This window comes from Hyperoodon ampullatus (assembly GCF_949752795.1).
Source record: "Hyperoodon ampullatus genome assembly, chromosome: 18".
Taxonomy (NCBI): Eukaryota; Metazoa; Chordata; class Mammalia; order Artiodactyla; family Ziphiidae; genus Hyperoodon; species Hyperoodon ampullatus.
Window position 1 is genome coordinate 1,124,888 of NC_136931.1, and position 251,002 is coordinate 1,375,889.

General features: G+C 62.3%; 10 protein-coding genes and 1 long non-coding RNA gene across 18 annotated transcripts; 7 read left to right on the forward strand and 4 right to left on the reverse strand.

The window, feature by feature from the left end:
* Positions 1-1,469: 1,469 nt before the first annotated feature.
* Positions 1,470-82,209, forward strand: CBFA2T3 (CBFA2/RUNX1 partner transcriptional co-repressor 3; the record flags this gene model as incomplete). 2 transcript variants are annotated; one of them, XM_079723772.1, is made up of 12 exons in its annotated part: positions 1,470-1,786; positions 63,018-63,164; positions 66,169-66,246; positions 70,407-70,648; positions 70,756-70,845; positions 75,095-75,276; positions 75,950-76,173; positions 78,814-78,899; positions 79,489-79,687; positions 80,133-80,201; positions 80,466-80,656; positions 81,910-82,209. In XM_079723772.1, 12 exons carry the CDS (start codon positions 1,699-1,701, stop codon positions 82,207-82,209), a joined length of 1,896 nt encoding a protein of 631 aa, XP_079579898.1. The 2 variants fall into 2 exon arrangements, with proteins under 2 accessions (XP_079579898.1, XP_079579899.1); XM_079723773.1 differs by lacking the exons at positions 1,470-1,786; positions 66,169-66,246 and having other exon boundaries at positions 63,044-63,164.
* Positions 82,210-90,140: 7,931 nt separating this feature from the next.
* On the forward strand, positions 90,141-92,911 carry PABPN1L (PABPN1 like, cytoplasmic; the record flags this gene model as incomplete). Its single annotated transcript, XM_079723311.1, has 6 exons — positions 90,141-90,392; positions 90,809-91,023; positions 91,143-91,323; positions 91,798-91,904; positions 91,992-92,079; positions 92,600-92,911. 6 exons carry the CDS (start codon positions 90,141-90,143, stop codon positions 92,909-92,911), a joined length of 1,155 nt encoding a protein of 384 aa, XP_079579437.1.
* A 4,509-nt stretch (positions 92,912-97,420) lies between these two features.
* Positions 97,421-101,756, reverse strand: TRAPPC2L (trafficking protein particle complex subunit 2L). 2 transcript variants are annotated; one of them, XM_079722868.1, is made up of 5 exons: positions 101,699-101,756; positions 99,849-100,021; positions 98,606-98,693; positions 98,389-98,468; positions 97,421-97,628 (listed from the first exon to the last, which is right to left on the reverse strand). In XM_079722868.1, exons 1-5 carry the CDS (start codon positions 101,729-101,731, stop codon positions 97,583-97,585), a joined length of 420 nt encoding a protein of 139 aa, XP_079578994.1. In that variant the 5' UTR covers positions 101,732-101,756; the 3' UTR covers positions 97,421-97,582. The 2 variants fall into 2 exon arrangements, with proteins under 2 accessions (XP_079578994.1, XP_079578993.1); XM_079722867.1 differs by lacking the exon at positions 101,699-101,756 and adding an exon at positions 100,630-100,760.
* Positions 101,757-102,050: 294 nt separating this feature from the next.
* GALNS (galactosamine (N-acetyl)-6-sulfatase) lies at positions 102,051-122,392 on the forward strand (the record flags this gene model as incomplete). Its single annotated transcript, XM_079722948.1, has 14 exons — positions 102,051-102,167; positions 106,839-106,962; positions 107,680-107,754; positions 108,249-108,351; positions 110,729-110,872; positions 111,630-111,696; positions 111,777-111,904; positions 112,180-112,319; positions 113,943-114,046; positions 114,336-114,472; positions 115,059-115,161; positions 118,190-118,311; positions 118,834-118,951; positions 121,499-122,392. 14 exons carry the CDS (start codon positions 102,051-102,053, stop codon positions 121,583-121,585), a joined length of 1,569 nt encoding a protein of 522 aa, XP_079579074.1. The 3' UTR covers positions 121,586-122,392.
* An 862-nt stretch (positions 122,393-123,254) lies between these two features.
* Positions 123,255-125,592, forward strand: APRT (adenine phosphoribosyltransferase). 2 transcript variants are annotated; one of them, XM_079722949.1, is made up of 5 exons: positions 123,255-123,377; positions 123,513-123,619; positions 124,688-124,821; positions 125,069-125,147; positions 125,407-125,592. In XM_079722949.1, the coding sequence occupies exons 1-5, from the start codon at positions 123,298-123,300 to the stop codon at positions 125,574-125,576; spliced, it is 570 nt and encodes a 189-aa protein (XP_079579075.1). In that variant the 5' UTR covers positions 123,255-123,297; the 3' UTR covers positions 125,577-125,592. The 2 variants fall into 2 exon arrangements, with proteins under 2 accessions (XP_079579075.1, XP_079579076.1); XM_079722950.1 differs by having other exon boundaries at positions 125,273-125,550.
* A 197-nt stretch (positions 125,593-125,789) lies between these two features.
* Positions 125,790-130,365, reverse strand: CDT1 (chromatin licensing and DNA replication factor 1; the record flags this gene model as incomplete). The annotated part of the gene is made up of 10 exons (XM_079723159.1): positions 125,790-126,408; positions 126,772-126,973; positions 127,050-127,190; positions 127,476-127,664; positions 128,074-128,174; positions 128,332-128,477; positions 128,576-128,773; positions 129,294-129,445; positions 129,525-129,656; positions 130,135-130,365. The coding sequence occupies 10 exons, from the start codon at positions 130,363-130,365 to the stop codon at positions 126,245-126,247; spliced, it is 1,656 nt and encodes a 551-aa protein (XP_079579285.1). The 3' UTR covers positions 125,790-126,244.
* A 16,198-nt stretch (positions 130,366-146,563) lies between these two features.
* On the forward strand, positions 146,564-200,574 carry PIEZO1 (piezo type mechanosensitive ion channel component 1 (Er blood group); the record flags this gene model as incomplete). The annotated part of the gene is given in 51 exon segments (XM_079722869.1): positions 146,564-146,627; positions 171,819-171,914; positions 176,323-176,472; positions 177,452-177,494; positions 177,605-177,743; positions 180,555-180,723; positions 180,870-181,083; positions 181,151-181,343; positions 181,427-181,540; positions 181,620-181,704; positions 182,414-182,514; positions 182,859-183,119; positions 183,775-183,886; positions 183,991-184,169; positions 184,351-184,499; positions 184,572-184,754; positions 185,084-185,196; positions 185,312-185,466; positions 185,615-185,791; positions 186,263-186,388; positions 186,465-186,665; positions 187,114-187,318; positions 190,111-190,215; positions 190,851-191,004; positions 191,223-191,466; positions 191,540-191,636; positions 191,728-191,899; positions 192,305-192,394; positions 192,471-192,565; positions 192,831-192,902; positions 193,503-193,603; positions 194,045-194,120; positions 194,190-194,246; positions 194,330-194,502; positions 194,615-194,700; positions 194,914-195,105; positions 195,184-195,442; positions 195,514-195,702; positions 195,918-196,179; positions 196,412-196,535; positions 196,621-196,768; positions 196,849-197,063; positions 197,195-197,353; positions 197,434-197,581; positions 198,964-199,152; positions 199,258-199,350; positions 199,428-199,652; positions 199,654-199,799; positions 199,874-199,953; positions 200,046-200,235; positions 200,318-200,574. Coding segments are annotated over 51 exon segments (7,620 nt in total). The 3' UTR covers positions 200,568-200,574.
* A 206-nt stretch (positions 200,575-200,780) lies between these two features.
* CTU2 (cytosolic thiouridylase subunit 2) lies at positions 200,781-208,397 on the reverse strand. 4 transcript variants are annotated; one of them, XM_079722873.1, is made up of 14 exons: positions 208,358-208,397; positions 204,607-204,685; positions 204,393-204,452; positions 203,576-203,636; positions 203,071-203,180; positions 202,710-202,966; positions 202,442-202,577; positions 202,122-202,253; positions 201,774-201,865; positions 201,588-201,691; positions 201,354-201,486; positions 201,160-201,235; positions 201,004-201,062; positions 200,781-200,920 (listed from the first exon to the last, which is right to left on the reverse strand). In XM_079722873.1, the coding sequence occupies exons 3-14, from the start codon at positions 204,411-204,413 to the stop codon at positions 200,845-200,847; spliced, it is 1,257 nt and encodes a 418-aa protein (XP_079578999.1). In that variant the 5' UTR covers positions 204,414-204,452; positions 204,607-204,685; positions 208,358-208,397; the 3' UTR covers positions 200,781-200,844. The 4 variants fall into 4 exon arrangements, with proteins under 4 accessions (XP_079578999.1, XP_079578997.1, XP_079578996.1 ...); XM_079722871.1 differs by lacking the exon at positions 208,358-208,397 and having other exon boundaries at positions 202,532-202,577; positions 204,607-204,674; XM_079722870.1 differs by lacking the exons at positions 201,588-201,691; positions 208,358-208,397 and having other exon boundaries at positions 201,354-201,503; positions 204,607-204,674.
* A 964-nt stretch (positions 208,398-209,361) lies between these two features.
* On the forward strand, positions 209,362-217,646 carry RNF166 (ring finger protein 166; the record flags this gene model as incomplete). Of its 2 annotated transcripts, XM_079724266.1 has the most annotated exons (6): positions 209,362-209,579; positions 214,565-214,721; positions 215,947-216,059; positions 216,462-216,576; positions 216,672-216,779; positions 217,581-217,646. In XM_079724266.1, the coding sequence occupies exons 1-6, from the start codon at positions 209,425-209,427 to the stop codon at positions 217,644-217,646; spliced, it is 714 nt and encodes a 237-aa protein (XP_079580392.1). In that variant the 5' UTR covers positions 209,362-209,424. The 2 variants fall into 2 exon arrangements, with proteins under 2 accessions (XP_079580392.1, XP_079580393.1); XM_079724267.1 differs by lacking the exon at positions 214,565-214,721 and having other exon boundaries at positions 209,362-209,553; positions 215,998-216,059.
* An 8,172-nt stretch (positions 217,647-225,818) lies between these two features.
* Positions 225,819-231,818, forward strand: SNAI3 (snail family transcriptional repressor 3; the record flags this gene model as incomplete). Its single annotated transcript, XM_079724384.1, has 3 exons — positions 225,819-225,894; positions 228,811-229,410; positions 231,640-231,818. The coding sequence occupies 3 exons, from the start codon at positions 225,819-225,821 to the stop codon at positions 231,816-231,818; spliced, it is 855 nt and encodes a 284-aa protein (XP_079580510.1).
* A 17,520-nt stretch (positions 231,819-249,338) lies between these two features.
* LOC307066469 lies at positions 249,339-250,002 on the reverse strand. Its single transcript, XR_013811377.1, has 2 exons — positions 249,885-250,002; positions 249,339-249,659 (listed from the first exon to the last, which is right to left on the reverse strand). It is a non-coding gene; the product is annotated as an uncharacterized lncRNA (long non-coding RNA).
* Between the last annotated feature and the right edge of the window lie 1,000 nt (positions 250,003-251,002).

Here is a 251,002-nt window from a genome sequence, read left to right on the forward strand (position 1 = left end):
GCTGGAACCACTGTGATCAGGGCGTCACACGCGCCGAGGAAACTGGCCAGGGCGGCCCTGAATCCCACCCTGACTGAGAGCAGGGGAAGCCAGGAGGGGCCACGAGGACAGTGGCGACGCCAGGGACCGGACCCTGGCTCCCGGGACCCTCCCCTCCACCTGAACCCTGGGGCCCCGGGGCAGTCCACCCTGAGGGGACATGCACGTGGCAGCCCCTTCCAGGAACAGACAGGCTCTGTCCCTGCCTGGACTGTAGAAGGGCGCCCACCTGCTGTGACGGTGGCCTCTGGGGAAAGAGGAGGGGTTCTGACTGGCTGCCCTGCGGCCTCTGCACTGCTTGGACTGCTCCCCGCGGGCAGGAATTACCTGCAATCCAATTCAGTTCTGTCGGAATAGCACAGAAACCTGTGCATCAGCCCCGGGTCTGCGGGCTGCACACCTCTGGCCTGTCTGAGGTCCTGAGACTGCAGCCGAGGTGAGGTCCCCAGGGACTGACCGCCAGGCCGGTGGAGGGCGACGGGCACACTTCGAGGGGTCTTCCCACGGCGGTCACCACCCTCACCAGGTGGCCGTTTGAGTGACTGAGGGCCCCGCCTCCCCTGTGCTGGGTGCCGAGTGGGGAGGGGGTTCTGGGACACCCGCTTCCGGGCTGAGTGGTCACAGGGGGCCCTGACCTTGTGTCTGGCGTCCGTCAGAGTGGGGAGCAGCCTGAACCCCCCAGCAAATTCTACCCGTGAGCCCGAGTCGGCACTGTTCCCCAAGGAGTCCATCGGGACGTGGGGGAAGGGTCCCTGAGGAGCCCCCAGCCAGGAGGCCAAGCTCAGGGCGTTTGCCTGCCTAGCCTGGCGGGCAGTACTTCCAGGGTAGGTGGGGGGCAGGACCCCCAGGCCGCGAGGGGAAAGCCCTGAGTGGAGGGGAGCTGGCCAGAGCGGCAGGACCAGGATCAGACCAGGGCTAACCCAGAGGTCAGGTTCAAGGTTACCGGCGATGCCCTTGAACAGTTGGCCCTGGGCAGGCGGCCCTGGGGGAAGTCTGGCTGAGGGCAAGAGAGGGCGGAGACCCCCAGACCACCCCAGGCTGAAGGCAGGGCCAGGCCAGAGGGGAGACAGGTGGGCTGGGCAGCGTGGGAGTTGGAGGCTTGGCCAGGATGGACATTGCCCCCATGCTGCTGAGCTGCACCCCTGCCCAGGTCAAGGAAACACACCCAGCGGGCCAGGCCCAGGGTGGGTGGGGTGTCACCGGCCGGGTGGTAGGAGGAAGTTGTTGGAAAGTCAGGACGGAATGGCCGTGAGGGAAAGCCAGGCAGGGCTGGGCCCAGATGGTTCCTGTTGAGGAAGCAGTGGGCACAGCTGCACGACTCTTCCTGGCCTGGCCACACTATCACAGCGACACAGCTGGCTGCCTCGCTGCAGGCTGCAGGCGACCTCCCCCACCGGCACCGGCGCGTCCCCAGGCCCGCCCCGCATCACATGAGCCCCCGCGGCCGCCCGCCCCTTCCCCAGGCCAGCGGGCAGCGGCTGCTAGAAGGCCCAGAGCGGTCTGGGGGACAGAGACCTCCGGCTCGGAGAAGCCCAGGCTGGCTGACGCCCCTGCCTGTCCCTCCAGGGCTCACGAGGTCGGGAAGGACACCCAGGGCCGTGCTCAGGCCCGGCTCCCGCCGGCAGCAGGATTCAGTCTGCTGGACCCACCTCCAGCTCCATGTCCCGTGCATCCCCCGTGCTGGAGAGCGGGCTCACGGCGCCCACCAGCTGCTCAGCGCCTAGGGGTCCCAGGAAGGGCGGCCCAGGTAAGGGGATGGGGCAGGGGGAGGGGCGGCCCGAGCAGGTGGCGAGGCTGTGACATCTCCACGCTGCCGCCTGCCTGGCCCTGTTGACTCACCCCCACCGTCAGCGTGGCCTCCCACCGGGCACAGGCCCGCACAGCTGGGGCAGGTGGCCGGGGAGGACCCGGCAGGTGCCAGGCCGGCGGGCAGGCCCCACCCAGAGGCAGATGCTAGAGGCGGGGGCCGCTCAGTCCCTCTAAGACGGGTGGGCTCTGTCGGCCCTGGGAGCAGGGCCCCGGAGTCAGAAAGGAAAAAGGTGCGCACGCTGGGGGGGGCCCCTAAGCCTTGGAGGTCGGATGAGGAAACTGAGGCCAGATAGAGAGGGCCTGGCCCAGGGCCCCGGGAGAGAGTGATGGTCCAGGACCTGGCCCCGGGCCCCAGTGAGGAGCACCCGTGCCAGGGCTCCCACCCCGTGGAGCCAGTGCCAGGGAGAAGTGGTCGCATAGGGAGGACCTCCCGTGGGCTGCTGACTGGGGGGCGCGGGAGGCCGTGGCCCTCCCTGACACCCGATCCCAGCTGCAAGGTCGCCTGCCCGGCTCTCCCAGGATTCGGGGGCCAGCAGAGCTGTAGGCGGGTGGCCCGGCTCCCCAGCCACGGCCACGTGCCCACGGTCCCAGGAGCAGGGTCCCAGGTCTCACTGCGGAGTGCAAGCACGCCCTGCCACTCGCCCTGGCACCCTGGCCCCAGACAGCCCATCTCCCCTGCAGGGGGACCGCCTCCCCTGCGCAGGTCCCCCCCTGCCCCATCCAGGGCCCCGAGGGCCAGCTCCTACACAGGCTCTGCCAGGCACTCAGCGCATCCAGGACTAGAATCCCGGGTGTGCAAGGCCCGCCTCTCCACACAGTAACGAGCATGCTGCTGGCTTCTCCCGAGTGTGGGTGATTCAAAGACATCGCCAGGGAGCCAGCAGTCACTGGCCTGGGCCACGGTCGCCCTGCCCTCGGGCTGGCCAGAGGCTCCAGTCCCATCCCGCTCCAGCTGGGCACCACGCAGCTGCCCCTCCTTTCCCAGGGCGGCCCTGCCTGACCCCACTGTTCTGGGACCACTCGCCTCTCCTCACCTGGGGCCAGCACCTCCTCACGGAGGCCTCAGTTTCCTCATGTGTCAGGCCCTGTCCTGCCCGCTGAAGGGGCCAAGGGGCAGCTTCTCAGAGGCGGGGGAGGGAGGGAGGAGGCAGATGAGACCGCTGGCTGCTGTTGTGTTTGGATGGTGGAGTGCCAGCCCGTGAAAGGGGTTTGAGGCCAGGAAACGCGATGTACCCTCTGTGCGCACGATGTCTCCTGCGGTGTTGGTCGGGCTGCGGGCCCTTGCAGAAGATGGTCTGGGTGGACCTCCGATGCAGAATCCCAGCCGCCCCAGTGGGGGCACTTCTCACTCGGGAGGCTTTGCTGGGAGGAGGGAAAGCAGTGGCTCGTGCATTTGACTGGAGGCTTGCCTGGGCGCGGGGGGTCCCAGCCCTGGGACACTGGCTTCTAGGAGCTCACGGCCCATCGTCTCTAAGTCACCTGCCCCAGGTGATCGGCACAGCCACACGTCCTGCTCCCCGGGTCTCCTCAGGGGGGCAGGTGCTGGGCTCTGCAGTGCCAGACATCACCACCGGGGGAAGTGGCAAGTGGAGCTGGGCTGGAGGGAGCCCATGGGGGCTGGGGGCCCGGGGAGCCTGGGGACCGGGGACAGGCCCGTGGATCAGTGCTGCTCCGTCCTGCAGGCTTCCCAAGATCCCGCGAAAACCTTTGAGCCCCCAAATGTTAAGTAGCGCCCAAACCACAAAAAGAACAGTAGGTAATATCTTTTAAAGCTGAGCCTGTCTCTCTGGGGAACAAATGTGCGTGAACCCTGCGGCTGCCCTCCTGCTCAGCAGGAGGCGGGGCGGGGCTGAGGGTGGGGAGGATGACAGGCCTGCTGGTGTGGCCATGGCAGAGGGTGGGGATCCGTCAGGACCCCACGGTGTGGTGGGGCCGCTGACAGCAGGTGGGAAGGAACAGTGCTGTTTAGTGCTGAGTGTTCACTGAACTCAGATTTATTAGGTGCCGGACCTCCTGGCGGTCCAGTGGTTAAGACTCGGTGCTTGCACTGCAGGAGGCCCAGGTTCCATCCTCGGGGAACTAAGATCCTGCATGCCGAGCGGCCTTAGGTTTATTAGGTGCCAATTGTGTGCACTAGAAGCTGGGCTCCTGCAAACGAGAGGTGGGAACCAGGACACCAGCCGGGCTGCCTCAGGCAAAGGAGGTTGGGGGCAATGCCCCGTGACCACCCCGGGGGAGAAACTGAGTCAGGCCTGTTCATTGTCACCTAAGAGGGAGAGGTGGGGCCCAGGTGGCAGATTTCCAGGGAGACAGGGAGTGTCCCATCACCGGAGGGTCCAAGCAGAGGCAGCTGAGGCCTTAGGGAGTGTTGGGCGAGATCCCATGGAGAGCACTGTCATGGGAGCCTTGGGTCGCCTGGTCCCAAGGGGTGGAGTTCAGAGGTCACCACTGTCACCAAGTGGGCTTGCCCTCCCTCCCCCCCATCCTCATCCTCCCCCTCCAGCTGCACCCCCCACCCCACCCCCCGACCCCAGGCTGTTCTCTGGAAGTTTCTCTGCCTGGAATGCCCTGCCCTGTTGTATTAATTTCCTGGGGCCGCTGTAACAAACCACCACAAACCAGGTGACTTGCAACAGAAATCTACTCCCTCCCAGCTGTGGAGGCCAGAGTCTGAAATGAGGGGTCGCAGGGCTGGGCGCCCTCCAGAGGCTCTGGGGGAGGGTCCTTCCTGCCTCTTCCAGCTCCAGGGGGCTCCAGGTGTCCTTGGCTGGCGGCCACGTCCTTCCAATTTCTGTTCCCGTCTTCCCGTGGCCTCTCCCCCGTGTCTCTGCCTCTGCTCTTCTTACAAGGACAGTTGTCTTTGGATCTAGGGTGACCATTCCAATGACCAGAGCTCCGACCGTCCCATCTGCATTCCAGGCAGCAGGGTTGGGGCGAAGGTACCCACAGCCTGCAGCCAGCCACCTCTGTCACAGCCAGGGCCAGGGCTTGGGCACGTGGCCTCCAGCTGCCAGGGGGCCCAGGGGTGCCTCCGGGGCCGCGCGGTGCAAGAGGGGAGCCGGGTTATCAGAAGCCCACATGGTCTCCCAGCTGCCCACGGCCCCGTTTTTCATTCAGCCGAGGCCCCTGGACATGCTTTCAGGGCTGTCGGGAGACGGTCAGCTATGGACACTTGGGAATTCACACAGGGAGGGCCCGGGGCTTCTGGGGTTGGCGTGTGCGTGCAAGGACGGCAGAGTCCACAGCCCCTCTCTACAATGTGGGACTGAGGGCAGAGCCCCACGGTGACCATCCATCTGCGTCTCCGTGCAAAGTACTGCAAGTGCTTTGTCATTTGATTTCTTCTGTACCGTCGCCCCACTCAGGACGGCAGTCCTGTCCCTGCTTTGCTCACACTCTGCAGGGCCTTCTCCCCCTCCTCAGGCCTGTCCCCACGTCTTGTTGATCACATGGTGCTGGGGGCTCCTGTGTCAGGGTCATGGCTCAGGGCTGCCGAGCCCCACGTGCTGCTGTGACTGCCGTCTCAGAGGAAGATACCGAGGTTCTGAGGGGCACACAGCAGGCATAGAGCAGAGGTGTGACTGAACCCGGCTCTACTGACCCTGCAGGGCCGATGGAGTGGGGGCCCATCTTGGGTGGAAAGCGGGCCCTGGACACCCTGCCAGATCAGTAGGTCCTGGCAGGAAACTGCTAGCAGGACCACCGGGCAACGGAGTGTGGACTGTTTGATGAGGAACCACTTACAAAGGTCAAACAGAGCGGCCAGGTCAGCACAGAAGTCTGGGGGCTGGTACAGCCTGACCTGAGGGGTGAGAGGGGAGAAGGGGAAGGAGCTGAGAGGGGCCAGGAGACGAGTGGAGTGGGCTGAGCCCCGGAGAGTGGACGGCAGGACAAACACCCACGCCTTCCTTCCCCACCCCACACCTCCTGGGCCTGACCGGTCCGGGCCAGCCTCCAGGGCCCAGAGCAGAGGAGGAGGGGTGCAGCTCTGGGGCAGGCGGAGGCTCTGGACCTAGTCCCCATCCCCCCACGTCCTGTGTCAGGGGACAGAGGATTCCACTCCACCCCAGGCCCTGGGAAGAGGGGGGCTCCCTAACCCCCCTGCCCCGGGGTAAATGTGGAGCGTTCTTTCCCTGAGACCCGCAGTTTCCACGCTGTCCCTGTCGCACAAGCCTGTGGGGCTAGACTTCTGGGGGCAGCCAGCAGGAGGACACCGGCCACCCGTGTCCTCCCCACCCATCAGACAGCAAAACTGAGCCTCAGAAGACAGAGCCGCAGGGCGGGGTGATGCGCAGGGGACAGGGGGCAATCCAGGCCAGCTTCCTGAAGGAAGTGGTCCTGCGGGGGCGGCGGGAGAAGGCAGAGACTTTCACTTCTTGAAGCGTCTTGACTGAGAAGAAAGGCACTGGTGCTAACCTCTCACACCTTCACTTCCGTGACTGCAGTGGAGGAGGGAGAGGCCAGGGCAAAGAGGGGCCTGGACTCCTGACGGGGCCAGAGGTGACGCTGCAGTGGTGCCAGTGAAATTCTCATCGTTAAACCCCACCTAGGTCACACTGGCACAGCCAGGGCCGGCAAACACCCTGGGCTGGGCGGTGACCGTCAGAATGCAGCCCAGGATGGAGGTGGCCTCCGTGGGGACCCCATCCAAAGGTCTTTTGGGGGGGGGGCGTTGACAGGCTCTTTTTGTGGAGCTCTGGGGAGTCACTTCGTCATTCCGCCGTTTGCAAGAGTGAGCCCAAGAAAAGGCAAGTGAGATCACCTGTCACCTGTGTGCACGCCCGGGGTGGGGGGGCTTCCCCCGCCCCCCCGCCCTGCCCTCCAGCCGGCACCTGGCCGCCCCACCAAAACCCCAGGCACCTCCAGCCCCGGCGCTGTTCCCTCCCTGTGCACTCCTCCCCCCTTCCCGTGCCTCCCTTCAAGTCTTTGCTCCATTACCCTGCCCTCCCCCCCGCACACGTGCGCCAGTCCTCCTCTCCTGCTGTTTTCTCCTTCATTTATTATTCCCTCCGACAAGGGGGTGGCTCAGGGTTACGTACCTCTTCATCATCCATCCCCCCGGGCGTGCTGGCTCCTCCGCCTGCTTGCTGTGGTGCTCTCAGCGCCCAGAGCGGTGCTGCCGTGGTGCCCGGCGCTGGGACGTGAATGCGTCCCGTGTCCAGGTGACTTGACCACCCCACACACAGCAAGCCTGCTGACCAGCACAGGGGCTGTGGGCAGCGGCTGCGTTGGTCTCCAGATTCTAGAAGTGCCATCACAGCCACTGTCAGACAGGACCTGAGGCCCAGAGGTGGAGGCCAACTGCCAGGGGTCACACAGCAAGCAGGGCCGGGGCTCAGAGTTGGACCCGGGCCTAGCGGCCCCTCTCAGCACCCCCCAGCCCGAGGGCCTCTCCATGGGCACCAGGGTCCCCTCCCCTGCAGCCTGAGGCATGGAGGGTACCAGACCACCTGCCCTCCCATCTTCTCTCACCGTGTCCTCTACAGGGGGACACAGGGCCCAGAGAGGGGATGTGACTGCCAAGGCCACAGGCTGCAGTCACAGGACACCCCAGGTGGGGTGGCTTATAAAGAGCAGACATTTATATCTTGCAGATGAGGAGGCTGGCCATCCAAGATCAGGGTGCTGGCAGGTTTGGGGTCTGGTGACAGCTGCCTGGTCCATAGCCCGCTTGCTCCCCACCCTAAACAGCACTTCCGGGAAAGGACCAGGGAGGGGGCTGGGAAGGGCCAGCGGGCCAGAGGGTGATGCTGACTGGAGGAAGGGGCAAGCACCTCCCGCCATCCCAGTGGGTTCCGTTGCCTTGGAAACACTGACCTGCTGACAGTCCTCCGTCCCAGGCATGGAGGAACAGCCCCCTTTTCCTGCCCCCTGTCCCAGCGCCCACTTGGCCACAGGACCCTGGTGGGGCATTTGTACCCTCACCTACCTGGCCCTGGGGCCTGGGTCAGGGGCCTGGGCATGCACACAGCCCTCCCCCAGCTCCTGAGCCGGCAGGTGGCCCCTCTGCTTCAGGCGGGAGAGCTCAGGTGGCACTGCCAGGAGCTGGGCAATCCTTGGGTGACGAGTGGGTAGTGCACAGGAGGCCTGCTCCTTGGGCAGCAGAGGCTCCCCCAGTAGGCCATGACCTCAGACGCAGCCCCCGGGGCAGCGACAGTAGGGGCACAGGAGGGTCCTCCGAGGTTGTTCCCTAAGAACAGGCTGCAGGCCTTGGACAAGGGGGCAGAGGGGACGGGCCACTCCATTCCAGATGCCTTCCTGGCCCTGGGCACGGCTTCTTCCCAGTAACCCTTCGAAGGCATCATTGGCCTGGCTGTACAGATGAAGACAAATCAGAGGGGTCAAGAAACCTGCCCAAGGTCACACAGCAAGTCACTAGCGGGGCTGGGGCCTCCCTGTCTGCCCAGCGCCCTCCCTGGGAGGAAACGCAGTTGAGGTGCGGCCTCAGGAAAGGGACCTCTCCCATCACTCCCCATGTGGGAGCTGCACCCAGCAGCCCAGACCCTTGGCTGAACCCTCTGAGAGCCTACAGTGGGTCTGCTGGCTCTGCACTAGGGAGCCCAAGGCAGCTGCTGTCTGGCGCCCCAGCTGACACCTGGGTCGAGCGCTGCCCCAGCTGATGCCCGCAGAGCCGCCGCCAGGCCTGGCCCTCGGGGCGAAGCCCTGCGCTGCCTGCTGCTCTGAAACCTTTGGAATAGTGGGCCGGGCCTGCCCCAGGTTAATACCCCATGTTGAAGCACTCGGGCCTTCTGAGGGCCCGGTCCGTGCTGCCGAGGTCTTGAGGAGGGTGTGGCCTCTGGGTGCGGCTTTCACTCCACGGGTGCAGAAACAGGTCCCTTCCTGAGAGGAAGCGGCGTCGGGCCACCTGCTCCGTGGGGCTCACAGCCTAGAGGGGCCGGGGTACGAAGGCGCACACGTCACAGGGCAGAGGGTGAGGCATTGCAGGTGGCCGGTCCTCGCCCTAGAGACATGGCCAGTGTCCAAGCTGCCCCCGGCCTGGGCAGAGGGGGAACCCGAGGGCCTGGCCCTCACGCTGGCCGTGTCCCTTCCTTCCCTGGGCCTGTGGAGCTTCACAGACGCTGCAGGGGAGGGACATGAGGTGCAGGGCCAGGAGACCCGAGAGGGACAGGAGGGGTCTGTGTAGCCTGGCTTCCCCAATCTCACTTTGCTCGTGGCAAGGGCAGCCGGTTAGACCAGATCGTGGCCGGGAGGGGAGGGCTAGGCTGGAAGCCAGCTCCATCACTCACCCCGGGACCCAGCAGGCCTGTCTCCTCGTCTGTGACATGGGGGTGGCAGCCAGCCCCCGAGAGGCTGGAGGATGGTGGGGGAGGACCCCGGCACCTACCTGGCCCTCCCCAGGTCCAGGCCCGCCTTTCTCGCCCCCTCCTCGGATCCTGGCTGCGACCCCCTGCCTGCACCCCCTTCCCGGCCAAGGCCCCTCGCAGGGGTGAAGAGGGAGCCCCGTGGAAGGAACTGGGGATTCACCCGCCCTCGGGCTCCCAGCGCTTCCTACTTCCCTCCCAAATTGGGGTGCATTTTGAGTGTGTGGAAAGCCCCGACCTCACAGGGTCTGGGAGGGGGCAGCGTGGTGGGAGGGAAGACAGTCAGGAGGGGTGCTGGGACCCTCGCACCTCAGGCCAACTTGATGGGGCCTCCTCGGAAACGGGTCCCCTCTGCTGAGCTCCGGGGCTGGGGCGGCGGGGGTCTTCCCACAGCTGGGTCCTCTTATTAAGAGAAAAGACCTAAGGTTCCAGCCTCGCTCTGAGCAGAGTGGCCGGCCCGGACACGGGACCCCAACACCTAGACCCTGGAGCTCAGAGAGGTCACAGTTTGCCGAGGGGTCCCTGGGCCTACCTCCCCAGGACTCTGCCTGCCGCCGCCAGCCCCCACTGCTGGCCGCACACCCACTCCTGCCTCAGGACAGGAGACATCCTCTCCCTGGAGGCTCAGGGCCCCCGGCCCCTGCCTCTCCCTTCCTGTTTCTCAGGAGGGGGGTATTGCCTTGATGTACCCCCGGCCCTGGATAGATGGACACATAGACATCAGACTCGTTCCCACCCCTCCACCACCACAGCGTTTTCTAGACCCAGGGTCAGGACCCGACATCCTAAAAGCAGGTGACAAAAAATGCAAGTCACAACAGTATCGTTCCCATTCGTGGCCCCCAGGTGTGCTGCACCCACCCTACCCCCGAAGTCCTCTGGGGCTCAGGAGGCCGGTCGAGAGGCTCTGCTTGGCCCTGGCCCCTCAACCGGGGCTTCCTAGTCTGCAGCACGAGGGGCTGTCCCCACCTGGGGGGCTCTCCGGGCGGGGGCTGCCACCCGGAGCTGCAGGGCAGAGAGCACAGCTGGCTCGAGGGGAGATGGGAGCAGGCGGCTTCCTGTGGAAACTGAAACTGCCAGGTGCTTCCCTCCCTCCCGCGGGGACCCAGAGACAGCTGGACCCGGTCCTGAAGCCCTGCCCCGCCGAGCTGCCTCTCCTTCAGGCAAAGGCCCGAGGTCCAGACTGCGCTTCTCACCCGTCACCACGACGACGACGTGCTTCCCTGGGCCTCAGGTCACCACCTGCCCCTCACCCTCAGCCCCGAAGAGGCCCAGCGGCCCCAAGGCTCTGCCTCCCCCTGGGGCTGCCCGTCCAGCCTGAGCCACCCTGGCGCGGGATTTCAAAGTCTTTGGGCAAAAGCAGGATGCGAAATACCTGAGTAATCTTTAACTTGAATACGTGTGAAGATGATGACATTCCAGATAGATCAGATTTACCAGAACATAGCATTAAAGCCAGTTGCCCTGGCTGCCAGAATATGAAACACTTCGCCTGCGGCTCATGTCCATTTCCTACTGGACGGGCTGCTGAGCCCACAGGAAACAGGAGACAGAAGGGACAGGTCTGGTCGTTGCCCACAGCTGGGCCTCCGATGCGCCGCCTGCTCCTAGCATCCCGTTGTCTCCTGGCCCACCTTTCATTTAAATCGTGAAAGAATTCGCCCACGCCAGGAAAGCCCCATCCCAAGCCAGGCGAGCAAGCTGAAGCTTCGCTCCAGAGCCTGCTCCCCCATCACCACTTCTTTTTAAAAAGGAATTGTTATAGATCCAGTGCCCCCCACCCCCGGAGGCTGCCCCCCTGCCCGTGCTGCAGCAGCAAGATGGGATCAGAAATCACTGAAAGCCAGGCTGCTGGGCCTGGACCCAGCTCAGGGTGCCTTGCGAGGTCCCCAAACTTGGACCCGTGTTGTCATCTGTAAAATGCGGACGGTGTCACACGTCAACACTGGGAGCCGCCCACCTGTGGAAATGTCCAAAGGACTGTTTTATCTATGTGTGTCTTTCCCAGATACATTGCGATTTTCTGTTTTAAATTGTTACATAGGAGTATCACGTTCTGTGCATCTTTTGCAATTTTCTGTTTTCTCTCCACGATGACAGATAACGCTGGATCCGTGCAGGCGCTGCCTGCGTTGCCCTGCGGCCCCATGAGTCCCCACAAGCCCAGGCAGTGGGAGGGTAGGACTGCAAGGAGACCCCACCTGGCTCCCGTTGAGAAAGGCCTTTGACGTGAGGCCTGGGTGGTGGAAAGTCCTGGCGTGTGTGGGCCAGCGGGCCGGAGGCCTCCAAGCTGGGAAACCCCGCTCCTCTCCAGAAAGCCAGAAACGGGGCTCTCAGCAGCCCCTCCACGATGCTAGAAGGAAGAGGCGGCTGAGGGGACTTTTGTGCCTGCCTGTTGGCTGCCTGAGCCTCCAGCCCCGCCCCCGGTCCCCCCCCCGCCCCCGACAGCACTGCACAGAGGGGGCCTTGCCCTGTCCTGGAGGGGTCAGGAGACTGAGCTGCTGAGCACACATCCCCGTCCACTCCTCAGCGAGGCCAGGAACATGTGACAGGTGGCACTGGCTGCAGAGGGCGGGCAGCTGGGCTGGTCCGGGCAGGACGGGGTCAGAGCAGCCGGATTGGGGCCCAGGGGGGGCAGTGGGGGCCTGGAGGGGGTGCTGTAATAATAGTGGTGTGTCACCGAGCTCTCCCTGTTCCCTGGAGGGAGAGCTCCTGCAGCCCCGACACCGTGGCTGGTGGGAAACGGGCCTGCCCTGTGCTGGATGCCAGGGCTACTCTCCAAGCCAGTGGCTCAGGGGATTTTTATTACTTTTGGCTGGCATGTCCCCTAAAATCTTTTTGAAAAATCAAACCCCCTTTAAGGTGATATTTCTTACAAAGCGGCCTTACTGGGCTCAGTCACACCCGACCCTGGGCTGCTGTTTTTTGGTGGATAACAGGGGCCCAGGGCCAGTAGAGAAGTTTTGGAAGGTGACAGTTAGCTGGCCACAAGAAGGGCTGACCTTAACACCCCCATGAGACATTCGGAGTGAGCAGTGCACAGAGGCACACGCCAGTTTCACAGACTCCCCACCCTGCAGGCACCCTGCCTGCTTGGTAGGAAACAGGCCTTGAGCCCCTGGTGGGCATCACGCTGCAAATGTTACTGAACTGAACTTGGGTCTGCTTGCCCGTGTGCAGCAGAGCTGATCTCCTGATACTGCGCTGTAATGAAGGAAAGTGCAGCGTTTATTACAGGTGCCAAGCAAGGAGAATGGGCAGCTCATGTTCAAAAGACCCGAACTCCCCGATGGCTTTCAGGGAAGGGGTTTCAAAGGTCGTGTGAGGGAGGGGGATGCAGGGTGTCTGAGTAGCTCGTGCACAATTCTTGCATTGGTTGGCATCAGGGTGAAATTTCGAGCATCACCAACCTTCTGGTTTCAACCGGTCTGGGGTCTATGTGCTTGCGGTCATCAGTTTTCACCTCATGGGGGTCGGCTTCCTGTAAAAACAACTTAGGAATGTTCATCAGGCCTTTATCCAGATCTTTCAGGGGACTGGGAGTTCAGTGATTCTGCTCTGTGGCTGGTTTAGAGTCTAAACTGTAACCAATTTCCTGGCCCAACAAGTATTCTTTCTTTCAACATCTTCACATTTTGTAATCATTCACTCTTTTTTTAAAATTAATTAATTAATTTATTTATTTTTGGCTGCATTGGGTCTTCGTTGCTGCACATGGGCTTTCTCTAGTTGCAGCGAGCAGGCGCTACTCTTCGTTGTGGTGCGCGGGCTTCTCATTGTGGTGGTTTCTCTTGTTGTGGAGCACGGGCTTTAGGTGCGTGGGCTTCAGTAGTTGTGCTCACGGGCTCTAGAGCGCAGGCTCAGCAGCCATGTCGCACGGGCTGAGTGGCTCCACGGCACATGGGGTCCTCCCAGACCAGGGATCGAACCCGTGTCCCCTGCATTGGCAGGCGGATTCTTAACCACTGCGCCGCCAGGGAAGTCCCTGTAATCATTCACTCTTGAGCCAGGCTTTTGAGGCTTGGGCAGGCCTGGGAAACTAAAGCAAAAGCCTTTTACTTTAATGGACAGGGACACAGGGGCCTGTATATGGGTTCACAAATATCCTTCTAAACCAATGGGGGACATAGGACTGTGGGTGATGGTGCTGATGGGCCAGTTCAAAACATCTAAACATTGTGGTTTAAACAGTCAAAGGTCAAGTGGTCTAGCGTATCGTATATTTTATGCTGCACACGTGCTTGGGACCTATTTTCATGACAGCCCTGAGGCTGCAGGTTTAGCACCTTGACTAGTGGAAATGTTGCCACAAAACCAAATTGTCAGGGCCCAGACTGACATTGTCAGCTTTAATTCAAATAAGCATGTTATTAATGACTCAACTGTCTCACTTTGGAATTCCACTTCTGGTGTAAATGGATGGATGGCAGATGGATGGGTGTGGGTGGGTGGATGAATAGACGGACAGAGAGAAAAGAAAGAAAGCAGGAAGGCAGGAAGGTAAGTTAAAGCAAACCTCTCAAAAAGCCATAAGCATGATTCTTCTATGAAAGTGTAGCAAGCATGTGTCAGAGACATGTTTCCCTCGTTGCTGAGGTAGCCAGCCAGGTGGCAAAGGCGACTCAAGGAAGGACACAGCAATTTTCCATCCCAAAAAGAGAGAACACCGCCCCGAGACCCCTAAACACAGTCGTGAAGCACAACCTTCTCTACTGAGCAGAAATGGTCTGCAACTTGTCTGTTTCCTGCAAGTCAACACCTAACTTACAGCGTCTGGGACCCAATCAGCATCAATAGAAAGACATCCAGGCATGTCCCGGGAGGCCCACTGACCTTGGCAGCCTGGCTGGACACGAGGACATGGGTGGCCCTCTGCCTTGTGACTCATTTGGGACAGGTGTTTCCATCAGACGAAGGCAGGGGAGGCCCGGAGACTCGCTGGGTCTTTATACCCTGAGGCAAAGCACGGGGATGGGTTCAGCCTGCAGGAGAGAAGGAGGGTCAGGAAAGGTGAGGAGAGAAGAACGGGCAGACCACAGGCCTCGTTTCCTGCTGGAACGATCTGGAAGGTGAGGACCCCAGGATTCCTTCAAGCTCTCTTGCCCAGGTACCTGCAGAGTCTTGGGCACATGCCCGTTGGGAAGACCCTGGCCACAAACCAGAGCAGCCTGCCCGCCGCACCGGCCAGGGCTTGGGGGGCCGGAAGGCTCTTGGTTCTCTTTTGTTGGAAGACAGAACCCCTCTTCTTTCTGCAGGTACTGCTGCAAGCCAACTGCCCCCCTCACGGTGAGAGATGGGGACCCCTCCAACCTCAGTGCAGGGGCCGGGCCTCGACCCCAGTCCTGCTGCCGCCCCCGCCTCACCTCCCGCCGGCTCCCTGCCCATGGGGCCCGAGCTCTACCTTCTGGATCATCAGGAGGCTGTTCTCTCCAGGGTCTGTGGTTCGCCTGGTCGTTCCCCCCCAGAACAGAGCATGGCACATCAGGTGCTGGAGAAACGTCAGCCAAGAGAGAATCTGGGGAATGGCTGAGTGGCTAGAAGCTTGGATGAGCCCTGAAAACATACTCAGTGAAAGAAGCCGGACACAGAAGGCCATGTATTATACGACGCCACTCATACGAAAGGTCCACAAGAGGCCACCCCACAGCGATGGACAGCAGATTCGGGGTTGCCAGGGGCTGGGACAGGGGCCGTGCTTCCTCTTGTAACATCAGGCTCTGCAGACGCCTGCACTGGGGGGTGCCAAGCGCCCCCAGGACCGAAGGAGATGCTGAGAGTAACGACGCTCCTCAGGACCCAGTGAATGCCACCCCTGAAACGTGGGTCCTGGGAACCTGGACATGTCGCAGTCCTTTCATGTGGACCTTTGGGTGATTGGCCCACTGGCTGGCCTGGCTGTGGGTCACCCAGGAGCCTGCACCCCTCGCAACTTGTGGCAGGCGTGGCTAATCAATCGCTGCGCCTTTCTGCTGAGCGCAGAGGAGGCCTCAGCATCCTTCACAGCACAGTGCTCCTGGGGCCAGTCCTGGCCGGTGGTCGCACACTGTCCATGGGGAGCTACTGTCCCCCATCCCCGGCTGGTACTTTTGGCAAATGGAATTAAACTGTCACGACGGCCTCCAACTGGGGCAGAAGCTTCCACCGCTGACCGTCGCTTTCTGCACGACTCTCGTCTTTGGACCACTCTTAGCTCGGATCGCTTTGTCCTGGGCAGTGAGTAACATGGCTTTTCTGAGTCTCCTTTGCGCATCATTACGGCAGGTTTTAGGAAGCCCTAGAGGCCCCAGAGCAGGAGGACACAGCCTGTGCTCCACCGCTTGCTCAGGACGAGACCTCGGACAAGATGTGTAACCTCTCTGGGTTCTGTTACTTCATCCATGAGAGTTCAAATTTCAGATAAACAATATTTTAGTATAAGTATGTCCCAAATACTGCCTGGGACACACTCGTGCTGAAAATTATTCACTGCTTATCTGAAATTGAAATTTAACTGAGCATCTGTATGTTTATTTCCTAAATCTGGCAACCCCATCCATGAAGGATTCGAACTCTGTCTCCAAAAGGATTGTGTTTAGCTGCAAATAGCAGAAAAACCTAACAGCAGTAGAGCAGGGTTTGTTTGTCTTTGTCCATGTAACAAAAACTCAGAGGCAGGTCGTGGAGGCTGGTGCAGCCGTCCGGGACACAGGCTATATTTTACTCTTTCTATCCTACCTCCTCTTACTTGTGGCTTCCTAGCTGCAAAGTGGCTGTGTCGCTTCCAGGCATCACATCTGCCTCCCAAGCAGGAAGAAAGAGGAAAAGAGAAGGTGCAGGGGACAAAACCTGGCCCAGCCCCTTCTTATACAGAAAGCAAGGCGGGGCTTCCCTGGTGGCGCAGTGGTTGGGAGTCCGCCTGCCGATGCAGGGGACACGGGTTCGTGCCCCGGCCCGGGAGGATCCCACATGCCGCGGAGCGGCTGGGCCCGTGAGCCATGGCCGCTGAGCCTGTGCGTCCGGAGCCTGTGCTCCGCAACGGGAGGGGCCACAACAGTGAGAGGCCCGCGTACCGCAAAAAAAAAAAAAAAAAAAAAAGCAAGGCTGCTGTAGAAGCCCCAGTCGGCAGACTTCTGGTTACACCCAGGATGGGGGGTCCAGTCCCCACCTCTGAAGCTCCTTCCCAAACCAGGACTTTCTGGCTTCTGATTTCACAACGTCTCTGCTGTTTTCAAAAAACCTCTGCGCCCGAGGTCCATCCGCCCGGCCACGGCCCCATGGGGCCACTTCACAAGTGGGCACCCTCTCTGAACTTGGAGGAAGAGGGGGAGACCGCACTGTCCAAAACCCGGGCTGGGAAATCACTGCTCTCCCGCCCTGTCTGCAGGGCCTCCTGAGCTCAGGCGGTGGGAGCTGGGACAGGGACCCGAAGGGTCTGCTGTCATGTCTGCAGGCCTCTATCCCTCCAGGGGGCCAACGGACTCATCTTCACGGGAACTTGACTGGTCTTTTTATTTTATTTTATTTTAATTTTTTAAAGTCTTTATTGAATTTGTTACAATATTGCTTCTGTTTTATGTTTTTTGGTTTTTTGGCCACAAAACATGCGAGATCCTAGCTCCCTGACCAGGGATCAAACCTGTACCCCCCGCAGTGGAAGGCAAAGGCTTAACCATTGAACCACCAGGGAAGTCCCTTGACTGGTCTTTTTAAACAAAGATCCAGCCTTTCCCCACCAGGGTCCTGGACACCAGCGTTTCCCTCTCCCCATTTTCTCTCCATCACTCTTCCAAGCAGCTGGGAGGAAAGAGGGGACCCCGAACGCCCCTGGGACCCTTCTCCCCCATTCCCCTCTCCTGCTCTCAGTTTCCCTCCGTCTTGCTCCCCATCCTGGCCTCTGCCGGTCACAGCCTCGTGTCCACCGACTTCCAGAGCATCTCTCCTGCGCCTGAGCTAGACACGGGCAGCGTGTCCACGCCCCTCCTGCCTCTGTCCTCACCTTCCCTTCGAGACCTCCGGGCCCCTGGAGCTGGGTGCTGCCGTCCCATGACGACCCCCCCCAGGGGACTGCCCCAGCCCATGAGCCTCCCCTCAGGCCCCTCCCCACAAACCCACGTCAACTGCCAGGGCGGCTCTGAGCCCGCTGCCCCGAAGGGGAGGCGGCCGTACCCCTCAGAGCCCGTCAGTGGTCACAGCACCTACTGTGTGCCCTTGACGCCCTGCACGGAGCCTCTCCCCACCCCCTTTGTCAATGGGGAACGGTGGGCCCCCCTCGTGTTCCGGTCTTCCAGGGCCTGCTGGAACTCAGAGGCCAGGAGGAGCCCGGTGGGCCCAGGGGTCTGCAGGGCCCCTCCAAGGGCAGCAGCGGGCGGTGGGAGACCCCTGCGCTGGGCTCTCCGCCTGCCCCAGGCCTTGGTCTCTGATCTGGGGACGGAACTGCTCCCTCTCCTCTCTCGGGCTCCTTCCACAAAAGTGCGCTGGAAACATGAGTTTCCACGTGAGAACCCTTTCTTCGCCACCTCCGCCGCCTCACCCTGACGTCCCCCAAATAAAACTTCTCCTTTCCCTCCGCGAGCAGTTCAGTTCCCCATTCGCCGTGACCACACCACCCTCAACTTCTGCCCGGAGTTTCAGGTTCTGAGAGTTATTTTAGGTCTTCCTCCTACATGCCTGCCTCTCCGGACAGCCCGGCCGCACTGACCTGCCTTCCCCAAGCCTCCAGGCCCACGGCGGCCTGCCCGAGGGGGCTCGGCCCCCGCCCTCCGCCCTCCACCCTCCACCCTCTACCCTCTGCCCTCCGCCGGCCCCTTGTCCCTAGGAGCCGGGGCGGTGCGTGCTCTTCAGAAGGCGCCTCAGTTCTGGGTCTGCTTTGATTTTAAAACAGCTTTCTTGAGATAACTCACAGAGCATACAATTCACTCATGTAACATGTCCAATTTCAGTGGTTTTTAGTCTGTTCACAGAGCTGCGCAACCGTCATCACTGCCTAATTTTAGAACACGTTCATCTCTCCTAAAAGAAACCCTGTGCCCCTTAGCAGTCACACCCTGCCCTGCCCTGCCCTGCCCTCTTCCTGTCTCCTGGCTCTGCCCGTTCTGGCCGGTTCACATAAACGGGATCGTATGAAACACAGCCTTTGTGTCTGGCTTCTTACTCAGCATGGTGTTTTCAAGGCTTATCCACGTTGTAGCACGAATTCAGACCTCATTTCTCTTTCTGGCGAATCATACTCCATCGTTTGGACTGTGAGGCAGCCTGGGGGAAACCCAGCCCCACCACCTACACGCTGTGGGTCTCAGCGAGTGACCGCCCCTCTCTGGGCCTCAGCTTGGATGAGGACAGCCACCTGGGCCTGGCGTGAGGATTCCATGGGGATCTGGGCGAAGTGCCCTGCGCGGGCGGGAGGCGACTGTCACCTTCCCCATCGTCCTCCCCACCGCAAGCGTCCGTGTTCCACACACAGCACCGCGTTCACATCCTGCCCATGTCCTCAGCACCCTCCCTGTCACCCTACCATGTCCAGACACGAGGGTGTGGGTGGGAGGGCGGCCGTTTCTGGAGCTCTGCCAACCCTGAACAGGGGTGTCAAGAGCGGGCCGTGGGTGGCGCGTCTGGGAAGGACTGGGGGGCACCGGTCAGCGCCCCGCATGCTTGCTTGGGCGGCTTATCAACCCCCAGCTAGCGTGGCCCCGCATGGAAGTGCGGGCGCAGTGGCACATCCTCTGGCGTGGGTTTGTCTTCCGTGCAAGCCGGGGTTGCATCTCTTACACAAGAGGAGGGGGCATGGATGACTTTGGGGAACCAGGCGTGGCCACCTTTGTCTTACGGCTGCCCAGGCAGGGCAGGGAGGAGGGGACGATGTCCCCTAGTATCTGTCAAGAAAGCACAGCTCTCCCATGGCACCAGGGCAGACCTGGCTCTTTCTCCGTCCAGCCTCAGAGCTACTCCCGGACCAGCCCTGAGCAGTCACACCTCTGCTGGGTGGGCTCCCTGCCCCCGAACAAGCCAGGCCTCTTGGCAGGAAAAGGTCCCTGGGGGTCACGTCCCACTTTGGACCCCCGCAGTCCCAGAACTGAGAAGGGCCCCCTCTCCAAGGCTCCGTCCATTTCCCTGTCTGTGAAATTACTGGGCGGCCTGGTGAGCTCCGAGGTCTGTTCACCTGTATGACCCGCCTCCCACCCTCCCCTCCCAGGCAGCGAGGGCTTTCTCTGTGCCCTCTGTTGAGGGTCATGGGCTGAGGATGCTGAGGGTGCCCCCGGACACACTGTGGACAGATTGAGGGACAGGGAGGACAAAAGGGGATCCAGGGAGCCTGGGGGGGGGACCCTAGGACCCACCTTCCCCTCCTGGTGCCTCATCCTCTCTTAGTGCTCCTGGGCGCGGCGTGGGGGTGGGGCGGACGGTGTTCGAGGAATATTTGAGGCCCAAAGGAGGAGCAGGTGGGGTTTTCTTTGCGGGTGAGGATGGCCCTCCATCAGCCAATCATTCCAGAGCAGACACAGTAACGCAGACTCTGCAGAGCCTGTGTGTGGGTCCTGGACACTTGTACCCCAGGACACGTGGGGGCAGGAAGCCATGGCCATGCATCACGTGGTCCCCTACCTCCTGGGACACATGAGCAGCTGTGATGGGGCCACAGGAGGGTGCAGGAGGGCATCTCCCCCAGATTCGGGGAGGGCAGTACGGGAAGGCCTCTTGGCAGCCTCCTGAGGCGGAGAGGAGCTTAGGGCGGGAGTTTCCAGGTAGGGGAGCTGCATGTCCCTGAGGGGCACACTCTTTCTAGGCGGGAGTGACAGCACAGGTCTGTCTTGCCGGGTGCTGTGCAGGCCCCCTGCAGGAGAAGGCCCGGGGGTGCCCCTGCTCCAGGGGTAAGAGTGGGAGAGGCATGTGGGCTTGGGATGGTCCATCTGGGCCTGCCCTGGTTGTGGCGCCGCAGCAGACAGGCTGTTCTCATCATTCTCACGCACAGAGCTTGGCTGCCCACAGCTGCTCCAGGCCGAGTTCCCCGTGTGCACGGTGGGGTTGCCGGGGCATGGGGTCAGGGTACAATGCTTGCAGGTGATAGAAACCCTGCCCTGGAGCTCAGGAAGGACCCTGATGTGTTGGTTCAAGTAACAGGCTCCAGGAAGGATAGGGTGGGACTGGCTTCAGGGACCCTGGTCCAGCCAGCACATGCTCAGGGCAGGCTCTCTCCACCTGTCAGAGCAGACGGCCCCAAGCAGCTGTGGGGGTGCCTCCTGAGCAGAGCAAAAAGAAAGCTCCCTTTCTCTGGTCCAGTTCAAAAAATTCCAGGGAAGGATTGTGATTGGCCCAGCCAGGTCACATGCCCTCCTTGTGGCCCAATTAGTGCTGCCCACAGGCTTCCGAGCCGGGTGCCACCCTGGTGCCGGGGAGCAGCCTGTGACTGGAGCCGGGGCTGAAAAGCCACAGGCCTGGCACCAGAGCAGCCACCCTGATCGTGCACTGCAAGTGCACTTTAAAAACTAACTGCTATCTTCCCTTACTTAAGAAAGCAAAAATAAAATGATAAATCCAAATATGCAGATAAGAGAAAGGAAGGTGAAGATAAAATAAAATGAGAATAATGAAACCTCTCAGAGAGTTGCATGAAGCTTAAGTGAGGTCATGCAGCCACTCAACGTGAGGCCCTGGGGACTCGGTGGCAAACACACAGACATGCCCTGCCCCGGGGGAGGGAGACTAGGGAACAGGTAAACCACAGGTAAACACGCTGTATGTGCAATGACGGAAAGACAGTCGCCTCGTGAGCTCACAGGAAGGCCGGGGTGTTCCCTCCGGAGGGTGGGCCTGGGTACAGGCACTGAGAGGGGGCAGCAGGTGGGCTGTGACACCGGCGGCGCCCCAGCACAGGGCGGATGCCCCACTGCAGTGACCGCCACTATCGCTTTATTATCACCAGAACCTGGGAAATGGATCTAGCGCTCAGGGGAAGTTTTGCAGGAAAACCCTGCAAGTGTAGGCAATTATTACGGGCGCACATCCTTTGCCCATTTTTGCTCTGTATGTTTGTATTCTCTACTCCTTTGTGGCAATTTTCGCATACGGTGCTACAGTCCTTTGTTACACCCCCTGCTCCCACCTCCACACCCCCGTCCTCTGCTCTGCACTTGCCAACAGAGCATGAGGTACCCCACGGTCCCTTCCTTAGGTATTTAGTGTTCACCCAGCTACGTCTTCTGGGTGGGCTTTGTACCACTTCTGATGTTCACTGTTGCACTGTGATGTTTAAGAAAGAAACACGTAAGGATGTAAGAAACATCCTCTGGTAGATAAATCTGAGTGTAGGAATTGCTGGATCTGTTTACAGCTCTTGGCAACTATTGCTGAAATGCCCCGTGGGGAAATGTCACTCGGCCTGTGTACCAGCACCCTCACCCACACTGGACATCTTCATTTTTAAGTGTGGCCATTTCTCCAGGTGGGAGCATATCTGGCTTTTTAGCCCACGGTCCTGTGATCACCAGTGAGGGTCCGTGTTTCCCACAGCCTTGGAGTCTAGGGCACTTAGGTGAGTGAAAGTCTGTGGAAACCTTCCTTTTCTGACTTCACCGAGAATCCCTCAGAGAACTGGGTGCGGGGAACAAACTGCCGCTGTGACCATGTCCGGTCCCCACAGGCACTGTGCCTCCACTGCCGCAGCTCTGCTACCCCGGGCCCTGAGCCACATCTGAGTCTTCCTGGGCCTCCCAGCAGTGCCCAGCCCTAGGGAGCCGCCTCCTTGGTTCCTCCCTGCAATCTGGAAGGCAGATGGGCCGCCCTTCCGCGGTCTCCTTTCCCATGACCGTCACCCAAGGCGTGGACAGGCCAGTAGATGGGTGGGCCAGGAGGTGGTAGGGTGTGACCGGCCAGATTACAGGGCGGAAGCGAGCAGCGTAGGGCTGGCAGCGCAGTGCAGCCAAGAGGGGCCCGGGCTGGGGTGCTGGGAGAACCTCTGGGACCCCCGGCGCCACCACCCTCTGTGGGTTCTTGGTCTCCCTGGGCCTGGGTTTCCTCATCTGCAGGAAGGTGGATCATTCCCTGCCCCCGGGGTTGTTCCGGGGTTTGGATGAGAGCGTGTCTGAAGCACCTAGCACCGCCCCTGCACAGGTGGGACGCCAGGTGGCTGCTCCCCCGCCACAGGAGAGGTCCTCTGAGAACACCTGGCCGGGGCTGCATTTGGCCCAGCCTGGAACTGGGATTTTAGCTGCCTGGCTTTGCACACAGGATATTTAACGGCTTTGCCCAGAGAACTTGACTTCACAATTCTCACAACGTGACCGTCATACCGATTCCTGACAAAGCTTCGGTGTAGGTAAAAACAAATGACCTGGAGTCAAGGCTTGGGAGCCCCCAGAGGCATCTCCTAGGACTCCAGGATTCTGAGGAGCCCTGGGCCAGGTGGAAGGAGCCCCACGGAGGGATAGGGAGTCCAGCCCGGCGGCGTCTGTCCAGGCTCTGCCTAGCTGGCCGCTGTCCTGGCGCTCCGCCCAGATCCTCAGTCCTTGCTCGGGCCGCGCCCACACCCACACCCCGCCCACTCCCAGCCCCGCCCATATCCTTAATCCCCACCCACGCCCCTAGTCCCCTCCCACTCCCATGCCGTGCCCACATGCCGTTGCCCCCACTTCTGCGCTCACCTGCTGGCTCGCGACCACCAGCCCCCCGCCACTCTCACCTGTGTTCCCCCTGCGCCAGCGCCACCGCAGGGGAGGACGCAGGCGGGGAGCGAGGGTCCCTGGAGCAGCCCCACCGGAAGGGACAGGAGCTGCTGCATAAATCCGTGTCCTCCCGCCGCTCCAGCCCTGGGTGGACGGTGGCTTTTGCCGGTTCCCTCCCTCCGGGTCTCACTTCCACTCCACTGCCCCGCCTTCTGGCCTTGGCCGAACTCTGGGGGGACCAAATAAGACAGTGCCGGCCACTTGTTCACATCGTGCCCCAGAAGAAAGCATTTCCCGGAGGCTGTTTCCCATTCCCAGAATCCAGGTAGGAAGTTCAGCCTGCCCACCTGCCGGGCTGACTCCACCTGAAGGGCTGGCCTGAGCACCAGGGGGAGCCAGCCTGTGAGTGACCTGAGTCAGGCTTTGGGGTCCTGTTTCCCACAAGGCGGCCTTACCCTCCCCAGAATCACGTGGAGGAAAGGGCAGAGTGATGATTGTGAAATGCAGACTCCTGGGCCTCCCAGCCCTTCTAATCCCATCTCAGGGGAAGGAGCCAGGCAGTGCCCGGCTGTGGAGCCTGGCCCAAAAGGAGAAATCAGTAATGGCAATCCCGTCTTTATTTAAAGTTTTGATACTTTGCTCATGTGGACTTCTGTCATTTATTCTAATATTTTAAAATTTGGGTTAAAATGTGATTTATCTTGTATACTGAGGGTTTCTTTGGTGCCCGTTAAATTCTGTACCTCAGTACTTGCCAGGTCCCCATCCCAGGAGCCTTCATTTTCACAGTCGCTCCAGGTGATCCTGATGTATCTTAAATTTGAGACCCTCTGCATCAAGAGTGATAATTAATAACCTGCAGCAGCCCTCAGATGGCTGAGATCAAGACCCTCTGGAAAGGAAGGCATATAGTTAGAATGCTTTTGGTTGCAAGAAACAGACTCAGCTAAAACCAGCTCGAACAATAGGAAATGCATTATTGGACCAGCAGTCCCATAAGCATGGTGGGTTTCATGGTGGGTTTCAGGAAGCATGGTGGGATTCAGCAGCCCAACAGTGCTCTGAGGGGCCCCCATCCTTTCCGTCCATCTCCCCCCACCCCGCCCCGCATCAGCGTCATCCTCAGGGTGCTGGCCGTGGGGTAGCAACAGGAGCAAGGACACAGAAGCTTCCTCTAGGCACGTGGGAGCCAGAAAATTCTCCAGAACCCCCTCTCCGCACATCCCACTGGCTGGAGTGGGATCACATGCCCACTTCTGAGTCAAGAACGAGCCGCTTTCTGAACCTGCAGATGGACTGTGTCTGGCTGGGCAGGGTCCAGGGCTGAGCGGTATCCTGGAGCAGCTCTCGCGGGGATGTTTAGAATGGACACCTACACCAAGTGGGGGCTGGGCCTGTGAGGAGGAAGAGGGGCGAGTGAGGGGTGGGTGGGGGGCCAGAGGCCCAGGAAGGCAGGGTTCCCCGCGGACACACCAAGAAGGTATCTCAGAGCTGGTTGACGGGGCCCCTTGGTGACATGCAGAGCTGCCTTTGTGAGGACAAAGGAAGGCACTTCTGCCCCCAACGCAGCCGCACCTGCCTTCCCTGCCTGTCCGCTGGGGGAGTGTACTCCCGGCACAATCTTACTCCGCAGCCCTGAAGCCAGGTGGACAGGGTGACCTCACGGACCTCCCGCTCAGCCCTGCTGGTGTCTCTCTGCCTGGGGCTCTGCGTGGGCCTCCCCTTCTGCAGGAGGAGCCGTCCTTGGATCCGGGTGGGACCAGTCTTGTGTGAGGGGCCGGGGGGAACCAAGAGATGCCCTCAGGGCTGGGGGGGCTTCACACTGGAGCCCAGGACTCTCTCTGCTCAGGCTTCTTTCCCTGCCTTCGTGGTCGACTCAAAGCCCCAGACTCTGATGCCCACACAGATGGCTGATGGCCAGGGCAGGATACCGCCCACCTGGGCCCGGGTGCAGCCCCTTTTCCCAGCTTCCTCTGCATAGTCATCCCTCTCTCACTTACCACAGAAAGGCCGGTGTCTCCCTGCTGGGCCCCCCACGTTGCCTCCTCTCCGTCTCCCCACTTGCAGCAAACACAGCTTCTTGCAGTTCGGGCCATTTCCAGTCTTTGCCACAAAACTGAGGGAAGCCTATGGACTTGTCAACTGACCGTCCTTAAGATCGCTCTTGTGACTGGTCACCTGGGGTTCGGGGCAGAAGACTCAGGGAAGGAGGCCACGGTGGCATCACTAGGGCACGTCAGCCTCTGGTCCTGATCCACTTACTTGTGTGATTGGGGTTCCTCACACTTTCCCATTAAACACCCACGCTAGGAATGGGATTCATGTGGAACTCTGTCTTTTCCTGGCGATAAGTAATAAGTATGGAAGGATACACAAACTACTCCACAGAATCTGCCCACCCCTCTTTTTAGGAGAGATATTTCTAATAAAAATTCACCTTTTATGTTTAATAATTCTCAAAATGTGTAATAAATTCACATGCTTTGTATCAGCTGCATACTACCAATAATTATAATGATAACCCAATCCAGAAGACAAACTGGAACACGAGAGAACATTTATAATCTTGATATTCCAATGTTTTTACATAGTTCTGTGTGATAGGGGAATCTAAATACTTTCAAACTGAAAATACATTAGGACAAAATTCTATTGGGTGGAATGGAAATACACGGTGAGTGGGGGAGGGAGCTGTGTGAAAATTCAGGTGTCAGAGAGGAGGCTTTATATACATATATATTTTTAAAGATTTATTATTTATTTATTTTTGGCTGTGTTGGGTCTTAGTTGCAGCATGCGAGATCTTTGTTGAGGCATGCGGGCTCTTTTGTTGCAGTGCATGGGCCTCTCCACGTGGGCACTAGTTGACGCACGCGAGCTCAGTAGTTGTGGTGCGTGGGCTCAGTTGCTCCACGGCATGTGGGATCTTCCCTGACCAGGGATCGAACCCGCGCCCCCTGCATCGGAAAGCAGATTCTTTACCACTAGACCACCAGGGAAGTCCCTATGTATTTTACATAACAGTTCTTCATCAGTTATGTGTCTTGCAAACATCTTCTCCCATTCTGTGGCTTGTCTTTTCGTTCTCTTAATAGTGTCTTTCACAGAGCAGAAGTTTTTAAATTTTAATGAAGTCCACTCATCCAATTTTTCTTTCATGGATCAGGCTTTTGGTGTTGTATCTAAAAGCTCATTGTGTCAGCTAGGGAGCTCGTGAAAATTCAGATGTTAAGAGTTCGTTCACGTATTTTTAAATGGACAATGATGCCTATCAAAATGCTATCACTTCTAGCCCATCAGCCACCCTTTTATTTCAAAATACTCATATTTAACAATATGTCAGATTTTATACTCTTGGCAGCTAATTTAAACTTCTGCCGAAGATTTTTACACATAACAGATACATGTTTGAGGAAGTCCACCATCACTCAGAATTATTATTTTTTAATATTTATTTAGGCTGTGCCAGCTCTTAGTTGCAGCATGCGGACTCTAGTTGCGATATGCATACAGGATCTAGTTCCCTAACCAGGGATCGAACCCAGGCCCCCTGCATTGGGAGTGCGGGGTCTTACCCACTGGACCAACAGGGAAGTCCCTCAGAATTATTTTTAAAGACAAGTGGTCTGCAGTGGCTGGTGGTCTGGACGCCCAGGCCAAGTTGGCCTGGTGGGACTCCAGCTCCGCCAAAGACCCAGGGGTTGTTCCTGGGCCATTTCCAGAGTGAGAAACCAGCCTTGGGAGGCAAAAGGGAGCCCAAAGTGTAGCAGCAGCGTGGGCATTCAGCCTCCACCCATGTGGGTCTGTGTGGCCATGCAGCCGGTCGGAGCCTCAGTCCCTCCACCTGTAAAATGGGGGTTCCAGTAGCATCTGCCTGGCAGATGGGTGATAACTAAGTGGGAAAATGCAGAGCTTGTGCTCAGCTCAGTGCCTGCCCCCGGCAAACCCTCCTCAATGTGACAGCTCCTGCAGCGACTCACCATGACTGTGATGTGGCCAGACTGGCCTGGCCGTCCGTCGGACCCAGTCACCACAGGCCTCAGTCCTCCCAGGTGGGACACGGGAGCCCTTGGGCTGGCTCGGGACCTGAGCGTGGTCTCTAATGATTGCAGTCTTATTCTTGGTGTTTTGGGATCTGTCATGTGTCCAAGTGGTATTCAGCACCCTGCTTAAACCAGTGACAATGCAACTGATAATTTTTAAAATATTTATCTATTTATTTATTTATTTGGCTGGGTCTTAGTTGTGGCATGCGGAGTCTTAGTTGCAGTATGCGTGCTGGATCCAGTTCCCCGACCAGGGATCGAACCCTGGTCCCCTGCATTGGGAGCACGGAGTCTTACCCACTGAACCACCAGGGAAGCTCCTGCAATTGCTAATTTAACACAAAGAACTGACAACCATGTGCTGTTTGTAGGGGTCAAGGTGCAGCAGACCCCAGGCTGGACCCAGCTTCTGCTAATGCTCTGTGAGAATCTGGTGCTTGTCCGTTGATCCACCTCCCTGCCTGGCCGAAAGCCCCTGAGGCTGGCTTCCGGCTGTCTGTTTGATGCTCAGTGCTCCACCTAGCCCGCTGGTGGCATGTTAACATATCTGAAATCTAGAGGCATCTTAGGATTATAACGGGGAGAGTGTTCTCTTTTCTTAGTGGCACTTAAAATGATGGTGCATCTTAAAATCTGTGGTGCCTCAGGGTCCATGAAGTAAGGGAGCCGGTATGAATAAACACTGATGTATGAAGTCTGGAACACTTGCTTTCAAATCCACGTTCTTCTGTGACACGGGTTCAGGACCCTTTGCTCTTCCCCCAGGACAGGAGGGGTCCACACCTGATCACATTCTGAAAGCCAGGGGATGGGAGATGCCAGACATTTGTGTTCCAAGTAATCCTTCACCACACCCCTCATTTCCACAAGGACAGAGGCCCAGGAGGTCACGGGACTGGTGGGGGCCACATGGCTAGTTGGTGACCCAGCTGACAGACCCCGGAGCAGTGCCCCTGGGGGTGGCCACCAGGATGGGGCAATGGTGCCTCCCCCCGCCCCAGAGCCTTGCATTGTGTTCCCACCAGCTTCCTCTGCCTAGCTCGCCCCAGTGGGCAGGGCTCAGTCAAGAAAAAGGATATTTTTTGGCACATTGCTGTATTTTTATACTTGGGAATGGGGGACCTTGGATCTTGGCATGCAGATTTATGCCAAATGAGATGCAAACCAGGGCTGTACTGTTCTGAAGTTCTGGCCCCTCTGTCTCCTAAGACCGTGACCTTGGGACCCCAGCTTGTCTCTAAGAAACAGTCTGTGTCTGTTGGAGGAAGAAGGAAGGGAAAAGGCACCGATTTTGCTAAAATGTACTAACCGGGCAAATGCACCAGATATGCCGCAAAGCACTTTAGGAAAAGAGGCAGAGTGGGTGCGGGTAGGGAGGTAGGGCGAGGGCTGCAGGCAAGGAGAAGCGGGGCGCACAGAGGCCAGGGCAGCGGCTTGGGCGTTCCTGCAGGGTGACATTAAACGAATGGGACGCAGATAAATGCCGAGCACACGCAAACGCCCCAGGCCAGAAGCTGTGAGCCGGGATCCTGCGCCCCCGCACTCCACTCCGTAACTCGGTCATCGTGGGGCAGAGGCCACCAGGGCGCGCGGTGCGGGGCGCAGCGGGAGGGCGCCCCCTGCCGGCTGAGCGCGGAGGCGGGCCCGGCCCGGCCCGGCCCACGCGGCAGGCGGCAGGCAGCAGGCGGCAGGCAGCGGGCGGGGTGGGGGGGGCGCGGCGGCCGGAGGAGGGACGCCTGCCGCTCGCCTCCCGCCGGGACGCCAGACGCCGCGGCTGTAAAACTGCGAGGCGGGCGCCCGCCGACTGCTCCGAGGTGGGTGTGCGCGGCGGCGCGCTCAGCTCCAGGCCCCCACCCGCCCGCCCAGGGCGCGGCCTGCGGAGGCGGCGGCGGGGGTGGGCGCGGGCGAGGGGCCCGCTGAGCGCGCCACTCGAGCTCCCTGCACGGCACCCTCACGGCTATTCCCACGTCAGCCCGCGCTCCCGGCCCACGGCACCCACACTGCCACCCCCGCGGCACCCGCGACACCCCCACCACGACATCCCGCGCTCCCACACTCTCCGCGCTCCTCGCTTCGCGGCACCCTGCGCTCGCCTCACGGACATCCCTCCCTACTGGGCGGCGCGCGTCTCTCTCTCCACAGCAGCCGCTCTCCCACCCCGGCACCCCGCGCACCCGCACTCCGCCCGCGCAGCCCCCACACTCGCACCCGCGCTCCCGGCCGCCGGCTGCGCCCTAGAGCCTGCGGCCCGCAAGGCTGGCCCGCGCCCTCGGCCGAGTTCTCAGGACGCGCCCCGGGGTCCGCAGCTGCCCGAGTGGCTGGGACGGCGGGGGCGGCCCTCGGCGTTGGGCGGCGGCGGGCGGAGCCACTCTCCCGCGCCGACCCCGCACGGAGCCCGGCGCCCCGGGGCGGAGCTGAGCGCGATGGGCGCCGAGCGGGAGGCAGGTGGCGCAGCGGCGGCGGCGGCGACGAGGGGCAGGAGGCGGAGGCGGGGCGCGCGGGGCGGGGGCCGCGGGGCCCCGTGAGACGCTCGGGCGAGCGCGCGGCAGCCGGAGCCGGCGCCCGCGAGCCAAAGGCGCGGCGGCTGGACCGGGCGCGGGCCGCGGAGGCCGGAGACCGCCCGGGGCGGCGTGCGCGCTTTGTTCCCGCGCGGGCGGCCGGCGGGCGGAGTGAACGGCCCGGAACCCGACTGGGCATGGCCCGGGCAGTCGCCCTGCGCGCCCCGGCCCCGTCTCGCGCCTGAGCGCGGCCGGCGCGAGAAGACAGCGCGCGGATTGCCCCCAAGTTACGGAGGCAGGGACCGAGTTCGAAGGAAAAGCCACTTCAGGAGCCGGGTCGCGAGAGTGCAATCGCCTCCCATCCGCCGGACCCCCGGACCGTAAGTGTCCCGTCCGTCCGCGCGCTGCCGCGCTGTCACCCGACTCCGCCCGCGGCTGCTGTTCTAGGGTCTCCCTGCAGCCATGCAGAGTGCGTGGGCCTCCCGAGGCACCCCCTCCCCACTTCGCAAAGTTGGAGCCCACAGCGGGGTGGGGCCAGCCCAGTCAGCGCCCGCCCACTGACCACCCCCAAGGTGAGCGGGAGCTTGACCTGATGGGGGTGTGGTCAGACCTAAGGTGGGACCTGCGTGCGGAGTCCTGTGGGTTCCCCTGCGGTGCCCGCGCTTCCTGACAAAGAGGCCTCGGGCCATGTGACAGGGGACTGGTTGGGGGGCAGAGAGGGTGACCCTAGGACAGATGGAGGTGCCTGTGGCCAGGCTGGGGAGGAGGGCCAGAGCTCCTTCTAGCCCCTCCCCCTCTTGTTTTGGTTCCTGGACATGCCTGCCAGCACAGGAGCCGTCCAACATTTTTAGGGGTGAAGTCCTGGGTGGGGGGTGGGTCCTGCCCCACTCCCCGTGGGTGGGGAGAAGGTCTTAAACAACAGCCGCTGGATCCTGACAGCTCCGGGGCCTCGGGCGCAGCCCCGTGGCAGCGATTCTGCTCACACGCTTTGGGAACCGGCCATCTGCATGTTGGGCAGGCTGGGAGCCAGGCTGTGGGAACGGCGGGGAGGGAGGTGTGAGCCGACGTGGAGGGACAGATGGCTGGAAATTCAGCCCTAGACGGGCTTACGTGGAGCAGAAGGCGGCGGGGCTGGTGGCAAGCCACACTCTGAGCCACCGGGCTCTGAACACACAGCCCCAGGCTGTTCCGCCTTCCGGCGCCTGGGAACTGCGTGTGTGCTCAGACCCCTGTAGGAGTGGAGACCCCTGCCAGCACCCCCCCCCCGCAAAAATAACTGTATTCCCCTCCATTTGGGCTGCGGCTGGCCGATCTCTGGCATGTTCCAGAGACCAGGGAGAAACATTTCCTTTGAAAATAGAGATCTTGTGCTCCTGGGCGGGGGGCGGGGGCGGGGGTGATCTGAGCAACCATCAGGCCCTGAGTTTGACTAGCGGCCAGGACACCAAATCATTATGTCTAACCGGGCGTGTGTTTCCTCCCCTGGACCCAGAAACAGGCAGTTCCCAGGGCGGCCGCCCTCAGAGGACAGGGGCTGGCCGGGGACAGGGAGGGCAGCTATTCTGTGTCCCTCGTCGCTCTCCCAAGTTGCCTCAAGGTTTGAGAAACTTCTTGAGGTTGGGCCCCTGGGGGGGTTAGCTCTTGCCTGCCCTGGACGCCAGGCAGCCCCCGCATGTTTTCTGGGTCGGGGCAGGGCACACTCATAGAGGGCTGGCACTGTGGTGGGCACTGGGATCTCGCATGGGGGTCCCAGGGAGGCAGGGGGTTCTGTTCTCTGTTCTGTGCAGCTGACAGCCTGGTCCCTGAAGAGCCCGGCTGCGTGGGGCTCTGTTGCCGGGCCACCCTCATACGATGCGAGGGAAGAGGAGGGTAGGGGCGCTGAGCACAGGAACAGATGTGGCGCCTGGGGCTCCGAAGAGCTAGGCGGACTCTGGGTGGGAGGGGATATCACATTAGGACCAATTTTCTGTCGGAATCCGGCTCTCTCTGGAGTTGCCTTGATCTGTGTGTGATGGGGGGGAAGGGACGTGGTACCCGGTTGCTCGCAAGCCCACCCAGGGTCCCTGGGCTGGCGAGCTGGAGGATGTGGGGCGGACATCTTCCTCCAGGACCCTCTGGGGCTGCTCCGGGCCACCCACCAGCCCTTCCTCTGTCACCAGGTGACCCGCATAATGAGTTACCACCTCCAGGAAATCTCTCTGATTTGGGTCCACATATTTTCATTTCTGCATAACTGGAAGAAATTAATTTTCCTTCCTACGTAAGGATCTGGAGACGCCGGCAGGCTGGGTCACTAATCCACAGGATCCAAGCCCACGAGGCTGCTGTAGGGGGCAGCAGGGGAGGGTGGTGTCGGGGGAGGCATCTCCCTGCCACCTGGAGTGCCCTGGCGCTCTCGGCGCCCTCCCCCTTCCAGCCACTTGTTTGCCTTCTCCAGGACCTGCAGGGTGGTGGTTGAATTCAGTTCTTCTGAATTCCCTTGCCAGTCAGTGTGTGCATGTGTGTGCTCACATGTGTGCTCAGAATCCAGAACGTGGGTGAGGTGAAGAGCTAGCACACAGTAGGTGCTTAATGCGTGGTGCTCTGGGGGCGGGAACTGGCGTTTCCATGGGGCAGCTCTGCCCTGCCCGTGGCCCAGCTCTCACCGCGTGTGGTCTGTCCCGCTGCCAGCACGAGTCAGCCTGGGGACCAGGCATGCGTTGCCCAGCCAGGCTCAGCGCTCACACTCACCGCCTGACTCTGCGGGGCGGTGGGACTTTCCCCGGGGAGGTGCGGGCTGTCGATTCCATGAGGGGAGCCTGGGTGCCCCACCCCCACCCAGACAGCAGCCGCCTTGGCCTCGCTGTGTCTGTGGCCCTCGTCCCCGGCCTGCCTGTCAGGGTTCCTCCCACACCTGGGGGGGCTGGTGGTGACTGCTGGGTGCTAAGGAGGGGTTAACGCCCCAGATGTCGGAACCCTCACCTGGACACAGTCTCAGGCTCGTGGGGCACATCTGTAACTGACATCCAGGGCACCACCTGGGGCTGGGGGCCACCTGGGATCAGGGCGGGGGAAGGTGAGCACCTCTGCCCTGTCTGGGTCACAGAGGCCCAAGGCCAGCCCCCTCCCCTGTGCCACCACCCTGGACAGGGGAGGGGTAGGAGCTGGGGGGGTGGTCATTGTCACTCAAGGTCCTCTAGAAGCCACTGGACATTGTCTGTTAGAACACTGGCATTGCTGTTGGGCAGCTGGTGTCACCTCCCAGACCCGGGTCGGGGGGCCTGAACTCTGTAACTTGTAAATGTGGGAACGTGGCCACTGTTGCATTTACTGGACGAAACTGGCTCTGGAAGGTGCTTGTCACCCATCGCTGCATTGCTGGACAGGTAGTCATCCAGGCAGGGGGTAGAGTGATCATAACGCAGCACCAACAGCAGCTCACACCCTGATGGCAGGCTGTGTCCTCTCATTTGACCTCAGGACAACCCTGAAGGTGGGCACCCTTGCTGTCCCATTCTCCAGATGGGGACACTGAGGCCGGGAGAGGTCCACCAGAGGGTGGACAGGCCCCTTGAGCTTTCCGCCAAGTTCCGACTCTGGAGGGCCAGTGTCGGGCCTGCAGCATGCTTCCTTAGAGCCCCCGACAGATTCCCATGTCCCCCCACCTGGAGCCTCTGCGTCCGAGGGAGCGGCAGGAGGAGGCCGGTAGCTCGCGATTGGTGGGTGTCTGTCTGGGGTGTGGCCTTTGAGGGCCCAGGCTCACGGGGAGGGGGGAGCTCAGAGGGATTGGTTGGTGGAGGCCACTTTTTTGCACAAGGTCACAGCTCCTAGAGGCGCGGGTCTCCGGGTCCAGGCCAGGCTGCGCGGGCACCACTCTGTGTATTCTGAGAGTCAGGCTCCAAGACTGTTGGACACACCTCCACATCCTTTCTGGGCATCACGCCCCCAGACTTCTGGGCAAAAAAGGAGCAGGCGTGCTTCTGCTGCCACGGTTCTGAGGCCGGAACCCTGCTCCGTTGGGGCCCAGAGGAGGCAGTGCGGAGGGCAGGCTCCCTAAGCCAAGCACACAGATGCCAGCAAGGGCTTGGCATCTGTAAACAGACTCCTGGGCAGGACGTCACCCTTGTAACTTCCGTGGAAAGAGCCAGGCAGAGGCCTGGCGCTAGGGATGGAAACTCAGGGTAAGGAAAGTGAGGAATAGTGGGTTCCCGGTTCCCGTGTCTGAGTTCACGGCATACCCGGGGCACTTGGTGCATGGCTGAGTGGAGCCTCCGACGAACACAGCGTGTGCAGCAGTTTCCTGCAGCAATAAAACAGAAGTCAGGACTTCTGCTCTTTGTAACCCGGGGACTGCACCGGCAGCCAAATGTCGGTGGGAAGGAAAGCAAAGATGCTTCTGGCTGCAATGAGGAAACCTTCTCTTGGGGCCAGGGCGCCCGCAGTCCCACTCGGCTGATCACCCACACGCTCTCGGCTTCCGGTGTCCATCCTGCTCACTGTCCACACCCGCTTCCAGCCTCCCGGAGCCTGGGTGCTTGGACCTCCCACTGCCCCTGAGGCCAGAGCGTGGTGGACGTGGCAGGAGGAGGTTTGGGAGGGTGTCCGGCACTGGGCGCCTTCTGTTTACTTGGGCGGAGAACAGTCCACAGCGGGGGCAGGGCAGGAGCCGCAGCTGCCGGGGCAGGTCCGGAGGGCTCCTTGTGTACCTGACAGCCCCGGGCCACGCGTGGGACCCACAGGGAAGTACTCACCCCGTGGTCCCGACCCGGGAGCACCCGAGAAAGCCAGGGTGAAGCCACGGCAGGAAAGGAAAGCCCTCCAGCTGCTGTGGCCCCCCTTACAGGCAGGCGGGGGACGTGTTGAGAGGCTGGAGGGTCTTTAGGACCAGAGGAGGCCACAGCCCCCCCCAGCTTGGGGAGCCTCTGTCTTGTTCACCCAGGCTGTGTGGAGGGGAAGGGGCACCACCCTGGCCTCTCTGAGCCCCACTGCTGAGATTTGAATCCTGATTCCCCTCCTGGTCACTGTGTGACCGTCAGCACGTCACTCACCCTTTCTGAGTCTATTTCAATGTAAAATACAGTTGCACTGGCTCCTCCCTCTTTGGGTTGTAATGAGGGGTGAAAGGTCGGGTGTATCTGGCTGATTGGTGGCTCTAGACCTGGCTGTCACAGCCCCTCTCTGGGGGACACTCAGTGCCAGTGCCGTCACAGCTCTGCAGTCACACCCTGTTTCTCTGATTCCCAGCCTGTGCCTGCGTCCTCCTGCCCAAACTGGGGTGATCCAGAGAGACAGGCTGTGTCCTCCAGCGCAGCCCAGGCCCCCACACCTGCTGAACCTCCTCCCCACGCTGGGGACGCAGCTAGCTCAGAGCCAGGGACCGGGGCTGCGTGCCCTGCACCCCCATGCTCCGGTCCCCTCCCAGCTCACAGAGGGAAACTGGGGCTGGCGTCATCACAGCCAGTAGCGTCATCGTGTCCCACCTCGGTGGCAGAGGTGGGATTCCAACTCAGGAGCCCAGGTCATCTGAGTCCAGAGCCTCTGTGTTTCCGCCACACCTGGTTCCCCCAGCAGCTGGTGCAACTTCTCCCTGGGCCCTGGGCTTCCCGAGCCCACCCAGCCCAGCCTGGACTCGTGAGCGCGGTAAACACAGGGGCCCTTTCCTCCGACCTCCCTGCCCCTGAGAAGTCAGAGTGGGGCACCGGCCACCCCTGCCCCGGGCAGAGCACAGACGGCAGCGTTCCGTGTCTGAGCCGGCTGTGCACAGGGTGGAGGGAGGGGCAGGTGTGTGTGTGCTGACACTTGCACACCAGGCTGTGCTGGCAGCGCGGACGTGGACGGCGGGGGTGGCCATGCTCCTGGCAGAGAGGTCCTTCTGCTGTCGTAGAGAACATCTGGGCAGGAGAGTACAGGGTACGCGGTCCTATCCACTCCCTTGACGAGCAGCCGTGCTCGCCCTGCCAGGTGCCTGTCTACAGGCAGGGGACAGGACAACACCGCCTTGCTGTGACCCCATCTGCCAAGCGTCTTGGAGTACGGACTGGACAGCACTACAGGCGTTGCTTTTACCTGGGGAAGATCCCGGCTTGTGAAGGCGCAGGGTCGGGGTCTGGCTGAGACCCTCTCCACGTGGCCCGCCAACCGTTGATCTTGTCCCCTCACGTGTTCTTTGCCCAGCTGACTCCCCGGGGTCCCATCGTGTGCGGACGGAGCCCTGAGACGGCCTCTCTACATGCCAGCGTCTGTTTGGACTATTCGGACACCTCACGGAAGTTTGGAGTTTGCTCAGTTTGTGATCCGAGTAGCTGTTAGAGGGTGGGACATGCCATGTGCCCTCTGGGACCCCCGAGGCCGTGTCCCACAGGAGATGCTCTGAATGACGGCTTCTCCCAGGACGCGTCGGCCCCCACGGCCTGGTGAGCCCAGCCTGCGCCCAGCACCCACAAGCAGAGCAGACTGTGTCAGTTACGATTGTGGCCGCAATGAGAAAAGGGAAAAAGGAAAAGGAAACCCACATAATTTTAGTGATATATGTTATTTAACCCAATATATCCAAAATATTGTCATTTCAACAGGCTGTTGTTTTTTTTCAATTATTGAGATCTTTTTTAAAAAAGACTTTGAGGGACTTCCCTGGTGGCACAGTGGATAAGAATCCGCCTGCCAATGCAGGGGACACGGGTTCTATCCCTGGTCTGGGAAGATCCGACATGCCATGTAGCAACTAAGCCCGTGTGCCACAACTACTGAGCCTGCGCTCTAGAGCCCGCGAGCCACGACTGCTGAAGCCCACGTGCCACAACTACTGAAGCCCACGCGCCTAGAGCCTGTGCTCCACAACAAGAGAGGCCACCGCAATGAGAAGCCCACACACCGCAACGAAGAGTAGCCCCCGCTCGCCACAAGTAGAGAGAGCCCGCTCACAGCAACGAAGACCTGACACAGCCAAAGATAAATAAAATTTAAAAAAAGAAAAAAGACTTTGAAATTCCACGTGTGTTTTACACTACTCTGAGTCTGAGTTCCGAGCAACCACGTTGGCCGGCTGGTGGCCGCCACATCGGACAGAGCAGGGTGCAGGCACAGGCAATTCTCAAGTGGCCACAGTGCTGAGGGCTGCTGTGGTGGTGCTGGGGGTGCAGCTGTGTGGCATTGTGAGGCGTGTGTCGGGGACGACCCTGCGGAGGTGACAGACCACACAGAGGCCAGGGGGCCGGGGCCAGGCGGGAGGACAGTGGGGCATGATGGACCCGGAGGGGACTCTGGTCTTTGTCCCTGGAGTCTCAGAGGCCCAGGGAAGCCCCCTGAGCTGGGCTGGGTGGGGTGGGGTGGGGGGCTGGTCGGGTTTGCATTTTGAGAAGATGGTCCTGGGGGACAGGTGTGGGCAGACATGGGCACCGAAGAGGGTGGGGCTCATCCAGGAGAACCATGCCCCCCTCTGCGCATCGAGCCCGAGCCCTCAGCACGGGCTGGAGAGGCCCCTTCTGTCCCACAGTCAGCATGTGGGTAGGACGGTGTGAAGCCAGGGCACTTGTGCCTGAAAAGGTGTGCTTCCCAGCTCACACCAAGTAGGTGTGCTTCCGTCTACTTGGTGAGGAGGGGGCCGGGCTGCAGGGAGGTCCCTGGTGGAGGGGGAGCCGCTCACTCCGGGGCCCATGGTGGACCTCACCCTGCTTCGGGAGCCCTGTGTGTGAGTGTGCACGTGGGGAGTGCACACGGGGCACGTAAGTGTGTGTGCAAGGCTGTGAAAACCAGGCAGAAGAAGGATGTGTGACCTCCCTCGACTGTCCCGAGGGCAGCAGCCCCGGGGGCACTCATAGGGGAGCTGTGCAGCCAGCCTAGACTGTCCCAGGACACCTGTCACCACCATCTGCATGGACTGTCCCAGGACGCCTGTCACCACCATCTGCATGGACTGCCCCAGGATGCCTGTCACTACACATAGACAAGGACTGTCCCAGGACGCCTGTCACCACCATTTGCATGGACTGTCCCAGGATGCCTGTCACCACACATAGACAAGGACTGTCCCAGGACGCCTGTCACCATCATCTGCATGGACTGTCCTAGGATGCCTGTCACCACACATAGACAAGGACTGTCCCAGGACGCCTGTCACCACCATCTGTATGTACTGTCCCAGGATGCCTGTCACTACACATAGACAAGGACTGTCCCAGGATGCCTGTCACCGCCATCTGCATGGACTGTCCCAGGATGCCTGTCACTACACATAGACAAGGACTGTCCCAGGACGCCTGTCACCACCATCTACATGGACCATCCCAGAATGCCTGTCACTACACGTAGACAAGGACTGTCCCAGGACACCTGTCACCAGTTTCAAGGACTGTCACAGGACGCCTGTCACCACCATCTACATGGACCATCCCAGAATGCCTGTCACTACACGTAGACAAGGACTGTCCCAGGATGCTTGTCACTACCATCTACAGGGAGTGTCCCAGGACGCCTGTCACTTCACACGTGCCTGGCTTTGTTGTGGGAGAGCCTCGCTCAGGGTGTGAGCGCCCAGTTGGAATCTCGGCCCACAGGCTCGCCCTTGGCTGCGACATGTTCTATGGTTTCTTGGAGCCTCGGTTTCCTCTCTGTTCATGCGAAACCTTTTCAGAATCTCTGCAATCGTGATCGTTAAATCCCTGGTTAGGGACCAGCACAGTTCCTGGCCCGGGTGGGTCGGGGCTTGTACGGCCCTGGGAGCTTCAGGGTGGATGGGAGGACAGGTCAGTGTGGTCACGCGGTCCTGGGCTTGACCTGTGCCAACGCCCCGCGTTCCGAAGGCTTTTATCTGATTCTTAAAGCGGCTGAGGTTCCTTCCGTTGCCACCCAAACCCCTTTCCAGCTGGTAATCCTCACATCACAGGGGCCTTTAATACAGTTAGGCCTCGTGGTTCATGAGGTTATTTAGGCAGACTGTCCTCAGGGTCCCTGCTGACTCCCGAAGGACATGCCTCCGGATGCGGGGCGTGTGTTGGAAGGTAGCGGGTCACTAGCCGGTGGGGCCCGGCCTCACCATCTTCCTTCCTGGGGCTACCAGCCCCAGGGGAGCTGGGGTTGGGGTCAGCAAGGTAGCCACCCTCCTGCCCACTTGTAGGGCTGGGACCCCCAGGTCACCAAGAGCCTTGCTCCTGGGAAGAGGGCCATGACCCTCCCAGTTTGCACTGCTGTGGGCCGGCCCTGGCCGCCAAGCGGGGAGGGCAGTGTGTCCCCATCACACCTGGACTCCCCAGTCCTGGGCTGTTAGCAACACAGACGGGCCACGGCGAGGACAGGGTCACGTTCTGCCTGCCTCCGTCTCCCCACTGGGTTTCTTTTTTATTGTAAAATACACAGAACATAACATTTACCACCGTAACCACTTTTAAGTGTGCAGTTCAGTGGCATTTAACACATTCACGATGTTGTACAACCGTCACCACCATGAAATTCCCAAACATTCTCATCACCCCAAAAGGAGGAGACCCACACCCCCCAGTATTCACTCCCACCCCACCCCCCGCCCCAGCCCCTGGCACCCACTGCTCCGCTTCCCGTCGCCGTGGACCTGCCCGTCCTGGGCGTTTCAGATGCACGACTGCCTCCTGCCACGCTGCGAGGTTCGTCCGTGTTGTCACACGTGTCAGTGCTTCACTCCTTTTTAACAAGTGAGATTGGACTGCGCGGCTCTGCACATTTTGTGTGTGTCCATCACCAGTTGATGGACAGCTGGGCTGCTTCCACCTTTGGCGAGTGTGACTAACCGGCTGTGAACCTTCGTGTGCACATTTTTGGGTGTGTGTGTGTTTTCAGCTCCCTTGGGCTCACGCCTAGGACAGGAACTGCTGTGCCGAGTGGTCACTCAGTTTAACTCACTGTCCCCCAGGTTTCGAGGGATGAATTCATAAGAAGAGCCTCCCACCCTGGTCCCCCGGCTTCCCAGAGTCGCCTTGGCCCGGGGCGGGGTGGTGACACACCCTGACCCGGGGCGGGGCGGGGTGGTGTTTACTGGCTGTCCGGGATGCCCCGCCAGGAGCCTGGAGGGTGGTTGGGCCGGCAGGGCTCGTCTGCCCGCAAGCTGTCCTTGTATTTGGTTCCGTGAACAGTTACCGTGTCTCCTTGGCACCTGCGTCCGGCGTCCGTGGCATGAGCAAGATTCTGCACCTGGTCTCCGGCTTCAGCCTTGCCCTCCCCCCACTCACAGGGCAGGCAGTTTGGGGCCTCCACGTGGCAGCCGGAGAGGGCCCCGGAAAGCTAGTCCGATGTGGCTCCTCCGGGGACAGAGCCAGATTGCCCAAACTGCTGCGGTGGCTTCAAGGCTACATAGCCCTGCCCCGCAAAACGTTCCCCTGACCCTCCTGCCTTTGCTGTTTCCCCGGCACACCAGGGGCTGGCGGGTCCCTCTGCGTGCTCCCCCCACCCTCACACGTGGCTCCCAGTGCCCCCCTCCGTCCCGCCCAGCAGTCCTCTCTGCCATGAGTGCCCACGGCCGCCCCTCCCCCTCCCCGCTGGGCCTCCTTTTTGTACGGCACCACATCTCGCTCCTGGAAGGTCAGCTCTGTGAGGGCAGGACTTCCATCTGTCTGTTCGCTGCTGCCCCAGAGCCCAGGCGGGAGCCTGACACACAGGAGGCCCAGGGGATCAGGAGCGTGTGTCACCTGTGAGTGCCCCCATCTCACGCGCGGCGATGCCAGGGTCGCGGCTGCGGGGATGCCCTCGCCGGGTGCTGGGAGAGGGCTGTCTGAACAGCAGGGCCCGCCTGCCTGCAAGCTGTCGCTGTATTTGGTTCCACAAACAGCTATCTCATCTGCTCTCCAGCCCTGGAGTCGGGCCGTGAGTCCTGCCTGCGTGGGGCCCACGGGGGGAGGCAGCCAGGGTCATGCCGTCCACCTCAACCTGACCCCGCTGGCTCCCAAATGGCGGCGTCTCGAGGGCTCACTCCAGGGGCAGCTGAGAGGCAGGAGCGGGCACACCCCAGAAACAGCTCGCTGGAACAGGTGAGCCCGTGGAGAAGTTACCCAGCTCCGCCTGCTGTGGCCAGAACACCCCTCATTCTGTGGCATAGAACCGCCAGGTGCTGGCCGGCTCTCGGATTCCTGGGTCGGGAGTTTGGACGGGGCCCGGCGGGGACGCTGAGTCTCCACCTCGTGATGTCCTCAGACTCTCCCTCTGGCCACCCAGGATGGGGGACTCCTCGTGTGTAAGGAGCCTGTGTGGCGTGGCCAGGAGCCCCCCTTCTGCAGGAAGAATTACGGAAGGTTTCAGGGTGGGGGGTCAGGACAGGCCCCTGGAGGTTGGGACCCTGCAGAACCTGGGCCTGGGGCGGAGGCAGGGAGGGTGGTGGAGATCACTCCGGGTCACCTCTGCTTCAGTCTCCCCAGCCAAGACGGCCCCGTCCCGGGAACCACTGAGAGATGAGGCATTTTCCTTCCCGGCTGCCAGGGAGCCCGGGCCTCCGGGGCCACTGAAAAGCCAGGAGCAGGCTGGCACCTTGTGGCATGCCTGTCTGCCATCAGCTGACACAGCGTGTCCCCCTGGGCACCCATGCTCCCACCCCACGTGGGGCTGTCCCTGGAGAAGGACAGATGGACCCTCCCCTCCCAGAGGCACCGGCCCCTCCCCTAGCCTGTCTGGACACAGGGCAGAATCCGAATACCCAGGGCCTGGCCAGGTGCATGAGATGATGATTTTTCATTCCTCTCCAAACTGGAAGACACTGTAGCTCTCGAGCTGCAGCAGAGCTTCAGTTCCTCACTCCTCCTCTGAGCCCCCAGCATGCTGGGGGTGAGTGGGCCTGGCCAGAGCCACCGTGACCCCAGCTTCGGGGGGGCTGGGGGTTTGCGCTCTGACTCCAGGCGGTGCTTCCCCGCCCTCCGCCTCTGCTCACATCTGCTCACAGGGCTCCCCCTCCAGCGTGACCCCACTTTCCAGCTGTTTCCTTCCTGGACGAAGCCTGGGAGGCTGACCCCAGGGTGGGGGTCACTGCTACCCGGCACAGCCCACGCCCGGCGGCTGTGAAACGCCGGCACAGAGCTGGGTGACATTTAGCTGAGACGAGCCGTCGATTAGAACGTAGTTGGTTCGGTGGTGCTTGCTCGTTCCTTTGACAAATAGCGCCTGAGGGCCTGCCATGCGTCGCGTCGGGCACTGTTCCAGAATCGAGCGGACGGACTGCTGCCCTTGCGGGGCTGCTACTCTGTTTGGGGAGAGACGGACAATAAACGAAGGGGACGACGAACATTTTCTCCACCAGGGCCCGTGGGGAGGGCCTGTGGCTGGGGAGACGTTGCTGTCCTTGCCAGGTCCAGCTTCTCTGATGAGGTGACATTGAGCTGAAGCCTGGAAGGGAGGGAGCCAGGAGGCCACCAGGGCACAGCCCGTCTGGTATAGGCCCTGGGGCAGGAGTGTGCCTGGCACGTTTGAGGACCAGCGAGGTGGCCTTATGGCTGGAGAGACACGAGGGAGGAGTGCCGAGAAGGGCGGAGGACGGCCGGGGGACCGCCGGTGGGCACTGAGGACTTTGGCTGGTGGAGGTGGTGGCATACATACTAAGGCGTGGGGACTTCCCTGGCGGGGAAGTCTGGTGGCTAAGACTCCGTGCTTCCTCAGCAGGGCGCGTGGGTTCGATCCCTGGTCAGGGAACTAAGATCCCACGTGCCGCGTGGCCCGGCGAAAAATAGAAAAAAAACAATACTAAGGCATGAAAAAGTCATGAGCTCCCTGTGCGCCAGGCTTTGCACTGAAGCACTCGCAGGGCTGATCCGATGGGAGCCCTGGCATCGCCTGGGGTTTGCCTGCCCCCCACCCTCATGACCGCACGGCAGCGGCCAGTTTGTCCCTGAGGGAGATCCCTGCGTGGAGCTGAGCCTTCCCAGGCTTGCGGGCCTCCTGGGCTGCGTTGCCCGCGGCCGAAGCCTCCGTGCGGGAGCCCAGGGTGAGGCTGCACGGGACGCCTGGAACTGGCCCTGCCGGTCAGGCTGTGGCCCCGTGACTGGCGGATTTGGCACTTACCCTGTCCTCCTGATCAGGCTGAGGCAGGCGCTCCTTCTCCATCCGCCCCGAGGCCTGCCACGAGGGAGGAGGGGGAAGCTCGCTTGTGCCCTGAACCCTGCGCTGCTGGGAGAGGGTCGGAAGATGGGCATTCAGAGACCAGGAGGGCCCGCGGGCATCCTCAGGGCATTGGCAACTGAGGGGAAGGTTTGTGGAGCCGGAATAGGCCGGAACTGAGCCCGGGTTGCCCCTCGGGTCAGCCCCGCTCACTCCCTGGAAGCTTGCTGTGCTGGTCGATTGTGGGTCTGAACCACACTGAGCTCAGAGCGCCTGCACTGCCGTGGGGTGTCCCCGGATCACAGGAAGGGCAAGCGAGCGAGTCCCACACACCCGCACGGGGCACCATCTGCACAGAGGCCGCCCTGCAGGCCGCGGGGGGCGGTCAGGGTGAGGCCTACGGGCACAGGTTTTCCCTCCAAGGTGCCGGGGCCTCCTTAGCCGCTCTCTTTTTAAAAAAAAAAAGTCACGTGGAAACGGTCACACTATTGGGGCGGGAGGGCGTCACGTGACTGGGAGCGCCCCGCGGCCTTGGCCGCAATCAGGGCCCCCCACTTCTCGGCCTCGGGAAGCCCACCCTGAGGGGAACACGGGAGATGAGGTCGCAGCCCCGGATTCCACACGTGCCCTGAGGCTCACGACAGGCCTGGCCTAGCCTCCCAGGGTCAGAGGGGAGACCCCGGGGCCAGTGGTGGCCTTGGCTTTCCCTGCTGTCAGGTGAGGGGATGGCCTCAGAGCCCCGGCAGAGCAGGAGGATGCTCCTGCCTCCACAGAAAACCCCCGGGCTGTTTTGACTCAGCAGGGCCCCACCCCCAGATCTCCTGGAGGTTCTGTGCGACCGTTTGGTGGAATGAGTCAAAACATCCAGAAGGTTCCGCTCAGGAGGGAGGTGTGGAACCGGCTCCCCGCTCGCCTCTCCCAGAGCAGCTGCCACCGCGGCTGCAGCAGCGCCGGCCCATCTGCCCGCCTGGTGCCGTCCAAGGCGGGGAGGCGGGGCTGGAAACAGATCCTCCACCCTTTGTGGACACGGCCTCTTCTCCAGATCAGGGGACTGAGGGCCGGCGGGTGAGGCTGCTGCTCTGTGGCCCCGGGCTGGCTCCTGCCCTCTCTGTGCCCCTTGGAAGCAGCACAGCGATTCCACCTCGGGGCTGATGTGGCACGTGGACACTCTGAACCTCGGACTTGACCAGTGAGCGCCCGCTAGCCAGCGGCTTCTCATTTCTGCAGGACCGTCCCTCTGTTATAACGGCCCACCCACGGCCTGTGTCACCTCTGAGGGGGTGGCTTCATCTAGCCACACACAGAGGAGGTCACTGGGGTTTAAACCCCGGGGTGCGGCCCTCCCGCAGCAGACGTGGCCTCTGGGGTGCAGGGTCCCTGTTCTGACTCGGGTCATCATGAACCCTTGCCTCAGACCCGGGGCGTGGGGGACCTGAGGGTCCCTGTGGTCCTTTCCCTGTGGCCACTGCCCATCTGAAGTCCTGACCAGCAAGTCTGGGTTCCTCCCTGCAAGCAGGCGGGCCCTCTGGACCACGTGGGGCTGCGGGCTGCCCTCAAGATATCTCTTGGCCTGAAGGACGGGCCTTGGGGACGGCTTTCCTTCCTGGCTGCTCCTCGGAGAGCCCCCCGGGCACGGAGATGTGCTCAGGGTGAGCTAGCACGGGGCTCCCACGTCAGGCCCAGCTGCCCCAGCGCTCTGTGCAGAGCTGCTGTTAGACGCATCTTATGGCTCAAATTGGCCAAAAAACCCCAGAGAAAGGCCCAGACCCGTGTGAGGTTGATGGCCGGCGGGTGTTGAAGGGACAGCACGCTGCAGAAGGTCTGAAGGAGGCCCCCACCCGGCGAGGCCGAGGTGCAGGCGCGCCAACAGCGTGCAGGCGGGCCCTGGCCTCCAGCGGCTCAAGAAACTGCCCGGCCACGTGCAGGAGTTCAGCCCGGTGGCCTGCCTGGAAGGGGAGGCATGCAGGGAGGCTGGCGGGAAAGCCCCAGAATCCTCGCGCCCGTGTCGCGAGGCAGGGTGAGGGTCCCCCACTTCCTGGGGAGAACGCTGAGGCCGAGCCAAGTGCACGGACCCACTCCGCCTGCGGCCAGAAAGTGGACAGCCACCCAGCTCAAGCCCGGAGGCTGTGGCTCCCCGCAGCAGCCCGCTGCTGGTCTGGGAGAGGAGCAGGTTGGGTCCAGGCAGCTGTGTGCGCTCAGGCTGGGCACACGCGGAGCTGCATCGTTGGGTGGAGCCCCACCCCTGCGCTTCCCAGCCGTGTGCCCGGCAGTTAACTGAATCTCTGTGTGTGAGTTGCACCTGTAAAACTGGGGGAGTGACATGTCTTATGTTTTGACGTTATTATTAAATAGCAGAAAAACCTCACGGGGCTGTTGGAAGGATTAAATGAGCTAATGTATCGTTGGTTACTTAGCACTGGCTGTTCCCCGCCCCCTCTCCGGGTGGGACAGGATTCCAGGTGGGGCCTGTGAGCTGGGACCCGGTCTTGGAAGGGCTTGGCCCCTGGCCTCTGGCCTGTCCATTTGTGGGCTGTTCACCACCTCTCAGAGAAGGCCTGGTGCAGGCAGCCTCCTGAGCAGGTGCCCACCGGCAGTTGGAGAGGCAGACTGTTCTAGAACACTGTGGGTGAAAGGTGGACTGAATCCTGGGTACCTCTCCATCCACTTCCTATGATGCCCATGGCAGACATGGCTTATCATTCTCTGCCCACTCCGATGCCCATGGCAGACATCACCAATCAGTCGGACACATCTTTCCCTTTTCCCTTTTCCTCAGCAGCATCATTCTCGCTGAGCGGCTCTCGTGCCCACCTGCCTGATGGGCCTGGAGTGTGAGTGGAAGCCCACCGACCACTCTGGCTGGGTGGGCTCTGGGGGCCAGCCAGCTCTGACCATTTCTGCTTCTGTAAGCCCTGGGAACCTGGGGGAGATGTGGGGAGAGCGTCTGTGGGAGGCCGGGATGTGCCCCCCACCCTGGAAGGAGAGACCCGGGTGTGGAAGGAGGGGGCACCCCAGGGGCCCGTCAGACGTGAGGCTCGAGATCCCGCCAGCCCCGGCCCCCAGGGACAGCGTCGGCTCCCGAGCTTGGCCTCTGTGATGTACTCGGTGCTGTCGATACACCCTGGAATCAGGGCTCCCCCAGGTTCAAGTCCAGCCCCTCCGGAGGGGTGATGTGACCATGTGACACCTTGGAGGGGTTGCCGCCCTCCCGAGCCTCCTGAGTGGGATAATGACATCTCCTGGGTGAGCCTCCCTGGATGAGGCTCACTCAGCGTGTACTGGGCGCCTCCTGCCCCGGGCCGGGCTTCGGGGAAGCAGGCACAAGAGGGTGAGAAATTACAAACCATGGTGAAGGCTGCGGAGGAGGGGCGCAGGCGAGGGGCGGGTGAGGGGCCCTCCCGAGGCGGCTCTAACCGGCCTGGGGACACGCCGGTGCTCAGGATGCAGCGTCTGACCGGGCTGTGTTCCCCCCCACCCCTCCCAGGCAGGCCTTGGACCAGGCACAGGCCTCCATTCCCCCGGCCGCCTCCTTCCTCCAGCAAAATATGGCCAAGATGTGAGTGGGGCGCCCTTAAGGTCCCTCCTTCCTCTCCAGTGATGAGGGGGGTGGCTGGAGGAGATGAGGGGGGAGGGCAGAAGGGGGTGTACAAGGGGGCTCCACCCCATCCAGGGGCCCCGGAGGAGGTGCCCACCCGGCAGCCCCAGATCAGGGAATCCCGGCTGGCACGGCGCCACCACCTCCCTGCCATCCTCCTCCACCAGGAGCCAGACACAGCCCAGATCCTTGCCAAGCTGGGGGGAGGGCGCGCACTCGGCTTCGCCTACTCCTAGCCATCCTTTCTGCTGCCTGCGTGTAATTAACAGACTAATTAAAAGCAGGATGAGTTAATTGGTATTCATTTATGTGGCAGATGTTTTTAATTGAGGCAGGAAACAATTTACCTGTTTACATAAACAATGGCAAAGGCAGGCTTGTAAAACACATTTTTAAAAATATTTTCCTCCCCTTCCTAAAAAGAATGGAAGTCACTTGGTCTCCCCGGCGCCTCTGTGTGAGAGCGCAGGCCCCGCCCGGGAAGTTCGTGCCAAGAGGAAACATCTGTTTAAAAGGTTTGCTTCCAGAGGACTCTGTTTTCCTTAAATCCAGTGAAAGGAGGTTGTTCCCAGCTTGTGTGGACACCGGCTCACGGGGTTGCCTCCCCAGAAGGCTTTAGTGTCCCCTTAGTGTCATCCCCAGGGCCCGCTGGGGGCTCTGGCCTCCAGGCTGGGTGGGCCAGGCCTGGGGGAGACCACCCAGCAGGGTGGGGGGCAGGGCTGGGAAGTGGCAGGGGATGCCGTCCTGCCAAGCTTGGGGCTCCTCTGGGTGCGGAGGGGGAGGCTTCCTTTCCACCTGCCTTTGTGTGGCGTGGCGTGGCGTCCCTCCGTCTCGCGGCAGGGCTCAGGGGAGCACCTTCGAGAAAGCAAGTGCTCAGGGTGTCTCCTGTTGGAGATTGGCACTAACTTGGCACTTGCTGTATGCCTGGCTGCTGCCTCTACTAGTTATTACTCTGCGTCGTATTTTTTAAATTTATTTTATTTATTTATTTCTGGCTGTGTTGGGTCTTCGTTGCTGCACACGGGCTTTTCTCTAGTTGCGGAGAGCAGGGGGCACTCCTCACCGCGGTGCATGGGCTTCTCATTGCGGTGGCTTCTCTTGTGGAGCACGGGCTCGTGGCTCGTGGGCTCAGTAGTTGTGGCTCGCGGGCTCAGTAGTTGTGGCACACGGGCTTAGTTGCTCTGCGGCATGTGGGATCTTCTCCGACCAGGGCTCGAACCCATGTCCCCTGCATTGGCAGGCGGACTCTTCCCACCAGGGAAGCCCTCTGTGTCTCCTCTTAACCCTCGAGGGCGGGGCCAATCCTCCCCATTGCACAGGTGAGGAGACTGCAGCGGGAATGAGCATAGCCTCTGGGTCTCGTACACACGCAGAGAGTTGTGTTTACATAGAAGTATCTGGGAGGATCCTGGAGACCCGTCAACGGTGGTTACTGTGGTTGGGGGCTGGGAGGGGTGGGAGCGGGTTATAGTCACGGGTTTCCTGTGTGACTATGACCCCCACCTGGGGCCGGCTAACACACTCACCACGGGCACGTTGCTGACTCTCTGAAAGTAGGGAAATAGTGGGGTTCCGGGCACTGCGTGAGGTGACAGTGGGAGTGGGGGAGAGACGCATGGCCCATGGCATGCAGCAAACGTGCAAGAAGCTCTCTGCACTGGAAACGGGCTGTGTGTGGCCCCTGAGGCTCCTGGCCCCCCTGCGGGGGAGGGTCTGGGCCGTGAGTTTTGGGTGACATGTGATTGGAATTTCTGGAACGTTTCTACGGTTCCTGGGGAAGAAGATGGACTGTTTGGAATCCACCAGGGAGAAGGGTCCTGGGAAGATGGCACCCAGGATGCAAAGAGGCTGGGGCCCGGTCCCTCCCTCCAAGAGGTGGTGTGAGGCCACACCGCCCCCAGGCCTCTCCAGCGTGGCTGGCGTTAAATTGTAAAACTAACCACAGGTATCTGAGGAGGTGAGCAGTAGACAGAGCTGCTGGGGCCAGAGGTGCCTGTTGTGTCCTTGGGAACGCCCAGCCTGGACCAGTGCTGTGTGACCTCGGGTGTAGACCTGGACCTCTCTGAGCATATGAGAAGGGAGGCAGTAATGGCCTCCCCGGTGCTATGAGCTTTGACCACGATAGAATGCTGTAGCTGCTAAGGCCCCCAGGGTACCTCTCCTCCTGTCTTTACCGAGTTCTCTGCCAGAGGAAGCGTAAGCTTTTCCAGTGGCCCCCAGCCTCCCCCATGAAGGCAGAGGCAGGAGGACGGGAGGTCCTGGGGCCCAGGGCTGCTGCCCCCGCAGTGGTGGGGTCTCTCGTGGGCCTGGCTTCGTCCCTGGGTGTATGGGTCAGGGAGGGGCCTGGGGAGGGCCTTCCACGTCCGGGAAGCGAGAGGGCACAGAAGGGGGGTTGGTTGTCTCTGGGTGGGGCAAGAGACCACAGGCCTGCCCCCACCCCAGTCCCAGTCTCCAGGGGCTCCCGCAGCAGGCACGGGGGCAGCGCCACATCAGGCTGCCGCTCGCCACAGATGAGCCAAACCAGCACTCGGGTCATCCCTACGAAAGCGGGGCGTGAGAGCTGGAGACGCCCCGGCCCTCGGAGCACAGCCAGCCCCGACCACCTCCTCAGCCCCCACCTCTGCGGGCGGTGACTTCTAAACCTGCTTCAGCGGGTGCACGTCACCACCTGGGATCCCTGAGGCCTCACGGGCAGCATCCTGGGGCCACACCCCCTCGTCCGCATCGGTGGCTCCCGTCACGGGTGACCGGCATCCTCACGGGCCACGTGTGCCAAGGGCGGCCGTTCTGTGTCACGGGGTTGGTGGGAGAATCATGTGGCAGTCTGGAGAGATGCCCCCGAGGGGCCATGCGTGCAGGGTAAACCGCCAGTCCCTAATTATTATTTAGCATTCACAGGAGCAGCCTTATTATTTTATATTTTGGCAACATTCCTCTGGGGAGTTCAAGGTGACATGCAGCCAGTCTGCACGTTTTTTAAGCGACGAAAATGCCTTGGGAATCGGGTAAGCCTTCGGGGGCGCCTCGTTGCCGGCAGGGGAGCATCCCAACCGTGTGGCCGAGGTTTCCAGACCTTCCCACCTCCCCGCCGTGCTCTCCGCCTTCGTGCACAGGCGAGGCTCGATACTAGATTGCTCCTGGAGTTCCGACTGCACTGCTTTTGCCAAGCTGCACCCTCCACCAGGACGCCCTCCCAGCTTCAGCTGTGCAAATCACACAGCTGCAATGCACCTCTTCTTCAAGGCCTCCCTGCCTCTCCCAGTGATGCACCCACTCCAGGTGTGCCTGCGCGGATGCAGGGCTTCCCGCTTCACCCAAACCTGAGCACCGACCATCCTCAGAGGGTGTCCTGGCCAATGAGTTGCTTGTGTTTTGTCAGTTCCTTTTTTAAAATAAGGAATCTGGACTAAGGCATGTGTTTATTCGCTAAGTGGCACTTTGTAATTGTCTATCTGTTGCTCATGTTACTGTCAGTTTCGTCCAGAGCTGGCGGGGGGCACAATGCCGGTGGGCGGCAGGCAGTTTAAAAATAAATCAGGAGGTGGTTTAAAGCGGGGCTGGTCCAGGAGGGAGGCAGAGAGGAGGGGGCCTTGCTGCCTTTGCCCAGGGGCAGCTTTTGTTTCCTTCTAGAGGTTCTCCGTGTACATATCAGATCCTCTTTTATTCCAGGGTGTCCTGCAGTCTTCCTTGGGGTCACAGCCCCTTCCCCCAGGAAACGCACACACGTGCACACTCTGCACGGCTGCTTCTACCAGGTGCTGCCGCAGCCCTCGGGGGACACATCTTTTGTTCAGGCCTCAGTGTAGATGTCCTGGGCTCCAGGAGGACTTCCCCCACCAGGCGAGGCAGCTCCTGGGGTGCCAAGGTCCCCCACCCCATCACATCCCCGCCAGGTGTGTGTGTGAGCAAAGCAGAGTGTTGGGCTTTACAGGCGCACGCCTAATCCTCACAGGGACATTGGCCTGAGTGTGCAGTTGAGGAAACCAAGGCTCAGAGGAGGAGGCCCAGCCAAGGCCTCCCCAGTGACAAGGCCATGGCTGGAGTCCAGCCTGCCTGCCCCCAAAGCTGGGCTTTTCCCCCCTACCGCGCAACCTGGTGTGGTGGCCTGTGTGTCCATCGCCTCCACCCCTGAGAGCTGCAGGAGGGGACTCTCTCCATCGTGCTCGGGTCACAGCACCATCCCCCCGCCTCTGCTCACCCACTCATGTCTCTCTATCCACATGCCCACCCCCCTCGTGCCTGCCCAGGCACCACCACGTTTATCATCACAGCCCGTTCACACTAACTAGGTGTGCCAGCCTGCAGCTGAGCCACTCCCCCTTGGGGGCAGGTGTGCATGGGTGGACGGGAGGGGACTCCCAGAGTGCCAGGACCGGTGCTGGGAGAGGAAGGCGCCCTTCCTCCCACTGCCCCCCGCAACACACACACACGCACACACGCGCGCGCGCCACACACACACACACACACACACACACACACACACACACGGCAGGCGGCCCAGATGGCGGGCGCCTCCCCCTCAGCTCTCAGGAGCTGCTCTTGGCTGCGCAGCCCGGACAGCTGGGCGAGGAATGTGCTTCCTCTGTGCGCCAGCCGCGGGGCGAGCAGGGGGACATCTGGATCACGTTTGCGGCCGGCGGAGAGCAGGGAGGGTTTCCATTCCAGCTGCTGTGAGCTCTCCACCCTCGCCGCCTCAGAACTCTGCTCAGCGCCGGGGCGCCGTGGACTTGGCTCTGTGACCATCCCAGGCTTGGTCCAGAAGGAAGTCTCGCCCCCCTCCTTGTTTGGGGCATCTGCGCTTGGCTGAAGCTCCGGCCTCCTCGGTCCAACCAAACCCCCAGACCCCTCTTGAAAACACAGACACGGACAGAATGGCTCTGACCAGCCTCCTACCAGGAACCACGGTCCCCTTGGGTTTCTCGTCCTTTTTCTGCACGTATCGTTTGTTTACAAGATGGAGTTTCATGTGTTTCCACCTCTTGATTTTCCTTATTATTAGGTGGTATTCCGGGGCACCATTTTTGCTAGTAATCGGGTATTTGAAGTACAGCACACACACAGAGAAAAGTGTGTGTGGGAGTGTTCACAGAGTGCGCAGATACCAGGCAATGTTCCCTGACCTGCCCCAGGCCCCGAGCCCTTCCCCGTCACTGCCTGTCACAGGACTACCACCCTGACCCTAATGCCAGCTTCTGAACTTCATATAAGTAGAATCGCGTGGCCCGTCCCCTTTGGGGTCTGGTGTCATTTACTCAGCCCTGTGTTGGTGACATTTGTCCGTGTTGGTGCCTGGGGTTATGTGTGTCCTTTTTCCTTGCTGCATAGTATTCTGCCGTGTGGATCCGCCCCTTGACCTATTGATGGGCCTCTGTGACAGTGGCCAGTGAGTGTTCTTGTCCTTTGCTGCTGATGCCCGGCTGTTTGCACTTCCGTTGATTCCCTGCCTCAGAGCAAACTGCTGTGCCTTGGGTGTGCAGTGCTTCAGGCTTATGGGCACGGAAAAGTGGTTTCCAAAGTGAAAGTCCCCACCGTGGGATTTCAGGTTCCGTAGGGTCCCCCTGGCCGGAGGGTGTGTTTGACCCGTCCTCTGTGGGCCCATCCCCCTCACAAGCAATGCCGTGGCGAGCTTCCTTGCAGGTCGCTGTCTGGGCTGGATGATGTCCTCAGACATGGTCCCTTGGGTGGCCTGCTCACCTGAGCCCAGACGTCTCCATGAGAACAGGGAGCGGAGGGGCAGGAGCCCTGGTCCAGCTGGAACCTGCCCCTGTGACATCTGATCCTTGGGTCTCTAAGGGCCCTCCCAGCTCCAAAGTGTTGTGGTTGTAAGTACCAGCGTGTACCTGTTAGTTATTGCTGGGTAACAAACTGCCCAAAACTTAGTGCCTTAAAACCACCACCTTCATCTGGCTTATAGTCTTCGGGCGGCTCATGTGTGAGGTCCGGGTCCTGGCTGGCCTTGCTCCTGGCTCTGCTGAGTGTGGCCGGGCCCCTCATGTGCCTGGACCCCAGCTGGGGCAGCTGGGCTGACCCCATGTGAGCCTTCCCCTCCAGCAGGCTCAACAGGACAGCAAGTGGAGCCGACCGCCTGGTGTCCGGCTCAGAGCTGGCTGACATCACTTCTGCCGCATCCTAGTGGCCAGAGCGAGTCCCAGGGCCAGCACGGATCCAAGGGCAGGGAAATCGACTCCATCTCTGGGTAGAAAGAGCTGCAGTCACATTGCAAGGGGTGTGAGTGGGCGGGGGGGGATGCGAGAATTGAGGCCGTGTTTGCAATCCGTCCACCCCCCCAGGTGGCGGGTGTCTTGGGCAGCCACGACCAAGCTTTACTGCTGTGGGGCAGGCTCAGAACAGCTCCTCGGCCCCCCCCCACACACACAGGGGCTGCCTGCTGGGGCCGCTGGGCGGGGCAGGTCCCAAGCCAAGCTCTGCCCAGGCTCTCCCGCCACAGCCACCAACTCCAACGTGGACGAGAACGGGCCGGGCCGGTGGCCGAGGCAGCACAAGAGCAGGCGGGGCCGCTCTGGGTTTCTCACAGGTCAGCCGGCACGCCTTTGTGGAGCATCTTACTGACCACCAGGCGTCGGTGCTGGTCTGGGGTTAGCAGTGCACAGAAAGACGAGGCCCGTGTCCTTGGGGCGAGGGGTGGTGAACACAAGGACCTGCACGGACCACCGTCGCGGGTGCTGACAGGTGCTCCACAGGAGATAAAGTGGGTGATGCAGCAGGAAGGGCAGGGGTGGGGGCTAGGAGGGCTCCTTTAAGGGGGGACATTGGGACCCAATCCTGAGTGAGGAGGAGGAGACAGCCTTGTGTGGACGTGGGGGGGCATCCCAGCAGGTGCAGAGGCCTTGCGGCCGCACGGGAGTATCTGGGACGAGGTCTCCCAGCCTGGGGGCGTGCAGCCAGAACAAGGGAAGATTGGACTGCTCGTGAGGCGACCCCTGGGCTGGAGCACAGTGGTGAGGGTGTGTCTGGCCCAGTTTCACAGCATCTCGGTGGTAGAAGGGAACTTCCCGTCCAGGCAGACGGCTTCCTCTCAGCACCAGCGGGATTCATGAGCTCCTGCTGATGCGGGGGGCAGCCTGGCCACCACAGCGCCCCCTCTGAGGCTGTGAGGGGCTGCTCTGAGCAGCAGGACCTTCTCCTGTGGACCCTCCACCCCACCCCCAGACAGAGGCTCACTGCCACCCCTCTGGGCAGGCTCTGAGGGTCCACAGTGAGGGACCCTTCCTGTGACCAGCAGGGTCGTCAGCCAGAGGGCTGCACATGTGTGGGGTCTGCCTCATTATGGCCGTGTGACCCCGGGCACGCGCCCTTTGCCTCGGTTTCCCCATCTGTAACTCGGGTCTTACACGTCAGGGCTTTGTCAGGATGAGGAGGTCTCGTCACCCAGGTGCATACGCAGCTCCCAGCAAAAGGGAGGCTGATTAAAATCAGAGCTGTGCCCCCGCCTGGTGCCCAGGCCTGTGGGCCTTTAGAAGGAGCCTCTGGCTGAGCATGTCCCGTCCCTCCGAGCCTCTACGGGGCGGCTCTGCTCTCATCCCCATCTCACAGGTGAGAAAACCGAGGCCTCAGGTAGAAAAGCCACTGACACTCCAGCCGAGAGGCTGAGACAGGGGTGGAGGGAGGCCAGCTGGAATCTCCCTGACACAGGAACCACCGTGGCATTGCTCCTTACGCTTCCTTTTCTGAGACCACCCTGACCTGAGAAGAGGGAGTTACAGGCCCATTTTACCGATGGGTATACTGAGGCCCAGAGCCATGCTGGGGTGATTTTATGGATTCACAGTTAGTTGGGGCTTCCCTGGTGGCGCAGTGGTTGAGAGTCCGCCTGCCGATGCAGGGGACACGGGTTCGTGCCCCGGTCCGGGAAGATCCCACATGCCGCAGAGCGGCTGGGCCCGTGAGCCATGGCCGCTGAGCCTGCGCGTCCGGAGCCTGTGCTCCGCAACGGGAGAGGCCACAACAGTGAGAGGCCCGCGTACCACAAAAGAAGAAAAAAAAAAAAAGCACAGTTAGTCGGTCACAGAGCAGGATGGGGGACCCAGGTTTCCTGGCTCCCGGCCCAGTGTTGTTGCCATGGCAACGGGTGACCTTATTGTCACCCACAGGCCCGGCGGTCACAGGGTCCCTGGAGGCAGGCCGGCCGGGGTGGCTAAGCGCTCTGCAGCGGGAAGGGCGGCGGCGGCGGCGGCAGTGGACAGAGGAACAGCCCTGCCGGTCAGACCCCGGGACCGGGAAGGGCCACGCGGGAGGATCCAAGGGACGCGGCTGGAGCGCCAGCTGGGGCGGGAGCGCCAGCTGGGGCGGGAGCGCCGCCCAGACCAAGAGAGGGAAGATACTAATCGTTGTGTATATCATTACTGATTCGTCGGTCGGCGGAGACCTTGATTGAAACCAGATGTGGGAAGCGGCCCCAGTTCCAGCTCCTGGGAGTCGTTAGGGCTGCCCGCCCCCCAGAATCCTCGGCGCTTTGCAGAGTACTGGGGATCAAAGACAAGCCGTCCCCGACCCTGGCCGTGGAGGGGGCGGGGAGGGGTCAGCCTCCTGGTCAGACCCACCCATCGCGATGTGAGGGGTCACCCCATGTCCTTGGAGCCCCCGAGTCCCTCCGCCTCTGCCTGAGAGCCCCGTCGGGCGGGGTCACAGGCCCCTCTGAGACGTGGCTGCTTCCTGGGGTGCAGGCCTAGTTTTTCCCTTGTTTGTCCCACACGCACCCACTGGGAGGCTCTGGGAGGGTCCATATGCCCCTCTTCCTGCTCCAGGACATTGGCCCTCAGGCGATTGCCTGGCTTGCTCGAGACCCCCAGGGTCCAGGAGAGAAACCCCCCACCCACCCTCCGGGAAGCCTTGAGGGGAGGGGAGAGCATTCTGGGGGCAGGAGCTACCTAAGCAGAGGTGTCTGCCCCCGCTTGTCCCGCCGCCTCCTCTGCGCGCTGGCAGTGGGTCTGTCCCACCTTGCCCAGGCCCCACAGCAGCCAGTGTGCAGTGGTCAGTGGCCTCGAAGGAGGTGAATCTGTCCCCAGGGGGTGCTCGGGGCCGACCCCCGGTGATGGGGGCGGGGCCAGCCTTCGGGAAGGACTTGCCTGCACCGCCAGCATCGCCTGCGTCTCTCACGAGGTCCCGCCTGACGGTCATAAGGCCAGAAACCTGCCTGGGACCGCGTGAGCAGAGCAACGTCCACCCCTCGTGTGGACGCAGAGGGACCCCGTGGGCCCCCGGCGCTCAGGAGGGCCGCTCGTGGGCCGAGGCACCTTGCTCTCACCTCCACGAGCTGTCACTGCTGGGGGACGGTGCCCGTGCTCGACCACGCTGCACTGGGGTCCGAGGGCCCCCACGGTGTCCGTGTCTGACACACGGGCACATCTTCGAGCGGGTGCTGCCCACGAGAGATACCCTGAAGCCGTGGACTTCACCGTGCGCTGCCTGACTTCCCCACAGACACACCCGCTTCTGTCTCCTCTATGCTTGTGGGGGGTCGGGGGCTGTTTGTAGTTAGAAGGGGCTTTGGGGCTCATAGCGGTGTTGTAATAGGGGGTGTCAGAAGTAAGGAAGGGAAGGAGGGAGGGAAATCCTGACCGGGACCCAGTGGTGCCAGAGTCAGGACGCTGCAGCCTCGCTGAGCTGTGGTCTTGCGTGAACCCTGACCTCCAACCCCTCGATTTCCTCGTCGCTTCAGCGGGCAGCGACATCCACCTGGACTAGGGCTCTGCCACGCGGAGGAGGAGCCTGAGAGAGCGTTGGCACTCGGGAGCCGTCGGGGCCTTGGAGGGCACGGAGATGAGGCCGTGCGGGGCCCCGGATGTCACATGCAGAGTTTGGACCTGATGGGAAAGCAAATAGGGGGCCTGGACCCTGGAGGCACCTCGCTTACTGTGACTCTGGGCCCCGCTGTCCCCATCCATAGGCGGGGTGATAGCGGCGTCTTCCTCGAGGGCTGGTGTGGGAGGAGCCCAGGCTGGGCCCCGATGGATGGGGTGCCCCGCCCTGGGCAGGATGTCTGTGGGGATGGGACACTGCAATCCTCCCGGGAGAGTCTGGCCTGAGCAGGACAGAGTGTGCCCGGAGGCGCCGGGGACGGGTGGCTGTGTGCCCTCGCTGGGGACACCTCGGGCTCTTCCCGGGACACCTGACACCAGCCAGCTGCTGCCCTGCCCGCAGGCCTTCTGAGGACGGAGGACGGGGCTCCAGAGGACACCTGACTGGGGAGGTTCCCCTCCAGTCTCTGGCCGAGGCTCTGGGCTGGGGGTTCAGGACTGTCATCTGCCGAAAGGGAGCCTGTGGGGCTGGGGAGGCTATGACCGTCCCGCTGTCTGTGGACCATCTCCCCGTTCTCTTGGTCCTGACTCCACAGCATTTGTGGAGCACCTACTGTGTGCTTGGCCCTACTTTGGGCACTTGGTTTCGCTGAGAAAGATGGTCGCATTCGGGCAAAGACGTGGAGGAGAATGTGGGAGGTGAGGGCAGAGAGGGGACGGCCGGTCACTAAGGGTCCTGCGGGCACTCTCAGGATGCCGGCCGAGGGGTAGGGGGCACCTGGTAATGCTCTTAGGAAACGTGTCTCAGGGACCAGCTCGCCCCTCTGCCTCCAAGAAAGTCCAGCGTCCGGTCCACCTTGGCAGGAGCTTCAGAACCTCGGTCGGCTGCCTGGCCCAGGGCAGAGGCCAGCACTTCAGAGCCGGGCCCAGTGGGGCTCCCTCCTCGCCCCCTACCTACAGCTGCGGAGGCTGAGGCCGGGCAGTGTGCCCAGGGGCCACCCACTCGCAGGGGAGGGGCTAAGGCACAGGGCTCCCCCTCAGGGTGCAGGCCTCCTGCTGAGCCTCCCACGGGCCTGGGGAGCCCTGCCTGCCTGCGGGTCAGTGCCAGGAACTGGGTGTGGGTGCGCCACAGGTCACATCCCGAGACCCCACAGAGAGAGTGGCCTCTGGGCCCTGAGCCTCGGTCTCCTCATCTGCCACCTCCCAGGCCGGGAGACCCGTGTGGCCTGCTCAGCTCAGGCCTGGCTCGCAGTCCGGACTCTGTCACCGTAGCTGTGTTACCTGTCGGTACCGGCCCCCCTTCCCACCTTCCCACTTCCTGAGGCTTCTGTGAGGGTCAAGTGAGGTAACGGCAGAATCAGACCACAAAAGATCAAAGCGGGGCCCGCTGTTTCTGCGGCAGCACGGATGGGGAATGGGCTGTTCTGATGCTAACGGCCCCCTTCCCATGGAGGGTTCTAGAACCCCAGGGCTGGGAGTGCTGGGCTGTGGCCAGTTCTCAGACGGGCAGGACGGGCTGGGAACACAGGAGGACGAGGACAGTGATGGATGGGGTGGCTTGTTCCGCACATTCCATGTTCTTTCCCACCGCTTCGCCCGGCCTCAGAGAGCAGCTTCCTCTGTCAACGGATTAGTGACGTGTAGTGGGAACTGGAGCCGCGGTCTGGGAAAGACGCAGAGTCTCCCAGGGGCCCTGGGGAGCGACGCAGGGGTCTGGGAATGTTCTCGAGGGCTGGGAGTGCGGGGCAGTGGGTGGGGCTGCGACAGAGGCCGGAGGAGGAAGTCCAGCTCCGAGGGGGGCTGCTCACGTCTCACCCTCTGGCTCACTGGATATCACCAGCGGGGACCACCCCCCGCCCTACAGGATCGGAATGGGGCGGTGGGGAGGGGGGGACGGACAGAAGAAGAATGGATGGGGGCACCTCCAGCGGCAGCCCTCGGGGCAGGCGGTAAGACGCTGGGGCCACCTCCAGCCCGTTCTCAGCTGTGTGAACAGAGCAGGTCCCCTGGCCTCCCTGTGCCTCGGTCCCCCGTCTGTAGGATGGAGCAGCGCACCGTCTGCCTCCGGGGGCTGCGAGAGGGTCACGAGTCACTGGCTGGGCCCCTCACCCCTGTCTGCCTACCTCTGAGCCGGGACCATGGGTGAGGGGTCTGGCATCCCTAGAGATGTCTCCCGCCCGCCAGCACAAGGGCCGCCGTTCCGGCCAAGGCACCGTGCGGGACTCCAGGAGAGCTGGCGGGGAGCCCCGGTTGGGGATAAGCCCAGACGTGTCTTCAGATTCTGCCCCATCTCCTGCTTCATTTCTGTGCGGGGTTCTGGGGCTGCCGTGGCTGCCGGCTTGGCCCCTGGCTGCTGACGGGGCTGGGGAAGGGACAGGGATGCTGTGGCCGGCCCGATTCTTCCTCCCTGGAGCTCTAACATCTGGAAAGAGCCCGAGGAGTTGGGAAGGTGGTCCTGGTGCTCCCCTGCCCGAGTCAGGGCGCCCGGGGCGTCACCCACTGACTCAGAGCAATGAACCTGCCCCGACCTCAAACCCCAGGCAGCTGCCCTTTCCGTGTCCTGGTCGGCCCATGCAGGGAGTCCTGGGTTGGCTTCAGAACTTTCTAATCTCCCTGGCGATTGCAGGGCACGGGGGCTTGAGGCTCTGATGGAGAGTCCCCAGGCTCGGTCCCTGCTGCCCTCAGGCTCTGAGACCCTGAGCAAGTCACTTGTCCTCCCCAAGCCTCAGTTTCCCTGTCTATAAAATGGGCGCGATGGCAGGACCTGCCTCCTGGGGCTACTATTGAGGTGCAGGGCGTCCTCGAGCAGGGGTATGGAATTCTTAGTCAAAGTCGGTCCCTGGGGTCCTGAGGGGCGGGCAAGCTGATGCGTGAGGGGCGGGCAAGCTGATGCATGAGGGGCACGTGCTAAGCCCTCATGGGGGAAGCTGTTATTTATACATTAATCTCATAAGAAAAAAGGAACTTAAAACTTGACATACATTCAGCTGCCTGTGCCCCATAACCGACCTGCTAAATCAGAGCTACCTAAAAGGGGGCTTGTGTAGGAAGACCCCTGGTGTTGGGTGGAGGGTCTCTGGGGTTGAGGACCCCCAGTGACCCTAGAATCAGGAGTGGGGCAAACAGACCTGGGGTGGGTGCAGGGGGACCGTTCGAGCCCGGCGTCCCATGGATGGGGTCAGTGCCTCTCATAGGCGGGGCACAGGATGCCACGGTACAGGGGCCCTGACAGCGCCTCTGGGGAGGCCATGAGGATCCAACGAGATGCTGTGTGGACGTGCAGCACATGGGGCCTGGCTCCCCCCGGGGCTGAGGACCCCTGGGAGTGGACGCTGGGGGCAGAGGTACCTGAGAATGGGGGAGGGGGGAAGAGCTGCCCCACAAGGCCGGCCCAGGTTTTCTGGGCGGAGTCTGGACCTTGCCGGGACGTCCCCCCTGCCAGCTGAGCTGACCACGCTGGCACCCTCGGCAACCTTGGCAGGGGTGGGAGCTACCCCCTCACCAGTCCCCAGTACTCAGCACCCAACAGCGGGCCCCTCCCCAGGCCCCCACATCCTGGCCAGCTCCTGCTCGTGCTGGCTTGTGGGTGCAGGGTCCTGCCTACACGGCCCTACCCAGGCTGCCAGATGGGCAGTAAGGTTGTGCCATAGCCCTCAGGGGTCCGAGCCTCGCAGTGGGTCTTAGGGGGTGAGGGAGGGAGCAGCCCTTGGCTGGCGCGGGCCCTTGAAAGGGGCTGGGCAGGAAGCCGGCTCCTGGGAGAGTGAGGCTGCCTGTCTGGCAGCTCGTTAGCCGTGTGCCCTCAGGCCACGCAGGCCAGCAGGCGGGCAGGCTTGGCTCCAGCACAGGCTGACCAGGGCTCCACACACAGCTCAGGGGTGCAGAGGTGGCGAGAGGATGCTGCCACCACGGGTGGCGTGACCACGGTGGGTGCCCGGGCCCCCACTAAGAACGCTTCTCCTCCTCTCATCTGTGCTGCCCCCCGGGGAGGTGAGGATCCCGGCCCAGAGGCAGCCACTCGTCAGGAGGGTGGGACTCAGCTCCCTCGTGCCCTGCTGTCCTTGCTCGGCCAGCGCGAGGAAGGCAAGCGTGCAGGGCGAGCGGTGGCTGCATCCACAGCCCCTCAGCAGCCCCCGTGTCGGCCCACCTTGGAGCCGGGGCAGCCAGGACCCCCCGACCTGCCCCCTCTGGCCCCTGAGCAGGGAGACCCCTCCTCTAGGAGGGCTGCCGGTGGTGACCTCATTCTCGTGGCCGGCCTTCCAGAAGTGCCAGCCCAGCCAGAAACCCTGCGACGGGTGAGCCAGGAAACAAGGTCATCTCAGGGCATCACGTTCCAGGGGAGCCAGAGACCCTCATGTCTCATGTTGGGGACACCTCTCCTGAGGACATGAGGTCGGAGCCGGACCCCCAGGAGGGAAGGGGGAGTGGTCCGGGGGGTGTGCGAGGGCTCGGAGCTGGGGCTCTGGGTGTCATGGGAGCGGGCCGGCGGGTAGGACCCTGGGAAGCCCCACATGCAGTGGAAGCTGCTGGAGGGTTTCAGGCAGGAGAGACGACGTCTCTGGATGCTGTGCAGAACCTTCACTGGCTCCCTCCTGCCCACCAGCCCGGCCCAGCCAGCCTCCTCTCAATTCCCTGCACAGCTCGAGGCCCTGCACACTCCCTCCCGCCTTTGTGCTCTCTGACCCTTGACCACAAATGCTGTTGCTCACCGTCTCCACACCACCTCTGCTCTTCCCCGAGCTGCTGTCACCTTCTGCTTTATGGGTTGGGGTGTGTGCCGAGGGCAGCCTCAAGAGCAGGGTCCCGGCACGCAAGTTGCTCCATAAACAATGACCGAATTTCCCTGAGAGCTTGCCCTCAGCCGTTACAGCCACCTCAGAGAGGTGAGGTGACTTGCCCTGGGTCACACAGCCAGGAGGCAATAGAGCCAGACTCAAACAAGATTCAAGACTTGTGGGGTGGGCTTCCCTGGTGGCTCAGTGGTTGAGAGTCCGCCTGCCGATGCAGGGGACACGGGTTCGTGCCCCGGTCTGGGAAGATCCCACATGCTGCGGAGCGGCTGGGCCCGTGAGCCATGGCCGCTGAGCCTGCGCGTCCAGAGCCTGTGCTCCGCAACGGGAGAGGCCACAACAGTGAGAGGCCCGCGTACCGCAAAAAAAAAAAAAAAAAAAAAAAGACTTGTGGGGTTTCTTGCACCTGTGGCCCTACCGTGCACAGCCCTTGGGGACCCAAGACCCAGGGCTGGAGGTGGGACCTGGGAGAGCCGCAGGGGTGCCCCCACCCACCCAGCCCAGAACCTCCATCCACCTGGGTTTGATTCCCGGAACTGCTGCCTCTCCTGCAAGGAGGAGAGTTCGCGTTGATGACAACCAGGTCTTGGAACCCTGCAGACCCACCCAAACCATACGTGCTGTGTGCCCTTGGTGGACTGCTGCACCTCTCTCTGCCTGTAAAACAGGGCTGGCAGCAGCGTCCCCCTCACAGGGTTTCCTGGGAATAACAGGAGCCATGACTGTCACCTGCCAGGAGCGTGTGTGTCTCCTTTGTAAGTGGGCGGCCTCAGGCCTGCTTTCCGGGCACCAGCAGGGCACTGCCCGCTCCGTCCACAGGCCCGGCAGGCATCCGTGGGGTGGGCGCGAGACTGCTTGCAATGTGGTACCCTCGTCATCGCGGGCACACTCGGTCCACCCTCCCTGACGGCCCCCTCCCGCCGGCTTTTCTCCATCCACTTCTCTGGTCTGCGCCACCCGTGATGCTCCAGCGAAGCCCCAAGGTGTAAGGGCTTTGGAAGGTCCGACCAGGCCCTGCATCCCCAGCGTCCCAGCCTGGCATCCTAAGCACCCTCCCTGGCCTGGTGGCAGGACTGCCTGCCCCAGGGTGGCCTGGTCAGATGAAGGGCTGGCCAGGATGGGGCTGCACCCCACAGAGGTGGCCTGGAGCCCACGGCGCTGGCCACGTTTTCCTTCTTTGGTTGTCACTGGGGACTGGCCGCCAGCCCCGTAGCCAGGCGTGGTGTTGACGGGCCCCCACAGCTGTGGCACACGTGTGCCAGGCCATCAGCCTCCTGACAGGCGGGCTGTTGGGGGGCAGGGCGCCCGGCGGGAGGGAGGCCAGCTGAGTGGACAGCAGGTGCTGCGAGGCCGGGTGGCTGCTGGTGACCGGCTGCTTACCCCTTCCGTGGGGCCCAGTGGGGAGGGGGCTTCTCTGCTCTCACCCCCTGGGCCCTGGAGTGCCGAGGGCGTCTCCTCTCTGTAAAGGAGGATGTGGGAGAGATGAGGGGAGGTCTGTGCGGTCTGGGGCACAGGTAGCGGTAAACACCGTATGTTAGCATTGTCGCTGTCCACAGAGGTGGCTGCCCGGGTGCATGTGCGTCTCCACCTCTGCCCAGATCGTGCGGGACCCCTGGGAGGGGAGGATGGGGAGAGGCAGAGGGCCAGAGCTGCAGTCCTGGTGACGGCTGACAGGCGTTGAGCCCCATCGGCCCCCGGCCCCCGGGAGACTCCGTCAGTGTCAGCAGGGCGAGCAGTGGCTGGGGCGACGTGGGCTGTGCCTATTCGCTCCAGGTGGGGACGCCCACCCACAATCCCAGCCGCTGCTCCCGGGTCTCTGCGGCCTGCCGCGGTGCTGGCTGACCCTGAGCTAAGATGGAGCGGGGAGGCCCAGAGGCTCACCCCCCTCCACCTGCAAAGAATACCTGGGCAGCTGCCGCCCCGGGGGCCTCCCTGGCAGCCTGTTACAAGTGCAGAGTCTCAGACCCGCTCCGGACCTGCTGAGTTCAGAAATGGGGGTGGGGAGGCTGTCTGCACATGCCCTCCAGGAAGGGCTGATGCAAGCAGAGTCGGGGTACCGCAGGCTTGGGGGATGCCGCCCGACTCCCTGGTCTGCAGGAGAGACAATCCAGGCTCCCCCAGGGCCACTCCCACAGTGAGAACTCCAGCCCAGTTCTGGCTGGCCAAAGTTCTGAAAGCTATACCCTCCAGACCACCTGAAATGGGCCGACCCAAGCCCACTCTCCGGTCCTAGGTGGGTGGGATGTCAGCCACCTGTGAGCACACCTGGGGCTTATCTGGGGCAGGCTGGGACCTGGGACGGGCTCTGTAGGCAGAGCCAGAAGCCACGTGGGGGCCTGCTGGGAGTCGCCCACCTGGGCCCCCAGCAACATAGGCCCACGTCCAGCTGCTGGGGGCCTTAGCCGGGAACCAGGTGGGGCTGGGCGGCACCGACCCCTGTGCCCCTCGGCCTGCTTCACCCGTGCTCTCTCTCTCCTTTCCCCCACCCCGGTGACCGTGGCGACCACAGCGGACAGGAAGGAGAAGGCCTCCGCGATGCCTGGCTCCCCAGCCGAGGTGAAGACGCAGCCCCGGGCCACGCCCCCCAGCATGCCGCCCCCGCCGCCCGCCGCGTCCCAGGGGGCCACGCGACACCCCCCCTTCACACCCCACACAAGTGAGTAACCCCAGGGCCCAGCCCCGAGGGGCACAGCGGGGAGAGGCACCTCCGGGGGTCCCTCGAGCCCGTTAAGGTCCGAGCTTCCATCCTGGACCTGTAAACGCCCCTGTTGGGCCTTTAAGACAGAGGATCTCATCATGGGTCAGGGCCCAAGCTTTGAGGTTCAGATCCCAGCTCTTCTGCTTGGTAGCTGTGAGGCTTTGAGCAAACTTCTTAACCTCTCTGGGCCTGGCGTTCCTCATCTGTAAAGCCGGGCTGGTCATGGCCCCTGCCTCACGGAGCTGCTGTGAGGGCGAGTGAGTTAATAGAAGTTCTTAGCACGGTGGGTACACGGTGAGCATTTCGTCAAGGTCAGCTGCTACACTGGAGCCCAGAGAGGGATGGGGGCTTCCCCACGGTCACACAGCAGGTCACTTGCATGTGGGTGAATCCTTTTGGGCCCGCACGCCCTGGAGGGCCCATCGGAGGCAGCTCTGGCCTTGGAGGAGCTCTGCGGCCAGGCCTGAGCCGGGTGTGTGGGTGAGCCAGGAGCTGGGGTCAGGGGGGCCTCAGCTGCCAGCAACGTGGTGGGCAGAACTGACCCCCAGGTGGTACCTCGCTGGCCCTGGGCCCTGGGTTGAGCGTCTCGGCACACACAGAGGGTCTGGGTGGGCTTCAGAATCCACAGCCACCACCTGAGCCCCGGTCCTTTGAGTTAGAGCAGTTGGGAAGGAGACCCCCAGCTTGGGCTGGTGTGGGGGACAGTGTTCCCTGTCCCCTCGACCAGGGGCTCAGCAGTGTGTCCTAGGTGTTTCTGGCAGGCAGTCCACGTGCCTCCCCCACCCACATGTTCAGAAGCCAGAAAGCCCCACACCGGCGGACCCTTCCCCAGGCTTTGAAACCCTAATGAAGCCCGTCTCTGGGGCAGGAACCTCAGATGCCTTGGCCTGGTGGCCCCTGGTTCCCACCGGGTTCATCGGGCTCCACTCCGCCCACCCGGGGTCCTTGGCTCTGCCCAGAGCCCAGGGTGGGCCACAGGGCGTGAAGGGTGCTGGCTCTGCCCTCCGAGGCCAGGCAGCGGCCCCCATCTGGAGAAGGAGGTCGGGCTGGGCCCCTTGTTGTAGGATGTTGGCTGTGAGCTGGTCTCTGTTGGTAGATGGGGCAACACCACCTGCTCCTAGGTGCCGCCACCTGAAAGCAGGGCGACCCCTGCACAGTAGGAGCTTAATGGCCAAGCACCCATCCCCACACATTGCTTGGTACAGAATGTTCCAGCTTCTGTCCCCCCGGGGTCGGTCTGAGTGAGGGTCCCCACGTGTGCCGGAGACTGGGGTGGGCCCAGCCCTGCCTCCTGCCCTGCCCTCCGCCATCCTGGGTGCGCAGCCTGCGCTGGCCGCACGGGAGTGGCCAGAGGTGGCCGCGCTTTGTCTCATTCACTCTTCTCGCCCGGGGACTGCGGCCGGCCAGTCGCCCCTCCCTCTTTTCCAGAAGAGTCAGTCCTCACCTTGGGCTGAGCCGCAGGCTGGTCTCCGTCCACTGACCGCTGCCTCCCCGTGTGGCCTCGTGGGTGGAGAGGGGAGGCTCCAGCCTGGCGAAACTTCCCCCGCGTACGCTCAGCCGGGGCGGGAAAAGGAATTCTTCCCGACAGGGCAACAGCAGCTCCCCCTGGGAAGATGACCCACCCCGCAACTGTTGTCCGGCTCCAAGCAGGAGAGACCAGCAGACCATCTGAGGTTCTGGTCGAGGGCTCCGACCCGGGGACCCCGACCCTCGTGGGCACGACTCCCTGGCCTGCTTTTCTTCCTGGTCCAGGAGCCCGTGTTCCAGAAAGTGCTGGTCTGGGAACCAGATGTTCCAGGCTGTGGACTGGGCTGGGGTCAGCTGACACCACCAGCTCGCCTTCATGAGGCCTGCGAACAGACGTGCGGGTGGCAGCCTGCGTGTGGCTCAGGGTCTGTCCCCTCTCGCTGGGGTCCCGGCTCCGTTTAGAGCATGGAGGTTATGAGAGACGAGGTCCTTTCTTGCCTAAGCGGACGCCTAGTGCTATCTGGCTGCTGGGGGCGTTTGTCTTAAGTGTCAGGCTGCCTCCAAGGTGGCCTCAGATTTGTTCCCTAACCCACGAATTCCCTGAAAGCAGGGTGGTTAACCGCGTCTGTGCACCTGGCTGATGGGAGCCAGAGTAGACGGAGCCTCTGCGTTCCCTGTGGATTCCTGCCAAGAACCTCCCCAGATTCCCCAGGACAGGCCTGCGAGCCAAGCTGACCAGAGACTGACCTTGAGCCGTGGCTTGAGGGCTGTGGTTCTTCTTGCCTTGCCTGGTGACTGCCCTGGGCACGAATTCATTTTAGAGTTGAAGCTGTGGTGTGGCTCGGGAGGGGGGCAGAGGGCTGAGAGAACTCTGGGGAGGGATGTAAGGAGCTACTCGGCAGCTGGAGAGCGCTTAAGGGGCTAGCGCTCCATCCTGCCCTTGATTGCCCCCTGTGACGGGGGCTCAGTCTCTGTGTACGGTGGTGCAGCTTGTCTCCGTGTGGCTCTTTCCCACTAACTCCAGCTCAGACGAATCAAGTCTCTCTTCCTCTCGGGTGCTCCTGCCCTTCACGGCAGCTCAGGCCTGGGCTTCGTTTCAGAGCCACCACTGGTTTGTCTGTTGACCTCAAGCCCATCACCTGGGCTCCGGGTCCCTGAGGATGGTGCCGAGTGGGGTCACCAGGCGCTTTCCAGAAACACAGCTGTTGAAGAGCCAGGGTGTCCCACCCATACCCAGGGAGGTGCCAGAATTCTTGTGGAGCCCCAGAAGTTCCCACCAGAAATGGCCCTAAGAGATCTCCTGATCCAGTCCACTTTTCAGAGAAGGAAGCCGAGGCCCAGAGAAGGTTGTGGACTGGCCCAAGGTGGTGACAGAGTCCCAGTCCCCAAAACGCTGTCGAGAGGCAGGGGAGGGGCCGACTGTAGACACCCCCCAGGGCAGAGTCCAGTGCCCGGCCTCCTTCCTCACAGCGTGTTTTTCTTATTTTGCTTACAGATCGAGAGGACGGGCCTGCGATGTCTCTGCCCCACGGCCGTTTTCATGGCTGCTTAAAATGGTCTATGGTCTGTCTTTGTAAGTAAAATAACAAAAACCACGGCCTCCCGGGAGGTCCTCACCCGGCGCCCACTGCTCGGCCTGCACCCCTGCATCTGCCGGGCTAGGCCTCTCTTAGGGGATGGAGCCCAAGGGACAGACCCAGGAGAGCAGAACAGCCAGGATCCCCAAGTCACAGACCGAGTTCACACCCAGCCCTGCCGCTCACACGCCCTGTGACCTCGGGCAGACAGAGGGCCTCGCTCAGCTTCCTTTTCCCCAACGCAACATAGGGCGTCTCAGGCAGGTCCCAGAGTTGCAAGAAGTTCAAATGTCAGTGGCCAGTCCGCAGCCCATCTCAAGGGCAGACCCCAGCCTGGGGCAGACCCCATTCTTACCCTTCCAGGCAATGTCCCCAGGCAGGGACCACCACCTGTAGAAAGAAAGTTACGGAGCCAGTGCCAAGGGTGATCACACGAAGGCCTGGGTCATGTCAGCGTGAAGTCTGGCCCACGCGGGGTGCTCAGCGGATGTTGGTCACTAGTGGACGTTCCCGTCCAAGTGCCCAAGCTGCAGCTGATGCCCTCAGGCGAGGCTCTCATGGGGCGATGCTGGCAGTGTGTGTCAGCCAGCAAGCGCAGCGGGCTCGCCCATCTGGACCGGCCTGATGTAAGCCCAGGTGTGGCATCATCTAGGGCCTGGCGTGTCCACGGAGCTGCGGTGCTGTGAGGCCTGTGAGCTTTATGTGGACAGGAGGATGGTGATTCCCAGCACCAAGGCTGGAAAGGGGGCTGGCGGGAGGGGCCGTTTTCAGTGCCTCGTCCTAGCCCCGCCCCGGCCCAGGCCCCGGGACTGGGGGAGCCGTGGGGTGCTGTGCTGTGCCCCCAAACCTCGGCCGGGACACGTGTGGTCTATCTTAGTAACACACCTGTTGTGGGAATGAACGCACTTGTGGCCGAGGGTTATTTTCGGCGTCTCTTTAGCAAGCTGCTGAGACTGCCCAGCAGCCTGGGAGGGAGCACGGCGGGTGAGGGCAGGCCGGCCGCCGGGAGGACCAGGCGCCGAGGGCAAGCGGGTAAGGGCGCCCCAGGGAGGCCAGGCCAGGGGCTGGCGGGCGGGGTCCCAGGAGGCACGGATAGCCGCACGTCTTCGAAGCCCCTGAAGATCCAGACCCCGAGCGACAGCCCAGCTCTGCCGTGAGTGACCAGAAGCCCCCGCTGCGGTGAGGTCCCCATGCAGCAGGCCACCTCCCGGCCTGTCTGGGGTGACCGCCAGCGGCTGTCATCAGTCTCGACCAGGGTGTGCATGTGTGTGTGTGTGTGTGTGTGTGTGTGTGTGTCGGCATCCACTGAGGGGTCAGCTGGAGCTCCACAATGACAGAGAAAGTTAGCACAACAGCAGGGCTTCTGGTCCAAGGGTGCCCTGGACACACCTCGGAGAGGGTGAGGGACAGGGCCCCTCGTGTTCTGTGTCTGGAGCTCCTTCCATCCCAGAGCGAGAGGAAGTCCCCGGAGCGACTGTCCTGCAGGATTACCCCTGAGCCGGAGTGTCACCTGTGGGTCCTGGAAGGAGCTTCTAAGGTCGCCCAGACCAGGGGGCAAACAGGTTTCGACCTGCACTGTGTCTCCAGGGAGGCAGAAGCAGCACCAAGGGCTGAGTGGAGGGCACGGGCCCCAGGAGCGGAGCAGGTCGCCACGCCTGCAGCCCGCCCCCCCTCGGGACACAGAGGCAGCACGTCTGTTTTGGCGCCAACCCTGGATTTCAACCAGCGCTTTCCAAACTTCTGTTACGTGGGGCCGGTTATTGATGAGCCATCACCCAAGACGTAAAAGCAATCAGGTCAAGCATTTCCGGCACCTTCCGGTGGGAGAAGGATAGCCTGGGTCCCGCGAGGGGGAGCGTGCAGCAGAGGGGGCACCCGGTCCTCCGGGCCCAGAAGCCCCACCTCTGGTTTGCGCCGAGGGCCGTCTGCTGATGAGGAAACGGAGGCCAGGCCCGAGTCTCACCCACACGGCATGTCTGGGCTGGTCCAGGATGTCCACTCCCAACCAGGGTGCTTATCTTGCGCCCACAAGGGCTGGGCTTTGTTAGTCTGCCTCTGAGGGTCTGTGGAGTGCCGGGGCAACCGGGGGACGGGAGGCGACCTTGAGCACCACGTGCGCTGTTCAGGGACTGCGAGGCCCATCGCCCGTGGCTCAGGTGGCCGGTCCCTGGCCCACAGCTCGGGGCGGGGGGGCCAGGGGGAGCGTTCGCAGGTGTCGCCGGCGGGCAGGTCATGGAAGCTGAAGGTGCGAGCAGAGCTGGCCAGACAGCAGGCTCAGGGTTAACAGGGTGGGCCAGTTCCAGCTCCCAGGGGGATGGTGCAGGCCTAGGGCTGGAGGGGAGCTACATCCCACAGGCCTGCAGGGGCGGGTGGAGCCGGCAACCGGGACCTGGAGAACCAAAGCCCTGGGATAGCCGAGGCCCAGGGAAGAGGGACGGGCATGTGGCCACCTCACATGCTCCCGCCCTTGCAGGCTGGGCGAGGCCAAGACGCCGGAGGTCACCCCCCAGAGCCAGGTCAGGATAGCCGGGCTGGCGTGGTCTGGAGGAGCAGAACGACATACCCGCCATCCGTGCTGTGGCTGTGCAGGAGCGGCCGCTTCCCAGAGCTGAGCCCAGCAGCATCCCCATCCATCCCCATCCCGAGAAAGGGGCGGCTGCTCCCCCGTCTCCACACACAGGCCCCGGCAGATGCTGCAGCCCTGGAGAAACCCGGCCCTGAGAACACAGCAGCTCTGAGCTGTCCTGCATCCCCAGATCCCTAGTCCGGCGAGGCGTGAGCGCACAGCCTCTACACAGACCCAGCCAGACAAGGCGGGAGGGCCAGGGCACGGGCCTCGGGGACCACAGTTGAGTGAGTGAGAAGTGCGCCTGCACGTGTGCATGTGCTAGTGTGCACGTCTGTGTGCTGTGTGGGTGTGCACATGGGTGTGCCATGGGGCTACATTGCATCATGCCCGTGTGCACACGTGTGCAAGTGTGCATGTGCGGTGTGCTTGTGGGCATGTGTGTGCACGTGCGTGTGTACATAGGTCTGTGGGCTGTGCACTGGGTCCGTGTGCACATACGTGTGTGCATGCATGCAGTGCATATAGGCGTGTGTGCACATTGATGTATCTGCATGCACGTATACGCGTGTATGCGAGCATGAGTGCACGTGTGTTTGGCGTGTTGCGTGAGGTGCGTGCAGGGCTGCTGAGGGAGGGAGGGTGCGGGGAGTGCAGGGCGTGGGCAAGGGTGGGCTTCGGGACAGTCGTGTAGGGAGCACAGACGTGCGCAGGAGCAGGAGTTGGGTGTGCGAACAGGAGCGTGAAGGCGCGGGTCCTGTGCAGCCTTCCCGTGTCCAGACCCCCTCCACCATCACCGAGGGCCCTGGGAGCCCACGACCTCTGACCTCTGTGCAGGCCCTGGTGCAGGGGAGTGGGGTGCAAGTGGTCAGGCTCTGGAGGGCTCCCCGGCCCTGGGGACAGACTCAGCTGAGGATCACGGTCCTGCCTCTGGTCCACTTCACAGCAGTCCCAGTGTCTGTCACCACAGGAACCCACGATGCTGCTCCTGGGGCCCCTGCATGAGCTCATCGCAGGCCCCTCAGGTCACCTGCTTGTCCTCCGCACGCAGCTGGGGCCCATGTGCGCACACGTCCACCCGTGCAGCAGCCCCAGACAGCAGCTGTGCGGTGTCCCCCCTGCCAGCATCCAGCCCCGCCTGTCCCGGGGGTCTAGGCTCCCCGCCCACCTTGAGCCCCGTCATCCTGGCACAGGGGCCCTCATGCGGGTGATGGCACCTGCGTAGGCACTGGGGCGTGGCTTTGGGCCGTCGTGGTGGGGGGGTGGTCACTGCCCTTTTGGGGGGATGAGGGACCTCCCCATGGAAGAGGAGGATGGGCCCGCAGATCCCGGTTGTGGGGAAGCCCCTCTACCTGTTCACAGGAGATGTGTGTCTGCCAGGCAGCGTGCGGCCATGGTGTCCCCCGGGTGTGGAGGGCCTGGCTGCGCGGCCCAGAGCAAAGCCGAAGGGCCGCTGAGCCCGGGCCACACCTGGATCACGCCTGTACTCTCGGCCCCACCTGGCCGGGGCCCCAGTTTGAGCATCTGTGAAGGGTGTCCGTGGGGCCCGGCTGCCCTGCTGCGTCTTCAGCCCCGCCTCTCCCCGCGCAGTGATGAACGGCAGCAGCCCATCGCCCACGGCCGTCAGCGGCACCCCGTCCACGCCCAGCGGCTTCAGCAATGGCCCAGCCACCTCGTGCACCGCCGCGCTGTCCACACAGCAGCTGCCCCCAGCCTGCGGGGCGCGGCAGCTCAGCAAGCTCAAGCGCTTCCTGGCCACCCTGCAGCAGTTCGGCAGCGACATCTCCCCGGAGATCGGGGAGCGCGTGCGCACGCTGGTGCTGGGGCTCGTGGTGAGTCGGGTGGGGACGTGGTGACCCCGGGCCGGGCCAGCCCTCAGTCTCTGCCCTCCTCTCCCCGGGCTGAAGCAAGGTGTTTTCTCCCCCCGCCCCCCCCCCAGAACTCCACGCTGACCATCGAGGAGTTCCATTCCAAGCTCCAGGAGGCCACCAACTTCCCGCTGCGGCCGTTCGTCATCCCCTTCCTGAAGGTAGGGACAAACCCACTTCCCCTGCGCTGGGGCCCCAGGAGCCCCGAGTCTTTTCTCTGCCAGCTCAGATCAGCCACTGTTCTCGAGACTCTGACTCCCCTGTCCCCCGGCGGGGAACAGTGCTGACCCGTCGCGGCCGACTCCTGCAAGCTCGCTGCCAGGCCAGAGTAGTCAGCCACCCCACCCTGTGCTCTGAGACCGAGCTCCCAGGCTCAGTCCTGTTATTAGTGGCCAATACACTCAGCCGCTCGACAGCTATTTTTTGAGCACCTGCTATGTGCCAGCCGACAACAACGGCCATAGACTCTGGAGCTGCAGGGAGGGTGCATTCTGACGAGGGTGGAGAAGGGCGAGGGAGGAGAGCGGGGAACAGAGCCAGGCAGCGGGGACAGCACGTGCAAAGGCCCTGAGGCAGGGGTGTGCCTGCTGTGTTTGAGGAGCAGTGAGGTGGCCGTGTACCTGGAACGGAGTGAGGGGGGTGGGACAGTGGACAGACGGTGGTCATGTGGGTGAGCAGACAGGTGGGTGAGTGGGTGTCAGTTGGAAGGCAGCCGTGTGGTCAATCACGGAAGATAAACAGTGGACCAGGGCCTCTCGGTAGTTGGTGTTGGATGGGCGGCAGCAACACCAGGGTGTGTGAGCAATGCAGGCTCCCAGGCCCCAGCCCAGACCCACTGAGTCAGAATCTGCATTTTAACAAGGTGCTGGGCAACGTGTGTGCACAAAACCGGGACAAGCGTTAGACCCACGTCTCCCCTGCAGTACTCCTCGGGGCCTTCGCTCCCCTTGAGGGTTACACATCTCCCAGAGGGGGTGGAGGTGAAATGCTTCCCAAATGTATTTGACCACGGGTGCCTCTGCTGGCGCACATCTCCTCAGGTCAGGTTCCACAGAGCTCGCTTGGGAGATGCCCGCCTTGGAGTGCCTGCTGGGCTCTCGTTTCCCAGGCCCAGGTGATGCTCCCAGCCACGGGCCATGCTCACCTGCACAGCTGCACCGTGGTGGGGCCTGCCTTTCAGAGGGTCTTGAAGACAGGCCATACCAGACATGCCCAGATGCGAGCCCTGACCCTGCCACTTAGCCCCCACTGTCCTGGGCCAAGGTAGTTTGCCCCTCTGTGCCTCAGTTTCTGCAGCTGTGAAGTGGGAACCATTCTCAGGCTATTGGGAAGGTTGTGGGAGACACGCAGGTAAAGACTTTGGGACGTGCTCGACTGACACGGGGCATCGTCATCTGGGGATTTCAAGTGTTCTGCAGACGACGTGTCCTTTGCAGCTACCCCTGCTGAGCCCCCAGCAGCCCTTGGGGTGGGGGCGGGTGGCGCAGACACTGCCACTGTTCCCAGTTAACAGGTGGGGAAACTGAGGCCCTGAGGTCCCCTCTGGTGGAGGGGAGGAGCAAGGCCGGAACCCGCATCCCTCCAGCTCCAAGCCTCCCAGCCTGCCAGGGGTGTGCCCCAGGCCCGTACCTCGTTCCAAGGGGACCCCACATCCGCTCCCTCCTCCCGCCTTCCCGCCCACACCCCGCTGAGCTCACTCAGAGCTGGGCTGAGGGTTCGCCCATCTGGCAGTCATTTGCAATTCATCAGGAGCCCTTCCCGCTCCTCCCTGCTTTCAACTTACTGCTGACTCCACGCTCCCCATCGTGGGGGCGCAGTGCCTGCCTATTCTGTCAGATTAGACATTTACACGGAGGTCCCACCCACCCGTGTCAGCTGCCCTTGTTTATCTGAGGAGCAAGAGCAGGGAAAACACCCCGCATCCCCGCGCCCGCCCCGCCAGGCCCGCTCGCCCTGGCATCCCAGCATCCTCCCAGGCACACCCCAGTGAGACGCCAGACAGGACGTGCCGGCCTGGCAGTGCCTGCCTCGGTGTGCCCCCTGCCCACAGCGCTGTCACGGGGCTGTCAGAGCTTTGGCGCCCCGATTGCTCTCCTGGTGATGGAGCAGCCGGGGGAGGGCCCTGAGCCGGCGGGCTGTCAGGGACAGAGTCCATTCGCCTGCCTGACGTGGGGCTCCTGGGCGCGGCCAGTCCTGTTCCCAGGGCTTGTGGACAAGTCGCCGCGGCCCTGCCTGGGGAGCGCCCCGCCCCTGCCCCCCCCACTCACTGTGGGACCCTGGCCTCTTGAGCACACAGAGTGCCGAAGGGAGCCTGGGGGCCGTGCCGGCCAGCTGGGCGGCCTCGGTTTCCCCACCTGTGACCTGGGAGCAGCAGGGGCACCGCCTTCCTGGGGATTGACCGCCTCCCAGGCCCAACCGTGGCGCACCCATGTGGTGGCCCTTGGCACCATCTCCTATAGCAGAGGCAGGAGCAGTGGCCAGCCCACCCGGCTCAAACCCAGCTCTGCCCTTGGGCAACCAAAACTCCCGCTTCCCAGTCCCCTCCCGGGTCCCTGGGGTGTGACAGCCCACCCCCTCAGGTGGGACTGGGAGAGTTAACTCATGAGAAGCTCCACCCAGGATGGGAGGAGCCAGAGCTTCTTGCAGCTCCAGCTGCAGGTGAGGCAGAAGTCAGAGAAGTTAAGTGACTTGCCCATGGTCACACAGCACAGCCAGGGTGGGCAGACGCAGGGCCTGCAGTGGAGCGTGGGGCAGTGGAGGAGGTCCTTGGGGAAGCAGTGGGAACATCATAAACCCTCAGCGAACGGGAGACACCTGCTCCAGTGACACCGTGACTGCGGGTGTTTTTGCAAACACTGATTTCCCTCCGGCCAGAGTTCCCGTCTGTGAAGAGGGCAGCATGGGACCTTCTTTCAGGTGGCAGAGCTGGGATCCACCAGCTCGGTCTGTCCAGCTTCTCAGCAGCAAGGCCTCCCAGGCCCTGGGGACAGAATTGGGACTGCTGCCCAGGAAGGAGATGAGCACCGCCCCCCATAGTCTCTATGCATTTCTTCCGGGCCCTGGTCCCCACTCCCCCAGCCAAAGGCCCCAGGTCCCCTGCACCCTCTCCTGAGCCTGACGCTGTGCGTGGCTGAGTGGTGGGGCTTTCCGGAAGCTGGGAGATGCTGCCCCGCCCAGCCAGCCCTCCACCCGTGGCCCCGGCTCCCAGCTGGGTCCAGCCGGCCGGGAATCCAGATGTTTCCATGGCCCTAACAGCAACCAGCCAGGGCCCGTGCTGTCCCCCGCCCTGCTGCACCAGGAGGGGAGGGGCTGGCGAGGGGGAGGGAGGATGTTTGGCGTCCTCGGACCTCCCGGGACCTCCTTTCCCAGCTCATGCTCCTAACGTGTTCGACAGATGGCGGGCTGGCCCCTGTTCAGCTCTCCAAGTAGGAAAAAAACAGGCCTGGCAGCCGGCGCTGCTTGACAGAAACGCATTGGCTGCTTGAGCGCGTCCGGGTGGTTGCGCTAGTGGGGGCTGGTGGCGCAGAGGCGGGAGAGGCTGCCGAGGTGGCTTTGAAACACCGTGAGAAACTTGGGGAGCTGCTGCACTTCGTTACAGATACTTAGAACTCTGGCCCTCCCAAGCGGCCTGCCGCTGCGCCCCCACCCAGCCAGCATCCCCCCACGGTGGCTCTGGGGAGACCGCCGAGCCCCCGGGGCCCTGCCGTGCTCGCTGGGAGGGCCCAGAGCAGGGCGGAGGCAGGAGGGCACGGCAGTTACGCACGGTGGTCACAGGCGGCATCTGCGTTCGAATCCTGTGCCCACCCCCACGTGCCATTCTGCTCCCTGTGCTGTGGTGTCCTTGCCCACAAATGTGGAACCCAGTGGTCGTGTCCGACCCCGGGAGGTGACACGCGTGACGGCCCAGAGCCGTGTGGGTACACTGATGCCTTCATTCAAGGCTGGGCTGGGGACCCGCAGAAAGTGGGGAGGCGGGACCAGCCAGCGCACGTTGGGGTCCGCGGCAGGTGTGCTGGGGTCCTGCTCGTCCACTGCGGCGAGCTGTGCGCAGGGCTGCCCCGTCCCCTCTGAGCCTCACTCTCCTCCTCCGTGCGGGCGGTTGTCTGGGGCCTGTTTCCTCAGGCGCAGGCAGCGGGTCCTGGTGAGGAGGCCTCCTCGATTTCTCCTGATGCCAATGCAGGAGGGAGCTTGGTGAAGGGGAAAAACCCCAAACCACTGGGTCTCCTGGGGGGGCATGGTCCCCCCCTCATCCCCAGACTGTAGCAGAGGAACTCGAGGCCCAGAGCGGTCGTGCAGCTTGCCCAAAGTCACACAGCAAGGCTGGCCATTGGCGTCCCTGCCTCACCTCCAAGCACCTGGCGCCCTGACCTCAGTCAGCAGCCAGTCCAAGCCCCTCCCCGCCCCCCGCAGGCTAACCTGCCCCTGCTGCAGCGGGAGCTCCTGCACTGCGCCCGCCTGGCAAAGCAGACCCCCGCCCAGTACCTGGCCCAGCACGAGCAGCTCCTGCTGGACGCCAACGCCTCTTCCCCCAGCGACGCCTCGGAGCTCCTACCGGAGGTCAACGAGAACGGCAAGAGGAGGACACCTGACAGGTACCTGGGGGGACGACGGAGGGGCCGGCTCTCTCCCTACCTGACTCTTGAGAGCTGCGCCGGCGCCGAGGCTTAGCGGGCACCCCAGTTCCGGGGCTGAGGGAACGCAGGCCGATGCCACGTTGCGTTCTGTGGCAGCCGCTGCTGGGTTGGTCGGGTTCAGCCTGAAGTGCAAGGCCACTGAACAGGCTCAGTCACCGCGAGGCCACCCTGTCTGGCCGTGGCGGGTTCTCCTGAGGACTCGGATGCCCTGGGAGGACAGGGGCGGAGGCAGGACAGACACTGCCTGGCCGGCATGCCCTGGCTATTCCCTTCGTGCTGGACGTGCACCCCGAGTGTCCAGCAGCCCGAGGTGCCCAGGTGCCTGGGCTGGCCCTCACTGCTGGGTCACAGCGTGGGTACCTGTCCTGCTGATGGGGGAGGGTGTCTCCCCCACTCTCTCCAAGGAGGCCCAGGCTTCCTGACCACCTCACCCCAGGAGCCGCAGAGGAGGAGGAAGAGGGGAGCTCCGGGCTGGGCCCCCAGCGGCCGGGTCTGGTCTCTCCCGTTGTTCACCTCGGCCTGTCTCCTCCTCGCTCGCTCGCTCTCTGCCCGCGCCCCGACCTTCCCCTCACCCCTCTGTCCACGGATCGTGGCCCCGTGACCACTGTCCCCTGCCTGCTCTTGGGACCAGGACCAAAGAGAACGGGTCAGACCGTGACCCTCTGCACCCGGACCACCTCAGCAAACGGCCGTGCACCCTGAGCCCCGCCCAGCGCTGCAGCCCCAGCAACGGGCTGCCCCAGCCCACGCCGCCTCCGCACTACCGCCTGGAGGACATGGCCGTGGCCCACCACTTCCGGGACTCCTACCGCCACCTTGACCCCCGGGAGCTGCGGGAGCGCCATCGGCAGCTGGGTGAGCGGCGCGCTGCGGGGGTGCACGCGTGCGCCGAGTGGAGGTGGGGGGCGGGCGGAGCGTCTGGGGCTGCCGTGTGCACGTGAACGCTGGCGCTGCCCGGCCGCGTCTGTCCGGGGAGGATGGACTCTGAGGACGTGGGTGCAGAGGAGAGATTTGCGCCCCACCCCGTCTGGGCTGCGCCCAGAAGCCTGAGGGACAGCCATCTTTCCCGGGGGCGGCAGCCCGACACCGCCACCCTCAGGGCCAGGAGGGCCCCTCCCCATGGCAGGTGGGCGCCGTGGCTGCAGAGGTGCCTGTCCTGGGGGCTCTGCAGGGCCAGGTATGGGATCTAGAGCCGCTCGGGATGCACTGGCAGCCGCGAGAGACCCGGCATGTGGGGGGTCCCCAAGTCGCAGGAGTCCTCCAACGCCCAGGCGCCCCGAGGGAAAGCAGAGGCACCACTGAGCACACACGGCCGGTCCTGCTACACCAAAACACCAAATCCATAGAGGGTGGTCCGTGCAAGAACGAAGGAGATGAGGGAGGTGGGGTGCTGGGGCGACACCCCCCGGGGGCAGGACTGCCTGGTCCTCGGGGCTCCCCCAGGTGTGCCCTTGGGCAGGTCACATGCCCTGCATGCCTGCTTCCTCCCTGCTGGCTGGGTCTAAGAGCAGCCCCGCCTCCAGGGGGTGAGAGGGGGTTAATACAGGGCCTGGCCCAGAGTGGGTGCTGAGACCCAGCTGTTACTGGTGGTGGTGTGGCAGGTCCCGGTGGTCCTCTTGTTGGCATTGTATGTTTTGCTGGGTCCTAGAAGGCAGCACCCCGATGTGTTCTGACACACCTGTGTGATGTGTTAGCATGCCCACGTCACAGATGGGGAGACTGAGGCCCAAAGGGGTAACGGACAGGCCCAAAGTCGTCTAGCTACCGCGACTGACCTTCTGACCTTCCTCTGTGCTGGGTCAAAGGGATGAATAGGGTTAGCCTCCACCCCAGGGACCCCCCCCCACAGCGTTTTGGTGCGGGAAACCTGGAAACAGCTGCCCCTGAGGCAGAGGCCCAGGGCACCGATGGTGGGCCCAGAGGAAGGGTCAGCAGAGGCCTTGCCCCTGCCTCCTCCCCCCGGAAGCTTCCAGGGCCCGGGCCCAGGCCCAGGCCTGGGCAGCAGGTGACAGCGTCTGGCTCCCTGCAGCCGGGTCAGGCAGGTGCTAATTCCCACCCGCTTCTGCTAAAGCAAAAATAAACGCCAGCTGTCAGGCAGATCTCAGCCACTATTTTGGTTGGGGCGTTGGTGCAGGACCCAGCTCCGTGGGCAGCAGGGCAGGGTGGTGTACAGCGGGCTGTGGCTACTACCTCCGACCTCTGCGGCAGTTTGGGTAGGCATTTCAGGTTTGGGGGCTAAAAAAGGCCTAAGTAGACCCCAGCCCAGGAAGCATGGGCCCTGCTGGGCCACAGTGGGGGTGAGCATATTCGGTATTTCCAAAAGTGTAGGAGGAGCTGCTGTGAGGAAGCCAGACACTGCCCCGCAGGCGTGAATTTCTCAGCTCTCAGTTGTTTGTTTTGTTTCTGATTACGGGGTGTGGGCACCCCATTGTTTCAGTCTCTGGAGCTACACCAGCCAGCGGCTAAGGGCACAGCCCCAGCTCCAGCCGACCTTGCTTTACTTTGGTCAACATGTCCCTGTAACCAGCCTCAGTTTCCTCATCTATCAAATGGAAATAACAGCAGAACCCCTCCCCCACACACACACGGTTGGAGGCTGAGGCAGGGATGAACACGTAAAGCCCTTAGCACACAGACCTGCTCCACACCCAGGGCTCTCCCCTCCACCTCGTCTCCCGGGAGTCTTATCACACCTCCGGGAGGCAGGCAGGATGGGGAAACTGAGGCCACAGGCAAGACAAGGGGCCCAGGTCCCATGGGGAATGAGTGTCAGGGCTCTGGCTTTTCCCGACCCCACTGTTTCCCAGGAGACCACACTTAGACCTGCTCACCTGAGACCCAGCAGATAAGCCAGATCACCCGTCTTACCAGGCTGGAGCTCGGCCCAGGGGACACAGAGGTGAACAGGCCACACTGGCCCTGCCCTGGGGACTGACACAGTCTGTTGGCAGGACTGAGAATAAGCAAAGAAGCACCTATAATTACTACACAACCAGAGATACATGGGGCTTAAGGAAGCCTGAGAGCCCAAGGCTGAGGAGGAAGGAGCCTGTGACCTATGCTTTGAAGGATGCATAGGAGTCCAGCTAGCTCAGGGGAAGCAGTAAAGTATGGGTGAAGCCAGGTAGCCACAGGAGGCCCTGAGCATTGGGGAAGCCCCTTGACTGAGGTCTGAGGCCACTATGCCAGCAGCAGGGGGCAGAAAGAGAGTGCCTGGATTTGGAGGTGGGGGAGGCGTGGCCAAAGCGCGGGATGGGGACAGGGGTCTCTTCTTCCGAAGCATGGGTAGAGGCCAGGCCTTTTCCTGAGCCCCCAGGGCAGTGGGCAGACGGTCAGTGCCCAGGGTTCTCTTCCTCACCTCTCCACGGGAGGGCACAGCCCGTGGGCGGGGCCTGCGGCAGGGGCGTGAGTGGGGGCGGGGCCTGTGGCAGGGGCGTGAGCAGAGGCGGGGCTTGATGAGCGGGGGCGGGGCCTGAGCATCAGCCTCCTCCGCAGCCGTGCACGAGTCCCGGCCTGAGGAAGTGATTGACCACAGGCTCACGGAGCGCGAGTGGTCGGAGGAGTGGAAGCACCTCAACAACGTGAGTGTCCAGGCTCGGGCCACGGGGCGTCGCAGCAACTCGCAGGCGCTCTGCCCAACCTGCGGGCGTTGCGGGGGCAGGGCTCGTGTGCGCCCCCTTGGCCCTGCGCCCGCCTGTCTAGGCTCGCCCGTGCGCTCCTGGTCGGCCCCTCAGCACCCTCCCTTCTAGGGCCCCGCGGACCGTCTCCCGGAGAAAGGTCCCCTGGCCGCGGGGGTGGGACCCCTTTAACACCATTTTCAGGGTCATCCCTGCCCTGCGTCCTTTTGGGGAGGAGACCCCAAGAGAAGGGTGGTCCCCAGAGCGGCCCTGGCCCGTCTGCTTCGCGGGGCAGACCGCAACTCGAGGGCTGCAGGGAGAGCCCCAGACCTGGGTCTGGACAAGCCTCCCGGCTGGTGTGGTGCCCCGGGCGCCTCCCCAGCCCCGCCCAGCTGCTCAGGTGTCTTTCCGAGCAGTGGAGGTGGGTTTTCAGGCCGCAGCCTTGAGCCCCCTCGGGCAGGCGTGGCGGGCGGGCTGGCCGGGCCCGGAGTGTGGGACAGTGTCCCGGCTGTCCTCGTCATCGAGTGGCTCACCCGGCCCCGCGTGCCCGCAGCTCCTGAACTGCATCATGGACATGGCCGAGAAGACGCGGCGGTCGCTCACCGTGCTGCGCCGCTGCCAGGAGGCCGACCGCGAGGAGCTCAACCACTGGATCCGGCGCTACAGTGACGCCGCCGAGGACAGCAAGAAGGGCCCCGCGCCCGCCTCCCGGCCCCTCGGCAGCTCCGCGGGCGCTGAGGCCTCTCAGCTAGGTGTGCTCTGTGGGCGCGCGCGGGGCACCGGGGCCGAGGCCATCACTCGCCACGGCAGCGCCCTCACACGGCCCTGCAGTGAAATAGCACCCAACACCGTGTAACCTGGAAAAGAGGGGCCGCCTGCCGCACAGACACTGCCTGACCCGCTGGGAGGCCCAGCTCTCGGTTCCGATAGGCCAGGGGCCCGGCGCTGGGAGGCCCCTGCATGATGACCGTGGAGACGCAGAGGGGCGAGGCTCGGCCCAGCTCCCAGCCGAATCCAAAGCCCATCGGCTCCCGAGGGTCTCCCTGACATCACCCTGCCCCCCCCCCCCAGCAACTGATAACAGGGTTTCCACCATGGGTACCTTGGGGGCCCCCAAGATCACGCTCACACCCTGCCCCCATGGCCCAGTCGGGTGGGCCCCGTCCTGTGTGTGATGCTGGCCTTCCTGTGTTTCAGATGTCCACCGGGAGTCTGTGCCTCGGACCCTGTCCAGCTACATGCCCGAGGAGATCTGGAGAAAAGCTGGTGAGTGGGGGTGGCCCGGGGCCCCAGACCCTCTCTCCCTCCCCTGCGTCTGCGTGGGGGTCCCTGCGGGCGCGCCCAGGCCTGCTGACTCAGAATGTGGGCGTGGGCCCAGTCCCCGCCCTCCAGGGGATGGTCCTCTACACTACAGTAGAGGGTGGGCTTTGCAGGTTTCCCCCCGCGACCATTCGCGCCCCCGGGGCTGTGGGCAGGGGAGACCCGTCTGGGCCGGTCCAGGTGCTGACCAGCCGGGGGCGTCCTTTGCAGAGGAAGCAGTGAACGAGGTGAAGCGGCAGGCAATGTCAGAGCTGCAGAAAGCTGTGTCTGACGCGGAGCGCAAGGCCCACGAGCTCATCAGCATGGAGCGAGCCAAGATGGAGCGGGCCCTGGCCGAGGCGCGGCGGCAGGCCTCCGAGGACGCCCTCACCGTGGTCAACCAGCAGGAGGACTCCAGCGAGGTAGGGCCGCCCACCCTCCCTGCCCCCCACCACCCGCAACCCAGTCCAGGGCCGGAACCCCACTCTACCGCCTCCCGGTCACGTGCTTCCCAGCCACGTGACCTTGGGCAGCCCTGGGGCCCCTTGACCCCACATGGCCTGGTGAGGCAGGTCCTGTGGGTGTCCCCATTGTACAGATGTGGAGACTGAGGGCTGCAGAGGGTAGATGGCTCACCCCAGATCACTCCCTAGGAGGTGGTGGGGCCGTCATTTGAACCCAGGCTGGCAGACGCCAAGGCCTCCTCTAAGCTGTGAGAGCAGAGGCAAGCAGTGGGGCGTGAGAATCGCCGTGCTGGTACCTCCGTGTCCACTGCATTCTCTCCTTGTCTGAGAAGGGCTTGGATGGCAGAGAGGTTAGGAGGAGGGAGAGGCTCTCTCCAGGGGTCTGGGACTGTCCTCGGGGAGGGCACTTCTCCACAGCCCCCTGGGTTCGTCTGTGCTGAGCTGGCCCCCAGGGGACAAGGGGAGCTGGGACACAGAAGGACAGCCTGTGGCGCTTCAGGCCGTGGACATGCGTAGGGAGGACGGGGGGTGTCAGGGAAGCCCGCTGGTGGTACCGTCCGTCCGAACAGTCCTGGAGGGAGTGTGCCGGCAGGAATCTGGGGAGCAGCAATGGTGGGACGGGGCACATGCCTGCAGAGCGTGGCCGGAAGGAGGCTTTGGGGGCTAAATGGGCGCTTGGGCCTTTCTCCCAGGGCGGTTTGGCTTCCCCATCCCACAGCCTGGGCTGCTGCCTCTGGCCTTTCGCTGGAATCCCTGCCCACCTTCTGCTCATGTGGGCAGCTGGGGTCATTGCTTGTTACAGAAAAAAGGATCAGAGGCCCAGTGGTAGGGGAAGTACAGGATCTCAGCAGCTGTGGCTGCGCAGCCCACTTCTTTACTCTGCCAGGGCTGCCACATTCTGGTATCGGAGCCCTGGCAAGGCCAGGAGAGCTTCCTGGAAGAGAGGGAGGGGGCTGTGGCCCACCATGAACCTGTCTGGGGTGGGCTGGAGTTGTGGGAGCCCGTCCCCCCAAAACGGCCCAGCTGAGGGGCCGTGTCTGCAGAGGGTCATCGCAAGCTGGGGTTTTTCTCTTCTTGCTCGGTGATGTCGTGGCTGGGTCTGAGCAGGTGTGTTTGGAGTGTGTGCTTCCCTGGTCTGCAGCCAGGATGGGTACTCTGGGGAACTGGGGGGCCGGCCCAGGCCACCTCTGACCGTGCCCCCTCACATCCAGAGCTGCTGGAACTGCGGGCGCAAGGCCAGCGAGACGTGCAGCGGCTGCAACGCGGCCCGCTACTGCGGCTCCTTCTGCCAGCACAAGGACTGGGAGAAGCACCACCATGTGTGCGGCCAGAGCCTGCAGGGCCCCTCGGCCGCAGCGGTCGAGCCAGTGCCCGGACAGCCTGATGCCACCCCAGGCCTGGGCCCCTGCCTGCCCCCGGCCGCCGTCAGCCCCAGCGAGGCGGGCTCCACGGGGCCCTCCCGCCCCGGCTCCCCCGGCCCGCCCGGCCCACTGGATGCCGCGCCCCGCTGACCCGCCAGGACCCGGTGCCCATCGACCCACCCGGCCCCGCCCGGCCCGCTAGACGCGCGCCCAGACCTGGGAGCCGACCTTGGGAGTCACTGCTGCTACTGCTTCTCTCCAAAAGAAAACACAGAACCAACAAGACTGCATCAATGCAACTTCCTCAGCTACCTGACGATCACGCCTCAACCTCTTCGTGCATCCTCAGAAACCACCCGACGAGCTTTAGGCAGCCGGACGGACGCCGGCCAGAGGTGACCGGCTCGTCCACACCCGCCCCTCCCTCTTTCTCTCTCTGTCTCTCTCATTTTTCTCTCTTTATGACTTTCACACACTTTCTCTTCAATGAAAAAATCTAATTGTTTGGTGGCTTATATTTTCATTGAAGAATTTTGGGGGGCTGTTTGGCAAAAGAGCTACTCAGAAATGGACAAAGAAAACTGGTTTTTTTTTTCCCCCCTTCCTTCAAAAGGGAAAAAGAAAACTGTTCTTTTATAGCCAGAGATCTGAGCCGCTGTGTCACTGAAACCCCCCCCGGGGTGTGTGGCCGGTGCAGTGGGGACGGTTAGAAAGATGTCAATTTCAGACTCAAGAAGTAATTTTTGGTTTCAGGGGTTTTTTTTTTTTCCTTTAATGTCAAGCTGTTTGGCTTTAAGTAGAAATCCAAAAAGTTTTTTTAAAAAAAGGTAAAGGAAGCATACCTGTAAACTACCTTGCCAGCTAGCCAGCCAAGGACGCCGGACCCACCTCTGCTCCAAAGGAAATCCAAAAAGCAAACACAAGAAGTCAAAATCCAAAATTTTTTTGTCACTGCCAAAGTATTTATTTCACTGTTTTACTCTACGCCTGGGCTTGTTCAGATGTCGGTCTTTTGCTTTGATTCTGTTCAGGGGGGTTGGGATGTTGGGGTTTGAAGTGTGTTGTCCAACAAGAAGTGACTTCTTTCTTTTCAACTCGACGGCAGCACCTCCGCCGGGGCCGGGTGGGGTGAGAAGCTCGGCCCTCGGCACCCACGCGTGTGTGCCCGTCTGCGTGTGCACCCGGGGCACGCCCAGCGTGCGTCTGCACACGTGCAGGGAGGGTACCTCGTCTGTCCTCACTCCATCTGTGAATTTCCGTCACATTTCATTCTTTCCCTTTGTGAAAAAGAAGTGCTCACATGTCCTTCCCAGAGAGAACATAATTCTGAGACAAAACTGTGACAATCTTTTGGGTTGATTCTTGACTGCTTTTCAAAGCGCGAGGAGACAGCCACTGCGCCTTCAACTGCTTCTCGTGTCCTCCTCTACCTCTGCTGCCCGCTCCGAGAAGCCTCCCGCCCACCTCGTCTTTCCGTCCCAGCCCTGTGTCTCCTGCAGCTCCACACTTTTGCAGAAAAAGGAATAAAACGACAAAGAAAAGCAATCCGCCCTCCCCGCCCCTTCTGGAGACTTGATCAGCTGTATATAACCCTGCATTTTTGTCCAGCTGTTCCTCAGGGGATGTTTTCTCTCCGAAATCCCCCCGCCAAGCCTAGCCCTGTCCCCCCACCCCACTCAACTCCCCCAGCGATCTCAAGGAGGAAATAAAGGAATAAAGAAATTCTGATCTGTACCCAGTGGGAGAACAAACAGCAAACACGGTCTCCGATCTGTGTTTTCTTGCGTGGCTGTAAGGAGTTCCCTGGACTGGAGTGCAATAGTGACCAGCTACTGAAACCGGGTGCCCAGGGGCCCCACCGAGAGGCAAGAAGTCAATGGTCTGCGATAATGTGAATGTATATAGTCCTTGCAGAGGTCCAAATGATGATATTCGTGATGATGATAATAAAGAAGAGATGTTTGCCAAATAAAAAAAAAATTAAGAGAAACCATGGAAGTATGTAAAGTTCAGGAACTAGGTTTTCAAAGAAAGCTGAACTGCGGTCCTGTGGCGAGCAGCGGGTTTGTTGATCGCTGTTACTTTTCAGAGTTGTAAGAATTAGCCCTTTGTGTATTGCCAGGAAGGATTCCGTCGGCACACAGACCAGGTGCCATCCGAACCCCACCTGGCAGGAGCCCTAACTCTGACCATCGAGCTAGACCTATCTTACCCTCCAGAAAGCTCCCGGGCTGCCTGGGGCTGCAGGGCCGCCTGCCTCTCAGAGGCTCACTTCTGTGGGTTTCAGAAGACCAGGGGCCAAGTGGGATTCGGCTCTCGTGAGGCAGTGGGCGCCCACCCATCACGTCTCCAGTCTGCTTTCTCTCTCGCAAGACTTGGACCTGTCAGAAGGGCAGTTGTGCACCTGCTGTGACGTAGCCCCGCCTCTCCCCCTCGGACTCCATTCCCACGAGGTTGTGCTGGTGGAGGGTGGTGCCCTGGGTGCGCTGGGGTGTGGCTGTGGAGGTCTGAGACCCTGATGTCAGGACTGCGGGGTGAGTCCTGGCTGGGAGGATCCCTTCACCTGCAGCCCCGCGGGTGTGCTTTGCCGGCCTCTGTTCCTCTTCCCCTCCCAGGGTCCCCTTTGAGGACAGGCAGGCGCGCCAGGGCTGGCCAGCTGGTGGCATCGGGCCAGACCAGCCTGCAGGGCTGGACCACAGGCTGAGGGTCCGAGGTGGGGACGGCCCCTCCCACCCCAGCTGTTGGGAAGAGGTCACCTCAAGCCAGCTAGGAAAGGCCATCTTCCCTGTGTGGCCCCCATACCTGTATCTCATATACCAAGACCTGCCTCTGGCCAGGGCTGCAGAAGCCTGGCACGAGGGGCCGGCCAGAGGCCAACAGACGTAGCCCCTGCCAGCAGAGAGCGTCTGCAGGGTCAGAGGGTGGCAGCCGGGTGGGCTGGGCGGCTGGCAGCGAGGAGGCTGAGGCCCAGAGGGGGCGGGAGGGGGTGTCCACGGGGGCGCCGTGTTAGTGGTTGCCGGGTGTGGGCTGGGTCACACGAAGCAGGTGGCTCCTTCCGTCCAGGGCCCCCCTCCGTGCTTTGGGAGCCGGCATGTCTGTTGGTCGCTGTGCTCAGGCCCTGTTTGGCCAAAGGGCTCACGGAGAAGGCAAACTCCCAATGAGTAGCTGTGGTCGGGGAGTGGGGAGGCGGCCGGAGCTGGAGTTGCTGGCGGTCTGTGTTCCCCCTGCCTTTCTTATGCAAAGAGGGCGTCTGGACAGAAGGGGGTCCAGCTCAGAGCCCGGCCTGCCCCGCTGCCTCCTGAGCTTACGGGCCGTCGGTGTGCGCGGGAGGGTCTCTTCCCCAGGGGCCGAGATCGGACACGCTGGTGAGCCCAAAGCTCAGTGAGATGCGGCTGCTCGCAGACCCTCCCTCCCCACCCAGTCAAACCAAAACGGCAGCATTACCCTGTTCTGAGGCCAAAGCGACCGCAGGAGGGCCGCGTCAGGGAGGATGCACAGGCTGGGACAGCAGATGCTGGCGCCTGGGCCCCCTCAGCCCCGGTGGAAAGCCCCCTGACGTGTGACCCTTCGACCTTTCCCACCCCCTCGTCTCTCTGGCCCTTCTCTTAGGACGTGTCATTGTCCCCAGGTGGTGGTGTCTGGGGGGTGTTCTGTTGGCAAAGACCAGTGCCTACCATTCCCCGTGTGGAAAGGCTGGCACACCCCAGACCCCGTCTGAATCACGAGGGTTCCCATCCCCAGGACCAAAGGAAAGCCTTGGGTGCTACCGGGGAAGAGAGGAGAGCTGGAGAAGGCCTTGGGGCCAGGAGGGTAAGGGCCGTAGTACAAGAGGAGCTGGCCTCCCGGGAAGGGGCCGCCCTGTGGGGTTGCCTCAGGGCCCAAGGGGTCCAGTGGTGGAGGGGCACAGGTGGGAGGGGGCGTTGCTTCTGGTTTCATCCCAGTGACACCGTGGAGAGGGCTGGGACAGGCCCTAACTTCCTCCTATTTGCCAGTTTTTCCAAATACATCCTCAGAATGACACCAAAGTCCCGTCCCTGCACCTCCCACCTTGCCTGTCCCAGCTCACTGTAGCGTGTCTGTGTGGCCATGATTCTGCCCAGCGCTTCAGCCTACCTACAATGACTTATTGATTCTTTTCTTTTATCAGTTCACCCTTCTGACCAATCCTGTCATCTCCCTGGCCGTTCATCCATACACCCATCCATCTGTTCATCCACCCATCCACTCATCCCTCCATCCACCCGTCCATCTGTCCATGTATCCATCCATCACTCTATCCCAGCTATCACTTGGTCCCCCGTTCATCCTTTCAGCATCCACCTGTCTGCACACCACACACGTGTCTCCCATCTAACCCACACGACCACACCTCAGTCCATCCCCAGGCAGAACCCAGTGTAGCGTCACCAACTCCCTCAGTGATCCAAAGCCGTGGGGGTGCTTTGGGTCCCCCGTGGCCTCGGCCACCCCCTCCCAGTGCCCCTCCCATTGGTCCAGGCCTGCTCCGGGGACAGATAATCTGCCCACGTCTGCTGCAGACGTGGGCAGATTGGACCAATGTCCTAGCAACAGCTCTGGCCAGGCTGGGCCCGCCTAGCAAGTGTGGTGGCCGTGGGCCAGGAGAGGCGCTGGAGGTGGCCCACACAGCTGCCCAGGGGCCCTGTGACCGGGACCACCAGTCTGGGAGCGCACATTCACTGGCAAGTCCCAGACATTGCAGGCTGGTGCCACCCACTCCTCTCCTTGTCACCAGGGGTCACTGCCTGGAGAAGGTGTCCCCAGGAAGGGAGGGGCAAGACAGAGCCCCGTGCTGGCCTCCCTAAGACACCGGTGCTCCTGGAGCCCCTGCTTCCAGGTGCTCATGCCCGGCTCTGCCTTACCCCTATGCCCGTCTTCCATCCAGGGGTCCCAGATGCTGGAAATTACCCTTCAGAGCTGGAGAGCTGTAAACAGAGCCCCTGCCCAGGTTGGTGGGGTGGGTGTCCCTGTGGCCCTAGAGACGCAGCACACTCTCCCAGCCCCGGCTCTCCCTGGGCCCCTCAGCCCCACACCTGCCTGCGGGCTCCCGTGACCTACGGGGCTCTTCCAGCGCCCCCCACGGGATCACCTCCTGCTGGCAGGAGAGGAGGGAGAGGAGGATGCAAGGAGCCTGGACACTGTGCACGGATGAGGCCCGGGGAGCCGGCCGTCTGGGCAGCAGCCTGCACAGTCCCCGGCGTTCCAGAAAACTCTGGAATCTGCCTGCTTCCTGCTGCATTTGCTTCAATTCAGCTGGACCCTGGAGTGCCTCCCCAGAGACCCCTTAGAGCAGTAACTCGACGTCAGGACTTAAGGGGAGCCTGGCTTTAAACGTTAGAATGAAGGACAAGGGGCTCCTAGCCAGGCCAGCCTCCGTGGGCCAAGGGGCTTGGGCGGCGGGAGCTGGGGCCCGGCTACACGCAGCCTCGTGGGCAATGGACTGACTGTCCACTTCCTCTTCTTTTTATGTGATTTTATTTTTTAATTCCCCCAAAGGGGTTGGACCGAGAGTGCTGGGTCATATTCCTCGGTGCCGGGCAGGGTCCTGGTGGCCGCCCTCCCGTGTCCCCCCATCTCTCTGTTCGCGGCCGCGTGGGTTCTGTGTCGTGGAATAAAGCCGCCGTTCACCATCACGGGCTCCGCCTCTCCTTGGGTCCCCGGCGACTCCGCCTAAGCCCGTTTCACACCTTGATTCACCAGATTTGTGTTGGGGGGCTTTCTCGGTGCCAGGCAAGAGGGACAAGAGGGGGTGCACCACGCCACGGGAGTGGACGAACGTGTGGCGCAGGGTCGGGGCGTGAGTGGGACGTGGCGGATGACCTCTGCCTCCTGAGTTCCCGCCAAGTGGGGTGAATTCTCGAAGGTTGTGTCCTCGAGGTGGTCGGGACGACCTCGGACCCCAGATGACACACTCGTGGCTTCAAGGGCTCGAGCCCCCCTGCCTGTGGCCATGTGGGCACCTCCCACAAGACCCTGAGGGTGGACACCTTGGCCCTGAGGAGCCAGGGTGTCCCAGACGTGGTGTCCCGGCTCACAGGGCAGGTCCCGCCCCCAGCGGGTGTGCAGGGCTAGGGCTCTGGGCTCACGGGCGGCCCCTGGGAGGAAAGGGCTGTTATTAATACTCGAGCCCAGCCTGGAACATGGTGTATTTTGAAAGGCGTCACTGGAAAGGCCAGCATGGGGGCAAGCCTGTCCGCATGCCAGGCAGCTGGCCGGAGCCCCAGCTGGGCCTGGTGTGTCAGCAGTCCCGGCACAGAGGGGATGACGGCGATTTTCCATTGCAGAGGTCTGAGCTCAGAGGGAGCCTGGCTGGGCCGGGCCCGAGTCCAGCCGGCCCTTGGCTTGGACGCAGCTGCCCTGGTGTCCCGCCTCCCACCTGGAGGTAGAGGGAAGGGCCTGGGCCAGGGGCCCTCCGTGGGGTCTCGGCCCACAGGAGAGGGGGCCTGAGTACCCCGAGCCGTGGGAGAAGGACCTGCGGCAGCTGCGTTCTGTCCTCGTCTGGCAGCCTTGGGCTGGGGCCCTGTCCTCACTGCTGCCCTTGAGGCACTCTGGCCGGCGGGGGGGACCTGGGGACATGTAACTTACACAGGTCAGACAGAGGGCAAGGCCCCGGGCGCTGTGGCCACAAGAGGAGATGGAGCAATCGGGAAGGCTTCCTGGAAGCAGCAGCACAGTGAGAATAGCGCCCCCTGGAGCCTCGCACATGCAAGTGCATGAAGCCATGTGCAGCCTGGGGAAAAGCGGGTGTTGCAGGCAAAGAGGGCCGGGAGCTGGGAGGCCAGGCCTGCAGGCGCACAGCCAGCTCAGGCCGGCTCCTCTCCCTGCAGGGCCCGGGGGGGTTCAGCCTCCACGGAGGTGAGAACAGAGCCGGGAGGAGAAAGGCAGCCACGGCGTCCCCCGCTTCCTTCCAGGGCGCATGCCTCGTCTCCCCATCCACGGCCCCCAGGGTTCGTTCACAGGCTGCAACTCTCCCCTCCCCCAACTCCACATTCCCAGGGAAGAGACCCTACCAGCAATGGTCTGGAGGGTGGGATGTGGGCTGGGTGGGCACACGCGCCCAGAGGGGCCCCCCATAAACACGTCAGGAGGATGGAAAAGGCATGGCAGGAGCTCCCCCAGGACGACGCCAGGGCGAGAAGAGGCCAGAGCAGCTGCTCGGGAGGACGGACGGAGGATACCAGGGCACCCCGGGACACAAGCCTGCAGCTGCTCTCGGGGAGAGAGAGGAACGGGGCGGGACCTGACAAACTGCCTTCAGGCCCCCAGTATCCAGGCCTGACCTGCACAGGATTCATCATCGTGCCCTGCGGCCCGGGCAGGGATCCAGCTTCATTAAGTGGTTCCCACCTCAGGGCTGGCCCAGAGTTGGGGTCGGGGAGGGGAGGGACCGCAGGGAATCCAGGAGGGGTCAGGAGCAGGGATGTCTCTCCTTCTGGCCCAGGACCCTGCCCTGGCCTGGCCCGAGAAACCGCTGACCTCCTGGCACCCCCCTACCCCCCACCCCCAGAGCCTTGTTCAAGCTGTTCCCTCCGCCCAGGCCACCCTCGCCTCGGCTCTGCCTGACCCAGTCCTTGAAGGCCGGCTCAAATGCCACCCCCTCCAGGAAGCCTGCTCTGACCCCCTGTGCCCCCTCCCTGCTCTGCACATCCGGGTAACTTGCTCATGCCCGCGTCATCCTAACCGTGGCCAGCCACTGGAGGCGTGACACAGCGAGGTGGGGGGACCTGCGACCCCTTAGCTTCCTGGCTCCTGCATCGTGGCAGGTGAGGCCGAGCTGTCGCCAGGAGGCCCTCCCGGCTGCACCACAGCTGCACCCTCTCCACCTCGAGTGTCCCAGAGGGGCCGGCCAGTGAGGAAGAGGGCACCGGGGCGGGGGTCCAGCCTCTGACCCCTCAGGGCCCAGAAGCCAGGGTGGAGCCTCGGCCCCAGCCCAGAGGCCTCTGAAGCCTCTAGTGGGAACACCTGGCCTGGGGGAGGGCTTAAAGCCCGGGAGGGTGCAGGCAGGTGCCGGCAGTGTGGAGGCGAGCGCGGAGCCGCTGCCGGCCCCTCCTGCCCCATCCGCCATGTGGCCCTTCCTCAGCCGAGCTCTCTTCCCGCCCCCCACTGAGGCCTGGCTCAGGAGGGCTTCCTCAGACCCCGAGGCCCAGGGCTGGGGGGCCTGGAGCCGGGCCGAGAAGAGCCCTCTGGGCCCAGAGGCTGGAGACACGGAGGAGGAGGAGGAGACAGGGGAAGCGGAAGAGCGCGAGGAAGACGCAGGCTTCCTGCTGTCTCTCCTGGAGAGGGGGGACCTGGCCGAGTGCCCGTTACCTGACCAGGTAACAGCGGCGCAGAGCGCCTGGTGGAGGCCGGCTGGGAACTCGGGAACCTGGGGAACCCCGTGCATGGGGGCAGGGGGACGGACGGCTGCAGCTCTGACCCCACGGGTGAGAGGGCCAAGAGGGCCACTGTCCCCATGCCTGGAAGAGGGTGTGGCGCCCACCTGTGCACAGGCTGGAAAGGGCAGGGGGGCCTCTCCGGCCTGAAGGGGACTTTGTGTGTTGGGGGTGGATTACAGGGGCTTCTCTCCAGGCCCGAGTCCGTGTGGCCTTCCCTTCCCCCCCCCCCCGGAAGTCCCTAGCATGACCCTGAGAACAGGCAGGGTCAGGCCCCCTTCCCTTCCCCTCTGCCCTCCCTCCAGCGGAGCCTGGGGGCTGTCCCGCCTCCGGGCTCAGCCTGGGCCGTGTGCTGGCAGGAGCTGGAAGCCATCAAACTGAAGCTGTGGGCCATGGAGCAGGCCCGGCGACCGAAGCCGCCCGGGGGGCAGGGCCCAGAGGGGGAAGAGGAAGACGCCAGGGCCCTCCTGGCCGGGCAGCTGCTGAGCCCCGAGACAGGCAGGCACCAGCGGGCCAGGCCGACCCCTTCCCTGGGCCGTGGCCCCCAAGTCCTCGGGCGCGAGGGTAAATGGGGGTGAGCTGCGAGCTGCTGCAGGAAAAGTGTGGGCTCCCGGGGAAAGGCCAGGGCTTCCATGAGGCCCGGCCTGGCAGTGGGTCCGTCTAGACAGGCCCCAAGGGGTGCTTTTCCCCAAGAACCCAGGCGCCCCTCTTCCCCAAGGAGCGAGGACTGAGCCACCAAAGTGAGGCGCCTGCCCTTAGCAGCTGCCGGGAGCCCCCTGCCCAGGACCAGCCCCCTGGTCCTGAAGCCCCTCTCTCCACAGACAGCCCCACGGAGGCGGTGGAGGCCGATCACAGATCCGTCTACGTGGGCAATGTGAGCGGGGTGCGGGGGCGAGATGGGGTCGGCCCAGCAGCACCGGGTCTGCAGCCGCCTCCTGGCTGCGAGGATTAAAGGAAGGGACGGTATGGGTAGCAAACCCCAAAGCCACATAGGCCTGGAAGGGAGACGCAGGAGGGGGCTCTGGTGAGGGGCTGTCCCCGTGAGGGAGTGTGGACCCCCTGTGGGCTGGCATTCGGGATTGCCACGTGAAATCTCCCAGTGGGCAGATGATTGGCAACGAGTTCCACGTGAAAAAGCCACGCGCCCTTTGCACAGGCCAGTAAACGTGGGGAGCATTCATCTGGGCATCCAGTCCACTCCCCCGGCAGGGGGGCGCGTAGAGGTCTAGGCTACCACCCTCACCCTGGGGCCCAATCAACCCCTCTCTACCAAGAAAACGTGCTGCAGGAGACCCTGGGAGGCGGAGGCCCCTGCAGAAGGCCCACCACCAGGGTCCATGCCTGTCAGGTGGACTACGGGGGCACAGCCCAGGAGCTGGAGACCTATTTCAACCACTGCGGGGAGATCCAGCGGGTCACCATCCTGTGCGACAAGTTCTCCGGACACCCCAAGGGGTCAGTTGGGGCTTTGGGGAGGGGCCGGGGGCGGGGACAGCTCTGCGTGGGTGAGCGTGGCCCACACCTGCCCCTGCCCTGCCCCAGCTATGCATACATAGAGTTTGCCACCGAGAGCTCGGCCCAGGCCGCTGTGGAGCTGGACAAGAGCGTCTTCCGAGGCCGGGTCATCAAGGTGTGTGTTCCCCACCCGTCACTGCGGGGCGGGGGTGGGCGTGCAGGGCTCTGCTCTGAGCTTCTCTACGTTAACCCATTAATCCCTGAGGGGACAGGAAAAGCAGGCACGGAGAGGCTGAGGCACCTGCCCGAGGACACGCATCTGCCCCAGCCTGACCCTTCTCCAGTGTCCGGTGTTGGGGCACATCCGCCGGGTGGTCTGGGGGCACCTCAGACCCCAGTGGGTTTGGCCTGGGTGTAAGTCCTGGGGAGGCTTCCTTCCTGAGCCCCCCTGCAGGGGGAGATGTTGGCTTGACAGGGGCTGGGAACAGGTTAAGATCTGATGCCTCAGGCAGCCCCATGCCCTGGGGCCGCCAGGGCCTGGTGGGTGCTGCGGCCTGTGTTCACCTGCCTGTGAGCCTTCAGCAGGGAAACCCAGGAAGGCTTCCTGGAGGCAGCTTTAGCCCTGGTCTCGGCCCTGGGCTGGGGAGGGGGGTGTGAGAACAGAGGTCTCAGGCGGACTCGGCCTTTGGTTCCAGGTGCTGCCCAAAAGAACCAATTTACCAGGGATCAGCTCCACGGACCGCGGGGGCCTTCGGGGACACCCAGGCGCCAGGGGGGGACCCTTCCCCCACAGCAACTTCCAGGGCGGGGCCCGTTTCAGACCACGGGGGCGGAACCGGTGGGCCGGGCTCTGGGAGGGCGGGACCCTATTGGAGCGGGGCCCGGTGGGCGGGGCTCTGTTGGGCCTGGCTGGGTCCGGTGGGCGGAGCCCTGGAGGCCGCTCGCCCCCCGGCCTGTCTCCGGGCGGGGCGCGCGGGAGGTTCTCGCCGTGGTATTCACCGTATTGAAGGGAGGGCCCGATTTTGAGAGCGGGGCTGCGGCTGGGTCAGGAGTAGACAGCCGTGCTGCTCGCGCGACCATGTACTCCGCGCAGAATAACTATCCGTCCCCTTCCCTCGGCGGGAGGACGGCCCAGAGCCCACGGCTGAAGCCACCGGTCACGAAGCAGGGCACGGGGTGGGCCTGGCACGCGGGCTAGTCGGGGCTTTGGAGGGCACCGGGCAAAGCTGCGGGCAGGTGAGGCCCAGGCAGCGTTGGGGCAGCTTCGGGTCGGCATACTCAGGACTGTTCCACTAACGCCTTTTACAGAAAAGTAGAAATGTGTGTCTTACTGGTAAAGCATAAATTATTAAACTTGAATATTTTTTAAAAGCACATGGCAACAGACCGTCCCGCTTTATTCGCCTCACCTGGACGCTGTTGCCTCGGTGCACACTGTGCAGAGAAGGCGGGGGATGGGATGCGGCTGTGGATCCCAGACCCAGCTCTACCCGCTTCACTCCTGGCAGCCAAGCGGCAGCTTTGGGGTTTACAGCGTCACCGCCAGCTCCCGCGCCTCACCCCGGGCCTGGTGGCCTCCGGGGCACATGACGAGTGACACAGACGTCACCTTGTGGGTCCTCACCTGTGAGGCCCTGCAGGAGGGTGCGCCCGGGGCACCTGGCGCAAGCCTGGGCCTCATCACACAGGGACGCAGAGGGGCTTCCATGGCGGGCGCCCTGCCTGCGCTCCTCTCTGCGGCAGACGCCCCGCTCTCTCCCTCCCTGAGGGTGCAGCGTGCTTTCTGCCCTCTGACTGCATTCGGAGCGGGGAAAGGAAGCTCTGGGGCCCAGCTGCAGACACACCCGGTCCTGGCCTTAAATAACCACTAACAAATCTCAGCCTGGGCTTTTCTAAAGCAACCCTCTTTGCCTTGTACTTTTTTTTTTTTTTAATTATTTATTTATTTGTTCTTATTTTTGGCTGTGTTGGGTCTTGGTTGCTGCGCACGGGCTTTCTCTATTTGCAGCGAGCGGGGGCTACTCTTCGTTGCGGTGCACGGGCTTCTCACTGTCGTGGCTTCTCTTGTTGCGGAGCCCCGGCTCTAGGCACGCAGGCTTCAGTAGTTGTGGCGCGCGGGCGCACGGGCTTAGCTGCTCCGCGGCATGTGGGATCTTCCTGGACCAGGGCTCGAACCCGTGTCCCCTGCATCGGCAGGTGGATTCTTAACCACTGCGCCATCAAGGAAGCCCCAGCCTTGTACTTTTTTGATTATCAGGTCTTTAAGCTATCCACAGGTGGACAGTCCCCAGTCCCCAGTGTCCCCTCTCCAGCACCAGTGTTTTCTCGGGAGGGCGCGCCTGTGCTCTCCATCCTTGTGTCCATCTGGCCAGGTTCACACTCCCCTTGTGATCTGGGGTCAGCACTGGCCCTTGTAGTGGGGTGAACGACAGTCCCCCCCCCCCCCAAATACATCCACATCCTAATCTCCAGTACGTGTGGATGTGATCTTATTTGGGAAAGGGGTTTTTGCACATGTGATTAAGCTAACGATCTGGAGGTCAGATCTCCCTGGATCACCTGGGTGGCCCTAAACCCAGTGACACACACTGGGTACGAGACACACCGACACACGGAGAAGGTGACGTGGAGACAGAGGCAGAGGTTGCAGTGATGCGTCCATAAGCCAAGGAACCCCAACAGTCACTGGCAGCCATCAGAAGCTGAGAGGCTGAAAAGACCCTCCCTCAGAGCCTGCAGAAGGAACCAGCCCTGCCATCACTTTGATTTCTGACTCTGGCCTCCAGAAATGTGAGAATAGATTTCTGTTTTCATGTGCACACGCGCGCGCGCACACACGTACCACCACCCGCCCCTGGAGAACGTGGGTAGGAGGGGCTGAGTGGCAGGGGCCTTGCCAAGGCTGCTGGGTGGCTCAGGGCGGAGCCAGGCCTGGATCACGTGCACTTGGGGGCTGCAGGAGAGGGAGGCCTCCCAGACATAGTTCCTGGAGCTGAACTTTATGAAGCACCAGCTCCTGCCGCTCTGTACCTTGCGCCAGTCCCCTCCTTGGGGAGGATGTGCATTGGTCTTGGTGCATTCATTGTGCATTTTGCTTTTGTGGAAGGACCTGCAGACAGGCTTCTACCCCAAGGAACTGGTCCCTTTTCAAGTATCTTCTTAATCCCTTCTGTGTGGCCACTGCGAGGAGAGTGGGCCCTTGAGTCCCTCCTTTCCTGTGGATTTCAGGCCCAAGCAGCCCACGTGGGCGGCCAGGGCTCCAACCCACACTTTCTCAGCTGTGCCCAGAGAAAGCCAAGACACGCCGGATCCTCTTGCCCGTCTGGCCCGGGAAGAAGGGAGAAGGAGTGCTGATGGGGAGGGACGACAGACCTTCAGCAGAAGCACCTGGAGCAACAGCCAAGGGCTGAGTAGGGGCGGCGTCGGATGGGGCTCAGCCCTGTGGGGAGGATGCGCCTGGGGAGGCAGGGGATGGGCAGGCAGGGGGCCCTCAGTGAGGCTAGCCTCACAGTACAGAGATGCAAAAAGTTAAGAGGAAACTGCCATCTGACAGTTCTGTTGGCAAAGCCAAGGCTAGCAGGTTACAACTAACCCTTGATTTTCTCAGACTTAAAATGGGAATGCTACCTAACAATGCATGTGAAAAACCTCAAATATAAAACCATTATGGGTTGCTCTGGCTCCATCTACAGAAAAACCCAAATAGCAGTAACTTCAACAAGATAGGGGTTTCATTTTCTCATTTAAAAAAAAATGCTGAACATAAGTAGTCCAGGGCTGGTATGTCAGCAAAGACCCAGCCTCCTTCTAGCTTTCTGCTCCCCATCCTTAGGGGATGAATCTTGCCTGCATGCTCTCAAGATAGCTGCCTGGGCTCCAGCCATCACATCTAAGTTCCAGGAAGGAGGAAGGGTAAAGATGAAGGTACTGCCAGCTGAATCCCCCTTTTAAGTATCCTTCCTGCAAGTGCCTCCCAACACCATCCACTTACATGCCATAACTACCTACCCTTGTGAGGGCAGGAAGTATATTTTGTCTAGCCAATTGTTCCCAGTAACACTAGGGTTCTGTTAGTAAGCAAGCAAGGGAGAATGGATGTTGCCTTGGCAACCTGTAGTCCCTGCCTCGGCCATTACTCAGGCAGGAGAGATTACTAAGTAAAAGCTCAACCAGAAAGTTGAGGATGGACTGTGGGGAGAAAGCCCGTGTGAGGGTGGCCTGCATCAGACCAACACCTGCTGGCCGCACTTCTCAGCCCTCTTCTAGGTCTTGCAATTCCACCTGTGGCAGGTGAGGCAGGGTGGCGGGGGAGCCCGGGACGTGTGTCTTTAACAGATTCTGAGCTGTTTTTTGTTTGTTTACTTCTGTAATCCTGTGCTCGTAAGAAGGGAAGGAAACCCAAAGACAAGCAGAGCAGAGTGCATCCCAATCCCAGCCCTGGGCCGACGATGCTCACAGCTCACAGCCTCCCTGTTCCCAGTGGGTCTAAGCCACCCTCCTACCTTCCTCCTGGTCAGAGACCCTCTCCAGAGTGACTGAGGGGGCGGGAGGGGCTCGTGGTGTCTTGGGGTGCCCGATCAAGGAAGCCAGCCACGCTGAGACCACACAGAGCAGACTGTGTAGGTGGCTCAGGCCCAGGAGGGCCTCTTCCACTTCAGAGACGCCGTCACCAAATGACAAAGTGCACAGGAACCTGGGTCACCTGATCCCAGAAGGGGCTGTGGCCTCAATCACGGTCAGTTAGAACTGTGGTCAACCTTGCCTGAGCAGGCTTCTGGGGAAGCAGAAGGCAGGAACCTGATGACAGCAGCGCCTCCTCAAGTGTAAGCGCCCCTTCCACAGCCTGCCCAGGGGCCTGGGGGTCAGCAGGGAAGGGGGCTCCTCTCCCAACACCCACCTGGCCCTCGGGCCATCAGGAACCTCAGGGCACTCACAGGCAGGAGGGGACTCTGGGGGTTTGCTCATTCGATGCCCAGCAGCAGCTGATGAAGACGCTGTAGTTACATGGTCTCGGGAGGGTGGCCTTCCGGGGCCGGGCAAGACCAGGAGGAGGAAGGCCCCTCCCGCCGGGGGAAGGCGTGCAGGCCGTCCCACGTGCCCCTCTAATCCGGCTCTGGGCGCAGAAGGCCGACCCTCCAGATAAGCCCACCTGCTGAGCCACTGGAGGGGGCGGCCGGCCCACGGGTCCCCTGCCCCTCCCTTCGCAGCCTCTCCTGGGCTCCCAGCTCTGAGAGCTCCCGCCACCCGGCTCCCCCTGCCGCTTCGTGCCCAGTGGGGACAACGGCTCCTGCTCTGCCCGGTCCCCGATCTGCTCTGTCCCTGAAAAGTCCAAGTAAAGTGTTTCCTTTTGTTTTCGGCCGTGCCGCACAGCATGCGGGATCTTAGTGCCCTGACCGGGGATTGAACCTGCGGCCCCTACAGTGGAAGCGCAGAGTCCTAACCACTGGACCGCCAGGTAAGTCCCTAAACTGTCTTTAGTTAAACCTTGTGTTGACGCGGAAAGAAAAAGCGAAACGTGACCTCACAAGACCTTTAGTGAACAGGCACCGTGCACGAGGCCCTGCCCCCAGCGGCACGTCCATGACACCCAAGAGGAGACAAGTGGAAATAAAGATACATCTGAACAACACGGTTATGCACAGAACGATTCCTTCCAGCCATGGGCTGCAGCACACTCCTCAGCAGACCGGTATCATCATGGACGTCACCATGCCATCGAAGGCCCTGCAAAGAGGAACAGACGATCAGAGAAACAGGGCCGGGCCCTCCACCCCTGGCTGGCAGACATGTCAGTCTCTGAGGCCCCGGTGAGTGAAACTGGCTGAGGCCCGGACGTGCGTGCCGACACAACAGGCGGTGAGAATCTGAGTCTCCCACCTCATTCCTGTGCGGTTTCCCACGGTGCTGCCCTTGCTGGGTCTCCAGGCCGGGGTGGGACCCAGGATGACCCAAGACACATTGTCACCACTGAGGGAAGGCGCCATAGGAAGGGGTCATCTTCCCTGGCTGGGGTCACCTGCCGGCTACAAGGAACCCCTTAGGAACTGTGTCTGGGATGCAGGGAATTCTCAGAGCAGGTTTGGAGCACGCGCTCGTGAATGCTTCTTTGGGAAGCATCACTGTGACATCCAGATGTTAGGTCTGTGTTTACCTGAAGGCTATTTGGAAGACAGCTGCAACCTAATTTCCTAATCGTCTAAGTTCAACATCAAAGACAAAATCGGGCGGCGACAGGAGGACGTTTTCTCCCGGAGGCTCCTGTCCGTATGCCTGGCCCCTCACTGGGATCTGGGGAGGCGCCCCAGGACCCGCTGGGCCGACCTGGGAGACCAGACGGGCAAGCTCTGCCCCCTCCGCTCCCCAGCTCCTCGCCTGCTGATCTGGAGACCCAGGGAAGAGCTTGTTTGGAAACACAGGGTTCTGCTTCTTCAGAATGGCTGCCTCTCGGCAAGGCGGGGGCTACCCGAGAAGGCACCACACCCACCTGGACTGAATGCGGTCCCCCGGGTTATAGAAGGGGTTGCACATCACGTCTGTGTAGGAGTTGTGTAGCTTCCGGAACATCTGAAACAAGAACCAACAACGTGTTTAATTCACATGTGCAAGTACACACAGCTGCTGCCATGCTCGGGCTTCTCAGCATTTCTGAACAAAGACGGAAAACCGAGCGGCCAGGCGCGCCCACTGGTCCCCACACTCACACTGCGAATCTCGTTGTCTCTGAGCGCCGTGTTGGAGGAATCCACTACCATGACAAACTTCACCTTGGAGTTGGTCACGTAGCCGTATCTGCACAGCTGGTTAGGGAACATGCTCTTAACACGGGGACTCTGTGACAGCCCCAAGCACAGCATCACCGTGCAGAGCCTGTGAGAGGAAGGCCATCTGTGCATGTCCTCCGGCTGCTAAGCTGCTCTGGAGAAGCATGACAACCTGCATCACAACAAGTGCCCCAGGCTGGGCCACTCCCACAGTGCCAGGAGGACACGGGACTGCACCAGGTGTGACTGGACACTTCCTTAGACAGCTTCTTGTGTTTACTGGAGAAGCAAAGGGCAGGGAGCTAAGCCTTATCATGATTCAAGCCCCGGGGCAACCTGCCCAAACCCTGGGGCCCCTCGCCTTCTCTCTGCGTCAGTTCCCAGCTGGGAAGGGTTAACTGCAAGACCAGAGGTTGCACAAATGAGGCGAATCCTGCCTAAGGTACCCACACCTCTAAAGGCCACTCCATCTTGCGGAACAGTGGCTCCGGGCAGTGACGCTGGGCGAGCTCGGTCCTGCTTGTGGGAATGTCTTTGAACTCCATGGGTTTCGAGCCATTTGTCCCAAGGACTGGTCAAGATCTCACAGTGACTGGTGGGGCTAGGCCTGGCAAAGAGATGAGTGGGGACTTCCCTGGTGGTCCAGTGGCTAAGACTCCTCGCTCCCAATGCAGGGGGCCCGGGTTCGATCCCTGCTCGGGGAACTAGATCCCACATGCATGCTGCAAGTGAGAGTCCACATGCCACAACTAAAGATCCTGCACGCTGCAAGGAATATCCCACATGCCACAAGTAAGACCCTGTGCAGCCTAAATAAATAAATACTAAAGAAAAAAAAAAGATGCGTGAACAATGACCCCTTGCTCAGGACGTGGTGGCCCCGCTGAGACGGCATGAAGCCAGAGAGTCCCCAGTTCCTCCACAAACCCAAGGGACAGGTGGGGATTGTCACAAGGCAATTCAAGCCTGGCTATTCCCACATTATCCTCCTAATTAAAGAAAAAAGGGTATGAGGTCCTAATTGTCCTCAAGCTGCTCTAATTCCCCACTGGCCAAAAGCCCGCATCTTTTTTCCTTTTCAAGTGATGTTACGAGATGCTTTTCAAGGGGACCTAACGCTACAGCGCACCCTGCGACTGCAGGGAATCCCCAGACTTGAAGCCACTGCCAAGTGCGAGGATACACCTTGTAGTCCTCTGTGGGGTACAGCAGGCCCAGGTAGAGCTCCCTCTGGTCCACCAGGGCCTTCCCCATTGCTGAGATCTTCTCGTCCACCACGTCCAGGGACGTGTGCACCATGTAGTGAAACTTGAGCTCGTTCTCTGTGGGGACACTGCGGATGTAAAGAGGGTAATTCTGCAAGAAAAAGATGACGGCAGCTGAAGTGACAAGGATCCACCCCACGTGCGCTGGCCTGGAAAACAAGGCCACGGGGCGCTCAGGAGGGCAGATCGGCCAAGTGCCAATTAGCCATGGAATACGCTCTCATTCCCCAAAACCCACTGCTTAATCCCCCAAACTGGGACGTCCCTGGTGGTGCAGTGCTTAAGAATCCACCTGCCAATGCAGGGGACACGGGTTCAAGCCCTGGTCCGGGAAGATCGCACATGCCACGGAGCAACTAAGCCCGTGCACCACAACTACTGCGCCTGCACCCTAGAGCCCGCGCACCACAACTACTGAAGCCCGTGCACCTAGAGCCTGTGCTCCCCAACGAGAAGCAGCCCACTCGCTGCAACTAGAGAAAGCCCGCGCGCAGCAACAAAGACCCAAGGACGAAGACCCAACGCAGCCGAAAATAAATAATAAATAAATAAAATTTCAAATTGCCGTGGGCATTGCCTTCAGGGCGCCCAATCTAATCTGAGGAGGTTTTCATACTGTCTGCAAAGGGGCATGGGTAGGATGGGCAGAAAAGAGAAGACGGCTCTGGGAAGTGGGTCTGAGCGCAGACTGTCACTCACCTTCTGAGCAGGGCCCCATCCTAGCACGTGCCCTCCTCCTGGCCCCATCATACTGGCTTGTTTCCCAACACTCCAGCTCCTGCAGTCTCAGAGGCACTGGCAGGCTCCCTCTAAACCCGTCAAGGCTCGTCTCAGACCTCCATCTCTGCAGAACCATTTCCGAGCAACCTAACCCCGGAGTTAACAGCGTCTTCCCAGGCTCCCACAGGCCTGGCACTGCACAGATATAGTGTACACAACGCTGTCCCTACCCTGATGGAGATGACAGATGAAGGAGACAGTCCACAAACCCACCAACAAATAACGCAGCAAGTGATAAGACGGAAGCCAGCATAACAAGAGCTTCACGGGAAAACCGCCTCAGAAGCCTAGTCTTTCAAAAGGCCGGGGCGGACACCACGGCTCCGTGCAGTAGGAGCGCGTGGATGGGCACGCAGCTCAATCTCAGGATTCAGAAAAAACTTTCTAGAGAAAGTGAAATCTTTGGTGGCCAGTGGAGGGGACAGGAGTGGGGGAGAGGGAGGAAGGGGTTCCAGGTGCACAGGCCCAGAGGTGAGAGAGCAGAGCCTGCCGTGGGAGCTGCAGGTAAGTCCGTCAGCTGGAGTGGAGAGTGTCTGTGGTACGGGGAGGGGATTACTCAGACATGATCCTAAAGCAATGAAAAGCCACTGTTGAGGTTTCTAGGCAGAGGTGTGCAACGGTCTGACTTGGGGCTGCTGAGCGAAGAGGAAACAGTCACTCGTCCGGGGGTCGACGGCCTGGCCGTTGGGAGCGCGCGGCCGAGAAGGATGGACAGAAGTGGACGCCTAGACTCGGGAGCAGGAAACCACAAAGCCTGCGGACGGATGGCTGGGTAGAGCAGGGGCCCGGACGGAAGAGGAAGACCCGGCCCGTGACGCTTCGGCAGCGGCAGGTGCAGGTCTGGGCGGCGCCTCCCCCGGGCCCGCCCCTGGCCACCTACGCTCGGCAAAGCCCCCGGGCCCACCCTCCGGAGCCCTTGGGGCAGGGAAGGAGAGGAACCGGAGAGCTAGGCTGACGCTGGAGCGGGCCTGCCCTCGGGAGTGCGCACCTCCTTGGCGATCACCGCTACGCACACCGCCATCTTGGGGGCCCGACAGGCCGCATCACGTGACGACGACGACGGTCACGCGGCCGGCCAGGCCCCGCCCCACCCCACCCCACCCGCCTGTCATTCGGCTGGCCCTGACCCTGCCTCTCCTGTCAGTCAGTCGGCCTTGCCCCGCATCCCTGTCACTCAGCCGGTCTGACCCCGCCCCACCTCTCATTCTGTCGGTCAGGGCCCCGCTGCTCCTGTCACTCAGCCGGCATGGCCCCGCCCCATCGCCCGGCCGGAAGGATCGCCCGCTTCGCCAGGCCCGTTCCCGCCGCTCCGGGGCTCGGTGGCGCTCGGCGTGGTTACCATGGCGGCGGTTGCTGTGGCGACGAGGTGGCGGCTGCTTCTGGTGCTGAGCGCCGCGGGGCTGGGGGTCACAGGCGCCCCGCAGCCCCCCAACATCCTGCTCCTGCTCATGGACGACGTGAGTGCGGGTGTGGGCCGGGCTCCCGGGAGGGCTGCGCTCGGGCGGGGTTGGGGGCGGCCGGCGGTGTGGGGGTCGCGCCTGGCCCTGCAGGCCGTAGCCTGGCTCGTGGGTGAGGGTGAAGCGAGGTGTAGCGTCCAGGCCGGGCCAGGAGGAGACCTTCCTGCCCTGTTCTCTCCCCCGCTCCTTCCGCTGCCCCTCAGGCGTGCCGCGACGCTGGCCGCGTGAGGACCACCTCCCCAGGATCCCTGCTCTCGCCTGCCGCCCCCCACTGCTGGGGGTGTGGGTGGCAGGGAAGCGGTGCAGAGCTGACTAAGACCCCGGCCTGCCTGCCCGCCCTGGAAGTCGCCTTCCCCGCTGCCTTTGGCCTGCTGGACCGGCCCTGCCCCAGGGCTGCCGCCACCTGCTTGGTCTGGCTGCTCCCACCCTGCTGAGATTTCTGACCAAAGGTCAGGTCTTTGTGGGGCGGGGAAGAACTGAACCAGAGGAATGTCCCCCGATGGGTGTGTGTGTAGTCCCAGGCCACCCTGGTCACACCGGTGGGCCAACCCTTCCCACAGAGCCGAGCTGTTTGCGCCTTCTTTGCGACTTGGTCCCTGTGCTCCTTCCCAAGGAAGCGGGACTGTATTGGGGGGGCACTTTTTGGGGAGTGAAATGGAGGTTCTGAAATTAGCCCATGTGAGGCGTTGGGGTAAAGTGGGGGCGCAGACAAACTTGGGTTCAGGTGCCTGCTCCACTGAGCTGTGGGCCTTCCCTCCGCCCCGTCCTGAGGGCTGAGGCAGTGCAGAGTGTCCTGCATGCAGCTCCTAAACCCTCGAATCCGGACTACAAGTGGGGGGGGGCCCTGGATGGCTTCAGGATGGGGTCGCCAGGAAGGCCAAGGCGTGACTGGAGGATTAGAGCTTCCAGCACAGCCTTGACCTCCAGGGGCTCCAGGTCGGTGTACACGTGGAAGGGCTCAGAGAGGGCAGGGAAGTCCCCCCGACACCTCACCCGACGCATCTCTTCCACCTGTTGTCCCTGAGTTGTATCCTTGATAGTAAACAGGTGATAGTAAACACAGCGCCATCCTGAGTTCTGTGAGCCGTTCTAGCAAATTATCCAACTTTGGGGGCAGTGGGGGTGGGTTGTGGGAGCATTGACTTACAGGAGGCCCAGGATGTGGGCCTGGCATGTGAAGTGGGGGCAGTCTTGCGGGGCTGAGCCCTTGACCTGTGGGGTCGGATGCCAGGTCCGGGTAGGTATTGTCAGACGGAGCTGAATTGCACTCCCAGCCGGTGCCCGGAGGCCAGAGAAGTAGTTGCTGTGGTCACCCACCCACACACATTTGGTGTCAGAAGTGTTGTGAGTAAAAATAGCTCAAAGTTCCCCAAAAGACCAGCAGAGACACTCCCAGGAGCCTTTGGACCAAGGCCACGGGACTCACGTGGCTGCTGGGCGGTCCTGGCTGGTCGGAATTGCGAGGTGCCGTGTGTGTAAAAAACACGCTCGGATTTCAAAGACCTAGTACAAGAAAAAGACATAAAATATATCTCATGTAATTTTTTTATTATGAAAATAATTCTTTATTACAAAAAGTTAACAACTTCAAATAAGCCGGAAAAGATCGCAGAAACCCATCCATAGTGGCACCACCCAGAGGTGACACAGACCGTGCTTCTCTTTACGCATAACTGCTCAGACACGATGGCTTCCGTAGGGACCCGGAAGCCCCTCTCCTCCGGAGCCCGCCCCGATGGCTGGTACGGAAACTTTGCTTCATGACGAACACGTGGGTCTTGGAAATGCTCGCTGTGTCAGCGGGTCAGCCTTCTCAAAGCTGAGGTTCCTGGGCAGGAAGGCTGTTTAAGTATGTAAATGACTGGGGCAAGGCTGAGCTGAGCCCGTAGCCTCTGCGATTTCTGTCCCTCCCCTTCTCTGCAAGGCGACAGTTCATTAGTGAAGGTGGATGCTGCAGGCTGGTTGAGATGGCCGTTTTCCCCTTTTTTTATAGCCAAGAAAGCCTACCGATAAGTGATAATAGAATTTGATTCAGCAGGAAAGTGCTAACACAGCAGGCCAATGACTGCAGGCCTCAGAGAGGCTCACCTGTACATAGGTGGGCCCTTGGCCGCCATCTGGGAACTTGGATTTGGGGAGTATCCCAGCATTCCCTGTGCCTAAACTGTTTCTGCAAACGTAAGATCTGTGCTGATCCCCACCGCCCTCCTGGGAGGCTGGGACTTGGGTGGTGCCAGCGGGCCCACCCCTCTGCCTCTCTCTGCTCCTCCTACCTGGCCTGTGGGTGAGGGTGGGCAGCCCGCCTGTGCCCCGTGGGGCGCGGGGAGAGGGGGCAGCAGGGAGAGGCCTGGAGCCTGCAGCCTCGTGCCTCCCACTCCGCTTCCTGCCCCGTCGGCCGCACTTCCCTCCGGGGGCAGCTTTCATTCCAGCTCCTGTTGTGGTGAACGGAAAAGCCTTTTCAGTAACTTCAAGGTAAACCATCTCCAAAGGGAGTCTATGGCTGGAAGGGTCTTTGAGAACAGACCGCATGGTCCAAGGGCAAAAGCCCCAAGACAGTTCTGGGACCTGAGTGTCAGGATGGGCCTAAGGCTGGGGGACAAGGGGATGTGTCCCCCTCCTGGCTCTCCCTGACGGAGAGGGCACCGTGTGAGCTCCTGCCCAGTGTAGGGGACATGAATGATTACAGCCAGACCACACACCTACCTGTGACCATCCTGGGCAAACCTGCATGCTCGGCCCCCACGTGTGACCCAAGGCTCCCCGAGCTTCGTGCGCGCCGGCCCAGCTCTCCCCAGTGTCTCCGTGCAGACCTGCCGAGCCTGCTGTGGGCTGGCAGGCCGTGGCCCATGAGTCTGGAGAGCTTTAAGGGGCCCCAGAGAGACAGGCACGGCCAGGCCTCTGCAGCACCAGGTGCCTGCGCTATTCCAGTCGCACTCCATGGAGACGTAGTTTCCATCACGCACAGTTCACCAGTTAAAGGGCACAATTCCGCAGTTTGTAGCACCTTCACAGCGTCGTGCAGCTGTCACCACGGTCAGCTGTAGGTCATCTTCATAACCCCGGGAAGAAGCCCCGTCCCCGCCCTCCCCCCCACTCCACCCATCCAGGAGGAGCGGCCGGTGAAGGAGAGCCCGCTTGGAGGGGGGCTGGCGCGTCTAGAGAATCCAGAGGGGAAGCACGGCCGCGCCCGCCATCAGCGCCGAGGGGAATCCGTTTGTCGGGGTCACTCCTGCCCCACGCCACTGGCCGCAGAAGGATGCACTGGGTGGTAGAGCGAAGTCACATCCCGTTGCCCTTTTCAGGTATTTCTTTAGCGCTTTATGATGAAAGTTGTCAAACACCCGTGCAGCTGGAAGCGTGTCGCAGTGCACAGCTGTCGCCCCACCTGGACTCTGCCTGCTCTCTCACATCTGTCCATCCGTCCGTCCCTGTGCACGTGCTAACCCACCTCACCACCTGGCTGGTTTTATTTTGGCACAACGCACATAACACGAATTCACCCTTTTAACATTCTAAAGCGTGCAGTTCGGCGGTGGTTAGCACGTTCGCCGGCTTGTGCAGCGCCCCCATCCAGTAGCTGAGCACATCCCACCCCCCGAAGAGAAACCCCTTTCCCACTGGCAGTCACTCTCCTCCCCCTGCCCCAGCCCCCGGCAACCACCCGTCTGCCTTGTCCCCATGGACTTGCCTGTTCTGGACGTTTCACATCCATCGTACACCCTGCAGCCTTTTCTGACTGGCTTCTCAGCAGCCTGTTTTCGTGAGTGTCAGCACCTCGTTCCTCTTTACGGCTGAGTACTGGCCCGTAGCGTGTGTATCAGGTCCCTCGTGCCTAACAGATGGCCACAGACTTGGTGCCTTGGAATAGGAATGTATTCCCTCCAGTCCTGGAGGCCAGAGTCTGAAATCAAGGGGTCGCAGGGCCAGTCTCTCTGGAGGCTCCGAGGGAGGGTCCTCCCTCCCCTACATCTCTTGGGGGCTCCTGTGCTCCTTGGGTTGTGGCCGCAACCCTCCAGTCTCTGCCTCCGTCGTGGAGGCCTGGACTCTCCTCGTGTGTCTGTCTGGTCTCTGTGTCCCTCTTCTCACCCGGGCCCCAGTCGCTGGATTTAGGACCACCCGAGTCCAGTGTGGTCTCATCTCAGCTAATTACGTCCGTGTTCCCACATATGGTTACGTTCTCCGGTTCTGAGTGGACATAAACTGGGGAGGCTGCTGTTCACCCCGGTCCTGGATGGATAGACCGCATCCTGTCTACTGTTGATCAGTGACGGACACAGGCTGTTTCTTTTGAGCAGTCAGGAGTCCTGCTGCTGTGGACGTCCATGCAGCGCCTGGGTGCCAGCCGGCCCAGTTCTCGGGACAGCGAGCTCGGGGGGAACGGCGCGTCTCGGGGCCTCGCCGGGTTAGCTTCATGGGGCCTGGCCACTGTTTTTAAATGTGAATTCACACCGCAGAGTAGGAGGGCCTCCTCGTCTGTGCGGAAGGCAGGGGTGTGTGTCTTGGTGCCGGTGCCCCGTGAGCACGTGGGGCCGGCGTCGGAGCCGGGAGGAGGTGGGCGCTGGGCATCTTCACCGGGGAGCGGCTGACCGCGCACCGGCCATACTCAGGGTGCACCGGGGGCCGCGGCTCCGGCTACGTTCTCATCCCACCTCCACACGCTCTTTCCTGCAGATGGGGTGGGGCGACCTCGGGGTATACGGAGAACCTTCCAGAGAGACCCCGAATTTGGACCGGATGGCTGCGGAAGGGATGCTCTTCCCGAACTTCTACACGGCCAACCCCCTGTGCTCCCCTTGTAAGTCAGGGCCCCCTCAGGCCACCAGGGAGTGGGGCCGGGCGTAGGGCATGCTGGGCGGGGGGACGCGAGGGGGTGGGCACGGAGCGCGGAGACTGAGGCGCGGCGGGGAGGCGGGGAATGCGTAGACCAGAAAGTGGGGCACAGGGTGCGGGCACGGGGCGCGGGGGTGGCAGCCCTGACTTGGGTGCCGGCTCCACCGGCGTTTCCTGCGAGGGGCAGAGGGCTGGCAGGCGGCCCCTTCTGTCGGATCCTGGTGCTTGGGAGCACCTGGGCTCCGTGCCCTCGGGAACGCGGGGCCATCAGGAGCCATCAGAGGCCACCAAGGGCTCGGAGCCTCTGCGGGTGTTCGAGGCCCAAGTGGCTGCCTCGGCGGCGGCTATTCATTCACGGAGCTGAGTGCCGCGGCTGGTTCGGGGGAGGTGCTCGGCCGGGGAAGGAATCCTCAGCTGGCCGTGTAGTGGCCTCGCAGGTGGGGAGAACCTCTGATCTGGAGGAAGAGAGGTGACGCCGGAAGGGGCGGCGCATGAGGAGGCCTGCGGGCTGTCCCGGGAGCCAGAGAGAGAGCGAGGGGGAGCTGCAGCCGGCCCTGCTGCTGGTCTGTGCGGGGCTGTACTCCCTCCCGGCTCTCAAATGGCTGCCGGGGACTCAGGTACCACAGGGCTGGCCTCGGGCTGCACGCGTGACCCGTGTTTCTGTTGTGTCCCCTCCGCGTAGCCAGGGCAGCTCTGCTCACCGGACGCCTGCCCGTCCGCAGTGGCTTCTACACCACCAACGGGCACGCCAGGAACGGTAGGCTGTGCCCTGGGGCAGAGGGAGGGGGCGTCTGTCACCTGTCCTCTCCGGTGACCTGGCTTCTCCCGGGCGCACTCGTCACCCAGGGTTGAGGGTTCTGTCTGGGTCGTAACTCATTCGCAGAGCTTCCATCAGAAACAATGTGTTTTAGGCGAGTGGGGAGGATGTGAGGGTAGGCTCCCGCCCTGTCCCGGGGGTGGGGGCGGCCCGGCTCTAGGGTGGGCTCCCCGACCAGGTGGGGCTTCAAGGGCCCCTTGGAGGAAGGTGTGGTCTCAGAGCCTGAGTTCTGGAGACACTGGGGGCGTGCCCTCCCCTGACCCCTGACCCCTGACGTCCGGACCCCCCTCGGGGGCACGTTTGCCTGTTGGCTCCGGTAATGGTGCTGGCCGTGAGGAGCGGCCGGAAGACCTGAAAAGTGCCCCGGCAGTGCCGCCCCGACCAGGGCTCTGCCGCTTCGCCCTGCCGGCTCACACGGTGCGTTGCTCCACCAGCCTACACGCCACAGGAGATAGTGGGCGGCATCCCGGACTCCGAACTCCTGCTGCCGGAGCTGCTGAAGGAGGCCGGCTACACCAGCAAGATCGTGGGCAAGTGGTGAGTCCCACACCTGCCTGCTGGGCTCACCCCACGGGCTCCGTACTCACGCTGCCCAGCGGGAGCCCCTCGGGTGGGAGGAGAGTCCCTGAATTCCAGGTCCGCTAAGATGTCCAAAGCGGCCCTTTAAAAGCTGCTGTGGCCGTGCCCGTGGGACCTCCCGTGGTGAGGCTGGGCTGGTGGCTGCCACAGCAGCACCAAAGGAGCCATGCTATTGCACACACGTGCCGTCACGATGACACGCCAGCGAGCAAAGGGGCTCTGTCTGGTGATGAAACCAAGAAGCGAGCAGGGGACAGAGGACGGTCGTGTGGTGTGGCATCATTGGGATCAAGTGATTGAAAAGATCACGTTGTCACACGCGGTGTCGCGCTGTTAAGTGGCTTCTGTCCTACTCCCCGGGGCTGCCTAAGTACGCAGCCCTAGACGTTGATATGAGGTCGGATGTGCGCTCTTTCCTCTTCCGAGTGTTGGAGCCCTTGGAGGCCAAGCCTGCTTCCTACAGGAAGCCTTCCTTGACTTTCCAGCCCTGATCATCTCTGCTCGGCCACTGCTATGCTTTGGACCCTCTCCCCTTGACCCCTCTGGCACTCACCACCTCGAGGGCAAGCACCTCATCTGCGCCCCTTGGGGACCACTGCCCCACGCAGTTGACAGTCCTAGTGATGGGGGATCTGCAGAAACTGGGAGAGGAGCCCTCAGGGAACCCGGGGACCTGGGGGCTGCAGAGCAGAGCTGATGAGGGTGCAGGATGTGGGAAGCCTGCAAGACCCAGCAGTGCTGGGAAGGCCCGGGAGACAGCGGTAGGGCGGCTACAAGGCCCACCAGGGCCGTGCCAGGGCTGCGCCCACAGAAGGAGGAGGCCCTGCGATGACCGGCGCTCTCTGCCCAGCCTGGAGGCTCTGCCCCGGTCCGGGGTCTTCCATTCGTGGTCACTGACACGGGGCAGCCAGAGCTGGAGTGGGAGCCTGTCCCCACAAGCTCCCGACATGGGCGGACTCAGGAACAGGAAGGGACGCGGCAGGGCCTGGAGAAGCAACTGGCATGGACTCAAGGAGGTGGACGCGGTGCTGGCGGACCAGCCGGGGTCAGGGCGGCCATGACCAATGGGATGACGGGCTCTGGGAGGCCCGGGGCAGGGGGCTCGGCCCCTCCTCTGCCAGGTGGGTGTCCTGGTCTCAGCAGGGTCACGTCAGAGCCGCAGGGGGTGTTGGTGGCCGTGGCCATGACTGCCTGACAGCCAGCCTCGGGCCCCAGCACCACGGATCCGGATTTCCACGGCCTAACCAAGGCCTGGGGTGGATGGAGCCTGGGCTCCCATGAGGGGCTGCCCCGAGTCCCAGGGGCTCGTCGTGCTGTCACTCAGCTTGCTGGCGGGCAGCGCTGACCCCGCAGCTGCCCTGGGACCAGCACTTGGAATCAACAGCTTCACACGAGCCGGACCTTCATGGGTGTTTCTGTTTCACGAAGGCCGTTTGGGCTGCAGGACGCAGGCCCAGGAGCGTCACACCCAGCGGTGTCCAGCATGGAGGGGGCGTCATAGCTGCGGGCCCAGACAGGAAGCACGGGGCGCAGCTGGCTCTCCTTTGCGGAGACGGCGCTCAGGGCGGAGCCGGTGCGGGTGCCCCCGGCACAGGGGCTCCAGAAGCCAGGCAGCCATCCAGCGGAGGCAGAGTGTTTCAAGACCAGCAAGGGGGACCAAGAGGTTCACTTGCCGACGCCCAGACTCCGCTGCCGGCCAGCTCAGTCCCAGCCCCATCCTGCCCTGCTGCCTCGTGCTGCATCCACCTGACCGAGTGACCGAGCTGTGCGGCAAGCTCACGGTGACGTGGAGTCGGCCTGGCCCGGTGCAGCCCCCCAGCGCTGTGCCGGCGATGCTGGCTGCGAGAGGCTTTCTGCAAACGTGACCGCAAGAAACCTGTCTGCTTCCCAGGGAGGAGGAACCTCACCCCGAAACCCCTTCCCTAAGCTGCGCCTTCTCAAGAGAGACCCTCCCACTGGCGAGAGGACCCGACGTGACGCACCCGCGGGGAAGGGGCTCCTGGGTGGGAGCAGGGGGTGGGTCTGAGCCCGGGTCTTAGGAACAGCTGGGCCGTTGCCCTGAAGGCACCTTGCCGTGTTCTCCTCTCGTCCCGCCGGAGCAGTGAGCCACACTCATGGGACCTGGTCACCGTCCCCGTGTGTGCCCCTCGGTTGTCGCCTGGGTGGACCGTGCGGGCAGGGGGGCCAGGCCGCGGGGCACCCGGGCTCAGCACACCCTGGGGCTGGCTGGAGCCTTGTCTCCTGAGCTGTTCTCTGAAGGCGAGGGTATTTGCTTCCCGGAGCTCCGGGGCGCCTGTGCGGCGGTCCCTGAAGTGCCCTGGGTTCCTGTCTCTAGGCATCTGGGCCACAGGCCTCAGTTCCACCCCCTGAAGCATGGATTCGACGAGTGGTTTGGATCCCCCAACTGTCACTTTGGACCTTATGACAACAAGGCCAGGCCCAACATCCCTGTGTACCGGGACCGGGAGATGGTTGGCAGGTAACAGGCCCTGCCCACTGCTGCTGCCCACCCACCAGCTCCTCGTCCTGCCCAGACCTCGTCCTGTGACCTCTGACTTATAAAAGCCCCGCCTCCGGGGGCTTCTCACCGTCTCAGGAGAGGTGCTAGGAGCCCCAGATGCTCCCCAGAGCGAGGCGCTTCACTCGGCTTCCGGGGTTTGGGCCCCGTGCCCTGAGGGGGCTACGCTCTGGACGGTCAGCCTTGCTCCGAGCCACCGTCTGGGGGGCTGTCGGCTGCAGGACCGACCCGGTCTGGCCATCGGGTGGCTGCAGGCAGGCCCTGGTCTTTCCTGTCTGGCCTAACTTCCCTTTCTTTCTTCCTTTTTAAATTATTTTTGTTCTGGTGGAAGCGCGGTACACGTCACTGGACCACAGAGCTGGGCCAGCATTGCTGGGGTGTAGCTCACCCAGCACCCCCATCCCAGACCGCCTCCGTCACCCCAGAGAGACGCCCACACCTGTTAGCCGTGCCCTCCGTGGCCGTGGACTGGCCGCCTCCTCTCGCACCTTTGGCGGGGCTCCCCTTCTTCTCCCAGATGGTGGGGTCGCCGGGGCACCAGACTCAACCCCAGTGGGTCCCCGACGGGCCTGGGAGCTTCCAGGCTCCGGTTTTGTTCCTGACGTGAACGTTTCCATCTCTCTTTTAAACGAGGCCCCTGACTTTGCCCAGGAAATCGGGGAGGAGGGGCTTTCCTGCCCTGAAGGCCGATTTCTGTCTGGATCTGTACTGTTTTCAGATTTTATGAGGAATTTCCAATTAACCTGAAGACCGGAGAAGCCAACCTCACCCAGATCTACCTGCAGGTGATGACAGCAGGGGCTGGCCCGGCTCTGGGGTGGGAGGTGGGCCTGGGGCGGGGAAGACAGTGTGCGCTTCTCCTCAGGAAGCCCTGGATTTCATTAAGAGGCAGCAGGAAGCTCACCGCCCCTTCTTTCTACACTGGGCCATCGACGCTACGCACGCGCCTGTTTATGCCTCCAGGCCTTTCCTGGGCACCAGCCAGCGAGGGCGGTGAGTCCTTGGTCCCAGAGACCTGGACCCCGGGGCGGGGGGGTCAGCTGTGCTTGATTACCACCAGAGGCTGGGCCCTGGCTACCACTGTCAGCTGTGGACAGAGTGAAGCATGTGTGCCTCTGCGCTGGTGGAGGGAGGGGTCGGCTCTGCCCTGATTCCGCCTGAAACTTGACAGGAACGCCCCCTCCTCGCCCCTCCCTGAGGCTCGGCTTCGGCCACCCTCTGGTCCCGGAGGCCGCCGGCCCCTGCTGACCGCTCCCTCCTTCCCGCAGTTATGGGGACGCCGTCCGGGAGGTTGACGACAGCGTCGGGAAGATCCTGCAGCTCCTCCGGGACCTGAGCATCGCAGAGAACACCTTTGTTTTCTTCACGTCCGACAACGGCGCTGCCCTCATTTCTGCGCCCAGACAAGGCAAGTGACTTGAGCAGATGGGGCTCCACCCGGGGCCCCTCAGCACCCCCCCACCGGGCCGAGTGTGAAGGGCTCAGCCTTGGGGAGGGAGCGACACCGGCACGCGCCCCCTGGGTCCAATGCCCCTCTTCCCCACCGCCTAGCAGGTGCCTGGTCCGGAGGGAGAGCTCGGTGGGGCGGGCGGAGGCTGGGGCTGCGGCCCTCGCTGCGTCCTGCCTCTCTGCTGGCCAGCCCTGCGGCCAGTCACGTCGAGTTCTCTCTCTGAAGCCGCAACGTCCCCTATCAGCGTTTCTGTTCTGATCTCAGCTGTGACACAGTGGCCGTTGTGACTGGACACGTCTGCCCCTTTCTCTGTGTTTGGGGGCCTCCCTTCCCACGGGGGCGATGACCCTGCAGCAGCCAGGCCCAGGCTTGGCGCCCACCCCCGCCCCTCAGAAGTGCCCTCCCAGGCCTCGTGGTGGGTGGTGTCCGGGAGGGAAGGGACCGAGCCCCCCCCACTGCAGTGCTGGAGCCCCTGGCGCAGCGCGGGGGGGGTGCTGCACACTCCCCCAGACCCTCCCTTTGTGTCCCTGCCGGGCCTGCAGTCCTCCTGAGGACCCTGACCTCTAGGCCTCTCAGGTCTGAGGCTTTTCCATCTTGCGGAGCTGGAGCGAGGTTGTTAGACCCGGCGTTTCATGGGCCCTGAGTCACTCAGACAGCTCTGGAAGGAAGGCCACAGACAGCAGGAAACCCCACAGGGCCGGGCCTGTCTGGGGAGGCCCTGGGGGACCTTACAGCCACGTGTCCTGGGGGCAGAGGGGCCCAGGGATCTCTAGGGACAGGAACAGCGTGACTGGTTTCGGCCAAGAAGGAGCTGCAGGGGCGGAACAAGACGGTGAAAATCCACGTGCCCACCGCCAGCTGGAGAGACGGGCGCAGGAAGGAAGCAGGCCCTCAGTGACCTCTGGCCTGTGACCCTTGCTGTCCCTGTGCTGACCAGCGAGGTGGGCTTTGGGCTGCAGTGCGGGGACGAACCACAGGGTCGCTGCTGGCAAACACTGTGCTGTTGTGTCCATCTCCCTATCCTCAGGGGTCCTGAGGTTGTGGGACCCTCCCTCCTTCATGGCAGCGAGCCGGGGATGTGCGATTAGCCAGGACCGGGCTGTCTGCCCTCGGCACCACCCACAGCCGGGTTCAGGAACCACCTGCTCAGAGCAGGGCATGTCAGAAACACGGGATCTGCACCCCCAAACCTCAGGCACACAGGAGCTGCTTGTGCACAGTGACATTTAGGAAACCTGGCACCTGCCAGGCCCGGGGTCGGGGCTGTGTCTTAACGTTTCCACATCTTTCACTAACACGTCCACGTGCTGTGTGTGTGCGCGGTCGCGGTCTATGGGGGCGTGATCTTATGACCACAGCTCTAGGTCAGAGCCGTCTCCAGGCGTTCCGACCTTGAACTTGAGGCCTGAACCCCAGGGCTGGTCCTTTGTCTCCACAACGGCCTCAGTGCCTCAGCAATGTCACCTCCAAAGGGCCAGGCGGGGAGCCAGGTGGACAGACGTGTCCCGAGGGCGAGTGCCCGGCAGGGTGTGTGTGGCCCTGGGGACTCAGGCATGTGGTATAATGGGCGACTGTCCCCAGGTGGCAGCAACGGGCCCTTTCTGTGCGGGAAGCAGACCACGTTTGAAGGTGGGATGCGGGAGCCTGCGATCGCCTGGTGGCCCGGGCACGTCCCTGCCGGCCAGGTGAGTCAGAGCCGGCCTTGTGCCAGGCCTGTGGTCATCCCGGGGGGTGAAGGCTCAGTCCACTCTCTGGCCTGCTCCCTGCGCTCATTTGGCCACGCACACGTGTCATCGGGCAGGGAAAGCCTCTGTTCTGCGTGTGTGGACACGCTGCGGGATGTCACCGCGCGTGTGTGTGTGTGTGTGTGTGCACGTGCGCGTCAGCGGGCACGCCTGGGGAGCTGGCCCCTGGCTGCCATCTGGGCAGGGCAGGGCGGGCATCCTCAGCGCGTCTGGGCCACATCCATCGCAGGTGAGCCACCAGCTGGGCAGCATCATGGACCTCTTCACCACCAGCCTGTCCCTCGCAGGCCTGGAGCCACCCAGGGACAGGGCCATCGACGGCCTGGACCTCCTCCCCACCATGCTCCAGGGCCGCCTGACAGACAGGTAGGTTCCCGCCGGGCACTCACCCGCCCTGGCGCCCCGCACCTGGTGCCGCAGCCGAGCTGGCTGACAAAGCCGGTGTCCTCGCCCAGGGAGAGGTGAGACCCGGGGATCTTGGCGTGAAACGCCTGGTGGGGTGGAGAGGACTTGTTCCTCCCTGCGGCATCCCTCACCCCCTGCCCGGCCCCAGCCTACACCCAGCTCCGCGCCGGGACGCTGTCCAAAGGCAGTTTCTCCAGCTCAGGACCTGCTACTGTTTTGCTCAAACAAAACGAGTTTCCCAGGCTGCCGTGAAGGGGCGCGGATTCTGAAGTGTGTATAGTGTAGCCAGAGCAGGCTTACGGCCAGGAGTGGACGGCTCACTCTCTCTTTTCTGTCTTGAAACCTGGCATGAGAGCTTACTACCCCTGGCGGGGGTGGCAGGGGGTGCCAGCTGCCACGCTCGTCCCCACAGGCCCACCTGCCATGCCCGGGTGCTACCCGCTTCCTCCGCCGCCAGCCTCCCCTGCACCGAGGATGAGGGGCGGCCATGGGGGCTCCTCCACAGCCCGGGGACCCTTTCAATTGACGCTGCCTGTCCCCCTGACAGGCCGATATTCTATTACCGTGGCAACACGCTGATGGCGGTCACCCTCGGCCAGTACAAGGCCCACTTCTGGACCTGGACCAATTCCTGGGAGGAGTTCAGACAGGTGAGGGGGTCCCGGCTCCATGGACTCCTCGTCCCTCACATCCCACCTTGGGGAGGCCTCTGTGCCCCCGGCTCACATGCTGACCTGCTGTCAGGGACTTGGGGGTGACAAGGTGTAGCCACAAGGACAGCACCCACCCTGGCCTGGGCCACCCAGGCTCAGGAGAGGAGGTCTCAGGGCAGCTCAGCCCCAAACCCGGGTCAGATGCCTCAGGGGCCCAGGCAGACCCGGCACCTCCCCGGCCTCCCCTCCCGTCCACCCACTGGCCCGGCCAGGTGCTCAGCGGCCCCCCGAGAGGCTGTCGCGACGTTTGCTCCGCCGTGTCCACCCCCGGTCCTGACGGTGAAGCGCGCCTGCCGGGCCCGGAGCCGCACTCGGCCCTCCCAGCTCGTGGCCGCCCACCACCTCCTCTCCGCGTGCCTGGGCCCCCCCTGCTCGCCCTCCCCTGGCCAAGCCTGTGCTTCCCCAGGTCCCATCACTGCCCCAGGCTGAGCTGTCCTGAGCACCCAGCACTCCAACGGGCAGGGCTGCGGCTGGCTCGCCCCTGAAGATGCTAAGGGGCCGAGAGGCCTACGAGCACCCGCCTGAGAGGGCCCTGAGGCAGGCGGTGTGGTGATCCTTGGGGACAGTGCGTGGCCTCCCTTGTCCCTCCCAAGGCCCCTCCCCACCCCGTAGGGTCCCTGTTGCGTCCAGCTGCACGGGCGCGCTGGCATTCTGGAAGCCACCGCTCACCCACTGTGGGCTCTTGGGCCTCTTGAGGGCAGGTCTGGTCAGCCCAGCCTCCACCCAAGCCGGAGCCCACAGGGGCTGGGGAGCCTCTTCTAGCCCAGAGTGTCTGCAGGCAACTAGCAGCCACCTGCACGGTTCACGGTGGGGTTGGAAAGCGTCAGCCACTCGGCGTGGCTGGGTGACACCCCTGCACAGGGCTCAGCGGGTGGTGCTGCTTCCGTTTTCCGAGGGTGGTTTGTGGGGCTTCTGGATGGTTTGGTCTGCACGGCCGCTGTCCTCTTGTGAGACAAAACCCGCAAAACTCCCGTCTCTTCTCCAAGGCACACAGGTGTGCGGGCACTGGGGGGTCCCTCCTGCGGTGGGTTTGCACGACTGCAGTTCCATTCAGATGCCAGGGGCGGGCGGTGGGGGAGCACCTGCACGCTGCTTTGATGGCCCTTCTCCCTGCAGGGACCAGTAAGGCTGAGGGTGTGTGTGCAGTCGGGAGGGGCCCCAGAAACTATGACAGCGGCCTTGTGGCCATCGACAGCTCCCTGAGCTCCATGGAGACTTGGGTCCGCCTCTTGCATCCCTTCCAGGCGATCAACACATGAGGGGCAGCCTTGTCTGCAGGCTGGGGGCGTGGCTTAGCTGAGGACACAGGTCTGGGGTCCCCAGGTGCAGGGTTCGCCTGAGGGGACCTTATTAACTTCCCACTGTACCCTTGTCTGGGGCATCTCCCACCCACCTCAACCCCCCCGCCCCCCAGTGCCTGTGGGCTCACCTGCCCGCGTCCTGATCAGGTACCAGAGGCGAAGGAGGAGGGAGCATCCTCCCTGTGCCAGACCTGGTGCCACCATCACCAACAAGCCCGGGACCTCCCCTCGTGAGGTGTCTGAGGCCCGGGGGCCGAGGCAGGAGGGAGGGCCCGTGTGTCCAGGGCCCGTGTGTCCAAGGGACCTTCTGCATGTCTGGACTAAATCCACGAGCGTCGGCTCAAGGGCACGGCTCGCCCTCCTCCTCCTTCCCATCCTCCCAAAGCCAGTGCCGTGCTGGGGCAGGGCTCCCCGCGCCCCCTCTGCCTGGCTGGGCTGCGTGGGGCTCAGCTGCGGTGCCCCTGGGGTGAGTCCTCCCTCCCGTGAGTGGCTGTGAGAGAAAACTCCTGTATTAATTAGCAGGATCTTAATTAAATAGCTTATTTGATTTGCATCCAAATTATAATTTGTGTTTTCTGTCTAGACTTGGATTCTCCTCCATTAACTGCTCAGCTTTTTTATGCTAAACGTGGTTGTTTCTCCCACCGTTAAATCCACTTTTGTTCTCCAGCTGGTCTGCTCCCAGAAGGTCAGAGGTCACTCACTTGGGACCCACCTGGCCGCCCTTGACAGCTTAGATTGCAGCCGCTGACTCAGGGGTCTACAGCTCAGGGCAATCAACTGGGATTTATCTCACTCCTCACCTCCCTGCTTTACTGAGAAGCGGGATATTCACTGCTCCACCGCCTGGCTGTCCAGGACAGACACAAGGGTGTTGGGAGGATTGCCGTCAGACCGCACCGGTGCCTGCAGGAGAAGCAGGAGGCACGTCTCTGTCCCCAGCCCCGTTTCAGGGTTAACGTGCCCCGCCACGGCCCCGCTCCAGACCGTGTAAACAGTGTCCCACGTTGCCTGGAGACCAGTGCCCAGCTGCTTGTGGGGCCCTGAGGTCCCCAGTGCTTCTGGGGTGGCAACGCTTGGCCTCGCCCGACTCTGCCCAGATGAAAGCAGGCCTTTCCCTAAAGCAAGTCAGGGAGCCCCGAGGGGCAGCCTTCAAGCCTGGGGGACACGCTGGCATGGGAACCTCATCTCACACGTGCGTCAAAGGCTGAACCCCAAGGGCAGAGGCCTCCTGGAGGGCGCGGAGCAGACCTGAGCCTTGGTGAAGATGCTCCGTCTCCTGTTAAGGGTGGGGGTGGTGCGTCCGCGTCCCCTGTGTCTCCTCTGGCTTTCAGGCCTGCAGTCCCTCCTCCTCAGCTGGCCAAGGAGTCTTGGAGGAATGCTGACCGCTGTGCGCCTCATCTGCTACAAGGCAGACAGGGTGGACGTGAAAAGCTTTGCTCTAGAAATTAGATAGAAGATGGACTGAAATATTTTAGAGACTTACCACCCCCTCCCCCAAGAAAGTACTGAAGCCCTAGGGGATGGTGCACAGGGCAGATGGCATGCAGCCCGGCGCTGGGTGGCAAGCAGGCTCCGTCCCGCAGCACGGCATCCGCGGTCCTGCTGTGCTCGCCGGCTGCGAGCCTCGCACGCGTCACCTGCGCTTCGGCCTGTCGTTTCAGGGCGTGGATTTCTGCCCCGGGCAGAACGTGTCCGGGGTCACCACCCACTCGCAGGAAGAGCACACTAAGCTGCCGCTGGTCTTCCACCTGGGACGAGACCCCGGGGAGAGGTACCCCCTCAGGTGAGCTGGGGGTTCCGGGGCCCCAGGTCCCCTGGTGGGGCGAGTGCAGCCGACCGAGCAGGCCGCCGAGGGCCCGGGAGCCACGCGGTCTCAAGGCGTTTGGGGCAGGACCAGCCGCTCCGAGAGAAACGAACCGGGGGCCAGAGGATTAAAAGGGACCCTGAGAGAGGAGAGATCGGGCGCTGCCAAGCCTGTGCGGCTCAGGGCGCCTGCGATGCCGGGCGGTGCCCGGTGGTTCCTGCTGAGCAGTAGGCTGAAGGGTCACAGCGGCTGTCCTGGGCACGACGTGGCTCTGCCTGAACCCTCATCTACTGGGTGGTTCCTGGGGTGCAGGCCTCTCAGGGAGGGCGGGCGGGACAAGGTGGGGGCCGCAGCCGCTCTTCCCGGGAGGCTGCTGGATGGTGACCCCGGGGGGGTGGGGCTTGTTCTCAGTCTCCCCCCAGCCCTGGCCTACCTGGGTGGGCTGCCCCACCTGCTTTGTCCCTCCCTCCACCTCGGTGACCTGCTGCCCCTCGCCTGCAGCATTGCCAGCACCGAGTACCTGGATGCACTTCGCCGGATCTCCCCGGTTGTCCGGCAGCACCAGGAGACCTTGGTCCCCGGACAGCCCCAGCTCAACGTGTGCAACCGGGCAGTCATGGTAAGTGGTTCGTACGTGGGCTGTGGGGGGCGTCCAGGGCCACGTGAGTGCTGAGCGGTCTGCTGCAGGCACGCACCCCACTTCCCTCCTGCTTCTCTGTCTCCGATCTCACAGGAGTGGCAAGGGGGTCGCTTGGCACCTCTGCAGGTGCAGGACAAGCCAAACCCATGTGGGATGTGGGTGTGGAAAGGCTGGGCAGGTGGCCTGGGGTGCCGCAAGCCCACGGGCCACCTCCGAGCACAGCCTCCTCCAACTCCATTGGGGCTCACCCACAAGTCCGTCCCATAACTGGGGTGTCCGTGTGGCTCCCTGCGCCACAAAGATGGGCGATCGCCCGTCCCCGCGGCAGAAGCTCTGGCAGCACCCCAAAACCCGCAGAGCAAAGCCAGTAGCTTAGCCTGGCTTCCAGCCTATGAGCGCCCCCGCCCCGCACACCGCGTTCCCCAGACCCGCCTGGTGATTGTGAGGACGGCTAAGCACCTTGAAGCTGCGGGCGCGGCCGGGTCAGCGGAGCCGCTGCCTCAAGCCAGGAGGTGACTGTGTGAGCATTGCCGGGTGTGTGTGTGTGTGTGTGTGTGTGTGTGTGTGTGTGTGTGATGACAACACACGGATGTTGGAAGCATTCCCTAGGGGTGAGGGGTATCAGAGGGCCGGTGGCCTTGGGGGCGGCTGAGGGTTGTTGGCCAGGGCCAGTGGGGCAGCCTGGTCGCTGTTGTCCACACCTGGGGCTCACAGGGGAAGACATTTGGGGCGGGGGCCAGCAGGGCCTCCCCCTTCCCTTGGAAGGACGCCGGGCTGGCATTCCGGCCTCTGGACTCAGCAGCGGAGCAGGAGGCCCCCCTGGCTCAGGACCACTGCGGTCCCTCGGGTCCCAGGAGCCTGAGAGACCCCCGCCTAGGGAGGAGTCTCTGGTGCCCCGGTGCCCCCTGCAAACCCGTCTTGTCCTCTGTGACACGGTGCTGTCCGCACCCCAACACGCCAGCTCCTGTCATGCCTGTCCTGTGGGCTGAATCTCCAGGTAGCAGCTGTTGCCTGGTGGCTCAGAGACCAAAGAGGTCTTAGTGACAGTAGGGGAGATGGGGAGGGACTGACTTGGCCGGGGTGCTGCCGCCACCTCCTGGGCGCGGCAGGAATTGCCGAGGCTCGGCCGACCCCGGAACAGGAGAAAGCAGGGACCCCCGCCCCAAGTGAGCTGAGGACCCCGGAACAGCGTGGGTTGGCCTCCGACTCTGAAGCGAGCACTGCCACCAGAGAGGTGCATGGACTTAACAGTGTGTGGACGCGTGTGGGCGTGTGTGTGTGTGTGTGTGTGTGTGTGTGTGCGTGCGCACGCGCGAGCGTTCAAAGCCCTCCCCGGTCCCCGCACTCTGCCTGGGCCCCGCTCGCCCAGGCCAGCGGGTGAGCACTCTGGGGAGCGACCTCTGCTCTTGGGGCAAGAGCAGCCCGGGCAGCCCGCCTCCCTCGAGCTTCGTCAGACGCCCTCCCTGACCCCCCAGGCTCACAGGTTGGGTCCAGAATCTGCTTTCTGCGTGCACCTGGCCCCTTTCTCTGCTCTGCCGCAGAGGTTGGGAACTGCTTCCTTATCTAAACCTGGCCCTGCCGGGCAGCCTGTGCAATCAGAGGGCCACCTGATGCTGTTCAGGGCAGGGGAGGGCTTTACCTGCGGTTCTCACTGGCGTTGATGTTCTGATTCAGACTCAGGCCCTGGCAGGGGTGGTAGTAGGGGGAGTGCCCCCGACAGGGTGATTAGGGGGATGGGTACACCTCCTGGGTGAGGGGACACGACAGAGCCACAAAGGCTCCCTCTCAGGGGCATGAGTGTCCTGTTTGTTTTTTTTTTAAGGAACATTTATTTATTTATTTATTTATTTATTTATTGGTTGCGTTGGGTCTTCGTTGCTGCGCACGGGCTTTCTCTAGTTGTGGCGAGCAGGGGCCACTCTTAATTGCAGTGCACTGGCTTCTCATTGCGGTGGCTTCTCTTGTTGCGGAGCACAGGCTCTAGGTGCGCGGGCTTCAGTAGTTGTGGCGCACGGGCTCAGTTGCTCCGCGGTACGTGGGATCCTCCCAGACCAGGGCTTGAACCCATGTCCCCTGCATTGGCAGGCGGATTCCCAACAACTGCACCACCGGGGAAATCCGAGTGTCCTGTTCTGTTGCCAGGAAATCATGGCCACACAAAGCAAGTCTGCCCATGAAGGTGCAGCCAGGAGAGCCTGTGCTGAAGCAGGCCAGCTTTCCCTGGGGCACCAAGGCCGCCACCTATAGAGCTTACCGGAAGGCCAAGGCTGTGGGCAGTTAGCGGACTGTCCCCTTCAGTGACAGGAAGGCCCTGTTAACACCAGGCTGCTGTGGGGCAGTGTCTCCTGTGCCGGCCTCAGGCACTGAGTTGCCTCCGAGCCAGGTGGAGACAGGTGATTCCACACTGCAGCCACCCATTGGGGTGAGGCAGGTCACAGGCTTGGGCAGGGCAGGAGTCTGCAAAGTGCTGAGTCCACAAGTGCTTGGAATAACTGCATGTCCCCTTTCTGAACTTTCATTACCCAGAACTGGGCGCCCCCGGGCTGCGAGAAGTTAGGGAAGTGCCTGATGCCCCCGGAGTCTGTCCCAGAGAAGTGTTCCTGGCCCCACTAGCACCGGCTTGGGCTCAGGACAGGCCTGGGCGTAGGAAGGGTCTGGCCTCAGGGCTCCTGTGCTGGAAGAGCCCCAACTCCCTCTGCCCCGACTGCTGCCAGACAGATGTCACCTGTAGCCAGCAGCAGGCCCTGCAAGACTACGCCTGCTGCAACCCGGCCCTGGAGTCAGTTCCCAGCCCACAGGGCCTGCCTGACTCTCCAGCCGCAGGCTCACATCAGCCCCTGAACCGGAGGCTGCCCGCCTCATGTCCTCCCACTCTGCTCCAGCTACCTCCCAGCTGCCTCTTCCAGGGCCTGAGCTCTGCCCCAGGACCCAGAGGCCTGACTCGCCGTGGCTGCCCCTGCAGTCCCCTCAGGACTTCAGCCCTGGTGTCGAGGGCGGCCATGCCAATCCTGTGTTGCCCCTTGGCGCTGTGCACAGGGGATACCCCAGCACCCCTTCCCCGTGTACTCCCACCCCCATGGTCGGGGGGGTGTGAACATGAAGGGGGAGGAGGCCAAGGGCCTCCCTGTCCCGGAGCCTCGACAGACAAGCCTCCCCAGTCCAGTGCGGACAGCTGAAGCCACCAGCTTCCTTGGAGATCAGGACTCCCGACCCCAGCACACTGTGGGGCCTGCCTGTGCTTCAGAGGTGCCCCGCCCGCCCTCCCGTCCTCGAGCCCAGGGTGGCAAAGCTTGAGGATGAGCCCATTCACCAGCGAAATCAGGAGAGCCTGAGCAGGACTGTGAACGGCCTCCAGGGACTCCCCCTTAAGGCTCGTGGGTCGTTTCCATTGTGTGGAGTTTCCACTCTGCAGACTGTCACACCAACTCTGTACTGTTGTAAGACTTGGGAAATTATGAAGAGAACAGGTTTAGAATAAAGTAACAGGCATTTAGCCTTTTGTTTTTAAATGAAATTCTATTTGGGGGAAGTTGTCCCCGCTGGGTACCACGGTGGGGGCTGGAGTGGGCCAGGCCAAGCATCCCGGAGGGCCAGGCCTCCTCCGCTGCCCTCCCCTTGCAGGCCCCGGGGGAGCCAGGCAACAAACGCCTGGGCTTCCGCCTCTGGCTCGCCCCAACCGCCGGCCGTTGGTCCTCTGAACTGCTCCTTTCCGGGCCTCTGCACCGCACTCCTGCTCGGAATCCCTCCTTGCTCCGGTCCTCAGGCACCGGCGCGCTCCTGGGGAAAGGGCCAGGCCGTGTGTGTCCGCCGTGCGCCCCGTGCGCGCGCAGGCCCCCTCGCACTGCGCTGCAGGAGCTCAGCCGAGACCCGCCGGGGAGGGAAGAAGAGCGGGCGAGGCAGTGCGCGCCGCCCGAGGCCTGGGGTCCCGGCCACAGCTGCGCCGAAGACCTGCGGGCGCTCTCGGCTCGGCCGAACCGGGCGAGGATTTCCCCGAAAGTCCGGCCGGGGCTGCGTAGACGCCGTACTCCATGAACCCTGACTCGCACCTGGGCCCCGCGCGAACGTCCTTGAGGCGGGGACGCCAGTGTTCAGGGCACAAGAAATAAGCACGTGTCTTAAGACCGACCGCACTTAAGATTCGATGAAATACGGTACCTCCTACGGGAGATGGTGGGCCCCGCCCACCCGAACCCAGACCCTTTCCACGCTGGCGCGGAGCCGCCTTGGGCTCCCGGCCCCGCCCCCTGGGGGGGCTCCTCCCCCACCCCGCGCAGGCGCGGAGCCTACTAGCCGGCTCCTTGCTTTCGAGACGCGCGGACGCTGCGATGGCGGATTCCGAGCTGCAGCTGGTGGCACAGCGGATCCGCAGCTTCCCCGACTTCCCCGTCCCCGGCGTGCTGTTCAGGTACGGGCAGCCGGGCCACGTGGGGCGCGCGGGCGGAGGAACGGAGGGACGGACCGGGCCGCGCGGCCCGGGATGTCGGGGCGCGGTGGGCTCTGCGTGGGCCCGAGAGTCACCAGGTCTGTCCTTGCGTGCCAGGGACATCTCACCCGTCCTGAAGCACCCCGATTCCTTCCGCGCCTCCATCAGCCTCCTGGCTAATCACCTGAAAAAGGCCCACGGCGGCAGGATCGACTACATCGCGGGCAAGTGGAGCGTCAGGGGTCCGCCGGGTCCCCGGACTCTCCCTGGTGCTGCTCGCGTCTGCCGTGAGGGCGCAGTGTCGGGAGTCCTTTACCCTGGGCAGGGTGGCTTTGGGGGTCTTTTAGGGGACCCGCCGGGCGCCCCAACGGTGCTTGGGTTGTAAGAGCAGACCCGCTGCCCCATCCCGACTTTGCAGCCGTGAGAGGGGCGACAGGCCCCTCCAGCGTCCGGGGAACGCCTCTGCTGGGTGGGTGCCGGCGGCGGGGCTGAGGGCAGGCACGACAGGTGGGGCCCCAGAGCTGAATTTCCCCAGGGGGTGTCTGACCAGAATCCACTGGGCCAAGCATGCTTTCTTGTTTTACCGGCGGGTATTGAGCGCCTGCCGTGTGCCAGGTCCTGTACCCAGTGATGGGTTTTAGGAAAACCCAGGAGATCGTGGAAGATCCTGGCGCAGGTCCTATTTCTCTTTGAGAGCCCCACCCCTGATCCTCCCTGGTTCTTGGATACCCTGAGGGGCCACAGCACTGCCCTGGAGGCTGGAGGGCTCCAGTTGGTTGAGTCCTGCAGAGGATTCTTCCCTTCAGAAGCTCTCCCTCCCTAACCACACTCCTACGTGGGGAAGAGGCCCTTGAGTTCTCCCATCACAGCTCAGTCCACCCCCGGAGGTGGCCGGCGCAGTCACTGCCTCTCCTTCTGGACTAGAAGCTCCTGGGGCAGACGCTGAACCGTCTGCTAAGGGCATTTCAGGTACCACCAGCCACTGGTGAGCAGCTGAGCTTTGGAGAGAGGTCAGGTGACTTACCCGAGGCCACACAGCTATTTATGCTGCTGTGTACGGAGTGGCTCCTGCCCAGCTCCTGGCCTCTCTAGCACCTAGCAGTCCCTGTGTGGTAGGTGATCTGTCCACATTCCCAAAGTGGATGAATGTCATTGGTCTTTCATCTGGAGGCAACAAGGCTGTGTGTCCTGTGTTGTGATGGCTACTTGTCACTGTTCAGCCCTGACCCATGGGGACCCCAATGCTGCTGTACCACGCGGCTGCCCCCCAACACCCCAGGTCTCACCGACAGGCCTAGACTCCCGTGGCTTCCTGTTTGGTCCCTCCCTGGCCCAGGAGCTGGGATTGGGCTGCATTCTCATCCGGAAGCGAGGGAAGCTGCCAGGCCCCACTGTGTGTGCCTCATACGCACTGGAATACGGGAAGGTGAGAAGGCTGGGGGCTGCCTCTCTGGACCCTCCATTCCCAAAAGGAGAGTCGTGGACTCCAGTGCAGCTGCCGTGGTTGGTTGGAGTGGACATGGGAACTCAGAGAGACTGAGAAGCTGGGCCAGGCTGACAGAGCCAGGAGACAGGGTGGGTTGGAACTGGGGCCCAGGGGGTGGCCCCTTGTCAGTTCCGCATAAGGCCGTTCTGGGGAAGCTCGTAGATCACGTGCCCGCTTTCATCTGCAGGCTGAGCTGGAGATCCAGAGAGACGCCCTGGAGCCAGGGCAGAAGGTGGTGGTTGTGGACGATCTGCTCGCCACTGGCGGTGAGGATCTTCCCCCAACGGGCCGGGCCTGGCCTGGCGTCAGGGTCTGGTGGGGGTGGGGAATGGGTCTCGGCACTCCAGCTTCCCAGGGCCCGTCTCCACACCACCCCTCCCTCCCTCCCCAGGAACCATGCGTGCGGCCTGTGAGCTGCTGGGCCAGCTGCAGGCCCAGGTGCTGGAGTGCGTGAGCCTGGTGGAGCTGACCTCTCTGAAGGGCAGGGAGAAGCTGGGGGCTGTGCCCTTCTTCTCTCTCCTGCAGTACGAGTGACCCGGGCCCCAGCCCCGCACCAACTGGAGAGGATCCGCCGGCAGGGCGGGGCGGGGCTTCTGCGCCTGTGGCTGAGTGATTTTCTCCTGAGTGGGGCTGCTGCCTGGGGGACCTGCTGGGGCTTCTGGAAGCCCCAAGGCCTGGAGCTGCAGGCTCATTGACAGTGGAATGAGAATAAACGACTGCCTTTGTAGAGCGGAGTCTCCTCCCCAGTGTCAGTGTGGGAAGGTGCAGGGGCCCACCCGGCAGGCTGGGCGCTTTCTGACATTAGCACTTGGTGGTTCTCGAGCCCTGTGGGCCGCCGTATGCACACACAGGGGCAGCCCACCCTGGCTTCCCCTGCTGCTGTAACTCATCACGCACACGTGTGGACTTCAAACTTTATCTTACAGTTCTGGAGGCCAAGTACAAAAATCAGGGTGTGGGTGTGGGTTCCTTCTGGTGGCCCTAGGAGAGCCTGTTCCCTGGCTCTTGGGTCCTGCCGGCATCTTCCAACCTCAGATTCAGCATCTGCCTGCCTCCCTCTTACGAGGGCCCTGTGTGACACCCAGCCCACCCGGATACTCCAGGACCACCTCAGGATCCCACGTGGACACCTGGGAGGGTTATCTGCCAGCCACACTACCCTCCGGACACACACACCCCCACTTCCCTGCACCCTGTGTACGAGAGGGGCATCCACCACACTGGCCAGAAGCCCTCGAGCCCAGCAGCCAGAGCCCTGACCCTCACGGGGACTCGGGACAGGGAAAGCAAAGTGCGTCGTGTTCTTAGTGGAAGTAAGACACAGGCCCGGGGGCCCGGCAGCGTCGGCACCTGTCCGCCGGGCTCACAGCGCCTCCTCGGCACGGGCGAGGCGGGCCAGCTGTGCCATGACACCTGCCAGGTCAGCGGCCTTGTCCAGCTTGACGTAGGTGTCGGTGCGGATGCGGTGGAGGCTGAGCCAGTTGGGCAGCAGCTCAGAGAGGAGCTGCACGTGCTCCTCCATCTCGCCTGCGGAGAGGAGGGCACGTGAGGCTGGGTGTCAGGGCCCTGTGAGGCCTCCCGGGACAAGACTGGGAAGGACTCCAGTGGTGACCACGCAGCCTTGCCGGGGAGCTGACCCTCCCGCGGAAACCCCAAAATGGGCGGCGCCCAGCAGCAGAGGGACCAGAGACCTTGGAGGCAACAGGCAAGTCCTATGGGGCCTGGGGGCCGATGGAGGGACCACAGGGGAAACAAGGCTGGATTGGGTTGAGAGGGTGGGAACAGCCCCTCAAGGCTGCAGGAGCCAAGGGGGCCAGGCGGCCTCAGGAGGGGAGCCCAAGGGTACGGTGCCCGCCCTCATCTGGGACCTGGGGAGGGCCCTGCACGCACCGGGGCTCATGGCTGCGCGGTAGCTGCCCACCATCCTGGCGCAGGCCACCTCCATGGTGAGCGCTGGCTTGCGCTCTGACACGAAGACACCGCGCAGCACACGGGCCAGCTCGGGCAGCCGCTCGAGGCGCTGCAGCCGCCGCTCCTGCTCCGGGCGCCGCATCATCTGTGCCAGCTGTTTCTGCGCCTCCTTGGCCCGGATCTGCAGCGGGCATGGACAGTCAGGGGGCGTCTGCCTCCCCCCTCAGCACCACCCCGCGGGGACGCCGAACACTCACCCGCTCCAGCAGGGCCTGGGACACCCCCTTTAGGGCGGCAGGCGGCGTGGCCGGCGGGGTGGCTGGCAGTGCCGGGCTGGGGGACTGGGGGCTGTTAGGCTGGGCCTTGCGCTGGGCCAGGTCACTCAGGGCCTTCTCCATCTGGAGCAGGTCAGAGGGGAGAGGTCAGGAGACGCCTCCCCCCGGTTCAGCCGCAGGGGAGGCTCCTCACACCCCGCCTGTGTGGACCCCCCCAAGAGTCCTTTGTCCAGCCCACGGTCACCCCGGCACATCGAGGGCCTGTGCTCCCCGCCCCAGGGCAGAGCCTGCTGGTGAGCGGTGCTCCGCTTGTGGGGAGGGCAGGTCCAGCTACCCTGAGGCCCACAGCCAAGGGTGGAGCCTGTGAGGCACCAACATGGGGCTCAGGCCGCCCTGCACCAGCCTTACCCTGGGTGACATCAGGCTGCGGGCACGGGCTAGCACCTCCTGGGCGGAGGCCAGCTTCTCCACAGTGGGTGGCTGGGGCAGCTCGGCCGGCTCGACGTCAGGTACTTCGTCCACATTGAAGCGGGGGTGCCAGCGTGTCAGCTGGTCCTCAGGCACCTCCATGGGGGGGTTCAGGGAGGCCAGGAAGGCCTGTGTGAGAAAGGGGGGCACCAGCTGACCCCGGGCACATCTGCCTGTGGGTGTGCAGAGCTGTCCGGGTTCCTGTCCCAGCTGGGCAACCTCGGGCAAGTTACTTCACTTTTCTGAGCCCCAGGTGCTCAGCTGGGCTGAGGGTACAGCATAGAGCACCCAGCAGCACCCACTGGACTCTCCCCAAGCTTCCCGGGGCCAGAAGCTACCAGCCTCGAGCTCGCTGCTTGTCTGCTCAGGGCCAGGGTCCCCGCCCAGCCCCGCGCCTGCCCATGTGTAGAAGACAGCTGTGGAGAGTGGTTAAGAGAACTCTAGAATTCAGCCTCGGGAGGAGCCCATTTCCTGCGGCGGCAGATGGGGTCGCGACAGCAGGGACAACATGAGGACCTGAGCCAGGGCACCCGCTTACCCTGTGATGCTCCCGGACTCGGGCTACCAGCTTCTGGCTGAAGACCTGGCGCCGCTGCAGCAGGTGCGACGCCGTGAGCTGGGGGGCCGCGCTGCCAGCCTCTGTGGGGAGAGTCCAGGCCTCAGCCCCAGGGCCGGGCCTACCCAGTCACCCAGCCCACCCCCACGGGTCTCAGACAAGGCCCAGTGCCCGAGGCCTTACACCCACGCTGAAACCGTGCAGCATCCTGGGCAAGAATCCAAGGCCCAACACACTCACGCTGGTCCAGCAGCGGCTCGATGGTGAGCTGGTAATCAGACCTCCTGACGCCATCCTTGAAGGTGGGGATGTCGCGCTCCTGGCGGAAGCGGTAGGAGCCAGGGTACACGGTTTTGATCTGGCCCACGTTGCACTCCTCAAAGCGCCTACGGGATGAGGGTGCAGGGGGTCAGGGAGCCGGGGTCAGAGGGCGCACGGACTCCAAGGGCAGGACGAGGCCCTGACCCCCCAACCCCTGGCTCACTTGCGCATCATGTCCTGGACGCCCTGCTTGACCTTGGTGAAGGTCACGGTCTCAGAGCGGTTGTAGAGCATGCTCACGATGGTGTCCATGCTGCGGAACATCTCGGCCAGCACCTGGTACTTGTAGGGCAGCACAAGGCCCGGGGGCCCCGGCTGGGCCAGGGCGTGGAAGCGCTGGTAGGCAGGCATCTGCTCACCACTGCCAGGGAGGGAGGGGCGCCGTGAGAGAAGCACCAGACCCACCACCTCCCGCACCCAACGGCAGGCAAAGTTGGGGGGAAAGACGCCAGAGCCGGGGGTCCCACCCCCAGGGCACACTGCGCACCAGTCTACAAAGCCCCTACACACCCACTGTCTCCCGGTCACGAGCACTACCAGGGACAGAGACAAAAGCCTGGCCTCAAACCCAGCTGTCACCCAGGGCGGTCCCCGACCATCCCCAGCCCTGGCTTCCTTGTCTGTAAGAGGCCTATGATAACTACGTGACCTGGAAGGATAGACACGGTGCCAGGCAGCAGGTCCCGGTAACTGCTGGCTGGCCAGGTGGTCTGAAATTCGCAGGAGCTGGCCCTCTCACAGGTGGAGGCTGACACAACTGCACTGCGCTGACTCCTTGGAGGACGCGGCCCTCCCCCACCCGAACCACCACAGCCCAGCCCTGCCAGGCCTCCCACCAGGCCACCCCTTCCTGGGTGCCTGGCCGCCCTCCCTAGACTCACCACAGCCTGGCTGGGTGCCCCTTGTCCTCCGGCGCGCTGGGTTCCCCAGCATCCTTCTGTGCACTTGCCTTCAGCTCCTGGACCCGTGCCCCCAGCTCCTGTGCCCGCTGCAGGCACGACTTGAGCTCAGACAGAGTGACTTTGGAAGGGACCTGCGGACACAGAGTGCTGTCAACCCGCCTGTCACCCCAGGCCAGTGCACCTCCCCTGCCCTCAGTCCAGCCTCCTCACCTTGTCCTTGTCCTCCTGGGCTGCCAGGCAAGGTCGCTGACTGGCTGAGAGGGTGGCCTTCTTCGTCTTCTTGCTTTGGGGAGAACAGTGCTCTGGGGAGCCAGCGGCAGCTGGGGAACTAGGGCCAGAGACCTGGTGGGAAGGACCCCAAAGGGGATGAAACCACAAGACTCTGGGGTGCACCATCTCGCAGAAAGCAGCTCTCCTGACCCCTTGGTTAACTAGGATACGCCCCACTCACAGCCAGGTCCAGAGTCACCCAGGCCTGACCCCTCCCCCAGTCTTGCAGACGAACCTGGCGTTTACCAGTCCTCTGGGCTCTGGCCCTCCCCCAGCATCTGTCAGACCAGGCACCCTCCCGTCACTGGAAGTCCTCTGGAAGGGAGGCCCTGGAGGCTACGGGACCCCGCCTGCCAGGTGCGCGTGAGCTGGCCTTAGCCCCTCCTCCCGCGGGGGGCCTGGGTTCGACCCGGGTGGGTGCCCTCCTCCAGGGCAGGTCTCTCCAGCAGCCCCGCCCCCGCCCCACCCGGGCCGACTCACCGCTCCACCGGTTCCCTCCCGTCTGTCCCCCACCCAGGCCTCAGTTTCCTCCCCCCCTCCGCGCCCTCACCGCGTTGGCCGGCAGCTGCAGCCTCCTGCGCGCAGGCGGCGCAGGCTCGTCGCGCGTGGGCCCGGCGGGCGAGCGGGCGCGCTTGCGGCTGCTGCCGGGGCCGGGGGCCGGGGCGGGGGGCGCGGGCTTGGCGGGACTCGGGGTGCGCCAGGCCGGCTTGGTGCGCGTCGGCTTGGCCCGGAGCCCAGGACGGCGGCGCGCGAAGAAGTCGGTGAGGCGGCACTGCGCCATGGCGGGAGCGGCGGGAGCGGCGGGAGCGGCGGAACCGGGGCTGCAGGACCGCGACTGCAGCATCACAAGCGGAAGTGGAGCCGCTCTTCCCGCTGATTTTCGCGCCTCGCCCTGGCCCCGCCCCGGCCGTGGGCGGAACCATCGGCGCCTTGGCCAAGGGGGTTGGCGCATTACGGACGGGCCCGGGCGCGTGCGCGCTGGCCCTCTCGGGCTGCGCCTACCGCGCATGCGCCGCAGCGGGCGGGGGGGTGGGGTCTGTGTTGTTTGGTGGTCCGTGGGTTGTTGCCCGGGTCCTGGATGGGTCTGCGCCGGGCGGCACGGTTCCGGGTGGGCGCCGAGCCAGTGCTGTTCTGGCAAAGAGGAAAATGCTACGCTGCTTCCACCTGAAATTTAAACTAATACGGTGCAATGAAGCTGGCGTCCGGCTGCGCGGACTAGGAGGGCGCTGCGCACGTGGCCGCGGGGGCGGCGGTCTCGGCGTGTCCTGGGCCTGGCGCCCAGTGTGCGGCCCAGGACCCTGAGGCTGGTGGATGCGCCTCGAAAGAAGGTGTTCGGCAGTTTTGCGAACGGACCGAGACCACTGAATTGCACACTTCTTTAAGGGTGAAGGTTATGTTTCAATCGAGCTGTTATTTTGAAAGAGAAAGTTGCTCTCAAATGGCCAAATTGGAAAGAAAGTTCTTAAAGCCTGAAGCTTGGGTATCTGGCAGGCTCGATGTCTGTGGAATTCCCATTACAGAAAAATGCAGTCAGCCTGGTTCTGAAGTCTGACCACAGGTCTGGGAGGAAACAAAATCACAAGGGTTGTCTTTGGGAGGGGGTGAGGGCTGAGACGGGAGTTTTACTTTGCCATCTTTTCCAAGTTTTCTGTAAGGAGCACGAATCGTGCCTTTACAAAAGTAAAATTTAAAGGAGCAGAAACGTCAGTTGGGGTGGTGCTTGCAAAATGACAAGAGTGAGAAGGTTGGGGGCTGATGAGACAGTTTGGTAGAGAAGCATCGTTGCCTACATGTTACAAAGGGCACAGCAACTAGAGCCATATTTTGTTAGCAGCCAGTAGCAAGTTATTAGTGGGCCGAGGCCAGCATTTTTAAGGCTACTTTTTTTTTGCGGTACGCGGGCCTCTCACTGTTGTGGCCTCTCCCGTTGCGGAGCACAGGCTCCGGACGCGCAGGCTCAGCGGCCATGGCTCACGGGGTCCAGCCGCTCCGCGGCATGTGGGGTCCGGAGCGGCATGTGGGATCCTCCCGGACCGGGGCACGAACCAGTGTCCCCTGCATCGGCAGGCGGACTCTCAACCACTGCGCCACCAGGGAAGCCCCCAAGGCTACATTTTGTTACAGTTTTGTTTCGGTGTGTGTACTCTGAGCCACCAAGTAAAGTGTTATTTAAATGTATTTTATTGAAGTATAGGTGGTTTACAATGTTGTGTTAATGTCTGTGGTACAGCAAAGTGATTCAGTTATACATACACATGCATATTCTTTTTTTTTATATGTTCTTTTCCATTATGGTTTATCTCAGGAGATTGGATATAGTTCCCTGTGCTATACAGTAGGACCTTGCTGTTTCTCCATTCTATATATAGTAGTTTGAATCTGCTAACTCCAAACTCCCAATCCAACCCTCTCTAGCTCCCACTCCCCCTTAGCAACCACAAGTTTGTTCTCTGTGTCTGTGAGTCTGTTTCTGTTTTGTAGATAAGTTCATTTGTATCATTTTTGTTTTAATTCTGCCAATCAGTGATATCATATAATATTTCTCTTTCTCTTTCTGACTTAGTATGTAATCTCTAAGCCCATCCATGTTGCTGCAAATGGCATTATTTCACTCTTTTATGGCTAATATTCCATTGTCTGTATATACTACATCTTCTTTATCTGTTCATATGTTGATGGACATTTAGGTTGTTTCCATGTCTTGGCTATTGCGAATAGTGCTGCAGTGAACATAGGGGTGCATATGTCTTTTCGAATTAAAGTCTGTCTGGATATAGGCCCAGGAGTAGGATTGCTGGATCGTATGGTACCTCTATTTTTAGTTTTATGAGGAACCTCCATACTGTTCTCCACAGTGGCTGCAACTCATTTACATTCCCACCAATAGTGCAGGAGGGTTCCCTTTTCTCCACACCCTCTCCACCATTTGTTATTTGTAGACTTTTTTTTTTTTTTTTTTTTTTAGCATTTATTTATTTGGCTACACCGGGTCTTCGTTGCGGCATGTAGGATCTTTTTTTTTTTTTTTTTTTTAGTTGCGGCATGTGGGCTCTTAGTTGTGGCATGCAAACTCTTAGTTGCGGCAGGCGGGATCTAGTTCCCTGATCAGGGATTGAACCTGGGCCCCCTGCATTGGGAACGTGGAGTCTTAACCACTGGACCACCAGGGAATCCCCCTGTAGACTTTTTAACTATGGCTGTTCTCACCTGTGTGAGGTGATACCTCATTGTAGTTTTGATTTCCATAAAACACATTTTTAATCAAAACAGTGGTTGGGGGTTGTAGGCAGGCATCAACCTGAGTCAAAGTGGAGCCTTCTGCGCGTTAAAGAGGGACAACGTGTGGGAGTCTAGACCTGCCTGGGAGCCTACGCCGCAGGCATAGCCTCTTCTTGAGACCAGAGGCGATAAGGGGACCTTGTACACCTCGGCTGGCTCGTAGCTGCTCATCAGGAGGGAGGGTGTAACAAGGTGGTTTCCCACTCTCTGTTTCACATTTTGAAAACAGAAACACCTGGTCTGGAGAGGTGGCAGCGGCAGGACCTGACAGTAGTGACTGTGCGCTCGGCCCCCCGCCTGCCGTTTAGCCCAGCCCCTGCCCTCTGTAGATAAGCTGATGGGCAGGAAGCGGCCCGGAGGCCACCCCGGGTTTCCGCGACGCTGAGCAGGCGCCACCGGCGTTTCACGCCACCTGCCCACCCACCAGCCTGGAGCCACAGAGTGGACGCTGGCTCATGCCCTCCCAGAGCTGTGTGGGGCCCCAGGCAGGCCCCAGGGTCCTGAGAAATCCAGGGAGACGCTTCGGGAGGGGACTCCCTTCCCGCCTGGCCACCACACGCTTTGTGATAGGCACGCGCCGCCAAGCGTGTCCACCGCAAGGGGACCGCAAGGGGACTCCTGGGAAGGGAAAGCGTTGCACAGACTTCCTCCCGTTGGGGGCAGCTCTGGGGCCCTCGCAGGCCCCGAGTGGCTCTAGGACGAGCTGAGGCTGAGAAGGATGCTCCCTGGAGTCTCAAGTCCAGAACATGAGTGTGAACCTCGTCTGTGGGGGTGGGATGAGGGCTGGGAAGTGCTGGGGGTCTGGGGACTTTGCACACTCACCCCTCACAGCCGGCGAGCAGGAAGGGGGCAGCCCCACAGCAGGGGCCTCAGGACCCGCCCCACCGCTATGGCCACTGCCCATGCCCTGGCACAGGGTCTGGCTGTGCCACTGTGGCGTATTTTTAATGTCACCCCTGGAGGACAGGCCTTTTGGGGTGGCTTCAACCCTGGGGCCAGTTGCTTCTCAGAAAACTGCCCACCCACCTGCAGTGATGGAGCTTGGCAGCCGGGGCAGCACTGGGCGACGCCCCTCCCGAGCACCGCCCCCTGGTGTGAGAGCGCACAGCTGAGCCAATCAGAACCTCTTCTGGGACCTGGGACTCGAGTTAGAATCCCCTTCTGTCTCCCCTGGTAGCAGAAAGAGAGATGGAGGAGGACAGCCACCTTCCACCGTGTGTGTGGAGATAGAGCGAGCAAGGGACCCTGTGGCCCCAGAGACAGACAGCCAGGCAGCCGCTAACTCAGATGTGGGTTCTTTTATTTTTGCTGTGCCGGGTCTTAGTTGTGGCACGTGGGCTCCTCAGTTGTGGCATGTGGACTCTTAGTTGCAGCATGCATGCGGGATCTAGTTCCCTGACCAGTGATCGAACCCGGGCCCCCTGCATTGGGAGCGTGGAGTCTTACCACTGGAACACCAGGGAAGCCCCTCAGATGGTTTTTAATAGTTTCCAGTTTGCTCTCTTGTGAGGCCCACTTTTTTATGAGGTAGCCTTGATTCCTTCCTATACATTTGCCTCTTTTTCTTAAAGTGCCTCTGGGTGGGTTTCTATTTCTTCCAACCCAAAGAGCGTTGATTAAAGCATGGTCACAAAGGTGGGTCCATATGAGGCTGCATTAGTAAAAGTATAGAGAAGGGAAGTGAAAACCCTTCTCTGACAGGGTTCCACCAGCCATGTCAGGTTGGCTTATAGGTGTGGAACGCTAAGAGGATATAGCCCGGCTGAAATGCCTGGATGGGAGAGAGACCAGATGGCAGAGGGGCTAGACCCCTTGTCTGTGGGTACTTACGCTGGAGAAACTTGAACGTGTCTTCATTCATTTGATCAACCAGTATTTACTGAGTGCCCCCCGGGAACCTGGCTGCTAAGGACCCACTACGCACCAGGTCGAGAACAAGACAGATGAGGCCCCTGCTCAAGGAGCTCACATTCTAGTGGAGAGAGAGAGAAACTAGTTATAAAGAGAGAGAGAGAGAATTTCAGATAAAGAATGTGAAACCTGGCCATGGGATTGAGTGCCAGGGGAGCCACTTTACATCTGAGGGTTCAGGCAGGCTGCTTGGAGGCAATGACATGTGAACTGAGACTTGCATGGCAAGAAGGAGCTGCCAGGGAAGAGAATCCAGAGCATTAGGAACTGCGAGTGTAAAGGCCCTGCAGCAGAGATCATGCAGGCCATAGCCCCTTTCGTGACAGAGCCCTGGAAGTCCTGCAGTACCACTTCCGCCCCTCCTGTGGGACGCAGGGGTTGCAAAGGTCCACCCAGCCTCCAGGGACGGAGACGCAGGCCCCACCTCTAGACGGAGCAAGGTCAAGGCCACGTTGCGGGATGAGCTATCCAGAGGTGAGGTGGCAAGCTTCTGGTGACGAAGGACCCCCGGGAGAAGGGAGTCAAGCACTGAATATTAACAGCCGAAGTGTGTGTGCTTACCACGTGCCAGGTATCGTCCTGAGAGCTTTACACATACCTCTGTCTGATCCACACAGCCACCTAGGGTGTAGATGGCTACAGATAACGCCCATTTCATGGACGAGAAGACTGAGGCCCGAGAGGTTGAGCCCCTTGCTTCGGGCCTCACAGCCTGCAAGGGGCTGAGCTGACATTCACACCTAGGCCCCTGGGCTTCCCTGGTGGCGCAGTGGTTGAGAGTCCGCCTGCCGATGCAGGGGACACGGGTTCGTGCCCTGGTCCGGGAAGATCCCACATGCCGCGGAGCGGCTGGGCCCGTGAGCCATGGCCGCTGAGCCTGCACGTCCGGAGCCTGTGCTCCGCCACGGGAGAGGCCACAACAGTGAGAGGCCCGCGTACCGCAAAAAACAAAATAAAACAAAACCTAGGCCCCTGCTGGCTGCCCCACCCATGTGGGCTGAGCCAGAGCCCATCTGCCCACCCAGGTGGCCCCCATCCCTGACTGGGAGTGACTTGGTTCCATCTGTCCACCAGCTCCTTGAGAGGCCTGTGGGCTTCATCTCTGCCAGCGGGGCCTGTTCTGGGTCTGCATACAGTAGCATCACTAGTTGTGGGCTGACCTAAACTTTCGAGGGGACCGTCGCGGTCTCCCATTTGCTTTTCCTGCAGAATTCCTCATCCCCACGTTGGGTCTCTCATCAGGCTGCAGCTGAGCCGTACAGACCTTGGCAGTCTGGTGCTGTCACTCAGCCTGTCACCGAGCCCTGGTCTCAGCCAGCCTCCTCAGTGCTCCTCGCCTTTCCAGCTACGCCCCAACGTGAGGCCGGATTTTCTTCACATGCTTTGACCAAAACAACTCATCACAGCAGATGGGATGTGGAGCAGCTGTGAGAATCCAGCTGTCTCCTATTCAACCAGACAAAGTGACGCAAAAAGGTAAGGAATGCCATTCTTCTCACTAAAATTTTTTGTCTTGGAAAATGCAATTAGTTTTCATTTATAAAATATAGATGTATTATTGTTACTTTTAATGATTTAATACGTAAATTTTTTAAAGCCTTAGTTTTTTTGTTTTTTTTGCGGTACGTGGGCCTCTCACTGTTGTGGCCTCTCCCGTTGCGGAGCACAGGCTCTGGACGCGCAGGCCCAGCGGCCATGGCTCACGGGCCCAGCCGCTCCGCGGCATGTGGGATCTTCCCGGACCGGGGCACGAACCCGTGTCCCCTGCATCGGCAGGCGGACTCTCAACCACTGCGCCACCAGGGAAGCCCAAAGTCTTAGTTTTAATTTTTAATATGGCAAATACTGATAGATATAACCCACATCAACAAAAGCCCCTAGGGGTCCTCAGAAGTTTTTGGGGGTGTACGGCTTGTGAGGCGGAGCTGGGGTCTGGATGGGTGAAGGCCAGGACCTGCAGTCAAACAGCCCAAGGGGAATCTGGTTGGGTGACTCCACACAGGTGGCCGCACCACCCCGAGCCTCAGTCTTCTCATCTGTAACAAGGGATGGTAATACTACTTGGCTCATGAGGATTAAATGTGGGTAAAGTGCTTAGCACAATGCCCAGACCACAGCCACTTAAAATAGATGGGGCTTGGGGATTCCTTGGAGGTCCAGCGGTCAGGACTCTGTGCTTTTTCTGCTGGGGCCCAGGTTCGATCCCTGGTTGGGGAAGTAAGATCCCTCAAGCCACACAGCACGGCACCCCCCCCCCAAAAAAAGTTAAAAATAAATAAAATAAAATATATGGAGCTTGCCGTCATCACCACCATCATCATTTTAGCCACGCTCCAAAATACGAATAGAGTTGCAGTAGGTTCTGAGTTTGGACCACAGCCATGTCTGACCTTCCCTAGAATCCGCTCCAGCCCCGGTAGTGCTCCTGCCCGTCTGCCACCTGAATACATGCGTGGCATGAATGGCTGGTCCCCATGTGCTCTACCTTGGAGCCATTTGTACGGAACGACAATCACCCAGGGGTGTGTAGCGCCTTACCGTTTTTAAAGCAATTTCAGAAAACAAGAATAGCTGGCCTCTGCTGAGGTGTGCTGTGTGCAGGCCCTGGTCCCTGTGATTGGAACGCCTTATCTGTCTGACCCCTCAAAGCAAACCTACAAGTGGTACCCCATTTTGGGGTGAAGAGGCCAAGGCTCCCGGGGCACAGAGTGGGTGCACCAGGGAGCTGTGTCTGCACCCGCACCGCTGCCTCTCAGTCTGCCGCTCTTCCTTCCCCGGAGACCAGAGCGGAGTCAGAGACCAGTGGTGGAATTCAGGCTTTCCGGTGCTCCTCTGGGCCCTGCAGAGAATGCCTCACCTGCAGCCATGGGGGAGCTTTTAATGGTCTTGGCTTGTCATGCGAGGTCCGTGGCCAAGTATGGAGGCAGCTTTCGCCTTCAGTGAAGGCATTTGGGTCTCAGCCAGGATCGATCCGCACTTGGTCCACCAGGCAAGCTTGGACTCCATCACTGGATGAACAAAGAGGGAGGCTTTTGCCCCCAGGGTGAGTGACTCGGGAAGTCTCCTCTCCCCGCCAAGCCTCGGTCTCCTCATCCTACCAGGAGGACCTCAAGGGAACCTGGTCTCAGCAGGCTTCTGGGAGAGTGCTGGAAAAGGGAACTGGGCCTGAAACTCCCACGTGGTTTCAGAGCAGGCAGGGGGGGTGCTCTGTGTCTTGCTCCACTGTGTCTAGAGCAGTGCTTGCCAGTAGAAATGCAACAGGAGCCACAAGTGTAATTTAAACTTTTCTAGTAGCTACATTAAAAAAGTAAAAAGAATCATGTGACAGTAATTTTTTTTTTTTTTTTTTGCTATACGCGGGCCTCTCACTGCTGCGGCCTCTCCCGTTGCGGAGCCCAGGCTCCAGACGCGCAGGCTCAGCGGCCATGGCTCACGGGCCCAGCCGCTCCACGGCATGTGGGATCTTCCCGGACCGGGGCACGAACCCGTGTCCCCTGCATCGGCAGGCGGACTCTCAACCACTGCGCCACCAGGGAAGCCCAATGACAATAATTTTTAAAATATATCTTTACTTTGCCCATTATTTCCAAGATGTTATTTCAACCAGTAGTCAATATAAACTTATTAACGAAGTATTTCCAGTTTTCTCACCATCGTAATCATAACAAAGTACGGATCACTGATACCAATCATACTAAGTGTAGCATGTATCTTACACCGACAGCACGTCTCAATTTGGAGCATGCTGAATTTTCATGGCGTACTCGATCTTTGTTTCGAAATCATGAAATTGGAAAGGTGGACTCATGTGCCGAAGTTGTTCTAAGTAGACTTAAAAGTTTTCCGGTAACGGCAAAGGGGGTTAAAATGAACTAAAAGCGAATGCAAGTGCAGCCCAGCCCCCAGGGGCTCCCCATCGCCCAGGGCCAGGGCCCGTCTCAGCGCACCAGCTTGTGGAGCCCGGAGCAGGCGGGATGGGTGTGGACGACCAGGCGGCCGGGCACATCGAAGAGACGGTGCGAGGACCCTGCAGCGCAGGAAGAAGCTCCTGGAGGCCGGAGACGAGGGCCAACCCCGGGCCCAGCCCTCGAGTGGACGAGCACCCGCAGGGGCAGGTCCGCGGCTCAGCCTGGAGCTGCCAATCACGGAGGCGGCGACGTGTCAGGAGTTGAGGCGAGCCTAGCGTGGGCGTGGTCCGCGAGCGGCGGGGCCTTGTCCGTCACGTGGCTTCGCCGACCCAGGCGGAGGAGGAGGACTACGTAATGGGCGGGTCGAGCTCGCAGGGGGCGGGGCTGTCGCCAGGGGCCTGGCTGGGTGCAGACTCGCTGCGCGCCAGGGCGCGAAGTTTCCAGGCGCTGCCGAGCTCAGACCTCACAGGCACACGGACTGGCCCAGCCGCGGCGCCGGCCGCCGGGGTCACCTGGTCACTGCAGCCCCAGGGTCCTGCCACGTCCCGGCTTGCCTGCAGGGCCCGCCCCCCTGTCCTGACTCCTGCTGCCCTCCCGCCGCCGCACCGTTTGCCCACTAGGGTGGCCCCACGTAGCAAGGCGTCCTCCGTGGTCAGATGTCGTCCCAAGGAGAATGCCTAGACCTGCGTGAACAGCCGGACACTAGGGCCGAGCCTGAGACCGAGGGGCTTGTCCTGAGGAAGCCAAAATGGCCCCACGTCCGCCCAGCGCGTTCCTTCCCTCCACCCGAGGGCGAGCATGGGCATCTGCGCTTCTGACACAGGTGGGTACCCCTCCTGCCGTGGCCCGTGGACTGCACTCGAGGGGCTGTAATGTCCCACCTTTAACACCTTGACGGTCCCGCCACAAGCCACCCCGTCCAGGGTGAGCTGGGGAGTCCTGCATCTGAGAGCTCAAAGCCTGGAGAGTGCAAGGTTAGTTGGTTCTAGGAGCTCGGGCTTGAAGTGAGGCGGCCGTCCGTCCATTCAGCAGTACTTACTGAGCTCCCACTATGCACCGGGCACCAAGCACGGAGCCCAGGGGACCGTGGGGAGCGGCCAGTGGGGAAACATACCTTAAACAAGTGTATAAATAGGCCCCTGGGAGAGCCTGACCCAGCCGAGGTGGGCTGGGTGGGAGTGACGCTCCCTAGGGGGCTGGCCATGCGGATGGGCCGGCAGGGAGCAGCTTGAGGAGGCCACGGTGGGGTCTGGGTGGGGCTGGGGGCCCTGGAGCTCAGGCAGTCAGGGCAATGTGTTGGCACGAGAGGGCGTACATGGCCTCAGAGGGCATTTTGGTCTCTCCTAAGGGCAGTGGAAGACTTAGGCCGGCAGTATTTTAAAAGACTGTCCTGGGTGGATTGGAGCCTGGGAGAAGCTGATGCAGTTAGCTGGGCAGAAGCCCACGGCTTTGGATTCGAGGTGGGGGTGGACTCAAGGTTAGAGCAGATGCTGACTCTTGCATGCAGCTGCCTGTGTGGCTGTGGGCAGGTGACCGAACTGCCCAAGAGGGTGTCCTGCAGGTCCACGGGGCCAGCCTGCAGGGTGCTGCCTCAGGGCGGAGCTCAGGAGCAAGAGCTGATTGGTCACTAGCACGGGGCAGAGCCGGTGCATCCAAGGACTGAACAAGGAGGGCCCAGCCCAGGACTTCGGGAGTTGAAGGGAGGGACAGACCGTGTGGCCAGGGCAGGAATGATCACCAGCCCACGGAGGACTCAGAAGACTCCCGACAAAGTGTGAACTTCCCCCGAGGCTGGTGGGGAGGGAAGCGGTAGATCCGTGTTAACAGCAGATCCGTCGGTGGCTGTGCGGAGGACGGCGTGGGGCGGAGGACGGCGTGGGGCGAGAAGAGGCCGTGGCAGCCCTGCCGTGAGATCCGATGGCTATAGGAAGGGAGGAGGCGGTGAGTGTGACCCATCGGGGCCGCCAGCTGAGCCGCTCACCTGGTGATGCTCGCCTGGTCCTCCCAGGCCTGGGTCGTAACGCGTGGTCGCTGAGGCTGCCCTGTCCCGGCCAGCCCCCATCTGCTGCCCGGGACACCTGGGCTGTCTGTCCTGGATTCCTTCGGGATGTTGCTGGGGCCGTGAGATCTCAGAATCACACCGCCTTCCCAACAACCAGAGTGAGGAAGATGTAGAAATGGTGAGAAATGCCGTCTTCTCCCCTGAGCACCTTGCTCAGCGTAGCCTGAGTGGAGCCCTGCGGGGAAGGGATCCTCCGCAGGGAGAGGCCCGGGAGTTCTCGAAACCAGGACCCGGCAGAGGGCGGGCGGGTCAGCCTGGACTGTCCTTGGGCGCAGCACCCGCTTCTCCGAGCAGGTTTGGTGCTGGACATTTTCCTGCTCCTCATAATCCTAAGCACTGTCTGACGGTGGAAATGATCCCAGCTCACGGGGAGGGCCATGCTTCCGACACGCCCCGACCCAGCCTCCGCCCCCTGCCGCCCCCTCCCCCCGTCCCGTCCCCACTGCTGCCGGCTCAGTCCTCCTCCTGTGCCCTCCCAGGCAGAGCCGGGGAGGCACTCGATGCTGGCGTGGGCCAGGTGGCGGAGGGCGGGGCAGAGCCGTTGGTCTCAGCAAGGCATGTCACCTCTGTGAAGCCCCTCACCCTACTTGCCCCGCTAGCCGGTCAGCCACAGGGGACGCTGGGTGTGGGGCCGGTTCGTCTCTGCAGCTGGGCAGTGTCTGCGGCCGGGGCCGGGCCATCAGCGCCGACCCGATCATTTTGACCTGGTCCCTCCATCATCCCGTCCAGCTGGGGTCCGGTTTTGCTGCCAAGATGGGGGTAGGGAAACCACTGACAAACTTCTAAAAGTTGGCTTCACGTGGAAAACCCAGTTATTCATCGGGTTCCCCTTTGCCCGCAGTGTGGGTTTAGTGTCCACGCCGTTCCTGGTGGCGGCTTATGAAGGGCTAGCAGCCACAGGCCCCTGTAGGCACGTGTCTGCGTTGTAGGCGCCGATTTCCAGCCTCCCAACTCAGCCGGCCTGTGAGCCCGTGACGGGGGCAGGTTCCAGACCGACTGGGAGCTGCAAATGCAGAAGCAGGCGCCACTGCTGACTCTGATCCAGTCACGTCCTGAGCAGGGACAGGGCCGAGGGCTGGGCCGAGGGCAGCGAGGAAGCAGGGTCACTCGGCCAATTCCGGGTGGGCAGGTGGCTGGGAGGGGGCTCCGGTAGGACGGGTCCCTCAGAAGGAACCAGGCCTGGGAACCGCTGACAGGAGCCTGACTTGGGCTTGTTCTCCGCTGGATCGATTCCTGGTCTTGTTTCCAGGAAAGGGGGGCTGGGGAGACTCAGTGGGAATGTACTTGGGGAAATTAAAAAATCATCCTTGATCTCATCAAGTCTCTGGCCAGGAGTCAGGAAAACAATATTCAGAAGAAACAGACAACGTGGGTGCCTCTGGGGAGGCCCCCGGGTGGAGGACCAGCCATAGTGTGGGCTGCAGGGAAATGCGCTTAGCCTCATGCGAATCTCTCAAGTTAGTTGTTTAGAGTGGTAAAAACCCATAATATACAACTTATTATTTTAATCATTTTAAGTGCGCGATTCAGTGACATTAAGTACATTCACGTTGCTGTGTAACCACCACCATTTGTAACCATTTCCCGAACTTTCTCATCATCCCAAAAAGAAAGTCTGTACCTGTTCAGTAATAACTCCCCATTGCCTTCTCCCCTCAGCCCCGGGAGCCTCTAATCTAGCTTCCGTTTTTATTAATTTGTCTATTCTAGATGTTTTATATAAGTGGGATTGCGCAATACTTGCCCATTTGTGTCTCACTTCCTTTGCTTAGCAGAATGTTCTCAGGGTTCATCGGGGTTGTAGCAGCATCAGTACTTCCCTTTTCATGGGCAGATAATGTCTCATTATCTGTGTGGAGGGACCACATTCGGTTTATCCACTCATCCGTTCATGGACACTTGGGTTCTCTCTTCTCAGAAATAAGTTGTAAGTATAGAGACAGGTAAGGATGACTGTGTCATCCTTGGGGGAAAGTTAAACCTGAGTGACCACGGCCCCTCCGATGACACTCTCCCCTCAGCCCTTCCTCTCTCCATGGGGGACCTGACCACGCCTGCTTTTCCAAGGCTAAATTACTATTTTTTAATTTAATTTCTCTTTTATATTGGAATATAGTTGATTTACAATGTTGTGTTAGTTTCAGGTGTACAGCTAAGTGATGCAGTTATACGGACATATATGCATTCTTTTTCAGATTCTTTTCCCATATAGGTTATTACAGAGTATTGAGTAGAGTTCCCTGCGCTATACAGTAGGTCCTTGTTGACTATCTATTTTATATATATATGTGTATATGTTAACACCAAACTACTAATTTATCCCCACCTGCACCCCGCATTTCCCCTTTGGTAACCATAAGTTTGTTTTCAAAGTCTTTGAGTGTGTTTCTGTTTTGTAAATAAGTTCACTTGTATCTTGTTTTTTTAGATTCCACATATAAGTGATATCATATGATATTTGTCTTTCTCTCTCTTTTTTTTTTTTTTTTTTGGTCCGTAGCATGTGGCATGCAGGATCTTAGTTCCCAGCCAGGGATCGAACCTGTGCCCCCTGCAGTGGAAGCGTGGATTCTTAACCACTGGACCAGCAGGGAAGTCCCTCTCTGTCTGACTTACGTCACTTAGTATGATCATCTTTAGGTACATCCATGTTGCTACAAATGGCATTATTTCATTCTTTTTATGGCTGAAGAGTATTCCATTGTAAATATGTGCCACATCTTCTTTCTCCATTCATCTGTCGATAGACATTTAGGTTGCTTCCATGTCCTGGCTATTGTGAATAATGCTGCAATGAACATTGGGGTGCATGTATCTTTTTGAATTACAGTTTTCTCTGGATATATGCCCAGGAGTGGGATTGCTGGATCATATGGTAGCTCTACTTTTAGTTTTTTAAGGAATCTCCATACTGTTCTTTTAGAGTGGTTACATTTCTGTTTTAATCAACAAGTATGGTAGGACCCTGAACCATGGGGTTGCAGGGCAGAAATGGCTTTGGGCTTGGAATCAGGAAAGTTGGTCTTAAGGCCTGGCTTGTCCTTTGGCAAATGACGTCCCCCCCTCGGGCCCCCGTGTCCTCAGCTGCAAAGGAGTAGAACCTGCATTACTGAACAGCCAGGACTGCCCCCGCCCCCTACTTGGCAAGTCGGCAGGTTGGGAAGGTCTTCTGCTGAGAATCTGTCCCCACTGTGCTCTTGTAAAATGTACCTTGTGAATAGGTGATACATGTATACAGCAAAAAACCACAACACACAAAGGCATTTCAGCAACCATTGTTCCCCTACCATCCGATAGTGCAGCTCCGCCCCTACCGGCCTGGCTGTGGCTTGTGTTCCTCCCAGAGACTCTGTGTCCACGAAGGCCAGGCATGGGCCAACGCCTCTGCTTTTCCCAGTTGTAATACTGCATCTTAGGGATTGTTCCATATTGATACACAGAGAGTTGCTTCCCTCTCTAACTGCTTTGAAGCGCTCCAGGGCAGGATACACGATGGTTTCTTCTAACAGCTCCTAAATTTGCCAAAACAGTTAAGTTTCTTTCCTGTCTTTCGCTGCTCACAGTTCTTGGAAGCACACATTCTGCTCCTCTTCAGGGAAAGTCCTTTCTTTGTTCTGGAGCCAGACGGGAGGGTGGGAAGCACGGTGAGCCAGGTCCCCGCAGCTGCGGGGGCGCTGGGGGCCTGCCCGCCCAGGGCTCTTGTCCCCTCCTCCTCATTCTGAGTCCTGCTTCCCCCTCAGACTTTGCTCTTGGGACAGAGTTTAAAACCTTGTATCCTAGACCTTAGAAGGACTTAGCTTAAGGGAGTGGTTTTTAAGCTTTTTGTTGTTTTTGCATTTAAACCCTTTATGCAAACAAGGCCCGGTGTAGGTGGACATCAGTGTCCCGAGAGGGGCCCCCTGCTGTCCCCTGGTCACCCTGAGGGCAGGCCAGGCAGAGGGCAGCGTAGGGGCAGCCCTAACCCCAATGCTGTGTCTGTTCTGCCTGTTGTCTCTCCCTCTCCCTCTGCCCGCCTCTCTCCAGTCCACAGCCCGGTTAAGAATGACGAGGGTGGTGGGTAACCGAGGGGCCCGATGGTAACCCCTCAAGGGTGTGCGTTACTTCACATCACTTTTACATGTTCTCCTCTTAAATCTTCACAGCTTTGCAGCTGGCCCCCATCCCATCTCACAGACGCCCCCCAAGGCTCAGAGAGGGGGCTGGCCTCTTGGGGCTGGCCGGCAGCCAGTAGAGCTGCTGTGGGCTGTCCTTCGGTCATCTCTCTTGACGCCGGTGCTGCTCGGGGACCCTGGCCACAATCCCTGCCAAGGGATGGCCTCAGGCGGCCAGGTTCGGGCCTAACCTTGAGGGTGGTTCTAGCCATCTCTCTAGAGGCTGGGAATAGGCAGCATTTACAGGTGGGTCCTGGGACTCTCAAGGAGCTCAACCCCATGTCCCCAGCCTCCTTTGGTCTCTGACCTTGGGGAGGAACCCCGAGGCTACAAGTCTCAAGGGGTCTAGAGAAAGCCCAGGGTCGGATGTGACTCCAGGAAGGAGCAGGCAGAAGGAGAGGCAGAGAGAAAGCCAGTCAACACTGAAACACCACGTTTCATGAAAGGCCCCATTTCTGGCTTTTGAAGAGTGGGAGGGTCGGGCCTGTGTTGGAGCTGGGATGGCTGGCCAGCTGGAGCCGTGCCGTGCCATCTGCAGGCCCTGGGTCCCCGCCGCACCCATAGCTTCCTCAGGCCCTCACCCGGTCCTGGGTCCCGTCACCCTCGGTGGGCTCTGCCTTACACACTGAGTGGCTCTTTTTTCCTCCTTTCCCAGCCCAATTCAAGTGTGGAGAAGGCCAAACTGGGGTGGCCGGGTTAAGTGCCCAGCACAGCCTGGGCTCAGACCCTGGCCTGGCCGCCCAAGGGCGGTTATCGTTTCCCTCCTCTGGCAGAGGAATCAGGGCAGAGCTGGCGGTGGTGGCAGGCGCGGGTGGAAGCGGCCCCCAGCCCCCGTCGGACCTCAAGGGCCTCCCGCCTGACATCCAGCCTGGTCCCGGCCCTGGCCCTGCGGGCGGGGCCTCCGAGCCACCCCCACGGTCCCCAGGGGGCGCTGCGGGTCCGCGTCCGCGGGAGCAAAGCCCCAGCTGCTCCTGCAGTGCGGGGCGCAGATGCGGGTGGCGTGCTGCCGCAGAAGCCCGGCGATAGGGACCCCTTCTTGAGCCCTCCGGGACGGGACCGCCGGGGGAGAAGCGGCCCCCGCCCGCCCCCACGCGACTCCGAGCGGCAGCGCCAAGGCTGTTGAGGGTGGAGGTCTTCTCGGGGAGTGCGCCGCACGGGGGTCTCCGGTCCCCGCTTTCCGGTCCCGGCCGGGAGGGCTCGTGGGGGGCGCGGGCGTCACGGAGCGGCGGAGGGGTTGCCGGGGCGTGCCGGGCCGTCGGGGAGGCGCGGGGGCGGGCACGCCGGGAGGGCGGGGGCCGAGCTTATAAAGGCCGGCGGGCGGGCTGAGGGAGGAGGGAGCCGTTGAGCCGCGTCCTTTCCTGCTCGGCTTCCGCGAGCCACCAAGAGCCGTGCGCTGCGCTCCGCCGCGGGGCAGAGCTGACACCGGAGCGAGCGCGGGCCCCAGCCGTCGGCACCGGCGGGGCGCGGCGGGCCCCGGCCCTAGGAGGAGGACCAGGAGGGCGCCGGAGGCGCTCGTGTCCCCACCGACCAGCCGGGGTCCTGGCCACTGCGCGCGGCACGTGCGGCGACCCGCCCTGTGCGCCATGCGCCGGCCGCGGCCTCCCAGCGCCGCCCTTTAGCGCCGCGGCGGCCGAGCGACCCCGGACCGGCCCCGCGGGCCCCTCGGGCATGGAGCCGCACGTGCTCGGCGCCGTCCTCTACTGGCTGCTGCTGCCCTTCGCGCTCCTGGCCGGTGAGTGTGGGCGTGCGCGGCGGGCTCTGGTCTGGGACGGGTCTGCGTCCCCGCTCCCGGTTTCCGGCCCGGCCGCCCAGCGAGGCTGGCGGGGCGAGGACCGTGCGCGGGCGGGCGGGCGGGCGGGCGCGGAGCTTCCCCGGGACGCGCGCGGCCCTGGGCGCCCGCATTCCAGAAGCATGAGAGCGCCGGGGTGGCCGGGGCCCCGTCCCAGCGCCAGGCTGGGAGGGCGGCGGCGGGGTGGCGGGCAGATGGCACCCGGGCGCCCACAGGGGCGGGCGACGAGCGACCCCAGGAGGGGGCGGCTCGTGCCTACGCCCTGGGCGCTGAGAGTAGGGGCACGAGGGTAGGGGAATGTCGGCCCCTATGGGAGGGGGCTGGGGCGTCGCTGAGGGGGGCACGAATCTCTTTTTCTCTTTCGTGTTTAAAAAAAAAACAAACTCAAATTTGCATCACGACTTCCTGACCAATCTGGGAGAAGGCGGGCTTCCTGCCTGGAGCTGTTGAATCTGGAGCCTCCGGAGGCTCTAACGTCGTTGTGCCCTGGGCTCGGCCCCCCTCACTCTTGCCCTTCCCGTCCCCACCCCACAGCCGGACTAGGGCAGGCCCATGCTCTGGAAAACATAGTTGGGGTTCCTCCCTGCCGCCCTGGTGTCCTGGCTTACTCCGCTGGGCTCTAGTGCCGCGAGAGGGGCGGGGCAGGCTGTGCCCTGGGCTGGGGGAGGGAATGCCCCGCAGAAGGCTCTGGTCTTGGTGTCAGAGCTGAGGGTCCGGAACCCTGGCGTGAGTGTCCGCTGCTTGCCGTGTGTCATCGGTGCCTCTTCCCGAAAGCTCGTAGTTGTGGTTCTCGTTGCTCCATGGCCCCTCCCCTCTGCGCCCCTCCTGGCCTCCCTGTGCCCAGGGCAGAGCGCCCGAGACTCATTTCACCCCTCACACGCCAGCCCTTGGCCCTCAGCTCCCTCCGCTGGGGCTGTCTCTACTGGGTGTGAGCTGGAAAGCGGTCTGATTAAATTAATTCGGGGAAACATGGAATGGTTTGCAACGTGAGTCTGCCTGGTGGGTGAAAATTTGTCCGACCATGGTGGGTGTTGGTGTTTTTATGCTGGAAAGCCTTTCCAGAGCCTCTGAAATCACTCCAGGTGGAATCTGCCAACTTCTGTTATGGGTAGGAGCGGGCTCCAGTGGGCCAGGAATGTGGGACCCAGAGCAGCCTGCACTCGGCTCCCAGACAGTGTTTTGATTTATAGCAGAGAAAGGTGGTGAGACTTGGGAAAGTTTTCAGGACAGGAATCAATGAAAACCATTGAGGTCGGGGAGGAGGGTCTGAGTCAGCCTCGTACGGACAGGACAGTCCAGGATGTGCCCGGGAGCGCGCGGGGTCCGCCGGCCTTTCTCCTCGTGCCTCTGGAGAGTAGACGTTAACAGGCTCGCAGAACGGACCCAGCTGGAGGTCTGGTTCAGGAGCTGGTAAGCTTCTCAGAGGGGCAGGTTGGCGTCGGACGGCCCGTAGCACACCTGCAGCCCCTTAGGCTGTGAAGCCGGGAGGGGGATTGGGTAGGCCTGCGTGGTGGGCGCTCGCTCCGCTCCTGAAGGGTGCACCGCCCCACGTGGCGCAGTCTCCTCATTCAGGGTCAGTGGACTTTTTCTGTGATGGGCTGGATAGTAAACATTTTCACATCACGAGCTTTTCTGGTATTATTTCCAACGATTAAAAAGTGTAAACACCACTCCTAGCTTGTGAGCTATAGCAGAACAGGTGGCGGAGCCAGGCGCAGCCCCAGGGCCAGAGTTCGCTGACCCCGAGAATTAATGTGTGTTCTTCGGGCTGCTGCCTGTAACCCAAGTGGGTGATTTGGGGGAGGGGAGGGGAGGTCTCTTGGTCTCTGGATGCAGAGGGGCCATTAGCTCAGGGTTCCCACCTGGGCTATATTGGCGTCACCTGAGGGCTTTTCACATCCTGATGAATAATTCTTTGTGCTCAGCTTTCCTGTAAATCTGAAACTGTCCCCAAAATGAAGTCTGTTAATTAAAACCCTGATACCCTGGCCATGCCCCCCGTGGATTCTGTGTCTGGGTGCGGGGCTTGGCCCTCCATATTTTTTCTTGAGCTTTGTGGGAGGGTGATGTCTGGCGGGCCAGGAGCCCTGCGCAGTGACACCTGAGAGGCTGGAGGCCGGCTCTCGGGTCGGGCGTGGGCGGCTCCTGAGGGAGCTGCTGTGCTGCTGCCTTCTGAGCGCCCCTGGCTCTGTGAGGAGCTCTGGTGGAGTTGGTTAGTTCTGCGGTGTTTCCCAGTGAGTGGTCGGTGCTGGAGGAGGCCGTCAGAGGGTATTGGTCAGACCTGTGCGCGTGCTGGCTCGGGCAGCGGCCGCAGTCAGGGTTTGGGTCATCCTGGGGTGCTCCTTGCCCCCCCAAATCCCACTTCCGCCTCGTCACAGCAGAGACTCCCCAGCCCCCCCACCCCCCCGGGAAGGGTGACGGCCTTTGACGTCTCACCTGTGGTCCCTGCAGCCCTGGGGGTCAGGACCCAGAGCTGGAAGGTTCTAGAGAGACGTCAGGACAGAACACTTTGTGATTCCCATGGAACGGGCCCCGCCCCGCGCGCAACTCTTGACCGAACGGGCCTCTCAAAAGCAACGCTGTAGCCCAAAGGCAGGTGGTTAGAAGGCAGTAACTGTATGACTGACAGGGAAATACGTGCAGGGCGGCAACATGGCTTCCGCCTGCGGGATGGATGGGGCTCCGGCCTCGTGGACACGCCCACTGCACGCCAGCGTCGTCACCTGCACCAGCCTGATTGTCACTGCCGTGTCACCGTTTAGAATGGGGACACTTCCTCCTTTTCATCGTGTTTTCACCATCACCGTCTTAACACCGCTGTGAGGCTGGCAGGAAGGCAGTGGGAAGACGGAGGCCTGGGAGAGCGCGGGGCCCTGGTAGAAACCCAGGCCTGAGGGTCCCTCCCAGCCCCCCTAGTGGTGACACCCCGCTAGGCCCTCAGGCTGGCAGTGAGCCTGGGGCCGTCCCTTTCCGGGGCCCCCAGAGCTGAGGATAGGTCTCGCTTTCATCTGCCGCCTTCTGGGGGAGACTCGGCCTTCTGCAGCCCCTCCGAGGACTGAAAAAGTCACAGGACTCAGGTGCCTGGTTGACGGGACCCGAGGGCTCAGTGTGCGTGATCAGGGAAGGGGCTGGGGTTGGCCCAGGAGCCGAGGACGGGTCATCTGTGGTCATCTTGCAGGTGGCCATCCCACCAGCGGCCCAGCGGGAAGGGTACTGGGGGGCAGGGGGTGACAAGCATCTCAGATCCTGTCCCCGGGGCTGCTTCCTGGGCGGTGTCTTTCCCTCCGACACTTTCAGTGCTCAAAGATGGAGAGGGAAAGGAGACACAACTGCTCTGTGCAGAGATTCTGCTGTGAGCGCAGCTGCAGGGGACTGCCTTCTGTGGCAGGGCCCCTACCGGGGTCGCGGGTATCCCCTGCCCTCCCCCCGCCCCACCGGCACCGTCTTTAGGGCCCAGTGTGAGCTGCCTCCTACAGGAAGCCACTTTTGACCACCCTGGTCCTCAGGAATCCTCTTTTCCTTAGAATTCAATGAAGTCTTGGTCTTTGTTATCTGTTTTAGAAATATATGACTTTTTTTATTTAGATTTTTTTGTTTGTAGACTTTTTTCCTCTGGTTACCAAAGCAATTTCATTCTTGCTCATGACGCTGACTCCAGGAGTTTCAGAAGTGGGTCAGAGGCCGCTGTGTCTGCTGTGCAGCGGCTGGAGCCTGAGGCTGTCTTGGGGGGGGGTCGATGCTCTGCATGTGACCTCTGCCCCACTCCTGACCTTTGAACCCCTCTGAGTTGAGTTAAGCCTGTTTTCTGGATGAGGAACCTGGGGCTTGGGGGACTAGAACGCAGGTGAGAAAGGATGAATCTGGAGGTGAAATCTTTTCCTTCTCAGGGCAGGTGAGTCCCACACCTGCTGGCGGGGTGGGAGAACCTGGGGTGGGAGGTCTCAGGGAGGTGGGGGGAGGCTGGCCTTGCTGGAGGGGCTTGTGGGTGGCACCAGCGTCTGTCCCGCTCTGAACCTGCCAGGCCCTCACCCCTCTGTCGGGGCCTCAGTTTCCTTGCCTGTAAACGAGACGATAAAAGCTTAAAGGCCGATCCCAGGTTTCTGATCTCTTGGTCCCTGGACGGGGCAGGGCGGGACAGTCCTGGGGGGCCGAGTGGAAGAGCCGCCCACCACCAGGTCCTGATTGTGCAGAGCTGCCCGCCGACCACACGCCGTTTCCAGGCGGGAAGTCGTGGTGTCCAGAGCCACCGTGCGTGACACCCGCCTGCTCAGATTCCTGTGCTCACGTGGGACGTTTCCCCAAGTTCATTCAAGCGTTCTCTCACCCAGGTCTTGTGGGACGGTGCTCCGGGCAGGCGCCTAGGTTCTGGTTCAGGGCCAGTGACGGTGGGCATGGGAGGGGCTGGGCCCATTCTCCTCTCTAATGGAGGCCGAGGTTTCCTTGGCTGTAAAGCGAGGTGTGGGTCCCCCACAGCTCCCGGCGTCTTGGTTCTGTAAGTGCCTTTGCCGTGTTTATTCACGCTGAGCTGAGCCCAGATGGGAAAGAAACACAGTGCAGCCAGTGACGCTATACAGAACAAGGTCCAGGCTGGGCAGGGCTTGGGGGGAGGTGGGCACCCAGCAAGACTGGTCTGCTGGTGGGAGAGAAGTTGTCAGCCAGGCCGGGGAGGGGGCAGGATGGCAGATCCAAGGCTCCAGACCAGTGCAGCCCCCCAGGGTCGGACCATCTGTGGAAGGAGACGAACAGGTGGCCTGGTAGCTGGGGGGGCTCCCATCCCCTAGTGGTGGCCAGTCGGAGGGGTTGGGTTGGGGTGGAGAGGGCAGGGCAGTGCCGAGTGGACAGCCGGGGCCCGAGGGACCTGAGGCTTGACCCCCCCGTCCCCATTTTGATTCTTTAACTTAGTGTTAATTACACAAGTAATGTATGAATACTTGTCATAAAACAGTGAAGTTTTGGGTCAGATGAGATTAAGTTCCTTCTTTAATCCTTTCTTCCTGTCCTCAGAAGGAAGGCCCTGGTCAGTGGCTGGGGCCCAAGGTTGCTGTGTCCCCACCTGTGAGGTTAGGTGGCTGCGGGTCTTTGGGGCCACGGCAGCGCGCCCACCCACCCTGACACGTGTGAGAGTGTTTCTTGGGGTGGCCCGGGGTCAGCAGCCTCTGCCCTGGAGAGGAGCCCGCAAGGCTGGGGCCCGGCGCTGCGGGCAGCCCTGCAGAAGCCGCCGACTGCGATGGGCATCGCCCGGCCCAGCCTAGCCGCCCGGTGCCGCCAGGGCACCCTCAGGCCGACGTGCGTGACCCGCGCTTCCCTGCGCCGTCTCGGGCCTTTGCCGAGTGGGGCGGGTCAATTTTTCTGGTGTGTTTTAATAACATAATTATAGGGAGTATTTTTAGTTGCCTGTAACGGCCGACTGTTTACCAGGCTCCGACCTGCGCGCTGTTTTTCTCCGTGGGTATATATAGCCAGGCCTCTTCTCCTTCCCCGGGGTCAGGCTAAAGAGGGACCGTGGCCACCTCAGCTGCCTCCTGTGGTTTCCTTTGCCAGCGAACGGGCGGCTGAACCGGGCCCAGCGGCTTCCGCAGAGCGGGAGGGGTCTGGGGGCCGCTGTCCTCGAGAGCAGGTGGGGGCCGGGGTGGGCGGGGCCTCCGTCCTGGGCTCCTGACCGCTGACCGCGTGGCGGGACGTGTCCCATGCAGGGAGCTGAGGCGGGAGGGACGCGCCTCTCCGGCCGCGTCCAGGCCCGGCTCTGACCCCGGCAGTGCCCGGGTGTGCTGGCCAGGCCCGTCCCCCCAGCTCTCCTCACCTCCCGTGGATCCTCTGGGGAAAACAAAAGAACACAACTGCTCTGCGCACAGATTCCTTGGGCCTGCAGGAGCAGCCAGTGGCCCGTGATTGTGGCCCGGACTGTGGCTGGGTCTGGATGGGCACAGCAGGAAGGGACACAGCCTGGCTCCCAGGCAGGGGCCTCCGAGCAGGAGCCCCACCGGCCTCAGGCCTGGGCCTCGGTCTCTCTCACCTCCTGGAACTGCCAGGGCCTCTGACCTGTAGCTGCCCCCAGTCACACCCCAGCCTCCCCTCGGGGTCCCAGGGTCCTGTTCTGCCTCCAGTCCCCCTCCCTCCCTCCCTCCCTCCCTCTCATTCACTTGATTTCTGATTATGGTTAAAACACCATTTGAAACAACACGTCATCATAACAGCATTAACGGGAGCTTTTCAAAGGGAAACTCGGCCGTCTGCGCCTCTACCCCCAGCTCAGCTGTTACATCCTCCCCTCCCCGTCGGTGGCCAGGGATCGTAGTGACCACGGGACATGCCCAGGAGCTCTGAGGGGCTTTGTGCCACGTGTACCTGTCTCCCCTGCTGGGGGGGGATTGTCCCTGGGCTGCTTCACGGAGGGGCAGGTCACTGTCACTGCCGAGGCCCCGGTCCCCGTGTGCCGGTGTGGGTCGCCGATGCTGACTGTCCTCTCCAGCTGGCCGCCACGTGGGCACACAGCGCTGCATCGTTTCTCTACCTCCGTGTCCCCGCGTCCCCCAGCCCCCTGCAGCCTACCCCCATGTTCACAAGCATCACCCCCCGGCCTGGATAGACAGGGTCCTCGGCACACCCAGCCCCAGGCTTCCGGCTCTGCGTCCAGATGCATCCCACAGCCACGTGGCCTTCCCGGGACATCCGAGAGCTGCCCACTGTGCCCACGGGGCCGCCTCAGGACGAGCCTCCACTCACTTTCCGGCCTGCTGCCAGCAGCACATTCGCTCCTGAGAGGGGGGCACTAGTGGCTTTTCCACGTCACGGATGAGCACCCCAGGGGCAGAGTTCTCGCCCGTGACACTCCTGCCTCCCGGGAGCCCCGCCCCCATTCGTGTCAGTGTCTGGGGTGCCCGCCCCCGCAGTTCCTCTGGCTACACCTCCTCCTCCACCAACCTCCAGCTTCCATCTGGTCTCCTAAGTCCCCGAGCTTGTCCTCGCCCCAGAACCCGCCGGCTGTCCCCCTGCCACCACCTCCTGTGGCTGCCCTCCCCCCAGACACTCGGTCACTCTGTCGCCTTCTATGCGTCACTCGCTCGGCAAACGTGTCTGGAGAATCTGCCTGTGCCAGGCCCTGCTGTAGGCTCTGGGGTCCCGACACAGCCCCCGGGGGAGGACGGCACAGTCCACGCGTAGGGTTTTCCACTGAGGCGTCAGGCACTCAGAGTAAAGGGTCGGACCTTAACGTGTTCTGTCTGGTGGGTTGACAGCCAAGCACATCTGTCCACCTCCCCGCACGAGATGGGAGAATGTTTCTGCCCTCCCGCTCACCCCCTTCGACTCTGACTTCTTTCCCCAGGGCAGTTCTGCCTGCACTGGGGGGTCCGTGCTCGAGGGACCACCGGGGTGTGTACTTCTGCGTCTGCTACCTTCCGTGCCTTCACATCTCTGGGGTGTGACTCTGTGTGCTGGTGGTTCCTTCTTTCTGGTGCTGACTAAGGTCCCCTGAACGCACTGCCACGTTTGCTTATCCGATCACCTGTCGGGCCTGGAGAGTAGGCGCGAGGCTGCTGGCCGCGTGGCGTCTCCGCGGACACGCACTTGAATTTCATTCACTTCTGGCCGTGGGGTTGCTGGGTCACGGGCATCGCGTGTTCACTGCAAGGAAGCTTCGATCTGTCCTCCTGGTTGTCGTTTAGGGGACGCTCCAGGGTGCTGCCCCCTCGCTGCACGTGGTGTTGGCCTCTGAGTTTTGCTGGTTTGGGGCGTGCAGTGGCGTCTCCCGCGACTCCAGTCTCTGTTCCCCTGAGCCGATGATGTGTCAAGTACCTTGGACATCTTCTCTGGCACATACATGCCTCTAAGACGCTTTCACCCATTAAAAAGAATTGGACTGTTTGTCTTTTTGTTTCTGGCTCTGGGGGTTCGTCGTGGACTCGAGATTGTAAGCTCTTTATCACCTGTTTGTACCGCACGTGGTTTCCCTGCCTGTGACTTACAATCCTAAGTGTGTTCTTTTTTTTTTTTTTTTTTTTTTTTTTTTTTTTTTTTTTTTGGCGGTACGCGGGCCTCTCACTGTTGTGGCCTCTCCTGTTGCGGAGCACAGGCTCCGGACACGCAGGCTCAGCGGCCATGGCTCACGGGCCCAGCTGCTATGCGGCATGTGGGATCTTCCTGGACCAGGGCACGAACCCGCATCCCCTGCATCGGCAGGCGGACTCTCAACCACTGCACCACCAGGGAAGCCCCTAAGTGTGTTCTTTATGGTGTCCAGTTAAGAGCTAATCATCTTCTTTATGGTGTCCAGTTAAGAGCAGGTATTTTTGATTCAAAGTCCTGTGAGCTTGGACGCTTCTGGCTAGGACGTCCTCTCCCGTGCCCCCGAGCTGGCGGCTGTGACCACGTGCCTGGCTCACGGGGTCTCTGAATGTTTCCTGGTGGGTGGGCCGCTCCTCTCGCTGTGCTGGGCCTTCCCACTTCCTCCCCGCCCATCCCGTCCCGTCCCGTCCCGTCCTGTCCGCCCGCCTCCCCTCCTCGGCTGCCTGCCCGGCCTCTGCCGGCTCAGATCTCCTCTGGGGCCTCTGTCCCGCTGTCTGCAGGCTCTTGTCCTGGTGTCGCTCCTGCACGGGGACCGTCACTCTGCCCTTCCACGTGGCCTCCCCTGGGCCGCCTGTTGAATGAAGTGGGTTCCTTTCAGCCGCTGCAGAGACGGTCCCAGCCTCCAGACCCCCGTTCCTGTGGTTCCCAGGGACGCAGTGACCATCTCTGTACTCACCTGCTTTCTCTTCTGAGTGTTCCCCTCGGGATAAGCTCCCCGGATGAGTGTTCCCCTCGGGATAAGCTCCCCGGAGTCAGACCCCGAGTCCCAGGACAGGACAGGCTCGCTGTCGGACGCACACCTGGTACTTTAGCAAATGCAGCCTCCCCCGAGTGGGCACAGCCAGGCCCTGGCATGTAGCGTCCTGTGTGACTCTCCCGGGAGGCCTGTGCGGTCTCCCCGGCAGACGAGCCGCCTGCGGTCCTCGGGGCCTGTCCGCGTCCAGGCTGGCTCCCTCCTCTCTCCTGTGGCCGGCTCAGCTTAGCACACGCTCACACACTCAGCTCGACAGACACACGCTTGGCCCGTGTCTCCACTCCGTGCGGGAGGCACCCGCCTGGGTCTTCTCCACCCTTGCTGGCGGGGTGGTGCCTTTTTGTCCCTCGGCCCTTGTTTCCTCGTCACTGTCACTACAGCTTGGCCACTGCCCGGTCCTGTGTGTGGGAAGTGGACAGAGGCAGAGGCTGTGACAAGCGAGCACTGCCCGAGGCCCCGCGGGTGCCGAGCCCTGCCTGTGACACCCCCTTCCCGCCGCAGGAACGCCCCACACCTTATCAGCAGGTGCACACCGTCCCAGCCGGGGAGCGATGGCCGGTCTGGGCCCTAATCTCTGGAGGTCAGGAGCGGGGTGACACAGGGACAGTGGCCTGAAGCTTCATGAGGGCCCAGGAATGGCACCCAGGTGCCCGTCGGGAGGGCAGCCTTGCCCTGTGACCTCGGTGGGATCCTCTCCTGCCCCCGAATCCTTGTCCTGGCAAAGGGGCAGATCACGTGACCCCAGAAGGATGGGATTAGCATTGAAGCAGCGCTGGCACGTCGTCTGGCCTGGAAGCAGCTCCCCTCGGGGTCCTGGACGCTGGGGATGGCGGTGGGCTCTGGGTCCTATGTCCCTGTGTCCCCGCTCGGGAAGCCGGGGACGCCAGGCGCAGGATGGCCGGGCCCTCCTCTTCCCCTGGAGGCGGCCCCGCGGCGCTGCCCCATCTGACTCTAGTCCTCTTAGGATCTGGGGCCTCTGGGGCGTGGCCTTCCTTCCTGTCCTGTCCCATCCCGGGTTGCAGGTGGAGACACTCCAGCTGAGGGGCCGCTGGGCAGGCTTGCGTGGCCACGCAGGGAGGGAGGGAGCCTGCGCTCCGCTCCCCAGGCGGCTCCCCTCCCGCCTCACCCTCCACCCGTCCACCTTTCTTCTTGGAGCGAGACCCCTCTTTCCCCTCCCCGTCGCCTCCCTTGCCCCGCAAACTGGGTGGGCCACCACCCTGGGAGGGCTGTGCTGCGCCCCTGTCCGCCCCCCTCCTTGGGAGAGCGAGGGATGAAGGGCTGGAGGCCGAGAGTGGCTTGCAGGGGTGGGCAGGAGGGCACCCTCCTCGGGGGGCCCACGCGGAGTTGAGCCCAGCTGGGAGGAGACCCCAGGCCCTCAAGGGCCAGAGCGGGCACGAGGCAGATGGAGGGTAGCCTTCCAGAGGAGGCTGCAGGAAGCTTCCGGGCTCACGGGCTCCATCGCATTCCAGAGCCGGGGCGGGCCTGCTTGTGTCTTCCGGAGGCATTGGAGGCCTGCAGGGGGCTGGGGGGCGCTGAGGACTTTGAGAGCAAGGGTTCCCCAGGGAGGGCAGGGGTGGGGGCAGCGGTGACCTACGGATGTGGTGGGAGCTGCCAAGGGTCGTCCCGCAGAGCAGGAGGCGGTGGCTGGGCACCGGGGCCACCGGAGGAGAGAGAAGCTGGAGGCCCTTCTCCCGGCTCTCTTCTCGGCCTGTCTGCCGGTGGGCGGGGGCCTCGTGGTGTGAGTGCGGCTGCCAGGGGCTCGGCTTCCGGCGCCTGTCCGCTGGTTATTTGTATCTCGAGGCCGGTTTCCTCACTGTGCTGTGTCCTCTCTGGTGGCTCCCGCTGTGTCTGGGCCACAGTAGCCCAGGTGGCTTTCCTAGTCTCCGGGCGATAGGGCCCATCACGGCTTCCTCTCCTGCCACCGGGCAGGGGGTCTAGGGTTCCCGTCCCTGCTTCCCTGTTCTGAACACAGACCTAGGACAGCAGCCCTTGGAGACACGACATGCTGGACCCCAGGTAGTGGGACGGTCATGCCGGCGGCCGTGCTCGGAATCCAGCCTCCTGCCAGGATGGTTCCGGGGCTCCGGGGTGTTTATAAATGGGAATTCGGACATCGTCACCCCCTGAGTCGTGTCCGTGCATCCTTGTCCTGCCTGGTCCTGTTCTGTGCACGGGCCAAGAGCGGGGGGCCCACTGGGGCTGCCCTGGGACCTCAGGTGGTTCCTGCCCGGCCTGAGCACTGTCCCTGGGCTGCTCCAAGGGGCTGCTGTGTCAGGATCCAGGCTCCCCTGTGTATAGCCTCTGTGTGCCAGCACCTGCCGGGCTGTGAAGGTCTTCAGGACCTGTGGTTTGAGGCCACACGCTGGGCCGGCAGGCGTCCTTGGAGCAGAGAAGTGGGATGGAGGATCTCCCAGGCCAAGCCTCTGTCCCTCTCCTGTCCCGGCGTGTCTCAGCCTTGAACTCTCCACCTCTAGAAGGGGCCGCACACCGCGCGGGGAGGCCGTCCGGAGCACAGCTGGGGGCGCAGAGCCTGCTGCTACGCCGGGCGCCCTGCCATCCCCGGGGCCTCTCTGCACCCCTGTCGTCTTGATCTCCAGCTGTGAGATGAACACCTGCCCTGCTTGGCCTCGTGGCCCTTGGGGTGACCCTCCAGGTGACGCGGGTGGAAATACTTTGTAAAGTCGCCCTGAGTGCGAGGAGGCCATGCTGCTGCTCCCAGACCCCTGGGCGCATCTCGGGAAGCCTGGCCACCCGGCATGTTAATCGAGGCACCCTAAAGCCCTGGGACACGGTGGTGGCCTCACCAGGGGGGAACCTGGGGCAGAGTTGTCAGTGGCTTGGTATCGTCGAGCGCTGAGGTGGCGGGCGGCAGCGTGAGGACACCTTGCTCAGGTGAGCACAGCGGATGGAACCTGCCAGGTCTGGCTGAGTCATGGCGGCTGGGCGCTCCCGCAGGACAGCAGCACCGCATGGCCGAGCCTGAGCTGCTGGCAGGAAGGAAGTGGCGGGGCAGATGCGCGGCCTGGGGCCCTGGGCATTGGCCGTTTCCTGGTGCCCCCCCAAGGAGTCCCGTCTGACTCGGCCTGGCCTCTGAGGCGGTGGCACAGAGAATCGGAGCCAAGAGAAGCTGAGCCAGTTCCAGGCCCCCAGCTGGAAAGCACAGGAACCAGGAGCCAGCTGGGCCGCGATCCGTCCAGGGAGGCTGGGCGTGTGGTTGGCATCGGGGCACACAGGGACGGGATGCTCTGGGCATCAGGTTCCTCCTGGGGCTCCCGTGGGATCCGTCACAGTGTGTGAGGGTGGAATCGTGTGTGTGGCTGTCAGAAGGGCCCCCAGCCAGGGGACGTGTCTGCATGGGGGGGACATCCCTGGCCTCGGGAGCCCCTCCGGGTAGAGGGACACTTGGGCGGGGCACGGGGAGCGGGTTTCTGTGGGCCTGCTGGGCGCCGGGGCGCCCTCACTGGTCTCCCAGCATCGGCTGCGGTAGCTGGACGAGGCGCGGGAACCCTGCGGCCTGTCCGTGTGTAGCGGGGACGCCTGGGGGCCTCCTCCCCTGAGGTGACCAGAGCCTGCACGTTCCCAGAGGCTCAGCCCTGACCCTTGGGAGCAGCGGTGGGAGGTGTGCTGAGGCCTGGGTCTGGTCCCAGGGCCCCCGGGCTGTGGGCAGGTGGCCTCGGGCTGAGCCCAGGCCGGGCCTCAGGTGGGCGGCCACGAGCGCTCTCCCTGTCCCCACTCGGCTGTGGAGGCCCCACGAGCCAGCCGCTGCGGTGTATGGGCTTTTGCTGTGCCTGCATCACGGGGCGGGGGAGAGGGGACGCAGAGCCTGAGTCCTGTGGCCACAGGCTGCCGGGCCCAGGAACGCGTCCTCTCAGTTCGGGGCGTCCCTGGCACTTCGTGACCTGCCCGTTGTGGGCAGCAGCCCCGAGGTGACAGCTGCCCCTGTGCCGATGGCCGAGGCCTTCTGGGAGCTGGGACGACTGAGACGGGGGGCGGTGGACGGGGGCTGGCCCGCTTGCTCTTTGCTGCCGGGAAGGGTCCCTGGGTCCTGGCCGCCCCCGGGGAGTGGAGCTGGCCGGAAGGGAGGGCACCGGCTCCGCCTCGAGCCTCGTGGGGGCCTGTTCGTCACGTTGCTCGGGACCCCCACGGATGTCTGCCGCTTGCTTTGCTGTCAGGAACCGGATTGGTTTCCAGAAACGCCGGATGTGGTGGGTGAGGGGCAGTTTGTGCCGCCTCTCTTTTTCCAGGCACTGAACGTATGGCTTCGGCCGGGACTGCCCGTCCCCACCTGCCCGCGCCCTCTGCTCTTAAGTGGCCACTCCCACTCTCGTCTGGGAAGCTGACCCCATCACCAGGGGCCAGTGGGGACACTCCCGCCGCGTGGTCCGGGAGCCGGACGGGTTGGGGGCGTGCCTCGAGGGTTGCTCTGGGTCTGCGATGCTGGCCCGAGCCTGGGTGATGGCCCGGCCTCGGCCCCTTCCCCGGCAGCATGGAACCTCAGGGGCTCGAGCCTCCGTCTGGAGGGTCCATCGCCCGCAGGAGGTGGTAGAGAGCTAGGCCGGGGCTGAGCGGCAGGCCTGCTGTGTGCGGGGAGGGGCGTGCGCCACGCGGCTAGTTTAGGGAAGAGGCCGGTGGTGCTGGAGCCGCGGGCACGGCTGGGGGTCCCGTCAGGGAGCGTGGGTTTGTTCCGCGGGTGACGGAGCTGAGCTCCATCCCGAGAGGACCACGGGAGGGGGCCGCTGCTTCCTGGCTGCAGGGGAGAGGCTGCCCCTTAGTGCAAGGCCTGGCTCTGTCACTCGCTGGCTGAGTGGCCTTGGCTTGTGGCCTGCGGGGACCTCCCTCCCCCAGCACAGTCCCTGCTCCGTGCGCCGACAGCTCCGGGCGACCAGCCTGGGCAGGGCGGCTGGGTCTGTGCTGGCGCCCCGGCTGAGAGCTGATGGCATTGCGCTGGCGGGATCTGAGAGCGGCGGGCGGAGGCGGGCAGGGTTCCGGCGACGCCGATTTCCCCTGCCCCAGCCCCTCTCGGCAGGCTTGGAGACCGGGCCTCGGGAAGTTTCAAAGCGGATTTAAGAGGGGACAAAGCCCCAGACCCGCTTAGTCCTGTCGGGTGGGCTGCCGGGGGACCCTGGGTTGTGGTCTCCTGGGAGTCAGGAGGGGCCGGGCCGGGCTCACGGGAGCCCGGGCGAGGGTGGCACCTCTGTGGCGGACATGGGGCTAAGCCCAGGGCGCCCGAGGCTGCGTTTGTAATCTTCGCAGCCCAACAGACCACAGCTGCAGGCCTGGATGCCCCCCTTGGAAATGACCCCAGGTGGAAATTCCAGAGCCCAGAAGTGGCTCTTTCCTGGAAGGATATCCTGAAATTCATGAGCGTTTTTTCTCAAGGAGGGGAGAGGAGTCCTGGGGAGGTGAGCAAAGGCCACTGCAGCTGAGTGGGTGACGTTTAATCTGGTAAAACTCGCGCTGGCAGGAGAAACGTGTTAGAGCCGAACCACGGTAACCGGAGGAGAACTTGCTTGCTAATTACTTCTGTGCTTCTCTGCATCTAAAAACATTCTGAAAAGGAAGAAAAGGAGAGTGAACATTCTATGAGTGGGTCAGCAACCTTTCCTGCCAAGGGGAAACAGCAGCCCACTCCTGGCTTGATGGAGCCGGAGTTCAGCCTGGGGTGCACCCTGCCACCGCCCCCCGCCGTCTTGCCCCCGGGAGTGGATGCTCAGAGTGGCATGAGCTGCGTCCCTGCTCCAGGGGATGGTGTGCGTTGGCGGTGGGTGGGTGGAGGGGCCAGCTGAGCCTCCCTGCCCAGGCTGGTTGTTACAGGAGCAGACAGTGTTGATCTTCCCCTCGGTCACCATGCACTTGTTGAGTTTCCAGAGCCCGTGTGGGGCCCCCGACACCCTTTCTGCCCCAGCCCTGCAGCCACCTGGGCCCAGACCTCAGAGGCGGGTGGGCCAGCCTGCCGTTCACAGTGCAGGAGCCTGAGAGCAGGTGGATCAGCCAGGGTTCTCCAGAGGAACAGCCAGTAAGAGACGGATAGATAGATATGGTGTCTTGCATAGCCGCCTATACACGTACGAGAAGGAGAGAGGGAGGGAGAGAGAGAGGGAGGGAGAAGATTTGTTTTAAGGAACTGGCTCGCGCCATTGTGAGACCAGTCTGAACTTTGCAAGGAGCCCAGCAGGCTGGAAATCTGGGCAAGCCTTCATGTTGCAATCTGGAGTCCAAATTTTGAAGGAGCTGGAGAATTCCTTCTTCCCTGGGGGCCTCAGACTTTGCTGTAAGGCTTTCCTCCAATTGGCCGCACCTTTGGGAGGGTGTCCACCGTCCTCCAGTGCCTGCTGGACGTGGAAGTCCCATCTAAGGCTGACTGAACAGGCTGACACGGGATGAAGCTCCACGCTGGCCTGAGGGCCCCTCACAGAAGCTCCCGGCCAGCCTGCCACTTGGGGAAAGCAAGGCTGGGTGTGCTGGTGGGCACGTGATGTCTCTGGTCACACCGCCAAGCTCTCGGGCAGCCCCCTGACCTCAGTGCCCTCACCCGAGTGAAGAGAGCAGACAGGTTCTCCAAGGGTGGGGCCGCCCCCACTGCTCCCTGCCGTCGGCACCCGCTCCATCCCACGTTTGTGGGGCGCCTTCCGGGGTCAGCGCTGTGCTGGGGCGGGCGTCTGCCGGGGAGCAAGATGGTGGTGGGGCAGGGGCCCATCAATGTCCCCTTTCTCCCAAGGGGCCCTGACACTGTCTCCTGCTGACACACACGGATGACCAGAGCCTCCTTCCTAAACCCCCAGGCGGGGACGCCCTCCCCGCCCCAGCTCCCGTGTCCCTGGGGAGGGCAGGGCTCTGAAGGGGCCTGCGGACCCACCCCCGCCTGCCAGCCAGAGGTGGCCCGGTGGCATTCCTCCCCTCCCTAGGTGCTGGGAAGGGCCCTGGAGAGCGGGGCGGGCTGTGACCAGGCTCTGGGGCTGTTTGCATGATCCAGACCAGACAGACAGACGGACTCGGGGTGCTGCGGGCCAGCTGAGTCACAGGGTGGGGCTCTGAGGCAGCGCCCCACCCTCCAGTCCCGGGCCAGGGCTGGCGGCGGGCACCCACGTTTGGAAAGGTGACCCTGGCCTCGGTGGCTGCTGGAAGGTGACGCAGCCCGGGCTCTTCAGAAGCCCCGTGGCCTCGGCCCGGCTGCCGCGGGCCGGCCTTAAAGCGGACGCCGCCTCCAGGTGGAGGGGGGTGGGTGCAGGACGCGGGGGAAGGCAGGTCGTTGTCCCCCCAGGGGAGGTCCGGGTGGCACTGTCGGGCCCGGCTGCGGCAGGGGTCCCACGAATAATCATCTTGCCGCTCCTTCTAAGCTGGGTGGACCACGCACCTGCTTCCTTCCAGGCCCAGGTAGCCTTCCGTCGGCAGGGCACGTCCGCCAGGGACGCGTCACAGCACGCGGGTCTGGGCAAGCCTGGGATCTGCGTCGCCGCCAGATCCACAGGGGATGCTGACGGGGTGGCCTGGGAACCCCGCTAGGAGGACCGCGGGTGTGTAGGAGGGGTTACGCCGCGTCTTGTCACGCGGAGAACTTTTGGGAAGATGTGTGGGCTGCTGGCTGGAGGGCCCTGGGAGGGTGCAGTCCGCGCGTACCTCCGAGCCGTGGAAGCAGCACCGGCCCCGCGCCGCCCGCGGCTTCGCGTTACCTTCCGAGTCCCCTCGCGCTGCTCTGGGTGCTACCTACCTGTCCACGTCGCCCGAGGGTGCGGAGGCCCTGGACGGGGTCTGTGTGAGGGGTGCTGGTGGCCAAGGCTCCCCGAGGCCCAGGTAGGCAGTGTGGGTGGCGAGGCCCGTGTCCTGGATCAGGAGGGCGCCCTCCCCCATATCTGGCGCTGTGGGCGGGGTGTCTCGAGGGGCCCCACTGTGTCGACTAGCCTGGAACTCCAGGTGGGGTGGGAGTGGCGCCCAGGCTGCTGTCCCGTCACCACGTGTGTTTCTGTCTGCGCCCCCCAGATGGGCAGCCTGTTGCAGGGCACGTGGACACTCTGGTTGTCGGGGGCCACTTGTCTGTCCCCGGGGAGCTGGGGGACGGGGGTCCGGGAAAGAGCAGGTGCAACCCGGCTGCGTGGGGCTGGTGTGCCGAGGAGCCGGTCAGGGCTCGGTCTCCGCGAGGACAGCAGGGCTCTGGAGGGCCTGATGTCCTCACGGGCACCCCGGCTGGACCCTTTGTGCCTCAGTTTCCCCGTCTGACAGATGGCCAGCAGGAGCCCCTCGCTGGCACAGAGCCCAGGGTCGAGCGTGGGCGCTCACGGGGGTGCAGTGGGGTCTGCGCCTCACGTTCTGGGGGTGCGGCTCAGCCGGGAGCCCCTTTCCTGGAGGCTGGAGGGGGTCCTGCCTGTCTCTGGGACGTCGTGGAGGCAGGGGTCTGGGAGGGCGGGGGCGCTGCACAGGGCTGACCCATGTGGAGAGGCCAAGGGTGCCAGGCTCCCCCCGTGTGGCAGGAGGGCTCCTCATGCTGGGCACTGACCTTGGGGACATGGGCTGGCTGTCACCTGCTCACTGTGGCCCTCCGTGCATCCCCAGGTTTGGCCCCCGTCTCAGCCAGGCCCTGAGCTCTAGGTGGCCTGGGGAGGGAGCACGTTGTCAAACCGCATCCGGGCCAGAGATGGGGAGGGGCGTGTCAGCACGCTGTCCCCATACCTGTCAGCCTGCAGAGACTGTGCAGATAAGAGTGAGGCCTCCTGGGGCTTCCCTGGTGGCGCAGTGGTTAAGATTCCGCCTGCCAACGCAGGGGACACGGGTTCCAGCCCTGGTCCGGGAAGATCCCACATGCCGTGGAGCAACTAAGCCCGTGCGCCACAACTACTGAGCCTGTGCTCTAGAGCCCGCGAGCCACAGCTACTGAGCCCTCGTGCGTAGAGCCCGTGCTCTGCAGCAAGAGAAGCCATGGCAATGAGAAGCCCACACACCACAACAAAGACCCAGTGCAGCCAAAAATAAATAAATTTATAAAGAAGGGTGAGGCCTCCTCCTGTTGTGGGGGGCGATCTCTCATCCTCTCTGTGGAATGTGGGCTCCACCCTTGGCCTGGAATCCAGCCTCTCCACTGTGGAGGGCGAGGTGACCCTCCAGGGGGGCAGAGGCCACAGCAAATACCGGCAGCTCCAAACACAGGGCCGGGAGGGCGCTGGTTCCCAGGGAAGCCCTGTGAGCCCTGCCTGAGGGAGCTGGCCGGTCCCTGGCAGTGCTGAGGGCCCTCAGGGGAGGCCGAGCCCTGGGGGACGGGGTCTGAGCAGCCTCGAGGGGAGAGGCACCGAAGGGCCTCCCCCGCGTCTCCGTGGCAGAGGAGGGGCTGCAGTGGGGCCTGGGAGGTGGCTCCCCTTTGAGTCAGGAGGCCTGTGAACGGCCCTTGAGGCCCACGCCTGACCTCCAGAGAGGCTCTCTCCTCAGCCCCCCACCCCGGCCTGGCCGCCCGGCCCTCCGGGCCTGGGCAGTGCTGGTTGAAAGCTCAGGCTCAGGTCTTCACGTCCCACCTGCTTCACCTGCCGGTCACCTCAGGGGGCCATCCTCCACCCCCACCCATCCCGATCTGACGGCCACAGTGGTACCAGCCTGGCCCGTGTGGCATGTCTTGGGCAATGCTGGTGCTGTCGGGACCCCCCCGAGACGTGGTTCAGCCCCTTCCCCTGTGTTTGGTCCACGGCGGCCACCAGGCCCCCCTGGCCCTGGGCAGTCGCCATGCTTCCCGGAGCCTGTGCTGCAGGGAGGGGACCAGCCGCCTGCTCCTGCCCTGTGCAGTCAGGGAGTCGTGCAGCCGGGTGTCCCGGACACCGTATTCGCTAAACCTGGACGCGGTGGCAGGTAAACCCTCTGCCTGCACCTGGGCGCCCCAGGCTGCTGGCGGGGCTCCACGTAGGTGACACAGTGTCCCGTGGCCGCCCCGATCCCTTGCTCCGTCTTGCCCAGACCCGTCCCCACGAGCCTGCGTCCGTGTCTGTGGCCTCCGATCTCCTGTGGGAGGAAGGGGATTCCTCTGAAGGTCGCGGAGGCCCTCGGGCTGTGCAGGCCTGGCCTTCCTGTGGCGCCCGGAGCCGGCTGCCCTCCTGCCCTGCGGCGTAGTCCCACCCGAGACCACCCGTGCAGGGAGCCCCGAATGGCCTCGTGCAGCCCTCAGCTGGCCGGGCGGGACGGGGTCTCGGCCGGAACGCAGCTGAAGGGCCTGCCGTCTCGGCCTCAGGCGGGTCTGGGCGGCGGGGCCCCTTAGCGCCCCCTCCCCCAGCCTTCCGTGGGCTCTCCGAGGGGCCCTGAGGTGCCAGCCCGCGCTGCCCGTGCTGGCCCCGGCCACAGCTCTTGTCCCGAGGGTAGGGGGCGCGTGGGGTGGACCGTCGGCTGACCTCCCCGGCCTTCCCCTTCCAGAGAGCTGGGCCTGATCTAGCCCTTGGTCTCCTCTGGGTCTGGGCCTGGAGGGCGGGGCTGTGGCAGGTGTGGCCACCGCGTGCTGTGGGTGCTGCCGTGGGAGCCGCGAGGCCCGGCTGCCTGTGCGGATGGCAGGGGGCGGCTGGTGGCGCTGGGTGCTCCCGCTGCCACGTCTGTCCGCTTCCTCCGTCTCCCGCCCCTGGCAGAAGCCAGCAGGGAAGTGTTTATGGGTTTCTCCTCTGAGCCAAATAAGGCAGAGGGAACGAGCTGGCTGGAGATGCAGCGGGCTGGGGGCCTGGGGGGCAGCCAGGCTTGCACGGGACCCCCGCCCTGGCAGCTGCCCTGGCCTGGCAGCCTTCCCCTGGGGTCTCTGAGCCTCCGGGTTCCGCCTGGCCCAGCCCAGAGGAGCTTCACCTAGCTGGCGGAGAAGCAGGCCCGAGGGTGCCCGTTGGCGGGTCAGGAGAGCCCGGGTCTAACCCTGCCGCTGCCCCGGGGCCTCAGATGCCTCATGTTCTCCCAGCCTCCTGCCTGGCCTGTGGAAGGGAAGCCTGTTCCTGGTGACCCGAATGCCCTGCGGTGTGTTCCCCCTAGTCTTCCCCTCTCGGTCAGTTCACCATACACAACCCCAGTTACACGTGAGAACCTTCTCCCTGTGAAGAAGGAAGCCTCCCAGGTAGGGCCGAGCCCCCTCGCACACAGGTAAACACTGGCTTTGCTTAGTGTGGCTCTTTCGGGCGTTTTTGACATTCACACTTGTGTGTCTGTGCTCATTTAAGTGTTTTTTTTAAATAAATTTATTTATTTTACTTATTTATTTTTGGCTGCATTGGGTCTTCGTTGCTGCCCACGGGCTTTCTCTAGTTGCAGCGAGCGGGGGCTACTCTTCGTTGTGGTCCACGGGCTTCTCATTGCAGTGGCTTCTCTTGTTGCGGAGCACGGGTTCTAGACGTGCAGGCTCAGTGGTTGTGGCGCGCGGGCTCAGTAGTTGTGGCTCACGGGCTTAGTTGCTCCACGGCATGTGTGATCTTCCCGGACCAGGGCTCGAACCCGTGTCCCCTGCATTGGCAGGCGGATTCTTAACCACCTTCCACCAGGGAAGTCTCTCATTTAACTTTTACACAAGAGGAGTGGCAATGGGCGTGGCCGGCCCTGACTTGTGTCCTCCAGCAGGGCCTTGGAGGTTGGTGAGTTCTCTCTGCTACCTGCCGGGCACCGTTTCCATGGCAGCAGTCCCCTGAGCGGGAGTGGTTATGACCTCTCCCACCCAACAGCTGGGGAAACTGAGGCCCAGAGAGGCCCGCGTCTCCTGCAGGGCTGGGCCTCCAGCCGTTTCACAGGTGGGGAGACGGAGGCTGGGGTGAGTTCCGTGGCCCCTGGCCCGGGCTCTTTGCCACTGAGCCACCTCCTTCCAGAAGCTCTTCCCAAGCACTCAGCCCACTGCCCTCCTCCCCATGACCCCGAGCCAGGGCCCAGCAAGAAGGGGGGGTGGCTGGTGAGCTGCAGTAGCCCCTGGACTCTGGGCCCCGCGCCCTGCCATCCTCCACCCCGTTTTTCCATGTGCCGTGGCCTTGGCCGCCCTGGAAGGGGCCTGGCTGTCCCCCAGCCTGGTGGGAGGGCGGGCAGCTCCGCCCGGGCCCTGGTTTCCCACAGCTGACCCTGCAGACCTGCTAGTCCTGGACCAGCGCCCCCTGCTGCATCTGTCCCCTGCAGGCTGTCCTGTAGGGCTGGTTCGGCAGCGCCTGGGGCTGACCCTCACCCACCCACTTCTGCTCTCTGAGCCACCTAGACCCACACCATTTCTGGGGGGCGTCAGCCCCCTCTCTCAGTTTCCTCATCTGCAAAGTACAGGCGACAGTAGTGCCCCTCACGGGTGCTGGGCAGTCATGGCGGCCGTGGTGCATCCCCCCCAGTCCTGGCCTCTCCCTGGGTCTCTCCCAGGCCCACTGTCCTTTCAGCTCTGATGCTGACGCAGGCCTGGCATGACCTCTGAGCCTTCTCGTGCGGCCCCTGCAAGCCTCTGGGATCACCCGCCCACACTGGCCTGCGGGTCCCACTGGCCGGTGGTGTGGTGCTCAGGCTGGCGTCCTGTGTGTCCTGGGGCTTCCCCGCATGGGGCTAGAACACCCCTCGGAGGGTCGAGGTGAGGAGCCCGAGGGTCCCTTCACGCTGCACGCCTTCCCCCACTTCACAGGTGGGGAAACTGAGGCTCGGGGCGGGCGGCCTCCTCAAGCTCCCTCGGGAGGACGGGCCTCGTGTCCTCTTCTCCCACCCGGAGTGCAGGCCAGCCTTGGGGTGACGTCATGGCACCGCGGGTGGACCTGGGGTCTTTGACGTCTGGCCGCCCCCCTCCCCACAGGCCCCCATCTCCCTGCAGGCCGGGCCGTGGTGTCCAGCTCTGTGTGGAACGTCCCGGGTGTTTGTGACCTCCACGCCGGCCTCCCTGCCCTCCCTGGCTGGGCACCAGCTGAGACCAGGGGTCACTTTCCCCATCTGCAGGACCAGGCTCTGCTGTGCTGGGTGAGGGTCTCTGAAGGGTTAACCGTGCCGGGAGGGGTGGGGGAGCCTTTCCTGCCCAGCAGGCAGCCCTGCTGGCTTTCCCTCTGCCCTCACCCCGTCCTATTGTTCCTGGCTCAGGAAAAGGCATATTTCCCCCATGAGGTCACCAGCCACGGGCAGCTCTGGTGGGGAGGTGGGAGCTGCCTGGGCAGAGCAGGCCTGTCCCCCTTCTCAGGACGTCCCCACCGCCTCTTCACCTGAGTGTCCTCCTCTGCTGGAGCCTGGGGCTGCCCCAAACCTCCCCTGGCCTTCCCTGAGTCTTAGCCGGCCCTCAAGGCCAAAAGCAATGCCACCTCCTCCAGGCGGCCTGCTCAGATGCCCTGAGCCTCCTTGTCATGCAGAGTCACAGTGAGGCCACCTTCATGGCACTTAGACCACCGGCCCCGAGGGCTAGGTGTGCAGCCAGGAGTCTGGACCCAAGTCCGCACTCTCCCAGCATGAAAGCCTTCCTCCTGTGGGAACCTGATTCCCACTCTGAACTGGGGAGAAGTTGAGAGTCGCGTCAGCTCCCCGTTTTGAGTCCTCTTTGCCTCTGCTGCCTGCTCCCGTGCTGGCCCCGGGCCACTCTTGCTCTGCTGGCCTCTTACCCTGTCCCCAGGCCCTGATAACAGGGAGGGGAGGTGGGCTGGGAATGTGACCCCAGCCCCCTCTCTCATCCTGGCCCGGGGTGACCCTGCTGGGGCTGGAGGCCAGCGGGCCCAGCTGTCCTGGCTCATGTCCCCTGGGTCAGCGTCCAGGGCTGTCTGGCGCCACCTGCCTGCCGGTGCCAGCTTCCTGGCAGGGGGACCATCGGGCGGCCAGTCTCTGGAGGGCGGCGCTCCTAGACACCCCATGGCCTCTGTTTCCTCATCTGTGTTGGTGGAGATGCTCGCGTCCCAGGCCGCGCTCATCCGCAGTCTCTGCCCTCTGTGTCTAATGAATGAATGACTCTGAGGGGCCGTTGTTGCCCCTCCGGGGCAGGCCCTGTGCGGGCTCTGGCGCCCGGTGACCCTCCCAGGGTGGGGCAGTGCCTGGCAGCACTGTCGTCCCACGCGCTCCCCCGACCCTGCCCCCTCTGACTCTTCATCCCTGATTTCCTGCTTTTGGCAGTTGGAGCTTCTAGATTCTTTTCCTCCTGCTTGGCCTGGGGCTGGGGAGGGGACGGAGGCCCGGCTCCACTGGCTGCAGACGACCGGGCTCTGGCTGGCCTCTGCCCCTCCAGTTCTGGTCTCTGAGATCCTTCACTGATTTCTGGGGCTGTGTGTTCTTTTATTTTGGTAAAACACACATAAGATGAAATTTACCATCTTAACCATTTTATTTATTTATCATTATTAACTTTGGGGGCCACGCCACGCAGCACGCGGGATCTTAGTTCCCCGACCAGATATCGAGCCTGTGGCCCCTGCAGTGGAAGCGCCAGGGAAGTTCCTTAACCATTTTTAAGTGTGTGGTTCAGTGGCATTAAGTACACTCTCAGTATGGTGCAGCCGTCACCGCCACCTCTGGAACTTGGCATCTTCCCGGACTGAAACCCTCATCTGGGAAGCACCAGCTCCGTCTCCCCATCCTGGGTCAGCGTCGGCCTCACAGCCAGGCCTCCGGGAGTTTCCCCAGGACCTGCACCGCACTCGCCTCCCCGTCCCGGGCTAGTGCACCCCATGGCCGGGGCGCGTGTGCTTGTTCAGCTCTGGTGTCCCGGGTGGGTCAGAACATGAGTACCTCAGGGGCAGAGAACTGCAGCACGTGCCCTCAGGAGAAAGTTACCTGGATGGCTGGGTGGGTGGGTACCACCTGGCTGGCACTGTGGAAGGAGAGGGACAGAACCCAGCAGGCTGAGAAGTGCAGCTCTGGGAGACAGACAGGAACTTTACAAGCCTTTGCCGTAAATGCGTTTCCCTCCTGCCTCTTGGGCCAGATCAGATAGATTTTTGTGTGTGTTTTTACGAAAACATACGTTTGTGGAAAAGCTTTAGGTTTTGAGTTGAGCTGTTGGCTGCGGCAGGGGTACGTGATGGAAGGAGGCTGCTTAGCATCAGGGCTGCTCCGGGGAGCGGGAGGGCGCGACAGCGTCCGGAAAGGAAGGCAGCCTGACCAGAGCTCGGGACAGCGGCACTGGCCGTGTGGTGCCCCGGGGCTTCCTCATTGCTGGGGTGATGGGGGGCTTAAGGAGACAGTGGGCAGGGGCTGAACACCCCACCTGGCCCTGCCACCTGCTCCGCGGAGATTGTCCGTATAGCTGAGTCCGTGGCCGGGTTCAGGTCGGCTTGTTCTGGCCCAGGCCGTCCAGACGGCTGCGAAGTGGCGGTCCAGCCATTGCGGGGCTCACGGGCCACACCTGGGGGTCTGAGGGGCAGAGAGCGGAGGTGGGATAGCGACCCCCTCTTGGAGACCCGATCCGGGTGGGCTTCTACGCTGTGCAGCTCTGCTCAATCACGATGACTGGGCCGTGAGGCTGGGCCGTCCGCGGGGGCCGGGGGTTGGATCCATGGTGGACACTGGCGCCCACAGCCGACTGCTGTGTCCTGGGCCTGGGTGGGCAGGGCTGGGCCACCCGGGCCTGCTTGCTGGCCGTGGTGATTGAGAAGCAGAGTGGCCAGAGGTGGCTCCAGCCTGGGGACCTCGCCAGGGCTGCCCACGCGGTGCTGGTCCCCTCTGGGCAGCGAGCGGGGCTTTCCTGGCCCAGCCCCCTCTCGGGCCCCCGGGAAAGGCTGAGTGGCCCTCTCGCTCAGTGACGAGACCCGAGTCGGGACACACGGCACCTCCCTGGCATCCCCAGACCCCCTCACTTCTGGGTGCGGGTGAGGTCCCGGCACCCACTGCACTTCTTCAGGATGGGGTCAGCACCGTGAGACACGGGGGGCGCCCTCGAGTCAGTGAGGGGAGAGGCGGAGGGGCTGCAGACACGTGCGTGACTCGTGCCCCGGGCGACGTGCTGGGGGCCCGGCCGTGGCCCGAGTGGGCGCACCCGGCTGTCTGGGAGGCAGAGGTGGGGGGAGGAGGCTAGGAGAGCTGGACCCCAAAATCAGCCGTGCTCTGTGTTGACTGAAAACATAACATCTTACAAAGGAGAGAAAGCAAGTCGGGAGAATGTCGTGACCCCAGGGCTGGCCCCGTGGCGGGGGCTCCGCGGGGCGGGTGCCTGAGACACATGCAGACACGACGGCCACGCTTGTCAGTGGACAGCAGAGCCGTCGTAAGTCAGGCACGGTGCTCCCGGTAACGGTGACACGTCACGCGTTGAGCGAGGTCGCTCGCCCACGCAGGGAGGTGGCAGCCTCGCAGGGGTGACACGCACAGCACCCACGGCAGAGAGGCTCAGGGGGCGATGGTCAGGGGGCGCGGGGCTGGTTGCCCCCACCCCCCAGCAGCCGGCTGACCGCGTCCTGTTTCCCCCGCAGCCTGCCTCTTCCGCATCAACGCACTCTCGCTGGTCTACCTGCTGTTCCTGCTGCTGCTGCCCTGGTTCCCGGGCCCCTCCCGGCACAGCATCCAAGGTAAGGGCAGGCAGGGCTGTGCTGGGGGTGGCGGGGTGACTCGGGGTCTCGGAGCTCTTTGTCCAGGTGCCTGGGGGGTGGGGGAGCGTTGGGGCCCCAGCAGAACCGGGCAGGGATGGACTTTCTCTGCGGTTGAAGAGCCACCAGGGAAGGATGGTGGGTGGTCGTGAGTTTCATTTTTCATGGTGGACCCTTGGCTGGTTTCAGAATCTCTTTTCTGACCTCATGCCACAGGGGCCATGATGCAGGATGCCCCTGGGGCGTCCCCTGGCCATGGGCTGGGCCGCCTTCCCACCAGGTCCCTCCCCCAATCCCCACCCTAACCCAGCGCCGTCCTTGCGGCCCATCTGCCCTGAGCGGCTGCGGCCAACCTTAAGTCCAGCTGCCACGCCGGCTCCCCCGCCCCGCCGTGGACTCGGGCTCCATCCATGTGCGCTCGGCGTGCTGCGGGGCCTTGGCTTCCCCCCCGACCACCTCGTCGTCGGGGTAACGGGGTAGCTGGGCGCACGGCGGTCTCTACCTGGTTCTGAGCTCTTGGAGGGCGGCCTCTGTGTCTGCCAGGCAGACGGGTGGGAAGGCCCATCAGGGCGCCTGGGCCCCCAGGACGGTGTGGACGGTGGTGCCCACGGCGCGGGCTCGTCCGAGAGGGGCTGGAGTGGAGAGGGTCCCTGCGTAGGAGGGCAGAGCACGGGCCCCTGTGAGGGAGGCGCAGGCCTGCGGGCAGGCGGCACGGGAAGGGGGCACGGCTGAGGGGTCCCTTCGCGCTGGGGCGCCCACCAGCTGCTCTCTGGGTGCTTCTGGATCTGCTGTCGTCCCGGCGTCTCGGTGAGGACGGGTGCCTGGGGACTGCTCTGTGCCCCGTGGGTAGGGAGGCCGTTAGGTTTTGGAGGGTGAAGAGAGGCACCCAGGGGGCAAGTTGTCGGGGTGTGACCCCCTGTGCCCGGCGGGCCAAGGGTTTGGCCTGTGGCTGCTGAGACCACCCCATACTGAGCGGCCACACGACACGTCCCCACCCACAGTCCAGAGGTTGGAGTCTGGCCCGGGCCTCATGGGGCGAAAGCCCAGGTGTCGCAGGGCTGGTCCCTCCTGGAGGCTCTGGGAGCACCTGCTTCCTCACCTTTTCCAGCTTCTTGGCTCGGGGCCTCTCCGTCCACTGTCCAGGCTGGCGCTGGCCGGTCAGTGACGGTCACGCCCTGTCACTCTGACTCTGCCCTCCTGCCCCCTCTCCCCAGTTAGGACCTCCCCTTCCGGGGGACCAGGAGCAGCTCCCTGTTGGAAGTCCAGCTGATTGGCACCGTTGGTTCCCCTTTGCTGTGTCAGCAAGCACTCCCAGGGCCCCAGGATTGGGCATGGATTTCCCTGAAGGAGTGTCATTCTGCCTTCTACGGGGTGGCAGGTCACCCCTCCCCGGCCTGGGGCATCTGGCGGTAACCCCCTCATCAGCCTCTCTCCCCACTTGGGGCTCTCGTACGGAGCCCCGATCTTGGAGTGTGGGTAGAATTCAGGGGAGGGGCCCCAGCACGGGTGCAGAGCGGGGAGCCACGGGGGACCCCAGGCCAGACCCCCCCCCAGCCAGCTGGCCCAGCTGCCCCCCAACTCCCAGCTCCCTGGGGAGGGCTGCCGGGCAGAGTCTGGCATCCAGGCCTTCCTCTCCTCTCCGTGGACCCCGTTCCCGGGCTCTCGGCTCAGAGCTGCTTGTTCGTCCATATTTCCTGCCCATGAGCAACTGGGAACACTTTCTTCTAATTGGCAGCGGGGGAAGCACAGGCTCCCGGCCAGGGCAGGAGTCCAGAGCGGGGAAGGGTCAGGGAGCAGAGGGAGAGGCGCTGGGAAGACTTGCCCGCCTGACCTCCACCCGTCCATCGCTCCAGCCCCAGAGGCCCTTCAGGGACAGGGAGGTTGCCGGGTTTTTCCGGGCAGGAGAGAGGAAAATGTGAGGCCTGCCCGTGCCTGTGCCGCAGCTGGGCCTCGGCGCCGGCAGCAGGTGGAAGGTCTGAGGCTGCGCAGGGTGCCCGTGGGCGCCGATTCCTGGCCCCATCCCAGTGGGGGCGTCAGCCTGACCCCGGCTCCCTGTGCAGGGCGGAGAGGGGTCAGGACCATCACTTTGCCGGGCAATGGGGCGGCGGCCACGGGCCACGGGCCCCGCGCAGGGCAGGGCAGGGCAGGGGTGCAGCAGAGCTGCTCCTGGCGACCTGATTAATGTTGAGGGACTCGGGGAGGCCCTGTCCCTGCCTTAGAACAAAAGCCAGCCCCGCGGCTGCTCGCGGGAGAGGGTGCACCTGCCCCTGGAGCCCCTCAGCTCTGCTTTAAGTCAGGTGCTGTTTGGACGTGGTGGGCCTGGTGGGCGGGTCTGGTTCACCTCGCAGAGCAGTCGGTGCCCCGGGAGGCTCCCTGTCTTTGCTGCGTGAGGGGATGAGAGGCTCTGCCATCCTCCCCAGACCTGCGCCCTCCTGCCTGTGAGCAGATGACGCCCCGCGGTCGGCAGAGCAGATGGGCCCCCCGCTGCCCCCCGTCAGGGCCTCGTGCTCAAACTCTGATTTCCCCGCGTGGGGACCCTGCCCCTCCCTGCCCCATCTCTGCACCGTCCTCGGTGTGACGGAGCCTCGGACGACCGGAGGACGCCCCTTCCCTCAGTGCCGCTTGCACAGATCGCGTCAGGAGGACGAGGTCTGCAAGCCGCTCACCGTAGCACCGGAGCCGGCCCCGGGTGGGCGCCGCACCCGCAAGGGGCTGGGGCTGCCCCAGAACAGGGTCGTGGGAGCGCGGCCTTCGTGGCGGCAGGTGGTGCCGAGGGCGGAGATGCCCTGGAGCGTTTGCAGACGGAGCAGCCGCGTCAGGGAGGTTTGGGGCTCAACCCCGGTGCCCGCTCTGGGTCAGACAGATGCTCCTTGTACCTGCCACGAGCCTCCCTCTCTTCTGCTCCTGGAGCCACAGCCTCCCAGCCCCACTTCCTGCTTCTCCACATTCCTGCCTGAGCCTCAAGTCCCTGAGCGGAGCCCCGGCTCCTTCAGGAGGAGGGACTTCCGTGTGACCCCTGCCCTGCACGGCAGAGGTGGGGTTGCCTGCCCACGAAGGCAGGCCCCGTCCTTCCGCGGCGCTCCTGTGCTGTGCAGGCCTCACGTGACCGAACGAGTGACCCCAGGTCAAGGAGAGAGGCAGGAGGCACTTCCAGCAGGTGTAGGGTGTGGTCTAGCGCCCGTACGCACCCCTGACACACACACACACACACACACGTACACACATGCGTGTGCGCCCGCCAACGATACTCGCTCTTTCTGGCACTCAGGGCCGAACCTCGGAGTCCACTGTGGTAGACTCTAGTGGGCACCTGCCACCCCCTTCATCCCTCCTGGGCAGTTCAGGAGCCCCACACGGGCTTGACCCCCTCCCCCTCTGAAATCGGAGCTGCCCTTTGGCCTCACCCAACACTGCTGTCAGCCATCCCTCTATCCTCTCGTTCTCCATCCAGCCATCCTCTAATCCATACATCCTCCCGTCCTCCCATCCACCCATTCATTCATGTATCTGTCCTGTAATCCAGCCATCCCTCCTCCCATCCCTCCATCTCCCATCCATTCCCCCATCTATCCGCCATCATACATCCTCGCATCCACCATTTATCCATCCTTTCCCCCATCTGTCTCTCCAGCCTCCCACCCATCCATTTATCCTCCACCCATTTGTTCCCCATCCATCCCCTCATCCCTTCGTCCATCCGTCCATCCATTCCTCCTGCCATACATCAGCTCATCGTGTGAATTCCCAGGGTACGGCCACCTCTCGGAGCCTGAGGCTTTGTTCTGTGGGCAGGAGAGCATCCCAGCCTCGACAAGCAGCGTGGCTGAGTGCTGGGCAGGGCCTTCGCTGGATGGTGCATGCTTTCAGCCCGCATCGGGCATGAAGCAGCACCCCGCTGCCAGGACCAAGCAGCAGCACAGATGTTTCCTGGATACATGAGCAAAACTGCAGGTGGCCCCCCAGCCCGAGGGGGCTTTTCCTTCCTGCACTGGCTCCGCCCCACTGCCCCACGCCCCAGGAAGGGGACAAGACCAACCGCAGGCAGGATGGGTGTACTGTAGTCTGCTGATTCCTTGCTGTGCGACTGTGGGCAAGTCACTTCACCTCTCTGTGTCCACTTCCCTGTCTATAAGTTGGGGTCGTGACAGTGGACCACGGGGCTGTGGTGCGCAGTCAGTGGGATGGTGTAGGAGGGGTGTGCTGCGTGAGCTCGCTGCTCACGGCCCCTTAAGACCCTGGGTCCGTGCTGGGTGCGTGTCTCGGGCTGGTGCACACAGCCTGGCTCAGGGCTGGTAGCCAGGGCTGAGCGGCCTTGACCGGTCTGCTCCCTCCGCATCCCCCCCGCCAGGCCCGGCTGCTGCCGGCCTCACCGCTGCGTCTCTGCCTACAGGTCACACTGGCCGCCTCCTGAGAGTCCTCCTGGGCTTCAGCCTCCTCTTCCTGGCAGCCCACCTCACCTTCCAGATATGCCTGCATACCATGCCCCACCTGGACCAGCTTCTGGGGCCGAGCTGTGAGTCACCGAAGGGCCGGGACGGGGGTGCCCAGGGGCAGCAGGCCCGGGGGAGAGCCGACGGCCTCCTGAGCGACTGGAGAGCCTGGGGAGGGGGGGGAGCCTCACGCTCCTCGGAAAGGTCAGCTCAGCCTCAGGGGCCGCCCTGCCTCACCCAGGCCTTGCCTAATGTGGGCCGCCTCTGAGTGCCCTGCCACGATTTACGTCCAGCCCAAGTGACCCAGCTTAAGTGCCCCGCTAATAGGTGGCTGTGGGGCTGGGCTGAGCACCGGCCCAGTGCTGGTCCCAGAGCACTGTGTCCGGGCAGCCCTGGTCTTCTCAGGCCCCTCCGTCTCACATCTTCCTCCTGAGCCCTCTGGGGCAGAGAGGCTTGGCCAGGGGGCGGGCCCTGGTGTGCCGCCCGCCCACTGTCCTGTGCCCTTTCACCCCGAGGATGGAATCCCCAGCCGGCGCCCAGCCCTCCCACTTCCACTGACACTAGCGCCCCAGTGTTCAGACGACGGAACCCTGGGCTCCCGTCCCCACTGCCCGGTGGGGTCTCCCACCTCCACGTCCTACTGGCTCGTGGCGGGCAGGGTGTCCACCCACTTCCCGTTTTCATTCCGTGAAGATCGTGCCTCTCCTGCAGTTTAGAAACTGGAGAGAAGTCAGGTGCCTCGAGGGCCCTCTGGTCCTGGCGGCTCTTAGACCAGCCCTCCCCACTCGGGCCCCCAAGGAGCAGCCGGCCTTGGCCAATGGGTCCGAGAGCCCGGCCCAGCCTCCCGGGCCACACAGCGCCCAGCTGGACCATGAAACCCATTCTGCCAGACAGGACTAATGGGTTTTGATCTGCCCAGCTTTCCCCGGCTGGGCCTCAGCTACCCTTCCGGCGAAGGCAGCATTCTCAAGCCCCCCCGGACACCAGGGGTTCCGTGGCTGTGGGGCTCCCGAGGCCCTCCTGGCAACACGGAAGGGGTTTCTCAGCACCCGCCCGCCTGACCCGGTTCTCCCGTGCCTCTCTCTGCAGGCAGCACCTGGGACACCATCTCCCGACACATAGGGGTCACGAGGTGAGTCCCCCAGCCTCCCTCGTGGATCTCCTGGGCCTCCAGCTCCCGGGGTGCCCCCCGCTGGCCCCTGCCCTCCTGAGCCGGCCATGAGCTCTCCCCGCCCTCCACAGGCTGGACCTGAAGGACGTGCCCAGCGCCATCCGCCTGGTGGCCCCCGACCTGGGTGTCCTGGCGGCCTCCTCCCTGTGCCTTGGCGTCTGCAGGCGCCGTACGCGGACGGCCCGGCGGAGCCTGCGCGCCCAGGAGCCGGTGAGGGACGGGGGGGCGCCTGTGTCCCGGCCGTCTGAGGACTGTTGTACTTTCTCTTTGTTCCTCCCTCTCTATCTCTTTCTTTCTACTCATGTGGACGTTGTAGTTGTAAAAGTCCGTATATGTCCATCATGGAGAGACACAGCAACGGAGAAGGTCAAGTGCACGTCCCCGTGGGGGGTTGCTAGCAATGCAGCGCGTGGTCCTAGCGTGGGCAGGAACCCCAGGCAGCGCCTGCGCCTTTAGACCTGCCCCTGGAAGAGGGTCTTCAGGGCCGCAGGGCAGTAGGGAGTCAGCGCTCGTGGAGGCTGGTCTGCGCCAGCCCTCAGGGAGCACCTAGGGACCGATGGGTGAATGGACGGACCGACGGATGGACAGACGATGTTCGAGCGGCCGTGCCCGCAGTGGGGCATCGGTGGGCTGTGTCGGCTCAGAGGCCTGAAGCAGGGCCCTCCGCCAGAGTCCTCGGGGTCCCCCTGGGCTCTACCCTCCGTGTCCTCTCCTGTCCCTGCACGAGGGCTGTGGTCTCGAGCCCAGTCTGGGCCCCTCACACTCGGCCTCAGTCTCTGTCCAATAGGGCTTGGCCTCCAGGGCTGGGCCAGGTCTGTGGCCATCCAGGGTCCCTGCCCGGGAGGCCCTGGGGGGGCCACAGGCTCACGCCCTTAGCCCCAGTGTCCACTGGTCCAGCAGCTGATGCTTGCGGAAACAAGGGCCTCAGTCCCCAGGGAGGAGGGGACTTCCTACCGCAGGTCGAGGCGGGGCTAAGCCTGCAGCTGACCTGCCCATCCCCTGAGTCCTGCAGGGCAAGGCTGGCACCCGGGGGCCTGGAGGTAGAGTGGCTTTTCCAGGCACTTGTGGGGGTCAAGTGGGGCCAGGACCGCCCTGCTGCCTGCCCTCGGGGTGGCCCCCTGACTTGGCCGTCCCCCTCCATCGCCCCGGTGCGTGGGCACCGGCGGGCGCAGGGGCCAGGGAGGCCTCTGGTTTCCTCGTTAGCAGAGCTGGGGCTTCCTGGAACAGCTGCACCGGGAAGGGGCTGGCTTGTTCCCCACGCCTGGGGGGGCGGGAGGGGCCGGCCCCCCCAGTCCACGCTGCCCATCACCCCTCAGAGCACAGGGCTGTCCTGGTGGCCCTTGGGGGCTGAACTCTGGCCCCGGGGCAGCTGGTGTAGGCAGACCTCAGAGCAAGGCCATGGGGGCCCATCACAGGTGCCCGGAGTTCAAGGCCAGAAGCAGCCCCAGCGCCCCTGTGTGGATGCTGCCACCTGGCAGGGCCGCGGCACACGTGGCTGCACACGATCTGTGTACACGCTCCTGTCCTGACTTGGCACACGTGGGTCTGTGCCTGCCCTGCGGGGGTCATTGGGGCTGCGGTGGGAGGTGTGTCCTGGGGGCCGGCCGAGGCGGGGCTGGACCACGTGGGGGGGGCGGGACCACGCGGGGTCGGGGGTGGGGGCTGGAGCAAGCGGTGGGGCTGGACCACGCGGGGGGGCTGGACCACGCTGGGGGGCTGGACCACGCGGGGGCCCCCAGCAGCTGTCTCTGTTCTTCCCTCTCCCAGAAACGCTCGTTTTCCACGGCAGCTTTCCCAGGGCCCGGGCCAGGCTGTGGGCAGGGTTGAGCTCGGGCCTGGCTGCAGCGCCTCCCAGCAGCTGTCCCCCATCCCCCCGTTCTGGTACATAATGGGGGGACCCTGGGTACTGCTCTGACCCCAGGGCTGGGCCTCTGCCCTGTCCCCTCCCCTCCTTCCAGGCACGGCTCAGTGGCACCTCCCTGGGGCCTGCCCCGTGCCCCACCCTCATTTGACAGGCAGGAAACAGACTCAGAGAGGTTAGGGGGGCTCACCAAGGCTGCACAGGCGAGACCCCTAACCCCCGACTCGAAGCCAGCATGTGACCTGGCCAGGCGCCTGGCCCCTGAGCCCATGGTCTCAGCCTGGACACCGAGGGCCACCTCCGCCACGGGGCGGGGCATAGGCACGGCGCCCATGTTACAGCTGGGGACACGGGGGCCTGGGCATCTGACAAAGAGTCTGTGTTCTCTCTGCCTCCCGCTGGCCTCCCTGGTTCCAGGAAACAGCTGTGTTCTGGGAAACCCTGAGGTGGGACCAGGGCAGCAGGCACTGGTGGGTCTCTGTGCCCCGCAGGCAGTTGAGGCCGGGGAGGGCCGCCCAGCTGTGCATCTCACTCTCCAGAAGCCCCACTAGGCAGCAGAGCAGGAGCTGGCTGCACCCTGGGCGCTGTCCTCCCTGGCTGTGTGATTTGGGGCCCCCTCCGAGCCTCCGTCGCTGTACTTACGAGGAAGGTGCTGTGGGACCAAGGGTAGGGTGTAGAGGTGCCCTGTAACTGTAGAGTGAGATGCACACGTGGCTGTGCTGTGCGCTGCTTTGCTTTTCCCTAAAAATCCCCACGCGGGCCCTCTCAGGCCAAGGGCACTGGGGACAGATGCAGGAACCTGTGGGCCTGCCCTATCCTCGGGGTCCTCTGGTGGGGGTGAGGAGTAGAGAGGCCCTTGAGGGGCTCCGGAGCACCGTGAGGTCAGCCTGCACGGGTCAGTCATCCGAGCGCCAAGCCTCGGCAGGAGCGTGTCTTGCTGCCGCAGTGGGCCGCCTCCAGGGCTGTGAACCCGAGTGGGGCGGTGGGAAGACGGTGGGCGGAGCTGGGCCTGGAGGGCAGCACGCGGCCACACTCAGGCTGGCGGCCCCGTGTCCTCGGAGGGCCCGCGGTGGGTGTGGGGAGGGGAGGGTGTGGGGCTGCAGGGGCGGCCCCCTCCCCCGCCACACAGCTGACTTCCGCCCGCCCCGTGACCTTGGCAGGACGACGATGATGGGGACGTGGACACCGGCTCCCTGGTGGGGCTGCAGGAAGCCCTTGCACTGCCCCGCAAGCGGAGATCTTGGCTGGCCGCTCGGTTCCGGATCACAGCCCACTGGCTGCTGGTGGCCGCTGGGCGGACTCTGGCCATAGTGCTGCTCGCGCTGGCAGGTACCCACTGGGCAGGGAGCTGGGACCCCACCACTGGCGGTCACACCGGCAGGGGTCTCGGCAGCCAAGCTCCCCACTGAGCAGCGAGACGGCGGTCAGGCTGCCCAGGCCAGGAGTGACCCTGTGCGCCTCTGCCTGGTCTGCAGGCATCGCCCACCCCTCAGCCTTCTCCAGTGTCTACTTTCTGCTGTTCCTGACCATCTGCACCTGGTGGGCCTGCCACTTTCCCATCAGCCCCCTGGGCTTCAGTGCACTCTGCGTCACGGTGGGCTGCTTTGGCGCCGGCCACCTCCTCTGCCTCTACTGCTACCAGACGCCCTTCGCCCAGTCCGTGCTCCCACCTGCCAGCATCTGGGCCAGGTGAGGGCTCGCCCATGGGGCCGCGGCCCTGTCCGCCTGGCACCCGTGACTTCCTCGCCGCAGTCAGTAACGCACCTTCTGTGGGCAGGGTGTTCGGTCTCAAGGACTTTGTGGCCCCCGCCAACTGCTCCAACCCCAACGTGCTGGTCCTCAACACCAGCCACGACTGGCCCGTCTACGTGAGCCCCGGCATCCTGCTGCTTCTCTGCTACACCGTGACCATGCTCCTGAGGCTCCAAGTGCGCCGGCCCACGGACTGGGTCAGTGCCCAGGCCAGCGCCCTGCGTCCCCACACCCCTCAGGCCGGGGTGGGGGGCTGAGCTCTCCCCTCCGGCCTCCACAGGGGAAGGAGGCGGCCGGGGGCAACACGGAGCTGGAGGTGGAGCTGACTGAGGTGGATCAGCGGCCCCAGGGCCAGGCCAGGGCTCCAGCCACCAAGGAGGAAGAGGCCACGCAGGTGAGGGGTCTGGACTGGGCGGTGGGGCTGGCGCACCCCTGCCCCTAGGCTTGGCTCACGGGTCTTGGCTTGTCTGCAGCACACGATTCCCGTGCCGCCGGACCCTGAGGACAACTGCATCGTGCACGACCTCACTGGCCACAGCCCTGTCCAGCAGCGGCCCCGTGAGTATGACCCGGCCACACGGGTGCTGCCCCCTGGTGGCCTCGCCCGGTTGGCCTGTCCAGCTGCGCACCTCTCTGGGGCCGCCCAGGGCGGGCGCGGTAGCTGTGATGCTCATGGAACCCGAGACCCTGCGGGGGCTTCCGGTCTCCCACCCACTCCCCACCTGCCTTCCAGTCCCCAGAGACCTTGACTGCTCTGCCTTGGGCTGCATCAGTGGCCCTGGGAGCTGTGAAGACAGTGTCCCCAGGGCAGGGCTTTGTGGTGCTTTTTCCTTTTCCTTTTTTTTTTTTTGTACTAAGCCTCGCTTTCCATTTTACAAAGCAGAGGATGAAGCCGCTGGCCTCGGGGGCTGGCATCTGGGGACGTGGGTGCTCACAGAGCTGGAAGGGGATCAGGGCAGTCTCCTCCACCCCATCCCTTCAGGGTCTCGGAAACCAAGCCCTGGAGAGGGGCGAGGACTGGCCAGGGTCCCACGGCACATCAGGAACAGGGTCGGACAGGAGCCCGGGCCCTTTGCCCGTGTCTTCCGGCCCCAGTGCCCCGTGAGCCTGTGCCAGGCGTGGCCCCCCTCCACCTGGGCTGTGGCTCCAGCATGCTGTCTGCATTTTCGGGCCACTCGGGTGTAGGCAAGGGGCTCGGGCCTATTGACGTTGGAGTTTCCCCAGCAGGGGTCTCGCCTCCCTGGTGACCCCTGCCCTCACCCCTTAGCGCACCCCAGGCTGACTGGGCCTAAGGAGACATCTCCGTTGCACAGCCTGGGCCACCTCATCATGGACCAGAGCTACGTATGTGCCCTCATTGCCATGATGGTAAGTGCGCTGGCCTGGGCCACCCCTCGGGCTGGGGCTTCCTGCGGGCTCCCTCGCGACAGATGGTGTCCTGGTGCCTTGTCACCAGAAGCGGTTGGGGCTGTGACCTGCTAGGCCAAGAGCAGCCCCGGCCAGCCCCCGGCCACGTGTGTGAGTGTGCGCATACGTGCGGTGGGGGTGTGGGTGTGCCCGGGCCGCTCTCTCCGGGCCAGCGGGGCAGGTTGGCCTTCCTGTCTGAGCACCCCCCGGCCCCGGGGACCCACCACCTCGTCAGCCGGGGGGAACGGGGTCTGGGTGCCGGGCCGGGTGTCCTGCGCAGCCCTACCCGTGCCCTGGCCGCCCAGGTGTGGAGCATCACCTACCACAGCTGGCTGACCTTCGTGCTGCTGCTCTGGGCCTGTCTCATCTGGACCGTGCGTAGCCGCCACCAGATGGCCATGCTCTGCTCGCCTTTCATCTTGCTCTACGGGCTGGCGCTCTGCAGCCTGCGCTACGTGTGGGCCATGGACCTGCGGCCCGAGCTGCCCACCGCCCTGGGCCCCGTCAGCCTGCGCCAGCTGGGGCTGGAGCACACCCGCTACCCCTGCCTGGACCTGGGCGCCATGGTGAGTCTCCTCCCGCCCCTTGAGCTCCTGTGATGACGCCACACTGCCCGTTGTCCAGCTCCCAGTGCCGTGGGCACTCTGGAGGCCGGAGCCCATGTCTGGTTGTCACCGGGGTCACCCAGCCAGCCCGGAGTAGTTGCTCGAAGAGCGTTTGTTGAATGAACAAGTGATGATCTCGTGTTGCTGGGGGTGCCATCCCATCTGCCTGACACGGGCTCTGTGAGCACCGCACGCGGCCCCTGGGTCTCAGCGAATGTCTGTGCCTTCGCTGTGTCCCCTTTTGGGACAGGCCATTGTACCTGGATGTCCGTGCTGCTGCCAGTCACGTGTTGGGGGCCTGTGAGTTAGTTATACCTCACTGTGCAAGCCCAGGAGCCTGCAAGTGTGCAAACACCTGTGACCCCGCGTTCACCTGCGGGTCTGTGTGCAAACGTGGTGTGGGAGTGCAGGAGCTGCTGTGTGGGAGCGTGTGCGTCTGTGCGTGAACTCGTGCGTGCGTACGAGAAGCTGAGCTTCTGTCTGCAGGGAGACTGGCGCGTGGGGGCCGGGCGGGCCACCTTCCCGCTGCGGTCTCACCCCCAGCTCCCATCTCCTCCGGCTGGGCCCGGCTTTGTGGTACTGGCCCCCACTCAGCGACGCTGCCCCCACCCCCCAGCTGCTGTGCACCCTGACCTTCTGGCTTCTGCTGCGCCAGTTTGTGAAGGAGAAGCTGCTGAAGAGGGCGCGGGACCCCGTGGCACTGATGGAGGTCACTGTGGCCGCCACAGGTGAGCGGGCGGGGCAGCGGGGGAAGGGGGTGCGGCCCCTCCCCCCCCCACCCGGTCCTGAAGCTGCAACCCCTCGCCACCCCACCCCCCCGCCTGGCCCGCAGAGCCCACGCAGACGCGGACGCTGCTGCGGAGCCTGGGGGAGCTGGTCAGGGGCGTGTACGCCAAGTACTGGGTCTACGTGTGCGCCGGCATGTTCATCGTGGTCAGTTTCGCCGGCCGCCTTGTCGTGTACAAGATCGTCTACATGCTGCTCTTCCTGCTCTGCCTCACCCTCTTCCAGGTACCGGGGGCGGGGCGCGCGGGGGGGCGGGGCGCGCGGGGGGGCGGGGCGCGCGGGGGGGCGGGGCGCGCGGGGGGCGGGGCGCGCGGGGGGGCGGGGCGCGCGGGGGGCGGGGCGCGGGCTGCAGGGCCACGTGGGCGGGCCACGTGGGCTGACCTCACTGCGCCTGGCCGGCCGGCAGGTCTACTACAGCCTGTGGCGGAAGCTGCTCAAGGCGTTCTGGTGGCTGGTGGTGGCCTACACCATGCTGGTGCTGGTGGCCGTCTACACTTTCCAGTTCCAGGACTTCCCTGCCTACTGGCGCAACCTGACCGGCCTCACAGATGAGCAGTGAGTCTTGGGCGCGGTGGGGAGGGGGCGGCGGCTGCCGCGCTGCCGGTACTGACGCCCCCTCCCACACAGGCTGGGGGACCTGGGCCTGGAGCAGTTCAGCGTGTCTGAGCTCTTCTCCAGCATCCTGGTCCCTGGTTTCTTCCTGCTCGCCTGCATCCTGCAGCTGCACTACTTCCACAGGCCCTTCATGCAGCTCACCGACCCCGAGCACCGCCCCACGCCCAGCGCCCGCACCCTGGGCTGGGCTCACAGGTGCGCCCTGAGTCCGCACAGGGGAAGGCCGGTCTCGGGCGGGAATGGAGGCTGTACGGTTAGGGCGGGAGACCCGGAACAGGGTTGAGGCCTCGGCCGCTGCCTGCAGATGCCGGGGCCTCGGGTACTGGATGTTTTCTCCGACCCGCGGGGATCACGATGTCAGGCCGGGCCCCACTCTCCCACCTGGTGGCCGCAGCACAGGGGTCCCAGTGCCGGGGTGGGAAGGCAGGTAGGGCTTCTCTTGTCCCTGGGGAGGCAGGAATGGGAGGGGCTGCAGGGCACCCCAGGAACACGGGCGGGAAGGACACTTCGGGGCCCTGTCCCAGGCAGGACACGGTGAGCGGGACCCCCTTGCTGCAGCGAGATGAAGAGGAGGCGGCACCCAGAGACAAGGGGCTGGGCGTGGCCGGCCCCCACCAGGCCATACAGGTCCCGGAGGGTAAGCTCAAGGTGCCCGGACCCTGAGCCCTGGAGCCCCGTCAGTACACCGGACGGGACGGCCCAGGCCACAGAGGCCCCGTCCCCCCTTCCTTACTGGCTCCCCAACCCCCCAGCCAGCAAGTGGGGCCTGGTGGCTGAGCGGCTACTGGACCTGGCTACCGGCTTCTCGGATGTCCTCACCCGCGCGCAAGTGCTCACGCGGCGCCTGCTAGAGCTGCACGTCTTCAAGCTGGTGGCCCTGTACACCGTGTGGGTGGCCCTGAAGGAGGTGAGTGTGGGCACGCTCAGGCACTCTCGCTGGCCTCCCTGGAGCAGGTACCGGCACATGGCTGCGATTGCGGGCCCACGGGGAGGGCGTAGCTCTGCCTGCCACGGCCCGCAGCCACCGCCCGCAGCCACTGCCCGCCCGCCCACAGGTGTCGGTGCTGAACTTCCTGCTGGTCGTGCTCTGGGCCTTCGCCCTGCCCTACCCCCGCTTCCGGCCCATGGCCTCCTGCCTGGCCACTGTGTGGACCTGTATCATCATCGTGTGCAAGATGCTGTACCAGCTCAAGGTTGTCAGCCCCCACGAGTACGCCAGCAACTGCACCGAGGTACGGCCGCTGCTCCAGCTCGGGTGGAGGGACGGGTGCAGAGGGCCTGTCCCTGGGGCCTGGGCTTCCTGCGGAGGCTCCACTCCCCAGGTCGAGACATTTGGGTTCAGAGATGTGTCCCGACCCGGCTGACTTCCTCACGGAAGTGCAGGTCCTGGCGTGAGGGGCACAGAGGCCCGACGTCCACTGGAGGGAAGCGCAGGGCTGCTCAGGGAAGCCCACCCGTAGGCTTCTCTTCACTCTCCCAGCCCCTGCTGGTGGCCTTCCTGTCCCCAAACACCATGTCCCCTTCCCCACTGAGGTGGGTTGGAGGCTGACAGCGCCCCATGTCCCGGGTTGGGGACAGCTGTGCTCTGGCCCAGACTCATCGGAGCCGTGGCTGCAGTGGGAGTGTCATGCGGGGCTGGCGGTCCCTGGGGTCAGTGTCTGGTTCCTGGCGGGTAGCAGGTGCTGATGCCGCCCCTCCCCCAGCCCTTTCCCAACAGCACGAACCTGCAGAAGACGGAGATCCGCGAGTCCTTGCTGTACCGGGGACCCATCGACCCCGCCAACTGGTTTGGGGTGCGGAAGGGCTTCCCGAACCTGGGCTACATCCAAGTGAGTGCGGGGCAGGTGGGCCAGGTGGGGTGGTGAAGCCAGGGGTGGGCGGGTCCTGACTGCCCACACCCCCCAGAACCACCTGCAGATCCTGCTGCTGCTGGTGTTTGAGGCCATGGTGTACCGGTGCCAGGACTACCACCGCCGCCGGCACCAGCTGGCTCCGCTGCCGGCCCAGGCCGTCTGCGCCGACGGCACCCGCCAGCGGCTGGACCGTGACCTGCCCAGCTGCCTCAAGTACTTCGTCAACTTCTTCTTCTACAAATTCGGGCTGGAGGTGAGGCGGGCGTCAACCCTCGCCCCCTCTCTGGGCAGGGCTGAGCTACTGGGGGTCATTGTCACCCTCCGTGGGGTCTTCTGCAATGGGTAGGCCCAGGGCGGGAGGAGGGGGCACCACCGAGGGTGCAGGTCCTCCAGCTGCGTTGGCCTTGCTTGGAGAGGGGCCTGCAGAGGGCGGGCAGGGGGCTGCGGCCCCGGCTGGAGACGGGCTCCGTCTCGACTCCACCACGGTGCCCCTGCCTTGGTTTCCCCCACCGTGGAGACGTGTCCAGCCTCTCCATCCCTCCAGGAGGGTGGCCTGGGCCGTCGTGAGCCTGGGCCACTGCCCCCTACCCTGGGCACAAGCACTACCGCCCGAGGCTGCCCAGAGGCAGAGCCAGGAGGGCTCCTCCCCCAGCTCACTGTGTCCCCATCCTGGTCACCTAGTCCCGCTGTGCCACCCCCAGATCTGCTTCCTGATGGCCGTGAACGTGATCGGGCAGCGCATGAACTTCATGGTCATCCTGCACGGCTGCTGGCTGGTGGCCATCCTCACCCGCCGGCGCCGCGAGGCCATCGCCCGCCTCTGGCCCAACTACTGCCTCTTCCTGGCACTCTTCCTGCTCTACCAGTACCTGCTGTGCCTGGGCATCCCCCCTGCCCTGTGCATCGGTGAGCAGGGTGGCCTGCGGGCTGGGGTGGGCACGGGGTGCGTTGGGCGTGGGTGGCTGCACCCAACCTGGGCATCCCAGCCCCCGGAGTGGCCTCAGCCCCTCCTCCCTGTGCGTGGACCCTGTGGGCTGCAGCCGCACTGGCCCTTGAGACCCTCGCTGGTCTCCCCAATCTTCTGCTTTCTTTTTGCCCAACGTTCTATCTTGAAAACTTTCAAACAACCGGAGAGGTTGGGAGAATAATCCAAGGAGCAGCTGTGCGCTCTTCCCAAGCAAATGGGAGTCAGTCTGGGCTCCACGCTCAGTACACCCAGGGCGGGGACCCTCTGTGTTCAGGATGGTGACCACGCACGGCCACCCATCCCTGGATGATGCCCCAGTCTGATGCGCCATCCATACTCAGCAGCCTCGTCCTCAGGGCCATGTCCCTGGTAGCTGTTGGCTTTGACCAGGAGCTGACGGGAGTGCTTGGCCGTCCTCTTCTCCCGTCGCCTTTGGTCAAGACTGTCCCAGCCTCTGTCTCTTGTGACCTTTCCAGGGTCAGGCCAGGGGGCTTACAGAAAGCCCTGAACTTGGTTTTGTGGGTTGTGCCCCAGTGCTTAGACACCGGTGAATGCTTGGGCAGGAATGGTCCATGACGGGGAGTCAAGTGGCCATCAGAGCGTTGGGGGCCCCCAGCCCACCCTGTCAGGGGACCGGCGCCCTGCCCCGTGTGTCCACGTCTGCTGACTCGCCCTGCCGTTGGCGGGACTTCATGAAATGGACATTTTCGATTTCTCTTATTCCTGGTACGTTTGTTACTTGGCTTCTCTGTGAGGAGGAGCTTTGATCTCTCTCCCTCCCCGCTCTGTTTCCTGTTGTCGTCAGCGGGTGCAGGGTTCTGTCTGAACGCTTTGTAATCCATCCTGTGTTCCTGTTTACATTCAGAGCATCTCAGAGGTGCCCTGGAGCCCTCCAGGCAGGCACTTTGATGTCCTCATCAGTATTTTGGGAAGCCAGGCCCCTGCCCCGTGAAGGGCCCCTTTTGGGTTACAGTCTCTGAGTTTTGGCTGAAGAGTAGCAGAGTTCCTAAACGTCCTTTGCCCAGTTTCCCTGATGCGAACGTCAGCCTCTGAAGCGACCCAGCACAGCAACCAAAGTTAAGAACCAAAATGGGCGCCAGGCCACCAACCACAGCCGGAACCACGGGCCGCATGGCTGTCCCCAGGGGCCCCCACCGCTCTCTGTCCGTGGCCCCCCCATGCAGGCCCCCTGGGCTGGCTCCTTGGGCTCCTTTGTCTTTATCACCTTGAGACGGGGGTGAACGGGAAGCGGTCGTTCGTAGAACACCCCTCAACCCAGCATCGACGGGTGTTTCTTCCTTAGACCAGGTTAAGCACTTTGGGCAAGAAAACCACAGGCGTGACTTGCCCATGTCAGTGCATCACGCCGGGGCTGGGGTGCCCGCTGCTCGTCACTGTCGCACGCTCACTTGCAGGGCGAGGTTAGGACCCGGCAGGGGTCTTGTCTCCGAGTAAACTCTCGCCCACTGGTTTCAGCGCGCTCGGTGGATCCGCCTGTGGGGGCCGTTTGGTTTTCTCACAGTGATTTTCTGTCTCCTGTGGTGATTGACTGGCATCATCCGTGAAGAAGAGCGGTCCCTTCCCCCCGCTGATCCGTGCAGCTGTTTACTTCTCTGTAGAGAGACTCTGGGCGCGTGTCCCCAGGCCTCTGCTGCACTCCTGTGGCTGGTGCTGTCCTCACCGTCCCGGCGTTGGCCCTGGGACACGTCCTCAGTCTTGGCTCCACCGGGAGCTGCTGCCTCAGGAGCCGCCCCGCCCCCGGAGCCTGGTTCCTTTCCCTGGAGGGTGAAATTCAGAAACCAAGACCTGGGCCCCGGGTGTGCGTGTTGCTATGCGGTGTCACTGTTCCTCCGTCTTGGTGGATAGTGTCTTTCTTCCGTCAAGACACCGTTTGCAGTTACTTAGGGCAGCTCCTTTCTTCCTGGCCCCTCCCGGGAGGCATGTTATACACGCGCTGTCCAATTAGGTCACCTGTCAGTCTGCGCGCCGTCCCGGGCTCCCCCAATCATGTAGTAGAATTCACTCTGTGGTGCTGACCAGTGTGTAGAGCTGTGTCTGTCCCCAGGTCCCAGGTCCCAGGTCCCTGCCCCCCACCCATCCCCAGCGACCACCGTGGTCGCCATCCCTTTGGTTTGCCTTTGGGTGGTGTAACCTAGGAGTCTGGCTTTTCTCATGAGATGCAGTTAAGGTGCATTGGGCTGTGGCCTGGATGATGCTTTGCTCATGTTCATTGCTGGGCTGGGCAGTTTTCCTCGGGTTGGGTGCACCAGAGTTGGCTTGACCTTTCCCCCCTTGGATGGCACTGGGCCGTTTCCAGGTCTGGGATGTCGGGGATAAGTTGCCACGGACGTTCGTGCGTTTGGTGGTGCACAGGCATTCATGTGGCTGTGGTCTTCAGTTCTCAGGGATGACCACCCAGGGTGGTCCCGCCCCTTCACCTCCACGCCAGCGCTTGGCATCCACATGGTTTTATTTTAGCCATTCCGACAGGTGCGCAGTGAAGCCTCATTCGGGTCCACATCAACTGTGGCCCACACACGGGGCTGTGCCCCGCCCACCTGCCCATGTACCCCCTCCCCAGCCACTGGCGCCTGGGGCACACGTCCGTGAGAACTGGGCTCGCTGGTCCTGTGTGCTCTAGAGACTCCGGGTGGCAGTGGGTGTCCAAGTGACTCCCGGGGACGCCGGGGACGGGTTGGGATGGTGGGTGACGTGCACTCTCTTCCCACAGACTACCCGTGGCGCTGGAGCCGGGCTGTCCCCGTGAACTCTGCCCTGATCAGGTGGCTGTACCTGCCTGACTTCTTCAGTGCCCCCAACGCCACCAACCTCATCAGTGAGTCCCCTGGGGCCCCTCATGCACACGTGGCACTGCTGGCCATGCAGGAAGTTGTGCAGGTTCCCGTGGGATAGGTGGCAGGCAGGCGCCGACCCTCCTCTCCGGCCAGGGAGGGCTGCATCATCCAGGCCTTGCCGGCTGGTCCAGTCCTACAGTTCCCTGCGGGGGCGTGTTCCGTGAGTGTGCCTGGTCCCACGGGCCCACCTCACGTGTGCACTCCCTGCCACACGGTGTGGGCGCAGGTGTGGACACAGGTGGGCGTGGGTGTGCACACAGGTATGGATGTGGGGGAGGACACAGGTGTGCACAGACTGATGCCACGTGGTGTGCAGTCAGGCTCACGTTGGCCTCATTTCCTGACACCTGTGTGGTGCATGTAGACCCCCATGTGTACACGTGCACAACGTGTACACACGCAGAACGTGTACACAGGCGTGTTCCGCAACATCCGCATGCACATACACGCTGTGTGTAGATGCCGCTGTAAACACGCATGCACGCTTCCGCCCAGGGCCTGGGGGGTGAGGGCAGCGCCGGGCAGGATGTGCCCCGCACCCCGTCGTGGGCCAGGCCTCTGCGCAGCCAGCGCTTCCCGGGGCGTGGCGCGGCAGTGGCCTCCTGTGTGCCCACAGGTGACGTCCTCCTGCTGCTCTGCGCCTCCCAGCAGTGGCAGGTGTTCTTGGCCGAGCGCACGGAGGAGTGGCAGCACATGGCAGGCATTAACACTGACCGCCTGGAGCCGCCGCAGGGGGAGCCCAACCCCGTGCCCAACTTCATCCACTGCAGGTGGGCGTCGCAGAGGCCGCAGGGCTCCCGGGGCCGACAGATGCACCTGGGCTCGGGTGGGACTGAACCAGGACGCGTGCTGCCAGGGGTCTCTCTGTGGCCGGGATGAGGGGCGGATGCTGACCCCACAGCAGAGGGGCCTCCCGGCAGCTCCTCTGGTCCTGGGCGGCGGCAGAGGCGGCGGGGACCGGGGCCCAGAGTGACGCTCCGCCCGGCAGGTCCTACCTCGACATGCTGAAGGTGGCCGTCTTCCGCTACCTCTTCTGGCTGGTGCTGGTGCTGGTGTTTGTCACGGGGGCCACGCGCGTCAGCATCTTCGGTCTGGGCTACCTGCTGGCTTGCTTCTACCTGCTGCTGTTTGGCACCAGCCTGCAGCAGAAGGACACGCGCACCCGCCTCGTGCTGTGGGACTGCCTCATCCTCTACAACGTTACCGTCATCATCTCCAAGAACATGCTCTCGGTGAGCCCGGCCCCAGCCCCAGCCCCCAGCCCCCGCCTGGGGGGGCCGAGGCTGACCCTCCTCCCGCCTTCAGCTCCTGTCCTGCGTCTTCGTGGAGCAGATGCAGAGCAGCTTCTGCTGGGTCATCCAGCTCTTCAGCCTCGTGTGCACGGTCACAGGCTACTACAACCGTGAGTGCGTGAGGCAGGCGGCCGGGGCCCCAAGGTGCGTGGGGACATACGCAGCTTCCAGGACCCTGACCTGGCTGCCGTCCATCCGCAGCCAAGGAGATGCTGGGCCGCGACCAGGACTGCCTGCTGCCTGTGGAGGAGGCGGGCGTCCTGTGGGACAGCGTCTGCTTCCTGTTCCTGCTGCTGCAGCGCCGCGTCTTCCTCAGCTACTACTTCTTGCACGTCCGGGCTGAGCTCCGCGCCACTGCCCTGCAGGCCTCCAGGTGGGCCCCCCGCTGCGCCCTGGGCTGTCCCTCCATGCTGTGACCCGTCCCCTAGAGGGAGAACCAAGGAGGCAACCCGCTAGGACCTTCTCAATACCCCGGTGGTATGTGGCCTCGGCCCCGGCTCTGCCACCAGCTGGCACTTTGGGCTGGTTGTGGCCACCGCGCTGGCCTGAGGGCGCATCCCTGCGCTTTGGCTGATGGGCCAGCGGCTCTCCCATACCCCCACCCCATCTTCTACCCCGTAACCCTGGAGGCTGCGGGAGGGTCTCCCTCTCACAGAAGCAGCACGCGACAAGCGGGTGTTGAGCTCCGTGGGCTGGGCCCCTGCTGCTGTGAGTGGGCAGGACCTGGGACACCAGGCTGAGCCGGAACTAATGCCCCACCCCCCTCACTGCCCCACAGGGGCTTTGCCCTCTACAACGCTGCCAACCTCAAGACCATCGAGCTCCACCGCAGGGCGGAGGAGAAGTCGCTGGCCCAGCTGAAAAGACAGTAGGTGCCGTGTGGGTGGGGCCACGGGCTCTCTGGCCCCGCCCCACCTTGCGCTGAGCCGCCTCCCGCCCTGCAGGATGGAGCGCATCCGGGCCAAGCAGGAGAAGCACAGGCAGGGCCGGGCCAGCCGCAGCCACCTTCAGGGCTCCCTGGACCCCAGCCAGGAGCCAGGTGAGTGTGGACGGGTCCTGCGTCCCTATGTGTCCACGCCTGGTGGAGCCTTCCTGCATCTGTGCCGTGTGACATCCCACGGGGCTTCTGGCCCGACCACCCTGTGCTGTTTGGTCACTCTCTGTCCGCACAGGCCACGTGGCCGGCCCGTGACTGTCTGCACTTGCGGTCTGTCCTGTCCCCCGCCCATGGCACCGCACGTGGCCGGCCCCTTTGTTGCCCTGGGGGCTCCCCGCTGGCTCACGCTCACCCCGCCCCTCCACAGGGCCCGGCAGTCCAGAGGGCTCCTCCTCGCCACGGCCACAGTGGTGGCGGCCCTGGCTGGACCACGCCACAGGTACTGCCCCCACCTGGCCTGCCTTGGCTGCCCTCTCAGAGCTGCTATGCGCCAGGCAGGCCTCTGCCACCTTGGCCGCTGTCTCCCCTGGGACAGGTGGAGCGTGCCCGCACTGACCTGGCCGGCACCCCTAGGAGCCCTGTGTGCGGGCTCTCGGGCCTCGTGCTGAGCCTCGCTGCCGTCGGGCCACGTCCCCGACAACAGGCTCTGTTTGTCTCCTGCCTCCTAACGCTCGGGCTCGGAAGCCTGGATCCTGGCTGCCGCCCGGCACTGTCCCTGCTTTCCCCGCCCTGCCCACACGCATTCCTCTCACCCAGCCTAGTCCCATCCCACCGCTCCCGCCCGTGTCCCATCCCGTGCACGTGCCACAGTCCCCCAGCCTGCCGCTCACTGCCCCCTGCCCCTGTGGCCATCCCTGGGGGGAGGGTGGCGTGCAGGCCTTGGCCCAGGGTCACAGGCTGCTGAGGGAACCTAGCGTGGCCAGGCTGTTACCGGACCCACCCTGAACCAAGGAGACGGACTTGAGGGTCCGGGGGAGGAGGAGGGAGGTGCGGAGCCCAGCCGTGGGGGCGGCCGGCTCTCAGTGACCCCCGCCCACAGTCATCCACTCCGGGGACTACTTCCTGTTCGAGTCTGATAGTGAGGAGGAGGAGGAGCTGCAGCCTGAGGACGCCCGGCCGACGGCACAGAGCGCCTTCCAGGTGAGCACCTGGGCTGGCTAGGGCCGCATGAGGACGCCGCCGCCCCCAAGGCCTAGGGCGCCTAGCCGGCCCCACCCCGATCTCCTGCGCCCACCGTCGAGTGGGAGAGCGGGCTCTGGGGGTGCAGGTCACAGGCAGCTGCGTGTCCCTCCGATCACCCAGGCCTGTGGTGGCCACTGTGCCCTGCAGACGGGCTCAGTGTGTGCTGGACACACATTCTCCTGTCCATCTTTGGGCCCCTGGCTCTCAACATGGGGCCTGGTGCTGACGAGCACGATGTGCTGGGTGGGCTGCACGCACCGCCCTGTCCTCCCCGCAGAGCTCCGTGGCCCATTTCCTGCCCAGGCGCAGGGAGCTGACGGCCCCCAGCTGGGCCTCCTCGGCTAATGGGATCAGAAGGTCAGGGGAGGCCGCGTGCTAACCCAGGGCCCTGGCCTGCAGATGGCGTACCAGGCGTGGGTGACCAACGCCCAGACCGTGCTACACCAGCAGCGACAGGGGCGGGCAGAGCCCACGGGTGAGTCCGGTGCGGGCGGGTTGCAGGGAGGTGGGGCGGCACGGCGCTGACCAGCACCCCTGTGCCCAGGCGGCGACCCACGCCAGGAGGCAGAGCTGGCAGAGGGCTCGGAGGATGAGGCAGCTGGTGAGTTGGCCCGAGGGCTGGGGGGGCTGGGGGTCTCCCGCTAGCCATCCCTCCAGCGCCCGCATGTCTCATCCTCGCCGCAGGCCGCAGCCACGTGATGCAGCGAGTGCTGAGCACCATGCAGTTCCTGTGGGTGCTGGGCCAGGCGCTGGTGGACGGGCTGACGCGCTGGCTGCACGACTTTACGCGGCACCACCGCGCCATGAGTGACGTGCTGCGCGCTGAGCGCTACCTGCTCACGCAGGAGCTGCTCCGGGTGAGTGGGCCGCCCCCGCCCCACCCCCTGCACTCCACACTGCGCCCACTGAGGGCACCCCCCACGCCTTCTCGCCCACCATGGCTGCCCTGAGCCCCTCGCTGCCCTGCAGGGCGGAGAGGTGCGCCGGGACGTGCTGGACCAGCTGTATGCCAGCGAGGCTGAGATGATCCGTGATGCACTGAGCACGCCATCGAGGTAGGAGAGGGGTCTGGGGCCTCAGGCCGGAGCGGGGACGCACCCCGCCTGGCCTATCTTGGGCCCAGAGTGAGGTCCAGCCCCGGCACCTGGGCTGCCGCACAGGGGCAGGCAGCCGGCTGGGCCCTCATCCACCGAGACCCCGAAGCCCTCCAGGCCCACCCCACAGCCTGAGGGGTGCACAGGCCACCTTGTGACCCGCCCCTCCTGCAGCGGGCTGGGGGCGGAGGAGCCACTGAGCAGCGTGACCGACGACATCAGCAGCCCCCTGAGCACCAGCTACAACGCCCACAGCAGCAGCGAGGAGATGGTCACCGAGCCCGGGGCTTCCCTGCACGGCTCCCGGGAGCTTCCCGCCGGCGGCCGCACCAGAACGCGCACAGCTAGCGAGCTGCTCCTGGACAGGTGCGCTGGGAGGGGGTGTACGGTGGGGCCCAGGCCCACCTGGTGGCCCTAGAGGCTCTGAGCCTGGTCCCCCCACAGGTGCCTGCACATCCCGGAGCTGGAGGAGGCCGAACGGTTCGCAGCGGGACAGGGCCGTGCACTGCGGCTGTTGGAGGCCGTGTACCAGTGTGTGGCCGCCCACTCGGAGCTGCTCTGCTACTTCGTCATCACCCTCAACCACATGGTCACCGCTTCGGCCGCCTCCCTGGTGCTGCCCGTGCTGGTCTTCCTCTGGGCCATGCTGTCCATCCCACGGCCCAGCAAGCGCTTCTGGATGACGGCCATCGTCTTCACCGAGGTGGGCATCGCCTGCTGGCAGTGGGGGTGGGGGTTGGCGGCTGGCGCCCCACTGAGCCCTCTCGCCTGCAGGTCACGGTGGTCGCCAAGTACCTGTTCCAGTTTGGCTTCTTCCCGTGGAACAGCCACGCCGTGCTGCGGCGCTATGAAAATAAGCCCTACTTCCCGCCGCGCATTCTGGGCCTGGAGAAGAGCGACAGCTACGTCAAGTACGACCTCCTGCAGCTCATGGTACTCTTCTTCCACCGCGCCCAGCTGCTGGTGAGCGCCCGCGCCCCACTGCAGGGCAGCCACCTCTCACGCGCACACGTGTAGGCACACAGCACACACGGTCACCTGCACGCCCAGCCGCCTTGCTCCAGGAGGCAGGGCCGGGCGCCGCGAGGCCCAGCATGGGCCTGGCCCCTCACCCGCTCCGTGTGCTGCCCAGTGCGGCCACGCCGGCCTCCTCACCAGCCCCGCACGTCCCTCCACAGTGCTACGGCCTCTGGGACCACGACGAGGACCCTCTCTCGAAGGAGCATGACAGGGATAGTGGGAAGGACGAGGGGGCTGAGGAGGAGCCGGCCGTGCTGGGACCCCAGGGGGAGCCAGGGGCGGCCAGGGCCCCCACTGAGGACAACATCCCGGTGGAAGCAAAGGACGGGCCCCCAGAGCCCCAGGATGAGAGGCGCGTCAGCCTGCGTCTCAGGAAGCGGAGGAAGGAGAGCACAGAACCCAGAGGACGGGCAGCCACTGGTACGAGGGCCCGGCCACGCACCGCCGTCGCGGCCCACCCGGTGGAGCCACTGCCCCAGCTGCGTCCCTGACGGCCACTGCTGGTGACCCTCAGTGGAGGGGGGGGTCCCTGCACTAAGTCTGGTCTGTGAGGCGGGCAGTAGCAGCCCCTGGGGGTCTCGGGATGGTCAGGAGTCCGAGCTGGGCCCAGCCCGTGCCGTGGGCTCCGTCAGCAGCGGCCGCTCCCCCACAGAAGGCGAGGACGACAAGGAGGTGGGAGCGGAGGCAGCGGCTACAGAGAGCGAGAAGAGGCGGAGCCGCCCCTGCGAGAGAGTGAGGGCCCTGGGGCTCCGGCTGCAGAGCTTCTGCCTGTCCCTGTGAGTGACCCGGCCGGGAGCCGGGAGCGCCCAGGCCAGGGTGGGTGGGAGGAGTGGGGCCTGGACTGAGGCCACTCGCCTGCAGGGCCCGGAGCATGTACCGGCCTGTGCGGCGCTTCTTCCACGACATCCTGCACACTAAGTACCGCGCGGCCACCGACGTCTACGCCCTCATGTTCCTGGCCGATGTCGTCGACTTCATCATCATCATCTTCGGATTCTGGGCCTTCGGGGTGAGTTGGGTCTCAGGGCCCCCACGAGGAGAGCCCCGCAGCTGCCGCCACACCCCTGACCTCTGCTCCCCCGGCCACAGAAGCACTCGGCGGCCACGGACATCGCGTCCTCACTGTCGGACGACCAGGTGCCGGAGGCCTTCCTGGTCATGCTGCTGATCCAGTTCGGCACCATGGTCGTGGACCGCGCCCTCTACCTGCGCAAGACAGTGCTGGGCAAGCTGGCCTTCCAGGTCGCGCTGGTGCTGGCCGTGCACCTCTGGATGTTCTTTATCCTGCCCGCTGTCACCGAGCGGTAGGTGCCGGGGCTTGGGCCCTGCCTGGACACACATTCCTTCTGGCGCCTGGCAGAAGCAGGTTTGGGGGTGGGGACCTTGGAGCTCCGGCCTCAACAGGCACCCTGCCCCCGCTGCCTGTACCATCCAGGATGTTCAGCCAGAACGCGGTGGCCCAGCTGTGGTACTTCGTCAAGTGCATCTACTTCGCCCTGTCCGCCTACCAGATCCGCTGCGGCTACCCCACCCGCATCCTCGGCAACTTCCTTACCAAGAAGTACAACCACCTGAACCTCTTCCTCTTCCAAGGGTGAGTGTGGCGGGCCTGGGTGCCTGCGGCAGGGCTTCCCTCCCCACCGGCCCTCCTGACGGCGCCCCGGCCTCCGGCAGGTTCCGGCTGGTGCCATTCCTGGTGGAGCTGCGGGCTGTGATGGACTGGGTGTGGACGGACACCACGCTGTCCCTGTCCAGCTGGATGTGCGTGGAGGACGTCTACGCCAACATCTTCATCATCAAGTGTAGCCGAGAGACAGAAAAGGTGCCCGGGCCCCGAGGCGGGGGTAGCAGGGGACACTGGTCACTGCCCACTGCGGTTCCTCCTGGGGTTCACAGCCCACGAAACATGAGTCCAGAGAGCATCGTCCTAAAAACTTCCTGGAGGCCAGAAGGGGCTTCTTCGAGGGGACAGTGATGTGGCCGTGTCAGGGTGGCCAACCACAGAGGGGCCTGAGCAGACGCCGGGCAGGAGAGGCCTGGCTTCTTGGGCCCTGGTTCACTAGCACAGGTCATGGTGTGGGCACTAAAATGTTAATTGGGTTTTTGTGCACTTTTTTAAAGCAGTTTTATTGATAAAATTCACACACCTCCAGTTCGGTGGTTTCTAGTCTATTCAGACTTACGCAGCCGTCAGCAAAGTCAATTTAAGATAGTGCCCACCATCCAGAGAGAAGCCCCATTCCCACTAGCAGTCAGTCCCCATCCCCTGGCCCCTGTTTGTCTTCTACACGGATGTGCCTGTTCCTGTGGTGCCATTTATGTGGAATCACGGGACACGTGGCCTTCCGTGACTGGCTTCTCTCAGCAATGACACGGCCTAGGTTTATCCATGCAGCCATGTCACGGTTTCATTTCATTTCGGGGCTGAGTAGTATTCCATCGTAATAAGCCTTTTGGGTGTCCTAAAAAACGCCCCCATGGCCATTCACGTCCAGAACTGTGGCCACAGGCCCCCTTTTCTCCTGGGTGCACACCTAGGCGTGGAACTCTGCCTCTGGGGGCTCCAGGCTCCCCTTCCGAGGAGCCACGTGGGTGTTGCCTGGCGGGGGCGCCATCCTGCCTGCCCATGTGTTACTTACTGTCTGATCTCGCCGGTCCTGGTAGGGGTGAGGTGGTGTCTCACCGCGGTTCTACTTTCATTTCCTGGTGACTAATAATGTCGAGCATCTTTTCCTGTGCTTGTCGGTCACTCGTGCATCACCTTTGGAGAGACGTCCACTCACATTTTTTGCCGGCTTTTACTTGGGTGGTTTTCTAGCGTTGTGAGAGTTCTGTGTGTATTCCGAACACCAGATCCTCAGAGAGATTTGCCGAAGACTTTTACCGTTTTAGGTCTTAGGTTCGAGTTCACTTTTGCCGAGGGTTTAAGGGCCCAACGTGACTCTTCGGCACGTGGGCGTCCAGCTGCCTCTCTGCAGGGTCGCACAGGAAGGGGCTGTTTCTGGCTCTGGGCTCACTCCCCAGCCCCCACTATCTTCAACGCCACGGCTTCAGTTTCAATGCTCAGTCAGGGCTCGACTTCGTGGGGCCACAGGGGAGCCCGAGACCGCGGCGCCCGCCGCCACAGAACAGGGAGGCAGGCTGCTTGGCCCGGCACAGAGCCGCGCCAGGTGACCTGTGCTGCCCCGCGTCCCCCACCCCCAGAAATACCCACAGCCCAAGGGGCAGAAGAAGAAGAAGATCGTCAAGTACGGCATGGGCGGCCTCATCATCCTGTTCCTCGTGGCCATCATCTGGTTCCCGCTGCTCTTCATGTCCCTCGTGCGCTCCGTGGTCGGTGTCGTCAACCAGCCCACTGACGTCACCGTCACCCTCAAGCTGGGTGGCTACGAGGTGAGCAGCCCCCTGCCTGGGAGGCGCGCTCGCCCTCCCGTGGCTGCCGGTGGCCTGGGGCGGGGGCGCTCCCGTAGCGTCGCGTCACCGTGTCCCCCCCGCCAGCCCCTGTTCACCATGAGCGCCCAGCAGCCGTCCATCGTGCCCTTCACGCACCAGGCCTACGAGGAGCTGTCCAAGCAGTTTGACCCCCACCCGGTGAGTGCCCCCAAACGCAGGCGCCGGGACGGGAGGGGGCCTGGCTGTGCCCCGCTGAGGTGCCACCCTCCACCCAGCTGGCCATGCAGTTCATCAGCCAGTACGGCCCCGAGGACATCGTCACGGCGCAGATCGAGGGGAGCTCCGGGGCGCTTTGGCGCATCAGCCCGCCCAGCCGGGCGCAGATGAAGCGGGAGCTGTACAACGGCACCGCTGAGATCACCCTGCGCTTCACCTGGAACTTCCAGAGGTGCGTCCCGGGACGGGAGGGGCCGGGCCGGCGGGGAGCACGCCCGTGGCGGGGTTCACACCTCGTGCTGTCCTAGGGACCTGGCCAAGGGCGGCACAGTGGAGTACACCAACGAGAAGCACACCCTGGGCCTGGCCCCCAACAGCACCGCCCGGAGGCAGCTGGCCAGCCTGCTGGAGGGCACCTCAGACCAGTCCGTGTGAGTGGGGCCGGGGGGCCGGGGGGCTGCGGGAGGGCTGGGCTGGGCCTGACCTGCTGGCCTCCTCCCCGCAGGGTCATCCCCCACCTCTTCCCCAAGTACATCCGTGCCCCCAACGGGCCTGAGGCCAACCCCGTGAAGCAGCTGCAGCCCAGTGAGTGGGGCAGGGGGGCCAGGGCGGGGGTGCAGGCCGTGGCCTCGGCCCCAGACAGGGCAGTGGCCTGACGCCTCCTGGTTCCCACCCAGACGAGGAGGACGACTATCTCGGCGTGCGTATCCAGCTGCGCAGGGAGCGTGTGGGCGCGGGGGCAGCTGGCTTCCTCGAGTGGTGGGTCATCGAGCTGCAGGACTGCCAGGCTGACTGCAACCTGCTGCCCATGGTCATCTTCAGCGACAAGGTCAGCCCGCCCAGCCTGGGCTTCCTGGCCGGCTACGGGTGAGTGCGGCGGGGCCGGGATGTGGGGCTGGGGTGCAGGCCAGGCCGTATCCCCGACGCTCACTCACCCGCCCACCTGCAGCATCATGGGGCTGTACGTGTCCATCGTGCTGGTCATTGGCAAGTTTGTGCGCGGCTTCTTCAGCGAGATCTCGCACTCCATCATGTTTGAGGAGCTGCCATGCGTGGACCGCATCCTCAAGCTCTGCCAGGACATCTTTCTGGTGCGGGAGACGCGGGAGCTGGAGCTGGAGGAGGAGCTGTATGCCAAGCTCATCTTCCTGTACCGCTCACCAGAGACGATGATCGCGTGGACGCGCGACAAGGACTAGGGCCGCTTGCAGCAGGGGCGGAGCCTCGTCCCGGCCCCCAGCCCTGATGCTGTCGTCACAGGAAGCTGCGGCCCCCCCGGCCCGGCACAGGACCGCTGTCTCTTCCCGTCCTCCCTGCTGGGCCCGGCGGCCCCTCCCCACTCGTACTGTAGAGTTTTCTAATTAAAACCTTTTTATTTATACAAACGGGTGATGACAGGCCACCCGCCCATCCCTGCCTTCCTGCTCTGCCTAGGGTGAGGCCCGGGCCTCCTGGCCCAGGCGCTGGTCCTCGGGCTCAGCTCTCGCCAGGCCGTGCCTCATCCTCGTGGTCCTCCAGTAGATACTCCTGGATCTGCGGCTCAGCCTCGGCCCTGGGGAAGCCACACGGTGGGAACCGAGACCCAGAAGGACCCCTCCTAGCCACCCCCGCCCACCCCAGCAGAGCGGGCAGTACCTCTGGCTGCGGAGCTGGGCCTCGGCCAGGATGTAGGGTGGCAGGGGGTCCAGGGAGGGCTGCAACAAAGAGCTGACGTTGGTGCCAGGGCTGCGCGGCACAAACCCAGGCCGGTGCCCGCCTGCCCCCTCGCCCGGGAGAGAGGCTTCCACTCACCAAGTCCTTCATGTTCACACGGCAGCCATAGCACAGCTGCTCAATCACATGGGCCCGGGGGTCTTGGTCCTCCTCCCTGCGTGAGCAGAATGCGCTGAGAGCCAGTCCTGTCCTCAGCAAGGGCCCGAGGGCACCCCTCGCCCGTGCCGCCCGTGAGGTGCAGGTGGGGCTGACAGGACAAGGCAGGGACTCACATCCTGCAGCACTGCCGGGCCCCGCCCATCCCGGTGCAGCAGCAGGATGCGGTGGGCGCCTCAGCCTCTGCAACGGGGGGCTGCGTCTGGGGGAGCTGCGAGGAGGTCTGGGCCCCAAAAGCTGTGGCACTGTCTGCAAGCAAAGAGGAGCTGAGGGGACCTCGGGGGCCGTGGAACCCCAACACCCGCTCGCCGGTGCCTCTCCCCCGGCACCCCGTGAAAGCGAGGACACACCAGCAGTGTCGACGTCCAGCGCGCACATGCAGAGCAGGCAGCGGGGGCCGGGGGCGCCGGCGGCACAGCCGTCCCTGGGCGCCTTGACCAGCTTCTCGCTCGTCCTGGGGATGGGGGACAGGGCACCGTCGGCTAGGGGGCTCCACTCCCTCCCAGGCCCCCCTCCCAGTACGCACACACACCCACCTGTACACGGTGCTGACCGTGGAGGGGAACTGGGCCTGCAGCCTGAGAATGAAGGCCTCCATCAGCCGGTGGATGCTGGCCTTTTCGGGGGCCTAGGAGCAATGAGACAAGGGGACCGGTCAGAGAAGGGAGCACGGGCTTCTCTACACCACCAGCCCGAGAGTCTGCGGTGGAGCCAGCCAGGGCCCCTGCTCTCAAGCGTCCCTGTCATCAGACAACGCATCCCTGACAAAGGGCATGCTGCCCCACTGTCCCTCCCCCACGTGCGTGACCCCCAGCTGGGCACCCTCCTCCCTCGAGAGCCCCCCCTTCCCGGAGAGCACGACACGCGGCGCGGGCACCGCTGACCTTGGTGTCGACGGCCGGCGTGAAGATGGAGGGGACGGCGAACAGGCGGTTGTAGAAGGCAACCTCCTTCAGCGTGTGCTCGCGCATGGGCCGCACCACCACCACGTCGCCGTGTCGCTCGTCTGAGAAGCCCTGGGGGTGGGGGCCACAGCGTTCCCTGCCGCCCGCAGCTGACCGGCTCACAGCATCCCCTCCTTCCCTGCCAGCTGGGGGGTCATGGGCTCCCCCCGCCTCGCGGGCAACCCGACTCAGGAGACACCGCGTCAAGAGGAAGGGGCCAGGAGGGTGGGGACGGGGCCCTGGGCAGCCTGCAGGCGCACCGTGTCCCAGGCGAGGAAGGCCCCTCTGCCCAGTGCCAGGCTGGTCATGAGCTTGATGGCCAGGCGGGTGCAGCTGTCCCCCATCATCACCTTGGAGTAGCCGTGGGTCCGGGCCACATGCAGGATCAAGTGGGTCCTGCAGGGCAGGGCAGGGGGTCTCAGGGGCCCAGGTAGGGTAGGCCCGGAACTCCGGGGGGCAGGGGAGAGAGGGCCTCAGGAACCGGGTGGGAGGGCCGGGGCTGGCACCCTGGGGTGGCAGGGAACTCACCGCAGTGTCTGCAGAAGCTCCTCCTTGGCCGTCAGCGTCTTCACTGAGTTGAACAGTCTGGACAGAGCCTCAGTCTGACCGGCTGTGGGTGGCCCAGCCCGGGTCTGGGGGTGCTGGGGGCAGGGCTGGCTCTGCTGCCCCTCCCCCAGGGCATGCTGCTGCTGCAGGAAACTGTCCACGGCCGCCTTGTAGGCTCCCTCGGTCCCCACCGGCTCTCGGGCAGAGCAGCGCAGCACAGACGGCGGCAGGCTGAACACCTTGTGTATTTGGTGGAGGAGGGTGCGGGGAGTGTGAGGGCCGGCGCCCCTCGTGGACACCCAGCAGTCACCCCCAGGCGCTCTAACGGGGACAGCCTGCCCACCTCTTCCAAGGCAACGACGTGCCATGGGAAGCCGACGGTCTGCAGGACCAGCTTCGCCTCGGCCAGGGTTTTTGCTCTGTCCTCTGGGCTCTGGCCACAGGCTGCTCCCTCTGAGAACCGTGGGCAGAAAGGAGAGTAAGGTCAGGGCCCAGGCCATTGCACCCTGGCGGGCAGCAGTCTCTGGACGCTGACCTGTCTCCTTGGAGGGCGTTTTCAGCGTGGCTGCTGGGGTCTCTATTTTGGTTGTGGGGAGAAAAGGGGGGCAGAGGAGAGCAGAGAACGCGCCCTTCTCACTCAGTGCCCTGGACCCTGTGACAGACGCCAGGCAGATGCTCCTGCCCAATCCTGGACGGTCTGAGATTTAAGACAGCAGCGGTGCTGCCTGTCCAACACGGGCATCATCTCAAGAGAAACGCCCCCGCCAGGGCTTTGTGTGGGCACAGCGCCAGCCGTCAGTGGGCCCAACCGAGCACCAGGGCCTGGGAGGAGAAGCAGCCACACGTACCGTCGGCGTAGACAACCCCAGGCACGAAACGCAGTCTCTTGGCAGAATCTCGACTCAGGCCCTGGGGTGGACATGAAAGGGCCTCAGGTCCACAGCCAGGCGCTGGACAGAGCCGGGGCGGGCCGCTGCCCTCACACCCTCCGGCCAGGGCTGGGGACCAGGAGGCGAGCACAGAAGGCCAAGCACAGAAGCGCTGTGCCGAAGCCCTGGGCCGCCTCCCATTAGCCCTGGTACAGACTGCCCCACAGCCCCTCACAGAGCCCAGGGAATCCGTGCGTGTCCCACGCGGGCCAAGGCCTCCGACGCCCAAGCTGGGCCTGCCGGGCACCGCCCCCATGCCCCCTGCCAGTCTCTCCGCCCCGCGCCCCTCTGCCACCCGGCCACGCACGGGCTCCTCTGGGTCTCCCCTCAAACTTCTCAGGGAAGCCACCCTGCCCCCCGCGAGAACCAGGCCCTCTAGGCCCCCGAAATGCCTGCTCGTTTCACCGTCCTGACACACCACCAGCACTGCGGGGAGGGCCCTGGGCCCCGGGACACTCTGAGGGGCGTTCTGGCGTGGCACACACGGCTTCCCAGCAACGTGTTTCTAACGCAGTCCAGCAAAGGGATGGGGTGCTAAACCGGAACATGGCTGGCACTCCGGACACCGCTTCGGGGGCCTGTGCCCCTTGTGCACACGTCCCAGAGCCCTCAGGTGTCCTAGCTGGGGAGTGGGCCTTTCTCCCCAGCCCCAAGCAAGAGCCCCTTGGTGCCAGCCCCCAACCCTGGAGCTCGGCCGGGCACAGCCTGGGCGCAGGAGGACGGTGTGCAGGCGTACCTCAAGGACCTGCCAGAGCATGGAGCTGGACGAAGGCCCCCCGGACCACGCCAGGAGCACCTGGGGGAGAAGGAACATCACCGGAGGCACTGCGCCCCCAACATGCCCCACCCCCTGCCCACGGACGTCCCTGGACGTGAGGCCACCCCCCGAGTCCATGTGTGCGGGATGCGGCCGGGACAGGCCGCCTGCGGGAGGGGGCGCCACACCCTACCTTCTCCCCCGGGAAGATCAGCCGGTTCTTTCCAAGCACGGCTCTGAACTTGTGGACGTAAAACGCCTTGAAACAGTCCCTGCAACACAGACCACCAGCAGTTGCGGCAACACCGCCCAGGCCACCCGCCCGCGGTGAGGATGGGGAAGCTGTCCGCCCCTGCCTTGTAGGAGGACAGCCTGACGCTCCGCCGGGTTACGTTCTCTTTTAGCAACTCCCACCCTTAAAAGCAGTGTCTTGACGTCGAGGCTGCACCCAAAGACTGGCAAGGGGAGCCAGGGTTGAGGGGTTCTCGCCAACTGTGGCTGCCCCAGGATGGGCCTCACATCACACAGGAAGGCCCGCTTGGGTCACCCCCCAATTCTCACCACTGTGAACCAACGCCTGAGGGGCCCAGAGCCCAGGCGGCACCTGTACCTGCAGCCACTCAGGCAGGCCCAGCTGGCGGAAGGGATGGAAGGGCATGCACAGGGCAAGGCCACCCTGACCCTTCCCTAGGCAGGGTAACTGACCCCTTCCAAGACCCCCATGGGGAGGCACTGAGCAGGCTGTGGGGTCAGAGGACTCGCATCCTAAAGCCCCACACTGGCCTCTAGAAATGCCCAGGAGGCTCCCACAAACGCGGAGAACCATAACTTCGACAGGGCCTGGGACTCTGCATTCTTGGTCAGCCTTCCAGCTGAGCCTGGAGCTCACCAGGTCAGAGGTTCTTAGCCTTGGCCGCACATGAGAATCACTCAGGCCGACCACGTCAGGATGTATCAGGTGAGACCCAGGCACCCACGTTTAAAAGCTCCCCAGGGCAGCTAGCTCCCTGGCAGTCCAGTGGTTAGGACTCGGCACTCTCACTGCCGTGGCCCGGGTTCAACCCCCGGTTGGGGAACTAAGATCCCGGAAGCCGCACGGGATGAGAAGAAGGGAAGGAAGAAAGGGAAGGGAAGGGAGAAGAGGGAGGGAGGGAAAAAAGAAACAAAGAAACGAGGACTTCCCTGGTAGTCCAGTGGGTAAGACTCCACGCTCCCAATGCCGGGAGCCTAGGTTCAATTCCTAGGTCGGGGAAGTAGATCCCACATGCCGCAACTAAGAGTCCACATGTTGCAACTAAGAAGTCCACATGCCACAACCAGGAAGTCTGCATGCTGCAACAAAGATCCCGCATGCCGCAACTAAGACCCAGCACGGCCAAGATAAATAAACAACTGCTGTATATAAAAAAAGAAAGAAGTGTAAGAAAGAAAAAGAAGAAAGAAGAAAGGAAAGAGACGAAAAGACAGAAAGATGGGAAGGAAGGAAAGGAGAAACGGGAGAGAGAAAAGAAAGAGGGAGAAAGACGGAGAGACAGAAAAGAAGGAAGGAAAGGAAAAAAGGGAAGAAAGGGAAGGAGGGAAAGGAAGGAAGAAAGAGAGAGAGAGAGAAAGCAAGCTCGCTTCCCAGCAGGCAGCCAAGGTGGAGAACAGTGCCCGGAGCAGCAGGGAGCAGCACGGCCCCAGCGGAGCGGCCCCACGCCTGGGGCTCTGCCACCATATCTATTTCCTTCTTCCCGTACGGATGTGCTGGCATCACAGCAGTCCCCCCAACGCCGAGCACGCGCCACTTACGAACTGCCGACCAAACACCCCGAGGCACCTCTGTGGATGGTAACTCAACTCGGTTTTAGCAGCAAATCACTGGGGCTCCAGGGACCCCAGGAGACCAGCCATGGGAGTGACTCCTGGAAGGTCAGGGCCCAGGGAGGCTCCTCAAGCAGACACAGATGCTCACGGTGGCAGAGAGGACCCCGTGGCTGCTGCACCCACGTCTCCCCAGCACCACTAGGCTCCTGAAACCACACACGCCCTGTGGGTCAGGCAAGGCCAGGGTTTCCGACATGCTGAACTTCTCCGTCACCGAGGAAACTTGCTCAAAACCTAGATTACCAGAACCTGCAACCTGGAAAATCAGCCTCCCATCTCTTCCCGGGACTAAGCGAGCGGGGGAGGGGGAGCTTTGGGCCCAGAAGGAGTCACTGCGGCCTCTCATTATCTGTGAGTTCTCCAAGCAGACAGGACAGATCATCGTCTCTAGATGCTCTTACGTGCTTAAAGCAGTGACTTCCTCACCTAAAACGTATTTCCTGACGGCACACACCAAGTCTACCAAGCCCCCCAAAGACGGGCAGGTGTGAGAAAGCCTGGGGAAAACAACTTGTTCTGTCCCTTCCGTTTCTCTTTCGGAAACTTTTAGAAAGCAGGGTCCAGTGCTCTGGAAGACCGATTTAAAAATGTGAGCCCGTGGGCTTCCCTGGTGGCGCAGTGGTTGAGAGTCTGCCTGCCGATGCAGGGGACACGGGTTCGTGCCCCGGTCTGGGAAGATCCCACATGCCGCGGAGCGGCTGGGCCCGTGAGCCATGGCCGCTGAGCCTGCGCGTCCGGAGCCTGTGCTCCGCCACGGGAGAGGCCACAACAGCGAGAGGCCCGCGTACCGCAAAAAAAAAAAAAAAAATTTTTTTTAAAGTAAATAAATAAAAACGTGAGCCCATCACTCATTCAACGTGCGTTCGTTCGCTATACACAGCAAGCAATGTCACCAGAAATGCATAGGTATAAAACGGGAGACAGGCCCTGCCCTTGTGGAGCTATGGATCCAGTGAACATGATGAGACATTGGAAGTTCTGATTCAAGGGCGATGTGACAGGGCCACAGAGAGCTTCAGATAACATGGAATATGCTCAGGCCTCTCTGGGAATAAGCCCCTGCTGTCCAGAGGTCCTCCCAGAGCCGGGACGAGACCGCAGCCCGCCGTCCATCCCTCTCTCTCTCCCACAAGGCAAACAGCATCATGAAGAGCACCTGCCAGAGACCCCAGGATGCTCCAATCTGCCCCGATATATGCGTTCCAGCTGCTCCAAAGCGCTCTTCCCGCACACCACGTTCCACTTTTACTCCCAACTCTCCCCGTAAGCTCCATCAATACCTTCCTGCCACCTGACCAACGGCTGGATGATGGGAGAATGGCACTCACACGAGAAACCTGCACACACACAGATACGCCAGCAGGACGTTAGAAGCAGGAGTAAAGTGGTAAGATGCTTTCAAAAACAAAAAACAGGGCTTCCCTGGTGGTGCAGTGGTTGAGAGTCCGCCTGCCGATGCAGGGGACGCGGGTTCGTGCCCCGGTCCGGGAGGACCCCACATGCCATGGAGCGGCTGGGCCCGTGAGCCATGGCCGCTGAGCCTGCGTGTCCGGAGCCTGTGCTCCGCAACGGGAGAGGCCACAACAGTGAGAGGCCCGCGTACCGCAAAAAAAAAAAAAAAAAAAAAAAAGCCACAGGGCTTCCCTGGTGACGCAGTAGTTAAGAATCCGCCTGCTAATGCAGGGGACACAGGTTCGAGCCCTGGTCCGGGAAGATCCCACATGCAGTGGAGCAGCTAAGCCCGTGTGCCACAACTACTGAGCCTGCGCTCTAGAGCCCGTGAACCACAACTACTGAAGCCCACGTGCCACAACTACTGAAGCCCGCGCACCTAGAGCCCGTGCTCTGCAACAAGAGAAGCCACCACAATGAGAAGCCTGCACACCGCAATGAAGAGTAGCCCCCGCTTACCGCAACTAGAGAAAGCCCGCGCACAGCAACGAAGACCCAACACAGCAAAAAATAAAAAAAAAATAAAATAATTTAAAAAAAAAGAAACAAAGCCACAGATATGGGGGCAGTCCTGGTTACTGAGTGAGACCGTGTGTACCAGGTCGCCTGTCACCTCCATGCCTCACCTGCAGAAAGCATCTCCGGCTCGGATCACCACGACAGGCAGGCCTTCCTTGCACTTCACACACTTCTGCTCACGGCTTGAGACGTGGGGGGGAGAGAACAGGAAAACAGGTTACACCCCTCTCCCGGCGGCTTCAGGGAGACCGTAGCCTGTGTCTCACCCCAAACTGTTGTACGAGAGGTCACTGGGGCCCGGGGGGGGTTGCACCACACAAACCACAGCTTGTATCTTATCCAAACTACCACTCTGGGGAAAGACCAGGGCCCTAGGGAGATTTCAGTCTGTTAAAGCCAGCTCAGTGGGCTCAATCTCTCAGGGGCTGGCACAAGAAGAGAGCCAAGTCGCTCTCTGCGGCCCTGGAAGGGAGAAGTGGAGCCAGTGAGTAGAATAGACAGGGAGGCCGACTTTCCTCGCCTCCCTGTAAGGACAGCTTGGTCAGCGGCGAAGCCGTCCCACTGGCTGCAAGAATTAGAGGTGCGAGAGCGCACAGTGTTCACCACGGGCTTGCCAGGCCCGGGTGCTGCGGAGCGAGGTCCACCCCCGACCTGAGATTCCGGGGCTCCTGGGCCCCGCCCTCGGCGGTCTCCTGGCTTCCCGGGGCCCTGAGCGCAAAGCGCGGGCCGGCTCCTCAGGGCAGGGCTCGCCGTGGGCGGGAGCGCCGGAAAGAAAGCGGCGGGTGCGGCCGTCCAACTCTTACCCGGGCCGTGGCGGCGGCTGCCCCGCGGGCGCGGGCTCCCTATAGTCCTCGCCCACCTCGCACATGGCTACTCCGTGTCGCGTTGCACGCGGCGTCGGCGACAGAGGCGGCGGCGGCGGCTGTGGCGGCAGAGGCGGCGGCGGCGGCGCGCCCTGACTACGTCATCAAGGCGCCGGCGCGGCCGTGACGCGCGGCGAGGGGCGGGCGCTCCCTATGACGTCATCTAGGCGCCGGCGCGGCCATGACGCGCGGCAGGGGGCGGACGCTCCCTATGACGTCAGCTCGGAGCCGGCGCGGCCGTGACGCGCGGGCCGGGCCGGGCCGGGCCTGGCCGGACAGGGGCGGCGGCGGTGGCGGGCCGGGCCCCGGGGATGGCGATGTTCCGCAGCCTGGTGGCCTCGGCTCAGCAGCGGCAGCCGCCGAGCGGGCCCGCGGGCGGCGACAGCGGCCTGGAGGCGCAGTACAGCTGCCCCATCTGCCTGGAAGTCTACCATCGGCCCGTGGCCATCGGCAGCTGCGGACACACGTGAGTGCGCCGGCCTCCGGGAGGCCGCGGGGTCGGACGCCGCCGCGGGGAGGGCTTTGCAGCGGCCTCGGCGCGCGAGGACTCGTGGGGCGCGGGTCTCCCCGCGCAGGGCCGTTTCTGCCCTCTGGGCGCGTCCATCCGCCTCAGCCGAGCCTCCTGCCCGCCCGTCCGCCCGCCCCGGGCTCTCGATCCGATCACCCCGTCGGCAGACAGGACCGACCTGCAGCCCTGCGCGGTCTCTAACGGGCAGTGCCCGGGGCCGCTGACGGCATAGATGAGCCTCCCCGGGGACTCACAGGGCAGCGGGCACGACCTCTGTGCCGGTCGCCTTCCATCTGGTCCCGTGGAGACTGGGGTGGGCAGTTGTAAATAAATGCCTTGTGCCTTTTGCCGTCAACTCTTTTTTGGACCCGCTGTCTGCTTGTCTTGACTGCAGAGGAGAGGAGTTCCCTAAAGTTTGGGCAAGGGCTTGTTTGGAGTCTGGTGCTGTTTTGTTCTGTTGGAGAACCTGGGTCACGTCGATCACTGAGCAGCCAGGCAGGCTGGCCCTCGGGGGACCAGACACCACCCATCTTGCTAGGGTTTCCGGCTGTGTCAGGGCCGGGTTGTTTCAGGAACAGAAACCTGAGGATGTGGCTCTCCTCCCAGCCAAGTGCTGCACTCAAGGCTTCTGGGAGATGCCAGCCTGTTTGGGAGGGGGCTGAGATCAGGGTGTCGGCTCTCCAACTCTCTGGAGTGGCTGCATAATACAGCTCTTGAGTGAAAATAGCAGGGTGGGGAGAGGCGGCAGGAGGGCTTGGCTGCCAGCAGAGTTGCTGAGGAGGTGGGGCCGAGATTCACCCAGGCTCAGTCTTTGAACGTTTTGCAAACAAAGGCAGATGATCTGGAAGGTTCCTGATACAAAGAGGGAGTTGCGAACCGTGTCAGGAGCCAGCAAGCCTTCACACACACACACACACACACACACTGGCAGGCAGCACAGGGACCTACCTGCCCACACTGGGAGAGCACTGCTGATTTGTCCTGAAGGCGCTGTGCCTCACTTTTCATGCTGTGTGTGGCGTTTCGGCAGGGGCAGCCCCTGCACAGCACTTCTCTTGTCAGCACACAGCAGTGGGTGTTGTCAAGTGTGTTCAGCTTCTTCCAGCCCATCACTGAGAGAGCTGTAGTGCTTGTCCCAGGCCCAATTTTAGAAAGCCTTTCCTGGGCTTCGGGTTGCTATCAACACTCACCCAGCCCTGGGCTGTGGTGATTCGGGCCTCTGGTCAGCACAAATCTGTTTTCTATTTTTCCAAATCAGTCTTTTCTTAAAAGGTGGTTTTCAGAATACAGAAATACACACACTGCTGTGCAAGCGCATTCTTCTGTAAACCCCCCTCCCCCGGGCTCTTCTTGGCAGACTCTGTCCCCTCCTCTGTGTCTGAGGCTGCTCCTGCAAGAGCCTCTTCTTCAGCTTCTGTCTTAAAAACACTTTCTCCCTGGCTCTACCTGCTGGTGTAAACTGACCTCCTGGCTGTTCCATCTCTGCCTCTTACTTTCCGTAAGTTTCTTCTCCGGCGTTTTGAAGGCATGTGTGCAAATGAACGTGAAAGATTTAAAGACTCACAGCTCTCCTTCTAAAAAGTTTGTCGGTGGTCTGGTTATCCACCCCTCACCCCCACCCCCAGCTCCCTAACTGGAGCAGTCTCCTTTCACAAAATAGGTTTTCTGGAGGTGACAGCAGCCCTGCCAGGGGCCAGGACTCATTCTCCAGCACGAGACAGAAGGGGACAGGTCGTAGGGAGGGCTTTTGAGCAGGAGCCCAGAGGCAGGAGGTGCCTTTGGTAGAGAGTGTGGAAGCGCTCCCGTGAAGTCCCCAGGGGCCCCAGACAGAGCCAGTGATCTGTCATACTCAGGGGACGGCCTGGGCGGTGAGCCACATCCGGAACCAGAAGCTGCCCGGCTGTTTCTTTTTTTCTTTTTATAAAGGAATTCAGCCCTGTATGGCTTCCTCTTTTTTTTTTTTTTATTTTATTCATTTTTGGCTGCGTTGGGTCTTCGTTGCTGTGCGCGGGCTTTCTCTAGTTGCGGCGAGCCGGGGCTACTCTTCGTCGCGGTGCGTGGGCTTCTCATTGCAGTGGCTTCTCTTGTTGCAGAGCACGGGCTCTAGGCACGTGGGCTTCAGTAGTTGTGGCACATGGGCTCAGTAGTTGTAGCTCACGGGCTCGAGAAGCGCAGGCTCAGTAGTTGTGGCTCACGGGCTTCAGTAGTTGTGGCACGCGGGCTCGGTAGTTGTGGCGCACAGGCGTAGTGGCTCTGCAGCATCTTCCCGGACCAGGGCTCAAACCCACATCCCCTGCATTGGCAGGCGATTCTTAACCACAGCGCCACCAGGGAAGCCCTGTCCAGCTGTTTCTGACCCTCTGATGAGGCCTCCCTGAGGGCCAGTGTTTGGTTCTGCCGGGGCTGCCTCCAGCCTCTGTACCTCTTCTGTCACTTCCTCTGGTCAGTGTTGTCACACTGTCCCTGCGCTGAAGTGTCCCCACATGCAATTTGTTAACGAACAAAAGTTGTAAAAAAATTGAAATACTTGCATTTAAGGAGCCTCGTAGGGAACGGTGCTGTCACGCTTTCTGAGTCCTCCCCGCTTGCACAGCCCTGGGAGGCAGGTGCTGTTACTCTTTCTGTAAAAGGAAAAGGAAAGCAGAGAGCGGCCGGGTGCAGTTCCTAAGTGTCGTGGCAAAGCCGAGGTTGGAGCTCAGGCTGCCAGACCAGGCCAGCCTCTCAGCCCATCTCCCCGTGGCACCTTCAGAGGCCACAGCACCTAGCGGTCCTGCACCAGTGCCCACAGAGGCCCGGGACGCTGAGCTTTGCCAGGCCAGGAGCGGGCTTCTCTGCTCAGGGTTCTCAAGGCCTCTGTCCCTCCAGCTCGTGGCCCGAGACCCGGGTCCCAGGCGGCTCCCCTGCACCTGTGCTGGGAGCGCAGAGCTGGGGCAGGACGGAGTGACTGCAGGGGGAGGGGCCTCGGGGCACCTGGTTCTGCGTCGGGCTCCTTAGGGGCCCGGACGAGGCCAGCAGTGGGGCGGCTGCTCAGGCAGGGTCCGTCCTGCTTCCCGAGCCGCAGCTTCCCTGCCTCCCCTGCTGGAGGCGCCCTTCGCCTCGACCTGAGGCCGACTCGTCCTGAGCGTGCTCCCGGGCCACAGCTCCAGGGCACACCACCCCTCACTTACAGCGCCCAGTATGCTGGTTCCTGGGGCAGCCACGGCGTCGAACAGCCCTCACCACAGTCCGTCTCAGAACGTTCTCATCACCCCAAAAAGAAACCTCGTCCCCATTAGCACTCAGACCCCATGCCCGCCCCCACCCCAGTGACCACTGGTGTGCTTCCTGGCTCTGTGGACCTGCCCATTCAGGACGTTTCTCACAGACCACGTGGCCTTTGTGACCAGCTTATTTCATGGAGCACGTCTTCGGGGTCATCTGAGCACCAGCATCCAACTGCGCTGTGCTCCCTTTGGGCTGAGTGGTGTCCCATCATAAGGATCAGCCACCTTCTCTGTGTTCCTCGCCCGTGGACACTGGGCTGTCTCCACAGCTCTCGTGACCAGTGCTGCCGTGAGCGCTCCTGTGCGGATTCTCCCCCGGCCTCGCCGTGGTGACCGTGGAGCCAGCACTTTCTTCCAGTGACAGGGTGACACGCGAGGCCTGCCCCGGCTGTTAGGCCAGTTGGCTCCTAAGACCAGTGAGAGGGACGGCCCTGGAAGACTTGCTGGAGCACTAAGGGGTGGGCCCTCGACAGCTGCGGAAAGTGATAGGTGCTCAGGAACAGGGTGTCAGGAACCTGCACTTTCTGATGGGCCTCAGGCCCAGCCTGGCCTTTCTTGTGTGCAAACAGTGACACCCATGGTGACGACCCAGTGGTGGCTGTACGGAAGCCAGCGTGTAGGAGGAGGGCCTCGGGATCACCTGCGGCTGCCTCTTCCTAAAAAGAGGTGAAAGTCTGAGGCAAAAGAACAGGGACCCCTGAGCTCAGCTGAGCCACCTGTGTGCTCGGGGAACGTCCTCACGTCCCGCAGGCCCAGCCTGCTAGACGCACGCAGAGCTGTGCACACCCCGACACCTCGTGGGCTTCTTGCAGGCCGCCAAGTTGCCGCCTTTCTCGTGGGGCCGAGCGCTTGCTCTTCTCGGCCTTGGAGCCTCCACTCCACGGCTCCCGTCTGCTAAGTGGTCCCCTTGGCGCTTCCTGCAAAGGTGGACCGGCTGGTCCTGCAGTCAGGCTCCCGGCCTTTCTTGCCCCCACTGAGAGTGTTCGACCCACTGCCCCACTGCCCACCGGGCAGTGCACGCTCTTCTGCAGCCCTGGGGTGTTTGTAAGCACCAGCTGCCGGGGCCAAGCACACACGGGGCGCCAGGACTTGTACCTCACGACATGGCGTCTCCAGGGACACGGCCAAGAGCTCAGGGCCGAGGGAGGCACAGCCCTTCTGCCACTACGCCTCTGCTCAGGCCGAGCCAGAGCCTTCCTGCCCGGGGAGAGGGCACTGTCCCAAGGCTAGTGACACTCCCTGGCCAGCTTTGGCCCGCTCCATCTGATGAGTCCTGGGCCCTGGGGCCCTGCGGTTTCCTCTCACCACTGTTAGTGATTTTACTCCCCAGAGTTTCGGGGTAGAGGGTCTCCAGGGTCCCCCATGCTGTCCTGGAGTCCCCTGAGGTGGCGTCATCACCGCTTGGCAGTGAGACGGACAGGTTGGGCCCTGGGCCTCCTGCAGCCAGAGCTCTTGCTGGGACCAGGGCTGCGGGGCCAGCATGGGACCTGGGGGTGGGGGTCACAGCTGCAGCTCAGCCCTCGTCGCAGGATCAGCAGGAGTGTCCCAGAAGCCCACAGCTGGGCAGGGACCTGGGTCATCTTCTGGACAGACGGTGCCCATTCAGCCCGTAGGACCCTGGCCCAGAAGCTACTGCTGATAGAGGGGAGCGCAGCCCTCAGGCCCACGTCTGCCCTGCAGGTTCTGCGGGGAGTGCCTCCAGCCGTGCCTGCAGGTGCCGTCCCCCCTGTGCCCACTGTGCCGCCTGCCCTTTGACCCCAAGAAAGTGGACAAGGCCGCCCACGTGGAGAAGCAGCTTTCATCCTACAAGGCACCCTGCCGGGGCTGCAGTAAGAAGGTACCGCAGCCTCCCTGGCCCGGGGGGCTCCGATGGGCTCGCAGGGGAGCTGGGCACGGGCCACCTCCCTTCCCTGCTGGGCAGCCCACTGCTCCACTCGCTTCCTGCGGGCCCTGCCTGTGGCCTGGGCTCCGGGCTGTGGCTGGCGCAGGGACACAGGCTGAGCTGAGCCCACCCTGATGCAGCCTCGACACCCCACTGACCCTCGCACTGCACGCGGCGACTGCAATGGGCCCAGCCCGCCCGCCCTGTCCCGGCACCCGCTGCCCGCTCGGGCGGGCACGCCGCCTGTGGGGGCCCAGCCGGCGACGGGGTGTGAACCTGGGCTTTCAGGCTGTGCCATCGCTCGGGTTGACGCGTTCTTCCGAGCGATCACAGTGGGCAGCAGCCCTGTTGCTCTGTCCTCAAGGTCGAAGGTCAGCCTGTCCCTGAGCTCGCCGAGGGGCTGCCGCGGCCTCCTTCAGGCGCACGTGCCCCTCCCTCCCGGCACGAGAGCGGAGCAGGCGGTTGGCTCTTGTGTGAGGCGGCCCCCACCCTTGGCCTCGGTTCCGCCACGGTCACGGTTCCGTCCACACATGCGGGCCCGGGAGGCAGGCTTGCTCAGTGTCCCCAGCCCTGGGCGGAGCCGGGGGCCGGGCCGGCATCGGGGGGCCCGTCGTGGCGGCAGTTGCCCCGCCCGCCCCCTCTCCGCCTCCGCGGTTCTGGGAGTTAGGTTCCCGCGCGCCACCCGGAGGGCTGCCGGGCCCCTCCTCCGCCGGGTCGTTCCGCCTGCGCTCTGCGGCCGGCGCGCCCCTCCCCTGCCCTGTGCGGAGCCGGTTCCCGCCTTCGGCCAGGACGGCCACTCGGGCAGCCGAGAAGGTTGTACCTTGTTCCGTTTCCTACCGCTTGGTAACGAGTTTGCTGGACGTTCGACTGTCCAGAACTTTGCCTGCTGGCTCCCGTTACAAGACGTGTTCTTTCCCAAACAGACACCCTCCCTGTCCCCTCGTGGGCCGCCCCTCACCTGCAGCTCCCCAGGGACCGGAGGCCCACTGCCCCCCGCAAGGCCCCAGCATGACGCCGTGAGCGCCTGCTTCTGGGTGCGGCTCAGCAGCCTTCGGGGTCCTGAGTCTGTGTCTCCCTCACTCGGCCTCCAGGCCCCACCTCCTCAGCACTGCTGGGCCGGGGCGTCGGGAGCCAGAGGCCCCGCCCCGCTGCCTGGCCCCGCCCCTCCTCTCCTCCCCAGGTGACGCTGGCCAAGATGAGGGTGCACGTCGCCTCCTGTGTGAGGGTCCAGGAGCAGATGGCCCACTGTCCCAAGTTCGTCCCTGTGGTGCCCACGTCCCAGCCCATCCCCAGGTAGGCCGCCTCGCCGGGGCCCCCTCCGTGGGGCAGCTCCGGGGCTACCTCGCGGGGTGGGCAGTGGGGCCCCACCCTGAGGAGGTGGGAGGGCTGCCCGGGGAGGGCCTCACGCCCTGCGGGGAGGGGACCCCAGGAGGGCCCAAGCCAGGCCCCCACGGCTCACCTCCCAGCAGGGACGCACGGTCCCCAGACAGGCTGGGGCTAGACAGACACCTCCTCTCAGGGTGGGCAGCCGCGTTGGGGAAGCAGGGGGCCCGGGGTTAGGCGGCGGGAGGTCGCGGTGGGATGTGCAGAGGGCAGCAGGGCCCCGCGGCAGCTACGGCCCACAGGGCGGTGGGGGGCGAGCCGGCCGGGCTGTAGGAAGGTGGGCGGCGCCACTCACCCCCACCCCCGCCCCAGCGCCGTCCCCAACAGGTCCACCTTCGCCTGCCCTTACTGTGGTGCCCGCAACCTGGACCAGCAGGAGCTGGTGAAGCACTGCGTGGACAACCACCGCAGCGACCCCAACCGCGTGGTGAGCCCGCCCGCCCGCCCGCCCCGCCGGGACCCCGGCCCCCGCACGCCCGGCCCTCCCGGGCCCTGTAGGCTCACCGGCCCGCTCTGTCCCAGGTGTGTCCCATCTGCTCGGCCATGCCCTGGGGCGACCCAAGCTACAAGAGCGCCAACTTCCTGCAGCACCTGCTGCACCGGCACAAGTTCTCCTACGACACCTTCGTGGTGGGTGCCCTCCCCTCCCCTCCCCCGGTGCCGGTGGTGGGCAGGTCCACGTGGCCACTAGAGGCCCGGGGGCTCTGGGGCTGTGCAGACCAGGCCCACAGCAGCCCCCTGTCCTGCGGGTCCCTCACCGCTGGACCAGCGAGCTCTCCTCACACGGGGCCTCCTCTCAGGGGGGCGCCGTCGCAGGGCCACCATCTCCCCAGCTCTGCACCTGGGCCTCGGCACACAGACCCCTCCACCGGGGACAGGCCCCTCCCACGGGGAAGAGCCACGGGGACTTTTGTCGCCGAGAAAACCTCCAGCTCTTCCTCTCCCACCTGCGGTCCCCACCTGCAGACCCTCCTGCAGGCCCTTCCCTCCTGTGCGCCCCTCAGCCCTGCTATTCTCGTCCCCCGCCAGCCTCCAGCCTCCAGGCGCCAGACCCTGTGGAGTCGACCCCTCCGCTCCCTCCGCCTGTGCCTGGTCCCGATGGGTGGATGCCACGGGGATCCCTGGCTTCTCTGCTCATCTCAAGCCCCGTTCTTGAGTCTGAGGGGAAAGGACGGCTTCGATTCCGGGCGTCCAGCCCGTGCAGTCCGCCCAGGCCTCAGTCACTGGGCGTGGTGGCCTCCGGGCAGCCAGACCATCCCCGCAGCGCAGTCGCCACACAGCACCCAGGACCCCATGACCGTGCGGGACCAAAGGGGGGCGGGGAGGCTGGACACGGCAGAGCCGGTCCGTTTGAGGTGACGGGACCAGGGTGGGGGGGTCTCCCTGAGAGGCCCTGGCGTCCCCGGCCCAGCTCCGCTCCCTGTCTTCCAGGACTACAGCATCGACGAGGAGGCCGCCTTCCAGGCCGCCCTGGCCCTCTCTCTCTCCGAGAACTGAAGGCGCAGCCACTGGCCCAGCCCTCCTGCCTCAAGGGATAGGCCCCGCCAGCTCCTGTGGCCCAGGCCTGCCTGGGAAGGCGCCTTGAGGGCCAGGTGGAGCCTCACTGCTGCAGGAGGAGAGGCCGCGTCCCCGTCGTCACCGGCTCTTCGGTGCTTCGGGCTGAGCAGGTGGCCTCGGGGGGCCGGCCACTGGGACGGAATGCGGCCACTGTCTGTGTCTCAAAGCCATGATGTCCTCCCTGCAGAGAGGACCCTTCAGGCCCTGCCGCGTCCACAGGCCCCGGCACTGAGCAGGGAAGCGCGGAGGGGCCCCCGGCCCAGCACCTGGCAACGCTTCCCCCTCGCGTGCTCGGTACTGGCTTTTGTGATACCTAGAGGTTCCACACTTTTCTATATTATCCAGTGTGATGACCTTTTCACATTTTCTAGAGCAAAGACAGAGCAGTTACCCTTCATATTGCAATATCTGTGTTTGACTAGGAATAATAGTATTTTTATGGAACATTTACAAAATTATATTTTTTAAAAAAAACAATAAAAAAACGAACGGTTGTGGGATCGGTAGGGGGAGGAGAGGAGAGACGGGGCAATCGCTGTGTGCTGGGACCGAGGTGGCCACGTCCCCAGGTCACCTCGCCGTTCCCCAGGGTCACTGTGATAATAACGGGAAGAAATCGCAGCGCCCGGCCACTAGCAGTGGCTCTGTGTCTGCTCCTGGCCTCCCGCCTAGGTCCTGGCCTCGGCCCTGCTGTCACTGTTCCAAAGCTGACCACCTCCCGCCCCCGGCAGGGCCACCCCCAGCAGTGGCAGAGCGCAGGGGCCGGGGCACTGACCAGGCAGTTCAGAAGGTCCTCATGGGCACCCTCGTTTGGTTCATGGCATAAATTATTGCTGTCTTTAAAAAAGTTTTAAATAAAATGTCTCAAAGCATCTCTAGCGGCCTGGCTGGTGCGTTTCCTTCAGTGAATACTAAAGGCAGAGGGCCGGAGCGCGGTCACCAGACCGTCCTCCGCTCGAGGTCCGCAGGCGCGTGTCTGTCCCGAGGCAGCTCCCGCTCAGAGAGCAGCTGGCCCCGGGGCCCCGCGGAGGCCGTCTCCGCGTCTGGGGTGCGCTGGGCTGCGGCCCCTGCCGGTCCTGCCCGCCCCCCGGACCCTGTTCCCCTCAACCTGTGCCCTCGCTTGCCAGCCTGGCCACCTCTCCCTGCGAGAAGCCCAGGCCAAGGTTTGCTGGGCAGCGGCGCTCACCTCCTCGTCCTGGGACGGGGTCCACCTGAGGCCGGCAGGCTGGGCACTGTCCTGAGCTCCCCGGGCCGGGGTGGTCTGAATGGGGCTGGTGCTGGGGCCCAGAGATGGCCGTGGTGGCCTGCAGGTGGCCTTTGGGATGCCATTGGGGTGAAGCCCCACTGTCCCCACCCCGGTCCCCATACTGCAGCCGCTGTCCCCACTGCTGGCTCGAGGTGTGCCTCTGCCCCCCCGGGCAGCCTGCATGGTGCCCCAGCGTGTGCCCTCAGCCCCCAGGCCGGCACCTGGCCCTCTGAAACATCCACCCAGGGACGGTGGTCTCGGGTCACCATCAGTGCCATGGGCCCCTGCTGTTCCCAGTCACCACAGGCCTTTAAAAGCTGACAAGAATCACCTGCCGGGCTGTGCCCAGGTGGCTGGTCACCAGAGCAAGGCCAAGCCCCTGCCTTGCTCTCCCTGTCTGCCTCCCCACGCAGTGTTCTGGACCCTTCCTCTATGGAGAAGGTGGATCTCCTGAGCTCAACCGTGGCAGGGCTGGGCAAGCAAAAGTCTCCACGAGAGAAGAGTTGTGACCTGGGGTGCATTACCCTCCTTTAGAACCCTTCGTAGGAGCCACTGGCCCACCCTCCCCTCTGACCACTCTTTGACCCCACCGGCCGAGGATGCCACCTGCCAGCCTGTCCTTTCTGCCACCTTCCAGAAGGAGGCCTGTGACATGGTCCCTGGGGGGCCACCCGGGCCCAGCCTCAGCCTCCCCCAGAGCTGACGGGAAAGGAAGGATGTGGCTGAAGTCCCCCTCCTGCAGGAGGATGGGGGAGCTGGGACCTCAGCCGCCAGGGACATGCACCTGCTGCCCTGCCCTGCCGACCAGCCTGCCAGGCACACGGCCCCCAAGTGCAAACTCCAGGCCACATTCCCAGGCCTCACTGAGCGGGGAGAGGGATGAGGGTCCGTCAGCACCCAGGGGAGCTTCAGGGTGGCCTTGGCCAGTCCCCTGGGGCCTGGAGCCAGTGGTGGCAGCGCTGGGACAGCCAGGTTCCAGATGCCAAGTGCAGATGCTGCCCCGTCTCCTTTCCCCCACCCCCAGCTCAGCACCTCACTGCCCCATGACCCTCCCCTGTACCCGGCTGCCCTCCCCTTGTCCAGGACATGTTGCTTCTTCCCCCAGCGCTGCCAGTACATCCCATCTGGGACATGCAGCGGCTGTGGTTCTGGGCTGCCACTCGGGCCCATATCCCATCCCCAGCTAACCCTCCCGCTCTCAGAGCACAGCTGGCACCAGCTGTCTGTTCACCACCTGGACACCAGCCAGGCCTGTCTGCTGCCCGTCCACCGCCTGGGGGAGGATGGTGCTGCTCTCACACGCCCGTCATGACCCTCGGCGCCCACGGAGTCCTCGGGGCAGCTTCAGGGCTGTCTCGGCAGGTCCTGACCTCACCGGTGCCCTCGAGGAGGTGACGCCCGGTGACTGTCCCCACGTCTCACCCTGTGGAGGCCTCAGCACTCACCACGTCACCACATCCCCGAGGGCTCCTGGCCACAGTGGGGCCCCGGGAGGGGCAGAGCCCGGAGCACCGTCACGTTGCTGGGCACCAGCACAGGCCGGCGGCGAGTCCCTTCCCCCGCCCGAGGACGCCTGCCAAGCTCAGCCCCCTCCAGGCCCCCCCAGAGGCCACGGAGGCCAAGAGCCACAGGGCAGCATCCACATGTGGCCTTGATCTCGTCCCTTCCACCCTGGGCCCAGGACGCACGAGGCCCTGGGCACGTGGGCACGTGGCTGCTCGGTGACCCGGCGTCCAGGACGGATGCCAGGGCGGAGCACTGGAGCGAGCCCCAACGCGGTGTGGGGCTGCGTGGGAGCTGGATCGCGGCAGACGCCGCAGTGTCCGGTGAGGACACCTCAGGCTGAAGCCCGCGGGACGCCGCCCTGAGTCTGGATGAAAAGTGAGGTGGAGGTGGGAGGCCCGGACCCCGACCAACTCCAGGGCGTCCCTGACGGGAGGCCGCACACCCTCTCCTCCCCAGTCACACACAGCCTGGGGGGTCCGCACACACCCTGCCGCCTAGACGGCGCCGCTGGGTCCCTGGGAACCTGTGACCTCGGCCATCAGGAGGGGGGCAGGCAGCCAGCACTCCTGAAGGGAGGGCGCCCAGAGCACGAGCGCCCGCCCCAGGCCGCTCTCTTCACCGGCCCCAGGGCCCCCGAGGACTGGCTACAGGTGTCACCTCTGGGTCTTGCAGAAGCCGCCCCTCCGAGCTCTGGGCCCTGAGTGAAGAAGGGTGGACGGAGAGGCCAGGCGTGGCCATGCAGCCCCCAGCGGAGAGGCCTCCCGAAAGGCCCAGCCCCTCACGGGGGTTGCAAAGCAGCCACGCCTTCAGGAAATACAAGTGTGCCCGGGGCCTGGTAGCAAACTGCGAACACGCGCGTCTACCCCAGTTACCTCGTCCAGGGAGGCATGGGGAGCCCACCTGCCGCAGAGGGCCAGGCCCACCCCTCACCCCTCGGGTGGGGCCTCGGGTTCCCTCTGGCGTGGGGCCACCTCCTGCCAGCTCGCTGCCCCTATTCCACAGGGGAAGAAAGAGGTGCTGAGCCCTTCGGACCAGTGGAGGGCCCCAGGGCCACACCTCGACAAGCCCCCAAGCAGCCATGGGGCCTGAGGCCTGCGGCCCAGCAGGGAGGGCGCACCCTTGGGACACAGCGGGCGGTCGGGCGGCAGTCCTCAGCTGCTGACGCCCAGGCCACGGCACCTCCTTCTGGACTCTCACACACTGGGGCTCCCCGCATCTACCTGCGAAACACACTCCCAGGAAGGATCCTTGAACTCACTCACCACAAGGCAGCAGGGACCGACAGGCCCAAAGGCGCCACACACAAGTGGGCCTGAGGCCACGTCCCCAGCGGCGCACAATCAACCCCTGCCAGCAAAGTTTCTGCGCCCAGCGTTCGTGGTCTGTGTCTGTGCTGCTCCCACCCCGCCGCCAGGGGCCGGGACTTGACCTGCAGGTGCCGGCGGGAGCTCCGGGGACGTCAGGCCCCTTCCGGTCCTGGAGAAGAGAGCCGCGCAGCCCGTGACCCTCCAGTCTCTCCAACAAGTTTCTGGGAACGAGTGCCCAGTGCCACATGTGGACGGGGAAGAAGCTCTGAGAGGATGCTGTGGAGTTCGGAGCTGGGAACCGAGCTGTGCAGCAACAGACTCTCCCCTCTGGGCCCTGGGCTCACCCGCTGAAGCCTGACCACTGTGTCGCACGGAACAGCTCCTGCGATCTCACACACACACACAGACGCGTGTGCACACCCGTGTGCGTGTGCACATCAGGGCGCAGACCTGCACACACGCACATACCCGAGACTGACACACACACACACACGTACATCCCTCCTCAGCCCCCAGATCACCTTCCCGGGCTCAGCGTCTGGGACTCTACTGTGTGTCACAGCTGTGTGGGAAGGGTCAACGTCCCCTCCCTGAACCCCCATTTAAGAACCAAAATCAGGGCTTCCCTGGTGGCACAGTGGTTGAGAGTCCGCCTGCCGATGCAGGGGACACGGGTTCGTGCCCCAGTCAGGGAGGATCCCACATGCCGCGGAGCGGCTGGGCCCGTGAGCCATGGCTGCTGAGCCTGCGCATCCGGAGCCTGTGCTCCACAACGGGAGAGGCCACAACAGTGAGAGGCCCGCGTACCGCAAAAAAAGAACCAAAATCACCTCTAACAACCAGGACCCAAGAGGGAACAGGCAGCTGTGAGCAGTTGTGAGTCCCCCTTCTGGGGGTGACCAAATGCACACTGGCCACCAATCTGACCACGTGCTGGCAGCTGGAGCACTGGGTCCACGACCGTGGACAGCAACGGGGATGCTCCAACGCAGGATGTCCAGCCACACCCACCCTCCCACAACAAACACGCCACACACTAACACCGGGGGCCACTGTCACTGCGGCGGGGGCCCCTGAGTCCTGGGACGGCCGAGCCCCAGCTTCAAGGCCCAGCTCTGAGCGCTATTCCGAGTCCCAGAGCCAGGCCCACCGCGGGGCCTTTGTACCTTCACCCACGTGTCTATACTCGAGAGACCCCCGAGGGAGGAGCGTGCCCAGACCGCGCTCTATGGGGGCTCCTGACGCTTTTCCATCTGGTCCGGCAGGCATTGCTGAGCCTCCACCACGGACCTAACCTCGTGCAGGTGCTGTGAGGGAGGGAAGGCAGTTCCCACCCGGCAGGCCCTCCAGCTGCATCTAACAGGGAGGGGGCGTCCTCGCTGGGCCATGAAACCCAATTAGTAAAAAAACCATGAATACACTGATGTGTATAAAACTGATGACTAGGGCCTCCCTGGTGGCACAGTGGTTAAGAATTCGCCTGCCAATGCAGGGCACATGGGTTCGAGCCCTGGTCCAGGAAGATCCCACAAGCCGCGGAGCAACAAAGCCCATGCGCCACAATTACTGAGCCTGCACTCTAGAGCCCGCGAGCCACAACTACTGAGCCCACGTGCCACAACTACTGAAGCCCACGTGCCTAGAGCCCATGCTCCACAACGAGAGAAACCACCGCAATGAGAAGTCCGCGCACCGCAACGAAGAGGAGCCCTCGCTCGCCACAACTAGAGAAAAGACCGCACGCAGCAACAAAGACCCAACACAGCCCCCCAAAATAATTAATTAATTAATTAAAGAAAGAAAACTTCAACATAAGAGGAATTGTAACAATCTTACCTGGGCTCCGCTTGTTCAGCGTCTGATAGAGGCAGGCGGGCGGGTGGCCACAAGCCGACATCGCCAAGTGTCAAGGGGAGACCCTGGGGTTTCTGCAGGAAGCGTGGACTTTGGTCCCTGCAAGTCCTGCTCTGGTGGAGAGCCCGGTTCCAGGAGGCCGGTGGGGAGCTGGCTTTCAACCGCGGGGCACGGGGCTTAGCTGCAAGGCAAGGAGATCGTATTGAGGACAGAGGGGCGCAGAGCAGGTGGGGACACCCCCCGCCTCCCTGGGGCTGCACAGGTGAGAACAGGGCAGACACTCGGATTTTCCTCTGTGAGTGGTACTCTGGTCTGGCCCAAACACAACCCTGTGAGTCACAGCCAAACAGTGAGTCTGTATGACCACAGGAGGGCAGTTCTGAGCAGTCGGCAAGGACCTCAAACTTCCCTTAGGGTCACTTGTTATGGTAGCCCTCGGAAAGGAGCACCCCACCGCAGAGGTGCTCTAAGGCCCCTTGGGATCCCTGGGGCATTTCCAGGATGAGATCAGCAGGTTCTCCACGGGAGTGCATGAGCGCCCCTCGAGAACATGAGTGTCCCTCTGGGGGTTAAGGAGGTCATCCTGGCCAGTGGCCACACCGTGGGTGGCTGGACGAGGAAGGACAGCGTGAGTGCAGGGCTGGCCCAGGTATCTGCAAGTGTCATCTACGTCTGGGACGGGGAGAAGAAAGGGAAGGTACACATGTTAAGCTTGGGAGGCCACGGAACAGGTGAACAAGCAGAAGGCAGCCACGTGCACGGCAACACGTTGCCAGGCCAGGCCTGCGGGAGAGACACGCACCTTCTCCCGCCTGCGCACCACCTGTCTATCCTTCCACACACCCTAACCAAGCAGCAGACGCCCCTTGTGAGGCTGGAAGTGCCTGCTCGGGTCCCAATCCCACAGCTTCGTAACTTCTCAGAGCCTGTTTTCTCTCCTGCGAAACTGAAGGCACATAAGACCCTGTGTGAGGCGGGCCTCCCTCCTCACGTCTCTCCGCGGTTCCTCTCAGACTCCCCACCACCTCCACCTTGTCTCCAGGCCCACAACTGGCAAAGAGCACCAGGCTGCACGTGGCACCTGCACAGCCATGGAAGCGCCTGGCGGCTCTCCGGGGCCTGGCAGTCTGTCCCCCACCCCCCCCCACCCCCAGAGACTGACCCCTGAACTCATGAAATGTCCACATCAAAAGGGACCAGAAAAGAAAAAAAAAAAAAAAGAATTGGCCTGTTTTTGGGGGGCTTCCCTGGTGGCGCAATGGTTGAGTCCGCCTGCCGATGCAGGGGACACGGGTTCAATGCCCTGGTCCGGGAAGATCCCACATGCCGCGGAGCGGCTGGGCCCGTGAGCCATGGCCGCTGAGCCTGCGCGTCCGGAGCCTGTGCTCCGCAACGGGAGAGGCCGCGGCAGTGAGAGGCCCGCGTACCGCAAAAAAAAAAAGGGGGGGGGGACCAGACACCCAGGCATGGCTGGCTCTTGGTGGCACCGAGGACTCCACAGGATACTGAAGGAGGTGAGGCTGCCCGGGTCATAGCCCAGGCCGCAGCGGCGGGCACGTGCGCCGCCCTCTGTGATTACACTTCCCACACCACCTGTCTGAACCCCTGGTAATTCCGGAACGCCAAGCGGTGTCCTTTCTCCCACAAATGAGCTTTCTGGAGGCCTGGGGCCAACTCCTAAAGCACGGTCTCCTCCGCCAGGCCGGCCGACCCCCTGGCCACCACTCTGGCCAGTCGGCCGGTTCAGGGCTGGGGCTCATCAAACCTACCGCTGCGGGTTTGCGCAGGAGGCGGGGCGGGTGTAGCAGGCTGGAGCAGGGTTCTCCAAGGCTCGGCTCGGCGCACGCTCCCACCCCGGGGTGGACTGAGCCCGGCTCGGCTTCCGCCCAGCCCTGACCTCCGCCCTTCAGTCCACGTCGAGTGGGCGCGCCAGGCCCCGGGGTCGGCGTGACTCGCAGTGCGCGCCAGGGAAGTCCCGTGGGTTGCACACGCAGCCACGCGCTCCCTCCCCAACGGCCCGCGCACCTGTCCTGGGCGTGGCCCGATGCCCCGCCCCGCGGCCCCGCCTCGCCCCGGCCGCGCCGCGCGCTGGTTGGCCGAGGCGACGCGCTGTGCTAATGACCTGACCCTCCCGGCACCTGTGGGCCGCGCTGCCCGCGGGCGCCGGCGTACGCACAGTGCGACCCGCGCGAGGGCACCATGCCGCGCTCCTTCCTGGTGAAGACGCACTCCAGCCACAGGGTCCCCAACTACGGGCAGCTGGAGAGGCAGAGAGGTAGGGGCTGCGGGCTCCCCTGACCTGCCCAGGGCTCGACTCCCGCCGGGTAGGAGGGGCGAGAACCCCGGGAACGGGAACACCTGTCCCAGGTGGGAGGAGGGGCCCCAGACCACGAGGCTGGAGATAGAAAGGTGGGCCCCGGGCGTCTTATCCACTTCAGGGACCCCAGCCTCGCGTCGGGCAGATTGGGTGGGGATTTTCTCTCCACTTAGAGAAGTTTCCAGGCCCCCAGTCACTCTGGGGCTCTCCCGCTATGGCCCGGCATGCCCATCCCAGCCAAGGGCACCCCAGGGCCATCTTCCTCGTGCAGGACGTTTGAGAGAGCCCCACGGATATTGCAGAGAGACACGACGTGAGCCCAGGCTGTTCTCCAAGGGCCCACCAGAACAACATCCTGGGTTGAGAGGCCAGGAAGAGTGACCCAGGGGCCCTGTGGTGCCAGGGCCCAGCTCGCACAGCGTTCCGCTGTGCCCCCTCCAATGCCTCCTCAGCCCTCCTGGGGTTTCCTTCCCTCCCGCCTCCCTCACCCCAGAGGAGGTTGCCCAGGGCAGGCTGGGCTACGGGGCTGCAGTTCTTACCCAGGTGGGGAGACAGGTGCCCAGGAACCAGGACTGTGCACTCATTCCCACTCCCTGTCACGGTCAGGGACACGCAGAGGTCCCACGGCAAAGGCCTCTCTCGAGTGGTCAGAGGCGCCCCCAGCTCCACAGCTTCTTGGGAGGGGACACCCTCTGGGGGATGGCTCAGTGACTTAGAGGGGGACAGGGGGACAGGGAGAGACTGCGGAGACCAGGGCACACAGTCAGAGCCCGTCCAGAGCCCTTTAGCCCTCTCAGGACTGGGAGCGGGGAGGGAGTCCAGGCTGGTGGGTCCCCGGGGCTGGGCTGCCACCAGGGGGCACCTTCTAGGACTGGGATCCTCAAGTCCACATTTTGAAATCCAGTTAATGAGTCACCACCAGCAATTTTATAAAATAAAAAAGAACAGAAGCCATCTGAGTGCAGTGCTCGCAGTAAAGGAAACCTTTGTTTCAGATATACATGTATGATAGAACATGTAATTCACATGGGTTGTGGCTTTAAACGTTTAAAAACTGTTGTTTGGACTCCAGTCACACAGCGTGCCCCTTTGAGCGTGCAAATCCTGGCAGCCGAGCAAGGCCGGGTGACCGTCGGGGAACAGCCTCGGGGCCGTCAGTGTGCTGCTCCCCCCTCCTTGTAGCACCAGCTTTCTGGGGGCCAAATGGCCACGGTGAGCCTCTTTCTGCCAGGCAGTTACCTCAAGATAGACCCGAGATGCTGGATTTGGGGTCCCCCACTCGTCACTTTTAAATAAGTGCCTTTTTAGGCCTCCCCAGGGAACCCCTGAAGCCAGAAAGGAACTTAAGTCTCTTCTCCCAGGAATCTGAGCTGCAGAATGAATTAAAAAATCTAGCTAACCCAGGGGATATGGGGAAGCATTTAAAGTTATTAGCAGAAGCACATGGTCAGTAGCACCTGGCATATGGTTGCCTCTCCCCTGCCCTCCCACTGGAGTCGGCACTGGCCCCCTAGACAGGGTTAGGCTCCGAGGTGATGCCTGGGGTCAGGGTAGTGGCTGAGCCTCAAAGCCTTAAGGTGACTTTTTTCCCATACAAGGGCCCCTACTGGAGCTTCTGTGTGGAGTGGGGGGTCCTAGACTCTCCGGGCACCCCAGTGCTGTCTCCAGAAATTCCTTGGACTTCATCTCTTAGCTGGTCACTGTCCAGCCTCCATTTCTGGGAGGACAGAAACCTGGCAAGCCGATTTTATAATTGGGAAGACTGGAGTGGAAAACGGTGAGGTCAGGAGAGAGTGGAGTGTGGGAGCTTCCCCATTCCTTTGCATCCTCATCAACACTTGTAATTTGCCTATTTTTAATTCTAGCCATCCTAGTGGGTATGACGTGGTACCTCATTATGGCTTTAATCTGCATCTGCATCTCCCTGATGGCTCATGACGTTGAGCATCTTTTCCTGTGCTTATGGGCTGTGTGTACATCTTCTTTGCAGAAACGTCTATTGAGTCTTTGCCCATTTAAAAAGTGGACTATTTATCTTTTTATTGTTGAGTTGCAAGGGTTCTTTATATATTCTGGACACCAGTTCCTTATCAGATACCTAATTTGCAAACATTTCCCCCATTCTGTGGGTTGTCTTTCTCAACCCTAAGCCTTGGCGTGGACATAGAAATGGGGCCAGAGATTTATCTCAACACATATGAAATAAGAAATGGGTTGAGGGCTGGAGATTTGGTCTTTGGGGAAATGCAGAACTTCACTCTTACTTGCTAACATGTTTACTTTGGGGGCTTCTGCTGTCTGGGTCAAGCATGAGGCATGGTGGCCCACACATACGGGAGCAACAGCCTGAGGGCAGGCCAAGCCAGGAGGCAGTGGACACCACCGAAAACAGTCCCTCCTGAGCTGGGAGCGTCTGCAGGAGGCTGTGCGCACGCACGCCATGGTGGGCGAGGGGTGATGGGGAGGTGACCGGCGGCTGATAAGTTATTTTACACGCGGCGGCTGCTGCCAAGAGTTGTGAATTAAAGCTGTGTGGGAGTCCGCAGGATGCAGCTCCGAGCTGGCCCTGCGGCGGGTGGGGCTCAGAGAGAGGGCGGCTAGGGACCCTTCCTTGGCCCCTGAGGGCTTCTCTGGGATCCTGTGAGATGCTGCTCTTCCCTTGTTTGTAAAGAGGAGATTCCTGCTCAGACGCTGCGGTCTCCGGCTGCAGCCGCCACTTCCGCAGGCCACGCCTCTGTCTTGTCGGACCTCCTTCTCCTTGCCGCGGGGCTATGGATGGCCTAGTGGTGGGATTCGGCCAGGGATGCGGGTTGGCGAACTCGCAGCGCTGGGACTCCGGCTTCACCGTGCATTGTCTCCCCTCCCCGCTTCTAGAAACCAATGGCGCCTGTTCTGCCTGCGGGGGGCTGGTGGTGCCCCTCGTCCTCCCAGACAAGGCGGCCCCGTCCACGCCTGGCGACCTTCCCCGGCCCTGGGACTTCACCTCCGTCGTCGCCCACGTCTCCCTGCCCCTCCCCACCTTCCTGTGTAACGAGGAAGCTCGGGGGGCCTCGGGGCCAGACCCCCTGGAAGTCAGCCTGGCGGACCCTCGGGCCGGCCGGGCCCCCGGCGCACCTCTGAGAGACAGCCTGAAGCACCTCAGCCTGCCCCCGCTGCTGGCTCTGCCCACGCGCTGGCCCCCGGGCCTGGCCGCAGATGGGGCCCAGGCTCCGGGCCACCTGCCAGGGGCCGAGCGGGCCCCCCGCACCCCAGGGGGCTTCTGCACGCCGGCCGCACTGGCCAGGCACCAGCAGCTGCACTGCCACTTGCAGGCTCAACGCTGCTTCACCTGCAAGTTCTGCGACAAGGAGTACGGCAGCCTGGGCGCCCTCAAGATGCACATCCGCACACACACGCTGCCCTGCCTCTGCACCCTGTGCGGCAAGGCCTTCTCCAGGCCCTGGCTGCTGCAGGGCCACATCCGGACCCACACAGGTAGGCGCCAGGGCCCACGAGGGGTCTGGCTGCGGGGCAGGGTGGGGTCTGGGCCTCAAAGGAGGGGAGAGGTTGGGTTTATAAACAAGAGGATGGATGGGCACGCACGTCTTCTTCTTCCTGGTGTCCCGAGGCTGTGGCACAAAAAGCCACAGCCCGGGGGGCTCAAAACATCAGAAAGGTTCTCTCCTGGTCTAGAGCCAGAAGTCTGAAATCAGGGTGTCATGGGGCCAGGCTCCCTCCACATCTGGAGAGGGGGATCCTTCCCACCTCGGCCGGCTCCTGGGGCCCCAGGTGTTCCTTGTGGCCATGTCATTCCAGTCTCTGCGTCCGTCCTTACATGGCCTCTCCCCGTGTCTGTGTCCAGATCTCCCTCTAGTTATAAGGACACCAGTCCCACTGGGTTCAGGGCCCGCATGCTCCAGTATGACTTAAATTGATCACGTCTGCAAGGACTCTCTCCAAATCAGGTCATACTCACAGGTACCCAGGTTTAGGACACGGATGTATCCTTTCGCGGGGGGACACAATTCAACTCGTAACACCTGGCAAAGCGTGGGCTGCACAGGGCTTCCACGGGGCCTGACTTCTCAAACGGTCCGTGGCCGTCCTGAATTCTGAAGCAGCGGGGGAGGCGGGGAGCCAGAAAGGCCTGGCTTGGGGGTGAGGACCCCGGGGCTCACACAGCCGGACGGGCTGGGGTTTACCCAGGAGCAGTCCCGTCCCTGGGTGAGAGGGTAGTCACAGAGCACAGGCGGCGCAGGAGAGAGGAGCAGTTGTGGACAGGAGACAGGAGACAGGGACAGGAGACAGGAGACGGAGACAGGGACAGGAGACAGGGACAGGAGCCGGGATACGGGGCAGGGACAGGAGACAGGAGACGGAGACAGGGACAGGAGACAGGAGACGGAGACAGGGACAGGAGACAGGAGACGGAGACAGGAGACAGAGACAGGGACAGGAGACAGGAGACGGAGACGGGGACAGGAGACAGGAGACGGAGACAGGGACAGGAGACAGGAGACGGAGACAGGGACAGGAGACAGGAGACGGAGACAGGGACAGGAGACAGGGACAGGAGACAGGAGACGGAGGCAGGGACAGGAGACAGGAGACGGAGACAGGGACAGGAGACAGGGACAGGAGACAGGAGACGGAGACAGGGACAGGAGACAGGGACAGGAGCCGGGATACGGGGCAGGGACAGGAGACAAGGACAGGAGCGGGGATACGGGGCAGGGAGCTCGCGGTCTTTCATTTTGCAGATTACAAACTACGGCCCAGAAAGAGTGCAAGGGCCGGCTGCCCAAGGGCAGCCAGGGGCTGAGCTGGACCCCACCTCAGGCCTTCCTCTTGAGTCCAGGACTTTGTCAAGCATGCGGTGAAAGGGAGACAGGAACAGGCCGGGCACTTACAACAAACACTCTCTGGAACCGGACCCTCCCTCCCCTCAGTCACGGCTCTGTGACTCACACGAAAGAGGGGTTTTGAAGGAGCCTTTTTCCAGGCTGGAAATCCACCTGGTTTTCCCCGACCGCTCGCTGAGGATGTCCCCTGAGCGCCCCATCACAGCGCAGGGTCAGGCGGCCAGGATGCAATGCTCTGGGCCCTGCGGGACTACAGGCTGCCGCCTCCCAGGGCCCCTAGGGCTGCAGCACTCTCCACACAGGCAGAGCTGAACAGATGACTCTCACTGGCCCTTTCTTTTACACTTGGGGGGTCAGCCTGGAGGGCAAGGCCCCAACAGAAGGACTTTGTCCAAATCCCTGGTCACCCTGATTGGAGGTGGCCTGGAGGACACGGGAATCCTCACTGGTCCTGAGCGCCTGCCCTTGTACAGCCGCCTTCAAGGTTCCCACCATGGCTTTCGGGGGGCGGGTACAGCTGCCAGGAGGCCTGCAGCACCTCTCCCGTCCAGGGCTGGTGACAGAGGGCCCTAGGGAAGCTCAAGCAGAAGCAAAGAGCCATCTAGCCAAGATCTGTGTTTTAGCTGCTGCGGCCTTGCCCAGGTTATCAAGCACACGACCCCCTCAGCAGAGGGCAGCTGCTAAGGCCCCGGTCACTGACCCCGAGGGAGCGGGCGATGGAGGTGAAGGCAGCAGCCTCACTGTGAGGGCTGAGGAGCCTCTGGGTGGGGGACGGCTTATGCACTTGCGAGCCTGGGGCCACCGTCCACAGGGCTGTTCTGGCCGCTGCCGCCGGTCGCTCACCTGTCGCCCTCTCCCCCAGGTGAGAAGCCCTACACCTGCCCTCACTGCAGCAGGGCCTTCGCCGACCGCTCCAACCTACGGGCCCACCTGCAGACGCACTCAGACACCAAGAAATACCAGTGCAAGCGCTGCACCAAGACCTTCTCCCGCGTGGCGCTCCTGGCGCGGCACGAGGAGTCCGGTTGCTGCGCCCCCTGAGAGGCGGAGGGGCCGCGGAGCTGGGCGTCCTGAGAGGGCGTCGCCCTTCCCTGCCCACGGGAGGGGCTGCTCTCCGGGGATGACTCTCGTCCGGTTGAGAGCCTCCTCCATGCCGTTTCCAGCGAGCTCTGGTTCCGGTTTTGTTCCTCTCAGTGACAGCCGGTCGGGAGCCGGTCGTCAGCATGGAAGATCCCCACGTGAGGCTGACGGCGGGGCCGCCCTGGATGCCCTCCACCTCGGACCGGCAGTTTGACTTGGGCCGAGCACATCCGTGTGGGCCACCTGCGTGGGCAGAGCTACCTGGAGGCTCCCCTACACCTGCCTTTGATGGCATCTGGGCCGAGCTGTCTCATGTCACACGTGCACAGGCGCACACACGCGACACGCACACACCCTCTCCTCCTCACAAGGCCGTCCTGAGGATGGAGCAGCGAGGGAGGCCCCGCGGCGGGTGGATCTGGGGCGATAAAGAGCCCACACTCCTGCTGCAGTGTCCTCTGAGGCGCTGAGGCTTACCCAGTCCCCTGGGTCCGCGGAGGAGGCCGAGCTCGGACAACCTCTGCTGAGGCAGCAGGGCTCCTGGATAACGGGACCCTGTGGCCAGAGCGGGGGAGCTGAGGGGGAAGGGCCTCGAGCCGGGCGGTCCTTACCGGGTGGGAGCACCAGGTGAGCAGGGCGCCTTCCCTTGGGAGGAAGGGAGCGGACGCGGGGACCGTACAGCGAGGACCAGCAGCGGGGTGAGGGTGCGAGAGGGGGACCGAGGCCGCGTGCCTGTGGCAGGCGTTCATGCCCCCTGAAGTCTAACTTAGAGGGGAGTCCCTCCTGCACCTGCAGCATCTCTACTGAACGCCACAGACGCGCCACCTCCCCAGGCACTAAGCCCCTCAGCCGGCGCCGGCCTCCTTCCTGCACGCCCTCTCCTGAGGCTGCAGCACCTCCAGCCCAGCAAGCGGCCGATCTCCGACCCCACCCAAGACGCACACCTTCCCAGACCGACTCAGATGCTGAGACCCGGCTTCCTCCTCATAGGTGGCCTCCCCTCACCCCCAGGCCCTGGGCGGTCACGCGCTGGCCCGGCCCTGCCTCTTGGCAGTGTGTGTGCGTCGTCTGCACCAGACCCCGGAGGGTGGCAAGGAGGGAGGAAGGAGGCCTGGGCCTAACGGAGACTGGCCGAATCCTTGATGCAGGAGGGGACACCTGCTCCTCTCTGCAGGAGGGCTGGCCCCAGCCAAGGGACAGGGCTCAGCACCTTGGTCCTGCTCCCGGGATGGCGCCACACGGCAAGTGGCAGAGGCCCCGTCTCGGCCCTGAGCCACCAGACCTGCTGACCTCCTCCCCGTGTGACAGGATACTGGGAGCGCTCATCAGGCCCACACAGCTACCAGCTCTGCAGCCCCAACCCCGGGTCCCCACCCGTAGATCCCTCCTGATGCCCAAGTCGGGGGCTGAGGGTCCCTGGGTGGCTGGTCTGATAACGGCAATCAGAGGGGGCCTGGGGACATCCCAGAGGAAACCTGACCTTGACACTGGGCTTCCCTGGATCAAGGGCGGCCCTGACCACCCAGGAGAGCCCCTGCTCTAGCCTAAAGCAGACTGATATACCCGCCCACAGAACAGAGAACCTCTCCAAGGAAGCCACGCTTGCACTCCCAGTCCCACTGCCCCCCCCCCCACAGGGATCAGCCTCCCCCGAGGGACACATGGCGGGACCAGGAGGCTTAGCTAACGTGTCAGTTTGCTGGGGCGGCCGTAACAAACCCACAGAGCGGGGGCCTCAGACCACAGAGACAGACTCCCCCACAGCCCCGGAGGCCAGAAGTCCGAGACCAAGGTGCCGGCTGGGCTGGTCCCTGCCGGGGCCGAGGGAGAATCTGCCCCAGGCCTCTCCCAGCTGCTGCATTTGCTGGCGCCTCTGATGTTCTGTGGCTCGCGGAAGCGTCACTCCCATCTCTGCTTCCATCTTCACGTGTGCGTGTCTGTGTCCAAATTTCCCCTTTTTATAAGGGCACCAGTCGTACTGGGTGAGGACCCACCCTGATGATCTCATCTTGACAACGTCCGCAAAGACCCTGTTTCCAAATAAGGCCGCATTCTGAGGTACTTGGGGGTTAGGACTTCAGTATATGAATGGGGGGCACCATTCACCCTGTAACAGCCGATGAGAGCACGCAGTTTGCCTAGAGAAACCTGGCGGGTCCCTGTGCTTGGACTTACGGAGAGTGGAATGCTGTTCCCCCCAGGCCACAAAGGATCAAGGGAGCAGTGAGTCCACGACCGACTTACTAGAAACGCGTCCTCCAAACGCACTGTGACCCACCCAGACGGCCCCCCCTCGAGTGCGCAGGTGCCTGATCCCTCCTCCTCTCCGCTACCCTGGTCAGGGGCCCACAGCGGGTGGGAACAGGCCTCTGCCCTCCAGGGACATCCCTCCACTGTCTCCCGAATGCGGGGGCCTCTGCTGAGCAGGGTGGGCAGCCGGGGCTGGGGAGCCTCTCCTCATCCCTGGCAAAGGCTAAGCTCCCACCGTGCCCATGTTTGTGCGCATCTCACTGGATGGCTTTTTTTTTTAACGGCATCCAGATGCCTGAAGGAAGCTATATTGTAAATTGTGTTCTATTTCTGAGCACCAATATCTAAATGAAGCGAGGCACCTGTTGGGGATGGAGGAAGGGAATTTCACAGGCCTAAATAAAGTCCATGTTTGCCCTTCTGTGCCGGCCCATGGAAAATGCTCTTATATTTATATCTGGGCTGGCGGAGGGCAGGGGTGGCAGAGGGTGGGTTGGCAGGCGGGGTGAAGAGAGGCCTGGGCACCTGCCAGGGAGTCGACGTGGAGTGAATGGGAGAGATGTTCCCCTCCGCCCCGGCTGCAGTCAGCATGCCTCGTCCCCGCCATGGGGCCGTGTCCCCACTGGCCACTCAGGCCTCACAGCTTCCCACTCTCCGTTCCTCATTCCTCGCGACTTTGCCTCATCAGCCGCGTGGACCCGGGGCGCTCACCTACGATTTGGGCTTTGGAGCCCCTCCCCCAACACCCACAGGTGGGAATCAGGAAGGCGTACAACCGTCCCCCACACCGTCCCGGGTGGGGAGGGCACAGCCACCTCTTTCCTCGCAGGACTGCTACCTGGGTCCCCCCCAGCTACAGGCTCTCTCTACCCAAATTTTACGCATCACATTCCCACTTTTCTCCCTAAAGAAGGCCTTCCGGCCACACAGCTTCAGGCACGTTGTTAGTGCCTCTCTCCAGGGAAGGAGCCCGGGCCGGGGGATGGGAGCCCCAGGACCAGAGGAGCTGGAGGCAGGTGTTTCAGAGGCGGCCCGGCTAAGTCTGGGCAAAAGCAGGAGCCTGAGAAATCGCCAGGATTCTGGACAAGAGGAGAATCTGGGAACGAGCCGAGGGTGGGGCGGCATCAGCACCACATGAAAATCGCTCCCAGGAGGCACGTGACGGGTGGCGGACAGAAAACCACCAGGCGCTGCCTCTGCCTCCTGACTGGGACGCGAGCGCCTGGCCCCATGGCTCAGGTCCCAGAACAGGTGCGAGAGGGACACCCAGCCTCTCGGGGGCCCAGCTCCCCGCCCCGCTCCCCGTGGAGAGACCTCTCTCCTGAAGCCCCAGGCGTGCTAAGGTTACGGCTTCCCTTCCAGAAGCCCAGAGGCTTCTATAAATACCATGTTGGGGGTTCTCTGGGAGTTCTAAAATAGTCCACTGGTTACTATCTATACTCAGCGAGCCCACTCCTGGCCTCCACTGGGTGGCTAAGTATAGCTCCCTGGCAAAGTTCAGTGGAACAAAAGTTTCCAGCCGCCATCACCTTGCGGATGGCGGAGGATTCCAGGGAGAGCACCCCGGCTGCCAAGACTCAGAGGCGTAGTGAGAGGCTGGAACTGATGTGGGGCGTGGCGGCACCCGCTCCCCAAGCCGGGGTCTGTGGGCGTCTGCTGCAAACACAGAGCCTCCACCAGATCCAGCAGTGAGGCGTTCTGGCTCCAGCCTTTACGGTGGCTTGATTCCACTGTGAAGCCTTGGTTTCTGCTTCTGAGCAAAGGGAAGTGGGCTACCCTCTGTTCCAGAATTCAGGAGGGGCCCGGGAGACACAGCAGCAAAAGAAGACACTTAGCACACCAAACGTAAAATATGATCGCTACCTCTAGGGAGACCCTCGACCTTTAACCCCTCCTAGACTCTACGTCCATTTCTTGGCCACCAAGTTCTGGCTCCAGGAAAGCTCTCCTCCCAGCTGCCCACCCCCCAGCCCAAGCCGAGCTGCCCAAGAGATGGTCTGGAAGCTGCCCAGGGTGTCCTCAGGTGTCAGCAGAGCGCTGGGGAGAGCTGGAGGACAGGAGGGCAGAAGGTGTGAGGGCGGGGCTCCCACCAGGGTCCGTCCTGCTGGCTGGGCACGGGCCATCCTTGGGTATCATGTGCGATACAGACCGTCCTCCCAGGCGTCAGGCAGTGCTCCCCACCACCCAGGGTTTCACAGCCAGCTCTGCCCAGGCCTCCCCTTCCCCACACCTCTGCCCCTCAGGGCTGCTTTTGTCCCCTATAAGGATCGCCTGTAACTGGTCCTCAGGACGAGGCGGAATCACCTCAGTCTCGCTCCCAGCTCAAACACCTGCCCCCTCTCCTTCCCCCGGGAACAGGCCTGGGGCCTAGGACACAGTGACACCTGTACTTCTGTAGGGAAGGCAGGTCATGGAGTCACAGGGGGCTCTCTGTGAATGCTGCAGCGTGACCTCTGACATGCAGCTGCTCTGAACCGGCCAGAAAGAGGCTGAGACTGAGGGCAGTCGGGGTGACCCTGCTGGGCGTCGGGGAGGGGTGGCCCGCCGTCCCAGTGGCTCCGATCACCTCAGGGGTCGTCTCCCTCCTCCTCCAGCACAGTAGTTCTCACAGGTGGCCTGCAGACCCCTGTCTGCACTAAGGGAGACTCGTTACATTCCTCACAACATCGATGGTGCACAAGCAGGGGGCTGCACCGCTGGCAGCTCCGCATGGACCGAGGCACCAAAGTTCACCGCCACACACGCACGCAGAGCAGTGCAGCTTCAGGACGTCCTCCATCCTGAGCCCTGGTCCCTGTGATGTTCTGAGTGGAGATGCGGGGAGTGTGCGCGGCCCCCCACTGCCACTGGAGGGGGACCTGCCGTGTGAGGTGTGCAGGGTCACCTCGACCACTGCCCTCGCAGACGGCTTCTCAGAAAAGGACCAGTGAGCCTGCCACTTCAGGGAGGACGGACAGACAGTATTTACTGCCAATGACAGCACTTGCGCTTTCAAGAGAAAATGGCAATTTTGGAAACGTCTGTCTTCCGTAAAAGCTTGGCAATTTCCCAATCTTAAAGACTTTTCTGATGAGGAAGTGGGTTTTTCATACTGTAAAATGAAACATGTCAGGGACGTCCCTGGTGGCCCAGTGGTTAAGAATCCGCCTGCCAGTGCAGGGGACACGGGTTCGAGCCCTGGTCCAGGAAGATCCCACATGCCGCAGAGCAACTAAGCCCGTGCGCCACAACTACTGAGCCTGTGCTCTAGAGCCAGTGAGCCACAACTACTGAGCCTGCGTGCCACAACTACCGAAGCCCACGTGCCTAGAGCCCGTGCTCTGCAACAAGAGAAGCCACCGCAATGAGAAGCCCGGGCACCACAACGAAGAGTAGCCCCCACTCGCCGCAACCAGAGAAAGCCCGCGCACAGCAACAAAGACGCAACGCAGCCAAAAATAAATAAATAAATTTATATTAAAAAAAAAAAAGAAATGTCAGCATTTGGAAGCTCTGTACACAGTCAGTGAAGCACTATTTTCCAAATGACCGATGCGGATGTCACAAAGCCCCGCCTGGACCAAAGACGCAGAGCACCAGACAGACCAGGGAAGCCAGCAGAGCAGATTGCGGGAAGCTCACTGCTGGCGCCGGGATCACAGCAGACCTGGCAGAGTTCTGGTGCTTTCAAACAAGAGCCACATCATCCGAAAGTGGTTCCAGCGAGTCCCCGCCACACGGCTAGGTTTCCTTCCCACACATCAGCCAAAGCATCACAAGGAGGAGGCTGAGAGGACAGCCTGGCCACAGACGTCCACGGGGCTGCACGTGGACACTCGCAAAGATGCAAAACACCACCACTCTCCGCACTACAACTTTGCTTCAGAAAATAGCTATTGTTGTGATACACCATATTAACAAATTGAAGGAGAAAAACCATATGATCATCTCAATAGATGCAGAGAAAGCTTTCGACAAAATTCAACACCCATTTATGATAAAAACCCTGCAGAAGTAGGCATAGAGGGAACTTTCCTCAACATAATAAAGGCCATATATGACAAACCCACAGCCAACATCGTCCTCAATGGTGAAAAACTGAAAGCATTTCCACTAAGATCAGGAACAAGACAAGGTTGCCCACTCTCACCACTCTTATTCAACATAGTTTTGGAAGTTTTAGCCACAGCAATCAGAGAAGAAAAGGAAATAAAAGGAATCCAAATCGGAAAAGAAGAAGTAAAGCTGTCACAGTTTGCAGACGACATGATACTATACATAGAGAATCCTAAAGATGCTACCAGAAAACTACTAGAGCTAATCAATGAATTTGGTAAAGTAGCAGGATACAAAATTAATGCACAGAAATCTCTGGCATTCCTATACACTAAAGATGAAAAATCTGAAAGTGAAATCAAGAAAACACTCCCATTTACCATTACAACAAAAAGAATAAAATATCTAGGAATAAACCTACCTAAGGAGACAAAAGACCTGTATGCAGAAAATTATAAGACACTGATGAAAAAAATTAAAGATGATACAAATAGATGGAAAGATAAACCATGTTCTTGGATTGGAAGAATCAACACTGTGAAAATGAAATGAAAATTTCACAACAATGTGAAAAAGCAATCTACAGATTCAATGCAATCCCTATCAAACTACCACTGGCATTTTTCACAGAACTAGAACAAAAATTATCACAATTTGTATGGAAACACAAAAGACCCTGAATAGCCAAAGCAATCTTGAGAACAAAAAACGGAGCTGGAGGAATCAGGCTCCCTGACTTCAGACTACACTACAAAGCTACAGTAATCAAGACAGTACGGTACTGGCACAAAAACAGAAAGATAGATCAATGGAACAGGATAGAAAGCCCAGAGATAAACCCACGCACATATGGTCACCTTATCTTTGATAAAGGAGGCAGGAAAGTACAGCGGAGAAAGGACAGCCTCTTCAATAAGTGGTGCTGGGAAAACTGGACAGGGACATGTAAAAGTATGAGATTAGATCACTCCCTAACACCATACACAAAAATAAGCTCAAAATGGATTAAAGACCTAAATGTAAGGCCAGAAACTATCAAACTCTTAGAGGAAAACATAAGCAGAAGACTCTATGACATAAATCACAGCAAGATCCTTTTTGACCCACCTCCTAGAGAAATGGAAATAAAAATAAACAAATGGGACCTAAGAAAACTTAAAAGCTTTTGCACAGCAAAGGAAACCATAAACAAGACCAAAAGACAACCCTCAGAATGGGAGAATATATTTGCAAAGAAGCAACTGACAAAGGATTAATCTTCAAAATTTATAAGCAGCTCATACAGCTCAATAACAAAAAAACAAACAACCCAATCCAAAAATGGGCAGAAGACCTAAATAGACATTTCTCCAAAGAAGATATACAGACTGTCAACAAACACATGAAAGAATGCTCAACATCATTAATCATTAGAGAAATGCAAATCAAAACTACAATGAGATATCATCTCACACCAGTCAGAATGGCCATCATCAAAAAATCTAGAAACAATAAATGCTGGAGAGGGTGTGGAGAAAAGGGAACACTCTTGCACTGCTGGTGGGAATGTGAACTGGTACAGCCACTATGGAGAACAGTATGGAGGTTCCTGAAAAAACTAAAAACAGAACTACCATACGACCCAGCAATCCCACTACTGGGCATATACCCTGAGAAAACCATAATTCAAAAAGAGTCATGTACCACAGTGTTCACTGCAGCTCTATTTACAATAGCCAGGACATGGAAGCAACCTAAGTGTCCATCGACAGATGAATGGATAAAGAATATGTGGTACATATATACAATGGACTATTACTCAGCCATAAAAAGAAATGAAATTGAGTTAGTTGTAGTGAGGTGGATGGACCTAGAGTCTGTCATACAGAGTGAAATAAGTCAGAAAAAGAAAAACAAATACCGTATGCTAACACATATATATGGAATGTAAGGAAAAAAATGTCATGAAGAACCTAGGGGTAAAACAGGAATAAAGACACAGACCTGCTTGAGAATGGACTTGAGGATATGGGGAGGGGGAAGGATAAGCTGTGACAAAGTGAGAGAGTGGCATGGACATATATACAGTACGAAATGGAAAATAGATAGCTAGTGGGAAGCAGCCGCATAGCACAGGGAGATCAGCTCGGTGATTTGTGACCACCTAGAGGGGTGGGATAGGGATGGTGGGAGGGAGGGAGACGCAAGAGGGAGGAGATATGGGAACATATGTATATGCATAACTGATTCACTTTGTTATGAAACAGAAACTAACACACCATTGTAAAGCAATTACACTCCAAAAAAATGTAAAAAAAAAAAAAAAGAAAATAGCTATTGTTCACAAAACGTTACCACATGATGGGTTTATCATTGATAATTTTAAATGAACTTAGTAAACGAATTCAGCAAATTTAATTCCCGAAATGGGTAAAAACAGATGGAAGCCTCCACACGAACTAGCTCTTTGGGGCCCTTAATCGTCTGGGCGGGCGTGGGAACCCCCGACCCTACACGGGACTCTCGAGTGTGAACGTGAGCCCTCAGGGCCGGAGTGGCAGGTGGGCCGCCCGAGGAGGAGCTGGGAGGTGGGTCCGCTGCTCCAGGGAGCCATCCACCGGTCACTCGGGGGAGCTCTGCCCTGACGTGTTTCCTGCTTGATCCACTGACTCCGGAAATGACTCTCCGAGGCCATGTGGTTTCCTCACACGGGCATCACGAGAGACGGGCCCTGTACTCACCTTCCCCACAGTCAGCCAGTTCCACCTCTCAGGCCTTCTCAGACCAGCATCTTCACCTCGACCTTCATGGCCATCTCCCAGGCTGACAGTGGAAGGATCCTCCCGGCCCCCACTGCCATCTCCCATTCAGCCTCCATCCTGCACCCCAAGGGCGGCTCCACTACCTGCTCAGCTAGCGCCGTTCCGGCCTCAGACAGGCTGTCTGCCCCGCAGTCTCAAGTTCAAGCCTGTCATCCTTAGCATCGCACACGAGGTCACTTTCTCCCACGAACCCCCCATATGGTGGCAGCCTCTGTATCCCACGTGCCTAACCTCTATCTGACCCGGGACGGACCCTGGACAAACACCAAGGGAATGGGCGAATAAAGAGGGGACAAGGCGAGCCTTGGTCTAAACCAGACCTTCTTCCCGCTTCGATCCAGCTCTGGGGCTTATCTCACAATCACAGCTTTTTCCCGCCCTTGGATAGGGGTCTGCTCTGCTTAGCACAAACGTAATAACCATCATCAGCCCCAGGAGGCCTGGCAAGCAGCCTCCTGGGCTCATCCAGGCTGCATGAATCAAGCCCCAGATCTATTTACAGGGGCAGCTGGGCTGCAGGACCGCATGTGCAGGTGTCTGAAAGCAGGTAAGCTGGGTGCACGTGTCCCCTGATGAGGGAAATACTTTCCACAGTGGTTGGCTCGAACAGGGAGGCCAAGGAGTGCGGGCGGGACGCCAGCTGTCCACCCCAGCCTCGTGCACACAGTAAACGACGCCATGCCTGGAGCCCTCGTTTCAGAAAGCTGGAAGCTATAGGGGCTGCATTATTTACTCCTGATTTAATGAACAGTTTCTTCTGAAGGGCGACTGCACTCACCTGAGAGCTTCTTTGGGGACCAACAATAATCAACCGTTACTGCGGATGGACATGGCGTGGCGCTGACATGACCCCTCTCGTGGCTTTATCCCGTGAGGGAGGACGCTGGCACAGAGGCCCAAGCAGCTCGTCCAAAGCCACACGGCGGGTCCATGGCAGGGCTGGGGTTTCTGGCTCCGGAGTCTGTAGTCTTGGCTCCTAAACCACCACATTGCTGCTCAGTAAGCAATTCTGAGCTTTCCTTTCACTTGGAAACCAGAAATAAGGCGCCAGATCAGGAGAGCAGATACGTTTCTGACCCAGGGCCAGGGCGTGGGGTGAGATGGTCAGAGGGCGGCCGGACGTGCAGGAAGAGGAGCTCTGGAATCCACACGGGAAGCGGGTCCCCTCCCACGCCTGGTTGGGGGAGGAGGAGGGCAGGCAGAGGGAGATGGGCTGGAAGGAAGGAGAACAGCAGGAGACACTCACCTTCTCAGAGCTGACCGGGCTTTGGGAAACAAGACAGAAGAGCTGAGGAGAAAGAGGAAAGGGAGGTTGGAGCGACTGGTCCACAGGAGGGCTGACACGGGCTGCTGCGAGCCGGGCTTGGGGGCTGAAGGCAGGTAGGCAGCCCGCAGCCCCTGGTGAACAGCCCTCCGCACTCTGCCTCCGGGAGCCCAGCGCCCTGGGTCTCAGTGAGACCTTAAGCATTTCTGTTGGAACCGTAAACCTCTCACAGGAAGCTCAGCAACAAGACACTGGCAGATGCGGCCGGAAGGCACCTCTCAAGATCGCCAAATACCTGCAAGAGCGGGGATAACCCTGGGGCCAATGAAGAGCCCACAGAGGGTCCCTGTTAACGGCTACAGTTACATATGCACAGCAGCCTGCTCTGTGCCTTTGTTCCTAAGATCTGGGGAACTGGTGTGTTATAACCCATGACAAAGTACCACAAGCCCGGCGGCTTAACACACACCTTTCCTGTCTCAGCGTCCTGGAGACCCAGATCCAGGGGTTGGCAGGGTGGCTCCTCCCAAGGCCGGCTTCTCCCCAGTTCCTCACGTGGTCGTTCCCCTATGTGTCTGGGTCCTATTTTCTTTCCTTTTTTTTTTTGCAGTACGCGGGCCTCTCACTGCTGTGGCCTCTCCCGTTGCGGAGCACAGGCTCCGGACGCGCAGGCTCAGCGGCCATGGCTCACGGGCCCAGCCGCTCCGCGGCACGTGGGATCTTCCCGGACCGGGGCACGAACCCGTGTCCCCTGCATCGGCAGGTGGACTCTCAACCACTGCGCCACCAGGGAAGCCCTGGGTCCTATTTTCTTATCTCCCTAGTCATCAGGGTTACCTACTGGCTTCATTTTAGTTTAATCCCCTCTGTAAAGATCCCATGTCCAAACATGGGGCCTCCAGGGTGATGCTGGCTCCCTGCCAGCTGTGTCACCTCCCAACAGGCTCCAAGAGAAAGGATTCTGTAGGGAATGGGAGCGCACACAGGCTGGGACTGTGAGAGGTCCACTGGCCAATGGCAGAGCAGAGACCCAAACTCGGGTCAGACATGGCAGCTGGGAATGGGATCCAGGGTAGAGTGAGCTGCTCCTGGGAAAACGTCAGTCATTTCAATACGGGGGGACCAGGGGCCACGCAGACGGACGAGGTTAGGGCTCAGGCCATGGTGCTGGTGGATACAGTGCCTCTGAGTCTCTTCACGATGGCATCAGGCCCTGCAGGAGGCCCTGCACTCAGGAGACGCTCCTGAAACTCATGCTTCTTGAACATGTGCACGCGTGCGCTGGGTCTATACTCGAGGACGGAGACACAAATGTCAGACGCGAGGAACTTAGCTGGCGGTCCAGTGGTTAAGAATCTGCCTTCCAACGCAGGGGACGTGGGTTCGATCCCTGGTCGGAGAACTAAGATCCCACGTGCCACAGAGTAACTAAACCGGCGCGCTCTAGAGCTCACGCGCCACAACTAGAGAGCCTAGAGGGTCCACACGCCACAACTACTGAGGCTGCGTGCTCTGGAGCCTGCACACCAAAACTAGAGAGAAGCCCGCACGTTGCAAAGATGGGCCCATGCACTGCAATGAAAGGTCCCGCGTGCCACAACAAAGATCCTGCGTGCTGCCACTAAGACCGGACGCACCCAAATAAATTAATTAATTTAAAATCCATACATTAAAAGAAAAAAGAGACGCGAGCAGGCGGAGCGGAGGGGGCTCATCACCCACACCCCGCCCTCCTCCAGATTCAGCTTCATTCCCCACTTGTGGAACTTCTTCCCGCGCTGCCCTCTCGGTTCCAATACTGAAGGCAAGTACTTTTAGATGAGCAGCTGGGCAAAGACAACGCCTCTGACACCATGAGTGTGTTACCCTCAGACGACAGCGGGAACCCTCTCCCACCCTCTCTGAGCCCTTCAGTTCAAAAGCATCCCCTGGGCCTCACAGGAAAGCCTGCGCGATCAAACCTGCTTCACTGAGATGGAGCTGGCATGCGGTCACTTGCGCGTACGCTGGCATCCACGTGTGATGAGCACCTGTGACCCCCCGCCCCCACTGACGGAAGAGACACATCCACCCCCAGGAAGCTGTCTCCTGCCCCTTCCTAAGCCATCCACCCCACCCCCTCGGGAACCACTGATCTGCTTGCTGTCACTACAGATTCGATGGCACTTTCTAGAATTTTCATGGGTGGAATTTGCCATGATTGCCCTCCGGCTCCAGCCCTGGGCCCTCGACGCACCCTGTGCTTTCTTCCCATCTCACTCCTCCAGGCCTCAGACTCTGTTCGCTGCCGCTCCCCTGCTGGTCCAGACCTTCCATTCCAGACTGTCACTGTCTGTGACAGTTTATCTCCTTAGCCTACGTCACAGAAGAGGACAGTGTCAGAGACCTCCGCGGTGACCTTCTAGAGGTCTCCCTGTCCACAGACAGTCCTCGTTCCAGTGCATCCATGTCACCAACTGGCTTTGCTCTCAAGACTCAGTTACAATCACTCATTCTCCAGGCTGTCGCCACGCCCGCGGGACCACAGCTTATATTTGCATCTCCCAGCGACCCACCGCTGTCACCTGTGGCCTCCCGTGCCACTCTCTCTGCTGTGTTTTTGTTCAGTTTTTTTTTTTTAATACTTATTTATTTATTTATTTGACTGCACCAAGCCTTAGCTGTGGCACGCGGGATCTTTAGTTGCGGCATGTGGGATCTAGCTCCCTGACTAGGGATCGAACCTGGGCCCCCTGTGTTGGGAGTGCGGAGTCTTAACCGCTGGACCACCAGGGAAGCCCCCTTTGTTCAATTTTTAGAAGCTGTCTCACCTCCACAAGGAGATTGCCGACCTCCCCGCTCACCCGATACAGCACCTGCTGGAGGAGGACCCCAACGAAAGTTTGTGAATGATCAGAGGAGCACGCACAACTTAGCAAAGTTTAGAAGGACTCTGAAGCCTTCAGAACCTTCCGTTCTGTGATTATTAGAAAGTTACACAGCTCTTCCCTCAAGAGGGAGACAATGGAAGGTAATCTTGAAAGCCTGAAGGCCGGGGTGACCTCCCACGAGTCTTCGCGTGGAGCGTGAACTGAGCTCTGTTTCTCCATTTCTGCTACCAACCCCACTACTCTGTCATCCTCACCTTCCCAGGATGCCAGCAGGTCCTCTGCAGCTGGGTCCTCTTGACACTCAATTCATCCTATAAGGAAGAGTCAGGGGTCCTTAGAGACGTAACTATGAGAAGAGCTAGGCTCAGACACGGGAAGTGTTGTGTAGAGACAAGACCTCACAGAAAGCAGGGCCACCCACCTCCTTGCATCTGCGAGTGGACCAGGATGGGAGATGCACCAGGTACTTGGGAAAACTGGTCGGAGTTCTCCAAGTAAGTGGTAGAGGCTAGGGCTTCATTTTTTGATGCTTTAAATGACCACATGACCTGTATTCTTTCATGTGCATCAAACATTCCGTAATAAACAGGAAAACTTTTACCCAGAAACAATGGCCCTGGGGGGGAAAAGTTATCAAGAAGAAAAGGGGAGGGCGGGTGTCCCCTGCAGTGGCTACCGGGACAGCCGACGCAGGGGCTGGACTGTCCTCCCTGCAGACCCAGACAGCCCTCAGCCTGGGCCACTCCACCGAGATCCGTTTTCTCTAGATGGGGATGGCTGGTGAGCCTGGGCAGTTCCTGGATACTTACAAGGCAATGCAAAGCGGAGCACAGAATGTGATTTGGGACCGTTTTGTTTGAGAGCAGGGTCAGTGAGCCACGGCCAGGGGCCAAACCGAGCCCTCCCGACCTGTTTTGGACAGCCCAAGAGCTGAGAATGCTTATATCAAAGAAAAGCAAAAGACATAGCAGGGACTTCCCTGGTGGTCCAGTGGCTAAGACTCCGTGCTCCCAATGCAGGGGGCCCAGGTTCGAACCCTGGTCAGGGAACTAGATCCCACATGCGTGCCACAACGAAGAGTCCACATGCCACAACTAAGGAGCCCGTGTGCTGCAACTAAGGAGCCCACATGCCACAACTAAGACCCGGCGCAGCCAAATCAATCAATAAATATTTTTTTAAAAAAGGCATAGCAGCATTATTCACAATGGTCAAGAGGTGGAAGCAGCCCAGTGTCCACTGATGGATGAATAGAGTGTGGTCCATCTGTACAACGGAACTTTGCTCAGCAATAAAAAGGAAAGAAACTGTGATGCTCGCCACACAGGTGACCCTGAGGACACGATGCACGGTGAAATAAACTAGACACAAAGAGGCATGTCCTGTGTGATTCCACTGACGTGGGGACCTAAAGGGGTCAGAGTCAGACTGACAGAAAGTAGATGGTGGCTGTGAGGGCCAGGGAGCCAGTGTTTAATGGGGACAGAGTCTCAGTTTAAGACGGTGAGAAAGTTCTGGAGGCGGGTGGTGGTGACGGCTGCACCACAACGTGAATGCTCTTAAAACTAAATACTTAAACACGGTTAAAACGGAAATTTTGTGTTATGTATATTTTACCACTGTAAAAAAAATACCAAAAAAATCAAAAGAAGATTTTGTGGCCTGAAAATTCTATGAGATTCACACCTCCGTGTCCGTGTCCCTGTCACTTGCTCGTTTTCTAGGGCTGCTCTGGATCTGCCACGGCAAAGGCAGGTCGTGGCAGCCGAGCTGGAAGATGCAGGAAGCCAATGGTGTTTGCCACCCAGTCCTTTGCAGAAAAGCCTCGAGCCAGCGCCGGGACCCACGGAGACGGGCTCGCTGTGCGGGCACAGGGTCAGAGTCCTGGGCCTTTAGAGGTCGCCGAGTTCAAGCCCTTCATTTCCAGGGCCAAGATGAGAAGTCCCACGGGACTTCAGAAGATGACGAAGAGGACAGTGAGAAACGAGGTGGGGAGTGAAATCTGGGGCCCTGGGCCCTTCTCGCTCTGAATGGGTGCTCCCGCCAGCACACACGAGGGTCTGGCTGCCGCCTGGCTGCTGGGTTGGCCTGGAGGAGAGAGGAACTTCCTCCTGGAGGGACAACGTGCTCCCGCTCAGTCGCTCCCACTGCCTCCACTGCCAGAATGTCCCCCCCACCAGCGTCAGTCCTCGGTGCCCCCGCCCCCCCGGCTCCACCCCCCAACTCCTCTTCCGTACACTTGCCCTGGACCACACGGTCCGCATCACCCACGTGTACTACCTCGCGGTGGAGTCTACCTGCACCTCATCACCTCTGCAACGTCACCTTTTCTGTAAGTAGCGAGTCCTCCCCCACCAAGGTCACCTCCCCCGGGAGAGGAGACTCGCTCCCTTTCCATCTCCCACTGCCTCACCCCCTGGTGTTTCACACGTCCCAGGTTCCAGAATAACCTCGCCGCTGAGGATCTCCAGAGTGGACTAAATTGAAACGAAAGGGCAATAAAGAAACATCTACGTACAAATGTGTATCATCTCTTCAAGCCACCTCCCATCCATTAAGTCCCTTCAGGGAGCACTGCTCTGCTGTAGGAAATGTGCTCTCTGCGGCTAAGAAAGCTGCCCACACGCTGGGCCGGCCTGACTGCAGGGCCCCTGTGCCCTGTGTTATCTACCTTTGCTGCTCACGGTGTGGCCCTCACCCAGCAGCTTCTGCCGTCGGCACCTGGGGCGCTGGCTGCACAGGCAGACGCCCAGACCTCCTGGCTCAGAACCTGCATCGCAGCACACTCCCTGGGTGACTGGTACGCGTGCCAACGTTTGAGAAACGCCATCCCACATGCTCTCCCATCAACAATGAGAAATCACCACAAATAAAAGGAAACCTGGGAACGCACATCAAACCACAATGAGACACCAGTTCACACTTCACGGCCCTTAGGATGGCCACCGCAAAAAAGAAGAAAAGAACAGAACAAGAGTCAGTGGGGACACAGAGAAACGGGAAGCTTGTGACCGTTGCTGGAGATGTAAAATGGTGCCGGCGCGTGGCAAACAGTCTGTAGGTTCCTCAAAAACTTAAACACAGAACTTCCACATGAGCCAGCGATTCTACCACTGGGCAATTCTACCCAAAAGAACTGAAAGCAGGAACTTTAAGGGATGTTTGACGCCCACGTTCACAGCAGCATCACTCACAACAGCCAAGAGGCAGCAGCACCACAAATATCCACTGACGGATAAATGGACGAGCAAAACGCGGTCCGTCCATACAACGGAATATTATTACTCAGCCTTAAAAAGGAAGGAAATTCTGGCACCTGCTCCCACATGGATGGACCCTGAGGACATTATGCTCAGGGAAATGAGCCAGACACGCAGGGACAAATCCTATAGGATTCCACTTATATGAGGCCCCTGGAGTGGACAAATTCAGACACAGAGAGTAGAAGGGTGGCTGCCAGGGGCTGGAGGAGGGCTGGGCAGTCAGTATTTAGTGGGGACAGAGCCTCAGTTTGGGAAGATGAGAGAGCTCTGGAGGTGACGGTGGTGATGGCTGCACAACAGCGTGAAGGCCCTTACTGCCACTGACCTGCACACTTGAAAATGGTTAAGATGGTAAATTTTACGTTACGTATATTTTACCACATTAAAAAAAACGCTCAGAAAGAAGACAGGAAATCTGAGGACTGTGGGAGATGCTCCAGGCTTCGCTGTTGCCCCTCGACCTTGACAATTCTAGCTGACTCCGTTTTCCCTGCACCTACCACCATGCCCGTGAAACATGTTTTAATGGAGCAAATCAGAACGTGTGGACATGTGTCTTAAAGTTTCTCCGTCTGGTTCATCACCCTCACCATGACCCAACAGGCATTAACCCACGCCTCTTAGACAAAAAAAAACAAACAAACAGAAAATAGAGGCCCTATGATGAGTTTATCTTATACGTGCATGTAGACTGACCATTCAGGACACTTGGGGCTCACTGTGTCAGCCTGGGGGTCTACGTCCAGCCCTCTTTCAGGGGGCTTGTTTGTTCAGGGTTCCCCATTACATAAGGGAGCCTTTGCCCACATGCACACAGTCAGGCATTTATGCCTACATGTTCAACCGTGAAGACGGTTTACACGATCGTAACACTGAGACCATTTAACTGTGTCGGGGAGGAAGGACTACGGTGGGGTTGGAAGAGAATTCCTCATTCCTGCTTGGTGGTAATCAACAGACACCATTGAAAACGGAAATAAAGGAAAGAGAGAAAGAAAGAGGGGAAATAAGCAGATTATTTAGAAGCACAGAGAAATATAAGAGATTTACAAGTGGCTGCCTTTGGTGAGCTGGAACCTGGGCGGCGGGTACACAAGGGGATCTGGTAACTCACTCTCTAAATCACGTACATGTAGTGCTGTCTTCGTCTGTTCCGGATGCTATGCCAAACACCACCACAGGCTGGCAGCTTAAACAACTACCACTGAGCTCTCACAGTTCTGGAGGCTGGAAGTCCAAGATCAAGGTGCTGGCAGATTCAGTGTCTGGTGAGAGCCCCTTCCAGGTTCACGCGTGGTGTCTTCCTGCTGTTTCCTCACCTGGAAGAAGGGGTGAGGAACTCTGTGGGGTCTCTTTTATGAGGGCCCCCTCCCCATGACCTCATCACCCCCCGAGGCCCCCCTCCTACCGCCATCACACTGGGGGGTTAGGTCTCAACATAACGAATCTGGGGTGACACATTCACTCTAGAGTAAATACTTAAATTATAAACCATAAAACTGAAGTTACCCAGGTGATGTGGGATGGAGCGCCTAGCACAGTACCTGGCACAAAACAGATGTGTCATGAACGTCTGTGCCGTCCCTTACGTCACTACCATGGCAGAGCATAAATCACTGAGGTTCACGGGTGACCTTTCTTCTGTGGCTCAGAGAACACACTGCGACCGCTGTCCAGAGCAATCCACCAGCAACTCTTCAAAGAAGTTTCAGTGGCTTTGCATGAAACCGAAAAGTGATTCCAAGAAAAACTTAAAATAACAACCATCAGAAACACAGCTGTAAACAGCAGTGAGATACCATTTTTCATGTGTCAGGCAGAGGGGGAGCCGCCGTGCTGGGGAAGGTTCGGGCTCCCTTACTTTGGTGGCTGGGCTTCAATGATCAATGGACTTCCAGAGGGAACCTGCCAAAAGCTATCCACATTACTTTAGGCACATCCTGCTGGGCCCAGCAACGCCAATTCCAGGGATTTCTCCTACAGAACTCACACTTGCACAAAAAAGCAGCTTGTGTCCAAAAATTGGTAACAACCCGACTGTCAACCAACAGGGGACACGGTGGACAAGTTATGGCAAGTCTAGATCATCGGGGATGATCTCTAAGAAACACCGAAGGGGAAGAAAGCTATTTGTTGATACTTTCAGGAACAGAACTTGGGGCGGCAGCCCCCAGAGTGAGAGAATTTATATCACATACTCCTATCTTCACTGACACCTGAATCATTTTAAAGCTAAAAATAAATTTTTACAAAGGGAAGGGGGAAATTGGGAGTTACTGTGTAAGGAATAGAGTTCCAGTTTAAGAAAAAACGCTCCGGAGATGGAGGGTGGGGATTGTTGCCCAGCGATATAAAGATACTTAATGCCACAGAACTGCACGCTTAAAAGTGGTTAAAATGGTACATTTTACAGCAATAAAAGAGTCAATATAAATGTGGCAACCCACTTCAACCAGGAAAAAAGAATCCTTGCTTATATGGAGCTTAAGAAAAGGGGAGCGGGGTTTGAAAGCACCTATCTCCGAAGGAGCTCCTCCCTGAGCAGCCCGCCACCCAGGAACAGGTCGCCCAAGGGGTGGGGAGTCTATGGGAACCCCGGGCGGCGGGGCCCGCATCCTGCCGAGCTGAGAGCAGCTTTCACCCCGAGTCTTCGACCTCAGGG

Excerpts from the sequence above, each read along its gene's own strand:
- TRAPPC2L (XM_079722867.1), bottom strand. The coding sequence starts at position 100,680 with ATGATGGGGCCAGGAGGAGGGCACGTGCTAGGATGGGGCCCTGCTCAG. Across the intron at positions 98,694-99,848 it reads CCCACAGAGGACTACAAGGT|ATACGGCTACGTGACCAACT; the intron begins GTATCCTCGCAC and ends CCAGCTGTGCAG. Across the intron at positions 97,629-98,388 it reads GGGGACCGCATTCAGTCCAG|GGCCTTCGATGGCATGGTGA; the intron begins GTGGGTGTGGTG and ends TCCTCTTTGCAG.
- APRT (XM_079722949.1), top strand. The coding sequence starts at position 123,298 with ATGGCGGATTCCGAGCTGCAGCTGGTGGCACAGCGGATCCGCAGCTTC. Across the intron at positions 123,378-123,512 it reads GTCCCCGGCGTGCTGTTCAG|GGACATCTCACCCGTCCTGA; the intron begins GTACGGGCAGCC and ends CTTGCGTGCCAG. Across the intron at positions 124,822-125,068 it reads ACGCACTGGAATACGGGAAG|GCTGAGCTGGAGATCCAGAG; the intron begins GTGAGAAGGCTG and ends TTTCATCTGCAG.
- CTU2 (XM_079722873.1), bottom strand. The coding sequence starts at position 204,413 with ATGCTCTGGCAGGTCCTTGAG. Across the intron at positions 202,967-203,070 it reads ACGTCGTTGCCTTGGAAGAG|GTGTTCAGCCTGCCGCCGTC; the intron begins GTGGGCAGGCTG and ends CAAATACACAAG. Across the intron at positions 201,866-202,121 it reads CGCCGGCCGTCGACACCAAG|GCCCCCGAAAAGGCCAGCAT; the intron begins GTCAGCGGTGCC and ends CATTGCTCCTAG.